Source organism: Nyctereutes procyonoides, unplaced genomic scaffold (assembly GCF_905146905.1).
Source record: "Nyctereutes procyonoides isolate TBG_1078 unplaced genomic scaffold, NYPRO_anot_genome, whole genome shotgun sequence".
NCBI classification, from domain to species: Eukaryota; Metazoa; Chordata; class Mammalia; order Carnivora; family Canidae; genus Nyctereutes; species Nyctereutes procyonoides.
This window is the reverse complement of record NW_026575026.1, coordinates 7,121,827-7,410,184: the sequence shown is the minus strand read 5'-3', so window position 1 is coordinate 7,410,184 and position 288,358 is coordinate 7,121,827. Positions and strand designations below refer to the sequence as shown.

The window sequence follows — 288,358 nt, the reverse complement described above, 5'->3', positions numbered from 1 at the left end:
AGAGAGAGAGAAAGGCAGAGACACAGGCAGAGGGAGAAGCAGGCCCCATGCAGGGAGCCTGATGTGGGACTTGATCCCGGGACTCCAGGATCACACCCTGGGCCAAAGGCAGGCGCCAAACCACTGAGCCACCCAGGGATCCCCATGCTTTAAATTTTTATTTTATTTGTTAGTTATAACAAATACATTTTGTAAATATATTAATAATTTTAAAAAGTTTCTTTTACTGGGAGCAATGAAATTATTGTTTTTATAGGCACTTAATACTATACAGAAATTCAAAATTTTTCTTGTGTTCAGTTTATTTTAAAAATAGGCTTTGAAAAAAAATTAAAAATAAAAATAGGTTTTGGGATGCCTGGGTGGCCCAGCAGTTGAGCATCTCCTTTGGCTCAGAGCATAATTCTGGTTCAGGGATTGAGTCCCGCATCAGGCTCCCTGCAGGGAGTCAGCTTCTCTCTGCATGTGTCTCCCTTGTCTATGTCTCTGCCTCTCATGAATAATTAAACAAAATCTTTAAAAATAAATAAATAAAAATAAAAATAGGCTTTGTAGGCAATCGTAGCTGCAAACATGACCTCACAAGTAAATGTAGATCCAAACAGAACATTTGGGCCATACTTATCAAATTATCATGCCCATCTTGGATTGGCTATAACTGTTGAATCATGACACCTGTTTTCCATTCAATTCACCAAGTCTTATAAGTGTTTCATTATATCTCTTTTCCTAATATCAATCAGTTTTTCTCATAAACTAATCAGATGGTCTTGTATTTTTAACCCACTGAAACTCTCCATTTGGAAGGTTTTCAAATAGTTTAGAGTATTATTTTCCAAGTTTTTTAAGCATGAGAGCTTAGTTAGGAGACACAAATAATTTTTGACAACAAAACTTATAGGGATATTTCTAAAACATATTTTACGGGACACATGGGTGGCTCAGTGGTTGAGCATCTGCCTTCAGCCCAGGTCGTGATCCCAGGGTCCTGGGACTGAGTCCTGCATCAGGTTCCCCACAGGGAGCCTACTTCTCCCTCTATTTCCTTTCTTTTCTCTTCTTTTCTCAACATATGTCTTCCCGCACATAATACCAAATTAAGCAAAATATTGTGACATGCGCCTTATTATACTAACTCAGTAGTCTACCAACAAAAAGCCAATGTTCCTCAGTAGAAACATGACATAAGAATGTTTGACATTTGAACCTAATTAATACCTGTATTAGATACCAGTAATGCTTATTTTAATTTTTAATTAAAGACAAAGTTCTAGAATTTTCTTTCCACATTTAATTGATCATCTTACACATATCGCCAGGTGGGCTCACTCCACCCTGGAGATTTTTGGGAGGTGCAGTTAGTGTCATGACTTCTCCGGGGTCCTTCTGCTTAATTTAAGAAACTTCTCTCTTCCCTGAGCACAGATGAATGAAACAAATAATGAAATATTGAACACAAGTATTAAAGCAACTTCCAACATGAAGGACAGTTTGGAGTAGTACAGAAAAGAAAAAGGAAATTCCAATACAAAGCTTATATTTAGCACAAAACCTGTAGTTTTGTTAACAGCCTTTCCAAGTTCAACAGTCATTTGACATAGCATTAGCATTAATCAATAATTAAGATGCTTATCTAAATAAGAAAAACTTAAAGTCCCAAATGAACACATAAAAGGAACTTAAAAATATACTAAAAGTTATACTTAGGAATCACACTTTTTTTAACTAGAAGAAATAACTTGTGGGAGTGCCTGGGTGGTTCAGTTGGTTAAGTGGCATCTTTGGCTTGGATCATGATCCCAGGGTCCTGGGTTGGAGCCCCACATCAGGCTCCCTGGTCAGTGGGAATCCTGCTTCTCCTTCTCCCTCTGCCCCTCTGCCATCCTCTGCCACCCCATAAGTGCTCTCTCTCTCTCTCAAATAAATAAATAAATAAAACCTTTTTTAAAAAAACAGAACAACTTGTATTAATGTAACATCTCTCTGAGTTAAACTCTCCCACATAACTGTCTCCACAAATTTGGTCATTTAATGTCATAATATTATAAACAATCCACCTATTTCATTCAGTTCATTTCACTTTAATTTTTCACAAGTATTGGGTGTTCAAACATTTGATTAAAGAGTGAAGACTCTGCATTACACTGCATCAGACATTATACTGTCCCTGGAATTTAGCATGGAGCGATGGTGGAAATCTGAGATGGGTAAGTAGTTCCTGTTTGTATTTACTATTCCTTTTAAGTTTGCTTACCTCGCTAATATTAAATATAAATGAACTCTAACCCCAGATGTCATTTCCAGAAAATAGACGATCTTAAATTCTCCAGATATTTTAGTTGCTCCAGAAAACATGGTGGAGACTATATAAAATATTTAAGGACAGCAAGGACGCTAAGTTTCCATCACCTACAGGTCCTCCCATAGACACACCCCAGGGAGTCAAGAGAGTTAAGAGACTTTTCAAAATGAACTCTGAATGTACAATCTGTTCACCGGAAGAATATGAATCTCTATTTGCCTAAGAAAAAAATACACGTCAAAGGATGCCTGCCAATATCTACTCACAACTACCCATTGTTTCAGAAAAGATCACCAGACTTGAAATAAGTTCATCAAAATTTTTTGTATCACCAAGAGAAATCCAGCAAAGGGATTGTGTATAATCACCCATATTTTCCTATAAATTCTCCTTCTTAATCTTTTCAATTTCTAGTTACCATCAAGAGGACGCTCATATACAGTAGCTGGTAAGAATCAACCTAACAAGAAGGAGCTCCTAACAGGGTAAGTATGTGGATATTTGGAAATATCCATTCTATTTGGAAGGTACCTAAAATTCCTCAGTTTATAATTGAATTCTTAATCAAGGATATATATAAGAAATGCCAGAAGATTGTAATTGCAAATGATCCAAAAACTGAAATGTGCCCTAAGAAAAAGAGGTGGTGGGACATTTTTTTTTTTAAGATTTAATGTTTTGGGGGCACCTGGCTAGCTCATGTGACTCTTGCTCTTAGGGTCATGAGTTGAAGCACCATGCTAGGTCTAGAGATTACTTAAATATATAAATATTTTTTTAATATATGTAAAATTTCAGCAACTGAATGTGGCTGAGAAAAGAGCTTTTGTTGTTTTGTCAAACAGTTCTTTTGGAACAACTCTTGAAACAAAGATGAAATGCAAATCCAAGACCTTACCGTGGTTCAATAAGTCCTGCATTATATCTCACTGCTGGCATTTCTCTAGCTTTATCTCAACCAGTCCTCCTATTGACCACTATCCTCCTGCCACACTGGACTTCTTGAAATTTAGCTGTCTGTCTGCTTCAAACCATCTTCCCATACTCATTATCTAGCTAACTTTACTCACGCTACAAATGTCTTCCCTTTGTATTCCTTACCCCCTTCAATTAGAATTGTCCCATTACATATCTTCTCATAGCACCTGTACTTATTCTTTACTGCACTTACCCAATTAGAAATGGTGATATTTATTTGTGTCTTTATTTAATTGCTGCTTGGCTCCCTAATTTGTTCTCTCAGATATATAAGAATTCTGCTTTGCTCACTATTGGATTCTTCATGCACCACATAATCCTGCCATGTAATAGACTTGCAGTAAATTTCCATCCAATTTTCCCTTAAATAAAATTTTCTTCCTAGAATAGCTTAATTTTCTGTAGTGCTCACTAGAACAGGTAATAGAAAGCAAACTAAGTTAGGTTTGTCAAAATAAATGTCATACTGAAAGACCTCCAATACATCCTGTGGCATTTTTTATCTCTGCCAAACATGAAGTGAATAGGAACAAAACACTTTCTTCCTTTAGATGTTTTTTTACTGTGATTTTTTTATTTCCATGATTTATTATCCCTACAAAATAAAAAATTAAATTATTTAACCAAACACTTGCAATAATTAAACATCTATGTAAATATAATCTTCACACAGCCATTATCTCTCAAAAAATAAATGTTATTTCAAGCTAACTAACTGAACTAATTGAAATATCTGAAGTTAGAAACTTATGTATAGGACCTCAGTCATTTCTGTGTGCAAAATCTTTAGGATTCAATTTTAAAAAAAAACTTCATTTTAAAAAACTCAGCTTTAAAATGAAATAATGACCATCTTACATTGTAAAAATAAAAACAAAAAAACTAAGGTTTAGTCTATAGTAGAACCTTATCTCAAAGAGTAGTACACATTACTCAAATTAAAAATATAAGAGCATTTAAAATATTTGCTTCCTAACCTACCAATCCTTCTCACTCTCAACCTATGCTCCACGGAGAGACATCTATTAGTGTGTGAGGTACTTTGCCAGGCACTAAAAATACAGAGATTTGGGGGTTTTAAGTTCCAATCTTAAGAAGAAACTTACAATCTGGATGTAGGTAGGGGTGGTGTAGGAAAAAGAGTAGATAATACAGTATAGTTTATAGGACTGTATTGAGCATAATGTGAGGGCATGGGAAGGCTTAGGGGCCCTGGCAAAGTTTTAAAAGATGAGTAGAAATTATCTACTCATGGGAGCAACAGGAGGCAGAGAAGCCATTGCAGGTTCCAGGTAAGAGCAACAAACACAGCAAGAGCGTGGTGTATTTAGAAAACTGCCAGTCCTTTATGCTGGCATAGCTGGCTTAAAAAAATACAGAAAGCAGAAAACCTTGCACACTTTAAGAGTTTGGATTTAGTCCTGAAGCTGTGGAAAATAAAGGATTTTAAGCAGAGGAGCAACATGAAGGCATTCATATTTTTGGAAGGACATTCTGGTTACAAAGGGAAAGGAGTTGAAGGAAGGATGGAAAGTAGAGTTGAGTTTCAGTTTGGAAAGTATTATATAATACATTTAGAAATGGTGAAAAACTGAACTACAGATGGGGACATAGAATAAGGCAAAAAGACAGGATCAGGAAACCTTAATGAACTGAATAGAAAAGATTTGGTCACTATTATGACTGGTGAATCCTGCTGAAATGTGTGAGGGGAATGTGAAATGAAGAGGAGTTTTGCTAAGTGAAGAGTCAAAAATGACTTTCATATTTTTCCTTTATATTAGTATGTGAATGGTAAAGTTATTCAGAAACGGCTATAGAAGGACATGAGGCGGGGTGAGAGAGACACGTTACTAGTTTAGTTTTGCAGATAGTCCCTGTTGGAAATGCAAAGGGAAAATCAAGAGGAAGTAGGACATACAGTTTTGGAGCTCAGAGAGAGATGTGTTGCATAGATAGAGATTTGGGAGGCAATGGCCTAGAGCTGCTGAAGCCCCCACTTGGATGAGATTGCTCAGAGAGACACATACAATAGGAACAAAGGACCCTCCTGAATGCACTGCTTTCTCTTTCAATTCTCTTTATTTTTTCCCCTTCCTCTGCTGCTGTGCTTTCTTTCCTTTTTTAAAAGATTTTATTTATTTATTTATTTATTTATTTATTTATTTATTTATTTATTTATTTATTTGACAGAGAGAGAGAGAGCACAAGCAGGGGGAGAGGCAGGCAGAGTGATAAGCACTAGCAGACTCCCCACTGAGCAGGCAGCCCAATGTGGGGCTGGATCCCAGGACCCTGGGATCATGACCTGAGCTGAAAACATGCTTAGGACAAATTAATTAAAGACAGGTCCTTAATTAATCTGCCTAATCTACTGAGCCACCCAGCTGCCCTGCTCTATTTTCCCCTACACTTCTCTATCCTCTTGTCACAGCTTCCCTCTCTCTGTACTTCTTACATAATATCCCATTATGAGGAACTTACTTTTGTTTTAATGATTTCTTAAATATATAAGAACCTTATGTGCCTTGTGTTTAAGTAGGTTCCGTGTCCAGCATGGAGTCCACCACAGGGCTTGAACTCATGACTGTGAGATCCAAACCTGAACTGAGATCAAAAATCCAACACTAAACTGAGCCATCCAGCCACCCTCATTTTGTTTAACTTTTAAAAAGGCGCAAGCAGGGACACCTGGCTGGCTCAGTCAAAAGAGCCTTGCAACTCTTGATCTCCAAGTTGTGAGTTTGAGACCCACATTGGGTTTAGCAATTATTTTAAATAAATAGATAAATAAATAAATAAATTTTAATAGTGAGTGAGCATTTCAATTTCTACTTTCTTCTATCTAAAGTTAGCTAGACTAAATTGTACATGATACATCTAAACTAATCTGGGAGAACATAGGAAGAATTGCATAAAATTCTTACTCCAGTATCAGTCTTTAGGTATGATTTTTCATTTTCAACCCAAATAGGAAAATTATGATGCATTTCCTTGTTTGTGTAATATATAGCTATGATCTGCCTGGAAATGTCAGGAATCTTCATAAGATAAAAGGAGTTTTAGTTTATAGACAAGCTTTAATTGCAGGAGGAGAAATGCTCTTTCCAAAAATATCAATGTTTGAATTATTTGAGGTCTTATTTCATGAGTCTTTAAAAAAGAAAATAAAAAGTTGATCTCTGCATTTATTATATTCTTCATCTTCATCATCAAAAGTTTCATTCCTATCATAAATATTGACTTTTCCAAGCTATGCCTGTTGAGCAAAAAAAATTTTGCTCCAATCTTGAATCAGTGTGCCTAACAGAATAATTATTTTGGCTTTTTCAGAGGATAGCAATTAAACATGAAAATCATATTCCAAATTCTATGGGTTCTGAGCATTTGCTTCTCGGTAAGTCCTGTTCATCACAATGATTCCTCAGCCTTATCCAACTGTAGTAGTGGACAATGACTTGCAATTATCTATTTAAAATTTTCACTATAGTTTGTCTTTGATTCTAAACACTGTGGTAAAGTGATGCATAATCAATATGTGATTAAAAATACTGATTTTTGCATGGGCTTAATTAATCAACTATGAAGGCAAATAGCAAAAAAAATGGGGGGGTTACAAAAATTACTTTGGAACAATAGCACTGTTGAAACAAGAATCTAAAGTATCAAGTGACTAAAGCAGAATTTCATTTAGATATATATACTCTAGTATAATTATTTAAGGAAAAAGCATCTAAGTGTTTTTCTTTTCTTTTTCCACTTGTCCTCATTTCATCACATTGACAGTAGTTCAGAATTCAGGAAGAAAGCTGCTGAGGGGGTTCAGGTTTGAAAGTCTGTATGTACCACATGGGCTAGAAATCATAGTAGAAGCTATGAATTTGATAGACCCTACATCCCAAATGTCTTCCCTAAATGTTCCCAATCCTTCTTCATGCTAACTGCAATCAGGCTCTTCCTTTAGAGCCTGGTTTCCCCTGCATCTTCCTCAAGTAGGGACTGCTTTCTTCCCTCTTCCTCACTTCACTAGACCTGTTGTGATGGCTGACCTCCTTGCCTTTCATCACTGCTTCCAGCCTGTTCTTCCCTCCCACATTCTTTTTCTTTGAAGATTTTATCCATTTATTCATGAGAGACACACAGAGAAGCAGAGACATAAGCAGAGGGAGAGGCAAGCTCCCTGCGGGATCCCGACTCAGGACCCATTCCCAAGGCCCCAGGATCATGACTGACCTGATCCAAAGACAGATGCTCAACCACTGAGCCACCCAGGTGTCTCTTCCCTCCCACATTCTTGAAAATTACTACCTTTGAATTTCCCATCACCTATTATAGGACCCATGAGCCTGTCCAGCCTTAGTCATCAATTGACCCAGGTTGCTGATCCTCATTCCTCAAGGGTTTTAGCACTTGGCTCATTATCATTCTCTGATGTTATTCCTGTCTCAATTATTGGTAATTTCAGTATCCCCATAGAAAATCCTTCCAAACATCTATCCTCCATTGCTGATCCTACAATCTAGAAAGATCTTATTATCCACCCAACCAACACTTCATTCTTTCCAGGCCTCTCCTGTTTTGTGCACTAAATCCTCTAAGCCTATTTTGTTGTCTAACTTTCCTTTTGTCCTCACTTTTCTCCATAGCCAAATTAGAGTTCATGATCTACCAGTATTAACCCCTCCTTGCTTTTTCTTCTATCCGTATACTTTTTCACTATTCTAGATAACTAGCACCTTTCCCTCTCCTCTACACTTCCAACACCTCTTCCTCCATCCTCTTTCTCAGCTGATGAGTTAATTCCTGTTTCACCAAGAAAATAAAAGCAATTAAAAATGAACCTTCACAAGTTCCTATCACCATTAGATATGTAGATATACCATATACTCTCAACCATACCTATATATTTTGAGCAGCCCAAACTCTTGCTAAGGCCAAACTTTCCCTTATGCACCAGATCTCATGCCTTTTTGTCTACTGAAGGGCATCACCCCTAAAACCCCCTTTCTCTCCTCCCTTTTCTCACTCTTAACTAGATTATTCTCAACAACATGAAAGTTTGTTCTACTTTAACAAAGAAAACAAAACAAAGAAAACTTCTACCAACTCCCCTCATGTCTCTCCCAGCTACTGTCCCACTTGAGAAAAATTGTCTGCACCCGGGTGTTCTTTCTCCTCCAACTTTCTCTTACCCTCATTCCAGCCAGTCTTTATCTCTACCACTCCAGCTGCTCCATTTGGAAAAGTTAATCACTTTCTCCTACTTGAATCCCTTTCTTCATTTCCACAAAACCAGTATCCATGTTTTACTCCTACTCATGGCCGCTCCTTCTCCTTTGCCTGTTCCTCCTTATCTGCCTGACCTTTAAATGTTGCAATGCCTTAAAGTTCAGTCCTTAGACCTCTCCTCTTTTCTATCTACATTATCCTCTAAGTGATTTGAATCCATTTTCATTGTCTTAAATAATATCTACATGCTGATAACACCAAAATTTAAATTCCCAGCCAGACCTCTTTCATGAATTTCAGAAGTTATATATTTAAACTCCTATTCAGCACCTATACTTGGATGTCCAGTAAGCTTCTTTAACTTGTATCCAAAACTGAGCTTCTCACTATTCCCCATTTTATCTAGACCCTCCTATAATCTTTCCTATGTTTATTTATGGCAACTACATCTTCCAGTTGCACAAGTCAAAATTTATGGAATTGGGATGCCTGGGTGGCTCAGTGGTTGAGCGTCTGCCTTTGGCTCAGGGAGTGATCCTGGAGTACTGGGATCGAGTCCCGCATCGGGCTTGGATCCTGCATGGATCCTGCTTCTTCTTCTGCCTATGTCTCTGCCTCTCTGTGTCTTAATTTTATTTATTTAAATAAATAAAATCTTTTAAAAAGAAAACAAAAATAATGGAATTATCTTTGATTCCCCTTTTTTTCCTTTGTGCCCTTCATCTTTTTCAGAAAATCTTGTGGGAGTTATCCAGAATCAACATCTCACCACCTCTACTACTCCACCCTGATCTGTACCACTATAAACTCACACCTGGCCTATTTCAGGCATTTTCTGACTGGTGTCCTTGCTTTCATCCTTGCTCCACAGTCTCTGATCAATATAGCCAAGTTACATTATGTCACTGGTCTGATCAAACTTCCCTACCACATTCTGAGAATAAACCAAGGTATTTACAGTGTCCTGCAAAGGTCTATATGATAGCTTCCCCATCTCCTATTACCTCTCTAACCTCATCTCTTACTTTTGCACTTGCTATTCCCTTTCCCTGGAATACTTTCTGCCAATAGTTTACATAGCTTGCTCTCTTGCCACCCTTAAGTCTTTGCTCAAAGGACTAATGATGTATCCTTTCCAACTACACAATTTTAGTTGGAAATTACCCCATCTCAGGACACCCTTACCATTTTTATTTTTCACCATGGCATTTATCATTTCTTAGAAATCATAATTATTATTATTATTTATATTGTACAAAAAATATATAATTATTTTATTTATCCTATTGTCTCTACCACTAAAATATAAATTCTAATAGGCCAGGAATTTATTTATTTTTGTTCATTAATAATACATCATTAGCACTAGCAAATATGTAATAGATATTTATTAAATATTTGACAAATGATTGATAAAGATCACTCAAAGAAAGCATGTAAAATGAGATTGCCTCACCCAAATTTCCTTTTCCTTCCTCCTTTCTCTTCATTTATCGTCCAAGTATATTTATTTCTTAATTACCCATGATAGGAATGAAAATTAAAATTTTACCTTAGTTTTTCTTAACTAATGAAAAATTTTAAAGATTTTAAAAATAGTCAAAGATGCTTATGACTTTCTTTTCTAAACTTAATTTAATTCTATTTGGCTTAGTGTCGCTCTGAGGTGATTTTTTTAATGAGTTTGCAAAGGAATATAAACACTAATCTTTAATTTAAAAATTTTCTATTCTTACTTTTCATCCTCAACCCAATATCCAAAGGGATGTAAACACTAATCCTTAATACAAAAATCTACTATTCTTGCTCTTCATCCTCAAATCAACCAAAAATTTTCTCATATTATATTTTATTTAACAAATGTGTTGGACTAAGATTGTATGAAATTTTTAAAAAGCTTTGTAATAGAGAATTGTGGATGACTATAATAATATATACGAGTTCGGTTTTCAAGGTCCAAATATATCAACCGCAACTTCTTTAACTGAAACATATAATAAATAAGAGTTTACTGAATATTGTACTGCTTTTAAGCAATATGATTAATTTATCCTAAATTAAACTTCTTTTTCAGTAAAGAAAGAATAGCTTATTCAAGACTAAGTTATTCAGAGTCTGATATGTATCAAAAATTGTAGACTTAAGATGACATGAGAAATAAAAAGATGATTATTTCTTCCGGGAAGTTTAAATTTATTGTAGATTCTTTAGAAGTTTATAATTTAGATAAATATTTAATTTTTTAACATGAGGTCCTGATTACTATTATAGAAACAGAAACCAAATTCTACAGAAGAGAGAGAAATTAATTCAAATTGAGGGAATCTTTTAAGATTGTCTGGAAAAACAACAGAGTACATAATGTGCATGAATGGCCAAAGGTTTCATCTTCATTTGTACCAGTAACAAGATCTTGTCTGTCTCACAAATAGATAAAAAAATAAAGGAGATTCTCACTTGTTTAAATGCATGCCTTGTCTTTTTATGAGCCAGAACCATAACTATTAGGAACAAATGTTATTAATTCTTTGAATTTAATATTTTGCAATAGAGATATTAAGTAGAATTGATTTTGCCTATGTCTTTCTTCAGGCCAGTCAGAGTCAAGAAAGGAATAATGGATTCAATCAAAGACGACAGTTGCATTCATCTGGTCGAGATCTAGCTCGATCACAATCTGCTAAAGCCAAGCCTCTTCCAAATTCAAATCCACCAAGATCCATCTTGCCTCAGTATCACCAAAACTTAGCTAGCCAGTCACTAAGCAGATCAACCAATTCAAAGTTACTTCCTCCTAAAAAGCAACTTCCTTTAAAGTCATCTATCCCAAAAAAACTAGCAAAACTACAAACTCATTCAAATAAAGCTAGCCAACCAAAACTAGGTCCAACTGAGAACAGCTCAAAAACTCAAAGTAGGTCTAGGCAGTCACAAGTTTACCAAAATAACTCTATTCAAAAAAGGCCTCATTTCAAGTCAACTATTCACAAAAGACCCCATTCATTACATCCTGGCCAATTACGGTACTCTAAAAAACAGCCTCAAAAATCCCAATCTCCTCCAAATCCATCTATTAAAAAAGTGATAAAGCCATTCAAATCTCTTTCAAATACAGCCCTTCAGCAAAAACCTCAACTAACGAAGCATAATCCTAATTCACACACTCTACAAAAAGCTGGCCTAAACAAGCCACATCCAAATGAATTTGTTAAAAGAAGAACCAGACAAAGGAAGCCTAATTCAAAAGCACTTGTCCAAAGTATACCAAGCCACACCAAAACTCATCTAGAAGCACCTGGTGGAAGAAAAAGTATACAGCCGCTCAATCCAAGAAAATGTCTACAACCATCTAGTCAAGGAAGACGTCCACAGTCATCTAATCGAAGACAACACCCACATCCACTTGGTCAAAAGATACCAAATCCACTAATTAAAGTACCCAGACAAATTAAGCCTTGTATTAGGCCACACATTCAAAACAAACCTGAATCACACCACTATCATCCACATGTACCTCTTTCTCCAGACAACCCATATCCATCTCCCTTCATTCCCAGCCTGAAACCTCAGGTGCAACCAACTAGCAAAGTGGTAAGCACCAGAACCCAAGTCTTAAACACAACTCCGTTTGCTGCCATTGCCACCACAATTCCCCACTACACTCTCAGCTCCAACACAATCTCAGCTACAACCACAAACAAAGTATCATCTGATCTCATCTTCAAAAGTACAACTCCTTCTGATATCACAGTTTCCAGTCCTAAAACCCAAGTTCCAGTCACCATTCCACTCACTGCTGCAACCACGTCTAATGCTCCAACTACCGAGATTTCACCTCCCCTTGTTACTGCCACTACTCTTCCTGCCACCATGCAAACAACTCCTTTTACCATACATACCATACTCAAGATGACCACTGAGTCAGGATATGAAACAACAGAACTTCCCTACAGCAGCACTAACCCTGATAATAACTACATATATGAAACTACAGAATCTTATTACTATGATGAATTTGATGTCTCTAATTCTGAAATTACAGCATCCACCTATACCACTCCAAAACCTGCCTCTACCACCAACTAAATTCCAGTTTTCTAAAGTATATTGCTGTTTAACTTCATGATTATGTCTTTTTCTTTAAAATAATTTTCCATAGTATTTAAAAAGACAATAAAAATGAAGCAAGTGAAATTATGAAGTATTTTGTGATTTCATTAGAAAAGAACACTCTAGTTAGTCATTCTAAAGTATTACCCTCCTTTTCCACCTCCGCCACTGAGTGCTCTGAGTCCACCAAGTGCTCAATGAGAGAATTAGATAATTTAAAGTACAAATAAAAACACTTCTAGAATCATCTTTAAGACTGAAAGCTTAGCATTGGGTTGGAGAGGGGGAAGAAATTAGACTTTCAGGGATTTCTTTGAAAATTGTAATTTAATTTGCTCTAGTAGAAAAGGATAAAGGAAATATTGTGAACTGCTTAAAGGTATAGTGGCAGTCAGATTAGTATTTAGTCTTATTCCTCTTCAAATTCTTCATCTATTAAAATGATAATGCCTTATCTTATAAAATAGTTGAGATATTCAAAAGAAATGATGAACCTGACATAGGTACCTGGCGCCACTTTAGAGTAACCACTAAATGGTTGTTATTGTCAGAAGATCATGTGAAGTTATTCTTAACACCTACACATGAATTGGAACTTTCTCTGCTTTTTTCATTGCACATTAGCTGAGCACTTGGCAGGCATTATTCCCGCAGTGGGACAGGTTGTTATTGATCTTGGCTTCTTTAGAACCCATTCATTCTGATCTGTCACACCTTGGAAAACCAGGCTACCTTGCTCCATACAAAAAGTCAGGTAGATAGGCTCTTCAGTCCTTATTAGCTCTTGATTTTTATCATTTTCTTTAGTGTGTCTTTCAGAGATTCAATGCAAAATTGGATATTAAAGCAAAATATCACTTAGAGAATTCAGATTATATGAATTTAAGCTTCACTTATGAGACTTATACTCTATCAAATTTGCCCTCTAGGTTGATTCTGCTTTTGAGGAAGGACAATAAAGTGAAATATTTTGGAAAAGATTTGTGTCATGTTATGTCACATGCTGTGTAAACTGGATGAAATACAGTACAGCAAAAGAAATTTTTCTAAATTTTTACTGAATTTATTTCTGAAAATAGGTGACTAAAATGTCAGTACATACATCAAAAGTACCACCAGGCACTGAAAAAAATCATTGTTGACATCTTTACCTGGTTTCTTCGAAAAATACATGTAAATTCTCCTCTAATTAGAGAGACATTTTTATTTCTGAAGACATGTCTCTCTCCTCTGGGTTATCTGTATTTAAAATGTTCTCTTCTTGGATAGTGCTCATTTAAAGTGGCAAATTATTTTGTTTCCCTTCTAGAGATTGAAGTATTTCTCTTCTTTATGTCAATCAATGAAAGATGTCTAGGACTCACAAATTATTGATCACCATCTGGGCTTTTATCCCCATATGGATCTATATATGACCTATTAAAACCAGATCTCTCACCCTCCTGTTGGCCTCTGCCTTTCCATTGTGCTCTCTAAACTCAAGTGAAAGTCAGTTGTGAGCACAATATCATGGGTTTTCAGTCTCTATTCAGAAAGTTCCTGTCATCCTATTTCCCTAACTGGGACTAGGTTCCTCAAAGTAGACTTCCCAGCCTTGACTACTTTTTTCTCATACCTCCATGAAGCACAGGACCTGGAGATAGGATATATGGGTACCTCATAGCCATTCCTAGATTATTTCCATTCTTTTTCCCTCAAAAACCCATAATTCCCTTAAAGTGTGTGTCATCAGAGTTTACAAATACTATTCTCCCTTTTTGTAGTTACCTGTTCTGCCTTCAATCACTCTTCCAGTCACTGAACATTTTACTTCCCAGATAACTAACTTTTTCCCCACCATTGCTTTTTCATGCTTGGTGACTCCAACGATCGCATAGGAGATTTGCTTAAAACCTGGCCTCACTTCTTTCACCTCACATCCAATGATCCTTTCCTCCACCCTTTCCCATGGTTAAACCCTGGGAATCAATTACTGGACCTCTGCCAAATTCCCAATTCCAAGCTTTCTATTCTGTAATCACCATCTTCTATCTTTCCAGCTCCAGTACTACCAATCTCAATTCTTTGGTATATCTGGCCTTTAATCAACTCACCTCCCCACCTGGGCCAAGGTCCATCACCTCCCTTCTGTCCCTTTTTCTCTTCTTACATAACTGTAGCCCATTAATATTATATTTTTATTTATACACGCTGAACACTTTCTTTTACGTATATGTATTTTTACATAAAACTCTCTGCACAAGCATAAGGTGAACTTCAACATCACTGCATATGCCCTTCTTTTCTAATTCACAAAATTCCAGGCATATATACATTATAACCAGAGTGTGATGAAACATTAGAATAAAGGACCTAAAAAAAATAAAATCTATCATGATATTCTCTTGTGTCTGTAACTTGAAACTGGTGGTTGTACCAGGCTTATTGCTTAATTTCACTGAAGGTAATATGTCCACAAATGTTGCTGACCCATGGATATCAGTCAAAAAACAAGTATAGTTTTAAACAGGAAAATAATGTGGAGAAAATAAGGCTTGGGGTTAATAATTCTACCACCTGAGTGCATTTTATAGCTATAGTATGGGAAGATAGTAAAAGTATTAACCAAACAAAATGAAAAGTAAAGCAAGATTAGAAGAGCGGAAAGAGCACCAAAACACAAAACAAAGTCTAGAACAAGGAAAATGTCAGAGGAAATTAGCAAGACTGAGGTCAAAGCTGAAGATGAAGAAAGAAGGACAAAAAAACAAACCCTACACCTTTCAGTAAACCCGACAAATGCGTGGTAGTTCCCTGATGGATACAAGTGCTCGCTTGTGGGAGAATTTACAAAATTATTTTTAGTATTGATGGTATATCCAAATGGAGATGTTCACGGGAAGCTAAAGAGCTGAGGTTGGAAAGAGAGATAAGGTTTTAGGAAAGAAAATGGAGATTCAATCTGTGTAAAGTACATAAAACCATGAGAACAGATTAGCTCCTTGAGCATTATTTGCAGAACAAAACAGGGATTGTTACTCTCATAGTAACTGTTATTTTCTCACTAGCACTTACCAGAATTATATATACTCTTAATATAATAAAAATATAGTTGTAGATTTTTTGGTATGTTTACTTGCTTTGTCTGTCTCCTTCACCTGTCTATAACCTCCACAAGGACAAAGAACATGTTGTTTTCTTCTCTACTACATCCCCAGTGGAGCAGAGCTGAATCTCAAGAAATTTTTGTGGTTAGATAGAATGTAGATAGATGGATCCATGAAGAAACAACATGAGCTTTGTGGGAAACCTCTCCAAAAATTACTTAAGGCGATGAAAAATCAGCTTTCAAATGAATACATACCTAACCTGATCATCCCTTCTTCTCAGTCTTCCTGGGATAGAATGGTACATAAACTCTCCAAGAGAAAATATTGAAACAACTAGGAAATTAGGAAAACAGGATGTGCACTGTTACTCCTTCTACACCCTCTGAATCACCATCTTCTTCATTACATTTTCCTGCCAGAAGCCAAGGCTGTCTCCTTCTCTCTATCTCAGTTCTCAATCAAGATACCCAGCACCTTCTGTGGTTTAGACCCAGGGCCAAAGGAACAGATCTACCTCAAATAAACAAGACAAAAAGCCAAAGCCTCATGTTAATGTTGGACTCCTTATGTGATACATACATTTCACAGAGAATCACAGAATTCCATGATGAAAGAACATTAAAATACATATTTAGGATTACTCAAATTTACTGTTGAATTTACTTGTTGGAAGAGGTTACCAAGGGGATATGACAACTCGTTGACCCACGAGATGGACGTGGGCCAATTAGAGACCCTTCACCCTCTCCCCTGTCCTTGAAATGTGTTTTCTGCTTGACTTTTCCACACTTGAAGCTGACTCAAGGACACAGCCTTGAGATAGTGATGGCTTGTTGCAAACACCTGGACAGTGTACATAGCTAAACCCAGTTAAGATCGATCTCTATAGAAGTTTTTAAGATCCAGGTTGGTTGTCATGGTGATATCCTTGTCTTTCAGCCACCCAACATAAGTCCCATATGTAAGTTCCTTATGAAAACTGCCACCAGCAGTCTGGAAGTGGCCTGCCTTTCTTTGGTTTTTCTTTGCCCTCCATGTATGGGGGCCAGTCTCAGATTTCACCCAGAAAGCTCCCAAGGATGAGAACCCACACTAGTTCAAGAGCACATGTCACACATGAGTGCACTTTGAAATTAAGTCACTGTTGTAAAAGCAAGAAGAAAATGGCACATTTAAAGATTTAAATCAAGAACACTTTGTCTTTGACCTTCACTGCCCTATCCCAAAGAAACTAAATGGGCAAATAAAACTCAGATCTCCTTCCTGACACAAAAACAGACTAATGTCAGTTGAAAGGTTAATAGACTGAAAAGACTGAAAATTCTAAATGAGCCATTTACTATAAAGCATGGGTGTTTATCTAACCTTTGTATTAACATACTCACTGAAGATAATTGAAATGCCAACATTCTTTATTGTCAGTCCTTTAGACCTGTTTTGTCAAAGATAAGGGTTGATCTTCCTTTATATGTTAAGGAAAATCAGTATTTGCGCACATCTTTTTAGTTTTCAATTTCCATTATAATTTGGGACACCTCTATCCCACAGTTAAGATACTCTAAGGAAAAAAAAATAAAAATAAAATCTAAAAAAAGATACTCTAAGGAGACAACAGATTACTGTGTTATCATATCAAATTAGTAACCATAAATCTTACCTACACAGGGATTACCAGCACATCATCTTGAACTTCTTAATTAAGCTATTCATAATATGTACTTAAATAGGAAATGTCTAAAATTGTTTTAAAAAGTTATTAAGTCAAGGATTTCTTATTTTTAGCAAGGAAAATTTTCTCTCAACCCCCAAAGTTTTAACTGGGTGAAAGAAGTATTAGTAATAAAAGCCATTAGCAATATGTGTAGTAGACCCCATCATCAACTGTGTTTTCCCCACTGAGAGTCTGGGCAAATCATGAGGAGAAACATATGGGATTTTGCAAAATGATAGCGTATCTAGCAAATAGAACTTTAAAAACTTTGAGTAGATCATGACCTACCATTTGAATTACCTATTTCAGCAAATTGTACTTAAAATAGTTATTTGTACTTTTGCATCGTTACTTTTTTCTAATAATATTTACCTTTACATTTAGCCAACCCGTTCAACCCACTTTGAAATATGAAGCAGAAAAATTAAAGTCTTTCTGGTCAAATAGGTTGGAATTACCCACTAGTTCTTTAATTACTTTGGACAAATTGATTCCTCTGATTCAGAAATCAGAAAAAGAGGATAATAGTACTTAAATATCCTAGAATATACTGACACACAGTAGGTGTTCATTTAATTTTAGATCCCTTCAGCTATATATAAGTAAAGTGTTAATGCTGTTATCTATAGACTTTAATATGAAATCAAGGCAAAACCATACATTTAAAATAATCTGAAAGAGGGATCCCTGGGTGGCGCAGCGGTTTGGCACCTGCCTTTGGCCCAGGGCGCGATCCTGGAGACCCGGGATCGAGTCCCACATTGGGCTCCCGGTGCATGGAGCCTGCTTCTCCCTCTGCCTGTGTCTCTGCCTCTCTCTCTCTCTCTCTCTCTCTGTGTGTGACTATCATAAATAAATAAAAATTAAAAAAAATAATAATAATAATCTGAAAGAAAGAGTCAGGCTTTAGCTATATCAAGTAAGTTTTCCAAGACATGGTAAAATTTAAAAAAGCAAGTTTAAAAATAATATGTGTACCATAATCTTATATTTTGTTAAAAGATCAATGTTAATACTGTCAAAGAATCGTAAAATATGTACAAATATATATCAAATTCTTAAAAAATATCCTGAGGCACCTGGGTGGCTCAGTCAGTTGTCTGACTCTTGATCTCAGCTCAGGTCTTGATTTCAGGGTTGTGAGTTCAAGCCCCACTCCGGGCTCCATGCTGGGCATAAAGCTTACTTAAAAAAACATATCCTGAGAAGTGGAGGTGTTTATGGAGGACTTCAACTTTCTACAACATTATATACTTCCCTAATGTCCAGATTGTTTTAAAAGTAGTTACTATGAGCATGCACTATTTTTGTGTTAGAGAAATTAATAATAAAAACAGATTTTAAAATAAAAGCATTTTAAAGAGATTCTTTTTTTGCTCATCCATCTATGACCAAAAGAAACTGTATGTAGATTCACAAAAACCAAGTCTCAAGTTAAGCTTCAATTTTTCCAGAAAATCTATTCAACCTTCTAGTTTTAATTTTATCCCTCCCAAGAAATTTCTGAAGCTATCATAAGTTCATAGTTAAAATTCAACAAACTGCATTTATCCTATCTTTGGAAAAGATCACTTCTTTAAAAGAAATTAAGAAATCACCTAGCTAAGCCATCCTCAGAGAAAAGGAAATATAGATAATTCTATGCTCAAACTACACCCTTAGAGGCTCTAGATTCTCCTACACTTTTTTTTTGTCTATCCTGTGCATGTCCTGAAGTTCTATGTACTATAAGTCAAAAAATATTTTGATGGTGATAAGGAAAATGATTATGATGATAATAATTATGATGACTAAAATATCAGAAAACCTGTAAATATTATTATCTTTACTATTTCATCTTTTGTTGGAGGAACCTATCCTCAGATGCTCAGTGAGTTTGTTATCTCCATGACTTCTGGGTACATCTGGAAAATTAACCCTTGTTTTAGTTCAATAGCAAGTACCTTTTAAATTGAACTTGGATGAGGCTGTGGTAGTCTGAGAAGGATGAGGTGGATGAATGAAAAGTTTACTTATTACTGAAGGTCTTTACATTATATTTTAGAGTGATATTGAGGAACATTTAATTTAGATGATGCTGATCCAGGTAAGGCAGTCTCCAACATTTATCCATGCTAACTATATAAAGGACTAATTCGACATTTTGTATCTGTGTATACATCTAGACCTAGAAAAATATGAACAAGTTCCCAGAAGGTGGATACAATTCCCACTCACCAGCATATTATCATCTGTACATTCTGCCCCTGCTGTGAAAGTCTGGGTGGTGATGAAGATGGCCTTAACATTCCACTCAGCTTGACTAGACTTTTGACAGATTTTTCTGTCTACAGGCCCTTGGCCTCCCTCTACCTGGAGCATTTACTCTACTACACTTAAAATTGCCAATTCTTTTCCTGCCACTTTGAAAACTAGACAAATTATCTCATGGTCTTTTGCCAGTTTTACAACCCAAGGAATGTCTTTCTCTAGGACCTAGGAAGCATCTCTTTGAAAGGTAATTATCCAGAATTAGAGTATCCTTATCTCCTAATTCTCTATGGGAAAGTAGGAGCCAACCTCCTAAGTACCTAACAAGTCTAACTACCTAATGCCAATGAACAAATACAGATGGTTAATCACATTGACCAATCCTCCCCTGCTTCAATGTCCTCCAATACTTTTCCACTGGCTCACCCCAGGGCTTAAAAACGCTCCCACTCATTGTCTCAGTGGAGTTGAGTTCAATCTGTCCTCCTCTTGCAATACTTTTGAATAAAATATTCCCTGCCTGTTTAACTCTTCCAGTGCAATCTTTCCTCAACAACCAAGTTTCTCTCTTAGAGAAAGCTGCTGCCCTCTCTGCTTACAATCCTGACTGTGCTGACTTCCTCCTATAAGAAACACTGCTTGAGGGATCCCTGGGTGGCACAGCGGTTTGGCGCCTGCCTTTGGCCCAGGGCGCGATCCTGGAGACCCGGGATCGAATCCCACATCGGGCTCCCGGTGCATGGAGCCTGCTTCTCCCTCTGCCTATGTCTCTGTGCCTCTCTCTCTCTCTCTCTCTGTGACTATCATAAATAAATAAAAAAATTTAAAAAAAAAGAAACACTGCTTGAACTACACGATGTGTCTGTTGGGTCCTTCTATTCATATCTCATGACATTTGTTGGTTTTATTTTCAGAAAACTGTAATGCAGGAAAAGTAACATTCAGGAAAAATCCAGTATGTTTAAATCAATCTATATATTTTATATAATACATACAAAAGAGCTATAATTTTGCTCACACTTAAAAATGTGATTTATTAAAAATGTGAAATTCATGTTTCAGTCATTTCTAAAACCTCCTAAAAAGCCAACATAGGACCACTGGGTGGCTCAGTGGTTGAACATCTGCCTTTGGCTCAGGTCATGATCCTGAGATCAAGTCCTGCATCAGGTTCCTTGCAGGGAGCCTGCTTCTCCCTCTGCCTATGTCTCTGCCTCTCTCTGTGTGTCTCTCATGAATAAATTTTAAAAATCTTTTTTAAAAAAGCAATATAAACTGATAAATTATTGAACACTACATTTGAAACTAATGTACTATATGCTGGCTTGAATTTAAAGAAAAATAAAATAAGATTCACATTTATCAAAAAAAAATTTTAAAGCCAATCTAAGCTAAAAATATATCATTCAGGCTTACAAAAAAAGTAAATTTCGAGTGATCATGTACTTTGTACTTCTCAAAAAGTACCCCATAGAAGACTGTCACATGAAAATAAATTTTCCAATCAGATAAATTTGAAGTATGTCAGAGGAGACATATTCATTTATTACAGGACTTCTGGGAGACTCGGACACACTCTGTAGTGCTGTGAACCTCCGGAAGCTTTGTAGTATGAAGCCACTCCTGAGCTTACCCTAACCCTTCTTTACCGAGCATCCTGTGGGAAGAGTATTGACTGAAAAATGAAAAATATTACAGTCCATTCATTGCACACTTCCCATGAGACTAGCATTGCAGTGGGCATGTAAAATTATGTGCTCTGCCCACAAGGAAATTTGCCTGCTTCGAGATACTAAAAAATAAATTTAAAGAGGCTGCTCTTGTGGCTTTTGAGCTTTAAAACCAAAGAGCAATTTGCAGTAGAAAGTCTCCGAACAAATTAATAATTCTAAAATATGTTTGAGTAGTCTATCCTTGATATTTTAGTAAATTATCTGGTTTGGGCTTTTAGAATCAAGTTTGTTAACTACTAAGATTTAAAAAATAGAAAGGGACACCTGGGTGGCTCAGTGGCTGAGCATCTGCCTTCAGCCCAGGGTGTGATCCTGGAGTCCCGGGATGGAGACCCACGTCCGGCTCCCTGTGTGGAGCCTGTTTCTCCCTCTGCCTATGTCTCTGCCTCTCTCTCTCTCTCTCTCTCTTTCTCTGCCTCTCATGAATAAATGGATAAAATTTAAAAAAAATAATAGATAGGTTAAAAATAATACAGTACATTTCTAATCAAGAAGTTCCAGAAAATCTGATTCGGGGTCAGAAACCATTACAGAATATTGGTAAAAAGATGACTACATTTTCCTTAAAAAGTTAACTCTTTTCAGCATCGTTTTTATTTACAAATAGGCTTATCACTATTCTTTTCATTTCACTTTTTGTAGAGAATTTTATTTCTGACCATTGACAAGAAGGGAACAGGAGGTATTCAGGGCTTGAGAAAAACAGCACACCAGCTTCTCACGAAGCAGAGCCTTGACAGAGGCATCCTCTGCTGGCAGGCTTCCTGAAGTGCAGATTCCGGTCTTGGGTGGGTGGTTTGCTTATTGGCTCATTTGCTTTTACTTTATTTGCTATTTTATTTGAGGAGTCGCTGTCTCTCTTTAAACTGTACAATCAAAACAAACAAACAAACAAACACTAGAAACCTGCAGTTTAGAAGTGATAGCAAACAGCATGCTGCATCATATTTTAAGTTCTTGTGACACAGGATGTATTTTCGTTTCATTCTTTAATTTGCTAATTGTATGACTAATGTACAGTTGCACCTACAAAGACATAGAAGCGTGTGGTTTTGAAAAAGAGTGTGGATATCATCAGCAGAGGCTTAAACAAAATAAAAAGACATTATCCGGACATGATTTCTGAAGATCAACTGTGTTAGGAGCAAGGTTCTCTTTTCCAGAGTGAAAGCAGAAGGTCACAGATAATCTTCCAAGACAAACAGATCAATTCTAGGAACTATCGGAGGGTAAATAGTCCTTTAGCTTTACCAAGGACAATAAGAAACATCCTGAACAAATGCCACAACTTTGTCAGATAGCTTTCAAACCAGTCCTAGAGAACACATGGATTTTTTACTGCTTTTCTTCTCGTTTTCTCCACTTCACGTTAGTGTTGGGCATGTATCAGGAACAGTACTCATTACCGATTGATAAATTTTATTTCTTCACTGAATTACAAATGTAGAAGGGGAAAGATATGCTACTTTCAACTGGCTACAGTGTGATCCTTAGAGGAAGTAACATTCCTTTTAGAGAAGGAACTGCTGCTTCTTTTAACACTCTTGATTTTGCAAAGATAGAATTGAGAGCTAATCTGTGTACTGGGATGTGAGCAAAGAGAGGGAAAAATTACATATTAATATATTAGAAACATCAAAATTTTCTGCTACTAGTCAGCAAGAGCACCTGGGAACCTGGAGAGGAGTTAGCTAAACTACTCCCAGTATCATCTAATTACCATCTAATCTGTGCGTGTTCTCTAGTGAGTTTTTGAGCCCCAGGCAATACAGGAGTCCCCAGTATAACTGACTGGTAATGCTGACAGTCTGTAACCCACACATGCTTAGAACACAGACATCTGCAAACAAAAATTGAAGAGGCAGCAGTGGTAGGGGATGGAGGGAGAGAGCTCTTCACTCTATGAAGAAGTGACCTATTATTGCTTAAAACCAGCAGCAAGAAAAAAAAAAAAGCAGCAAGGGGACCCAGTGAACATGTCCTTCCCACAGATGCCAATCCACTGTCTGCTTAGCCTTGGGTCTCAGACCCTAAACAGAAGATAAATACTAAGTATCTACTATGACCAAGAATAATGGTAAATGTTCAGAGCCATAAAAAATTTTCAATTCTATAAGGTGAAAACAAAAATGCTTGTTTTATAGAAAAAGTATTTAAAGATTAGCAATATTCCTTAATTTGCCTGAGGCAATCCAGCCAGCAAGTCCCAAAATCAGGATTTGAACACAAATGTCTCCAATCCTGATACCCTATTCTAGTCAGAAGAATATGCAAGTAAGTAGTAGGTCATTAATAAGTAGTACAAGGTCATTAGAAGTGGAGGTTAGTGCTGTGAAGGAAATAAGCAAAGTGGTGTGATGCAAGGTGATGGAAAGCGCTTCCTTAGGCATTAGTGTTCTAAAAAAGGCCTCTCTGAAAAAAAGAAATATAAGCCAAATGGTAAAGATTGAAAAGGAACCAGCCAAGAAAACATCTAGAGATTAAGGATTCAGGAAGATGGAAAAGCAAAGGCAAAAGTTCTGACATGTTTGTGGAAAACAAAAAGGAATTCAAAGTGGCAAGGACATAATGAACCATAAGAAGACTAGTACTAGATGAAATTAAATTATTTTAAGACTTCTTCTAATTTAAAAAATTTTAAACATTTAAAAAGATTTTATAGACCATAGTATCAAGTTTATACTTCACTCAAAATTCAATGAAAGTCTGCTAAGGATTTTAAGTAGGGCAAGACAATATCAACACGTTCTCTAGTAGCTGCATGTAGAAAGAACAGTAGGGGGATCAAAGTGGAAGCAGTGGTTAGTGAAAAAGCTATCGCAGCAGTCTATGCACAGATATTGATATCTGAGACCAGGAGGCAGAGGTAAGAACCAAGAAATTAGTTTGGAGGTTACCATATCAATTCAGGTTAAAGATAACGGTGTCTTAGAGTAAATCAGTTCTTAACTGGGTACAATAATGCCCCCATCAGGAGACACTTAGCAACATCTAGAGACATTTTTGTTTCACAACTGAGGGGATGCTACTGACATCTAGTGGGTAGAGGCCAAAGATGCTGCTGAACATCCTGCAATGCACAAGGTTGTGTCCCTTCAAAAAAGAATTATCTAATCCATGACGCCAATGGTGCCAAGGTTGTAAAACATAGAACTAGATGAGACTTGAGGGGGAAGAAGAGGACTACAGAAAAATCGAGAGATTTAGGATATATTTTTGAAATAGTACTGTTGGTACACAACAAAGTAGGTAAAATAAAGTACAAATCCTAGCTGTTTGACCTGGAAAACCGGGTAGGTAATAGTGGCATTTACCAAGATGGCAATGATCTGGAAAAAACAGTTCGGGAGGAAAACAGAGTGCAGTCAAGTAGTCAGTTTGAAACATTATGTTCAAGATAACTATAGATATCCAGATAAAGATCTTAACTAGACCATTAGGTATAAGGGTTTGTGCTCATAGGAAAACTCTAAGCAAAAATATATAATTGAGAGTTATCAGCATTTGAATTGTATTCAAAGAAATAGAATTGAGTGAGAATACAGGAGGAGGGAGGTGGGAAGAGATGAAAAGAGAAGTGAAGGGAAGACAGTGAAAGAGAAGGCAAGGGAAGAATGCTTAACACTAAGCCTTGAGGCACTCTAACTTTTCTAAAGACAACAAAGAAAATTACAAGGAACAATCAGGGAGACAGCAGAAAAACCAGAAGAATGGTATCATGAAAGCCAAGAGAGGAAAGGAAAGTATTTCAAGAAAGAGGCAATGGTTGATGATACAAATGCCACCAAAAGGCTGAATAAGATGAAGACCAAATACTGCCCCTTAGCACTAGAAGAATAAGGGTCACTGGGAAGAGAAAGAAGTTTCAGTGGAGTGTGGTAATGGAAGCCATTGTGAAATGAGTAAATGGAAAGTGAAGTAACAGAGACAATGCAAACAATTTCTGTGAGAAACAGTCAAGAAATAAGGCAGCAGCTGAATGGAGATGTAGAGTCAAAAGAATTGTGCTATTTCTTAATGTGGACCATGTTAGTATGCTGATAGAAATGATGCAAGAAAGAGAGATGGAGAGGTACCTGGAAAAGGAAAGTCCTTAAGAAAGTAAAAAAGTAAAAAAGTAAAAAAAAAAAAAAAACTAACAACAACAGCAACAAAATCAAAACAAAAGTAGAGGAGCTGTCCATTAGCTGGAGTATTGTAACAAGAATCAAATGAGTCCAGGTGCAGCTGTGTTAAGAAGATAAGAGAGTTCCCCTAAAAGGGCTTTTATTTTCTCCACGTTGTTTCAGTCCAGGAAGGTGAGGTTGTCAGCTGGAAGGAGTAGGGAAGAGGAAGAGATCAGAAGCAGGAGAATCCCAAGTGAGGATCCCAGCTAGACTCCCGCTCGCTGGCCCTAAAGCCGTGACTGCTCAGCAACAGGCCTGCGTCTGCAGTAATGCAAGCTCCCGGCCAGGCACCACCCTGTGAACCACACCACTGTAGCCAAGATGCTGGCGGGCACTGGAGATGGTCACACAGGAACGATGCCCCGGACCAGCAGTCTCTTGTCAGCATGCTCACTAACACTCCCAACGATTATGTTATGCACTCTCCAGCCTAAAATCTGTCTCTTTCCCTTCTCCCCCAACTCTTAGTAAATGACCTGGCCTACCATTTCACAGAGCAAAAAAGAACCCATCGAATTGATTCCCTCAGTGTACTGCCACCTTGTCTACAAACCCACCCATATCTGTTCCCATCTTCTCCTTTGTTTCTGGTCCGATGACCTAGTCAGAAACCAATTCCTCCAAGTGTGCTCTAAAGACAAAAATACCCTGCCTTCCAGAGCCTTTATTCCTCGTCCTTCACCAGTTGGCAGTGGAAGTTTTCAAAAGGCAGAGTTGTCTACAAACATCACACCACCCTGTGTCCTCCTCGTTATCTCCCACTCTCTTCTCAGCATACTCCAGCTCAGCTCTCACCCCATGATTCCAACTCCTCAGTTCACCATTGACCTACTTGTTGCTGACTTCAAAGGACATATTGCCGTCACTGCTGTACATGCCCTCTTAGCCGCTCCCCACACTTTGATCACTTTGTCACTTGCAAAACTCTCCTACTTTGCCTTGTATAAAACCATCCTCTCCAAGTTTTTCTCCTAAGAAGCTGCTCCCTCCCAATCTCTTGTACTCTACCTCTGTCCACACTTGATGCCTGGGGCACGACCGAATCTTTGGCCTCATCTGTCTCACTTTACATGACTGGTACCAAACTGACAATCTACCAGCTCAATCCTCACTGTCAGAAGGGGAGGCGGGCAGGGGGTCAGGGGGACGGGGTGACAGGCACTGAGAGGGCACGTGACAGGTGACAGGATGAGCACTGGCTGTTATGCTGCATGTTGGCAAATGGAACTCCAATAAAAAAATATACAAAAAAATCCTCACTGTCTAGCACAGTGTCTGAAAAAATAGGAAATACCTAATAGAGATTTTTAAATAATTAGTTATAAGACCGGAACATATTTGGGCTTAAGGTAAGGGGATAGGGACACACAGTGAAACTGTCACCAAAGCAAGCCCCATGGCCAGGGATTCCTCCCCATCCCGTATCGATAACCAATTAACATAAACCATCTAGGCTGAACAATTGATCAGGAAGTGAACAATTGACATTTCAGCACTTCCTCAACATGTGATGATTTTAAAAAAACAATTACAGTTATTTAGAGGGGGCACCTGGGTGGCTCAGTGGTTGAGCGTCTGCCTTCGATTCAGGTCGTGATCCCGGGGTCCTGGGATCGAGTCCCACATCGAGTCCCCACAGGGAGCCTGCTTCTCCCTCTGCCTGTGTCTCTGCCTCTCTCTGTGCCTCTCATGAATAAATAAATAAAATCTCTTTTAAAAAGTTATTTGGAGTTTTTAATCAAGAAAATCCTACCACTAAATTACATAGACAGATGAGAGCCAGCTTAGACCTCCCAGTAAAATGTGGGTCAAATAAAACACACTGCCATCAGTTTTTTACTTTTTTCTCCTCTAAGATTTAGTGACAGTTTTTTATGTTTACCCTTCTCTCCAATCAATCCTACGACAATCAGCAAAGGAAAGCTAGAACCAAACATAGAGCATAATCCAATTCACCTGCATTCAGTCCAAATTCATTTCAATGCAAGTCTGATCAAATTTCGGTGTTTTTTATTCCCCCAACCAACTGAGGAGAATAAAATAGCTCCATCCTAAACTCATTCGGAAATAATTGGTCAGCCAAGACTTAGCTCTATACAAACTTGTTCGAGGCCAGCTAATCATCAGAGGTCCACCCCATCCAAAAATTCATCCCCAAACAGTTTGCCATTCAAAATCTAGTTCTACACAAATTCATCTGAAATCAACTTGTCAGAAAAGAGTTTCCTGTCCAAAGCTCATCCAAAGGCAGCTGTTTAGACCTGGAACAACACAAATTTGTCTTAGACAAGCTGACCCGCAAAGGATTTTCTTGCCCAAAGTAGTGATTCAGCAAGGAGCTATCTCAAACCAACTCATCTGAAACAAGTTAATATACAAAGAGCTGTATCATTCAGAACTCGTCCAAAGAACAGCTGCCTCTCAAATTCATCTAAAACTAACTTATTAGAAAAATGTTACCTTGTCCGTAGCAGCTCCAAAAACAGCTGTTAAGACCTGGATTTACACAAAACTACAGAAGAAGAGCTAATAAGCAAAGAGCCAACCCATCTAAAATGCACCCAAAAGCAGTTGTTTCATCAGGTGCAGTCTTCCTTATTGTCATCCAAGAACATCTATTAAGCAGAGAATTGTCTTGTTCAAAGTTCTTCTTATACCAGCTATTTAGTTAGCCACTGTTCTACAAGCGCTCATATGAAACCCTGTAGTCAATCAAAATCTCATCTATCAAAATATTTTCTAAAATCTGTTATTCATTTAAAAACTCAAATAAATAAATAAATAAATAAATACTCATGAATCTCAATCTTTTCCAAAGCTACCTCAAAAAATATATATATCTGATTTCACCAAACTCCATCCAAATCTGCAAATCAACAGTGGCCTTGGACGAACTCAACCTTATCAAAATGAAATTTTCCCTCCTTGTGATTCTCTATTCAAGCCCACACCCAGATCTAATGTTTTCATTTTCAAGCTCTCACCCTCACTAAAACTTTCATTGCTCCTCCTACCACAACTTCTGAAGCAACTTCTCCCATCACCACCACATGTGCAATTGAGCTCCAACTATCATTCCCACACTAACATCTGTTATAACCATAAACCAAACCACTCCATCCTACAACAGCCCAGAAGCTGGCATCTATGACAATTACTTTGAAACAAAGCATCTCCCTGTGATTGCATCTAACTTTAAAACAGAATCTCCATGTGGCACCACAGAATCATATACTAATCTCCCATTTGACTTTGAAACTATGTATTTTCCTAATTATTTTGACAAAACTTAAAGCAACTACCCAGTTGGCAATATTGTATGGATTCTGAAACTACATAAATTCCCAACACCCTTCCAGAACCTTAACTAAATCATCACACCATCATCTGAACACAGAAACTATGAATTAATCCATGACATGGGTACTGCATCTCTTATCCCTCCCTTCAGCATCTTCATTTGTTGCCATTTGCAGGACATTCTTTTCCATTTCAGAAACTCATCTATAATCAAGCTTATTTTTTTAAATCCATAAGTATGTGCTCTTAATGTTGAGTTGAAATTTTTCTACATAAACAGAGTACAATGTTACCACAATCTATTGACCTCAACCTTATAGGATATAGAAATTTGATATAGGGGGATCCCTGGGTGGCGCAATGGTTTGGCGCCTGCCTTTGGCCCAGGGCGCGATCCTGGAGCCCCGGGATCAAATCCCACGTCGAGCTCCCAGTGCATGGAGCCTGCTTCTCCCTCTGCCTATGTCTCTGCCTCTCTCTCTCTCTCTCTCTCTGTGTGTGTGTGACTATCATAAATAAATAAAAATTAAAAAAAAAGAAATTTGATATAACATATTCAGCATTTCTAATGATATTACATACTGAACTTTATTACCTCTGAAAAGGGGAAATCCACTTTGTCAAAAAGTTTGGAAATATTTTTCTGATGCCTAATCTGAACAAAACTTTAAAAGATTAGTAAAAACATAGTTACATTCTATTTACTAGATTTTAGGTGTACTTAACTGAGCAGCTGTCCTTCTGACATTCACAAAAATACTCCATAAAAAAGTGGCTTTGCTGCATATTTCCAAGCACATGCCCTAATTTCCTCTGAAAGAGTATCAACTAGTCAACAATTATAAAGAATATTGTAAATTTAAAAGTCAAGCAAGTGTTGATTCAATTCAACTGAGATTAATTTTTCTACCACATGCAGGATCCTTTGCTGGGTGCTGCAATAAGCAAGACACAAAATCTTCTTTGAAATCTAATATCCCAGCATGAGCACAAATAGCAATAGCATCAGCCAAAGTAGAATAAAATAAATAAGAAAGTCACAAATTCCCAGAAGTTTTCAGAAAAGGTAAAGGCTGACCCCTAATTAGGGGAAGGTAGAAAGACTTAATGGAAATTGTAGCATATGGAAGGATCTTTAAGGCCGAAGAGAACATTGACAGCAGAGATCAAAAGTGAGACCCCAAGCAGAGGGAATAGCAGGAAGAAATGGAGAGAAACAAGATGAAAATACACTAGGGATGTCTTCTGACCCCTAGTGCATATTTCCATTTCACCTGCGCACTGAACAGTGATCAGACACTTGCTATTTTTGCCCACAAGAATTCAGGCAGGAATTCTGACTTACTCAGTCTTGTGCCCTAGCTCCTAGTACAATGCTTGGTCCAGCACAATTTAGGTTTGTGTTGAATAAGTATCATTGGAATGACCATGCATCAGGGAATGCTGACTGCAGTTTCCACTTATTCCACTTATCAAATAAATCAAATTTATTTGATTTATTCTGCCAAGCTCTGGATGCAGTTAATAGCCATCTTGAATCCTGTTAACACTGTGGTTGAATGATTGAGTGGAGGAAGGAGAAAGAGAAAGTTTCCGGTCTGCCTTACTCTTTCATTGTCAAACAGGGTCTTAGGCTGGGATTCACAGAGACAACCTTGGTTAAGGGTAATTCCAGATCTTCCCACAACCATTGGGTGTGATGGAGTTGGGAAGATAGTACATTACTTGTCTTGAGAAAGCCTAAAAAGCTCAAGGATGACAAATCACTAGACATTTCCACAAAGATTCCTCTAAACCAGAGATTTTTAGGGCACTTTGGTGGCTCAGTCAGTTAAGCATCTGACTCTTGATTTCAGCCCAGGTCATGATCTCAGGGTCGTGAGATCGAACGCTGTGTGGGGCTGGGCATGGAGCTTGCTTAAAATTTCCTCTCTCCCTCTCCCACTGCCCCTCCCATGCTGCCCATACTCTCTCTCTCTCTCTCTCTCTCAAAAATCATAACAATAAAATAAACCAAAGACTCTATCCTGACCTATCAGGAGACCCATGAAACCCCTAAAGTTTTCTGATACATGAGCATATGCACTTTTCTGAGAAGATGGTGATTCAATCAGATTCAATCAGATTCTCAAAGAAGTCCATAACCTAAAGAAATACAACTAAAACCAATTAGAAAGATCAAGAAATGTCTAGACCTATAGGTCTAAATGATGTCATCTGCAGTTCATAAAACACTTTCATGAATCCTGATATCTTTAGTCATTTTAGAAAAATAAATTACCTCACTGTTTTTGCTGATGTCTCTGTTTTATAATGATTTAGGAATTTTTTCCCTTTTGTACTACATATTTCTTGACACTCAACTCCATAATTATATTATTGTAAGTTATCTGATTCCAGACTTAAAATTCCTTGTCTAAAAAATTACTCAGCCTTCTGAATTTCCCTTGTTTATTTTGGTCAAGTCTCACAGCTCAGTTTTCGAGCTAGGGCGTGTCCCATTCTCACTTGGGGCTGGAGGCATGTCTGCAATAGGAGCTGTCAATTCCTTGAATCACCTGAAGCCCAGACAGTCACAGTGATTCAGTTCCAATGAGCTGTTCACTAGCACTGTACTTTAGGCTGGAGATAGAGCACAAGTCTCCTCACCTAAGTCCAGAAATAATAGTGCCATAAAAGTCAACTCTGCCTCCACTAAAGAGAAAAAAAAAAACTTCAGGAAGCCCCACTTTCCACACATTCATTGAGAATAGTGTCCAGGGAAAGTGGATTCCCTAGTGTCATGGGCTTCTTGAATATTTAATTTTTCCACACAGTGAGGCTACTTGAATATTTAATGTTTTACCACCACCACCAAAATGTAAGCTCATGAGGATATGGATTTTTACCCCTCCCATTCACTTTTATTTCCAGGGACTGAAACGTTGCTAGCAGAACATAGGCTGAATTTATGCTGAATTATGGGTTGGAAGAACAAGTTGATTGGATAAATGAATGAGTGAATGAATGAATGTATTGAAAGCCTCTGAGAACATAAAGTTGCTTCCCTTTCACATCCTTTAGCACTTATGCTCCACTGCTCCTCCCAATCTCATCCCCTTTCCAGGCTATTCTCTGTCTCATCAATTATATTTTTTCTTCAAATCCATTTAAAACCCCATCTCTTCTCTAAAGTTTTCTTTCACCTCAACCTTGCTCCAACTCCCTGTGGCATATACCTCTACCCTTTATTCATGAACATGTGGTGACCATCTGGTTCTTTGTAATGTTATTAACATAGAAGACACTAAATGAATATAAAACAAGGCACTAAGGACTCTCCATCCAATTCAAAAGAAACATACAGTCAGGAAATAATAAGGGAGTCTTATAAGATAATGTCTAATTAAGTGCCAAAATGAGTAATAAAACAAACTAAATGGTACAGAAAGTTAAAGAATTAGGTATCTCTCCAACCCCATCTTCCACTTCCACCTTCACTCCATTTTGTTCCAATGATTCGAAACAATAACATCATCCCTCCATACCTAGACCCTTGGATTGCCTAGATGCTCTGCTTGCCTTCTTAATGAATGTTTTTAATCCTTCAAAACTCCAGCTTAGGGTCACCTCCTTGTTAAGTTTTTTCTGCCTTTCTGCCTCCAACAAAATTAACCACGCTCTCCTTCATACCTGTGAATGATCCTATTACTTCACTTACCAAGTATATACTAGCTAACCTTTGTGTTTCCCCTCCTAGGCAGTATTCCCTTTCCTATCTGACAATAACAAAAATGAACTGAATAGTTACAGAAAAGCTTTCTGGAATGTCTCATTGTCTCAGACAATTTTCCACTGATAGTCTTTCTGGACCCCAAAACAAGCCAAACTTAAGATGGCCTTCCATGCAAAATCCTGGTATGACACAATACATCATTGACGTGTACTTAGAAGTTGTTGAAGAGACCCAACCAACCTCCATGGAAACATTATTAAAGAGGTGTCATATCTCAAAATCTCCCCATGCAGCCTGGGGCCCTGAAAACCTATGGTGAGCACTTAGTTGTTCTTTTTTTTTATGACACAAACCTCAGGAGGCATTTGTGTTTTGTTCAAGTTTCAGTATCTTTTTCCTTGTTGAAAATAAAGCATACCATTCAACATTTCTGGATGGCAATCAACCTTATCTATTGAAATTAAAAATATAAATATCCTTTAATTCAGCACTTCTAGGAATAAAATCTACAGAAATACTCGCACATCTGTGAGACAGGTTTTATAAGGATGTTCATTATTCCACCTTTATAATTATAAAATACAATGGAATGGATTAAATGTCCATCAAAAAGAAATGTTATGTGTCATAACATAACCATTAAATAAATGAAATAAATCTATATGTACTAACATATGAAGTTGTCCATTATTTGTCAAGTAAACAGAGTTGCAAAGCAATGCATAATAGGCCTAATTTTTAACTATGCACAAAGCTACACATCTTGATGTTTGATTTATGTGTTCATACAAACATGACAAAACAGGTACATCCGGGAAGTCATTTGGAAGGAGATGAACTGAAAGAGGATTGTAATTTTTTATTGTCTGCACTTTTTTTAATTGCACAAGGTATGTATTCTTGAAAAACCCTCTATTCAAATGGTAGACATTGGGTAATATGATGTCTGCAGCTAATAACTCACCTAATGAAGTGTTGGGAAATGAAAGAAACCAAATGATTTCACAGACAGCTAAGTCCTGATTGGCCTCTGAGTTGCCAGCCTCCTGGAATTGAGTTTAAATTCCTTCTACAAACTTACAACTCATCAAAGGGTAAAATTATTCACCAAGAAACTGGAGAAATCAACTGGACTTTGAATATCATTTCACCTGTACATTTTGCCAAGTGGAGAGAAAGGTAATGTTAACTGATCATATTTCAAATAGAACTTTTTAAAAAATGTCTCCTCTGAAAAGGGAAAAAATAGAGTGAAAGACTGATACTATTTTGTTACTGTAGGTAGCATTTTGAAACATGAAGACTATGATTCTACTACTTTATCTTCTAGGATCAACTCAGTCATTACCGGTAAGTGCAATCTGTCTATTTTATTATCAGTTGGCCTCAGCCGCATCCACTGCTTGTAGACCTATCTTTCTTCCTGCACTCCATCAACACTGCTCTGTCCTGTGACCCATTCCCTTAGTTTTCTGTTTTTGTTTTCCAAGGTGAAAATGATAAACTAATAAGGTGGCAGTGCATATTTCAACATACTTAGATTTTTTAAAAGCATCCACTCTAACTTGATAGAATTTCAATTATGTTGGCAGAACAGTGGGGTAGAAACTAGGGGGAGGGGGAAGGAATGCCTTAAATTATATCTACTCAAAGTGGCTAATTATTTTACTTTCCAAAAAGAATTTAAGACTTTCTTGGTAACCCATTATGTTCTCATAACTAAAGAGGTAAACTACATTTTTTGATTTTACTAATTGGAAGCATGAAACATATAGACTATATAAACTCTAAAAAGATTACCAAATTGTGTGACTATATAAACTCTGAAAAAGGGGATCAAAGTGCACAACACCAGGGGAATATTACAAAGTGGCCAACTTTTTTTACTTAGAACATTAAAAAATATATTCACATATAACAAGTGTTTAAAAGAAAGGAGAACTAGTGTCCAAATACATACTCCAATTGTCCTCCAATATTTTATAGACACAGATGTGGGTGGTTTGGATCTCTAAATGGACTTCCCTTTGACCATTTGAGATGCTTGAGTGTGGACATAGAGAAAAAATTAGATGCAATTTTCTATGAAATAGGAGAACACAAAGAGACCATTCTTAATTGAACTCTCTTGACATGTCCATAGTCATCCACACAATCAACAAATACTTTTTGAAATCTCTATGTACCAAATATTGCACTAGCTGCTGAAAATACAATGGTGAGGGGTAAAAAAAAAAAAAAAAAAAGACATGATCCTTCATCCCCTCATGGTGTTTGCAACAACTAATAAAGATTTTTTAAATAAATGTTGTTATAAATTATAACTATGACTAGTTCTATGAAGATGAATAGGGTATCTTATGCGGAGGGGATAGAACCAATCTCCTTTTATTTCACTCCAAATATACCAATGTCCTTCTTTAAAGAAGCTGTCCGCAAAAAATTATTTTTGAAACAAGCTAAATTAGCAATTCTTTTGTAAAATACGGATTTTTCACTTCAAACAAATTTACCAAAAAGTTCGTCGAAATAGGGTATCTTTAGTGTATTTAAATTACCATATAATTTGTGAAAACTCAAGATAAATAAAACTTCCCAGGCATACAGCCACTATCATTCAAGGTTGACTGAGGAGTTGTGTGAAGGTTAATGCAGATTGCTAATCACCAATGATATGACAGCAGCTGGCAAGTTAGTGGGGCAGGGGATGCAGGGTGTGATACTGACATGCCTTTAAGGTACAGCAGTGGTATTTATCAAATGAAAAATCAGGACACATGGACAAGACATTTTTTATTATTTGTAAATGAGTTTATTGAATTATCATAAAGGCCTTTGGCCCAGGGAGCGATCCTTTGGCCCAGGGCGCGATCCTGGAGACCCGGGATCGAATCCCACGTCAGGCTCCCGGTGCATGGAGCCTGCTTCTCCCTCTGCCTGTGTCTCTGCCTCTCTCTCTCTCTCTCTGTGACTATCATAAATAAAAAAAAAAAAGAATTATCATAAAGGTATAAAAAATGAACCAAATTTTAAATGTGGACACATAAAAGAGTCTAGTGATTATTTTTAGCAGATCCAAAGCTTGGAAATAGGGTACACATTGGTGATGGAGTAGAATGCATATTCAGGAGAGTGGCTGGGGTAAGTGACTTTGATCAATAAGAAAGTAAACTGAAGCAAAGACTTGAAGCAGGTGAGAGAGTGAGCCAATGTCTAGGGTAAGAATATTCCAGACAGAGGAAACAGACAGAGGTGAGGTTTTGAGGCAAGAGTGAGCCCATCTGCCCAGAGATAGCAAGTATCTTTGATGGCAGCAACAAAGTGAGCAAGAAGAAGTGGGATGGGATGGAAGGTCAGAGAGATAATAGAGGTCCAGGGCATGAGGACTGTGTAGGCCATCACAGAGTCTCTGTCTGTTACTCCAAGTGAAAATGGAAGTCAATGGAGGGGTTGAGCAGAGAAGCGAAAGTACCAGACTATTGTTTTCTTTCTTTTTTTTTTTTTTTTTTTTTTTTTTTTTTAGATTTTATCTATTTATTCGTGGGGGACACAGAGAGAGAGAGAGAGAGAGAGAGATTGAGGCAGAGACACAGGAAGAGGGAGAAACAGCCTCCACACAGGGAACCTGATGTGGGCCTCAGTCCCGGGACTCCAGGATCACACCCTGGGCTGAAGGCAGGCACTAAACCACTGAACCACCCAGGCTGCCCAAGACTATTGTTTTCAAAGGAGCACTCTGGTTGCCATGCTGACAATAGATTGTGGGGAATGAAAAGCATACATACATAATCTTAAACCTTAAAGGGACCGCTAAGGGTAGATAATACCAATCTTACCTCTTACAACAGAAGGGAAAAGTCCATAGTGAAACCAGTCAGTGGCAGCTTCAAGATACAGCCAAGTCACTCAAGGGCTGATATGGTGTTGGAGGGCCATACCACTCTGCCCTCTGGGATGCAAAGGCAAACTGGAGTTGACCAGGCCAGGAGGCTTCTACCTGAATGCAGAGAAGCTGATGAAAAAGGATTTATTTATTCGAGGACTAAGAAAACTTGCAGGGATTCTGGTACAGGCTCTGCTACTCGCCATATCACCTTGGGCAGGTCACTTTGCTTCTGTGAACCTCAGTTTCCTCATCTATAAAACAAAATGATACAACTAGATAATATGGATGTCAATGACATTTTCATACCTGCAATTAGGTTATTTTTAATACACTAGGAAAATACCCAGGCCAGGGACGAAATTGAATTTCCATTACAGGAAATGACTTGTCAGGCACAAGGCAGAAGCAGGAAGCTTCATGACAATGCAGTAGAAGTTATGGCAGTTTACCTTCAAGCATGGGGGAAAAGCAAATACTTACAGAGCTAATGTGCCGGCGATGTTTTTCATGTCCTGGAAAAGGAGAAAGGCAATTCCAGAAAAGAGAAGGAAGCCTAGGAATTACCACCATGTGCTCAACCCCACCTTAGATCCCTCCCCACCACACCCCTCTGCTGTGGCATTTTTCCACTCTACAATCCCGTCTCCTGTCATACATGAAACTTTCCAGGGAATTAAAACTACTCCAGAAACACACAAAGCCTAAAAGCAGACATTTCTGCACTTGTGACAACTTTTTACGTCCTGGAAATAAATGGATACAAAACCCCAGACCCATCCCTGCCTCATCTAATATTTGTTATCACAGGCACAGCTCAACCCTGCTTTGGGACTTCCTCCAACGAAACTGACTCCACACCAGGCAACACTGCTAAACCAGCAACAGCCAAATCAGGTAAGCGTCCACAGTGGAGAACATCTGCAGACCAACAAAGGGAGCATGTTAAGACTAGTAAATTTAAAATCAAGATATACACCAGGTCTTATGGCTGAACAAGAGAGGATGACATTCTCTTGGGAAGAAAAAAACGAATCAACATGCCTTTTGAAAATTTTGAGCAGGAAAAGCAAAACATCTTCATTCTTTTTCTTTCTGTCTCAGTAATAATTTGGTTTAGCAACCAACAGTAAACTCTGAAAAGCAATAGCTACACCTATAGACAAAGCTTGGTCATCAATGCTCTTGAAATACTGTGACATAATCATATGTGGTAGCTGCCAGAGCCAGCAGGGATTAAGATACTTCTACATAAATAACTGCAGATTTCCTTATAATCTTTTTAAGTTCTTTTGTTACTGATGAGCTGATGTTACCATAAAATCTGTTTCTTCAAAGCATATTGAAAGACTTTTGAAATCTACATTGTCTCTTGGCTACCCCCTTCTTCCCACTCCAACCCTTGTTCTGCTCTAAAGGATCCCTTCTTACCTACACCTAAACTTTGTGAAATAGTACAATAACACCAAAGTCTGAAGCCTTTTTTTTAAATTTATGGACATTAGAGAACACTCAAGACAGGACCGCATCTCACTCCTTAAGGAACCTGAAGCTTATACAATTTAGGGATCCTGTTTAAGAAAAAGAACACAAAATTAGATATGTAAAATTACATATGAAAGTGTATGAGATAAGAAATAAGAGCCAATTACACATTTTTAATCTCAACACACTGCTACGATGCCTCTGAGGGCCACGGAAAAGATCAACACTGATAAGAGGTCCCAAAGCTTAACCTCCATTCACCTTCATCCTAAATCCATCTGTGACAGGAGTATAGGTACTTGAGGATATCACCACTGGCAGCGCGCTGGAAACAGACAAGCTCTGTTCTTACCTCAATTTCAATGCCCTACAGGTCTTCCCCTCTTTAAGTCTAATACCACTGACACAGATGTTCACGCTGGCATCAGATCTGCAGCTGGTAAGTACCCTTAAATCATTTTAATATCCACTGTTAAATATAATACCTAATGTTGAGTATATCCACAAACACACACACACACAACACACATTCTTTGTGGGTAAGTTGAAAAAGTACACAGAAAAGTCAGAGCATGGGATGCTATTCAGTATAACATTAAAAATTCCTCCTAGTAAATGGGCTTTTAGGGGAATTAATCAAATTCTCACACCTTTACTGCTTTAGTTCTTCTTATGTCTTCTTCAAGGTCCTCTGCACATTCCCCTGACATATTTTCCTCACTGGCCTCACAATGTCCACACACCTACACAAACGCTATAACTACTATCATCATCCCAACAAGAGCAAACCAGAAGGGGTAGAAAGATCTTCATCCTTCTCAAGGACTATCTGTATAGTTGACTCTGTCTGGGAGAGGAAACATAATAAATTCCTCTCCTGATTAAGGTGGTCAAATTTAAATACAGTATTTAGGCCATATTCAGACTAGATATTTCATTGTGACCCTCACCATTTTTATGGGACTACCTATGAAGGAATTAATTTCTTTATAAGAAAGTTAGCAAAAAATCCCATGAACCATAGTTATTATAGTCAAAAGAGGAAAGTGAGGATAAAATCATCCAAGTAATCCTCGAGAAAACGCGTTCATATGGGAAACGTTAGTCCTGCACATTAGGGTTGTACCAGTAGACTAAGTAAGTCCCCGAAGTCTCTACATCTAATTCCTAATGCAATAGTATATCACATACTAGTTTTTATGTGTGAATAGTAAGTGTATACATGTGCCTTGCAAATCCTCCCTTCAAGCATATTTTGCATTTGGTAAATACATTTTAGTTTCTTGAATGTGCAACACATGACACACACAATGACAATCTTCTCCGTTGTCCTACAGCTAAATCCTGCTGCAGGGATGGCTTCTGGTACCCAGACACTCCCACTCAGCCTGGGGGTATTGAACACACAACAGCAGCTGCAACCCCAAGTAAGTTCAAGACAGGAGTTCAGTTCAACTTCAAGGAGTATATTCTATCTAGAAGCCTAAAGGGGAGGAAAGAATTTTTTAAGGTTCTTACAAGTTTTACCCAGAGGAGCACCTGGGTGGCTTGGTCAGTTAAGCATCAGACTCTTGGTGTCGGCTCAGGTCATGATCTCAGGGTCCTGGGGTGGAGCCACACAGCTGGTTTCATACTCAGCATGGGGTCTGCTTGGGATTCTCTCTTTCCCTCTCCTACCCCTGCCCTCTCGTGCGCTCCCTCTTTCTCTCCCTCTTTCTCTCTCTCTCTCTACCAAATAAATATTTTTTTATATATAAAGTTTTTATTTACTTATTCACAAGAGACACACACACACACACAGAGAGAGAGAGAGAGAGAGAGAGAGAGAGAGAGGCACAGACACAGGCAAAGGGAGAAGCAGGCTCCACGCAGGGAGCCCGATGTGGGACTCGATCCTGGGTTTCCAGGATCACACCCTGGGCTGAAGTCGGTGCTAAACTGCTGAGCCACCCAGACTGCCCAATAAATAATTCTTTTTTTTTTAATTTTATAAATTAATTTTTATTGGTGTTCAATTTACCAACATACAGAATAACACCCAGTGCTCATCCAGTCAAGTGTACCCCTCAGTGCCCGTCACCCATTCACCCCCACCCCCTGCCCTCCTCCCCCTCCACCACCCCTAGTTCATTTCCCAGAGTTAGAAGTCTTTATGTTCTTTCTCCCTTTCTGATATTTCTCACACATTTCTTCTCCCTTCCCTTATATTCCCTTTCACTATTATTCATATTCCCCAAATGAATGAGAACATACACTGTTTGTCCTTTTTGAACTTGGCCACAGTAACCGGAGAAGGACAAACCAATAAATAATTCTTTAAAAAAAAAGTTTACCCAGAAATTTACAGAGGGATGTTCAATTAAACATAGAACATTTTTGGCAATTTGCTCCTTGATGAAAACTCACCAAGAAAGCTGAGCACACCACCCTATAACCTCTCTAAAATACATTTGTAATGAGTAACAGGAAAATGCAAGGCACTGAGGAAAACTGAAAAGTAAACAAATATAAAGGAGGAAATCGAGAGATAGCAGGATTCTTTTCTAGCTTGCTCTTTTCTATAGAAGACTTTCTGGATGACCAGAATCATCCCAAAGAAAAAAATCAAGAGATGAATTTGCATCAAGTCTAATCTTTTTGTGTGCTTGTTCCATGCCCAAGTCCCCAGTGACTTTCTAGTTCCTTCTCCCCTCCCATCATTACTGGCTTTCAGGAAACCCTCCCCCCAAAAAACCCTCTGTCACTAAGATTTAAATGGCATACGTAGAGCATCACTCTTACCAGAGGTGTTGTGTTTTAACAAAAGACAAAGCCCAAGATTTACCTTCTTGAAACTTCTCTAAATACCTTAGTGACTGGAGAAATACATAATGATCTCTTTACAGCTAGACTAAATTGTTTAGAGGTAACTTATTCTCTGTAACAGATTAATCTGTCTTTCCCTGTCTTTCCCACATAATGATCTAATTTTTTGTAGAAGCGTCTTTATGTATTATATATATTGTTTGTTAATTATAGAGAATGGAGAAAATTTAGAAAACCAAAAAGAAAAATAACCCACCCATAATCCTACCAGCCAAAACTAAACACAGCCAGCATTCTAGGGTATGTCCTTCCAGTTGTTTTTCTACACATATAAGTACATTTTTTAAAGAAAATATATTCTTACTATGTCTAGTGTTCTATAATCTAATTTTTTCACTTAATGCATTTTGAATAGTTTTTGTATTTTGAAATATTCACTTACAAAATTGTTTTGATTGTTTAATGTTCTATCATACTGCAAAAAAAATTTTTAATCAAAATTTTTGCTTCTGTAAAGAGTATTACAGTGAAAACACTTTAACTAAGTCTTTAACCATATCAATGATTATTTCCTTAGAACCAGTTCTAAGGAATAGTATCTGTGGGTCTAAAGGTACACAAAAGTGCAAGACTTCTAGTACATGTTCCCAAATTATGAAACATACAGCAATGAGCCAATATATTCTAATCATCTTCCTACCTCTCTGGACACCTCCAGGTCATATTAAGAGCAAGCTTGTATTAATTAGTAAATGTAATCAAAGCTGGGTGTAATTGACAAAATAATTTGAAGTTGCTTAATTTAAATTCTATAGCATATGCAACTGATACTTTTCTCTGTATTTTCATTGTCCAAAATAACAGTACAAGAAACCCTATATTGCTTCATTTATTCCTCTTTGTGAAATTCTGTGACATAACTAATTTTTACATTTCTTTTTTAATATTGAGATGGATATAAATCAGCACTTACTTCTTACAGATATATTAGAGCCTTCACTCAAAGTATTTGCCGCTTATTTATATCTTAATAATAAAAGTGATCCTCTGAAAAAGACTAGAAACAAAAGCAAGTAAAATGAGACTCTCTTTAAACATGACCCTGATGTAATCCATATGCTAACTCTACAGCTTCAGTTTCAATTGTTGCCCAGCTCTAACCTTGAAGTCCAATTTGGCACATCTTCATATTCACCGAAGAATATCCACTGCAGTCAAAGGCTTTAGTAGGCACTGTAGATGACCCTGAAGGTTCAGCAGAGAGGGTGTGGCATTGCATGCTCCCCAATATGCAATAATATAAATCAATCACCATACTTAGTAGGGATTCTTCAATGTCTTCAGGATATGCCACCACCAAGTGTCCCCATATGTGACCTCCTGTGCAGCCCCAGCCCTTCCAATCCTGAGTCTCCGTATGCAGCGTGACCTACATCCTCTGCCAGAAACCTGGGCACCTGTCCACAGCTCTTATTTATCAACATGAGGCCAACATGATTAAGGATGAACTCTAAAACCACAAAACTCTGGCCAAATCCCAGCTCCCTAGTTATACGTGTGTGAGTTACTTCACTCTGCGGCTCATTTTCCTCATGATTTAAAACAGGGATTAAAGTAGAACCTATTTCGAGGGCTGTTAAAAGGATTACATAAACAAGTAAACATAAAGCACGTAGAATAGTACCTACCACACAGAAAACACTCAGTGTTAGCTATTTTATTTCAAACAATTCCTCCACCAAAAACTAATACAATTTTTTTCTCTTTACTGTTATATTGGTGAACAACTAAATTATCTTTTATGACACTTCATATTCACACATCTGTGGTTTCCTATTTGTATCTTTTTGTTCCTTCTAATTGGCTTTTAAAGAAGAAATCTCAATTATGCTTTTTTCCAAATCCTCAGTACCCCTTCCCTTCAACCCATTTTCCCATCGCCATTCTGAAGAATAGTTGGGCTTTTTTTTGTCAGTAGCCAAGGATCTGACTGACAGTAAGGCTTTTTCTTAAATGTATATCCTAAATGTGTGTGTGTACCTTTTGGCATTATGGGTATTACTGTACAAACTATCCTGAGAAATAACAAAGTTAAGAGTCTGCTTCATAAGACTTCCACATCTTTTGGGTTGGTTAGTGTCAAAATTCCATTTGGATAACTTTCATGACTCTATGTGAATTTCTGTAAAAATAAAAATAAATTTTAAAACCCTAGTTCTCTGTACAAATTCGAGATTAGTTCTTAGAGTATCAGAGCATGCCAACACCTCACCCCAATCTTTTCATCTAAAACTTCATAAAATGTATGTGGTTATCAGTGACCTGTGAAGTAGTTCTGACTTACTTCTAAGAACTCTGCCAGTATCTAGATGATAGAATGATATTAACTGTAATTTTCTACCAGTGCTTTATTTTAACAGCAAAATATCCATCCAGATTACCATTATGAGACTAAACACATATACTACATTAAATCTTTGTATTTTAAAAATCCGTTTTTAATGTGTCTTGTGAGATGTCATATAAAAGAAACATGCATTCTACTATTCTTATTGGTTGTACAGTTTGAAGATAGCTCGAGACCAAAATTATTCTTTGCCCATTCTATTCAGTAACTAAATGTGCTGCCTTGGACTGATTTCTAAATCTCTCTGGGTCTAATCTGCTTTTTTCAAATTGGTTGACTTCCAATTCCCAATTAACTCTATGAGTTTCTACCTATGACTGTAGCTGTAACAAATATTTATTCAATGAATATTGTATACTTTTAAGAAAATCTCAGTATTTATATCATCTGCTAGAACTTATCTTTGAATATAATTTTAATTGAATTTTTCACTCTTTTTCAGATGTTACCAGTTATTGTAGCACACCTTGGAGCCCATGTAAGATTATTCTATAATGCAATTTTTATTTTATATCATCTTAGTTTGACATATGTCATCCTGCCTCAATTCACCAGATAGTTGCCAGATTTCTTATTTACTTTGCACTGTATAAACACTGGTTATGATGAGCTAACCCTTATTGAGCATTTATTACACACAAGACACTGTTCTAGGTATTTTATTATTTGTTATATACTATCTCAGTATTCATACCAACCTTTGAAGATAATATTTTTATTTCTAATTTGAAGAACAAATGGAAATACAGTTCTTCAGTTACAATCACACAGTAAATGTCATGGATGAACTAGTCAGCCCTTTAAACCATACAGCTAAGAAAAAAATTAATGGGACTGATCTAATGATTAATGATTTGGGGGATTTCTTTTTCAATCTCAAATTTACTTATTAACTATGTATCTTCTCCCTAAAAATAATACAAACACCTTCCTTTCTCCCTATTTTCCTTTATGAAAGGTAATACTACTTGAGATCACTGATAAAATTACCAAGGGTCAAGATCATATAGGACCCACATCAGGTGGTAGCTTTAAATTCTGAAAGCAGAATCAGATAGAAAGTCTGTATCAATTTTTAATTCCACATCTGGGAACACAACCCAATGAAATAATCTGAAATATAGCAAAGGTCTATTTACAAATATATTAATCAAAATAATAATATATGTGATAGAGAAAAAAAATTGGGTGCAACTTAAATTTAAACAAAAGGAAAATGATTGAGTAGGTGGTGCAACGTAAAAGCAAATACTTTGTGACCATTCAAAAAGTACATTTATTTGGATCTGTCACTGGTAAGGTTAAATAATAGTTGGTGTATTATTAAAAGAAAAAATAAGACCCAAATTACATAAAGAGCTTATATAAATTATATAAATAACTTCTATTATATAAAAAAGAAATGTGTGAAAAACATGTAGAAGAAAATCCATCAGGCTCTTTATGACAGAATAATATTTTTTTTCTTTGTTGCTTTCTGCATTTTCCAAGTTTCCTCCAATGTACATATATTACTTAATAGTAGAAAAATATATGTTTTAAAATTCAGAAGACTTCACATCACTCAGATCTTAGGTATTAGCAGTCCAATATCATAAAGTGACTTGAATTATCTGAAACAAGTCATAAAGGCAATTAAAATACTGTTGAAAATTTTTAAATCTCTTTACAAATTTTAAAGTATTTTAAGTTTTTAAATTATATTATACATACCTTACCTCAAATATATTAAACTTTGTCTAACAACTTGTGTTATTATTTTCCTTTTAGGGAGCTATCCTGAGCTCAGAGGAATTGGTAAAAAAAAAAATTAAATTACTAGCATTTCAAATTCTTCTCATGCTATCACAATCCTGCTTTCTGTCACCACACAATCTCTTTTTACCACAACCCTTAAATCTGGTGTATATTATTGTAAAATGAACATTTTTTACAGATCCTTGCATTGAGATACCTTTGTCTAGCTGAGGATTTCACTATCCTTCTCCAACTACTTTTCCATTAATTTGACTTAGCTTTTGTTTTCCATATGTTGATATTAGATTCAATTCTATCCAGAAATTCAATGCATATTTTTAACTTTATATCATTAAAATCTAGGATTATCAATGATCAAAAAACATGCAATGTTGAATAATATACTTACTGGTATTTGTTGCAAGAAAAATTAATTTCTTGGCTTAAATTTTTAATATTTATGGGAAAAGTTCTAGCATTTTATCCTGATGGATGAACTCTTCCCTACACACATAAATAACTAGAAGGCTGAACCTAAATAATACTCATCTTACCATTATTAGATACTTCTGTATCTTTCCCCATAAGTCATTTTTAGAAAAAAAATGAATTAATGTGATATCTAAACATGACACTGAAGAGTTGAGGCATTATCTGGGAAGACAGGTTTTCTTTTAAGTCTTTCTATTATGAAAAAGGTAGAGATTTACTAGATTTTTCACAAATGAAATCAAATAATGGGGCTGTTTTTCAACAATGTTACATGAAAGCCCACATTTACCATTAATAAGCCAATTTTGTGTAAGAGACACCTTCTAGATCTTTTATATATATAGCCTTTAATCCTCACCAAATTACAAACCACAGATATTTTTTAAATAAACTTTATGCCCAGTGTGGGGCTTGATCTTGACCCCAAGATCAAGAGTTGCATGTTCTGCAAACTGAGTCACCCAGGCAGCCCACAAAGCACAGATTTTTTAACCCAGGTATATAGATAACAAAACTGAGGCTCAGAGAACTTAAGCTATGTTGGTCCCAAGGTCAAGAAGTAGTAGATTCAGATCAAAAGTCATTTTTCTATCTGCTATACCAGTGGTTTTCAAACTTTTTAAAGTAAAACTCATAGTAATAGCTGTATCTTTAATGCAGCTAACACACAAACACACACACATACACACTTCATGAAATAGTATTTACCCTTACTATATGGAATGCACTTGGTAACTTATAGTCTATTCTTTGTGTCTTATTTTTTAATGATAGGCCTTACCACCTTCTTTATTTCAAATCTATAGATGCCATGACCCCCAGCTTGAAAACACTGTGTTCCACTCCTGTCTCTTTTCTGGCATAAGTCTAATTCTGCCTTTAGTACCTGGTAAATCTAAGACAGTGTTTTCCAAACTTCAGTCTTGGATCACCAAATCAAGACAATTCAGGGTGCTGATAAAAATGCAGATTTCTGGATCCTGCCCTAGATCAGATCAATCAGAATGTCTCTAACAATGGAGCCTGGGAATTTAAACAAACTTCTCAGGAGGCTCTTACACAAACTAACAATTAGGAACTATGCCCAAAGAAACTGGCCTATATCTTAATTATGAGCCCTCAAGCCTTCCTATTCTATGTCAACATCACTGGAACTGAGGAGTTTCAGAGAACAAGTTCCTGCCTGAACTTTCTCCAAATCAAGTTCATACTAAATTATTTCTTTTTAGGAGGAACTTATTACAGTAATATTTTCCAGGAAAAATAAATAAATATAGGCAGCAACAATGTTTTTATCCAGTATGCAAATCACTGACAAACCTACACAGAAGAGTTCCTTTAAGTAACCTCAAGGAATACACAAGTTGCTGAACTGACAAGAGAAGTATTTCTGACTGAATATTCAATGCCCTCAAAAAAAACCAAAAGAAACTTGAAAAGATGCAAACCATGAGATGAGGATTGATTGACTAATTAATTTTTCCCATTAATTTTTTGTCTCCTAAATTCTTTAAAAACTTCTTGGCAAAAGAGAGACTATAATTTAGGTCAGTAGCAGGGATATAGCCCAGCATAGTTGTATGGATTTTCTACCTTAGTTCTACCTCCATGTAGACCTGAGATGAACAAATTATTCATTATTCCTTTTCCCATGATCCTTTCTGAGGAAAATAAAATACAGCATGGAATTAGTCATGAAACCAGCACCAGGCTTGATCAGGAGAGGGAAGCATTTCTTCTGAGAAATGCCTAATCTTTATTATTTTCTCTGACTCTACTACCCTTTCCATCTTGCATTCCTGCCCCAACTCACTGCCCTTGAAGGAGAAAAGGCTGGTTGACCAGCCTTAAAATGTGTCCTTTTGACTTTGTTTGCCTTTTCCTTTCCTCATTCCAGCCAGGGTCCCCACAAATCTTCACAGGCCTCATTTTTCAGCCACTGTTTCCTGGAGCCATCCTGCCTACCAGTCCAGCTAATCCAGATGCCCAGAATGGAATCCTTCCTGCAGGGCAAGCAGGAGGGAATCCTGCCATCCAGGGAACCCCGGAGAGCTTCTCCACAACTCCCAGCGACACAGATGATGACTTTGGAGTGACCGCCCCTGCAGGCATCCAAAGGGGCACACACACTACCCAGGAAACCACCAGTGGGCCACCAAATGGTAAATGTTCTGAGCCAGGAAAATGCTGCAGGAGTTCCTGCAGAGTGGGAACAGGGTTCTTTGTCTTGCCTTGACAAATACAGATCCTAATAAAATCAGGGCTCCCTTTTACCTCATACAAATGATTCCAGCAATGTGAGGGAATATTTTTACTGGGCCACCAATCCTATTGTATCAACCCAGAAAGGAGACATTTACTTGCTGGCGTTTAATAGAAAATATTTAATAGAAAATAACATATTTTCTATCTTAGGTTGGACCTGGAAGTCTTTGGAAAGAGACTGTGCTCTCCCTTTCTTATCTCTCTGTCTGACCCCCAAACACAGACAGGTCTACAACAGACACAGTTAATCAATCATTGTACTCTTGTCCACTCACTGATCATGGATGATACACAGAAACTTCTTAACATAGCATTACAAGCAGCCACTAGTAATAGTTGCAAAACTAAGCTCATTAAGCATCAATAAGCAGAGACAAACATTTAACATGTAGGGATGTCTAGAACCCAATGTCCTTGGAAATAACAGAAGAATGATTTGATATTGATACTCTTGCTCCTAGAAAAGAAATTTGATCTCAAGTAACAATGTTTAAATCTGATATGATATGCTTTTACCTACCTTTAAAAAGTGTTTTATTTTCTTCCAGGAACTCAGTAAGCTGTTTTGAATTTTTTCAACTAAGCTGCCTGAAATGTGGTGATACATGCAAATAGATGGAGACACACTAGAGACTGTCAGAAGAAACTCTTAGTTTACCTAACTTTCTTGAAATTTCAGAAAACATATTTCTCAGAATATGTTCAGAAGAGAATAATGACTTCTGGAAAAAAAAATTGAATGGATACATTTGCTATGCTACCTTGGACCTGGAAGATATACATATTAAACGTATTTTGAAACTGACCCTTTTTCTTCTTTGGGGATGGAAGGGTGGACCCTTTCAGAAATTACATTACCTCAGGACACTTAGATCTTGCTGCAGATGGAGGACTTTCTTCGGAGTAGGGATACTACAGTCATGGAGGGGATGGGATATTCAGCAATATAAGGATAAGTTCTGATTTCTTTTTTTTTTTTTTAGGAAGACCTTTTTTTTAAAGATTTTATTTATTTATTCATGAAAGACACAGAGAGAGAGGCAGAGACATAGGCAGGGGGAGAAGCAGGCTCCCCGCTGAGCAGGGAGGCTGACAGGGGCTTGATCCAGGACCCTGGGATCATGACCTGAGCTGAAGGCAGATGATTAACCACTGAGCCACCCAGATGCCCCTGGGAAATCTTTTTCTAGCACTTTTAATTAGTATCACATGACACTAATGGAAAAATAGTTTTGGAAAATTGAATCCCGATTCATTGTCCTTTGGCTGTGAAAATCAATTTCATAAATATTTACTATAGTTTTTTCTTTTTCAGTGGGAATTTATGAAATTGATTTTTTACATATGTACTGCAATAGCAAATATATTCTTGGCAGAAAAGATCTACCCTTTAAACAAGGCACCAATGAAAACTGAAATCTCCGCTTGCAAATTTACTCTCTGGTAGAATTTTCCACAGACCAGCTTCTGGCTTTAAACAGTATTAGAGCTTTTTCCTCTACCATTACCACATATTTCTGCTTCCAAGCACCACAAGACAAGTTCATATTTCAATACCAATTCTTGCCTTTCACTCTGGTGTCCCAACATTTGATGGGGTGAGTCACTGGGGCAGTAGGGTAGGAATATTCCCAAGAGCCATTCCTGAAATGAAACAACCAGAGCAACTTCATATTCACAAACCACATAAATATACCCCATTATACCCAAATTCAGTGTGTCTCCAAATCAACCTTTCTTAGGCAGATCCCAAAAATGCCTATGATCATTTCAATGCTATTTGACACAAGACGGAATAAGATGAAAGGAAAATCAAGGTGGAGAGAGTCAGATGTTTTCACTGGTTGTGGTTAAAATATCTTACTATTTCAAGAGCTGTAAAACATAAGACCCTGTGAGCAAATTACCGGCATCTTCTTAGGGCCTTGGAAGGGAACTATTCAAGTGAAGAGCTCTGGAGAGTAAATTTAAACTTCATTAGCTTCATCATAAATCCATCTCTGCCTTCCCACCTTTATCCAGATCTAAACATGCTCTCTGCCCTTCCTCCCCCGGTATTTTGTGAGATTTTTTTTTACATTAATCTTATTTATGTCCTTATATTAAAAGGGCAAAAATGTCATAATAATATCTATCTTGTTCTAGGTGACAAATTGTTCTTGGAGCACAAAGAAGGGGGAAATAATATATCCTGAAGGCATCTATGTGGAAAGCACAAAATATTTTTAGAAAATTGAATTCTAATTTACTCTTCACATGATAATGGGTACCAAAGTCTAAAGAAATACCATCTAGTAGAAATATATCATGAACCATATACGTAATTTAAAATGTTCTAGTAGCCACATGAAAGAGGCAAAAAGAAATTAATGAAATTAATTTTGACAATACATTTTATTTAACTCAATGTATATAAAATGTTATAATTTGACATGCATACGATATTTAAAAATTAATTATCTGTTTTAGATTCTTTTGGGAGGTTCTAACCCTTTATATTTTTTCACGCTTTAAAACTTTATTTGCGTATTTAAAAAATTGTGCATTCCAATAATCAAAATCATTCGGACAAAAAAATGGCACTCCGATTAAACTGCATTTTAACAGCCTGCGGGATGCGCTAGATCTCACCGTCCTCCCATCCCACCCAGCTTCTTCCTTCACCAACATGCAAGTCATTTTCCTTCCCTGCCAGCCAGACAGACAGGCAGATGGGAAAGGCAGGCGCCTTTGTCGTCAGTACTTCTCCATTCTTTGATGTGAAAAGGGGCCGCACAGTCATTTAAACTTGATCCAGGGGATCCCCGGGTGGCCCAGCGATTTAGCGCCTGCCTTTGGCCCAGGGCGCGATCCTGGAGACCCGGGATTGAATCCCACGTCGGGCTCCCGGTGCATGGAGCCTGCTTCTCCCTCTGCCTGTGTCTCTGCCTCTCTCTCTCTCTCTCTCTCTCTGTGTGACTATCATAAATAAGTAAAAAATTAAAAATAAATAAATAAACTTGACCCAACCGCTTTGCATCTTACAAAGGTAAACAGCTAAAAGAGGTAAAACAAGAAGGCATTGCGGTATGCACAGTGCAGTTGGCGCACGCCCCACTGCGGTTCGCCTGCTTGCTTCTCCGGTTCAATCGCTTCTTTCCAAGGCAGCGGATTTTTCTCTTGCGTTTCTGTCTTCTTCAATTTCGACTTCTCGAATTGCTCGATCTCAGCCATATCGGGTTTGTCTGACACGGTTGCAGAGGAAGCGGAGCGAGGCGCACGAGTGAGCTGGAGAGGGGAGAGGGATCCACTCTGTGCTGCGGTCACTGCCCAACCGGCTCTGAATCTTTAGAATCAGATGAGTATTTCTGTGTATATCTCAGTTTAAACCAGTTACACTTCAGGTGCTCAATAACACAGGTAGTGAGTCGCTACCATATTGAACAGTGCAAGTCTAGATTTAAGGAAAGAGCCACAAGTTTTAAAAGTAGAACTCCCGGGATCCCTGGGAACCTACAACTTCTTTAAAAAGGGTCTGTTAATTTTTTTAAGATACCCAAAAAAGCATTTGTTGGTGTTTTAAAATATTAGCCCACAGGGCTTATAAATTCATACTGTTCAAGCCAAGAGATAGCAAATACCCCCCCTAGTGGTCCTGAGGCGGAAAAACTAAAAGTGTATCAATCAAATAAAGGCAAGGAAAAAAGAATAGCCCTATTAGGAGAAGAAGGCACTTTTAGAAACAAATTTAGTCTCAAATCTGATAGATATCCATAAAATCCAAGTTAGAACTCACATAAGAAAAATGTTGAGGAAAGATCAACATCTAAGGAAAATCAGTAAGTGTATAAGCAAAGTAAGCGATTGATGCCTTATACCATAGGAGTGACCTGGAAAGGAGGAAACAAAATTCCATAACTCCTCCAACTTTCTAAGTTCTCCCTTGGGTAAAAAGACCCATACAGCCGGGAATGAAATCACACTAAAAGAGCCATAAAATGCAGCCTCATTCTCCCAATGAAATATTGGCAAACCTCACCAATCTGTAAACATTTAATCTAAGATGTTAGGAGCCACATTCAGGAAACTTAACAGAATTAAGCAAACATAAGTTGAACTTTTAATTATTAATATATCTAAAACTTTAAATTTGTAAAACTAAAACTATGTACCTAGCATGAAATGAAAGTGGTAGATTTTAAACCACACAGGACAAATAATTACAATTATTAATTTCAGAAAAAAAAATTAAGAAATTTCTTGCCAACCAAGAAACAGACCCTTAACTATAAGAGAACAAACTGATGGTTACCAGAGGGTCGGTGAGTGTGGGGATGGGTTACACAGGTGATGGGGATTAAGGAAAGCACTGTGATGAGCACCAGGTGATGTATGGAAGTAGCAAATCACTATTTTGTACACCTGAAACTAATATTATATATATGGTAACTAACTGGAATTTAAATAAAACTTTAAAAAATTTTTAAATTAAAAAAGAAAGACCAACTAGTTTGAATTAAACTTCCTTTAAATTTATAACCACAAGAAAACAACACATGTAAGAACATCTTATATTCCTTCTGGAATCTACTAAACATTTTTAGAACCTAAGAGCCTATAGCATTTTATTTTGGTGTCCCTGTGCATCTGAGAATAGGACAATTTGAGAAGTCATAGAAAACAATCCCGGAAGAAAGTTAGGACATATAAGATCACTTTCTGTGCAGATAATGCACTCCTTCCCACTACCGTTTCAGGTGGATAGCCGTCACTGGTTTGGGTGGACCTGTACATGTTGCCGATTGCATCCTCAGTATCCTGGGAGCAACTTCCTGAAAGGCAATATGTATTTCTTAAAACTTTTCATGTCACCCTAATTCTAAGCTTCTGACCTATGTTTTATTTATTAGGTCTTTTTTTCTTTTTCAGCTGTGTCTAATCTGCAGCTAAACCTGTCTATTGCTTTCTAATTTGGTTTACTGGCATTTTCAATTCTAGAATTTCCATTTGGCTCTTTTTGAAATCTGCTATAGTATATCTATAGTTTCTTGGTCCCTGACCAGTTTTTCAAGCTTTGCTTTTATCTCTTTGAATATAGTCTCAGGTTTTTCAAAGCAAAGTATAATCCTAGTTATCTTGATTCTAATTTGGTCTCTCCTATTTTGTTTTTCTTCTCTTTCTTACTCATGTGATCTTGCCTCCTATTGAATCAAGTTATCTTTGATAGCAGGTCAAATGTTGTTACTAAAAATCTTTGTAGAAACAAGGCCAGAGAATATTTTTGTTTGTTTCTGCTAGGAGCCCAGAGGAACATCAGTTTATATCATCTTCACTCAGTTTGAGAGTTTGAGATTTTTCTGGTCCACTCAGATAATAGAAAGCCTGGCTGCAATTGTTCCAGGACTTACTTCATTCTGGTGCACCCCTGACAACAGCAGACAGTAGCTCTCCAGGGCTCCCATCTTTGGTGGGTCCTAGATTTTGACTGCTGTCCCCCTAGCCTAGCCAATCTATTAAACATGTAGGTCAGCCACTTCCAAATTTGCCACCAGCCCCAGGGCAAAAATGGCTCTGAATGCTGGACTCCCCTCTTTAGATTTATTTTTTTTAAAGATATTATTTATTTATTCATGAGAGACACTGAGAGAGAGAGAGAGAGAGAGAGAGAGAGAGAGAGAGGCAGAGACCCAGGCAGAGGGAGAAGCAGGCTCTATGCAGGGAGCCTAATGCGAGATTCAATCCCAGGTCTCATGCCCTGAGCCAAAGGCAGGCGCTAAACTGCTGAGCCAACCAGGGATCCCCCCCCCCCTTTAGATTTCCATCCATCTCCTGGATCTTGGCCTACTAATTCCTTACTGTGTGATTAATTCTTGGATGGTTTAAATTTTTTTCAATATATCATTCATGGTTTTAGTTTTCTCAAGCAGAGAGAATCTGCCTAAATGACTTAATCTTCCATTACTGAAACAAGAAATCCATTTCTAATCTTTATTTCTAACCCATTCCACGGTATCTTCAGCAGAGGGCAGATCTACTAACAATCAAAAGGTGTATACTGCTTGTCTACACACTTAATGCAATCTCTATCAAAATATCACCAGCATTTTTCATAGAACTAGAACAAACAATCCTAAAATTTGTATGGAATCACAAATGACCCTGAATAGCCAAAGCAATGCTGAAATAGAAAAGCAAATCTAGAGGCATCATGATTCTGGATTTCAAGCTATATTATAAAGCTGTAGTCATCAAGACAGTATGGTACTGGCACAAAAGCAGACACACAGATCAATGGAACAAATAGAAAACCCAGAAGTGCACCCACAACTATATGGTTAACTAATCCTCAACAAAGCAGGAAAGAATATCCAATGGAGAAAAGACAGTCTCTTCAACAAACAGTAATGGGAGGGACATCTGGGTGGCTCAGAGGTTAAGCATCTGCCTTCAGCTCAGGTTGTGATCCCCGGGTCCCAGGATCAAGTCCCGCACCCAGCTCCCTGTGAGGAACCTACTTCTCCCTCTGCCTGTGTCTGCCTCTCTCTCTGTGTCTCTCATGAATAAATAAATAAATTTTAAAAAGAGCAAAAGTTAGTCACTTAAATTTTACCATTCATATAATAATACTCCCATTAACACTGATGAATATTTTTAGTTACTTTTTTCTGTGCATATTTTGTGTACTTTTTTTCACAAAGTTGAGTTTTCACCACAGTAGCATATAGTATTAATGCAACATGCTTTTTCCCCTTAATTATATATCATGAATATTTTCCCTTCACATTATTTTGCCCCCAAAACCCCATAGTTTTACTGTCTAAATTGTATTCCACCTTATTAGTGAACCATAATTCATACAATCAATCCCTTAACATTTTTTTTAAGATTTTATTTATTTCAGAGAGAGAGGGAGATAGTGAGAGAGAGCATGAGCAGGGAGGAGAGGGACAAGCAGGCTCCCCACTGAGCAGGGACCTCAACTCGGAGCTCGATCCCAAGACCCTGGGATCAGAAGGCTGAAGCTTAACCAACTGAGCCACCTAGGCACCTCCCATCCCTTAACATTCTTAAAGCGGTTTTGTACTTTAAGAAAATCTTTAAGTATCTCTATTATCCACATAAAAAGTGAAATCGGAATTCCCTATGACTCTGAGAACATTTTGCTCCTTTTCCCTACCTGACATTGGTTATCAGTAGGATGATATTTGGCATTTTTTCCTTTATCCTGCCCCCATGGCTGTGATATTATATATGTGAACAATAACAGAGAAGGGATTTGGTAAGAGAAGGGAGGAAATGAGGGAGAGAGTTTTAGAAATAATATCAACTGAAAGCTAAGATGTGGTTCTTTTGGCAGTGTGAAAGGTCTCACTAGCTCGTAACCTCCACCATGGTATGAGAACCCCCCCCCCCCGCCCACCCCCATAAGCCCTATCCAGTGAGGAATCAGATGGACTAACAAATGGCTCTGGAACCTTGGGACCAAAACAAAAAAAAAAAAAAAAAAAAAAGGTGGATCCCTAGATTAAAAGAATCTAGAGACCATAAAGAAAATTTAGGTCCAAATGGAAAGTTTGTTTTTTCTCCTACAAAGTATAAAGCAGTATGGAATCATAAACAGTTATTTCCATGAAAAATGGAGGGACTCTTGTCTGTGAGTAACAGATAGGGTTGACCGCACCCAGGGCCCTTCTGTAGGGGTGTGGGTTGTAAGACTTGACACTGACCTGAAGGATTGTCCCTTACATTCTGGTGGATACCGTGTATGTGCGTCCTCAGCTGACGTCAGATTACTCAGTAACATGCTGTCTCCCCCCACCACCTCCGGGGGATGTAGTTGTGGGGTTGCAGAGAAAAAACTCACAATGTATAATAACTATAGACACGTTTCTTTATCATTACTCAAATCAGACTTTGTGTCAGCAAGATTCTCCTAGTTAATTATCAATCATTTCCCCCTCCACGCCCCGTCTGCCCCACGCACTGTAATTGCAGTCTGATTTGCTTCTCAAAGGAATGTCTCACCAGACTAATTGAAGCCAGTTGCACCAGTGCAATCCTCAGAAACATGCTTAGGGAAGCTTTCAAACCCATGCCAGGCAAGTGGCTACTAGATGAGTCTGCTGGAAATTCTGAGCTTACACATAACTTATCTGATCAAATCTCTAAACTATTACAAAAGCAGGGACATTTAAGGTTGTTTTAATCATAACGAATTATTCTAAGTGCTTTAAAGAAGTCAAATAATGGGGACTCTGTAAAATTCAGAGTACATACATGACATACACGAAAAGGAAACCACCTTATTTCACATTCTTTCTTGAACCCTCTATTTTTGCTAACGGTACCACCATATTGCAGATCACCACAGCTTATAACCATTAAGACCTTTATGTTTCCATCTTCTCCTGCCAATCACATCCAATCAGATGCCAATGCTCTCCACATCTAAAACCTGCTTGTAAAATCATAAAGAAGATTAGATGAGATCACCTATTTAGAAAACACTCAGCAAACTCTCCGGCATATTGTAAGAATGCAACAAAGGTGGGGCGCTTGAATAGCTCAGTTGATTGAGCATCAGACAGACTCTTGATTTCTGTTCAGCTCATGATCCCAGGGTTGTGAGATCAAGAGCCCTGCATCGAGCTCTGCTCTCAGAGCTAGTCTGCTTGGGATTCTCTCTCTCCCTTTCCCTGTGCCACTTCCTCCACTCATGTTCTCTAAATAAATAAAGGAAGAAAATCTTTTTTTTAAAAAAGAATGCAAAAAAAGCCTGGATATTATCATCATATACTATTATTATTATTATTATTATTATTATTGCATAAGGATTACCCAGTTTTCTGACCTGTAACGGCAAAAGAATTTGACTTTCCATTTTCACTTTTGGAGAGTGTAGAAAAGCTTCACTTTCCCAGTTATTGGCTGAGTGGCAGCCAATAACTAACTGTGGCCTTGGAACTTAGTGAACATCCCAGAGCCTCTATCTGAAATTTATAAAACTGGGATGCTAATAATGATTACCTTACAGCTTGCAGCTTACAGTTGGTGAGTACAAAGTGAGATATAAATATAAAACTTTCTTCAAAATATAAGGAAATATATAAATATGTGCTTTTTTAAAAAAAATTAAAGATTTTATTTATTCATTCATGAGAGACACACAGAGAGAGAGAGAGAGAGAGGTAGAGACACAGGCAGAGGGAGAAGTAGGTTTCACACAGGGAGCCCAACGCAGGACTCGATCCAGGTCTCCAGGATCACGAACTGGGCCGAAGGCGGTGCTAAACTGCTGAGCCACCCAGGCTGCCCTAAACATGTGCTGTTATTTCCATCCACTTTTTTTAACTATAAAATGAAAATAAGCAGACTGGACTATGTGATATTCAAGATGTAACTCTATTGATTGTGAAGAGATGTTCCAGAAATGCCTATGCCAAGAGAGATTTAGTATATTAAGTAATTTTCATTCCCTAGGAACAGTGCTTTGCAGACCCGACCATGAAGGAGAGGCTATATACAGCCAAGGCCTCTGTGTTCTGTAATAGAAATGATCACTGGGCAGCCCCAGTGGCTCAGCTTCCCCTTACTAAATATTTGGGGAGATGACTTTAGTCTACCCAAATATCCTGTTTCTCCTTAAATTTTTAGCACTAATTGTCGCATCCATCGGTGGATCTTTCCAAAAGGCAAAGATTACTGTGCGATTCTAATGGTGAATTTCCTGTTCCCTCATTTCTTCTCCTTTTTTTTAATTGGAATTCTTACCTAAGGGAAAGTTGTCCCTTTCCTTTCCCAAATAAACTTTATTTGGTTTGTCACCAAGAGCAGTCATTCTTCCACTCTTCACATGGTTTACGATCCAAATATCCTGGCTACCTTACAGAATTATCATAAGAAATGAATATGATAGAACATGATAAGTACTCAATGGATGTGAGTTCCTTTCCTTCCACTACCCTTTGCTTAAAGAATGCCTAGATGGCCACAATGTCTGAGCCATGCAGTTAGCACTCAATCAGCCAGAATGAACTTTGTAGACATGTAACCAGATCAAATAGATTATAAGGCCCAAGATGAGCAGATTTCCTTATGGTCACATAGACTCATAGTCCTAGTAGAGTATACTATATAAAGATAATCCAAAAATGTATTAAATAAATGGATGATGGGTATTTGATGGCTGTTAAGAGGAGAGATATAAATACCCATGGGCCCTAAATAAGGATTAGTTTAAATATTCTTCCCTTATTCAGAACATTTTTTTCCTGTCTCTCTTTGGTGCAATTGCTTCTAGATAAATTTAAATTTCAATGCCAACCAATCTCTACCTAATAATTCATTCAGGTCCCTCATTAAGGTATCAGTTTTTTCATATATCCAAACATCTGAGAAAATAGCCTTAATTTTAAAACAGGCAAATGATGGAAACAGACAATTTATAAAGATGATCTAGAAGTGGACAATAAACATATGAAAGAACAAACCTCAAAAGTAGATCTTCTGCAGGTTCAAGTAAAAACAAGTTACTGTTTTTGCCTTATCAGATTTTGCCTTATCAGATTAAGAAAATATATTACATCAGTGCATCTCAATGGTAATGTGAGTTCAAATCACCAGAGGATTTTGTTAAAATTTAGATCCTGATTCACTGGGGCAGAGAAAGAGCCAGAGTCTGCATTTCTCATTACTTCCAAGTGATGCCAATGTTGCTGAACCTGGGGACCACACTTGGAACACTCAGCAATCTCCAACTATAATGATGAGGATTGGTGAAAATATCTGGTGCCATATGTAACTGATTCTGTTTTAGATCAGTACAACCTTTTGGAAAGTAGTTTGTTTGTGTAACTTACAGCAATGCTTCCCAGTCCTGGCTGTACATTCATTCCTGGCAAACTTTACAAACTATATATGCCCAGATCCCATTCCAGAATAATTAAATCAAAATCTCTGGGAGTGGGGCCTACTAATGAATATTTTCTTTTTAAAAAAGATTTGTTTGTTTGCTTGTTTGTTTATTTATTTGAGCAGGGAGGGCCAGAGAGAGAGAATCTTCAAGCAGACTCCCTGCTGAGCACTGAGCCCAACTCAGTATTTGATCCTATAACCCTGAGATCACAACCTGAGCCAAAATCAAGAGTTGGAAGCTTAACCAATTGAGCCATGCAGGTGCCCCAGTAGTGAGTATTTTCAGTCAAAAGATAATATTTTACTGAATGAATAAAATTGTGATTATATGGATAACTAATGGAATGTATGCGTTAAAAATATGATGTAGGAAAATGCTGACAATATAATATTGAATTTTTTTTCGTCTTTATGGAGGTGAATTAACCCATCGAACCGTAAGATATTTAAAGTGTACACTGCGGTGATTTAGTGGACATATACATTGTGAAAGAAGTCGCCCCACCTAGTTAATTAACACATCCATCACCTCACATATTTATCTTTCTCTTTCTCTTTCTCTTCTTTCTCTTCTTTCTTTCTTTCTTTCTTTTTTCTTTCTTTTTCTTTGTTGAGAATAGTTAGATTTTACTTTCTTAGCAAATTTCAACTATACAATACAGTGTTATTAACTATAATCACCATGTTTTACATTAGATCATCAGATCTTACCCATATTACAGCTGGAAATTTGAACCCTTTTACCAAGCTCTCCTATTTCCCCCTACCCCTACTGGCAACTACTTTTCTACTCTCTGTTTCTGTGAGTTTGACTTTTTTCTTTTTAAGACTCTACACGTAAGTGATACAGTGCAGTATTTGTCTTTCTCTGTCTGGCTTATTTCACTTAGCATAATGCCCTCCAGTTCATTCATGTTGTTGCAAAAAAGATTTCCTTATTTCTTATGGCTGAATAATATTCCATGTGTGTGTGTGTGTGTGTGTGTGTGTGTGCATCTCACATCTTCCTTATTCATCCATCCAATATAATACTAACTGAATTATAGTATAATTTTAATTATTGACATTAACTCAATAGTTTAATTATCTAATGCCTGTATGTGCCAGGCGGTATTCTAGTAGGTGCTTGGAATAGTTCAGTAAATAATACAAAAATCCCTTTCCTTAAGAAGCCTACATTCTATATATTATGTATACAAAGGTAAAAGTGGGGACAGCTAAATGTGAGTCAAAATTAGTTGTAAGCAATCTTTACTTTCTCCTTTAAACTTTCATGTTTCAAAATCAGAAAAGAATAGGTATTTTCCTCTAATATATTATCCACATGGTATCAAGATTATTTAGTACTCTAAGAGTGAAATGTCATTGAAAGACTTATCCCCCCTTGGGACGCCTGGATGGCTTAGTGGTTGAGCGTCTCCCTTCAGCTCAGGGTGTGATTCCAGGTCCGGGATTTGAGCCCCACATTAGGCTCCCTGCAAGGAGCCTGCTTCTCTCTCTGCCTGTGTCTCCCCCTCTCTCTCTCTGTGTCACTCATGAATAAATAAATAAATAAAATCTTTTAAAAAATTATCCCCCCTTGACAATTTCAAACTCATGTTTCCTTTTTTTGGCAATTGCTTTTCCATGGCCAGAAATGTCCCCCTTTCCACATTTTATTCTGATCCTGACATGGACCTTGGACTCCCTCTGCTGGCCGGATGGCATCAGAGACGAAGACTGAACTGAACAAACCTGGAAAAATCACATAGTACAGTAATCACCATATAGGATTCTCCCTCATTCACTCAATCCAAAGACACTGATTGAATGCCTATTAGGTACCAGCGAGGTGCCAGAAAAACAAAAGAAATAAGATACAACACCGGTCTCTGAAACTCTCCTATACTTTTCTCCAGAAAATTACCAATCCCAGGAGATTTCTTATGCATAGATTCAAGAAAAATCATCCACTCTCTGCCTAGAAAGGATAATCGGTATGTATTCATGCTGGGCTATGAAAACAACTTACATTTCTATGAAGATCATGGACATCCTTCCACAATATACTCTGGAATGCACTGAAATACCTAAGCTTCAATTTCCCTAAACCATAGCAGTCACCATAAAGAGACCTAGACACTAAAGGAAGTGATCCCAAACCATGGAAGTCTAGGGTAAAAATAGGGTCAGTTGTCCCAAGAAAAGTTGAGTATGTTTTTTCCTTGACTTAGACATAAAGATTTGCATCGTCGCAAAACTATAAAATCTCACAAAATGAAAATTCTAGCACTCCGTTCTTACCCTTTTCATTACATGACTAGTAGCTATCGATTTGATGTGGTGAGCAGACCACATCGGTCTGCTAGGATGACAGCAGACCATATCCTAGGAATGACATTCCCGAAAGGAATATTCCCTACAACTAATGTTATAGCCACAGATGCCCATGGCAAACAGTTGGGAGTTGAGCTCTCCTTAAACATCTATTAGTGAGTCAATACAACTTGCAAACTCACTGTTTTTTATCCAAGGAGTTTGATCCTTCTGAGCTGTGATAATATAATAATTACAAAGACTTGGAAAACTATGATAAATGATAAAGGCCTTAGAACATTCCAATAACTTCTCAAGACTTTTTGAATAAAATCTGTAGCCTGAATCTAAAAGTCTCTGCCAGTTGGCTCTACCCAACAGAAGGCCTTCTTCTTCTCCTTCAAATCCACTCTACTACATTAGTTTTAAGTATAACTTAATTCAGTCTAAGCCTTTTTCATTCTTGTATAGTAACAGAATCTTGTAACGGAGGTGGGAAAGCCCTGTGGGTGTATTTTGGCAGTTTTTTTCAGGCATTTTTAACTGCCATCCAATAGAAACTGCTGCTGATGTGTAGTGTCCAGGGGCAGCTCTGCTAAATGTTCTGCAGTATACAAGGATGTGCCAAACAAGGAAGATTTGGTTCATATACTACAGGACTTTCAAACGCCCCACCAGATTTCCATGGAAGTAAATAAAACAGTTTGTATATATGAGCTTAGGAGTCAACTCTTTGATATATAACACAATGGATTTTTTTGTACAATATTAACATACACAGAGTATGTTAGGCCAGCACCTTCCTTTTAATCATAAAAATAGTATACTTTGTTTTTGTATAAATTTTTCCCGGGGATCCCTGGGTGGCTCAGCGGTTTGGTGCCTGCCTTTGGCCCAGGGCGCGATCCTGGAGTCCCGGGATCGAGTCCCGAGTCGGGCTCCCGGCATGGAGCCTGCTTCTCCCTCCTCCTGTGTCTCTGCTTCTCTGTGTGTGTGTGTGTGTCTATCATAAATAAATAAATAAATAAATAAATAAATAAATAAATAAATAAATAAATAAATAAATCTTTAAAAAAAAATTTTTCCCAAAGTTGCTGACCATTATGGAAAATCCTGTCTCCAAATGCAAGCACCACTCATGGCATTGAACCCACACTTGTACCATCTGCATTTGTAGCTTGTGCTTGCAAATATTTTTTAGTGAAGATGTGAGATAAGTATTAACATTAATTGAAATACATGAAATGTACATTTTATTAATAGTTCTGTTACTTTAATTTTGTGGCATAATGGTTTCTTGTTACATATGTTATGAAAATTACAACTTGAAATTTTTTGAAATGCTTGCTATTCTTCAATCTCACTTTCTTTTTTCAACCTCACAACACATCTGTATTGTCCCTTAAATTGCTATTTCTTTGTTCAGTAGATCTCTAGTTTTCTGTTGACTATCAAAGCATATGGTCTCTTTGGTCCCTTTGGATATTCAAGACAGAATGTACACCTCAATGTGTCGTTTCATGATAGAATTGATTTACTGCAATATTCCGTCTTGCCTCCATCCCATGGAACACAGGGAATTATTTTGACACACATTTATAAATAAGGTCCAGCTCATTTACAAGAATACCATACTTCCTCATTTTCTCACATCAACAATCTGTAATTTGTCTTGACATGTTATCCCTGCTGCAATTAAGGTCATATCTCTCTTTTTCTTACCACATATAGACAGGTCTAGTCTGTCATTACCTACCCTCGCACTAGTTTTTATTCTATGTCTACTGTACCTCTGCTCTTTCATTTTCCTCTACCTCTTGTTCAGCATCGCTTCTAATTTTACTTCTTCTAACTTCTACCTTAGTCATTACAAGTGGTTACCAACAGTGCTCGCTTCAGCAGCACATATACAAGTGGTTACAAACATCTGACTACTTCATTTTGGCTGCTTGTGTAGTTGTGCTTAAGGACTGTATACTGAAATGCACACTACTTATACTTTTCTTTCTCTTTTAAAATAAGAACATTATATTTATATTTAATATAATTTCATTTTTTAATTGTGTGGGCATGTAGGCTATGGAATGAATTTAATTTCAGAAAGCAAATATTTATTAGAAGGTCTGAAGAGAACAACAGGGTATGCTATTTGCCACCCCTGACCCTTAGATACCTTATCCCTCCTCTCCGTCCTGTGGTCCTATCTGTTCTTCAGGGCTCATTTAACTAGACTGGTAGCTTCTAGAAGGCAAAATTATTTGCCTTTCTCTACCCCTCCAGCACATATTTTGCACCGTAGCTCTTGGCACATCCTTCTACTATAATACCTACCAGACCAGGGTAACCCGGGTGGCTCAGTGGTTTGGCGCCTGCCTTCAGCCCAGGGCCTGATCCTGGAGACCCAGGATTGAGTCCCATGTCGGGCTCCCTGTATGAGGCCTGCTTCTCCCTCGGCCTGTGTCTCTGCCTCTCTCTTTCTCTCCCTCTCTCTCTCTCTCTCTCATGAATAAATAAATAAAATCTTAAAAAAAAGAGACACTTACCAGACCAAATCCATTCTTTATGTTTGACTCTCACAAACTGTTAGCTCCTTGAGGAAAGGGACCGTGATTAGTCACTTTTGTCATTTCAGCATCAGAATACACTGACTAGTTCATAGAAATCATCCAGTGAATGTTTGCGAATGACCAAACAAATACATTAATTAAATCCATGAAACAGAGCCAATGTAACTGAAGGTTATGTAGAAACAACTGGATGGAATGAATGCGGTTGAGGTCACTGCCGCAGAGGAAATCCCAGAATGGAGTTCCCGGAATTTTACTTTCAGATTCAGTATCATTTTGTCATGATATCATGCCTAATTTTCAATCCTTTGTAGAAATTTCCTCTACAAGGGAATTCTTTGAAAGAAATCTGAAAGAAAATAGAGGTAAAAAAAAAAAAAAGATAAATCCTATGCCAGGGTTAGAAAGCTTTCATCCAACCGAGACACCTGCACCCCAATGTTTATAGCAGCAATGTCCACAATAGCCAAACTGTGGAAGGAGCCCCGGTGTCCATGGAAAGATGATGGATAAAGAAGATGTGGTCTATGTACACAATGGAATATTACTCAGCCATTAGAAATGACAAATACCCACCATTTGCTTCCACATGGATGGAACTGGCGGGTATTATGCTGAGTGAAGTTAAATCGATCGGAGAAGGACAAACATTATATGGTCTCATTCATTTGGGAAATATAAAAAGTAATGCAAGGGATTAAAGGGGAAAGGAGAGAAAATGAGTGGGAAATATCAGTGAGGGAGACAGAACATGAGAGACTCCTAACTCTGGGAAACAAACAAGGAGTGGTGGAAGGGGAGGTGGGCAGGGGATGGGGTGACTGGGTGATGGGCACTGAGGGGGGCACTTGACAGGATGAGCACTGGGTGTTATGCTATAAGTTGGTGAATCAAACTCCAATAAAAAATATGCAAAAAAGAAAGAAAGAAAGAAAGCTTTCATCTTCATTTGAATATGAGAAATATGTATTTAACAGAGTTTTTAAGTCTAAATCTTGTAGTGTTAAAAATAATCCTAAGGGGCACTGGGGGGCTCAGTCCACTAAGCATCCAACTCTTGGTTTCAGCTCAGGCCATGATCTCAGGGTCCTGGGATGGAGCCCCACATGTGGCTCCATGCTCAACAGAGAGTCTGCTTGAGATTCTCTCCCTCTGCTCTTCCCTCTGCTCTTTCTCTCTCTCATAAATAAATAAATAAATAAATAAATAAATAAATAAATAAATCTTTTAAAATAATAATAATCCTAAATGTCTGAACAAGTTTATTCTGAAAGTCATAACCACTTCTGGAAGCTTCAGAATGTCTGCCAGGCCTACATCCCCTTCTAAAAGTTTCCTTAATTCTGCTTCACATCTTTCACCCTGCATTCCTGGACACCACTCATGGGACTAGGGATGGGTACTTTTTCTGTCCAGCAGTCTATGGAGGTGACCAGAGTCAAAAGCTCTGCCCAGGGCAGATCTCCTACGTGGACAGATGACTAATTGAATCAGGTCCTGTCAGGAAATCTAAACTGGAGATTTCGGAAGAGGCAGTGAGTAGCAGCTGGATCATTCAGAGCACCACAGACAATAGCTCCACATGGGTGACTGCCACTAGAAGAGAAAGCCAGGGTGGGGTGCCCGCAAAGTCTTGAAGCTGCCAGGATATGCCAGAGTAATTACAGGGTATAGGAGGACATCCCATCTCCGTGATCCCTGAAAATGCATCTGTTCCTACTTTGCTTTCGTTAATTAAGAAGCATATTTCATCCTTACAGTTTATAATAGTATAGGCCACATTACACTGTAAACTCTGTGAGAGAGTAGAAAGACAATTTAGCTACAGCTCTCCTGCATGCTGCAGTGAAAAGCTCTTAAGATTGAGAGCAGACATTGAAAACCACGACGCCTTCCTAAGCAAGGCCGGTAGCATACATGAGTGAAGCCAGCCCGGTGTAAGACAAAGCAGGAGGATGCCTGCTTGCCCTCTTGCACCCCAGCTTTGGTCATAGTTATCATTCAGAAGGATAGACACTGTTTGCTGGAACTTCCAACAACACACATCCACCCAGTACATTGCAAGAGCTTATTAATATTCATTATTGTTGTTTTATATCATTTATGATATAAATGATAAGTGTTAGCAGCAGCCACACTTCTATAGGAATCATCTGGAGAAATGAAACTACTTAGCAAATTTACATTTTCTAATTCCTAAATATATATTTATCTCACAAATGTTTTTAGGTCATGCTTTTTGAAAAATGCTGCTCCAGTTTTTTCACTGGTCTCTTAATTGAATCACAAGAACCCTAAAATTTAAGGTATGCTGACTCTACTGGTTTACTCTGTTAATGATAATTTCTTTGGTTTTTTGGGGAAAGATAGTCTACCCATTTCTTGGGTTTTTCTAGCCTATATTTTCCCTGGGTAATTACCCCCAGAGACATCTTCAGACATTGCCTATCAGACAGAAATGTGGATTGAATATAATGTGATCTTCTCCAAGATGGTTCAGGCCTTTAATCAGACACTGCCAGTTCTAACCAGTTCTTCCAAAACAAATCAGTAAGTTCTCTTGCCTTTGAAGGACTGGTACAAATGATGAAGTTTAGGTAAGAAATAAGCAAGGCGACTGTACCTTAAAAAGCAGTATGGCAACACAACATACAATGCAGAACACTTAGACCGGAACTTGCAACTCCACACTTCAGTGTGGTAGCAACTGTCTCTTTTTTCCCAAAGATTGTATTTATCTGAGAGAGAGCACATGCACACATGAGCAGGGGGAGAGGTGCAGGGCGAGGGAGAAGCAGACTTCCTGCTGCGCAGGGAGCCCTACATGGGGCTCAATCCCAGGACTCCGGGATCATGACCTGAGCTGAGCTGAAGGCAGACGCTTAACCAACTGAGCCACTCAGGCGCCCCAGAAACTGTCTTGTTTTGTTTTGTTTCCTTTAAAAAAAAATTTAGAGGACCTCAATACCAAAATGGAAGTAATTCAATCAAGAGTGTAGGCTTCCTTCTGTTTCAACAACAATGAATTAATATTGTGAATTAACATTATGAATTAATATACAACATATTCAGAGTACATTATGGTCTCAAAGTAAATAATGCTCCATTAATCTAACCTGCTGAGATCCAGTTCCTTATGGAGCAACAGCATGGTGTAGGAACAAGGAGATAATACCATATACAAGTTTGGAAGGGAGACTGAGCTGGACACAAATTCTGACATGCTTATCAGATATATATCTTTGGAAATCGCCTTAACCTCTCAGAGCCTGTGATCTCATCTCTAAGGGTGGGGATAGTAAGGCTTACTTTATGAAGTTGATATGAGAATTACATGAATAACCTAGGAAAGAACCTGTCCACTATCTATTATTGAGCAGACATTTAATAAATGGCATTTTTTCTTGTTTCTATCCCATCTTCCCCCAGAGCAATGCAAGGGCCAACCCAGTTGCACACAGATAGAAGAAGACAGAAGGAGAAGTGACTTGAACGTCCTTAGACACGATACTGAGGATGAAGGGTCTTTGCCCTTATGCCTTGCTGCCCCTTCATCTGAGGCAGATCTGTCTGCAGTCACCAGAGTGGCCAGATACTGGTTTATTTATTCACCAAGTCACTTATTTAACAACTACCAAGCCCTATTAAGTCAGGCTACATGTTTACGGTGGGAAAGCGGTGGGCTTTGGACTCGGACTAAATTAGAAATTTGGTTCTACAATTTACCTGCATAGCCTTGAGCTCCTTGATGCTTATTTCTATACCTAAACAAGGATCATAACAGTACCTGTCTTCTCAAGTTGTCACAAAGAACAAATATAATAATATAGGGAAAGTATGAGGCACAGAGTGAAAGTACAATTTAACAGGTAGTCTTCCCCTGCCCCCCTCATTCGATGCTAGATTTTATTACATCCTGGAAAACACAGCGCAACCAGTCAGGGATAAATATCTCCTGCTGGTTTAAAGAGCAAATACATGTGATTCATCATGTGTACTTTCTCTATATTATTTTTTGCTTGTTTTGGATCTCTCTGCACTTCTGTGTTTCAACCAGAAATGCTGAGACAACAGAAGGAAAGCAACAGGATCTTTGTCTTGTCTGAATACGAAAATCCTGGCTGCTTTCTGGCAAAAGTCAGTCTTATACTTGCGGGTCAACTGGTTTCAAGTCCTGTGTTTTTACGAATATCAAACATTACCTTGCTATATCTAAAATTCAATAAAATCCTCCAAACTCTTCATCCTGGGACTCTTAGAGTCAGGGAACTTTTTTAAAAAATTTCAATGACGTTTAACCCAACATTTCACACATGCTGTGAAATACAGTGTCTCAAGGTCAGAATAAGATTCCTGAATCACTGGGACACCTGGGTGGCTCAGTAGTTGAGCATCCATCTTTGGTTCAGGTCATGATCCCGGGGACCTGGGATCAAGTCCCACATGGGGTTCCCCCTCATGGAGCCTGCTTCTCCCTCTGCCTATGTCTCTGCCTCTCTCTGTCTCTCATGAATAAAAAAAGTAAAATCTTAAAAAGAAAAGATTTCTGAATCACTACTCTAATCCATGTGTGTCTAGAAATAATTGAAGTCGCTTTTCAGAAATTTACTTCTCCTTGGGGTAACTGGGTGACAGGCACTGAGGAGAGCACTTGCTGGGATGAGCACTGGGTGTTACACTATATGTTGGCAAATCAAACTTCAATAAAATAAAATAAATAAATAGATTTTAAAAAGAATTTTACTTCTCTTTAACTTAAAATTAAATCTACATAAGTAATTATGTGAAACACAAGTTTTCGTATATATTATATAACCAGTAATGCTCCGTTCCTTGGGCTTATCAGGGAATGAGCTATCTCATATAAGTGAATTTTCAAATAAACAAAATTTACAGTGGACTCACTTCCTGCTCCACTTCACCTCAACTTATTTAGAAAGGAATTCTGGAAAACAGAGAAGAAAATGGAGTAATGGGGGAGGAGGGGCAAAGTTCTGCATTTCAGATTCAAGGCAGTGTTAGAGAGGCTGAAATTAGAGGTGTTTTCAGCTGGAAATTTTTGTGGCCTTTATTCTATAGTTATTTACTTAAAACTGAAAGATTTTTAAGAATTTGGTCTTAGGTGTCTCTGGGGCAAGTATAGGCCTTTAGCATTTGTCAATAAAGGGACTCAAAACAAAGAAAACAGGGAATTCACTGATACACTTGCTCTAGGTTCTAATTTTAAAGGAAGGGGCTATAGGGACACCTGGGTGGCTCAGTGGTTGAGTGTATGCCTTTGGCTCAGGTCATGATCTGGGGTCCTGGGCTCAAATTCTGCATTGGGCTCCCTCGAGAAAACCTGCTTCTCCCTCTGCCTATGTCTCTGCCTCTGTGTGTGTGTGTGTGTGTGTGTGTGTCTTGAATAAATATAATCTTTTAAAAAAAGAAAAAAGAAAAAAAGAAAGGGGGATCCCTGGGTGGCGCAGCGGTTTGGCGCCTGCCTTTGGCCCAGGGCGCGATCCTGGAGACCCGGGATCGAATCCCACATCGGGCTCCCGGTGCATGGAGCCTGCTTCTCTCTCTGCCTATGTCTCTGCCTCTCTCTCTTTCTCTCTCTGTGACTATCATAAATAAATTTAAAAAATTTAAAAAAAAAAAAGAAAGGGAGGGGGAATAAGAAGAGTCTCATCATTTTCTTCTGGTTTGTTAAGCCAGCCAGGGAAGGAAAAGAGATAACTCAGGGCCAGAGCTCTTGTTATCTACCAAAACATTGCTTGTGCTCACCTTCAAAATTGATAAAGATAAAGAACTCCAATACATTCCATTATTTTAGAGACCAAACATCTATAATTCTACCTCTCTGCTTCCTAGATTATAAGATTAAAAACACCATCTAACCTAATTGTGACAGCAAGTGACTTACATATCTGTTTTAACAGGGGCTTCTCGGACATTAACAAACAGTAGATTCAGGCTGTGTTTTTTATGTATCGTTTTGTTTTTTATCTTCATTCTTGTTCTCAACTATTATTTCTGGTCACTATAAGTGTTTCTAAAACTAGAACTTTCTCTGTCCTTTTCAAATGATATGAATGTGTTAAAATGATGACATTTATTTGAACTATAACTCAAATTAGGATAAAGAGGAGGTAACAAAATTTCTTGTTAAGTATATGAACTTTAGCACTAGGTGCTCTCTATTTTTGGTGGCTTTGAATAATTTTTTGCTTATTTCTGAGTTCTTGAATATGTTATAGATAGCTGCAAAGATAAATGACACTTGAATTAGTGAGGCATAAATCCCCTGGATAAATATTATGCTCCCCTTTGCTTGATTCCTTTCATTCTCTCACACCTTACAAATACTCAGTAAACTCTGTAAGGTTTACCTTGAAAAATATCCAGAGTCTAACCATGTTTCACTACTTCTACAGCTACTGTTATGACCCAAGCCGCTACCATCTCTGGCCTGGATTATTAGTATCTCTCCTACCCTGTCTTTGTGCCTCCACCTTTGGCCCCTTCAGTGTATTGAACCTGGCCAGAATAGTCCCATTATGATGTCAGATAATAATAGGCCCCTCCTCTGCTCAAATGAGTCCTACATGATTTTCCCTCTTATAACTCTTTCTCATTCATCCTTTTCAACCAACATTGACCTCTGTCACCAGTCTTTAAACACAGCCAGAACAATTGCTCTGTGCACAGGCTGTTCCTCTGCCTACAATGGACTTCTACCTCATTTCTTTCTCAGATGGCCTCTTCACACTGAGACCTTCCATGGCCACCCTACCTAAAATTTCAACACACTACCAACAATTCCTGTGCTCCTTTCCTGCTTAATCCTTTCTCCTTGGAACTTATCAGATTATATTTTTACATATTCATCTTGTTTATTGGCTATTTCGCCCACTAGCAGATGAGCTCCATGAGGGGTTTGTGTTGGATTTTGTACCTTAGTACCTAGAACAGTGCCTGTTACACATTAGATTTGAATGTGTAAGTGAGCAATTTCAACTTCTCATTTGGAATTCAAATATCCAATTAATAATTCTTTTTATATATTCAGCTCTTTATCACTGAGAAATTTTAAATGTTTTGGTGCGATTTGGCTCCAGCATCAAACAGATTTGGATTGAACCCAAACTGCCACTTACTAGCTGTGTGACTTTAGGCAAATTACTTAATCTTGCTCAACTCAGTTTTTTCATCTACAAAATGTTGACAGTAATAGCACCTGCCTTGTGGAGTTATTATAAGTACAAATGAAATAAATGTCCAGGACCTTGAACATAGAAAAGACTTAATAAATATAATCTATTATTTTCATTACATTAATTTTTAATGTATGTATCCAAATATCAGATTTTTACTCTGTAAGAATGTTTCTATAGTTTAGTCACTCCCATTCTAATAACCTCCTTATATGACATCCCTTTAATATTTATATCAGGAATAATTTGCATTAATTGCATGCTTACGATGTACCAGACACAGTTCATTTACTCCTATGTAGACTCCTTTACTGACAGTCTTTTACAGAGGAGGAAACTGGGGTACCAAATGCGGAAGTAACTTATCTAAAACATACAGCTAAAGAATCATGAGGCTCTACCCCAGCCTGACCACCCCAGCCCCCCAAGTACACATTCAAAGGAATTCAGCACTTCGCAACTCATCTTCTCTTACATGATAATACTTTTCATAAGGCTCATGCTAATTCATTTATCAATGTCAAGTATGGTTTCTCTAACTATACTGTAGAATTTTGAGGAACAGGAGCTTTATTGTCATTAAATTTAATATGACAGTCTGTTCATAGCCTTTAATATGCTCTTTAACAAACTCAGCAACTAAAAGACTAACACAGAATATGTTTCCTGACTTGCTTTCCAATGATCTATATCAGAGTAAAAAAAAAAAAAAATATTCGGACAGGGTAAAAAAATTCTTCAGGCAGGATAGAAAAAAAAAATTCCATTTCTGCTGTAAAATTGACTCTGATGTCATCATACAGGTCAAGTTTTGAAGACCTGAAGTCATTCTATATTGGCTTGTGGTCAACACTCTCATTCATCCAAAAGTCCTTCTGAAGTGCTTTTATAATGGCTGTCAACTGCCAGATAATAATCCAAAAGAGAAATAAATGAGTCATCATTTTAACATACAAAGCAAGCAGGTGTGTTACTTGGCAAGGTGCCAAGGACTACTGTATCATTACACATATTTCTTCTTTATTAAATTCCTTTGTTTGTAAAGGGCCAATGCCAAATTTATTCCCTGTCAGAGTTTCCAGGTATGTGACTTTGGAATCCACCATGCAAAGGAAAAGAAATGGAAAATGAGCTTGACTTAACTTTAATAAATATATATGAAGTAAACTAGTTACTGTGAAATATAAAGCCTTTATAGGGAACCATTTTAACATATACTTTTAAATGTCTATCAAAAAATTTATATCAAACATGGTAAGAGATTAATTTGTATTTGTTATATAAGGTGTTTTATAATAAATGCTCAATGATACATAGAAACACATATAAGTTGATAAGAATATTAATTTCCCTCTGGCTAATAAGCAAAAACGTGAACAATACAAAAGTGGAAATAAAGTAGTAAATAAATAGGTGAGGAAAATATTTAAACTTGGTAGTGATCAAATAAATATAAATTAAAACACCAAGTCATGGGCAGCATGGGTGGCTCAGCGGTTTAGCGCCACCTTCAGCCCATAGCATGAGCCTGGAGACCCGGGATGGAGTCCCACGTAGGACTCCCTACATGGAGCCTGCTTCTCTCTCTGCCTGTGTCTCTGCCTCTCTCTTGCGCGCGCAAATAAATAAAATCTTTAAAAATAAATAAATAAATAAATAAATAAATAAATAAATAAATAAATAAAACAAAACATCAAGTCATGATCACAAGAAAAAATTTTGTAAATATGGTGATAGATGTCAACTAAACTTATCGTGGTTATCACTTGCAAAGTCAAATCATTACATATTATACCTTAAAATAATATAATGTCCCTTGTCAATTATACCTCAATCAACAACAACACAAAGAGCAAAAAAGAGAAAAACACACACAAAAAAAAACCTACAAAACACTGTACTATTAAATTATGGGAAAAATTAATCAGTTGAACAAATTCTGACAAGTAAACTGCTATACATAAATTGTTGGTAATATATCAACATGGATAATTCAGCAATAGTTACCAAGAGTCATACAAATATGCAAGCTTTTAACAAGGAATCATATTCATGGCAAGTTATGTTAAATTAATTCAAAATATATTTTTTAAAATATCAACTAATTAAAATATTTATGGTGAAAATTAGAAACAATCAAAGATCAAAAATAGGAGTTTTGAGCATCAGTTTGAAGAGCTATTTCTCAGGCAATTTAAGATATAAGATTATCCCCATAGCTAATTAGTATTTATAGAGCATAAAGCCTAACATAAAACTATACTTACATGATAATCATAATGATGCTAAATATGAATCCAACATGGCACAAAAACAGACACATAGATCAATGGAACATAATAGAGAACCCAGAAATGGGCCCTCAACTCTACGGTCAACTAATATTCGACAAAGCAGGAAAGACTGTCCACTGGAAAAAAGGACAGTCTCTTCAATACATGGTGCTGGGAAAATTGGACATCCACATGCAGAAGAATGAAACTGGACCATTCTCTTGCACCATACACAAAGATAAACTCAAAATGGATGAAAGATCTCAATGTGAGACAAGAATCCATCAAAATCCTAGAGGAGAACACAGGCAACAACCTTTTGAACTTGGCCACAGCAACTTCTTGCAAGATACATCTATAAAGGCAAGGGAAACAAAAGCAAAAATGAGTTATTGGGACTTAAGATAAAAAGCCTCCACACAGCAAAAGAAACAGGCCAACAAAACTAAAAGACAACCTAGAGAATGGGAGAAGATATTTGCAAATGACGTATCAGATAAAGGGCTAGTATCCAAGATCGATAAAGAACTTATTAAACTCAACAGCAAAGAAACAATCCAATCATGAAATGGCCAGAAGACATGAACAGAAATTTCACAGAGAAAGACATAGACATGGCCAACAAGCACATGAGAAAATGCTCTGCATCACTTGCCATCAGGGAACTACAAATCAAAACCACAATGAGATCCCACCTCACACCAGTGAGAATGGTGAAAATTAACAAGACAGGAAACAACAAATGTTGGAGAGGATGCGGAGAAAGGGGAACCCTCCTGCACTGTTGGTGGGAATGTGAACTGGTGCAGCCACTCTGGAAAACTGGGTAGATGTTCCTCAAAGAGTTAAAAATAGAGCTACCCTATGACCCAGCAATTGCACTGCTGGGGATTTACCACAAAGATACAGACGCAGTGAAATGCCAGGACACCTGCACCCCAATGTTTATAGCAGCAATTTCCACAATAGCCAAACTGTGGAAGGAGCCTCGGTGTCCTTCAACAGATGAATGGATAAAGAAGATGTGGTCTGTATATGCAATGGAATACTAGCCATCAGAAAGGACGAATACCTACCAGTTACATGGACGTGGATGGAACTGGAGGGTATCATGCTGAGTGAAGTAAGTCAATTGGAGAAGGACAATCATCATATGGTTTCACTCATTGTGGAATATAAGAAATAGTGAAAGGGATTATAGGGGAAAGGAGGGAAAATGAGTGGGAAAAATGAGAGAGGGTGACAAAAACATGAGACTACTAACTCTGGGAAACGAACATGGGGTAATGGAAGGGGAGGTGGACAGAGGGATGGGGTGACTGGGTGACGGTCCCTGAGGAGCACACTTGAAGGGATGAGCACCGGATGTCATACTATATGTTGGCAAATCAAACTTCAATAAAAAAAATTAAAAAAAATATATGAATCCAACATGTGTAAGTACTGTCAGGAAAAAAATGAAATCAGTTGGTGAGGTAGTAAAATCCTATCTAATATGTCTTTCTTTTATATTTATATAATTTTTACCATCATCATGTTATTTTTCTGGTTATTATTCTTGATTATGAAATAGAGGCCACTAAAAATATGAATTTCAAAGATTGCAGCTTTCAAAATAACTTTGACTATATTATTAGCTGGCAAAAACAATTCAAATTTTATTCCTATGCTGTAAGACTATATGGTAACAAAGTATCAATAGATTTCACAAAAATTTGTTATCCGTATTTTGTGAGATTAAAAAGCAGATATAAACTTTAGCCCAAACCAACATGATAATGGGCTCTACAAAACGCTAAGTAATAACACTCAGGAGCATGGTCTCTGGAGATGGACTGCCAGCTATGCTACTAACTCTGAAGAACATAGTACCTTCCTAAATCCCAGTTTGCAGAGTGTTTATCTCATGAGGTGGCTCATGAAGATGAACTAACATAAAGTATATAAAGCATAGTATGTACCACATGGTAAGTGGTCAAGGAAATAAGCTATTAATATTATATATAGTAGATTTAGCATAAGATCCATGAAACCTTTATTATTCCTTATGTTATTTTAATATACAAAAATCATCATTAAAAATTGGCCTTCCCTGACCTGACCATACTCTTTGACCTTGTTCCTTTCCAGTAAAGCTTAATGAATGACACTCCATCAGATTCTTTCCCTAGAAAACTTAATACTTATCAATTCACTCAGTCATCAGCTACTGATTGAGCATTTGGACAAATATCCTTCCTTCAAGGCTCAGCATGAACCTATGCCCATCATGCCTGACCCCAAAACCCCAAAGAATTTCTCCAACCTCAAAAATATTATAGCATTATTTTATAGCAGAGTTTCCCAACCTCACCACTACTGACACTTCAAACTGGATAACTGTCTTTGTGAGGAGTATCCTGTACATTATAGGATGTTTAGCAGCATGTCTGGTCTCTACTTACTAGATGCCAAAAGCAAACCACCTCCTCCCCTGCCAGCTAACTGTAACAACCAGAAATATCCCTTTATCCCCCAGACATTTTTAATTGTTCCTGTTAGGGCAAAATCATCTGTGTTTGAGAATCATTGTTCTGTAGCATTCTTATTTTAGCAGTTAATCCATGTAGGAATATACTTTTTGATATTATATATGCTTTTAAATTAAATTATTGCTGGTTTGCTGTATTTTAATTAATTATTTTTTACGTATCTCTCTTCTTTGAGTAAATAACTGATAGTCATACTGTACTGTTCTTCTTTGTGTTTTCCGATGATTGATTGGTCAGTAACATATGCTATTGGATGACTGATTCATTTTGGCATGGTGCGTAAGAGTGAAATGCCTGTGTCTAAATTCTGGCCCCACCACTCACTGACTGTCGCCTTGGGCAGCTTAGCTCAAATCTCTAGAGATCAGTTTTATCATGTATAAAAAAGAGAGAATACTATCTTCTTCATAAATTCATTGTGAGAATTAAATAAATTAATATACATAAAACACTAAAATAATGTCTGCCCACAGTAAATATGATTCAAATATTACCTATTATAATGTGCATATGACATCAAAGGATGCAACGTAGTGGAATGAGTGATTTTTGTTCCCACAGGAATGTTTTATATGGTTAAAAAAAATTGGAGAATCTATCCAAAAAAATTAAAGGATCACATGCAAAGTAAAGTGTTAGGACCTATAACAAGCAATTTGTCACAACGTAGTGTATGAATGATTGCCAAATGACTGACAAAATACTTGGAATCAGAGAAAATCAAAGTGGAGTGGAATGGAGGGGGAGGAATCACAAAACAGGAAAATTTGACTGGAACTTTGAAAAACAAGCTGTGAAGAGATAAGAAGAGAGTTCAGGAGAGAGAAAGATTCAATCAAAATCTCAAGAGGAGAAAAACCTTGGCATATTCTGGATGGAGTGAGTCTGGCTGGACTTGTGAGTCTGGCTGGAGCAGAATGTTGAAAAGGACCATATGTTGAAAAAATGCTCAACATCACTTAGCATCAGGGAAATGCAAATCAAAACCACAATGAGATACCACCTCACACCTGTCAAAATGGCTAAAATTAACAAGCCAGGAAATGACAGATGTTGGTGAGGATGTGGAGAAAGGGGAACCCTCTTACACTGTGGATAGGAATACAAGTTGGTGCAGCCACTCTAGAAAAAAGTATGGAGGTTCCTCAAAAAGTTGAAAATAGAGATACCCTGCAACTCAGCAATTACACGAGGTATTTACCCCAAAGATACGAATGTAGTGATCCAAAGGGGCACCTGCACCTCAAAGTTTATAGCAGCCATGTCCACAATAGCCAAACTATGGAAAGTGCCCAGATGTCCATGGACAGATGAATTTATAAAGAAGATGTGGTGTAGATATACACTAGAATACTACTTAACCATCAAAAAAAATGAAATCTTGCTCTTTGCAATGACATGGAAGGAACTAGAGGGTATTGTGCCAAGCAAAATAAGTCAGTCAGAGAAAAACAATTACATAATCTCACTCATGTGTGGAATTTAAGAAACAAAACAAAGGATCATATGAGATTGGGGTGGGGGATAAAATACGACAAAATCAGAGAGGGAGACAAACCACAAGAGACTCTTAACCATAGGAAACAAAGTTAGGGTTGCTGGAGGGGAGGCTGGTGGGGGGATGGAGTAACTGGGTGAGGGACATTAAGAAGGACATGTGATGTAACGAGCACTGGGTGTTATATAAGATTGATGAATCACTGAACTCTACTTCTGAAACTAATAATATATGTTAATTAATTGAATTTAAATAATTTAAAAAAGAAAATGACCATGTGTGAGAACAAAGCAAAATTCAAAGTCCATGTTTTGTCTTATGCAATTGACATGCTCATTAGCAATCAAAATCATTCTTAAAATAGTCACAGCCAAGGCCCACAATCCAACATGAAACAGATTTGCAGCATATGTTTCTTTTTCAACAAGAACAAATAATAATTCATGATTGTTGAATATTTTCTGCATACCAGATAGTGTGCTGAGCACCTTACATTCCTTAGTATGCTTGTCTTAAATAAAGTTAATGCCATCCTATGGTAGACCACATTTCACAGATTAAATAATTACTTGAGAATACTATATATATTCAAGTAGAGTATCTCTCCCAATGTCACATGATCAATGTCACAGAAGAGTTTAAAAGCTGTGCTGCAGCTACTGTCTGACATTTTCCATAGGATCTTCTTTCTCTGGCTTTCTCTTTGTAACTTTTTCTGTAGTACATGTCCCTTTATATATCTCAGATCTTGTCATTCTGAGCTTTCTTGTTTTTGCTCTACACTGGACATAGCATTTTTTTAATTGATGCTCTCATTTTTCTTTATAAACGTCTGGTATTGATCAGTATAACATAGCTTCCATCAGCTGCAGCACTTCCTTAATGTCTATAATCACTGCCACTCATTCATATGTTAATTCTAATTTCCAAATTTCTTTGTACTTAAAATATTTTTCATAGAATGTATTAGGATTATATTTTATATTTGTCAACTTTCTGAATAACATAAATCAAAAATAAAAAACTATTTGCTAGCTGCAAAATGAACTGGTTACAACAGTCATGATTACTATACCAATGTACAGTCTCATGTAAAATGGGAAATAAGATTGGAAATGTGAATTGAAATGTTAATTTGACTGTCTAGTTATAGAGGGTGAACTTTACAGCTTTATGGATCTTTAGAAAGTTTTTGAGTGGAGCTGGGAAATGCTAAAATCAATATTTTAGGAAGCTAAATTGGATATACAGGAAATTGGAGGAGAAAAAACTAGCAGGTAAACATCTGGAAGACAATAATCCAGGACTAACTGTAAAGGTCATTTTTAAAAGGTAAAAGTAACTTCATTTGTAGTATATTAGATACTTGGCTTAAGGGAAAGCAGACTATAAGAATTCTACCAAAACATTATTATTAGCACTTTATGGTCATGCTCATAAACTATAGAAGACATACACACACATATTCCATTTCCCTAGTTAACCGAAAACTAGGAAGCTTAATCCCATGGATTCAGCATCAACCTCTACACAGAGGAAATGCCTTCCATCAGGTCCCTTCTCTACTCTCCTTGGAGCTCATAGACCTCTAACTGCCTTTGCTTCTCCTCCTTTAACACACACTCACACACACACACACACACACACACACACTGTCTTTGTGGTGCCATGTTTCATGTAGCTTCTCTCATACTAAGGACAATCACCTATTTATTGAGCACCCACTGCATGGCACCTGCTGTGTCTTTATCATCTCACCAAATCTTCAAAACAAACCTATAGTAGTAAACAATCATCCTTATATGAAGAAGGAAGGAAGGAAGAGATGAGGGCTCAGAGAGATTAAAGGACTTGATGAAGCACCAGAACTGGAATTAAGAGAAATGGGGAAGGTGAAGTCAAAAATAATACTTTTATTTCAGTAACATTTTGCTATTTACAAAACATATTCATATTCCTTATTTCTTTGCATCCTAAAAATAATTCTGTTACCAACAGGAAATGGAGCTTTCAGGGACAATTTCTTAGATAACATTATTTGAAGATGTCAGGCCTACACTTAGGTATGAAGACATCTTTCTCCCAAAATACCAGCTTCCTTGGTGTTCCCTGTAATTGGCAACACCCCTACTTCCCTAAAGAGTATACTGACTCATCCCTTCTTAAGAAACTAATCTTAAATTCTTATCCTCACCACATCTGAAATCACATCTTTGGAAAGATAAGGAGGGACAGAGAAATAACAAAAGCAGTTAAAATTCAATCCATATCCGAGACATTCTTATCCGTTCATGGAGAGAAAACTCATCCATGTTGATGTTAGCCTTTTAAGTAACACAAATATGACTAACCTGGCTTGGTCCTAAATGTGTAAAAGTGGGTCTATCTAAGGAGTGAGATGAGGCCCGTTGACTTGTTTGATTCATGGAGAATGTTTTTATTTATATCCCTCTCCCCACAGAGAACATGCACTAAAGATTTATCTGAAGTGGTCCTCTCAGAGGGTCCAATTTAAAATCCCTTACAAAAGCTTGGCTAAACACCAGTCTATTATCTTCAGATGTAAAACTATCTAGGAAATTCTGAAGAAAAAATTATAACATATTCTTTATCCATCTAATATTTTCAGCTCAGAATATTATTTTTTGTTTCTTTCTGGACTATGTGTATTTAGGGTAAGGGAGGGGAGATACTTTTACTGCAACAAATATGAGGGTGAACGTTTTGAGAATATCAGCACTGGGCTAGCTTTATCTGCAGATAAAAACCTGCACAAAACAGATCATGGTTAATTTTACACCTATTTTACATATATTTCCTTCAGCTCACCAAAATGATTGTCTTCAGAACTTATGTCCATTATTCCTTTACTGTCTTCCCTGAAATTGAGTTCTCTGAATAAATACAAGGGTTGGTTTACAATTAAAAATAATGAGACTCCACAGGGCCAACGTCCTTGCATGCAATAAAAGGGTGTGGGCTAATTATAGGAGCAGAGTTTATTTTTTTTCCCCGTTTTGCTTCACTTTGATTGGTGGATTGGCACTTTAAATAAAGGTTTCTGGTCTTCTCTGAATGAGAAATACAGAGCAAGTCCTAGGCATAGTCCAGAAAAAAATTTAATCTTCTTTTCTTAGAACTGTCTTGATTGGCATCACCAGGCCCTGAGAACACAGTGCATGTCAGCATTGAAGGTAAAATGTGATTTTATGATTTCCATGTGATTCCTATACGTTCTTTTTTTCTATCTCCAGGCATCTTCTTCTATAAAGAGGATTTTTATTTGTCACCAGAAGCTGAATAATACTTTATTGTAAACCATTAGCATGTTCCAGAGAAGACATGCCTAATACCCTACCAGCTAAAGAAAAGAAGACTAATCTGTGGACTTTTTTATTATTATTTGTGATTATTAGTAACAGTACCTAATTTAGAAAGGTATTAAAAGACGAGCAAATCTCTTGACTAGTCAGATTTCTGTTCATGTAAGAGTAAAGAGGCTTTTCAAGTTATGGAATAAACTTAAAGAGATAATTCATTTTAGAAAGAGGAACACTTGGGGCACCTGAGTGGCTCGGTCGGTTCAGCATCTGCCTTAGGCTCAGGTCATGATCTTGGGTTCTGGGATCAAGCCCTGCATCAAGCTGTCTGCTCAGCCACGAGCCTGCCTCTTCCTTTCCCTCTGTCTCTCCCCTTCTTGTTCTCTCTCTCTCTCTCTCAAGTACATAAAATCTTTTTTTAAAAAATTTAAAAATTTAAAATACAAAGACAGAAGAAAACTCAGTTTTGAGACATATTTCCCACTAATACTAAAGACAATTAAAATATTCAGTTCATTCTTATTTTTAAAAATGTAGTCATTTGAGCATGTTTATCTGGGTAACTGAAACCTAGAATCATATACTCCAATATACCTGCAAATAAAGGTTTGCTATAAAATAATTGTTGGTTGTATTATATTTCAAAATTTACTCTGAGAGAAAGTAATGTGAATGATATTTAATAGACCAAACTTTTACATATTGGAAAGGATTTTCAAATTCATAGTTCATTTACAAAACGTAATACAACATTTAAAGACCACAGCACAGAAGCTGTTCCTACATGTTCATTTAGGTTGTGGCTCCATTGGAAAAAAAAAAGTACTTAGATGTTTTTTAATTGTCAATTCATTCCAAAAACTAGTAAATACAAATAAGTTGTTTTGAAACATTTAGTTGTGTTTTGTTTTTGCTCTTTGAAACTGATCGTTTGCAAGAACAGAGATGTGGCTCATTTGAAATATTGTCTTTTAGCTGTTCTGAAATAAAAATTGATCTTATTTAATTCTCCAACCTAATTCTGTTTCAGATCCCACTTTTCAAGATGAAGGACCTAGTACTGATCTTATGTCTCCTGAAAATGAGTTCTGCAGTGCCGGTAAGTCAGAGTTTTGTAGATTGTACCCTAAAAGAGACATTGTTTGATACTGAACAATACTGAAGGATATAGGCTGAAGTCCATGCATGGACTCATTTTGAATTGATCCAGCGGTAGACTTCCTACTGAGTCAAAGGTAATAGTCACCTAGAAATCAGTCTTACTATCCAAAAGCAACAAGTCAAATATATAACTTTTCTATTCAAAAAGATATTAAAGTATTCCAAAGGCAATTTTGCAGCCTTATTCCATCATTCAAGGATAAAGGACTTATGTGGCCTCCACAACATCATGACACAATTTTATTATCAACTACTTGTGACCTTTATGTAATTGAAATGGAGAAGTTTCTCCACAAAGGTTAAGTACATTTTCTTCATTTTAAGAAGAATATTTAGCCAAGTTATGATGATTATAAAACAGAGCTAAGTAATTCCATTTGAAGACAGTAACTAACCAACAGATTTGCCTGATCAGAAGAGATTATGTGGCTGAGAGCTGAAGTTTCTTAAATCAAAACATGCCATGGCAATGGGGCTAATTCTATGTTATAGGCCTACACGGTTCACTCCATCACATATTGACATGATCTCATATGAATACAATCCTCAAAATACTGTACTCCAGCCAATAAGCTATGTTTCTCTTTCCATGAAGATTTTATTCAGCTGCTATGTGCATTTGGCAAATATGCCTTAGCACCTGCCACGTATCCAGCGATGTGCTGGGCATTGGGGACATGAAGGTAAATATGACATGGTCTCTTGTCTAGAGGAACTCATAGTTTAGACCCAAACAAACTTTAAAATACTTCCCTGAGAAAAAAAGTTTAGCTTACTTGGGTTTTTTAAAGTTAAATGTTTCGGAGGAGGGGAGGAAACTGATTACAAGGATAAAAATCTCAATTCTACAAATAAGAAGAGTTCTATTCCATTACTCAACATGAACTTCAAGTGAAAGAGAAACTGAAGTGGCCACCCTCGCTTACCTTTGTATGATACTGACATTGGGGTCAGCCTCAGCCATCCACTATCTAATACTTTGACACTCTTGGAACCTATGCTAGTCCACGCCTGTGTCAGTCAGGTCCACCCTGAGGAATACAATTGCTTAGGATTGCCACCTGACTGCTTGTCAAATTAAATGTTCTTCTCCTTTTACTTCTTTGTTGGAAATGTATCCTCTGTCCATTTACATTCATGTAAATATTGTTTATTTTTTTATAAATTTATTATTGGTGTTCAATTTGCCAACATACAGAATAACACCCAGTGCTCATCCCGTCAAGTGCCCCCCTCAGTGCCCGTCACCCATTCACCCCCACCCCCCGCCCTCCCCCCCCCACCACCCCTAGTTCGTTTCCCAGAGTTAGGAGTCTTTATGTTCTGTCTCCCTTTCTGATATTTCCCACACATTTCTTCTCCCTTCCCTTCTATTCCCTTTCACTATTATTCATATTCCCCAAATGAATGAGAACATATAATGTTTGTCCTTCTCTGATTGACTCACTTCACTCAGCATAATACCCTCCAGTTCCATCCACGTCGAAGCAAATGGTGGGTATTTGTCATTTCTAATGGCTGAGGAATATTCCATTGTGTACATAGACCACATCTTCTTTATCCATTCATCCAAGATATATATATTTAAAAATATAAAAAACATTCTAGCATCAAGTATTCCTATACTTGATATATATATATATATATATATATCTTGGGGCAGCCCTGGTGGCTCAGCGGTTTAGCGCCGCCTGCAGCCCCGGGCGTTATCCTGGAGACCCTGGATCGAGTCCCACATCAGGCTCCCTGCATGGAACCTGCTTCTCCCTCTGCCTGTGTCTCTGCCTCATTCTCTCTCAGTGTCTCTATGAATAAATAAATAAAATCTTTTGGATACGATCCAAAAAATATAAACATAGAGCAATAAGCTTATACATAAAATAATCTTTCACAAAAGATGACAGAGCCCCCTGACTAGATGGCAAGTTAAGGTTTTGGATTTGGTTTTGCTGAATGCCATGATCCCATGCCACATTCCATTAATTAGAAGCATGTAGATTTGCCAAAAGCACAAGAAAATTGAGGTTAAGTTTGTCCCTTTTGCTTCTCCATGGGATAATTTTTAGGATACAAAGTACTCTTGGTTTTCTATTTTGTAGCTTGATTTTACTTCTTGTTTTTGATGTAACCTCCAACAAAATCAAATTTCTCTGCATTAAGATACAACAGGTAGATGGTTCATGTGGAAGCAAAATTATTAAATATGATGTTAATTCCCCAATTAATTAAATTCTTCTTTCTTCTGCTTAAAAGCTCAAGTCAAAAGCCTTCAGCTGGTCTTTATGCCCTGGGTTAGCTTTTTATTTCCAGTGTACGTTTAAGGAAGTTCTACCAGAGATCTCAGAATTATTCTTATTTCCTTCTAGGTGTTTCCTCAGCAACCTGGGACACCAGGCATGGCTAGTTTAAGCCTGGAGGTAGGTACTGTCAAAGTATTTACATATAATTTTTACATTTATATGGACCTAGTGAGAGAGAAATACCAGGGGCTGGTTCTGTTTTCCCAGCCAGAAGTCAGGGGCAATCTAGAGAAGCACCAGAGAAGTGTTATGACATTTATTAGAGCCTCATCTTTCATTTTACTGCAATTTTAAACTCTCAGATATTTTAGGCTTTAGAATGTCATCTGTGTGTGAATCAGATCAATACTTATATTTAATACCTAATATAAATTATATTTACATAATATAATTACTACATTAATTAAAACATATTGTTCTGAAGCCACAAATGGTTTATATCTAATTCTATCACCTTATAGTATCTTATATGACAATGTTCCCATAAAGAAAATTTACCTTACAAAATGTAGTTGTTTATAAGAACTACTGTAAATAACATTAGCTTTGGTCTGTGGTACCTGTTTCATACCTTGTGTCTATCTTCCTGCAGTTCTCATAACTAATAACACTGTTTAGAAAATCTCAGCACAATAGAAATATTCGACCAGGTGAATAGAAAATATTGAGTTATGAGTAGAAAAATATTCATGAGATTATAAATTTTTCATAAGACCTTGCAAAGTGTTGTTTATATGATGACAATGTAGGGGAATCAATACTTACATAGGCTAGAAGCTGATTTCAAATGGAAGCTAATTTCACTGAGTTATTTTTTCTCACTTTCTAGATTAAAATCAACTCAAAGCACTCTAAACCTCTTCCCATAAAATTGAAATTGACTTTTTGTTGAATTGGCAGCATTCTTGACCATTTATGCAGATTCCATCATTTTCCCCAATGTTTTTTATATTCATTATTTTGAGGCCTTTTTTATTTGGAAAGGAGGTAAGGTTTATACTGTCTTGTCTTGTCTTGTTTTGTTTCCCTGTTTGGCTGCTAGATTTATAAAAGGCAAAGTAAGTTAAGTTAGGGTGGAGGGAGAGTCAATGAAATAATATTCTCACAATCAAATTTCAGTTTCCATTGCGTGAGCTATTTTCCAATGTTTCAATGTGACCTCCTAATTTGATTAATGATTAATAAATCAAGTTCACTAACTTAGTAGCAATAACAACAATGGCACAACCACATTTAACATTTCCACTTTTCAGTAATGATTTGTGCTTATTTTTATTCAAACTGACACACCACAAACTTTGTGCTAATAATACCACATGTTGAGATAACAGTTGTATCATACAGAAAAGGAATATTTGTGGCAAACATTAACACACTTTTTTTCTTTTAACAGACAATGAGACAGTTGGGAAGTTTGCAGGGATTAAACATGCTTTCTCAGGTAACCATAGTTTCAAATATTTCTTATTGCAAGAATTAATGGTGGTGATGGTAGTGATATTAATAGCAACATAAAAATTCATAACATACGTTAGTGAATAGACATTATCCCAAATATTGGAAGAAAAAATGAATAATTGAAATAACCTAAAACAAAATAAGATCCTGGGATGGGATGGTAGGTAAAGCAATATTGAATTTTCTTGAGTAAAAAAAAAAAATCCTATTTTGTACCATCAATTTTATTAAACAGCCCAAATATGAGAGCTTATAAAGCTAAATCTCAAGTAGGTTTATGGGAATATTCCAGTTGACTCAGAATGGAAAGTAAGTGTTGGAAGAAAGTATTTACCCATCCATATTAAATTCACCAATGTCACACTTACTTTTGCTATCTCTACACTTTCTATGGATATTTAGAAGATGAAAACTAAGCCAATCCTGAAATATAAGCATGCTTTTTTTCCCCTGCATGTCTTTAGTATTCAAGATTTGGTTTTGGAAAATCATTTAATTCTTTGTGGATGCATGGTCTCCTCCCACCGCATTCTTCTTTCCCATGGATGAGACCAAGGGAACATGAAACTCAACAGGTAAGTTAATTGTATCAATGTGCTTGAAACTCCAAGCTTAAAACTATTCCCCTATTTGCCTTCTCTAAATTGTCATAAACTAGCTACAGACCAATAATAATAATGAACAAAAAATTATCCAAATATTAACCAATCAAAACTTATCATTGTTTTTAGTACTTAGGAAAATTTAAAATAAAGTAGTCCAAACTTTTGACCTATTTATATATTCATTTCACATAGGAAGATATGGTCTCCAAAAATGAGACTTATGTTAATGACACGAGCAACAGCAATAGGTAAAGTACCTTCAAGATGGAAACAGACTATGCCCTGAACAATCCTCATTTTGGTCAGGATTCCCAAAATAATTTTTCAAAGGCATGTTTAAAATGATGCCAAAGCCCTGGCCAAAATATCTTGAACCCTACAACAATCAACAAATACATCAATCAGTTAACCATTATTTATTAGTTGTCTAATAAATGCATAAGCCAATTGGTAGGTTGGGAGTGAAAGTGAAAACATTCAATTATTCAATAACGGTTCCAAGGTTCTGATTGGGAGATATGATAAGACAACATATTACAAGGTACTACATTGTGAGGTATAGAAAATAAAAGCCACAGGAGTTTAGAGATGCACAGTAGTTGAAGAGGCAAAGCAGAGCCAGATTATTGTGAGACTTCCATACCACGTTGAGGAGCTTGAAAATGACTTAAAAATAACAGGGAGCCATTTACCACACTTAATTTCAAAAAGGAGCAAATAAACATGGTTGTTTTAACAGGAATCTTTGATTCCAGGTGGCCTTCCACGACAAGTAGCATTACTCACCAAGCCACATTTAGTGGAACAATAAAGTATGTAAAAAGTGACTGTTTCTCCACTTGATTGTTTCCAAAATGGACTCCACAATGCAGGAATTTGATTAGTATTTTACTTAATGATCCTTCCCCTTTCATTAACTCAAAAAAATATATTATTTATCATGTGCCAGGCACTTGTTAGGAACCATGTTAAGTCCTAGGGCTATAAAGACAAATAAGACATTTGTCAGTGGACTGGGGGCAAAGATATATAACAAAGTATTGTAATCCAATGAGAGTGGTAGAATAGACATATCCAAGGAAACTCAGGGGAGGAAATGACCATTCTATCAAGAAGTCCAATAGCTTTCCATATTCTGGAGCACAGATAGTCCCAAAGGAAGTAAGGGAGACACACCAGACTGCCCCAAATAACACTGACTGTTATTGGTGTAATAAATTGCATAAATTGGTGCTTCCTACAACTTCAAGACAATTCCCTCAGACTCTCTTGAGAGTAGAAAGTTCCTCAAGTCCTTTTGCTCTAGAAATTCTAGAGACCATAGTTCAGTGAGCTATCGCTTCCTGACAGTCCTTTCAAATTTCTCTGCAGTATGAATATTCTTTGCCTGTGCATCCCCCACCTCTCCCATCGCAGCCATCCCTGCAGCCCCAACAGCCAGGACAGAAGCCCTTCCTCCAGTCTGCTATTGTAACTGACATCCAGGACACCGCCCAGAAGGGGGGACCTCAGCCTCCAGTTTACCAAGGACAACCGCCCTTGCAGCAAACAGAGGGGCCAATGCTTGAACAGCAGGTGGCACCATCAGATAAGCCACCAAAGGCGGAGGTAATTCTCTGAAGTCAAATTGGTATTACCCACTAACTCAATGAAGGAAAACTGATTTGCAGAGCACATTTAAATAATCAGAACTCTCAGGCTAATATATGACAATACAAATATGTTTTCGGAGTTGACATGTCTGGGAGTAGAATATAAATATCCATTCCTGTCCTTTGCCATCAGAGCTAAGGCATGGATTCTAAAAATCCTGTGCCTGTAAAATTTAGTTTCTTAGTTGCAAAAAGATGCAAGCTTTCAGAGGAAATAGGACAGTCCAGAGAAGTCCATGGCTTCCTATCAAGATCTTTTTCAGTGCTGGAAGGATTGAGAAGAGCGATTGAGCCCACAGCACTGCATGTAGTATTTTGGATTATTATTTCTCTGTCTGATAGAGAGAAGACAATCATGTAATAATGTAAAGAAAAGAGCAGTGGAAGAAAAGGAAGGTACCATTTAACCAATATGTTACAGGCATTTAACATTACACCATATCATCCTGATTACATTCCTATAAAGACAGATATCATCATCCTTTTTAAAAAGAAGACAAGTTATAAAGACTTCGACAGGTTATAAATTTTGCTGGTATTAAGAAAAAGTAAAGTGATAGAGTCAGGACTCAAAACCTGGCATGCTCTGATTCCAAAACTAATTACTTCCTACTCTGCGAAACCAAGCAAGTTCGGGGTAAACATGCCTCATCTCCCTGCCCGTGCATTTGAGACAAGCCAGTGAAAGGCAATTGTTATCTCTTGGGTGTATTGCTCAAGACTAAATGAAAGTGAAAATCAGGAAACTCATTTTAAATTGTTTTATCATAGTCATAAATAAGGTAGGAGTGTGCCCAGTTCTATTTTTATGGTTTAGTAATTTTAATGTTTATCTGTAATGCAGCTACCAGGAATGGATTTTGCTGAACCACAAGGTCCATCAGTAAGTATAGATTTCAGTGAGATACTTTCTTGGGAGAAATATCTATACTTCAAGAAAAAAGAGTGAAAAACTTTCATTGCCCCATTTATCCATGAATAATGAAATATAATGGTTTCTTTTGTTTTCTTAAATATCAAATACTTATTTGTTATTCTAATCCACCTGAAAAGGCATTTCCTATAACTCTTAGAAATGGCTGTTATGGGAGGTTTGCCTATGTCATTGCAAAAATGAATTACTAATTCTATTTTCAACCACTTCCAGGTGTTCCAAATAGCTCGTTTGATATCTCGGGGACCAATGCCACAAAATAAACCATCTCCGGTAAGTTTTTAAAAATATGTTTCTACCTACAATTTACTTAAAAATTTTTTTTAAATAATGATTGTCATATTTATATTTAGCTTTATCCAGGAATATTTTACATGTCCTATGGAGCAAATCAATTGGTAAGTCTGTATCCTACAGAAAGTATCATTTTAAATTAAATGTTATCTTAAGAGCTAAAGTTATAAAATCTAGGCCTCACACAAAAGAGTTCATATTCTCTGAATGCCGAAGTTGGTGACTGAAATAGCAAGGAAGCACACTTTCTATTTGAATAACTCTGGCCAGACGCACACACACACACACACACACACACAACGACATTTTTTTAAAAGGTACATTTTCTTTCTGGATTATCCAAATTGGCTACATTTACTCAATAATGACTCATCTCTCTACTTTATTCTGATTCTGGGCACAGCATTAATATTAAGGCTTTAGGAAAAACTAAGTGACTTTTAGCATTGTCTTGAGTAGCTAATAGGATGATAGGAATCTTCTGTAATAAGATGCACTGTTCCTTTTTGAACAGAACGCTCCTGGCAGACTTGGCATCATGAGCTCAGAAGAAATGGCTGTGAGTAATGTCTTCCAACTTTTCCTAAAATAGTGGTCCTGGGAGAACAGTCACAGATGACTTGCTGCAAGAAGCATTGGCCATGAAAGTCATTGAATACATTGCGCAGAACTCAGATTATTCTATTGCAAAACCAAAAACTTCATTCTTCCACAAAGTGCAAAGACTTCCCCATGTTTCCCATAGTCATTTCTGAGAGTGACCATTCTAGAACATAGGATTTTGTTCCATTTCTTGAATATGAGCAGAAGAGAAACCTCTCTTGAAAAGCCATTATCATTTGAATAGCAAATGCTTCAAACCAAAAAAGATACATGTGATTAGTACAGAGTTCCCACTTCTTCTAGAGCAATTAACCCCTCAAAACAACAAATTCAACAGTGTTGCAAATAATTTTGACCTCAAAATTGAGATATCAAAAAGAAAAAGAGCAAGTTTATATATTATGTCGTGCTTACCACAAGTGTAACCACCATCTGTCACCATACAACACTATTGCAATATTGTATGCATCAAACCAGTGTGACATTACGTATCACTGAAAGAAAACTCGCATCCCAACATTCTTGAGTGCCTTCTGTGAACTAGATGCATAGAAAGACACTACAGAGGCAAGATAAATTAGACAAGATTTCCGTTTTCCAGGAGTTTACTGTCTTATCAATGGAAAAGATAGATACAAAGGCAGATAGTGTTAAAATTATATGATAATGAGCAACAGAGCTATGAGAGAGGAAAAGGGGAGAGGCAGTTAGCTCAGCCCAGGGGTTCATAGTTCATCCCTTGAGGAGATGATGCGAGGAGGGGAGATTGAGAGAGTAGAGCTAAGGAAAGGTAGGAGAAAAGAATATTGTATCCACGTACCACCAACACAACTGGCTGAAAATTCAAGAAAGTGTTAATTATCATCTTAACATTTTAATGAATATATTTATACTCTGCCTCTTGCTCAAAAGATTTTGCTTATGAAAAACTCACAATAAAAGTAACCAAAAAATTGAAGATATAATTTAAAATGAGTTAAAAGTGTAAAAGATTCATTAATTAAATGAAATTACAAATATGCAAGTTACAAAACTGCACAATCTCTGTAAATAGCCCAAGATATTGGGTTGGACATTTTTAACAGCAAAGGCAGGAAAAGGAAACATGAACAATTCTACAATTCTGTCTACAGGAAGAAAATATTTCCATTCTTCCAGAGAAATCAAGCTTCTTTTTCTTACACATGTTCCGAAAGAAAGAAAGAAAGAAAGAAAGAAAGAAAGAAAGAAAGAAAGAAAGAGGAAGTGTTATGTGAGGCTTCATTCATTTGAGAAATGATGTTGATATAATTCTCTAAAAATAACCCTCAACAAACTCAGCCATGGGATCTGTTTTTGTTTGTTTTTTTTAGGATGGTATTGCCTATTTTGGCTGCTTATTGTTTTCTTAAATATAATTCAAACGACCTTTGCCCATAGCCTTTGTTCTGCCCTGTGTCCCCACTTCTGACATTCCTACGTTGTCAGCCAGACACGGCAAAGGGTCTCCATCTGTCTTTCACAGAAGTGAGCATCCAGAGAAGTCAGCATCCCCTCCTTTATGTCAAAGCCAGTTTAGTAAGAAACGTGCTTACACAAAGCTATCGGCCAACAAATTGTTCCCTATCAGTTTTTTATGATTTCTTGGTGAATCTGACCAATTATGATTGCATGGTATACTTAATAATGTGTGATAACCCTATCTTTGGTCAATGGTTTTTTTCCAGGGAGGCAGAGGAAGCCCCATGGCCTATGGAGCCATGTTCCCAGGATTTGGAGGCATGAGGCCTAACCTTGGAGGGATGCCCCACAATCCAGGCATGGGCAGGGACTTTACTCTGGAATTTGACTCCCCAGTCGCGGGAACCAAAGGCCCTGAGAAGGGAGAAGGAGGGGCACAAGGCTCCCCCATGCCCGATGTCAACCCAGCCAATCCAGAAAACCCGGCTCTCCTTACCGAGGTAGCACCTGGTGCCCTAGGAGGGCTTCTTGCTCATCCAAAGGACAATGATCCCAGCCTGGCAAGAGGCCCTGCAGGGCAGAGCGGAGGACCCCCCAGGGTCACCCCGGCAGACGCTGACCCACTGATGACCCCTGAATTAGCTGATATTTATGAGACCTACGGTGCTGATGTGACTACACCCCTGGAAGAAACGCCCACGGATACCACAGTGATCCCAGACACTCAGCAAACATTGATGCCAGAAAACAAGGCCCAGCAGCCCCAGATTATGCATGACGGGTGGCATTTCCAAGAGCCCTGAGAACCTTAAGATTATCAGCTACCTTCTGTATGCACAGGCTCCCCAGCTTTGTCCCCATAGTATATCTTTTTGTTAACACACTTCCTATCCTTCTGCACCAAAGGCATTAAAAATGCTAAGCATATATTAATAAATACAAGTGGCTAGAAATAGTGTAGGTCCCCTTCTTGCTTTCATTCTCTTTTTGAAATAAAATGTGTCGACCGTCTCTGTGATTTAGAAATACTATTAATAACATCAGAGCAAGTCTAAGGGCCTCTGCATTGGAAAATCACTGTCTCTCAGCTATCCTAGGCCTTACGGAATTTCTCTAACTAGCATGATACTGTTATATCCAAGAAATGTGACATTGCTTTGGAAATGTTTCCCTAAGCAGAGGCACATATTCTAAGAATGATGAGATAATATCATTCAAACATTATGAAACAGGGATTGATGAGCAACCCCTGACTGGTATTACTGAGTTTGGTATATTGGATTTAAAATTCTCATTTGTAGAATATTTTATTTAATCTACTAAAAACACTTAGCCTATTTTAAATAAAGAATTTTTCTCATTGAAAATATCAGGAATTATATGTTTATTATTTACATATGTTCAAATAGTTAAGAAAGGCATACTCATTCCCTACCCTTCCTACTCTTTAGCCCATTTTATTTAATTTGTTCATTCTTTCATGGAAAGTTTATGGAGTCTCTACCAATGTCCTTGGCACTGGCCAGGCAACAGGGACACAGTCCCTTCCCTCAGAGCTTACAATGGGGACTTTTGATAAGTAGACAGCCAGCCACGATTTGTTTTATAAAAACAGCCACTTTGGGCCAACTCAAATACTTTACATATATTATCTCACAACAGCACTGCAAAATAGATACTCCCAAACCCACAGTACATGTGAAAAGTGCTATGAAAATGCCAAGCCTAGAGTGCCCCTGAGGCCACAGAAGAGTCACTTCACCCAGCCTAAGAGGCACCGGAGGGCCTGGGAGCAATCAGATGAGTTTTCTCAGAACAGTATTGAAAGCATTTGCAGAGCAAGGCCTCCAAGAGTAAGAAACCCAAGAAGAGTCAAGTGGGTGCCACATGAGAATTAGCTCATTCCTGTGAACTACACTGTGGCAAAAAAAAAGGAACCAGAAAGTGGTTGTTATTTGTCACCAAAGCTAGGTATGTGTCAGTCAGAATTATTCACCTATATTAAGAGGTTCTGAGACCAGGTCTGGTCATCTGTGGAAAATAGCCTTCTGCCCCATTCTGTCCACCTCCTTCCCAGTTGCCTAACCAGGTCTTAGACTCAATGGAACTCAGACTCCCCTCCATCCCCCGTGGAGATTCTGCGGATGCAGCCCAGGAAAGGAGCTCTGATGCCTCCAGACCTTGGGTACTTCAGGAGTCTTAGCAGGAACATACAGCTACTCCCTATTGTCTGCCTCTTTTCAGGCAGAGCTCTGCTCACCTCCACTCTGAGGCTAGAGCCAAAGGAGACCTGTAGGAGATTGAAATTCAGTGTATGTCCTGTAGCAGCTCTGACAGAAGTGCAAGGGTAGGAAAATGAGTTCCACAGTAGCCAGCAGATGCCCATTGAGACCCACCTTAGCAAGCCAGTCTCCTACTATGCGGTATGGTAAATGACAGATCTAGGTCCAGCCTTGATCTGTGAGCCTTTGGAAGTGAGACTTAATCTCTCTGATCCTGTTTTTCATTTCTATAGTAGAGCTACAACCCAACCCACCTCCCAAGGTTGTTGTGGAAACTTTATGATGTAAAGTCCTCAGAGAAAATCACTGAGTCCCAGCAGTTTTTTCCTTTTCCTACTGATCCTTTTTATAAAGAGAATCCAGCAAAACAGCGGCAATGGGAAGAGAATGGAATTGTTCCCATTACCTGGTGAATTGGGCTCTCCCATTTACCCTCCACACACTGCCTTTTGGCTTCTTCTTTACAGTTCAAAGCATGCGTTTGTGAGATCACATATGCTGGCTTCCCTGGTGAGTGTTGTCCTAGCAAGGGCTCAGAGGTGGCTCCCCTACTGGCAGACTAGGAGTGTTAATGAACGGTGTTAACTGGTAGATCAACTTTGACAAGGGGGGTTACTGTGCTGTTGGGCCCTTGAATAACCTCTCTCCTTGTCACCATGACCACCTCAAATACTGGTCCAGTGAGCGAACACCAAGGTGGCCAGGGAAAGAGGCAAATGTCACCCACAGGAAGAGCCATCTTAATTATTTAGAATTCCTTCACCATGGTTTCCCTCTATCGGGCATTCACATGAGAAAAAAATACCTTCATAGTGTGTCCTATGCAGACAGGCTCCGTTCTAGACCTTCTTATTACAGATTTTCCAATTTTATCCTTTTTAAGCCCCAAACCAGCTGACCAATCTGGTACTGACACTGAGTCAGTATAAATCTGTATCTCAGGCCATCTCTCCTTCCAAACAAAATAGACAACCAGACATACCTTTTTCAATGTCCTGCCCACTGAGCTGGGTCGTGGTGCCCTGGCTGTGCACTTCCAGCTGATGCTAGAATCCCATACAGAAATCCAACCCAGGGTCACATTCTTTCCTCTCTATTAACTGATCATTGATGGGGCAGCCATCAAACTAATTTCCAAACTGGGACACTTTTGACAATGAAAAGTGTTATCATAAATGATAAATGAATATTGATAGCGGGTATAAACCACCTAGGGCAAATCAGGACATCTGTTTTATGGTCTTTATTTTATTTTTGGTTTTAGTGTTATATGGAACTCCCCGTGAAGCTAAAGGTGTGCACTGAGGGAAAGGCATCAAAGTTATAAAGAGGAAGTGCATGGAAGTCTGAACCACTTGCTTGTGCAATTCACTTGAGCCCTCCAGGTCTACTGAAACCCAGTGTCATATATATCATCTCCATTCACAGTGGAATGCTGCTCTTTATATTCAGTTTTACGGTTTCAAAGGATCATACATCACCGAGTTCAAGATAGGCAACTCAGCATAATTACTTGGCACCATATAATCAGGCACATCCTCTCAGGGTCCAGTAGCAAGGCAAGAACTTCTTTTCACAAAAAAAAATCTCTAAAGTTCTGTGCTATTATTCTTCCATCAGGGCTTGCCAGAGGTTCCCTACACTCACTGATACTTCCTATACTTTAGGTCCCTGAGCCATAATGCCCAAGTGACAGGGAAGTTTATGCTACAGCATGGACCCCTTTCTTGCCCTAAATTCTACTCAAAACTGGCAGCCTTTCAAGTTACGCAGCGATATGTGTTATCTTCAAAAGACAAAGAAGTCCACCAAGCACTGTGCTTCTCTTTTCTTGTAGGGCGGTGGAAGCTGCCACAGCTTGCCGTTCACTTTAGCTATCCTGACGTGCCCCCGGCCACCAGACCTCTAGAAATGTCAGCATCCCCGTGAAGTGGTGCAGTCTGTATCTTCCACCTGCGGGCTTGCTATTTATGCTCCCCGAAGCCTATGCACTGTGCCTTCAATGCACTAGACTGGTGTGGTTTCTGATGGGATATGAAGCTGCTCTAGCGCCCTTAGGATTGTATCATGATACAGTGTAGGAAAGCTGACATTGTCCCGGGGCGAGACCGTAAAAGTCTATATTGTCTCTGCTTTTTTTTTCTTTTGCTTTGTAAGTGTATACATTTCTTTTTTAGTGTAAATTCAATTAAATGAAAAAAGAAATGGGGCAGCCGGGGTGGCTCAGCGGTTTAGCGCCGCCTTCAGCCCAGGGCCTGATCCTGGAGACCCGGGATCGAGTCCCACATCAGGCTCCCTGCAGGAAGCCTGCTTCTCCCAATGCCTGTGTCTCTGCCTCTCTCTGTCTTTCTGTGTCTCTCATGAATAAATAAAATCCTTAAAATAAATAAATAAATTCAATTAATTAATGTATTAATTGATTTCAGAGGTATTATTAATTTTAGAGTAGTGTTCAGTGATTCATCAGTCTTGTGTAATACCAAGCGCTCATTACATCAGGTGCCTTCCTTAATACGCACCACTCAGTTACCCCATCCCCTCACCCCTCTCCTCTCCAGCAACCCTCAGCTTGTTTCCTATGATTGAGTTTGTCTCCCTCTCTGATTTTGTTTTGCCTTATTCTTCCCTCCTTTCCCCCATGATCCTCTGTTTTATCTCTTAAATTCCACACATGAGTGAGACCATATCATGATTGTCTTTCTCGAATTTACTTATTTTGCTTAGCATAATACCCTCTACTTCCATCCACATCATTGCAAATAGCAAGATTTCAGGATGCCTGGGTGGCTCAGTGGTTGAGCCCCTGCCTTCAGGTCAGGGCATGATCCGGGAGTTCTGGGATTGAGTCCCACATCAGGCTTCCCACAGGGAGCTTACTTCTCCCTCTGCCTATGTCTCTGCCGCTCTCTCTGTGTCTTTCATGAATAAATAAATAAAAATCTAAAAAAAAAAAGGGCAAGATTTCACTTTTTGATGGCTGAGTAGCATCCCATTATGTGTGTGTGATATACCACATCTTCTTTATCCATTCATCTGTCCATGGACATCTGAGCTCTTTCCATAGTTTGGCTATTGTGGACATTGCTACTATAAACATTGGGGTGCAGGTGCCCCTTCAGATCACTACATTTGTATCTTTGGGGTAAATGCCAAGTAGTGCAATTGCTGGGTCATAGGGTAGCTCTATTTTCAACTTTTTGAGGAAATTCCATTGTTTTCCAGAGTGGCTGCACCAGCTTGCATTCTCACCCACAGTGTAAGAGAATTCCCCTCTCTCTTGTTGGCATCCTTACCAACATCTGTCATTTCCTGATTTGTTAATTTTAGCCATTCTGACAGGTGTGAAGTGGTATTTCATTGTGGCTTTGATTTTTATTTCCCTAAGGCCAAGTGTTGTTGAGCATTTTTTCATATGTCTGTTGGCCATTTGTAGGTTTTCTTTGGAGAGATGTCTGTTCATGACTTCTGCCCATTTCTTGATTGGATTATTTGTTCTTTGGGTGTTGAGTTTCATAATTTCTTTATAGATTTTGGCTACCAGCCCTTTATCTGATAAGACATTTGCAAATATCTTCTCCCATTCTGTCAGTTGTCTTTTGGTTTTGTTGATTATTTCCTTTGCTGAGTAAAACATTTTTATCGTGATGAAGTCCCAATAGTTCATTTTTGTCTTTCTTCCCCTTGCCTTTGGAGATGTGACTAGCAAGAAATTGCTGCAGCCGAGGTGACAGAGATTGCTGCCTGTGTTCTCCTCTACGATTTTCATGGATTACTGTCTCACATTTGGGTCCTTCATCCATTTTGAATCTATTTTTGCATATGGTGTGAGGAAATGGTCCAGTTTCATTCTTCAGCATGTGGCTGTCCAATTTTCCCAATACTGTTTTGGAGAGACCGTCTTTTTTTCCATTGGATGTTCTTTCCAGTTTTGTGGAAGACTATTTGACTATAGAGTTGAGAGTCCATTTCTGGGTTCTCTATTCTGTTCCATTGATCAATGTGTCTGTTTTTGTGCCAGTACCACAATGTCTTGATGCTTTGAAATATAGTTTGAAATATAGCTTGAAGCCCAGAATTGTGATGCCACTGGCTTTGGTTTTCTTTTTCAACATTCCTTTGGCTATTCAGGACTTTTTTGATTCCATAAAAATTTTAGGCTTATTGGTTCCAGCTCTGTGAAAAAAGTTGGTGGTATTTTGATAGGAATTGCACTGAATGTATAGGTAGCTCTAGGTAGCATTGACATTTTAACAGTATTTGTTCTTCCAGTCCATGAGCTTGGAAGTTTTTCCATCTCTTTGTGTCTTCCTCAATTTTTTTTCAGAAGTGTTCTGTAGTTTTTAGAGTACAGATCCTTTGCCTCTTTGGTTAAGTTTATTCCTAGGTATCATATGGGCTTTGGTGCAATTGTAAATGGGATTGATTCCTTAATTTCTCTTTTTTCAGTCTCATTGTTAGTGTATAAAAATGCAACTGATTTCTGTGCATTGATTTTATATCTTGCTACTTTACTGAATTCCTATACGAGTTCTAGCAATTTTGGGGTGGAGTCTTTTGGATTTTCCTCATAGAGTATCATGTCATCTGTGAAGAGTGAGAGTTTGACTTCTTTGCCTATTCAGATGCCTTTATTTCTTTTTGTTGTCTCATTACTGAGGCTAGGACTTCTAGTACTATGTTGAACAATGACGTTGAGAGTGGACATCTCTATCTTGTTCCTGACCTTAGAGGAAAGGCTCTCAGTTTTTCCCCATCAATAATGATAATCGTTGGGATGCCTGGGTGGCTCAGCAGCTGGGCATCTGCCTTCGGCCCAGGGCGTGATCCTGGAGTCCTGGGATCGAGTCCCACATCAGGCTCCCCGTGAGGAGCCTGCTTCTCCCTCTGCCTGTGTCTCTGCTTCTCTCTCTCTCTCTCTCTCTCTCTCTCTCTCTCTGTCTCTCATGAATAAATAAATACAATTTTAATAAAAATCTCTGTGTGTGTCTCTCATGAATAGATAAATAAAATCTTCTTTTAAAAAAAGAATGATATTAGCTGTGGACTTTTCATATAAGGCCTTTATGATATTGTCCCCACCTTATAAAATCATCCATATTTAATAACAAACATTAAAACCTGATTTTTTTAATTCAAATACAATTTACTACGTTCTATAGAAGGACACAAATTAAAGACCAAATGTGGACACATATCAGAGACTTGACTTGAAAGACCAAAGATGGCTCTACATGCATTAGTGAGGGTAAACAACACTCAGCAGTGATTGACAAGAAAAATAGGAAATAAAGAACAAAGATGTTTCAAGACAGTCTTCAAAGACACCCCCAAAGACATCAGGGGAACTTTGCTAGAATGATGTAGAAGCCCACTTAGATTCTGCAGTCTTCTACTGGTGAAGGAAGAGGGGCCAGGGGTTCTGTAGGGCTGGCCACACTAGAAGGGACTGCTTCTTATTTTTCTTACTGATTGGAATAGAAAGAAAGCATCTCCTGGATCAATAACTAGGTGCCATAGGTTATGCTGATTTGCTCCAATAAAGGTTCCATATCTACAGCCAGCTACAGCTGTCATCACCTGACCCAGTTTGCAATAATCCACCATGGTTTCCCATGACCCATCTACCTTTTGCAACAGCCAAACAAGGGAGTTAAAGAGCATGTGGAAAGATACCTTCCCTGTACCCGGCAAGTCTTCAGTGATGACACTAATCTCTGCTGCCCCCTATAGGACTTGCCATCTTGTTGGGGGCATTGCAAGAGAGGGTACAGTTCCAGGAGCTTCCTTCCTCTCATCTCATTTTCATTCCACTAATGTAGGAGCCTACATGGGATTCTGTTGGTTCCTAGATACGTCTATTCTCCTATACATCCTGGGACTGGAAAATAAGTATAAGATCGATCCCCTGGATCCGGACTAAGACTCCATCTCTCAGCTGATTTTTATAAGCCTGAACTGGTAAACTATGAGGGCTTTGCAGGTTCAGAATCACCCTCTAATAACCTGCTGGCAGTCTAGGGATTTTTCCCTTCCTCTACTCCATCCCACACACCCTAGGAAACTGCTTCAGGTTCTTCTGGAGAAGATTTAGAGAAAATTCCATGACATATACATTTATTCTTTTCTCACAGAGACCTGATGTTCCCTCAGTTGTAGGGCTGTCGGTCTAGAAACTAGATAAGACACTATGAATCCCACTAGGTGACTAGAGTTAGGCTCAGGGAGTACAATCCTTTTGTCTTTTCATGTCAAGAAGCATCTTAACAAAATGTCCATCTATTTTTATCCAGAAACCCATGATCTGCTAGTCATCATCACAGATCCCTGTTGGTCAAAGCTCCCTGATTACCATTGCATCCTGTGCCCTATCGTAATAATCACATACTCCTTGTCTGAAGGATAAACACCATCACATAATTTTTATGTAGTACATGGAATGACTTTATTGTTACTTATATCAAGGGATGCTGGTTTCCCATTTAGAGTTTCAAAAATGAGATTCCTTTTAAAATAAAATTTTTGATGCTTAAAAAATATTAAGTAAATAGTACAGGTTATAATAAGATATAATAATCACAAAGGCAGTACATAAATGGCTATGTACATGAATAATGTTTGGGAAAACACTAATGTAATTCAATTTTCTCATTTATGGCTGAGGATACTCAGTGCCCAGAAGAGTAATGTTTTCTTTTTCAAGTTCTAGTGGCTGTTAGAGGCTGAAAATTCCAGGCCCTCAGATGCCCCATTCAGTGCTCTCCCACATAGACCCCTCATAGCAGTTGAGCATTCATTTGAGAATCTAACAAAAACTATACATCACATTTCCTCTAAAAAAATGGAGAGAATGCATAAAATTCTGCCCCCAAAATTTCAGTGATTACACAGATGACCTAAAGTGTAATCATTCAAATACCTAGCATAGTGCATGAGCTTAAACACATATTCACACTGACTCAGACTCAAAATCTGAATGTCATTAGAATTTGAATATATTTCTCTTCGGGAAAATAAGTCTCAAATACATAAAAGCTTTGAGTCCCTAAGCATATTCCACTTCCATCCGAAACTGCTCAGTACTGAAGGGTTGACTTGTACAGACAACAATGTGGTCAAGAGCCAAATGACATCCACACACACAGGCTGTGCTGCATTTGACAAAGCAGAAGACCAAACCAGGAGTTTAGACAATTCCTTTCTTCCATAAGCATTAGAGACTGGAGAGAAAGCAGAAGTCCTGGCAGCATCACTGCCCAGAAGCCAGACATTAGAAACACAATCGCCAGCGTCGAGAAGTGGATATTATGAGGCCACTGGTCATAACACCTTTGCTGATGCATTCAACTCTGCCCTGGGCTTTCATCTTTCCCCAGGCTTCAGCAGCTTTCCACCCAGAGACCCACCTAACAACCAGGTTGATAATGACTTAAAGATTAGCTGCTGGGAGTGCAGGGAAGGAAATGACTGTGGGTTTTCCAGAGTGGATAAGAATTTACATTCTAATTTATTCACAAACTAGAAATGTGCAGGTAATATTTAAAGATGTTTTTGGAAAAACTGACATAAAAAAAAAGGTCAACCCTAGAGTTAAGTGTCTAGCACACTTTGAACTGATGTTCATTTCAATATAATTGTCTAGGACTACGTGGTCTCTGTGCAGGGAGGAGGAGCCAATCCAAGAGAACAGAAGCCATAGCAGCTCTACCAGCAACAAACCTGGCAAAAATGGAAGATAGATAGGAAAGAAAGGAGGATTTCTGATGGAGATTGTCTCTCTGTCTTGGATTTCTAAGGCTTTCTTTCATATTCAACCAGTGCCCAAATATGCCTAGTGAGCTACTTTCAAGCCAAACTTATGAGATGTAGTTTTCTCTTTAACAGTATATTCTTAAAAATATAGTATTTCTCTCTCTCTCTCCAAATCTTTATCTCTCTCTCTTTCTCTCTCTCTCTTTTCAGTTTTAGAAACATTAGTACAGAGCATACATTTTTGTGGAGGGTACCATGCGGGGTCTGAGGACTGTTACCTACCCCAGTAACCTGGAAAATACATTTGGTGACCAAAGATTCAAGTGAACACCATGCATTAAGCACTGTTCTAGGCATTAGGAAAACAGTAATGGACAGAATGTCAAATCTGTGGTAATAATGTGGTCAAATAATAATAGCTCCATGAGGAACACCAAAGCAGGGTGAGGGGAGAAAGAGGAAGAAGGGATGACAGTGTGGTCAGGGAATGCTCCCTGAGGAGGTAACATTTGAATGCAATGATTTCAAAACTAAAAGGTCCTTAGAGGAAAACTAGTCATATACACACTTTTAAAAATAGAACACTGAATGCTAAATAAGTTGCTCAAAGTGACACAGAGAAGAATAGGGGACCCACAACTGAAAGCGAGCCTGAATGAAGCATTTCTACTCTGGTGTTCTCTGCTACCTTCTACCACAGTCTGAGGTACCTTCTCAGCTTTGGAGTTACACAGATAAAATAAAACACATGAATCAACCCTAACTCTATGCCCAGATTCAATTAGAACTTGAAAACATTATTTCCTACACAAATACTGTACAACAATATAACATAGTACTTTGATTCCCAATTCTGTCCTTCCTGGCTGTGACCCAATTACTTAACCTCTCTGTGCCACAGTTTCCTTATCTGAAAACAAAATAAAACACTCAAGGTTAAAAGAGGTAATGACTTGCACATTAAGTACTCAATAAATACTGGGTATTGCTGTGCTTTTTAGAGCTGCTGCTGTATATAATATCATCTATCACGACTACTAGAGCAATTAATAAGGTGCTTTGTATTTAAGATCTGCCTCGCCTGCTAGCTAGCTCTCTACTAGATAAGCTGTCTGATGGCAAGGCTATTTATCTTGTTTACCCCAGTGTTCCCAGACCCGAGAACAGTATCGGACTCAGAACGAGTGCTCAGTAAGTATATACTAAATAAATTCATGAATTTAAAATTCATAATTACCATAGTCATTGGGAAGGAAGTAAAGCTGATGAGACTTTTGCCAGGACAAACTGCCAATGCCCACTTTGACTCAATGAGGCTTCACTAGAATTTGCTATTTGTTGCCAGAAGAGAGGGCTTTAAGTAAGCCATAGGGTGGCTTTGCATCATATAAGCAGCTTCATCTACGTGGCCCCTCCTGCATACTCCCCATAACCACTTATCATAAGAAGCAACCTTAGTGAAGCTCTTTGTCTCTCCCATTACTGTTATTTGATGTATTGAACATCAAACATGGAATATAGTATCAGTTGCTAAAAATTGCTCAAAATAAAATGTGTGCTGAAATGGACACTAAATTGAAAGTCAATGCATCCAAACACTGAGCCCAATCAGCAATGAAAGCCTGGAAAAATCACCTAATCTTAGTTCCCTCCTCTACCCAATAAAGAAGTTGAATTACTAGGTTTTATTTCATTCCAGTATTTACCCAGTGCCTACTATATTCTAGGTGTTAGGGATTTAGTAATAGAAAAACAGGCAAAAGTCCCTGCCTTTATTGCAAATGAAAGACAGACAACAAAATGTAAGTTAAGAAAATATGTGCGAATTGATAAGTGCAATAGAAAAAAAATAGAAATAAAATAGAAATAAATAGAAATAGAAATAAATAAATAAATAAATAGAAATAAAATAAAAATAGAAAAAAAATAGAGCAGAAAGAGAATTAAGGAAGATGACGGGGTGACAATCTTCATTAGGCTAAGCATCACTGAGAAAGTAGCATTTGAGTGAAGGCCTAAAGGTGAGCCATGTCAGCTCTGGGAAGAAGCATCCAACCAAAGGGCATTGCCAGCACCAAGGTCCTGAGGCAGAAGCACATTTGATATCATGATAAAGTAACAAGACCAGTGTGGCTGGAGCAGAGGAGAAGGATAGAAGACTGGAGGAGACAGATATCAGGTGAGATCAGATCACATAAGGCTTTGTTGCCATGTAAGGACTGTCTTTAATGCAGGCTGGGATGAGGAGAGCCATGATCTGACTTATACATGTAAATCACTCTGGCTGTTGATTTGAGAATAAAGTGAAGAGGAGCAAGAACCAGAGCAACTACTAAGAGAGTAAGAATGGATCACAGTGGATGGAGATGGTACAAAATGTCTGATTCTGGATCTATTTTGAAGGTATGGTTGACAGGATTTGCCCAGGAATCAGAGAAGGGTTTTAGATCTATGAAACTAGGAAGACATAGACAACATCCCTTCAGGTGATTCTAAATTATCTTCTGACTCTGAAACTCTAGGATTTGGAGAATCTTCTTCTCTTTTTCCTGTCGTGGAAACTTCCACTCAATTAGAAACTAGTTCTTAAAAAATTAAAAATATGTGATATCTCTTTTAAACTATTTTCTCTCTTCAGAAGGCTTTACAACAACAAAAAAAAGATCTGTGACAAAAACTTTTCATTAAAAAAAAAAACTTTTCATTAAAAACAATGAAAGAAAAATGCTAATTGTTTAAAACCCCAAACTGTTCCAGTTACTTATCTTTGAACACTAAATTATGCTAGGTCCCTACACTTCTTGTGGATAAGGCAAGTATTGAATTGCTGCTGGGCCCAGAATGATCTCATTGTCAAAGGAAAGTAAAAGAACCAAGACTGGCCTTAGGCCAGACACAGGGAAAATTGGCTGTAGGTGACACTCTGACTTACTAACTCTGGTGGTCTCATCAAGGGGTGCCCCTTGTGTCATTGTGTGTCCAGCCCTGTGACGATGATATTGTGGAAACAGAAAATAAAGGCACACAGACCTCTGTGCAAACCCACCCTCTGTCTGTGGAGCCTCAGTCCAGATTTGTCTCTTAGTCGCCCTGAGCCTCCATCCCCACAATCATTAAATATCTACCTTTCAGAGTTTGAGCAGAAAACAATACATCTGAAGTACGTAACTTTATCCCTAAGTCATATGCTAAACAAATGAGTGGCAGCTCCTTGGAATCCAAAGAGTTGACCTAACATCCTGAGGGTGGGCTTCTGGGATTCATTTGCTATGAATAGATGGGTGACTGTGGGTGGGGATGGGTAGGAAAGGGAACCCACGCCATACAAAAGCCATAAGCAGAGGGCTGCACCCCATACATATGGGCCTGTTTAGGGAGAAGAGTTTGAAATCTGTATACTGTCTCAATGTGGTTGTGTCAGTGTAGATGCTAGCATTTTCTGGAAAAAGTGATTAGATGATGTCTGGTAAGAAATGATGTGATAGACTCAACAAGCTTCAACTCACTCAATTATCTAGTCTGCTCTAACTGTTCATTTAAAAGCTGAATCACCTTCCCTCATGTACTACCCTCCCAATACCAAGGGGCAGCCTTTTGCTTTCAAGAGAAGGAAGATTTTTTTTTTTTACTTGCCATGCAATTGAACTTTAAAAAGCCATAATTTGTGTTAGTGTTTGGAATTGAAACTTCACAAACCATTTCATTTAAGTTCATATCCCACTTCATTTTTGCCGACAAGTCCTTTACAAAATCTTGGTCCTGGTATCTTGACACCACTAGTGAAAACATGCATACTGTGTAAGTCTATCCTATTTAGAGTGACATGGTTAGCCACAGGCAGACCTGGGTTCAAATCCCCATTCTGCCACTTAGTCTTGGGCAAGTTATTTAATTTCATTAAGATTTCATTTTTTCAATGGTAAGATATTGGTGGAAGGATCATAATACCTATCTCATAGTGTTTTGTGAATATTAGATAAGAAAAATCCTCTAGGGGCTCCTTGGTGATTCAATTGGTTAAGCAGCTGCCTTTGGCTCATGTCATGATCTCAGGGTCCTGGTTTGGAGCCCCACATCAGGTTTCCTGCTTCGAGGGGAGTCTGCTTCTCCCTCTCTTTCTGCCTTTCCTCCTTGCTTGTACTCTCTCTCAAATAAATAAATAAAATTTTAAAAAAGAGAAAAATCTTCTAAAGCATTTAGTACAGTGCCCAGCACATAGTAAGTGAGGTTATTACTATTATACATATTTCAAGGTTCTATTACTATAAAAGAATGGTAATTAGGCAGGGTTTGTGGTTATTATTTTATTTCATTAATTAAATTTTTATAGCTATCTCTTCCAAAAGGTACTTTAGACAACAGCAAGAAATAGTAGTAAGGCTAGTAAAATTAGAAGGTAGGCATAAGCAGAAAAGCAGAAATAAGCTCAAATGGGGTCAGAGGTGGATTGACCGTTATATTTACCAAGCACAGGGCCCTTAGAGGGGTTGTGTTCACATAACCATGAGTTTTTATGAAATTTGCTCACAATTAGCTACAACTACTCTTTCTTTTGACTCCTGTGGTACCTCAATTACAATTCTCCTAAATTCAAATGGCATTGGAATAGCCGTGGACATTTGGGGGAAGTTGTGTTGGGGAGACATTTTATTTGAACTTCATACAGTGTAGATAGGTGATCCTCAGTCAACTCTGGTATATAGCTAAAATATTGCTAGCCACCTCCATATACAAATGGCTTCTAGAAATGTTCCTATTTCCCATGCTTCTCATGCCCACTCATTCTGCCTATGACCCAAACATGCAAGACCAGAGAGCATATTGTGATAGGAATATGTCCCTGGCAGCTGACACTAGAAATATGTATGTAGAGAAGGAGAAACAGGTCTTGAAACATACAGATGCTATGATAGAGGTCAGGCAATTAGTAAAAATATTGTTTTTTCCAGGTTTTGTGATGTTTGCACTATCTGTAACTGTTTTAAAATCTGAAATTTGGGGAATCACCTGGTGGCTCAACAGTTTAGCCCCTGCCTTCAGCCCAGGGCATGATCCTGGAGTCCTGGGACTGAGTCCCACGTCGGGCTCCCTGCATGGAGCCTGCTTCTCCCTCTGCCTGGGTCTCTGCCTCTCTCTCTCTCTCTCTCTCTCTCTCTGTCTCTCTCTGTCTTTCATGAATAAATAAATTAAATATTTTTTAAAAATCTGAAATTTGTTGCAATTTCTTTTCTTAGCTAAACAAATATTTACTTTCTTACCTAAATTTTGTGGGCTTTTTCCTCAAAGAAAGCCTCCAAAATTGTACTCTCTTAGGTCTCGTATAATATGGGTTCACCGTTAAGCATCAAATTCAGCTGTGAGTTTCCTAGTAACCAGAATATTACATACTTATAATTATAGCAAGAGAGGAAATAAATCATCACAAAAGTTATAAGAAAAGAGATCAATATTTCTCAAAGGGAAAAAAAAAGCTATGGAATGGAAGGCCACTGATCTGGATTCTCCCAGTAGCAATGTGACTTCAGAAAAATAATATATATCAAGGACAGCAAGGCTTTTCATGAAATAAAATTCTAGAAGAAATCTCCTCTGTAGACACTTCTGTATAATGCATAATAAGTAATACAGTGCAGCTTTCAACATTATCTTAGGGAAAAGTCCTTTGCTAGGCTTAAGATCGGTTTGATTAGCCCTGCTAACCTCTTCCAGACTTGCCTCTCAGCGCTCTCAGCCCTGGGGTTCTTTTCCAGACATTCTAGATATCTCTAAGTTGCTGAGATTCAGCTTTCTCATTCTTCCTCCAGACTTTACCAGTGCTGTTCTTTGCATACTTTTCTATGCTCTTCTGGCTATCTTCAGCTCAGATATTCAATTACAGCTTATATCTCACTTCTTCTGAGATACTTTCCATAGAATCGCTCTCATGTGCTCTGAACATCACCAGTTTTATTCCTTACTACACGGTGTTACACCTGATATTGCAAAGTCTAGATCCACCATTGAATAAATAGCCTCTTAAAGGCACAGACAATGGTGTTCACCATTCTAACGCCACTCACTTGCACTGTGCCCAACACATACTGGAACTTAATAAAGGTAGATTTCCTGTGTCTATCTCCCATTTGTGAGCTTTAGTAAGTGTAACATAATGAAGGTGATTTTCTAAGGGAGCTAAGCTAATCCAAAAGTGTGGGCTACCAACTGACCCAGGGACAGACCTCGGGGTTCCCAATAGAGTGGCTCGATAGCTCTTTTTCCAAAACTATGTTCCTCGATTAGGCATTTCATCAGAACTGAACGGCAAATATTTTAGGATTCTCTTAGACTGAAAGTCCAGCCCACTGATACACTCCTCTACTGAGGAAGCACAATGTCATATGCTTGGGAATAAGACAGGTTTTTGTTCAAGAAACTGAAACACTATGAAGTCTAATGACATCCCCAAAGTCCCAGGATTGGTGAGTGATCAGTCAAGAACTAGAAACTAGCTAGTCTGACTTCCTGTGATTTTTCTCCACAGTTAACTCTTGAGACACCTAAATAGAACAATGGCAACCATTGTTACGAATGGAAAAGCTAGAAAAGTTCTGTCTTCACGTTATTGCTTCAATTCAGGCCAAGGCAGCAAGGAGTGGAAGATAGAACAGGGGCTCTGGAGCCACACTGTCTAGTTTTAGCCACCTACTGGTTGTGGAACTATGAATAATTTAATTCTTCTCTATGTTTCCTCATAGTAAAATATGTGTAATAATAGAAGCTGTCTCATAGGGCTGTAGCGAGGAATAAATGAGTTAGTCCACAAAAGGTGCTTAAAACAGTTCTCAATACACAAAGCAAATGGTCAACAAATATATTATTTCTACAATGGGATGAAATCACAATCAGCTTATATGAAGTATCCAAAGTGGCAAAATATCTAACGCATATGAAGGACTCAGTAGGAGTCAGGTTCTGTTCGAAAGCACAGTGTACACATTACTCAATATTTTGAACTGCAAGGCCTGTGTTCTTAGCCTCTGGGTTACATTTCCTTCTCAGGGTGAAGAAGGAAGATGAAGAACAAGACAGTCTCCTTTAGACTCTAAATCATTTCAACACTGATCTTGAGTACATACAAGAGAGTCATTACTCAGAGCTCCAAGAAGTAAACACTACCTCTGAGGGTGGTCCGAATAAATAACCACCCACCAGCAGTAACTCACTGACATCACAAAATAACTTTTGCATTTGAAGAGCAAAAGCTGGACTTAAACTGGATAAATCTAATCAACTTTATGATCCCGTTCCTTTTTTTCTATTTTCTATTTACATATGTTTGATTGCTCTGGGGGTGTGGGGGTGGGCCTTTGGCTCAGGTTGTGGTCCTAGGGTTCTGGGGTCAAGTCCCACATCAGGCTTCCCACAAGGAGCCTACTTCTCCTTCTGCCTATGTCTCTGCCTTTCTCTGTGTGTCTCTCACGAATAAATAAATGAATCTTCTTTTTAAAAAAAGTCTTCGGGAAATATATCAGTGGTCAGTATTAAAACAGCTATTAAGCAAGCTCTAACCATAACCATGGGTAACATTTATATACCTATTTGCTTATAAGATTTATTTGAGCTTTGTGCTATGAACTTTAAATGAATTACCCCATTAAATTCTTAGCAAACCAATGAAGGAAATACTATTATTATCCTCCACTTTATAAATGAAGAAACTGAGGCTTTAAAAGATTAATTGGGGTGCCTGGGTGGCTCAGTTGGTTATATATCTGCCTTAGGCTCAAATCATGATCCCATGGTCCTGGGATTGAGCCCCTGCTCAGAGTCCTGGCTCACTGGGGAGACTGTTATCACCCCCCCACCGCCCCTCTGCCCACTCGTGCTCTCTCTCTCCCTCTCAAATAAATAAAATCTTTTTTAAAAGGATTAATTCACTTGACCAAGATTTTATTTTTTTTTTGACTGTCCTAAATTGTTTATTAGGTAAGAATTTTACAAACATTACTTATATTAGCGGTAACGGTGGAGCTGGAGAGTATTGCGTCTTCTCCATGCTGCACGGCGAGAACCACCAATAGTGTGGTGGAACTTGTGACCCTTCCCAAGGCCACGACTCTTGCGGCCTGCAGAGGTCAGCCCTCGCATCTCCCTGTGTTTGTGGACTGGTTTGGTGATCCACTGGGTGTCAGGATTTCTTCTGATAGCTTTATGGAATGGATCAATGAGGATAACCTCAAAGAATTTGTATGTGGAATCTTCGCCAACCCAGTAAGAATTCAAGACTCTCAGAGCTCCACAGTGGCGTCCAGCTCGCTCCTCTGCAACAGACTGAAGGCTTCGGGCAAACTTTAGCTGGTTAACACCATGATGGACAGGCTTGCCATAGGTAGCACCCTTAGGAACTGGGCGTTTGCGGCCACCACGACGCACACGAATCCGATATATGACATAACCTTGCTTGGCCTTGTAGCCCAGTCTGCGCGCTTTATCGGGCCGGGTTGGGGGGGGCCCTGTGGAGCGCAGAGAGCTGGCGGTACTGCCAGCAGCGCACCCTGAGGAGAAAGCGCATGACATCGGACTGCTTCTTCCTCCATAGCTCCTGGATGTACTTGTACGCACCCATCTCGGCCTACCCTGATGGCTGCCGCCAGACGGAAAGGACTTGACCAAGATTTTAAAACAAATCATGGAAGTTGGAGTTCCAACCCGATGCTGAGTTCTGACTCAGAAAACTTCCGTCCTCGTACCTTGTGAAGGATGAGTGGGCACCAAAGCTGGGGCTTCACATGAAGAGGCCACTCAGGAAATGTTTGTAGAATAAAACACTATCAACCATTTAATCTGCGAGAGTTCAACAACACCTCCTCTTCTCCTACGACAGAAGAGTGTCTCACATTTAGAGCTTAGGCATATGCTATTCAAATGGTTCCAGAGAAGGATGCCTGGGTGGCTCAGTGGTTTAGTGTCTGCCTTGGGCTCAGGGAGTGGTCCTGGGGTCCTGGGATGGAGTCCCACATCGGGATCCTTGTGTGGAGCCTGCTTCTCCCTCCGGCTGTGTCTCTCCCTCTCTCTCTGTCTCTCATGAATAAATAAATAAAATCCTTTTTTAAAAATAGGTGGTAAGACACTTTTAAAAAAATGATCCCAGAGAGAAGTCAAGGTCATGGGTACTTAGAAGCTATGTGGCCACCAGTAACGATTTCCTAAGACACTACTCATCTCAAGTGTTTCATTCACTAGTCCCGCAGTGTTAAAGAGTGTTCTACTAATAACAGTCCATAGGACTTAGCGCCACAGATGTGCTTAGAGGAGGATCTATTTGCTCTGAAAACTGCCTTTATTCCTCTGAAGTCCTTAGTAAATCATAACAAGGTATAATGTAAAGATAGTAGAATTAAAGTAAGATAAATAAATCATTATAAAGTGTAATGTGGAACGAGAGTACCTTCATGTACTGACCAGTCACTGATCATCACTCAGTACCTAATCGATGCCAGGCACTTTGCATACATTATTTCATCTACTTCTTAGAAGAAACTTAGTACCCTTATTTTACTAAACAGGAAAGCAAACAGCTGGATATTTGTGAGAGGTTTAAACTCATGCCTGCTAACTCCAAAGCCTGCCCTCTTTCCATTATAGTAAGAAACCAAAAGACTTTTCTGTTCCTACTAGTTTCAAATCTAGGACAATGAGAGAATTTTAATAAATGGAGGCAAAAAAAAAAAAAAAAAAAAAAAACATTGGGGAGGTCAGAGACCTTTGGATGATATGGGCTTTCCTTCAGGTAAAAAAAAAAATGCACTTACCCCCAAATACACAAATTCTTATATACAGTTTCTTACATTTACAAATCCCAGTTAGGAGGTTAAGAAGACTTGCTTTATAGACAAGAAGGGAAACACAGATTAAAATTAAAGGAGACACACTTAAAATTTTTTAAAGGCCAAATCATTAACATGATCACTAGTAGCTGTAATTGTTAAATTGTTAGGACAGAAAAAGAATTTATAAAATCAACAGAGATGATTGGAGTAAAGGGAAAAAGTCACAAAAGACTGATTTAGAAATATTTTATCAAGTTAAGCACTTCTTCAGTGTTTTGGAAGAAAAAAGAGACTTGATTGTTTCTTCTATCCTACCCACCACTACTAAGAATTCACCCATTCAGTAGCTCAGCTGGATATTTAAAATATTAATTATTTCATGGCCATTAACCAGCCTTGTGGCAGAGGGAACAAGGGTAAATAAAGAAAGCAATCAAAAGTAGGGGCACCTGCCTGGCTCAGTTGGTGGAGCATGTGACTCCTGATTTCAGGGTCATGGGTTCAAGCCCCACGTTGGACCTAGAGCTTACTTTAAAAATAAAAGTGAAGTTTAGTGACCACTCGAAATAACCTAAATGGCTAAGGCCAATAGAAAAACTCCAGTCTCTCTGTGAAGGGGACAGCAGAGGCCAGTGTCACCCAGCATCATGATTCCCATTTGACCAACATGATGAATACACTGTCCCCTAGGTGTCCTACCACTTGCAAATTTCATCTCAACATCCACAGAGTACAAATAGCAATATAGCTGCTACTCAGTTCCTAAAAAATCCAAGACAGACAGGCATTTGCAGCAGGTAGACCTTTGTATATCTTGAATACAGACAGACTTAAAAGGTATCTAGAACCTAATTTAAAATCAAACCCCCTGGTGCAATTATATTCATTGTGGTACTAGATTCAGGGAAATGGTGGGAGGTGGATGGGAGTGCTAAGAAATGCAGGATTATTTGGCCCAAGAGGAAGGATAAAGCACCCCTGGCACCTTAGAGGAAGAGCAGCCCCCTGTGAAAGCACTGGATGAACTGATTTGCACAATCATACTGAGTAGGAACCAGTTGTTGGCATCAAATTCGAATATTCTTAATTTTTAAATGCTAACATGAAAATAAGCAAAGATCACCACTACACATTTTTTCTCTTGTGGAGCTATAAGAGAACAGGGGAATCCAAGTACAATAAAGAGAGCAAATTTGCTCTTATTAACGAAAAGTAAAAATTTCCCATTCTTTAGAAGTGAAAGCTTTACTATAAAAAGTCAGATTTCAAAAAACATCCATAACCTCTTCAGTAAATTTCTTGACTCATATTTTCCTGAGGTTGTATCATCATGAATAGCTGAAAGTTCATTTATCATTTTGCCTATCTGATCCAAAACTCTGAAGCCCAAGTGACTCAACTATATTTGACTTCAAAAAGAACACTATGTCCTGGTAGCCTTATGTAATACAAACCAAATGAAGTCACTGAGTAGTCCATGTATACAACATTATGGCTAATTTTAATTATGTATTAAATAAATGTTAATTGAATATATGACATTACAGTATGTGTATATGTTGGTCTGATTTCAATGATAGTCAATGATTTATCACAACAGGATATAGTTAATATTCACTCTTGTTCCCTAAATATCTTTGTATAAACAAAGTTTCTATACTTTAAAAACCCCAAATTCATCAAGGAAAGCATCTTCTAAATCTTACAGCTGTAAGCTCATTTTCCTGGACTGTTATTATACATAATAAGAGACTTGATTTGACAGCTCCTATAATAACACATTATAAATTTACATTGGATGTGTTTTTTTACCTTAAACTCTTGTGATGGCAAAACCATCTTGCTCAAAGCTGATTGGCTATACAGGTCTACAACAGAGCTTAAATGTGACCTTGCTATCCCAAGCTTTCCTACAGGAGGAATTTTTTTTTTTTATTTTAAGCCTTTTTGTTACACAACATGACATCTTTATGAAGCATTTTTGTTTTGTTATTAAGAAATAAATGTATCTTGCTCCTTGAGATCTCCTTGGCTTCAGCAACTTGTATTTATACCATAGACCAGTAAGAATATATTTCAAAGACAGGCTAACAAAGTTCAAGTAAAAGTTATTCGTTATATATTGGAGCTACTAACTGGCATCAGGTGAGTATTAGAGATTATCAGCATAAATAACAGAGTGTCAAAAATGAACTGAATTCATAGATATTGATTGACTTCCTTATTGCATTCTTTGATGTTGGTTATATAGTCATTGTTTGCATACTGATCTTCTGATAAAACTTTAAACTACGTTTATTTGCTCAATTGTTTTTCTTCTAACTCTTCTTCCAACCTATTTAGATCTCATTTAATATTATGCTTTTGTACATCTCCCTGTAGAGCAGTCAAGTTTTGTCAACATTGCATTAGAAGTATCTTAAAATGCCGTTCCTGGGCCATTTTCTCTCTGATTTAGCTTTTACCCTTCTCTTAAAGCAACAAAGACTTGGCTTGATTTTTAAGCCCCTCTATTAAGGTGATAGTTGGAGAAAATAATTAACATGACATGCGCTGCCTTAGAGCTGAAGTTTTGTTATTCATTTCACTTATTTGTCTCATTTCTGTGTTTGAGTTTCTTCTCATGCCAAATCTGTATTTTTCAAAACTTTGGTGAAAAAATGTTGCTGTTTCAGTACAGGCATGGAGCCTCTCTTCCTAAGCTAGATAACTTGGTGAGTATTTTCATTCATTTTTTATAATATATACAGGTACATATTAACTAAATATTAAATATTGTAAGAAGTACACTTGAGAGGGTAAAACACTATTAAATATGCCAGGAGAAACAAAGATGGGATGAAAACTTAAGAACTTACATAGTCTTTGTACTCCATAGCAACCATTATGCATATTATTTTCTGTTAAAAAAAAAAAAGCTAATCAGAGACTTTCATCCAATCATGAATTTTTAGAGATGGAAGGAAACTATCAGTCGTCCAGTATAATATATTAACTTTACAAAAGAGAAAATAAGTGGCACTTTGTACTGGCAAAATAAAAAATTACATCTTCTTATTCAAGTGTGTAACACTATCAAAAATCTCAGCAACAGCTACTACAGAGATTAAATGGATGATTAGGTAAGAGAGAAATTAAACGAACAAAAGTTACCCAAAATCTGGGCCATAATCTTAGAAAGTAGATTTAGAAAAGAACACATTTCCCAATATTCTCTTTATCAGTTTCCTTGTGTTCTTGTGAGCCTATACTGGAAACACTAGCTTTAGTTGTTATTTTTAATTTTCTACAATGTCGTTATTCTAAAAATCTTAATTAACAGGAAAGGCATTTACATATTACTGCTTCCTCTGTTTAATTAAACTCTCCTGATTCTTCTGATATATAAAAGGTAATTGATTACACGTATAATTTAGGAAAATGCTGAAGTGTCCTTTAATTATATTGCTCCTATGGGAAGCAAACAGAAGGATGGCATTGGCTCAAAATACTTCTAGATGCATTTCATGCCCAGAAAAAGGAAGGAAGAACAAAAAAGACTGAGCAACTACTGGTGTCTATATGCTAGGAATTGTGTTGTATCTGATGTACCACGAAAATAAATCATTCTGATTAAAACTTTCATTCTCCTCTATTGCATATGCAAATAGAACAGTTTTCTTAAGGAGTTACACAAGTAAATACTTCAGAAAAAAACCTTGTTCAAAGATGTAACTACAAGTCTTAATTAGACAAGGCTTGCATAAATAACTAGAGGGCGATAAATGAAATCCATGAAAACATTCTCAAACTTCACATGTAAGTTCACATTCTCAAACTTCACTTCTACTGTCTTCAATCTTTTCCTCCATATATTTAATCAAAGTATCTAGCAGAGTGATAAATATACCTTTGCCTATATTTTCCTATTTCTCTGACCAGCCCTTGAATGGAAATGATTTTTTAAATGAAATAATAATAAAAGCAATAATAAAAACAATAAAGGAAAGAATAAAAGGATAGGATTCTGGAATATTCCAGCTTATTTAATTAGTCTCTATATAATGGAATGTTGTCTATGGCATCTTAGAAAGTAGCTCAAAGTACTGATTTTGGATTGCACCCTTACTGAAACTGAGATCATCCTGAATGGTGATCATACTCGGACATTACTATGCTGTTCTAAACCAGCCTAGCAACTAGCACTTCAAAGTCACCAATATTCATATTGTTCAGGTAAACTCCTAGTTTCTAAAGTCCATATTCCTGTGCTGTAAACCATCTCCCATCTTCTCAAGTATCAATCTTCTTTCTCTCTCTCCGTTTTATCTTTCCTTTTTAACCTGACCCTTTTCATAGTTTAGAACAGTACCAGGTAATAACTAGTAGTTTCTTATAAAGCAAAAATGGCAGCGGAGGCCCCCACCATGGTCTATTTCTGTGTTCTCCGTGACAGACAGACAGCTGGGCAGAGTGCCAGCAGTGGAATCATTTCACAGTCCAAAAATAAAATCCAGTTTTGTATTCCAGGTACCAAGTGGAAAAATGAAGATTCTCCTGGTCTTTCTAGGTCTGCTTGGTAATTCTTTTGCTATGCCAGTGAGTATCAAAATTTTTTTAGGACTTTTCTTTGAATTCTACTGTTGCATAGCTTGGAGATAATTATTGGGTTTATTTCAACTGGTGTTCTGAATTTGTCACCAATATTCTCTCACTACCAGATGCAAATGCCTCGAATGCCTGGATTTAGCAGTAAAAGTGAGGAGGTATGTATATTAATTAAGTCTCTGGGGAGAAGTTTTCCTAAGCCCTGTCCTGAGAGTCCATTAAAAAAAGGAGAACTTTCTGTTATATAAAATTTCTTATGAAAGAGACAGAAAGAGGGAAATTTGAAAGACTTAAACTCCCAAGTCAAGGCAAAGTAGTAATTTCCCCAGCAGCATACACACTTACATACTTCAATATTCCTTTCCAAGGTTAGTGTAAATATGGGTTCAAGTATAATTAATGTTCGTTTCTTTGCTAAGTTTTCAAGCCAGCAAAGATAGACATTTGTACCAAATGTTTTCAGAAGGTAGACACATAAGCATATAGTATCTTCTACATGACTCATGGCCAACGTCATTAGCCAAATTCAATGTACATCCGAAAGGAGAATCATCTTTTCATAGAATTATCACATTCTCAAATCAAGAACTTCAAAAGTTGAGTAGAACATTCAAAAATTTCAAAGTTGGGATCCCTGGGTGGCTCAGTGGTTTAGCGCCTGCCATTGGCCTAGGGCGCGATCCTTGGAGTCCCAGGATCGAGTCCCACGTCCGGCTCCCTGCATGGAGCCTGCTTCTCCCTCCTCCTGTGTCTCTGCCTCTCTCTCTCTCTCTCTATGTCTATCATAAATAAATAAATAAATCTTAAAAAAAAACTTCAAAGTTGACAAGATTTTTATTTTCTGTATTTTATTTTGATTCTTTTCAAAATAAAATTCCAACTAAAAAAATTAAAGTGACATAAGGTTTTAATCGCATACTTAATTTAAATTCATGCATAGCTAGTAAAAGACATTATGACTGCTATATGTTAAAATCAGAAATTCAACTTCTTTCTGGTGATCTGTGGATTGATTAGATAAAAAGTTTTCACTTTGTATTTTTGGATTCTTTTGGTTACAGATGATGCGATATGGTCAATTCAACTTTATGAACTCCCCACATGTAAGTTCTGCTTTGTATTCTGACAATTTCTTATTTATACACAGATAATTACATTATAAAGTTTGTTATAGCTAATAAAGATACCAATCCAGTGTTTTAATTACAGTGTAATCATTATAAGACTTTTAAGGGAGAAAAGTCTCACCTGTCTCCTTACCCCAAATTTTCTTCTTATTCATTACTGTTGTTCTCTTATGTAAATAAAAATCAGTTATTAATTGCCAACATTCTTTATATTCAAGAGAAATGGGTGCTGGGAAAAGATCACACAACTTACATTCACAAATAATAAGGACAAAAAATAGCATAGTAAATACTCCAGTTGTATGTGTGTGGGGGATAAATTTCATATGGATTATCTTGAAAGATAACACTAAAATTATGTAGCAATGATTTTTTTAAATAAATTTGGGTTAACCATTAGTGCTAATTCTTAGAACCAACTAATAATGAATCATGTATCAGTTGGATCTTTTGGCATAATTTTTCTGAAAAAATTACATGACAGTATAGCAATATTATATGTCACTCTGGACGTTTGTGGTGATCGTAAGAACCACTGGGGGGAAAGATCAAGGACTCCATCAATTTCCTCTTATTCTGTTATTCAAGCCATTCTCTTTGAAACCTTCTCACCTACCATCGTCGTCATCCTTGTCAATTTTCTCTTCAAGTATTGATTGACCTCACTCTTTCAAACTCTCATTCTCGGTTCTAGTGACTTTGCCCATGATTTGAAATTTTCATCAAGTTAATTGGCATGAAATTCTGCATCATAATGCAAGATTCACAATTTCCCCTTCCATTATTCCACATGGCGTTTACGATGTATTTGTGTTATCACCCAACAGACAGCAAGATACTGATTAGTGGAGACTGGGAATAGAGACTGGTGTTCAACTAGAGTAGGAATGTTTGAATGGGAACTGACATTATAGGAGGTCAATTCATAAATTAGCTTCTTCAGATTATAACTACTTTTGCTTCCCTGCCAGCCTCAAAGTTGTGGAGATTCTGATAATGAAGAAGGAATTAATGAAAATTCACCAATAACCAAAAACCATAGGCACCATATAAAGATGTTCATACAAAGAATTTGTATTCTCTCTCTCTTCATTATTTTTTTTCTGTTTGTCACTCCCACTTCCTTTATCTTCTTTCTGCTTTTTCTCCTTTTCTAGTTTATAACAAGTAACAGGAGTGTTGAGTTTGATGTCAACTCCTCTGTAACCTGACTTGTACACTTCTTACGTGAGTCAGTGCTTCAGAGTTAGAAAATTATCAGCCAAATTCTTAAAATGAAATTTCTCACCTAATTCTGTCTTTTGCTTTGTTTGTTTGGTTGGTTTTCTAAAAAAAAAAAAAAAAAAAAAAAACTGAAATTATTTCCATAAGACAACATTTAAAGAAATGCTAAAGATCTGAAGGCTTCCATTGTTAAGTTTCATAGAATTTTTAAGAAGTTTGGCTGAGTTTTAGAGACTAACATTAGTGGATGAATAAAGGTGGAATCTCAGCCCTTCCACAATTTGACTGTTATTTGCTATCTTTGCAGATGGCACAGCTGGGCCCCTTATATGGGAATAGTATGCCTCAGCTCTTCCCACAGTACCAGATGCCCATGTGGCCTCAACCACCACCCAACACGGGGCACCCACAGAAATCTCCTTCAGCACTCAAACGTCAAAAGAGCAAGACTGATCAAGCCCCAGAGACTCAGAAACCCAACCAGCCTCAACCAAAAAAACCACCACCAAAGCGACCTTTAAAGCAGCCACCACCTACCCCAGCACAGCCAGAAGAGGAAGGCCAGCCACCGCAGGTGAGGCTTGCCCTGCAAAATTCCAAACCAGAGTCAATAAGTGGCCTCAGAGGGATTTGGAGAGCTATACCATAGCCACATACACAATTTATCCAATGTTCCTTAACACAGGTACTGCTATGTATGAAATCGAATCTTTAGCTTTTACACTCTTCTAAGGTGATGCTGCACCACCTACTGAAAATCGCCTGGTAGGTTCAGCCTGCCAGCCTTTGTTTGATTAAAAGTTACCAAAATAGGGGCAGCTCAGTCAGTAGAGCATGCAACTCTTGATCCATAGTCACAAGTTTGAGCCCTGCGTTAGGTGTACAAATTACTTTAAAAAAATTTTTTTTCATTAAAAAAAAAAATTACCAGGGACCTGGGTGGCTCAGTTGGTTAAGCATCTACTTTAAGCTCAGATCATGATCCAGGGTTTTGGGGTAGCCCTGCCTCAGGCTCCCCACTTGGCAGGGAGCCTGCTTCTCTCTCTCCCTCTGCCCCCATTCATGCTTTCTCTCTCTCTCTCAAATAAATATAAAAAATCTTTTCTTAAAAAAATCACCAAAATACTATAACCTTAAAGAGGCTATTTTTAAAATGCAGAGACAGCATGGTATTGTAACATGAAGAGTAAGGGAAAAGAGATTCAAGTTCTATCCCCAGCCCTTATTAGTTGAATGATCTTGAGCAGTCATCTTACCCTTCTGGACTCCAGGTTCCCTATGAGTAAAGAAATAATCTCTAAATTCCTTCCAGATCTATGCTTTGATGATCCCAAATACCTGAAAGGTTAACACTGCTTCCAGTACTTCTGTGTGGCATAAGTAGTCCTGACAGAAAGCAAGAAGATGTGCAAATCGTTTCTCAAGATACTATCCAGTGTGAAACTTCTAAAATGCTGTCTCTTCATCAATTAACAGATACTATTTATTTATTATCAGACACTATTATAGATGTAGAGAATATAAAACTGAATGAAAAGACACTCCTGGATCATTTACCAACTAAGAGATTATAGGCAAATGACTCAACTTCTCTGAACCTCAGAATCTTTAGTGGAAAGGAAATGTCTTTGTCTTTGTCACACGTCTTCTGTGTTTAAATGAAGATTTAATTGGTTTACCTCTATAAAATGCTCAGCACAGTACCTAGAACATAAGTGTTTAATGATAATACTAACTGTTGTTGTTGTTGTTGTTATTTTTATCAACTCAGGCCTAAAAAAAGGAAATTACAGTTTAATGCAAAGGGAGATGCAGACTCCCAAGTATTGAACAATTGTATTTAATAGGTTTGTTTTGTTTTCCATTTATTCTTCTCACTTCTGCATCACTGTGATTCCTGCTTTCTCTTTAGGCATTCCCACCATTTGGCAATGGGCTATTTCTCTATCAACAGCCACCATGGCAAGTTCCACACGTGAGTTTTTTTTCTTTATACTAGAAGTGAAAACTAATGCTAACATGTTATATCTCATACTGGTATGAGTTCATACTCTCTAAATGGAATACCATATGCCAATCACGTGGCATATGGCATATGGAGAGTATGAAAAAAAATCATATCTGTAATCATGTAGGAAAAAAATGGTTTAATGAATTTTTTACTCAGATTGGTGACATGAACAGTTGAAATCACCAAACAACTACTAATAACTTAATGAATTGATTTTAAAGGATTGTGTTACTTCAGTACTATTCCCCCACTTCCCTAAGAGAATAGAAAATACAAATATTGTCTTTATTTAATGTAATGGGAAAATTGATACAAAATAGAGTTTGAAAATCATAAGATAAGCCATGATTAGATTAAGAGCTTGCTATGATATCTTATTACTTCTAGCCACAGATATTTCATTATAAAGAATCTTACAAGATTAATATTTACAAGAATCCTTTAAAGTTTAAAAGTATTAAAATAGGGATGCCTGGGTGGCTCAGCGGTTGAGTGTCTATCTTTGGCTCAGGGCGTGATCCTGGGGTCCTGGGATCAAGTCCCACATCGGGCTCCCTCCAAGGAGCCTGCTTTTCCCTCTGCCTGTGTCTCTGCCTCTGTCTCTCTCTGTGTGTGTCTCATGAATAAATAAATAAAATCTTAAAAATAAAATAGAACATAATATTAAAATTGCATCACAGGCATTAAAAATCTAAATCACAAAATAAACTATTTGAAGTAAAGAAAAGTTTAAAGGACAATTGTTGTTTAACTAACAGAAACAGCAAATATTTGATGATTTTTTATTTGCTTATGGCATTGGTTTTTCTTGCCTATAACTCTATAACCAAGAAGACTCTTTATCAATAAGGAACGATTCACTCAATGAGTAAGAGTTCCTTACTTTTTTTTCTTTAAAAGAGTGACTTTTTTTTCATTGGCCATACTGAACTAAGTATTTATTTATTTATTTATTTATTTATTTATTTATTTATTTATTCCCAGTACCCTTGAACTATTGGAGTAGTTTTCTTACTGGTTACTCTGGGTATAATTTTATATAAGTATAAAGTATTTACTAACTAAGGCAGTACCAGGTAAAGATTCAAAAAGCAGATAAACATGATTCTCATGCTCAACTATGATCCCATCCACATAGAACTTCCTGAAGGTCTGTGGGAGTTGGAATAATTTTCTAAACCTTCCCCTGAGCAAACACTCAGCCTCCAAGTTTGATTAGGAAAATAAACCTTAAAAAAAAAAAAAAAAAAAAAAAAAGGAAAATAAACCTTGCTCAAAAAAAAAAAAAAAACAAAAACCTTATAGTAATAATCCAGGAGAAATTGTCAGTTTGTCATCCTAAATGTGACACAGACTCTCTAAAAATAGCATCATTATTTAATCTCCATTGTTATATGTTCTAATATGGATGTTTAGATCCTAATAGCACTCAAATCTCTCCCCCCCCAATGCCGTGTGTGTGTTTTTTTTTTTGTGTGTGTGTGTGTCTGTGTGTCTGTGTGTCTCTGTGTTTGTGTCTGTGTCTGTCTGTCCATCTGTCTGTGTGTTGGGGGTGATGGGATGGGGTGACTGCTAGGAGATGCAGCCATACATGGTATTTTGAGTAGGATAATCTAGAATCCAGCTGAAGCCTTTGTATTTGCCAGTGTTCACTGATGGATTATAATTATAATAATTAGAATTAATAGATAGATTGTGAGAGCTAATGACTCAAAAGCTGAAAACTAACAATGCTAACACCCAATCACTGAGTTGAACTATTTTTAGATACCATGAGTTGTACAAGCAAATGGCAGTATAGAATGTGGTTTTCTCTTGCATTCATTATGTTTTGCACATTTCAGAGGGTACCACCAGGTTATGGACGTCCGCCAGTCAGCAATGAAGAAGGCGGGGTGAGTATAAGTAGAGCTACATTCCCCATTAGGAATTACAATCCATTAGCCTGTGCTTTTTAATTCCTATTTTTAAAATTCAACACATGAATTTGTAGTTCAAGTGCCTGTGATATAAGAAAAAAGCCAGTAACAAAAATGAATACATCATTTCTCCTCTACATGTACTGAACTCTCTCCCTCTCTCTCTCCCTTTCTCCCCCACTCCCTCCCTCTCCTTATCCCCCTTCTTTTCTCTCTCCCTCTCTTTTTCTCTCCTTTATTCTCTGTCACTCTCTAAGAAGGATAACCTAATAACCTTTGTTCCAGAGTCTTTGGACTCTGGACAGTGATGGAGCAACTAAAAAGCACAGAAGGAAGGAAACACATCCTAGAAAGTTACCCCCAGAAGGGAATTAAGTAATCATCTAACTCCTTCCTTGAACAAATAAACTGAAGCCCCAAAAAGGTAAATTACTATTCAACTACTATCCACTGAGTTAGTGGATAAATTGAACTTAGAGCTCTTTTGACACCCCATCCAATGGCTTCTCTACCCACCACACTAGAAGAGCCAAATGCATGTCACAGAGTGATACATTGTTAAAATATTCTAGCCCCCGTGTCATCAAAAAAAGTCATTAAAGTGATTGTGGCATGGAAATCCACCCCTAGAGCTTATTTCCCTTTTTTCTCCCTAAAAAATATGATATGTCCTCAGTGAAATGACTCTGGAGGATGAAGGGTTGGGAAAGGGAGCTAAAATGTTAAATGTTAAAATGTTAAAATAATGTTAAATGTTAAAATAATGACATTGGAAGTAATGCCATGAGGTGCTTTTAAAAAGGTGTGCCTGGCTGGCCCAGTTAGAAGAGCAAGCAACTCTCCTTCTGGAGGGCCTGAGTTTGAGTCCCACGTTGAATATGGAGATTGCTTAAATAAACAAACACACTTTAAATTTTTTTTAATTAAAAAACTTTTAAAAATAAAATAAAAATATCCTTTTGAAATTAGAATTGCCAGATAAAAATGATTCAGATAATTGCCTGCAACCCAGAAACTGGCACTTCAAATTTTCAAAACAATAACGTGAGAAAATAAAAGCATAAGGGCCCAGGCAGTCGGCATAGGCATGAAAAAGTCTGTTTTCCTCCTCCTGTCATGTCACTTAGCATAATGTCCTCAAGGTTCATCCATGTTGTCATCTATTGAAGTTTCCTTCTTTCTTAAGGCTTAGTAGTAGTCCATGGTATATCTTGACCACATTTGCCTTTTCCATTCACCTGTTGATAAACATTTAGGTTCTATTGTGAATAGTGCTGCAGGTAGTAGTTGTGGTTTACAACTGCATAAAGTACAAGGGGAAGAAAATGAGGCCAGATGTAAGAGTTATGGGCCAGATGATCATAAAAAATTATTAGTGGTGGCAGCAGCAGTGTTATATAACATATAACACTTACTAGGTATTTACTAAGTACCAGGCACAGAGCTTTGCATATGTTATCTCTTTTGACCCTCATGACAACCTATGAGATAGATATCCTTTTATTATCCTGAGTTTACAAATAATAAATATATATAAACTGACGTTAGCCCCGAGTCATACTATTAATACTGGAGGAACAGGGATTTGAACCCATATCTGTCTAGAGCTCCACTCTTTAGACCATGCCATGCTGCTTTTTATGTTATGATATGGGGTTTAGAGTTTATCTTGTAAGGTAAGGGCAACTTTAAATAATATTTAAAGGGGAAAGTGACAGAAGTTCCACCACCCCCCACCCCCAGCCTCTACTGTTCTGACGGCAGTGGAGAGACAAGATTAGACGGAAGTAAAATTATACCCGGAGTAACCAATAAGAAAACTACTCCAATAGTTCAAGGGTACTGGGAATAAAGGAAGAGGGACAGGATGGAAGTTTAGATTTTATATAACTTGGTTATTAATTGTCTGGGGGAAATAGAGAAAAGGAGAAACCTGGAAAACTGGGTAGATAGTGGCAAATGTTGCTTAGATATAGAATATGGGAGAAGGAAGTTTGGGGGGGCGGTGCATAGTCCATTGCAGGTACCCATGAGATCTTCAGTGATGCAGTATTGCTGCTTCAGCCTCAGGAGGGAGTGTCATGGGCCAGACTTACGGCATTGGGGGTCACTGATATGTATCTGTATTGAAAAACTTGGCCTGCAATAGATTGTTTGAGGCAGGTGTGCAAAATGAGAAAAGAAGAATGAGAAGGATAGAAAATGGAATCCTTTTCTAAAAAGACAAAAACCTCTCAGATTTAGGATCCAGGCCTAGGAAAAGAAAACTGAGAACTAACAGTCTGAAAGAGTACTCAAAGAGAGAACCAGAAGGGAACAGAAAGAATTAACTTTGAAGAAAAAAAGTATAGCTATTGGTTTTAAAAGAAGCATGTGGCTAATTTCTCTATTACAGTAAAAAAAATTCCACCCCACAGCATGGTGGGAAACAAAGAGTAATTACCAATTTCCACCTTCTTCCCTACAGAATCCTTACTTTGGATATTTTGGATATCAGGGATTTGGGGGTCGTCCTCCTTATTATTCAGAAGAGATGTTTGAACAAGATTTTGAAAAACCCAAAGAAAAAGATCCTCCTAAAGCAGAGAGTCCGGCCGCTGAGCCCTCGGGTAATTCAACAGGTCCCGAGACTAATTCTACTCAACCAAATCCTGGAGGGAGTCAGGGTGGAAATGACACCAGCCCAACAGGAAACAGTGGCCCTGGCCCAAACACTGTGAGTAATCCTACGGCTCAAAACGGGGTTATCTCACCGGCTACAGTTAATATTTCAGGCCAGGGAGTACCAAGAACTCAAATCTCATGGGGACCAAATCAGCCAAATATTCATGAAAATTATCCAAATCCTAACATCCGAAATTTTCCTGCAGGGAGACAGTGGCGTCCCACTGGTACTTTCATGGGGCACAGACAGAATGGGCCTTTTTACCGAAATCAACAGGTACAAAGGGGTCCTCGGTGGAACTCCTTTGCTTTGGAACGCAAACAAGCAATGCGTCCAGGAAATCCAATCTATCGTAAGGCTTATGCTTCTACTGCAAGAGGGAATTCTCCTAATCATGCAGGAAATCTGGGGAATGTCAGAAGAAAGCCTCAGGGACCAAATAAACACCCTATGGGAACCAATGTTGCTCCTCTGGGTCCCAAACATGGTACTGTTGTCCACAATGAAAAAATCCAAAATCCAGGAGAGAAACCAGTGGGCCCAAAAGAAAGAATAGTCATTCCTACAAGGGATCCATCTGGCCCCTGGAGAAACTCTCAAGATTATGGAGTTAACAAATCAAACTATAAACTGTCTCCCCCTGAGAGTAACGTGCTAGTCCCAAATTTTAATTCTGTTGATCAACATGAAAACTCTTATTACTCAAGAGGAGATTCCAGAAGAGCCCCAAATTCTGATGGACAAACCCAAAGCCAGAATTTGCCCAAAGGGATTATTTTAGAGCCAAGAAGAAACCCATATGAATCAGAAACTAATCGGCCAGAATTAAAGCACAGTACATATCAACCTGTATTCCCTGAGGAAATTCCTTCCCCTGCAAGAGAACATTTTCCTGCTGGAAGAAATACTTGGCATCACCAAGAAATCTCTCCATCTTTTAAGGAAGATCCTGGGAGGCAGGAGGAACTCTTACCTCCTCCTTCCCAGGGCTCTAGGGGAGGTGTTTACTACCCTGACTATAACTCTTATGATCCCAGGGAAAATTCACCATACCTTAGAAGCAATAGATGGGATGAGAGAGATGATTCTCCCAACACAATAGGGCAACCCAAAAATTCGCTGTATCCCATAAATACTCCAGAGCTGAAAGAAACAGTCCCTTACAATGAAGAGGACCCAACTGATCCAACTGGAGATGAAACTTTCCCAGGACAAAGTAGATGGGGTATGGAAGAGCCAAGCTTTAAAGAAGATCCAATAGTTAGGCACTATGAAGGCGAGCAATATAGCGTAAATCAACCAAAGGAATACCTTCCCTATTCCTTAGATAATCCATCAAAAACCAGGGAGGATTTCCCTTATGGTGAGTTTTACCCCTGGAACCCAGATGAGAATTTTCCATCATATAACACAGCTCCCACTGTACCACCACCTGTGGAGAGCAGGGGCTATTATGCTAATAATGCTGTCAGACAAGAAGAAAGCCCTCTGTTTCCTTCTTGGAACTCCTGGGACCACAGGGTTCAAGCCCAAAGACAGAAAGAAAGGCAGCCATATTTTAACAGAAATTACTGGGATCAGCCAACAACTTTACACAAAGCGCCCCCTAGTCCACCACACCAGAAAGAGAACCAGCCCTATCCTAGTAATTCCCCAGCTGGGCTTCAGAAAAATCCAACATGGCGTGAAGGTGAGAATTTGAATTACGGCATGCAGATTACTAGGTTAAATTCACCAGAGGGAGAACATTTGGCTTTCCCAGATTTAATTCCTCCAAGTTACCCAGCAGGTCAAAAAGAAGCACATGTATTTCACCTAAGCCAGAGAGGCCCTTGCTGCGCTGGTGGCTCCCCAGGACACAAGGACAATCCACTTGCTCTACAGGACTACACTCCACCCTTTGATCTTGCACCAGGGGAGAATGAAGACACCAGTCCTCTGTACACAGAAGATAGTCATGCTAACCATGCAAGAGATACCATCTCTCCTACCAGCGACCTACCTGGCCAAAGAAACAGCTCAGAGAAAAGAATGCCTGGAGAAAGTCAAAACCTAAGTCCTTTTAGAGATGATGTGTCCACTCTGAGGAGGAACACACCATGCTCTATGAAGAATCAACTGAGCCAAAGGGGAATTATGCCGTTTCCTGAAGCCGGTTCCCTTCAATCAAAGAATACACCTTGTCTCACAAGTGATCTTGGAGGAGATGGCAACAATGTTTTGGAAGAGATATTTGAAGACAACCAGCTCAGTGAAAGAACCGTTGACCTTACTCCTGAACAACTTGTTATTGGTACACCTGATGAAGGCCCTGAGCCAGAAGGACTCCAAAGTGAAGTGCAAGGAAATGAGGGTGACAGGCAGCAACAAAGACCATCAAGCATCATACAGTTACCATGCTTTGGCTCCAAAATAACAAAGTATCACTCCTCCAGCACAGGAACTCCATCTAGCATTGGAAGGCAAGGCCCATTTGGTGAAGAGCCGATTATGCCTACCGAAAATCCTAACTCGTTGTCTAGGTTAGCTACTGAGGCACAGTTTCCAAGTATAAATGTAGACCCACTTAGTGCTGATGAACACACTCCATTTGATTCTCTTCAATTAGGGACCAATCCACAGGACCATGTACAAGACTGCTTGCTGCTTCAGGCCTAGGGATTATTGCAACAAAACACTCTTTGGGGAAAGAAAATATGTGATATTCTACAGTGGTTCCCCAACATTCCCCGCTCCCAGACTCAATTAATTATCTGACCCTCTTGGTGATCTTTAAGTTATCCCCATTCCAGCAATAGGCATAGTGGCCCAGGTGATGCTGATGAGGTTGGGCCTCCAGGGGTTGCTAGATTCCATACTGCCACTAGTTAACACAGACCTTAAAAAGAAGCAGAAGGGCTATGACCTCCATCACCTTGAAACTTGGAAGCCACTTGTCTGGGTTGGTTTCCCTTTGTTTGTCGATTCTTCCATTTTCTTTCAAAGTTCCATACTTGCAAAGTTCTCTGGTTTTGCAAGACAGAAAGGCAGATGAACTTTCCATTTTATGTATGGATATCTACATATCAGTATAATCCAAGTGATTGTACAGTTTTTTCTTATGTTGGTCTCTGTCAAGCTTTTTCCTAGCTAATATTCTTCTGACATCTTTAATCTCCCACACTTCCCTCTTTATCATTTCCTTTCTCCCTTCTGTGTTTTCTTTCTGTCAAAATAGCTCCCTATCTTTCTTTCCCCATATTTCCCACCTTCTGTCACTTTTTACATACTACGCTATCATCAACCATCACTAGTCTTTACCTCGACCTGCTTCATTATGCTTTCCCCTCTTCCCATCTTTCTGTTCTGTCTCCCAATGGATCACTTGTCAATCAATCCTTTTCTTCTCTGACCTTCTCCCCTTCAATTTATCTTTTTTCCTGCTACACCATTTTCATATCTTAAGACAATGTATCTCTCTTGCTTTTTGTGTCCACTTTCCAAATTCTATGCTAGTTTTTTGATCCAGTCTAATTATCATTGTAGAACATATTTCAGAAAGAGTAAACACTGGTACCTCCTTTTGTTTTTAACTTTCTTATGGCCTTTACCAGATAGATACAGCTTAGCCAGAGGAACACATTCAAGAAGTATGGGAGAAGACAGGCTAGTGACCTAGAACTAGCAGCCTGGAGACAAGGCTTAAGAATGTGGGGAGGGAAACACTGCCACTCTGGGACTGAGCATCCAGATAAAAAGGGTGGGACTTGTGACACCCCATCACCAATTCATATTCTGCAGGATCTAGAGAATACATTTTGGGAAACACTATCCTAATCAAAGAAGAGAAACACTCAATGGTCAATTTTCCTTAATAGTTTAAGTGACTGTACTGGCATATGCTACTACCAACATAAAGTCTTATTTTTCGTGTCCTGGTAGAATTATCTGCAGTTTCATCATATCCTGATTAAATAGTGTAAATTATTTTGTAAAGTAGAGATTTCTGTATTGCTTGCTAGAATACATCCAGGGGTTTTGTTTTGTTTTTTAATAATGGCATTTTGGCCTACTATCAGCATATTCCTTCCTAGAGGGGAAGAATGCTCAGAATTATCTAGAAAGTTACTTCTAACTCTAAGGAGTTTCTTAGGAGAAAATTTCCTATAAGAAGATCTGAGATACTTTAGAATATACAATATTGAAAACATCAAGAGGAAAGGAATCCTGTCCTTTGAGTCTACGGAAGGTCTTGGCACAGTGTCTTGCACATAGTAGATACCAATAAATATTGATTTACCAATTTTAAAATGGCTTTCAAAACTCCCATGAAAATCCTGTGGTGTGCTTTCCCTGTGGGTAAACCATATGAGATACTGAATTAGCCATGTCATATTCTGTAGATTTATATACTCAGCAACATTTGCAGAACATAGAATCTCAGGGTAAGAAGGGATCTTAGAGGTAGATTATTTAGGTAGATCTTAGAGGTATTATTATTTAGTCACTAAAATCCCCCCACTCACACTTTTATATTTTAATCACACACTGAAAAATCATTAACTTTTTCTATATAATACTGTCTCTAAAGAATTATCCTCATCAAAATAAAAGTACATTTTTGTTTCATTTTCTTTCTAAATGATCTTTAATCTAGATATGAATACTTTCATTGTAAAATCCGCATTCACTTCAATATTTCATAAAATATATGAATCATATATTTGTTTTGGCAGATGTATTGACACATCTTCACCTATGAGGCACCATGGCTTAAATTATCATCTAGGACCTCCATAATGTAAAATGTAAAAGCACAATGGGACAGAAATATCTATAGATATTGAATTTGAGGATACAGAGTGAAAAATAAGGGGAGAGGGAAATGCTTCTGTAGAAAATCACTCTCTCTCATCAGCTCAGGTATCCTTGTACAAAACTGGACACCAGGCCTGAGTGACCTACAATAAAGTGATTAGTCTGTGTGTCGTTGGTAAGTTATCAATAAACCCTAAGGTTAAGGTGCCTACAGTGAAGACAGAAGGCTCTGCGAGTAATCCCCTTTTTTTCTACCACCCACACCTCACTGCCACACCCCCACCTCTATGGCAAGTTCCTATGTCTATAGGCTGTCACCTGCTGGTTCTAAAATGACTGGCTATATCCTGCTGGTGTCTTTAGTCAATAAGTAAATAGAAAATAAGAAAATGATGCCTGAGGATAACAAACATGGAAGATAATCCAAAATGAACACACACCTGTTTTACAAGCTTTTCTGTCTCATAGCCTACAATAGATTTCTCTAGAAGGTATCGGCCATAGATCCAGTTGGCTGGGGAAATCTTACACTTTTTCACTTTAAGTAGGAAGCAAAGTAGAATGATGAAATGTGGGGACAGCTACCTCTAAAAACTTGGCCTAGTCGCCATGGTCATGGAGGTTCTTTCTCTGGTTCTCAGATCCCCTGAACATGTTTTATTTTAGTTACTCATATCAGAGTCTCAACTTTATATAATTTCAAGGAAAATTCACAAGGCATGACCTTTCAGCTATTTCTCTCACTTGCTTGGCACGTCTCTGCCTTTGCTTCCCACCTGTCTCCTTCAGTCATGACACTAAAGACCCTTAAGAAGATTCGTCTTGCCCTCAGGAAACCAAACTTTGTTTCTAAAAACCAAAAGGGGAACTAGAAATGTTGGACTTGAAATCAACAACTTTGTCCCTCCTTCACAAAACCTCAAGGATTTCATTGTGACTCAGGCCAACTTCCCAATGAAAACTCAGAAGAAAACAACACTTGATGGAAAATAGGTCGTCACCATTTCACAACGGAATATAGCTTTTGGTTTTGGCCACCTGTTTTTCCTTGCCTCTGCACGTCACCCCCCCATCCAATAATATCAGCCACTGGACCCTTCCTCTCATTTTAAATTCATAGCCAATAACATTTAGAAACAAGATTCAGCTGGTAACAAAATTTCATACTGGCAGAGGAAAATGCTTCAAATAGAGAAGGAGGCAACCAAACTATAATTTGACACAGACAAAATTGTGAAATGGATGCAGCTGCCCTCAGTGCTCCGTCACCTGCTCGGGCAAGGTCCTCTGCTCTCATAGCGCTCCAGCTCATCTGCCTGAGGACCCAGCACCCTGCCTTTCTGTGCTTCTTCAGAACTTGGACAGTAATTTCCTCTGAGTTTATCCAAATAACCATGCACAAAGCAGGTATTGGCCGTGATTAACTTGGCAAAAAAATCCCTTCCCAAATGTTGGCTAATATGCACACCCTTAAAGAGTGAAGCTAATCATTTCATATTTACAGAAGAACAATAGGATAATGGCAGGAAATTTTATTTGGATGGGACCTTGTCAGTCCCTGAGCTATAAAATCTCGCTGGCAGCTGTATCTCCAACAGAGGACTCAGGTTCTTTCTGACAGCGTCCCATGCTACACGAGCATTACGCAAGCTTTACTGTGCACATGACTCCTGTTAAGATGTAGATTTTTATTCCCTCATCTAGAATGGGGACCTTTGATTCTGTATTATGAACACTATGAATATCACCAGGTGATGATGAATTAGCTACTTGGTAGACCAAAGTTGGAGTGGCAAAATGATTGGCTATTTCCTATAAATAAGGAACAACTGCACACTCACCAGGTGAGGGACAGAAAGGTCTTGACCACTGAAGAAACTGAATATTACCAACTTGAAGGGACATGCATAAATGAAGCATGTAAGCGGAATAGGGAACACAAAGAGAAAGAGAAGCAGGCCAGTCCTACGTTCACATTATGCTTCTTCCTGTCTCTCTGCATGACTCCTGTTATTTCCAGCAAGTTCTACTCCCATTCTATTTCATTAATAAATCCTTTAACACTACCCCAGCCCCAATATCCTCAGCTTCCCTGAGGGCTCACAGCACATCATCTTTTGTATTTAATCACACATTGTCTTTTATCACTATTGCTTTTCTCTTGTGTTAGTTCTGCCTATAGAAGGAGAAAGAAAATTCCTAAAAAGTGAGGCCCACTTCTCATCCTCCTTGCATATCCCTCATAACATCTGGCACTGTGCTGAGCACAGAATGGATGCTAAATAAACATCACTTTTTCTTTAAATACATTTTATAAATGAATAGAAATTCAGAATTTCCCGAAATTTAATAATTAATTAAAAATAAAAATTAATAAGTATTAATATTTTATAACAAAATACACACTTTTGAATATTTGGCAACTAATGAAAAGTAAAAGGAAATAAATATTTCCTTTTAAAAAGCAAATAAAAGTAACACATAATCCTACCATCTAATGTTAGTATTTTGTCCTATTTTCTCTCATATGTGTGTATGGGGAACAGGGGCCTTAAAGTAACTCCTTTATGAAATATGCTACATTTCCCTCTTCACATTATATAAGCAATTTCCATACAATCAAAAATACTGAAAGCTTCGTTTTCATTGTCTGCGAAATGTTCAGAAATATTACTATCATTCCTTTTAATGCTAGATGCAAAGTTTATTGTAAATTTTCATTATCATAAATAATGTTGTGATAAATATCTTTATGCCTCTTTGTCTATTTTTTATTATTTCCTCAGAAGTGGGATTACTGAGAGAAATAGTCTGAAAATGTGTTTTAGACAGGATAACACAGTGAGAGCAATGGCTTTGGAGTCTGAGACTCTTGGGTCCAATTATAGGTTTTCCATATACTATATTCAAAATCTTAAGAAGATTATTTCATCTCTTTATATCTCAGGCAGTTTCGAGCATTAAACGAAAGGTGTATTAAATGCACATGCAAAAAAAAAAAAAAAATGCACATGCAGGGGATCCCTGGGTGGCTCAGCGTTTTAGCGCCTACGTTTGGCCCAGGGCGCGATCCTGGAGACCCGGGATGGAGTCCCACGTCGGGCTCCCGGCATGGAGCCTGCTTCTCCCTCCTCCTGTTCCCTGCCTCTCTCTCTGTGTGTGTGTGTGTCTATCATAAATAAGTAAAAAATCTTAAAATAAAATAAAAAAATCTTAAAAAAAAAAAAATGCACATGCGTTGTGTTTCACAAATTAACCACTAGGGGACAACAGAGGTTTCGGACGTTACCGCTGTGGTTCCCGAAAGGCAGCCGCACCCGGGAACCTGGAGACCCGCTGTTTCTCCCGATGCATCCCAGAACTACTTAATCAGAATCTCTTGGGGTGGGGTCCAGCAACCTGTTACAATGAGTCCTCCGGGCAAGTCTCGTGCGTTCTAAAGTTTGAGAATCACTGATCTAATACATGTTTACATTAGTCCCTGATTTGTTGCCTGGGCAGAAGGAAGAGCCGAAGAACAATTCATACACGAAAGCAATTGTAATTTACAGGTTAGTAACTGCTACAACAGCTACAACAGCTGAACTGACGTACATAATGTATATTGAGTCTTTTGTAGAAAAAAAAAAAACGTAAGATTGGGGGCACCTGGGTGGCTCAGTAATTGTCTGCCTTTGGCTCAGGGTGTGACCCCCGGGGGCCTGGGATCCAGTCCTGCATCCTGCTCTCTGCACGGAGCCTGCTTCTCCCTCTACCGGTGTCTCTGCTTCTCTCTGTGTGTCTCTCATGAATAAATACATAAAATCTTAAAAAAAAAAAAAAAAACCTGTAAGATAGTTATTTTTATTCCTATTTTTCAATGAACTTGCCATTAATGACCTGCCATTTAGTCACCAAGTATAGTCTGTATTGGCCAGGGATTTACCCACATACTACACTGCTACCAGAAGCCAAGACCTGGAAAATATATCAAAGGTTAATTTTCCTATCCCACTGCTTCTAGGTTAGGGAGTCCATGCATATCTGATTATGAATGTGTGTACATTGGTATATTTGTGATTGCAGAACTGTAATTATTATTCCTTTTTAATATCGAGTTATATAAAACAATTAGAAATGACAATAGTCTTAAAGTGAAAACTAACCACTTGGCTTGGGTCTACTGGCTTCTAAGGCCTTGGTGCCAAGAAACATTATTCCTAATGTCAATGTAATTTTTCTCTACTGGTTCACTTAAATGGCTAACTTGTCAAAAACTATGCAGAAGGAAAACATTCTCACCAATAATATTCACTTATGCCTATCTTTTAAAAATATCCATTTAATTCAAATTAAAAAGAAAGAACAGAAAGTACAAAAAATAGTTGACTTTTGAGAGGTCAATGCATTGGTCACATTAACCTCAAAATGCTGCATGAGTTGTTAAGAAAATATTATAGTGGGAATAAAGGACTGCCAAAGAGCCTCTATCAATATTTGTTAAAACCATAGCAGTAATTCAGTTTTCATCACCACTTACTAAACAAGTGAACCAGTCAAAATCGTTTCCTTTGGTTAAGAGTCTCCTATGGCAGCAATGTCCACAGTAGCCAAAAATGTTTTCTATTGAGTGTGCAGAAAAATTAAAACAAGGATGGGGGAAGAGCTGAGGAGCCTCTTCAAAAAGAGCCTTCCCCTAAAAGCTCTCACAGAGAGAAAAAATATTTTTGTAACTGTAAGAGGTGACGGATGTTACCCAAACCTATCGTGGTAATCATTTCACAATAATCATTATGCTGTACATTTTAATTTACACAGTGTTATATGTCAGTAAAATCTCAATAAAACTGGGGGTAGGGGAGGGCAGAAATGTAGGTTCACAAGCCTCCCCGGAACTTTTCTGGTATAATCTGAAAGCAGCCCCTTGACATAGAGATCAGAGAGACTCAAGAAAGAAGCAGGCCATTCCATGTTGGTTGGTGGCAATTTTAATAATAGCAAAGGGAATTCACATACAAGACTTGCCTTGTGCAGCAGCAAGAAAACAAATCCCCAAAACCATCCATCGAATCTTAAAAGCTTATAAAGAGGTCTTAACTGGGCTTATTCCCCTATACCATCCAGGTGTAGGTGTTTTCAACACCACATCACTATCTCAAGGCGATGTCCTGGGGGCAGACTCCCCAAGAAGCAAGAAAGCCTAGGGGAACTCTCATTCCAAAGACAGTTGAAAGGGGGAAATGACTCTAAGTGCCTACATCTAGCTCACAGGTCTATCAGTGATCAATCTGTTTTCAGTCACATTCCCCAACAGGAAGTCACCCATAAATTCTCATAACCTCTTGAACGCTGTTTGCCTTTATGAGATTCTGGCAAATGACTGTCGTTATTTATGCATATGTCTTGTCTTCTCAAGTAAGCTGTATTCGTGTTCATTCATTTGACAAATATGTATTGAGCATCTCAGTACACCAGACAGTGTGCTGGGTGCTGGGGACACTTCACTGGGCAAAATAAAAATGTCCACCCTTATGGACCTTATACCCTAGTGGACGAGAGAGGCCGTAAAATGATAAATAAGTAAATTATAGAGTCCACTAGTACATGGGGAGAAATAAACCAGGATAAAGAAATGAGGTTTGCAGTTTTTAAAAACAGGGTGAGCTTCATGAGAAGATTACAACTGAGCAGATGTCTGGAGAGTGAGTGGTGTTGACTGTTTTGAGGGCACTTATCACAGCTTAATCACCAAAAAATGTAGTACAGTTCCTTACATGTGATAAATATTAAATCAATGTTTACCGATTAAATAAAATTCAAAAATGTGGCTAAAACCACACACTAGATTAGTCAAGAATGGTGTGTCTTTAGTACATCAAAACTATGATTCCTACTGATACTAGAGTGTCCCAGCTTTATCCCTAAGACAAAATAAAACAAAAACCTAACACTGAATAATCAGTATGAATGCAGTGAAGTTATGTAAATTTACTGTTACCATTAAAAAAAGAGAGAAAACAGAACAATGCCTCTTCAGGAAACTGACTTTTACTAATCAGCCTCCTATTATTTTAAATCCAGAGTAAGCATTTACATTCCACAGAACCCTTGGGTATATACATCAATTGGTCTTGGCTTTCTGCCCTAAGAACTCTTATGTGCCATGATCAACACTATGTTTGTCAAGAGGGACCTTGCCTTTTAAAGTTTAAATTACAAAGCTATTTCAAATATGTATGTGTATGAATTCAGTGATTAATGCGTAATTATTTCATACTTACAAACTGTTCATCAGTAGTAATTTATATTTTAACTTATATACAACAAAGTTAATACGAGTAAGCTTTTCAATAAATTATTTCACACAGGTATATGCTTATGAATCTATTTAATTAAGCTGTGTTAGAGAATACATATTTTTATACATATTTCATTAGATTCAGTTACAACATAGATTATTTCCAATGGGTATTTCTTATACTACCTTGATTATCAAAAACAGTTTGTATCATCTGCCACCAAACCTGTGCTATGTCAAAAGATATTTTTCTATTATCTATTTAATTACGTCACTTTCAGCTCATCAGTTTCTTAAATGGACATCCTATTTTAAATTATTTGCGAATTCCCAAAATATGTTTTCCAATTATTATTTCTCTAATGAAGATATGTAACTGACCTATATTTACATATGTTTTCTCTACACAGTGATACATTTTAGAAAGAGAATAGTGTGGAAGGTGCAAAAGCTCTGGCTCTCCAAGGCAAGGCCAAAAAAAAAAAAAAGTGATATTTAGTTATATCTTCTGATCTTTACTCTTTAAGTATGAGAGATTTCAATATTAGAGTGAGAACATACAGTTGAGATGTAATTTCGATAAAAATAATAATGTTACTATTCTACTGGGGGTAGTTTTATAGTATCAAAAAAACACCACGGTTTCAAATTCATTGGTAGTAAACATATTAGCTTTCTGGGCCAAAATGAAGAGCCTTTTAAGAAAAGGAGCCGTGCAGTTAGCAATGACGTAAATTAATCAGGGTAGCAGGAATCCGGAGTCAAGGCTGTTTCCACCATCTTGGTCTGACCGCCATACATAATTGGGACCCGATTTGTATAGCATTTGTTTCTGTCATAAGTGTAGCAGGTCTCAGTGTCTTCATCACAGAAATTGCTCTGCGAGGCAATAACTACTTGATTATCCAGCTCCACTTCTACAGGATCACATTTTTTACAGCTGAAAAATAAATACATTCCTTAGACAATCCCCATCAAATGTTGCCTCAGAATCTGAGTGACTGTTCATTCCTATCCAAAATCAGCTAGATCTGACAACGGACAAAACATAACTTCTTCCAGACCTCAGCTACTCTCCAATACAGAATAGTTTATAGGATTTTTCAATCTTTAAAATATAAAAGTTAGTTGAAAGTAAACAATGTAATTAATGCTATGATTGTTTTGTCTACACCATACAGCAACTCCTATTCTGTTAGGTTTGTTTCCACCTGTATACTGGGATTAAACAAATTCTCTATGGTGACAAGGAAAGCAGAATATCTTTAGGAAAAAGAAATTGCTGTTGGATTCCATAGCTTCTAAAGAAAATCTGCATGTTAATATGTCTGAAATCCAATTATTTTACTATTAAGACAAACTGGCCCTTCCTGTACTAATGGCAATAATGTCTTATTTAGAATGAATTTATAGCTAATTTTTATGTGATAAAGTCATAAATTTATGATATCTAATAATTAACATAGAAATTAATGCATTCAGGGATCCCTGGGTGGCGCAGCGGTTTGGCGCCTGCCTTTGGCCCAGGGCACGATCCTGGAGACCCAGGATCGAATCCCATATCGGGCTCCCGGTGCATGGAGCCTGCTTCTCACTCTGCCTGTGTCTGCTTCTCTCTCTCTCTGTGACTATCATAAAATAAAAATAAAATTTAAAAAAAATAAAAAAAAATAAAAAAAAAAAAGAAATTAATGCATTCAAAATCTCAAATTGTATTGGTAAATGTTTGTACCCCATATTTTCAGAAACATTCCTAATAACAAATTTAAAGTTATTAACTTCTATATCTATATTAGCATGAAGGAAAATCTCTTACAGGTCAGACAAATGGTACACAAATTTCGTTCTCACTGGTGAGGTGGGATCGGAGATATTCTCCCTATTGTTCAGAGGAACACTAAAAAAAAAGAAAAAAGAAATCAAAATAATGAAACAAACAGATATTGCTATTTTTGGTGACAGGTATATTGCTGAGACAGTACCTACTATTTCATCGGGAATTTAGTACATTTAGCACTCTAAACACTCTAAAAGCACTCCACAGTAATACTACTGCTCAGATTTCACAGTAATTTGCCATATTTGAAACATTTCTCATTCAAAATAAACCTCACAGAAACTCCTCTGTCAATGATCATTGCTCTCCTGGCAAATCCCTACTTTTCCTTCAAAAACCAGCTCAAGATTTACCCTCTATATAATGATCCATTCTCACTCCTGAACAAACTCCTTCCTCTTCTGTTTCACTGAAGTTCACATATCTTTATTATAACAAATGCCATATCATAGTTGCTTGTCTACAGAGAAGTTGCTTCCCCAGACTACATAAATTCTTTGAGGCAAAACCACTTATGTGTTTTCAGTGCCTTTCTAGATGTGTGGTGTGTAGAATATGTTCAATATTTCTGGAATAAATGGACAGATATTATTATCCGTATTTTTGGAATGCAGAAATTATAAGCCAGAGATCTCAATGACCTACCCAAGTTCACACAACTAAATAGTAAAGCTGTAACTGGACTCGAGACCTCTTGATTTGGTGATGTTCCATGAAAAAAAAAAGTGACATTTATCAACTAGTTGAGGTGATTTAATTTTTACATTTTTTTCATACATGTCATCATTCCTCCACACATGCACCCCTCCCTACCAAATGGCACAAAGGAAAACGTGAAGAGGGATTTAGCAGTACTATCTACATAGATATCAAGCCAAAACCTTAGATACCACCCTGAGTTCCCCCCACCCCGTGATGATCTGTATCTAATCCATCTCACAATTCAACTGATCCGGATTCTTGTTAATCTGTGCACTTGGTTCAAGACACCGCCATTTCTCTCCTAGATTGTAGTCTTGACCCCTCCAACGTATTAGTCACATTATTGCCAAAATGGCCTCTAAACTACAAGCCTGGTATTCTCGGCTTAACAGTGTTTCCACAAAGAAAACAGAATAGCCCTTTGATGGCATAGAAGGCACTTCAGGATATGCCTCCACCTCTCCAGCCCCATCTCTCCCCATACCATCCTCTTTACATGTCAGCTATAAACAACCACTTGCAATTCCACAAATTTACCATGCTTTTCCCATCTCGAAGTCTTAACAATAACAAAAACGTTAAGAGTTCTAACATTAACTAAGTACTTACAGTGTGCCTGGAACTAGGGAAAGCATGTTATGTGATGATCTCATAAAACCCGCACAGCAACCATTTCCTTTTCCTGGAATGATCTGCCTCAACTAGCAACCCTGTCATTCCACACACACATTTACCCGGTTAACTCCCACTCAACCAGCTAAAAGCGTCTTCCACTACTTATTCCAAACACCCCTGCCTGACTCCCACTGCCACTCTCCCTTCACCCTCCAGGATTGGACCAGGTGCCCCTCTTTAGTCTCCTATAACATCGTGTGCTTATTCCTGCCATAGCATTTACAATACTGTATTGTAATTGCCTTTTAAATCATTTAAAGTTCCCTATTAAAAAAAAATAAAGTTCCCTATTAGACTGTAAATTATTTCATGGCATGGACTGTGTTTTATATAAATTGTTGTATCAGCTCCAAACCTCAGTGGAATTCAGTAGAACTCAATAAATGTTTGCCAAATGAATGAATGAGTGAATGGATTTATTCTTCATTAGATTGTAAAGGCTCTAGTAATATCAGAAAAGGCTTTAAATAATGAGAAAGATGATAAACACATATGAGTGTCTACCATGGGTTTTCAAACACTGTCCTAGATGCTTTTGTCTATTAGCATATTTAATTTTGTCCATTTAGCATATTTAATTCTTGCATATTTGGCAGCGTGGGTGGCTCAGTGGTTTAGTGCTGCCTTCAGCCCAGGGCGTGATCCTGGAGACCTGGGATACAGTCCCACTTCGGGTTCCCTGCATGGAGTCTGCTTCTCCCTCTGCCTGTGCCTCTGCCTCTCTCTCTCTCTCTCTCATGAATAAATAAATAAAATCTTTAAAAAAAATTCTCACATAAAGTCTATGTGTACATATAAATACATAGATAATTATCTAACAGGTTCATGTAAGTGCTACATATCAAAAAGAGGAGTAGAGGGGCACCTGGGCGGCTCAGTTGGTTAAGTGGCTCACTCTTGATTTCGGCTCAGGTTATGATCTCAGGGCTGTGAGATAGAGCTCCCCAAAGAGCACCAGGCTGGGCATGGAGCCTGCTTAAGAGTCTCTCTTCCCTCTGCCCCTCTCCCCACCCCACTCTCTCACATGTGTGTTCTCTAAAGAAAGAAAAGGAAAGGAGTAGAGACATAGGTATTACATTCAAACAATGGCTAATATCAGAAAGTATCTCTGCTTACAACATGAAGAAAAAAGAAATTTAAAGTGCCACGTACATAATTCTGATGTTTCTCTCCACAATGTCTTCATTAGGATCATCGGGAGAAGGGATGATCCTGGAAGTAATCCGGGCACACTTACATTTGTTGTCAACAAGAACAGTCCTTTCTTCTTCATCTTGGGCTAAAAAGACAAAACGTATTAAGAAGAAAGGGGAGAAAGGCCTATTCGTATAGTTTTATTGAGTTAATTTATCTTTTTTCAGTAGAAAAATCAATTCTTATGATCAGTTTCAGCTTTCTCCCCCCCCCCTTTTTTTTTAAGATTTTATTTATTTATTCATGAGAAACAGAGAGACAAAGACATAGGCAGAGGGAGAAGCAGGCTCCATGCAAGGAGCCCGATGTGAGACAACCCCAGGACCCTGGGATCACACTCTGAGCTGATGGCAAAAGCTCAACTGCTGAGCCATCCAGGAGTCCCCAGCTTTCTCCATTTTTGTTCCCTTTCCTAATCTAAAATGCTAAGTGGAATCTCACAGCATCATGAAGGAAATCCAAATGCCCTCCAAACAAATTGTTTTCTTTTTCCCTTACACCAGTCTGTGGGAACCTGGGCTAGTTTTCACCTAATGCTTTTAACAGAGGCACAGCGTTCTGAATAATGTAGCCTTGTAAAAATCAGTGCCAAATGACAAAATAATAGACTAGATTTCTCTCAGGCCAAAGTAATTATTAAAAAATGAACAAAAAATAACATCAGACTTTTAAGTCCTAGTTTGAAGTGTAACATCCTTCTTGAACTCCCACTTACACACTTTTTTTTCTCCTTAGATTGAATAAGAGTTAGGAACAGGAGAAAAAAAGGGGGGTGGGCAGCCCGGGTGGCTCAGCAGTTTAGTGCTGCCTTCAGCCTGGGGTGTGATCCTGGAGACCTGGGGTCAAGTCCAACATCGGGCTCCCTGCATCGAGCCTGCTTCTCCCTCTGCCTGTGTCGCTGCCTCTCTCTGTGTGTGTGTATGTGTCTCATGAATAAATAAATAAAATCTTTAAAAAAAAAAAAAGTTAAGAACAGGCTCATTTGGGGGCACCTGGGTGGCTCAATGTTTGAGCATCTACCTTTGGCTCAGGTCATGATCCTGAGGTCCTGGGATCGAGTCCTGCATCAGCCCCCCGCAAGGATCCTGCTTCTCCCTCTGCCTCTCTCTGTCTCTCTCATTCTGTGTCTCTCATGTATTAAAAAAAAAGACAAAAAAAAATAAAACAGGTACCATCTTCCCCAATATAAGCCTACTTTGTGAGACCTTTAAATATTCTACACTATAATTTTCCCAAACTTGATTATATTCTTCTTTTTCATAATAACAATCAGGTTATTATTGCATAAGGATTCAAATAAAATAATAAGTGCTATATTTACGAATATTTCTTATAAGAATTATTTTTAAAGATATGGCATAGATAGATGTAAAGTGCTATAAATTTGCAAAAACAATTAAACAATAATAATGATGTTTGATACATTTTTGTTCTATTTTGTTTTTAAATTAAACTTTTTATTTTTAGATCACTGTAAATTCATATGCAGTCATAATAAATACTAGAGAGAGAACCCACGTACATTTTACCCAGTTTTTCCCAGTGGTAACATCCTGTAAAACTATAGTACAATTTCCCAACTAGAATACTGAATTTGATAGAATTTACTAATATGAGCTTTTACTCAATGTAGGGTACTTAAACAAAAAAACTTTTAACACAATACCATAAAATTAACCCATTAAATATGTTTTTTTATTTCTATAATTTTAACTAAATGACCTTTAAAATTTCCTCCCATCAAGCCTCAACTTAAAAAAAATATTTAGCACATTAATCCAAGTTATAAAGGTTAAATGATCGGGATATATATAATTGTAACAGGAAGTCTAATTATTTCAGAGGTGTCCCAGAGCAGAAAGGACCTAATTCCAGTATTTCAGTCCCGATGATAGCAGTCATTACAAAAACACTTTAGACCATTGTTTTGTACTTCTAATTGTTGGAAGTACTTTACAAGCATTATTATGGCATTATTCATAACTTTTTAATACATCTTCTGATAAAAGTGTATAGTATTGGAAAAGAAACATCAGGAATTCAATCCAAGATAATAATATAACTCTTCTTAACATTTTGAAAAGAATGAGATGACTTATTTTGTATTCTCTTTGCTACTCCTATATTCCTAAATGTTTTTTCTTTTTTAGTTTAAATTCAATTAATTAGCATATAGTGTTTTATTAGTTTCAAAGATAGAGTTTAGTGATTCATCGGTTGCACATAATACTCAGTGTTCATTTTTTCAAGTGCCCTCCTTAATGCCCATCACCCAGTTACCCCATCCCCCACCCACCTCCCCTCTAGCAACCTTCAGTTTGTTTCCTATAGTTAAGAGTCTCTCATGGTTTGTCTCCCTCTCCAACTTCATCTTATTCTGTTAAATGTTTTTCTCAATAAAACGCAAACGAATGTGTAATGCCTGACCAAAAATACAGACTGAGTATGAGACTTGACTATTAAGTCTTAAATAGAAAATTTCTGTATTTTACTTATAGCATATAACTTATTTTCTTACCAGAAACCTAGGAAATAGCTATCACTTTTTATTACTATTTACTGTTATTACATAAAAATATTAGGCAGCCTAACATATCTACCAGAAAATGTACAAATACAGTTAATTCACCAGGACTTATAAAATTCTAACGTTCTCACTGACAGGCAATATTTTTCCAAATAAATCTGTTGTTATAGATTGTGCCTTGCTTTATCCAAGAGTACCTGAGACATATACCAGGTGCTCAGTAAATATTATTAAATTTAATTTAGTTCAAACAAATAAGAAAATATACTTAACAACACATACTTGATATGAACATAATGAGTTTACTAAAAGGTGATTCTTCAATACAGGCAAAATAGGACAGAAGTTAGGAGTGTGGGCTATAGGGTCCAATACCCTGGGTTCTACCTACCACATGTTTACTGTGTGACTGTAGGTAAGTTATTTCATCTTTTTAAATCACAGTGGACTCAACTATATGTTAGAAATATTAATAGTACCTATCCTCAAATGGTTATTGTGAGAATTAAATGGTATAGTACATGTAAAGCAGTAAGCATAATGCCTGGAAAATAGTATGTACTCAATAAATGATAGATCTTTTATATATATTTTAGGTATATAAACATGTTCATAAACATGCACTTATGATGTATAATTATAAATACTGTACATGTTTTAATACTATCATTGTGTTTAAATATTATTAGAAATTTATTATTTCTAATGCTAAATTAGTTAAAAATAAATGTAAAATGACTATTCTTAATTACATCATACCCTGTTCTGAAATAAGAATAGTAAGCTCAGTAAGTGTTAGAAACAATCAGGCCAAATTATATCACTTCTAACTCATTACCCTTCTCGGTGAAAATTACTACATATTCAGAGTGTATTCCATTTTCTGCATTAGTTTGAAAGGTTAACAAACAAAATACCCAAAGTTATGCCATCAAGTCATAGGCAACCTGTGTAACATTAAACATTGTTAAAGTTTACATAATAAATCTGTAGGCTCAGATCCAGGAAAGTTGTTAGAACTAATATCAGACTCTGGGGAAGTAAAATCCCAATGCATTCCATATTGTGGTTATAGTAATTATTACTTCATTTCTCCAAAATATTTATTTAAGATACTCAAGGAGATGATTACTTATTTTCAAGATTCAATATGAATATTTATATAAGTATAGCTATCAATACTTATCCAGAAATACATATTTTCTAAGTTATAGTAGGCAAATGAATAAGAGAAAAAAAAGAATATAAAAAGAATTACAATGAATCTTCTCTACAAAAGATCACTGCCCATATAAAGATTAAGGCATGTTAGAAAAAGCAGCCAGCTAGCTAGCTAACCAAAGCACAAACACAAATTTTTAAATCTGAAGAGCAGATCTGTGTTATATTTTTCCTTTTATGTGGGTTAATTTTCAAAATACCACATACCTGTCACAAGAACAGCCTTAACAAAAATGGCTAGGACTCCCCAGAAAAGCAAATAGTTCTTCATCATGACTTCACTTCTTTTTGAGAAACTGAAGCTAAAAAGTCAGGGTTAAGGTGTGTGATCTATAAGGAATGTGCAAATGATGGCGCTTCTGCTTTCTTAAAATAACACTCGAGGTAGCTAACAAACTAAAAACAATCACAACTGCGGTTGGAGTCTGAAATTCAAATGCTGCACTAGACAGATTACCCTATTTTCTTCTAAAGTATCGCCCCAAAAGCCATGATTGATGCAATTATTCTTTATTTTACATTTACTGTATAATATTAAACCAAGAAGATTAATGATAATTTCAAGTAGGAGTACATTACGAATGTTTAAATAGGCGTTCTCAACTTTATTTCCTAGATAATAAAGTTTTCAAATCAAATATGTGACATTTGTTGTGCCCAGAACAGAAACTGAAGAGAAGAAATTCATTTAAAGCCTTTGAAGGAAAAAATAAATAAATAAATAAATAAATAAATAAATAAATAAATAAATAAAATTAAAAAAAAATAAAGCCTTTGAAGGTCCCAACTGTATCTTACGTCAACTTTTTCTCCAGGTCCTTAATTAACCAAGCTACCATATTTAAATATACATATTATATATGATATACCTAATATATACATATTCTGATTGCTTTCAGTTATTATATAAACTCAAACATGAAATTGGAATTTGAAACAGATGGGTACTAGATGTATCAGTTGCCATGGTTTAATTTGATAGCATTAAGGCAGACCTTGTGTTTGATCATCTAGTAACAGCTTTCAGAATTATAAACCCATGAAATGATCTTCATTTGAGATGCCTCAATAGAAAACTGAATCACTACAGGATATTTTGTAAGTTTTTGTCATTAATGAGTGTCAAAAAGCAAACAAACTAACAAACAAACAAATAAACAAAACTCTGAGCTTTTGGACAGGACTGCCTCAATATGTTAAGAATTTCCTGTCTCTTAGGCAAGGCTGGTTCCAAGAACATGTTGGTTATATATATATATATGCAACATCAAATCTATGTTACTTTTGGTTCTCAGTTCTCTAATTTTTTTAAGGGTCTCCTAGAATTTTGAGAGGCACTAAAGAAATATTTCAGGATCATAAGTAGGCAAGCAGATTTCATAGCTAACGGCAGAAGACAGCAGAATAAAAACTAATCATTAAAGGCTGGCACATAATTGCACTCTTTCAATCATGTACTGAATGTCTAACATGAACAAAGTGCCAGACACTAGAACATACAATGCTACTATACTGTCAAACTGTACTTTCATTTTAATTTCTACTACCATAGAACTTAGAAACTATTTGGGGTTAAGGAAAACATACTGGATCCACATGAACAATCGTATCTATAGAGAAAAAAATAAATCTGGAAGCACATTATTTTAGTGTATGGTCAGGATGTCAAAACAACTATCAACACTAACTCTAACTGTAGTTTCTAAATGACTGATTTATTTATTCACTCTAAAACAGAGTAATTAGAAGTTAGCTGGATACTATTTTTTTTTAAGTCATTATTTCCTTGAAAATAAACTCAAGGCTAGATTTCCTCACCAAAGCAAATTGAGTAAATCTCTGGGGACAAAATTTTCCCCTAAAACTTGTTTTGTTTTTAATAAAGCAAATATTATTTAATCCATAGTTACTAAGCTAAAGAAAAGTTCCATAGTTACTAAGCTAAAGAAAAGTTCTATATTTGATGTTTCTATTCTTTCAATTTTACAATTTTATATTTCTATTATGGAAACTATGCATCTAAAGGAAAAAAAATAAAAGAGATTTACCCAATAAAAATAAGGTGTGGAAACAAAGTGGCACTTTTGCCACCAAAAAGGAATTACCCATACCTGCAATATAGGATCAGGACCAGAGTATTGCCAAGCATGGTCCAAGGATTATTTTCTCTAGAACCATGTGGAGTACTAGACAAAATATGGATTTCCTGGCTACATCCAATCAGAATTTCTGGAGATATGACTTGTAATGTGTATTTTTAAAAGCCTTCCAGTTGATACTTATGTAAAGTTTGAAAATTTGTAGACTAGAAGCATGAGAGGGAGGGTGATAGCTAGCAGTGTCATCTATTTATAGAAGACCAAGGGGTCATTAAAGGTGATTTTAAAAAAATAAATAGGCTTACATTGAAAATAATTCTGTTATATAGGCAAATTAGTTCATAATTTTTAGCACTAACCAATTATATATAAATAACAGGTCCTGGTTTAATTTTTAAACCATTTCATCTCCAGTTGTAGTTATTTTCTTCACACCAAAATATGTGAATAGTAGAACACTTTCCATGCAAGTGAGCTAAGTTACTGGGAGCTCAGCCACATGTTCTAAATTCTTCACCAAAAACGGTTTATTTTTCTACATTCATATATAAGATTCTTCTAATAAGAGGTTCAGGGATGGATGAAAGAGATCCTAACGTAATCTAGTCTTATCTTCTTTACTCCCACTCCGGTTTTATTTCAATTTCCTATACAGCAGACAGTCTGAGTTCAGCATTTGTTTAAAAACCATCTGAAATAGGTTGATGCATCACTTCCTCACAGCTTATTATATATTTGAGATATTCAAGTCATGAAAAAGACTATTCTCTTGGGACACAGAGAAGACACTCTCCTTGTTTTGCTCCTATCTCATAAGTTACTCTTTCTCTGTCTCTTGCTGAATTTTCCAATGAATACTGAAGTTTGATCCTCAGCCTATTCTTTTCTCTCATCCTCTCCTTAATTAACTTTATCTGATCCCATGGCTTTGACTACAGGACATGTTGTGACTTTCAAGTGCATAATTCTGGGGTAGCCCAGGTGGCTTGGCAGTTTGGCGCTGCCTTCAGCCCAGGGTGTGATCCTGGAGACCCGGGATCGAGTCCCACCTCGGGCTCCCTGCATGGAGCCTGCTCCTCCCTCTGCCTGTGTTTCTCTCTTTGTGTCTCTCATGAATAAATAAAATCCTAAAAAAAAAAAAGATTCAAGTGCATAATTCTAGACTTTGCCTTGCCCATTGAGCTCTAAACTCCTACATCCAACTTTCCATTTGATATTTCCACTTGTCTGCCTAACAAGTATCCAAAATTTAACCAGGCAAAACAATACTCTTGATAATCAAGCCACCCACACACCTCCAATCCAATATTTTACTGTCTCTAGTCTTACTTATCTCAGTAAATCCACCTGTTTTTTTTTCTTTTTCTTAATATTTTATTTATTTATTCACAAGAGACACAGAGAGAGAGAGGCAGAGACACATGCAGAGGGAGAAGCAGGCTCCATGCAGGGAGCCCGACGTGGGACTCGATCCCAGTCTCCAGGATCAGGCCCTGGGCTGAAAGCGGCGCTAAACTGCCGAGCCCCCCCGGCTGCCCTCCACCTGGTTTTTTAAGCCAAAATCCTTTTTTTTGATTCCCTTGTTTTCTTCTTCCCCATATTTAGTTTACCACCATATCCTGTTGGTTTTATTTGGAGAATATATCTCAAATTTATCTGATTCTCTCCATTTTCACTGCCACTCTGGTCCAAGTCTCTATCCTCCATCCTGGACGATTACAATAGCCTCAATCATGAAGTTATTCTTCCTTTGCCCTAGCAATGGCTACTATGGCTCACAGCTAACAAGAATAGCTAAGTATCCTAAATTCTAAAGAGAGTCAGACACTTCCTCCAAGCCTTACCAGGAGGCAAAAGAACTCAATTTATGACCATCAACCACCAACCCCAATCCTGAGCTCTCTCCTCTAGTCTTTAGAGGACATTGGAGGGAAAAGGGAAATGATATCATTGGAGTTGTTGGCTTTGTGGAAATACTAGTGTTTGTGGTAAGACACTTTCCCCCTTTACTCTTGGGAGAGGGAAATACAGGGGCCTTTTTCCTCCCCAAGGTCAAGTGAGGGAAAGATTCAAGAAAATAATTCAAAGAAATCAGGGACTCTGCAAAAAGGGAAAACTGAAAAGCAATAGAGCATAATAGCTAAGAGAAAGGATTTTGAGTCTGACTGCATGAGTTTTTTCCCAATTCATCATTTACTAGCTCTGTGAAGTTGGTAAACTGAGCACTCATTTGACTTCTATCTGTAAAATGAGGATAATAACAATATATATTTCATAGGGTTATTGTGGAGCTTAACATGTATTATAACATATAAAGCAGTTAGAAAAGATCTTGGCATATGGTAAGCACTCCATAAGTAGTAGTGATTATCATCAGAACCATCATCATTATGTCGGTCACTCCCTGTTGAGTTGCAGAAAATGCAAACCCAGCTTAGAGCTGTCTACTGCAGTGAAGTTTGAAGAAAGCATTCATGGGAGAACTGGACACTTCCCCTTGGGTTGTGGGCATGTAGGAACATAGAAACTGAGATGTGCTCGTGCTATATGACCATTATAAGGTATAAATGAAAGTATCTTTAAAAGGCTATAATAACCAAAACAATATGTTACTGACATAAAAAACAGACACATATAAAATAAAAAACAAACAAAAACAAATACACAGAGCAATGGAACAGAATCTAGAGCTCAGAAATAAATTCACACAGATAGGGTTTACTATTATTTGACAAGGGAGATGAGAATATTCAATGGCAAAAGGAAAGTCTTTTCAATAAATGGTCTTGGGAAAATTGGATATTCATATGCAAAAGAGTGAAACTGGATCCCTATCTTCCACCATTCACAAAAATTAACTTGAAATGGATTAAGGACAAAAACGCAAGACCTAAAACCATAAAACTCCTAGACAAAAACAGTAAAAAAGTTCCTTGACATTGGCCTTGGCAATGAGTTTTTGGATATGCCACCAAAAGCATAAATAACAAAAGCAAAAATCAACAACTGGAACTGCATCAAACTAAAATCTTTTGCAGAGCAAAAGAAATAATCAACAAAATTAAAATGCAATTTACAGAATGGGAGAAAATATTTGCAAACCATATATCTGATAAGAAATTAACATACAGAAGATACAAGGAACCAATACAACTCCATAGCAAAAAACCCAAACAATCTGATTTAAAAATGGATACAGGACTTGAACAGACATTTCTCCAAAAAAGACATTCAAATGACTAACATGTACATGAAAGGTGCTCAACATCACCAAACATCAGGGAAATGCAAATCAAAACCACAATAAAGATATTACCTCACACCTATTAGACTGGCTATTATCACAAAGAGAAGAGATAAACGCTGGTGAGGATATGGAGTAAAGGGAGCCCTTGCACACTGTGAGTGGGAATGAATGTTCATTGGTACAGTGACTATGGAAAACAGTATGAATGTTTTTCAAAAAATCAAAAACAGAACTACCATATGATCCAGCAATCCCACTTCTGGGTAATATCCAAAAGAAAACTGAAGGAAATTAAGCCACTGTCTCAAAAAGATATCTGCACACCTATGTTCACTGTATTATTATTCACAATAATTGATTCACAATAGCCAGGACATGGAAACAACCCAAGTGTCCACAAACACACAAATGAATAAAGAAAATGTGATATATATGATGGAATATTTTTCAGCCATAAAAAAAGAAGGAATTCCTGCCATTTATAACAATACAGATGGACCTTAAGGGCATTGTGCTAAGTGAAATAAGTCAGACAGACAAAAACAAATACTTATTGATCTCACTTATATGTGGAATTTAAAAACATTGAACTCATAGAAATAGTAGAATTAGTGGTTGCCAGGGACTGAGGGGTGGAAGAAATGGGAAGATGTTGGCCAAAAGGTACAAACTTCGTTATAAGATGAATAAACTCTGGGATGTAAGGGATAGGATGGTGACTATAGTTAATAATACTGTATTGTATACTTAAAAGTTGCTATTAGAGAAGTTTAATGTTCTCACCATAACAACAACAATAACTATGTGAGGTGTAGGATATGTTAACTAATCTTCCTGTGGTAACCATTTCACAATATGTGTCAAATCATCATATTATACACCTTAATCAGTTACATGCCAATTACTCCTCAATAAAGCTGGAAAAGAAACAGAATACATCCAGAGTTTTTCTAACCTGGGGAAGGAAGACAACACTTGGAAGAAGTGTTAGCTTTATTTGTAATAGCCTAAAACTGGAGCAGCCTAAATATCCATATATAAATTGAATGAACAAATTGTAGTATGTTATTCAGCAATAAAAGTGAATAAACTGGGGATCCCTGGGTGGCTCAGCGGTTTGGCGCCTGCCTTTGGACCAGGGTACGATCCCGGAGTCCCCAGATCGAGTCCCGCATCGGGCTTCCTGCATGGAGCCTGCTTCTCCCTCTGCCTGTGTCTCTGGCCCCCCCCCCATCATAAATAAATAAATAAATCTTAAAAAAAAAAGCGAATAAACTATTCATACACACAACACGAATGAAAAAAAGTAATTATTAAAAGTGAAAGAGCCAGACAAAATATTTGAAAAAGAGTATATACTGTATGATTAAATGTGTGTGTATAGATACACAAAATATAGAATTTGAATATAGAGACTTCATCAAGACAAAAAATTTCTACACAGCAAAGGAAACAACAAAACTAAAAGGCAGCCAGGACATCTGGGTCACTCAGTTGTTTGGGCATCTGACTTCTTGTTTCTGCTCCAGTCTTGATGTCGGGTTGTGGGATCGAACCACCTGTCAGGCTCCACACCCAGCATGGAGCCAGCTTGTCCCCCTCCCTGCTAAGTGAAATAAGTCAGTCAGAGAAAGACAAATACCACCATATGATTTCACTCATATGTGGAATTTAATAAATAAACCAGATGAACATAGGGGAAGGGAAAGAAAGGAAAAATAAAATAAGATAAAAACAGAGAGGGAGGCAAATCATTAAGAGACTCTTAACTATAGGGAACAATCTGAGGGTTGCTAGAGGGGAAGGTGGGGGGGGGATTTGGTAAGTTGGTGATGGGCACTAAGAAAGGCACTGGTAGTAAGCAGTGGATGTTATATGCAAGTGATGAATCACTAAATCCTACCCCTGAAACAAATACTACACTATATGTTAATTAAATTGAATTGAAATAAAACCTTGAAAGAAAAAAATTTGAACATATATTATAAAAATAGTTGTACAGGGATCCCTGGGTGGCGCAGCGGTTTAGTGCCTGCCTTTGGCCCGGGGCACGATCCTGGAGACCCGGGATCGAATCCCACGTCTGGCTCCCTGCATGGAGCCTGCTTCTCCCTCTGCCTGTGTCTCTGCCTCTCTCTCTCTCTCTGTGACTATCATGAATAAATAAATAAAATCTTTAAAATAAATAATAAAAAAAATAGTTGTACATTTTAAATAGTACTTTAAAAGTTTATTTTAATATATTTATATTAAATTTGGTGTTATATTAAATAATAAAGTAATTTAAATAATTATAATAAAATTATAATTTAATAAAATTTTATTTTTGTATTTTATTTTATTTTTAATACAAATAATCCTAGAAAATGTAAACAAACCTACAGAGAACAGTCATTGCCTGGGAAGGGAGGGACCAGGAGAGAAGAAGAGAAGGAACACAAGGGTGCCTAAGGAAACTTTTGGGGATAGATATGCTCATTGTCTTGATAGTGGTTACAAATTCCTGACTGTACATACATGTCAAAATTTATTGTACAGTTTAAATGTGTGCATTTCATTGTGTATCTATTACATCTCAATAAAGCTATTAAACAATTCACATCTTCAGAATTCATGTGGATTCATGTTAGGTTTTACTTGAATGTTCTTTATCAAGCTGAGGAAGTTCTGTCCTATTCCTGGTTTGCTGAGATTTTTTATTTTTTTCAGAAATGGATATCTCACTTTTTCAAATGGCTTTTCTCTAATTATTGAGATGACCACACAATTTTTGCTTTTTTGTTAATACAGTGAATTATAATGATTTTAAATGTTAAACTAATTTGGCATTCCTGGCATAAGTTTCACTTATTCATGATGTAATACCCTTTTTATAAATTGATGGATTTAATTTACTAAAATTTTGCTTTGAATTTCTGCAATTATGTTCATAAAAGATACTGGTCTGAAACGGTTTCTTTTCTTCCAATATCTTTGCCTGATTTTGTTATCAGGATAATCCTAACCCAATAGAATAAGTTTAGAAGTATCTTTCCTCTCCAATTTGCTGGAAGAGTTTGTGTAGAATTAGTATTATTTTTCTCTTTAAATGTCTGGCAAATTTCACCAGTGAAGCCAGGACCTGGAAACTCTCTCAAGGCAAGAAGCTGGGGCAATTGCAGATGTCTTCACATTCGTTTCTGGTCTCTCAGAAATCATTGCCCTTTGTCCAATTTCTTAAAAATTATTGTTTCATATGTTTTTCAGGTTCTTTTTGTTGTTTCTGGTGGGAGGGTAAATCTGGTCTCTGCTACTTGTTCAAATTATACTGGAGATTTGAAGTTAAAAGTGAGTTTGGGATATAAGTTTTCACACTGAAATAGACTTTTTTTTTTAATTGACTACTCTTTTTTTTTTTTTTAAGATTTTATTTATTTATTTATGAGAGACAGGCAGAGACACAGGCAGAGAGGGAGAAGCAGACTCCATTCAGGGAGCCTGATGTGGGATTTGATCCCGGAACTCAAGGATCATGCCCTGGGCCAAAGGCAGGTGCCAAACCACTGAGCCACCCAGGTATCCCTAAATTGACTATTCTTTAAGCCTGTTTTAGGTTCAGAAAAATTAAATTAGACATTAAATTAGACATTTAATGATAGGAAATTTCCAAAATTATTGAATCTCCTTAAATCACTATCAAGGGAAGGCAAAGAAAAATTTAATCATGGTATTTTGGAAGCAATAATATGGAGGGGAAAAAATGGTTTCATGTTTACAATTCACTATTCACTGCTCCAAATTCTTCTCTATACCCAGTCTTATCCATTACTCATTGTCTACCCAGCAGACAGTGATCTTTTCAAAAGGTAAATTAGATCATATCTGACTCAAAACCCTCTACTGGCTTCTCATTATACTTAGAATAAATTCAAACTCATTATCTTGCCTGATTTCCCATAATTCTCTTATCACTCTCCAGCTACTTACACTCAGGGCCTTTGGACTTTTTAGTCCCTCTACATGAAAAACTTTTCATATCTTTGCATGGCTGGCCCCTCATCATCATTCAAGTCTCCAGTCAAGGGTCATTGCCTCAGAGAGAATTTCCCTGGTTGTTAATCATCCTAACCAATCACTAGTCACTGTCATATTACCCTATTTTACTTTCTTTATGGTATTCATCATAGTTTGAATTTCCTATTTAGTTTATTTAGTATCTATCTCCTACTCATTAGAATAAAAGCTCCTTAATCATGGCCTTGTCTTGTTGCTCACTTGTTTCCAAGATCAAAGCACAATAATATCTAAAATCTATTGATTAAATAAAGGATGAATGGAGAACATTTTTACAAGGAGTTGAAAACTGTCTGTAATTTTAACTGTTTCTAGCAATATTCGTCTCTTTTTTTTAACAGACTTTATAGTGTCAATGTTGCTTTTTTAAGTGTAGTTTCCAGCTATGCATACAGTAGTCCAATTGTTATTTGACAAGTATAAAACAGCAGAAGAGTAATATTTTTCAAAAAATGCCACTTAGGATAACATTATCTCTCTTTTGGCAGCTATTAATTACACTACTGGCTTCTAACAACTCTATAGTCTACTAAAATCCCCTTTAAAAAAAATGCTCCTATATAGTAATAACTTCCCCATGTTTAATACTAAACAGTTGGAATTTGGGTATGAGATTTAGCATTTATCCTTAAGTTTCATCTTACTAGGGATCCCTGGGTGGCGCAGTGGTTTGGCGCCTGCCTTTGGCCCAGGGCGCGATCCTGGAGACCCGGGATCGAATCCCACGTCAGGCTCCCGGTGCATGGAGCCTGCTTCTCCCTCTGCCTGTGTCTCTGCCTGCCTCTCTCTCTCTCTCTCTCTCTCTCTCTCTCTCTCTGTGACTATCATAAATAAATAAAAAAAATTTTTTTTTAAAAAAGTTTCATCTTACTAAACTCAGACCAACACTACAATTTATTATTTTTAAGTCCAGATTCTGAAACCTAGCACATTAGTTATTTCTCTCAGCTTCAGAGCATCTACAACCTCAATACGCATGCCATTAGGATCCTTATTTGTTTAGAAAAATGTTCAATGGGCTAGTGCTGAAGACAGATTTCTTTGGCATACATCTAAAGTCTCACCTCCAAGCTACCACCAATCTGTTAATAATCACATTTTGGGTACAGCACTTCAAGATAATTCATATAATTTCATACTATCACACAGACTGTAATTCTCCACATCATCCATAAGGATAGTATGAATACTTACCTTAAATAATCTTTCCTTAGCCCCTATTTTTAATATCATATGATTTCTCCCCTTGAAAGTCTTTCATAATATAAAAAGATCCTTGATATCCTTGGCATCTTGCCACTTACATACTTAAAGGGATGATGATATTTTTTAATAGCCTTCTTGGCTTTAAATCCAAGATGTAGCTGAATTCTATTTTCCCTTTAATGGATTAAATTCTGCATTCAGCATAACAAATTATTGTTCCCATTTGTCCTTGAACTTTATATGGAAAACAAGTTTTGGTAATGAATAGTATTGTCCAAATCTGCTACAAAAACACAGCATCTCAAATACATCACAGGATGATCAAGAACACGGCCTCTATACCTACATCTACCATATCTCTACTTTCTATACCTCTGAAATGCTAGTCAATATAAAAGTAACTTTTGAATCAACCCAGAAAAATAAACTGAGAGAAGATCCTATTAGCACCCGAGGAAGGATCTTCAGCCAAGACAAACTAACAAAAAATAATCTCCAAGATTAGTGAACGAAGATAAAGCATTCAAAAGTGGGAAATTCTTTATGTGTGTGTGTATATATACACAATATAAGGAACATATAATTGCAACCAGTTTAATTTCAAACATCCTGAAAGTCCCAAAACATCCTGTAGTCACTCAGAGTTCCACAAATCTGTTGTAGATAAAATTATTCACAAAGATTAAAAAGGAAGTTTTCTAAAATGAGCTAAAGCCTTTTATCTGACTGGCAATCTACTCTTGCCCGTAAGATCATCCTGACTGGGTTGCTCTGGACTTCCCAAAACTCCTGTAAGGTACTCTCTTCTCAATTCCACCAAGAGCAGATGTAACTTATCAAGAATCATTATCAGCTCTTTTTCAGGGTGCCTTGGAGGCAGTGAGCTACTTTAGGATGAACACCTCTTTCTCAGCTACTGGCTGCCAGAAACTCACTCATTGAAGTGGATGATGAACGCAAACTTTGTACCCTTTATGAGGAGCATATCACCACAGAAGTTGCTGCTAACACTCTTGGTGCAGCATGCAAGGGTTACAAGGTCTGAATCGGTGGTGGTAATGACAAACAAGGCTTCCCCAGAGTGTCCTGACTCATGGCTATATCTACTTGAAGCTGAATAAAGAGCATTCTTGCTATAAACCAAGGAGGACTAGAGAAATAAAGGGCAAATCTGTTTGGGGTTGCATTGTGGATCCCAATCTCAGTGCTCTCCAGGATATTTCTGGACTCACTGATATGATTATGCCTCATTGCTTGGAGCCCAAAATAGCTAGCAGAACCCACAAATTTTTCAATCTCTCTAAAAAAGATGATATCTGTCTGTATGTTGTGATATAGCCCCTAAACAAAAATGAGAAACCTAGAACCAAAGTGTCCGAGATTCAACGTGTTATTACTCCACGTGTCTTCTAACACAAACACCAGCATATTGCTCTGAAGAAACAGCATACTAAAAAAAAAGTAAGAAAGAGGCTGCAGAATATGCTAAACTTTTGGCCCAGAAAATGACAGAGTCCAGAGAAAAACACCAGGAACAGACTGCCAAGAGACAGAGCCTCGCTCTTATCTCGAGGTTCTGACGAAGAATATACTTCTAAACTCATTCTGGGTTTTGGCAATATTCAGTACTTAAGCGTCAGGGGTGACATCCCCATTTCCTTGCCTACTGTCAGGGGGAGGTTGTTCTCAGCTTCTAGATGATGACAGTATCCCTGGCTAGTGGCCTCCTTAATCTTTAAAGGTAGTAATAATGGGTCAAGTCCTGCTCTGATCTCTGCTTTTGCTTCATCTCCCTTGTTTCCAGCCAGGGAAGGTCTCTGCTTTTAGGATGTCATGTGATTACATTGGGCCCATCCAGATAATTGAGGATAAACTCCCCATTTTAAAGCCCACTCCCTTAGCCACATCTGTAAATCTCCTTTGCTATGTAACAGTTAACATATTCACAGGTTCTAGGGATTATATGCACTTGGGGTGGGGGTGGGGGTAGGGGTTGCAGGGGACATTATTTTGCCTGCCACAGAATCAAACACTGTTCCAAAAAGAAAGGAAATATCAAGTAAAAGGCTCAAGATGGGTAAGAGATTGGTTAGGTCAAGTATCAGGGAAGATTGACCCTAGAACTGTAGCAGAACTACAGTAAATGATACCATTCACTTCTTTATAGGAGTAACCTTTTTTCCCATTTGTATTGTCTAAGTTTAGGATCTATTTTGAATTTTAGAATTAAGTCATTCTAAAGCTAAAAGTGGAGCATAGGTCTCCTAACTGCCAGTCCAATTTATCTGCCACAAAACTAAGTCATTATTTTTTCATATCTATGAGGAAAAATTTCTTCTAATTGAAATTTTTTAATCCTAAACATTTTTTGCTGATTGCACACAGAATTTCTTATTATTTATCTGTACCTAATCACAGCATATGTAAAACTTATATTTAGACATCAGGAGGCAAAAACTAAGTTTTAAAAGAACACAAATTATGAGGAAGAAACTTTTCCCAAGTTCTTTTTAAAACTTAAAAAATTAAGACAAAAACCTGACCTCTCTTTTTTCCAACGGCTTTCCACAGAGACTTTTAGGGTAATCTTTTGTGGTTAAATGTTTATGAGGAGAATTGCACCTGTGTTGTGGTCTGTTTTTAAATAAACTTGCACCTGCAGTGGCTTTTCATAGAACTGCTATTTGGGATGTTACATGTCAGTCGTCTGACTATAATGCAGAGCTCTTTCCTCTTACCACACTACCTTCTGGGCAGGTCCTGGTTTATAAACAGCCTATTTCTAAAAATCCATTTAAAAAGTCCAACAGTGTAGATTTCACAATAATTTCTTTAGAGATACAATGATTAACAAGATTTCCCGGAAACCCCTCAAACAACAATATTCTCCTTTCAGTTCATGAATTCCAGTGGTCTGGTCCCTTGCTGCTTTAAGGAAACTGTAATCTATTTTTGGAGAAGGCCTCTGCTCTATTCAAATATGTCTGCTTTCCTTTTCCTATACATGATTTGCTAATTCCTGTTTCAGAATCTTTTTTACTCTGTCATTCTCCACCATAAATTTCTTCTTCCTTTCTGTCAGTTCTTGTCAAAAATCCTAAAATCTTTAAAATTAATTCTCCTAAGTCTTCCCCACATAATGTCATTCCATTCTGTTCACTCCACTATTCTCTGTACTCATTGCTCATCTTATATCAGTCATTTTACATGAATTAGCATATTATTTTACATTTTTATCACTTTTCTTCATGTGTGTTTAATTTATCCCTTGTACTAAATTAATGTTTTCTAAATGCAGAGAGAGGTTCATAAAGAATGGTAGCAATTGGCACCAAAGAACAGGATATGAGGAAACACCAAAGAAGAATTATAAAGAATCAGTTAGAAAAATGGATGAGAAAATAAAATTTTTCTTGCTCTAACTCTTCTATTCAGAGTTTTTATGTCATATATAAGTGCCATACTAAATCTTTTTTCTCTGATAAGAAAGCATAGATTCATGCTGGAGAATATTGAGTTAATTATTTTTAAAATACCTAATGCATTCTTGTAAGACAATCATAGTAATTCTTTTGTATCTCCCTCAGAGTTTCAAATAAGCTGCTTTGGCCCAAAAGATATGCAATAATTGATTAATTCCCAACCAATTTTGCAACATTATACTCATAAATTTATCTTAATTTTAATAATTTATATAATACCTAGAACATAATAATTTACACTGTAGAGATATGTTTCAAGAGACACACTGCTCTATCTACCATCTTCCTACTGAACAAAGCAAAGGCTCTGAAGTCAGATTGCCTGGGTTCAAATGGGGCTTTGGTAAGTTATTTAAACTCCTTTTAACTCAATTTCATCTGTAAAATGAGCATAACCATGGTCCATACTTCATGGGATTGATGAGAATTAACAGTCGTAAAGCACCTAGGACATGCCTGCAACATATATAAAAACTCATTTATTTTAACAACTATTATTATTATTTTATGTTGAGAAAAGATAGCATCTTCTTTCAGAATTACATAAATACCAAGGTATAATGGTTGGCAGAACAGTGGCCCATCTAAGATATGTCCATGTCCTAATTCTCAGAACCTATGAATATGATATTACATGACAAGAAGGAATATAGGTTGCGGGTGGAATTTTGGTTGCTAATCAGCTAATCTACAGATGGGTACATTATCCTAGATTATCCAGGTGGGTCCAATATAATCACAAGGATCCTTATAAGGGAAAGATGGAGGCGCGGCATCAAAGACTGAAGGAGAGGTTTGAAGATCCTGCACTGCTGGCTTTGAAGTTAAAGGAAAAAGCCATTAGCCAGGGCATGTAGGTAGCATCTAGAAGCTGGAAAAGGCAAGGAAACAGATTCTCCCTTAGAACCTCCAGAAGGAACACAGCCCTGCTGACACCTTGATTTTAGCCCAATCAGACCATGTCGGACTTCTAACCTACAGAACTGTAAGGATAATAAATGTGTATTGTCATAAGCCACTAAGTTTGTGGTAATATATTATAGCACCAATCAGAAATTAATTAGGTATCATTCTAGCTCATACTATCCTAGTATAAATGGGGCAACCATGTATTTTTATTTTAAAAAAAGTTTCTCTTTACGGGCACCTTGCTGGCTCCATCAGGAGAACATGCAACTCTTGATCTAGAGGTTTTGAGTTTGAGCCCCATGCTGGGTGGAGAGATTACTTAAAAATAAAAATCTTTTTAGGGGCACCTGGGTGGGTGGCTCAGTGGTTGAGCATCTGCCTTTGGCTCAGGTCATGATCCCAGGATCCTGGGATCAAGTCCCACATTGGGCTCTCCTCATGAAGCCTGCTTCTCCCTCTGCCTATGTTTCTGCCTCTCTCTCTGTGTCTTTATTTATGAATAAATAAAATCTTTAAAAATCTTTTTTAAAAATTTCTCTTTAAGTCACTGAAATAAATTTGCCATTATAGTAAATATTTATGAGGTGGTCTATAAGGCCAATACTTCTTACCTACCCCTTATTTCAAATGTTCATTCATTCATTTATTTTTTTCTTTCAACAAATATCTATTGACATCTACTCTACATGGCAGGGATACGAGTGAACAAGAAAAGTTTGACCTTTAATCAGAGGGTTTACAGTTTATTGGGTAATAATAACATATATTTACATAATGACAAAGTACAATGTGCCATAGGAGCACAGATGTTCAGGGGAGAGGGTAGGCAGTGTCAAGAAAAGCTTCCAAGAGGAAGGAATATCTACAGTGAGATTGAAAGATGAGTAGAAGTCAGGCAAAAAAGGGATGAATATGGTTTAGGATAAAATATAACACTGACAATTTGGAGTTGAGAGAAAACACAGCTATTCAAGGAAATGAATGTTCAATATGGGCAACAGAAATTCAGAAACTGTGTATTTTATGTTTCAACATATCCTCCCTTAAGTATCTAGTGCAATTTTGTATGCTGTGCAAAATAAAAATATTTTACATGGATGTAAATTTAGCATTATTGTATGAATTGGTTGTAGTGATTTTGTATAGATAATTATATTATACTTGACTATTAAATATCTTTAGTTCAGTTCCTTAGCAACATAAAATAAGTTTTTTTTTAAAGATTTCATTTATTTATTTGAGAGAGAATGAGAAAGAGAGAACACAAGCAGGCAGAGCGGCAGGCAGAGGAAGAAGAAGCAGGCTCTCTGCGGAGCAGAGAGCCTGATGTGGGGCTTGATCCCAGGACCCTGGGATCATAACCAGACCCAAAGTCAGACACTTAACAAATGAGTCACCCAGGCACCCATAAAACAAGTTTTCAAATATAAACAGAATATTTTCAGTTATTTACATTTATACAAAAGGAAATACTTATGTAAACACTAATGTGTTCACTATTACTTTAAATATTGTATAGCAGAACATTAATTATAGTGGCTCATAATCACAGTGTGAAGTAATGCTCCAATATGGCAATCAGTGTAGACAGAAAGAAGTTGAAGGAAAATAATTTACAACAAATAAACAATTTTACCAAAATCACAGAAGAAAAACAGAATAAATCTGCCCAAAATTAATCAATGTGGAAACAGCAGAACAGTCTCTGAATGTTAACCTCTAACTATGCCTTATGTTTATTTGCCTATATTCTGAACACATCTACTACATCCATGCCAAAACAGGAGAGATGAAATATGGCTGATTGCTCTTCTCTTGTTTTTCTGCCATTTTGTTGGTTGAATTTCATATCATATCTATGAGCAATCTGAGTTTATAAATAAATCTGAGGGTCCAAGTTTTTCAGCACATATTGAAAAAGAAATGCGTAGGTTTTGGGGCTCTAAAGTTTTTCATTAGTGATAAAATATGTTAGGAAAAAGTAGAATAAAATGATTTTAAAAACCAACCTCAGTGTGAGACAGACTTGAGTTTAACTACCAGTTATATAACCTTGGGTAAATTACTTTACATTTCTGAGCCTCATCTGAGGAAAGAGAATAATAATAGCACCCTTCTCATTGACACAGTGTAGTAAGATAATGTACTTAAAATACCTAACACAGGGTAGCCCGGGTGGCTCAGCGGCTTAGCGCCGCCTTCAGCCCAGAGCCTGATCCTGGAGACCCGGCATCAACTCCCACATCAGGCTCCCTGCATGGAACCTGCTTTTCCCTCTGCCTGTGTCTCTGCCCCCCCCCCCCCGCCGCCCCCTCTGTCTCATGAATAAATAAATACAATCTTTTAAAAAATAATAATAAAATAAAATACCTAACCCAGTGCCAGATACACAATCAGTATCTCCCAAAATATTCAATGTTAAAAATGGATAATAGCTAGTGGAGAAAGCCCAGACAGGTATTAAAACCTGGACATGATAAAAATGCAAGTTGAGCACACATGGAGGCTTTATTCAGATGTATTTTGTTGTTGTTTTTGGTGGTATGTTTCACAGGGTACATGTCTTAAACTAGATGTCTTAAACTTTAATAGGTTTACATTATATATTTAACTGCATTAGAACTTATTTATGAACCTGAACCTTTTAAGTTTGATACTTAATGATAGACGCTCTTGTAACTGTAGTGGCAAACAGGTAGTATATTTCTTCTAGTTCATGTGTGCTAGCTACTTAAGTAAAGACAATCAAAAGTTGTTTTGTCTGTTTTCAATTAAATATCATATAGTCCCATGTTCCATCTGAATGTTAAGACTCCCAAATGTCTTTTCTAGTTTAAATATTTTTCCTAAGCTTCAGACTCATATATTCTACTGTCAATAAACATTAGACACTTGAACCTCTTCACAGACACCTCAAATGCAGCATGTCTAAAACTTATTGTCTCATTTCCTGCATCCTGCTAACCTCTTTCCTCCTGAGTTTTCTATCCTAGTGGGGGGGGGGGGTAGTTTACTATCATCTTACTCATTTGTCCAAGAAAACCTGGGAGTCACTGTAATTCTTTGTCCCTCATACTTAATCAGACACTAAATCTTATAATACCATCTCCCAAATAGTTCCTAATCTGTCCACTGTTTATATCCTTGTTCACAGGGCCCTAGACACTAAATCATCACCTAAATGCTGTAACAAACTCAATACAAACATCCTACCTATAATCTTACCTCTTCCCTTTACTCCAATGGTTTTCCTTTGCTCTTAGCATAGAGTTTAACTTATCTCTTAATATCAAAAATAGGTATAGACCAATGTCCCATTTGCAGAAGCTTATTAAATTCTTAGGTTGCTTTTAATAACTTCTAATACCTTACTGAAATTTAACAGAGCTCAATTTAACTCTCATTATTTGATTAGCTATTTATCAGTACTTACTATGTATAGTGACTGAGTAATTGTATTAGATATCGTAATGGTTGGAGATGAACAGTGATATATCTTGGAGGAAAGATGAGACAAGTGTATAAATATTCTTAACTCAATGACACAATGAAGACAATGTTTTAAAATCCCAACATAGGAGGAGTTAAAGGGCTGTCAGATGCTAATGGAAGGAAGATCAGAGAATGCAACCTGGAGAAGATGAGATTTTAGGTGGGCCTTGGAGGCCATCTAAGAATTGAGCTGTAGGGTAGCATAAGCAAAGGCCAAGAGAAAGAAATCTCAAAAAGAAAAAATAACAATGAGTATTTTAGTTTGGCTGGATGGTAGAATTCCTCGCGGAAAATAGTAGGAAAGTAGCTGGAAAAATAAGTTGGGGCCAGATAAAGGAAAACCCTGAATATTAGGCTAAGTCCTTTTTTCTATAGAGAATGAGAAATGGCTTAAAGAAAAATATTTTATCTGAACCATGTTTCAAAAGACCTTCCCCATCAAAGCTATAATTTTCATTGAATCAATGGCTACTATATAAATAATGATATCTACAAGGTTCCTTATGATAAAGAAAAACAAAAAGGATTAAAATCATGTTTGGGAAACAATTACACAGTATTTAGTTAGAGTTTGGAAGGGGAAGTGTGTGTTACAATCTCATTAAATTCTTCATTTTTTAATTAAGGCCACCAAACCCAAGTCATCTTCAGTTTAAAGCTTAGAAGAGTTCATATGTTTATCCCATATTTTAGTACAAGTTCTATATTTTACTTCCAGATCACTTTTAGGACTTTTTGTGTCTTTAAATAGATACAGTGCTTAGTTGCAAAAAGAATCTAACCTACTGGTTTCAGGGTAAGTGGTTTTTGAGAGAAAAGAAAGCAGATGGCAACTATATTTCATCTCTTCCATTTTCTTTTTTACAGTTAAAAATAATCCTTCTTTCTTTTCTGCACCCAAAAATAGCTCAAGGAGTTTCTGTGATTATGTCGAACTATCTAAAGAATTTGGTAGCATTAACATCAAGGATGCATTTTCCCATTATTACTACATATAAAATTATTTTCACCTTTACTATTTCTCTGAGCATTAAAAAAGAAAACAAAAAACAAGCTACTTTGGACAACTTCAGTCATCACAACCTACTCTGTGATACCGGCATTAAAAGTAAAAATGCATTTAACTATGAGCCAAAGTACACAAAGCCATATAATAAATATTTCATGTTTCAAATGTTACTTTTAAATTAAAAAAAAAAAACTGCTGATGACTGGAGAGGCAACAAAGACACTGTGTAATTCATTGTTTTAAAGGCTGCCGATCTGATATGCTGAGACTGAGTGTAGAAACATATTTACTCAAGTACTGACCTGGATTCTGGGGATTCAAAAATGACTACATGGATCTAGACTTAATGGGGCTCATAGACTTAGGGGAGGGAAGTAGAGTACTAGAGCATGTAAATTAGAGGGAAAGGTTGAGGAGTAATCAAAGGTATGGCTGGAAAGGTTACTTTTTGGTAAAATTGAGGGAGGGTCACATATGCTGTGAACTTTATCTTGATAGTAACTGACAGTCATTGCAAGTCTTAAAACAAGGATGTGGGATGATAGAGATGATATTCTAGGAAGGTATATATGGCGATCCTGAATCAAATGTACAGCAGAGACTGGAAATGAGAGTCATAAAGTGAACATCTGAAAGCCAGTAATAGCCAAGTAGTTAGCTACAGTACAGTGTGGATTTGAAGCCAGACTATCTGGGTTCAAATCTACTTCTACCACGTACTAGCCTTAGGACCTCCTCCAGATTCTATGTGTCTCAGTTTCTTCAGTTGGAGATTATTATAGTACCTTTCTCATACAGCTGAATGCCAAGAGCTTGTCACACTCTTGGCACATAATAACTGCTCTCAGTGCTAGCTATTGTTGCTGTTGTTGCTATTATTATTGCTATTGCTGCACAGTCACAGGGATATCGATTCCAGCACGTCTGGTGGTAGAATACCTTCAACACCCAAGACTCATGCCTTGAATAAAGAAACCATCCTCATATCACCCAGCCTGCCATTCACCAATCCCTATCTTCCACAGTAAGCAAATTTCCCAAAGGTCCTAGAATAAGGCAAAAGGGTATTCTGAGAAAACAAACAAAAACCTGTTGGCCCTCATTAAGTGTAGTTTGCTAACTCCTAAGCCAGGCATCACAATAATGTAATAAATATTAAGGTTGATGATGAATTATAGTTGCCACAAATATAATGGTTAAATGTCAAATATTATTCAATATTTGTTCATTTCCTCTGGGGATCAGGTGTTTTTCACTTTATTTTTTTAAGACTTTATTTATTTTAGAGAAAGAGACAGACCAAGAGCAAAGGCAAGAGCAGAAGGAGGGACAAGCAAACTCCACACTGAGCTCAAGCCTCATGGGAGGCTCAGTCTCATGACCCTGAGATCACGACCTGAGCCGAAACCAAGAGTCAAGGATGCTTAACTGACTGAGCTACCCAAGCATCTTGTTTTTCACTTTGGTTGGCATAGGCTCATAACAAAACTATTAACCTGTCTTTTCAGAAATACAAATTTTTGAGGGGGAAAAAAAAAATCTCCTCACCTAAATGGTAAATTAAAAAACTTCTAAGATTAAGCCATGGAAGGCCAGGCTAGAGGAGCTGTTGGAATTGAAAAACTGGCTTCTGAACGGTTCTTTATCAAAAAAGTCTCAGAACGTTGGACTACAGCTCTCTCTCAACACACATTGGATATTGCAACTCTTTTCTGGTCAGGGAATGTAATCTTTAGTAGAAATAATATTAGAGCAATTTGATATTCCCATCAAAAATATTTTTCTAACTTTTCTATAAAAATATATGCATTCTGGTCCTGAAGAATGGCCATAAATTTCAAATAAGTTGCAATAAAATTAAGCAGAAAAATTGGGATTTGTGGGCCTCAGTGAAACTTAATTTTTTATGTATAATGAAAAACTAATACATTTAAAGCAGGATATAATTACAGTCCCATTTAGATGCAACATTCTTTAAGCAGTATTTCAGAATAACAGTCCAGAGCAATCTCTCACCCCTCCTCCAACCTCTCACAGCACTAAGTTTATATCACACATTGCTTTGTATTTTAGTAATTTGTATGTATGTCTTCTTTTATACCTGATTATAAACTCTTTGAGGGGGCAGCCCGGTGGCTCAGCGGCTTAATGCCGCCTTTGGCCCAGGGAGTGATCCTGGAGACCCAGGGTCGAGTCCCAGGTCAGGCTCCCTGCGTGGAGCCTGCTTCTCCCTCTGCCTGTGTCTCTACCTGTCTCTCTCTCTCTTGTAAATAAATTAGAAAATAAAAATAAATAAACTCTTTGAGGGAAGAGACTCTGGCTAATTCACCTTAGGATCTACATGTAGCATACTACATGCTGCTACAGTTACTAAGCAGTTAATATTTGCTTAATAATAAAATCTATTAAAATTTACATTCAAAAGTGAATTCTGGGGCAGCCCGGGTGGCTCAGAGGTTTAGCACTGCCTTCAGCCCAGGGCCTGATCCTGGAGACCCGGGGTCGAGTCGGCATCGGGTTCCCTGCATGGAGCCTGCTTCTCCCTCTCCCTCTGCCTGTGTCTCTGCCTCTCTCCCCTCTCTGTGTATTCTCATGAATAAATAAATAAAATCTTAAAAAAAAAATAAAGCAGTATCCATGTGCAAAGTCCCTCTCTTTTTTTTTTTTTACGTCCCTCTCTTTAAAAAAAAAAAAGTGAATTCTGTGCTTACCATCAGAACATAGGGCTTTCATCCACACCTTTTAATTTCATTAACATTGCATTTTTCCAAAATCTTATAAAGGCTTTGAAGTGCTTAAGATAACTTTTGGCATCTTAAAAATATTTAATCCGAAACATTACTTTTCTAAAAACGTGTATGATTTTTCCAGATGACACTATCTTGTTCTTCAAAGGAATTGTACGTCGCTCTTAAATTTAGGATCTTACTGAGAGTTCAGATTCTAACTCCCCTAGGGACCCCTGGGTGGCGCAGCGGTTTGGCGCCTGCCTGCGGCCCAGGGCGCGATCCTGGAGACCCGGGATCGAATTCCACGTCGGGCTCCCGGTGCAGGGAGCCTGCTTGTGTCTCTGCCTCTCTCTGTGTGTGTGACTATCATAAGAAAAAAAAAATTTTTTTAGATTCCAACTCCCTACATCTGAAGGTGTCACTAATACTACGTAAACTCGATCTATTATATGTAGTGTCTGAAAACTTAAACCTTGAATCATTGTAAGATTATAGGACAGTCCTCTCATACTTGTAGCCCTAATAATACTCCTAAAGACAAGTCGGATGAAGTCTTCTCTATTATTTAAAAAAAAAAAAAAATCATGCTCTCAATTTCTGTCATCCACCGAGCAAAACCTGCCCTCTGGAAACGGTCCGAAACCAACGGACTCCGAGGAGTCAAAGGGCTGTTAACAGGCTGTGTGGGAGCCTGGTGTGGGAGCCCGGGCCCTGGTTTCTGCGACAGGTGTGCTCGCGTGAAGTCCCCCAGTCTCCGTTTCCACGTGTATAAACGGAACGACCGTAGTTAGAATCAAGGGCTCCTGAAGTCCCTTCCAGCCCGGTTATCGCCTGAGGGACGCCTGCGCCCTTCCGCATCGCTTCGTTCAGTTTCACGGGCCGCCTGAGACGGACACGCAACCAGTATTCGGTTCTCGTAGCTCCAGTACTTACTCGTGAAACAGACACTGACTGAACGCTCAGTCTGCGCCAGGCGCACTGTGCTGGGGACCCCCTCAGGGCCCTGAGGGCCGACACCGGCGGCGCCGCACGGGCCTCAGGCTACGGCGCCCGAGAAATGCAGTATTTGCGTGTTGCGGAGAGAACAGGAAGAGGAGCGGAGCTGCCACGGCGGCGGCAGCCCGCGACTTCCTAGCGACCTACGCGCGGCTCCCGGCCCGACGCCCCCGCACGCGCGCCGCCCCCAGGCGTAGACACAGAGCCCCCTCTACCGGCCCCGCTTCCCTCGCGCTCCCGCCGACCAGTCTCGCCCAGACTCGCGAGAGTCAAGAACGGGCCCCCGGAACGGAACTTCCTGTGTCTGTCGTTCCTACACGGAAGGGTTTCAATTCACCGGAATCGATTGGCGTTAAAGGGCAAAAGCGGAGGGAGGGCGGTGCTCTTGACGCGACGGAGCGGAAGTCGTGGTCCGCGCGCCGCGGGGAGAGCATCCTGGGGGCCGGAAGGACGTGGGGACTCCCGCGGCCGAGCGGCCCGCCGGCGAGCTCCCCGGGGAGGAGAGCGCGTGGCTGTGTAAGGAAGCGTGGTGCCCGAGCGCGTGGCTGGTTCGCGGAGGTCGCCGGTGGCCGAAAGCCCGACTTCGGCGTAGGACTTGAGACCGTGAGTTATGGTGGGGAGATCCCGGCGGCGCGCAACGGCCAAGTGGGCCGCGGTGCGGGGCAAGGCCGGTCCCGGCCCAGCAGACGAAAATGAAGACGATTTAGAATTGCCACCGTCGCCGGGGGACTCCAGCTACTACCAAGATAAGGTAGATGATTTCCATGAGGCCCGATCTCGGGCCGCCTTGGCTAAAGGCTGGAGCGAAGTGGAGAGTGCGGGGGAGGATGGCGAGGAGGAGGAGGAGGAGGAGGAGGTCCTAGCCCTAGATGTTGCTGATGAGGACGATGAAGACGGAGACAGTGCGGGGGATGAAGAGGATGACGATGGTGATGGTGGGAGCTCCGTGCAGAGTGAGGCCGAGGCATCTGTGGATCCCAGTTTGTCTTGGGGTCAGAGGAAAAAACTCTACTATGACACAGACTATGGTTCCAAGTCCCGAAGCCGGCAAAGTCAACAGCAAGTAGAGGAGGAGGAAAGGGAGGAGGAAGAGGAAGCCCAGCTCATTCAGCGGCGCCTGGCCCAGGCCCTGCAGGAGGAGGATTTTGGGGTGACCTGGGTCGAGGCCTTCGCAAAACCAGTGTCTCAGGTAGATGAGGCCGAGACCCGGGTGGTGAAGGATCTGGCGAAGGTTTCAGTGAAAGAGAAGCTGAAGATGCTGCGGAAAGAGTCACCAGAACTCTTGGAACTGATAGAAGACCTGAAACTTAAGTTGACTGAAGTGAAGGATGAGCTGGAGCCATTGCTACGGTTGGTGGAGCAAGGGATCATCCCCCCCGGAAAAGGAAGCCAATACCTGAGGACCAAGTACAACCTCTATTTGAACTATTGCGCCAACATCAGCTTTTATTTGATCCTGAAAGCCAGGAGAGTCCCTGCACATGGACATCCTGTCATAGAAAGGCTCGTCACCTACCGAAATTTGATCAACGAGCTGTCAGTTGTGGATCAGAAGCTGGCTTCTGAAATTCGTCATCTCCTCACACTTAAAGGTGATGCTGGAGACAAGGAACTGATTTCAAAAGCAAGATTCACCAAGGCCAAGCCAAAATCTGTTTCAGAGACTCCTGCTGCTGTCTCTGCTGTTACAGATGAATCTGATGATTCTGATTTTGATGAAGAAGCCGCACGGAAATACTATAAAGAAGTAGAAGACAAGCAAAAGTTGAAGAGAAAGAAAGAAGAAAATAGTATTGAAGAACAGGCTCTTGAAGATCAAAATGCGAAGAGAGCCATTACCTATCAGATTGCTAAAAATAGGGGACTTACACCCAGAAGAAAGAAGATTGATCGCAATCCTAGAGTGAAACACCGGGAGAAGTTCAGAAGAGCCAAAATCCGCAGGAGAGGCCAAGTTCGTGAAGTTCGTAGAGAAGAGCAGCGTTACAGTGGTGAACTCTCTGGCATCCGTGCAGGAGTTAAAAAGAGCATTAAGCTTAAATAAAGTTTTCACTTAGCTTAATGTTTTTGGCAATAATTTTAAGATCAATAAATTTTTATTTTTATCTAGTGAAGTGATTGTATTGATACATATATAACACTAACCTTAAACTTAAAAAAAATTGTCAACAGGGAAATTTGGATTACTGTTCAATATTTTTTGTTCTTTGTATTATTAAAGTCATATAAGAATTTGGGAGCAACACAGGAGTTCTTGGTAAGAAATGGTGTTGAAAAGAGTTGTCCAATATTGTCAAATAGTATCCTAGGAAAATTTCACAGCTGGTTGGGGAGCAACAGTCAAATTTAGAACGCTTTTATAATTTTCCTTGGGAAGAGAATGCACCTTTGGAATCCTCTTATTTGTAAGATAGTCTGTAAAATAGTTCTGACAGATTTCATTTACTTAAGTGTCATTCTTGAGCAGGATACTTGTAATTAATAGGTTTAATTAAAGATTTTGTACATTGTGGTAAACGCTTAGGAATGAAGAGGAACTTTGGTTAAAAGCAGAAGAAGATATGCCTTAATTACATTAATTGTGAACGTTTTCTAATAGTCCTTAATGTGGTAAATAAGGTTACAATTCCATTTTCAATATTGTACTGGTGACTTGCAGCTGTTGCTGTTTGTACACCACATTTGCCAAAAATTTGGTAGGATTACTACAAGGTAAGAGACAAGTTCAAGTGGTAAAAAACGTTATATTTTTCTTTAGTTATTCTGACCTTTTATAGTAGGATAGAGATGCAGAACTTGAAACTATTTGGGATGATGCCAGGGAAGAAAATGACAAGACTAGTGAAGGAAAGCACAAAAGATAAGTTTTAACTATATCGTTGTTCATTAGCTATTCATTAAATATCTCTAGCTGCTAAAGACGCAGAGATGATCAGTGGTTAATACTTATTAAACACTTGGCATGTGCCGGTTGTGCATTACCTCATTTAATTTGTACAATAACTTCGTGAAGTGTGGTACTGTTCTCTGTAGCACTTACGAGGATGCTGAAATTCCTGGAGGTTAACTTTACAAAGGACATAGGCTTGGAATTTGGAACCAAACCAGCTTAATTTGAGCCTTATCTTAACCTCTGGTTTACAGCTGCCATATCAAAATTATTTTATCTTTTGTTTTCTTGTAGAGAGGTAGATTGGAAATAAAATTAATAATAAGTGCTAAGAGACTTTTGTAAGCACTTTGATTTGTATTTAACTTTCTTACAACTTTTGTGCAGTAAATTCTATTAGCCGTATTTTAAAGAGGAAACTGACCAAAAATAACTTTCAAGGTCACATAGCTATTTAGTAGAGTTAGGATTTCAATCCAGCCTTTGAGGCTTCAGAGCCCTGCCCTACAGTTCTTTTTCTGATATAGTGGGGGAAAGTACAGGTTAGGGTGCTTTTGAGTTTCTTACTTGATCTCCAACTCATTTCTTTCATCTATATGGTACAATGCTACCTACTTTGGAGAGTTGATGTAACAATGGTGAGAGTTGTGAAATCATAGAAAATACGTGTTTTGGCTCTGTGCCTGGTTCTTGGCACAGAACTCCTAAACCCTTGTTATTTCCTAAGTGATAGGAGTATGAGGAGCATTTTTTGTTCTAATTAGGTGACTGTGTGGGCTCCTGCTTGGCTCCAGGATGGGGGCTGCTCCCCAGAAAGACCATGTCATAATTAGAAGCTTGGCATTATCAGTCCCACTCCCCAGTCAACAGACAGGGGAGAGAGGCTGGAAATGGAATTAGTGATTTGTTGTGCTTATGGGAGAAAGCCTTCATAAAATCTCAATAGTATGAGGTTCAGAGAGCTTCAGATTGGTGAGCACATCCACACCCACAGGGTGATGCACTCCCAACTCCACAGGGACAGTAGCTTCTGTGCTTGGCACCCTCCCATACCTCACCATATGCATCTCCATCTGACTGTTCGCCTGTATACTTTGTCATACCCTTTTATAAGCTGGTAAACATAAAGTTTTGCAAATTTTTCTGTGAGCCACTCTAGCAAATTAATTGGACCCAGGGAGGGGATAATGAGAACTTCAGATTTATAGCTGATCAGTCAGAAGCACAGGTAATAACTTGAACCATCCAGTAGAGTGTCAGAATTTAGTTAAATTGTACAATACCCAACCAGTGTCACAGAATTGCTTAATAAAGGGAAAGCTCACATCTGGTGTTAGAAGTATTACGGGTGTAGTAGTAGTGTAAAGGAGAGAGGTGTAAAACAGTTTTCCCAATTCTAGGGCAGACTAGACCACCCAGGTTCCTAACCCATTTCCGACACTTAGCCTATGACTTCGGGTAAGCTACTTCATCTCTCCTCCTCAGTTTTTTCATCTAAACTGGGAGTATTGGTAGTAGTACCTACTTCATAGAGTTTTTATGAGGATTAGTAGAATTATTAATTAAAGCGGTTAGAACGACTCATGTTATACAGTAATCACCTAGTGTTGGCTCTTGCTACAGTGTTACGACAACACATCTCACAGGTGCCCAATGAGTTGTAGCTAGGGAACATAGAGAATAAAGTACAGTCCTATGTAAAAATGGTTGAGAAATTAATACTCTAAGTTTGAAAGAAGAGGGTGAGTACATGACTAGAGAAAACCTGGCACAAGACAAAAAGCAAGGAAATAAAGGTTAAAAAATATTTGATGTTCTATGTCAAATCCCTGCCAGATGTATAAAGTTGTGGTGAGGGAAAAATGTTTTAAAGGAAGAAAAGCCTTCCATTTAGGAAAGTGAAATAAGTTATGCCTGTTAAATATTTCTCCAAGTATTCCTTCGGAGACCTCACAACACATTGTAAACCTTAATTCATCTGGAATAGCTAGGACATAGGTGGTGCTATCCTAATTACAAATGTAAAAAATGACCTTGCCTGATGTGAACTGATAGCTTTGTAACAAAGAAATTGCTGGATATAATATTTACGTCATCCAAATTTTGTCCTTACTCAAACATTTAAAGGGCACTGAGATGCTGGGTACCATCCTAAAATGGGAATAATTAACTACTCAGTGTGATCACTTTACCATAGTGACTCACTTTGTGAACTCAGGAGTGTCATGGGTAACAGTTCTAATAAAAAATCAATACAAAGCAACACCCTGTTAGTTTTATGTCAGCATGTTAAGTTATGGGTAACTTGAAAATAAAAATATTAACAAAGTAGAAAATACCAAATTATGGATTTACTCTACCACTAACCAGCTGACTAGCTTTGAGTAGTAGTTTCTCTAAGCCACAGTTTCTTACCTATATTTTTATGAAGGAATTAAATAAATGTATCTCTTTAATTTTTGTGTAGAAATAAATGTATTTCCTTATCAGACCTCTAAAGCTACCTTAATGGTCAAAGCTTTTGGCTGGGAAATTCCTTTTTGTGGTCTTAAAGATTAAAAAAATAGCTTAGATAACTTGAATAATTCACATCTGACACAAAAGAGGTATCTGAGGAACCACTAGAATTGCTTATTTCTTGCTTGTCTGAAGTAAAAGAATTTTAAGTTAATATGTTACAGTAATATAAGTTAACATTACCAGAACAATTTAAGAAAAGTGAAGGTCAGTATAATTTACATCCCAAGAGATCACAATGAGGAACATGTACCACTGCCTGAATAGTAAATGATCTCAAAATAATCATGTTCAACTAGAGTTCCAGATCTTTCAAACAATAATTGCTTCAGGTAATTAGAATTTAAAAATTCTTTTAGTTAGTAATTTTTTCAACACATTTGCATTTTGCCTTAGTTTAGGCACAGAAACAATTAAAAATTTAACAGCACCGAAATCAAGAAATGTTAACATGTATGTTTTAAATTTACTTAAAGTATATTTCTCAATATCAGTATTTTTAATTTAATGTAGTTACTTTAGCTATGCATTCCAGATGTCTTCTGGATTCCTTCAGCTATACACTTTTGAAGAAAAATTGATTTTTTTTTACATTTGCTTCAAAGTGAAGCTTTAAATGATAGTATTAAAAATCCACATTTTTTAAACTATAAACAAAACAAAAGCCCTGGAGGAAGTGAATAAAATGGTGGGCCTTAAGAGAAACAATGTAAAAAAGTAAACAATGTAGGGTAGCAATTAAGGGTTTGACCTCTGGAGCCAGACTGAGTTTAAATCCCAGTGTAACCACTTACAATGTGTCTTTGATCTACCAGACTTCAGTCCCAATTTCCTCATGTTGAATAATGTATGACGTTAATAGCCATTTAAATAGTTAAACCAGAGAGGAACACCTGGGTGGCTCAGCGGTTGAGCATCTACTTTTGGCTCAGGGCGTGATCCTGGGGTCCCAGGATCGAGTCCCACACCGGGTTCCCACGGGGAACCCTGCTTCTCCCTCTGCCTGTGTCTGCTTCTCTTTCTCTGTATCTCATGAATAAATAAAATCTTTTAAATAAATAAATAGTTAAACCATATAGTAAGCATTTAGAACAGCAGCTGGCAGGTAAAGTGCTTAGTGTTAGTTAATATTTTTTTTTTACTATTAATCATTTTAAAAAATAATTTACTGCACCTGAGTTAATTTTTTCCTTGGTTCTCTCATAGTTGCTTTACAAACCAGAATGCCTAAGGATGAGGTGGTAAGTTTTAAAAAAGATTTCTGTGCCCTACCATTACAAATTCTGATTTAGATGGCCTGGTGTTAATTCAGGGACCAGTATTTTTAACAGACAAAACAGATGATGCTGATTCAGATAGTCAATAGAATACACTTTGGGAAACATTGCACCGGGCACACTAGTTTTAGGTTTCTCTTAGCCAATAACAGAGACATAGATGAAATTAATAACAAGAATGAAATATGATATATTAACATGATGTATAGAACCTAACTGGTAGTTCCATGGACCTTACCCCCCCAGAACTATACCTTAGGCTTAATCACATATAACATACCACAAGTAGGTTCCTGGACTCTGAAACCAGGAGTTGTTGGGACTCAGGAAACCCTACACTAGAGAACTATTGGCTTGTATTCACCCTTAAGCATTGCTTTAAGTGGCCTATGCTAATATATATCCCAGGAGATCATCTTACAATAAGTAGGAAAAGGGATAATTCAAAATAAGTAGATGACTAAACAGAACTTTATTAGCAGCAATAATTCTTTTATACTTATTAAATGAGCTCTTTCAGACATACAGTTGACACTTGAACAGTATGGGGATTAAGGATGCCAACAATCCCTCACCCCATGCAGGTGAAAATCCACTTATCATTTTGACTCCCCCCCAAATTTAACAGCCTACTCTTGACCAGAAGCTTTACTGATAATATAAACAGTCGATTAACATGTACTTTTTATGTTATATGCATTGTATACTGTATTCTTTTTTTTTCTTTTTAAGATTTTACCTATTTATTCATGGGAGACACAGAGAGAGAGAGAGGCAGAGACACAGGCAGAGGAAGAAGCAGGCTCCATGCATGAAGCCTGACGTGGGACTCAATCATGGGTCTCCAGGATCACAACCCAGGCTGAAGGTGGCACTAAACCGCTGGGCCACCAGGGCTGCCCTGTATACTGTATTCTTAAAGTAAGCTAGAGCAAGGAAAATATTAAAATCATACGATAGAGAAAATACATTTACCAAAATGTACGGTATTGAAAAAAATCCACATAGAAGAGTACCTGCTTGGTTCAAAATCACATTGTCAAGAGTCAACTGTACTTAACATTTCTAATTGCAACACGTTCAAACATACATGTAAAGGGAAATTAAGGCCAAATAATTAAGTTTATTCTTTAAATTTTATTTCAGTCCAACTTTTCTTGATCGCTTCTATTTAGGGTGCCAATGGCACAGAATTTTGATAAGATTTTAGAGGAAAGAGATTTCTGCGAACCACTAGAGGAGTAAATCTGTAGTGTATTGTAAAAAGGAGAAATTCAAAGATGTCAACTTTGGGAGTAGACACACCGGTAGAAGAGATAGGTCTGTTGCAGTTGGAGCAATTAACTCCTTAGTTAGGATACTATGGGACCTTAAAAGAGGCATGTACCTCTTACATAAGGAAGGCAGAGAAGTTCTATTTGAGTAGAATCTTGGAGGAAGAGTGAGTATGGCAATATGGGGAATGCCAAACATTTTAAAGTTTATCCAAAAGCAACAAGGGCGAAACAAGTTTGGAAGATAATATTGGGAAGGTGGAGAGGGGTTAGATCATGGAAGACTTTAGATTGTATCCAGATATGGAGATGACAAGCAAGGTTCTTAAGAATCTATGCAGCATAATTAGATCAGCCTTCAGATAAGTAAATTACTCATTCTAACTGCTGTTGAGCAATGGAATTGGAATAGATTAAAAATAGAGGCAGGAAAACCAGCTAGGAGTCATTTGCAATGATACAGGCAAGAAAAGAAGATTTCAATTAAAGCAAAGTCAATTAAGCAAAAGATTTGACATAAATTTATTTTTAAGATTTTATTTATTCATGAGACACAGGCAGAGGGAGAAGAATGCTCCTGGGGAGCATTGGGGAGCCTGATGCCGGACTCTGTCCCAGGACCCCAGGATCATGACCTGGGCCAAAGGCAGACGCTCAACCACTGAGCCACCCAGGCATCCCTGACACAAATTTAAAAGAGAACTTGATGAATGTGTAAGAAGAGGAACAAACGGTGAATAAAAAAATAGAAGGTCAGAAAGCCGAACAACCAAATAATTTCACAACACTACTGAGGTATTAAAATTCCAAGCTGATACAAAATATTTATAAGCTTCTCTAGCATAAGGTTGTTGAACTCTACTTCTCCACAGTAAACACAGGGATCACCACTTTGCTCTTTACTGTTAGAACTTCATAAAAAAGATATAATCATCAAACTACTAATCAAAATCATCCCTCAACTATAGACTACTTGCAAATACAGGAAAATAGAAAAATGGAAAAATACATCCATATATTTCTTCCACCCAAAGAAAACTGCCACTATTTGACCAAGGTTAAATATATTGCTGAAAGGAAATATATTTCTTAAGAGTCCATTGTAATCTCATTAAGAATATTGCATTAAGAGTAGTGCTTATAGGGGAGCCTGGGTGCCTCAGTCAGTTAAGTGCCCAGCTCTTGATTTTGGCTCAGGTCATGGTCTTGGGGTCCTGTGATTGAGACCTGTATTGGGCTCTGCTCTCAGCGGAAAGTCTGCCTCAGGATTCTTTCTTTCCTCCTTCCTCTGCCCCTGCCTGCTGCTTACTTTCACTCTCTCTGGGATAAATCAATCAATCTTAAAAAAAAAAAAAAAAAAAGTAGTGCTTATGTTTCTAAGAGTATATGAATAAAATAAACATGGAGAGGACACATATATTGACTAAGTATTTTTGTAATTAATGTTTTGCAAAAATAAGTAACAGTCATCACAACCTTGTGATTCAAAAATAAAGAACAGTGGACTCTACAGAGAACTTTCACACTGAGGCTTTATATAAATAAATTTCTGTATTTTTAAAATCAGAAGTTAAATATGAAGTCTTAAATTGAGTGTATAGTTTTCAAATAAGTCTTTTCCCAAGTACGACACAACGAAAAGCAAACAGCTCAAGTTAACCATTATTTTCTTAAGTTTTATTTAAGTAATCTCTGCATTCAACATGGGGCTTGAACTCATGACCCTGAGATCATGAATCGCTTGCTTTTCTGACTGAGCCAGCTAGGGGCCGGGAAAACCATTATTTTAGAATCATAAGAAGCCTATACACTATACTGAAAAAGAAAAAAAAAAAAACCCAACCATTCCAACTGTTCCCAAGTAGTGTTTTTTTTTTCCTTTCACTACAGCTCTAAAAAGCTTATGCTAAAAATGCATGCATGACATTGATCTCTAAAAAGCTTTGTCATATATATAAGGGTCCATCCTTAAGATCACCAAAGGATTTCAAAAACTTACGATGGATAACTAAAAATAAAATGCAGTTAAGTTGAAACACATCTCTTTTGCTTATTCCACAAGAAAACTAATAAAGCTTAATTCTTAAAGTGGCTTGGATTTTCTCACTTTAAACAGTGACAAAAGCAACATGTTTAGGCTTGTTTTTATAATCTCAGCTTACTTAAATGTGTATAGCTGCTGAATCAACCCTTACTGTGCTGAAGCTTATGCACAGTTGTGATCATATTATTGATCCAAAAGCTAAAAGCATAAGCAACTAGGAACTTGGAATACCATCCACCTTTAACAAAAAGGCTCATAAACAGTCTTACCTGTAAATTTTATTTTTTAAATTTTTTTTACCTGTAAATTTTAAAGAACTCCTATTTCAGCTGGTTTTCTATATTCATTACACAGCCACTTAATTAATGACATAAAACATAAACAGAACTGCTTTTTAAAATGCAGAGAGACACATACAAAAAACAATTATACTGCAAGATTGATTCCACAGCAAGTCAGTGTTTCTAATACCTAGAGGGATCTTGGCTAACTAGAAAGGAGAATGCTGGCAATTTAGACTAGTTAACATTTTGTACTTTAATTCGGTGACTTTCTTGGCTGATTGTGATTTGTGAGGACTCTGCTCCTCTTCCTTCCATGGAGTCAGTATGTATTCTTGTCAAATTCCTTACTGAAACGGTGCAAAACATCCCAGCTAAGGAAATATGATACTTAAAATTTTCTGCATGCAAAAACAAGTTAAAAGATCCAGTTAAGGATGGACATTAGAACCATTTACTACATATGGGATCTTTTTCTTTTAAAAGAGATTATTTATTTGACAGAGAGAGAGCACACATGCACGGGGAGCGGGAGAGGGAGAAGCAGGCTCCTCGCTGAGCAGTGAGCAGGACCAGGACTCCATCCCAGGACCCTGGGAGCCTGACCTGAGCAGAAGGAAGACACTTAACCAAACTGAGCCACCCAGGTACTCCATACATCTGGAATCTTTTAGTTTTTCTAAGGTATTTTACAGTTTGTAATTCCTAAAAGGCAAACATGTTTTTTAAATCAAGACCCTCACCAAGACTGAAATGAAAAGGCCCAACAACCTCCCAAAATGTTAAAGACACAATGAAAAAGGGTTTTTTTTTTTTTTTTACCTTAGTTGAGTTTGTCACTGTAGGTTATATGCGGTTTTGCCATAGTGATAAAATATAGCTAATAATACTTTACCCTGTGCCAGCTCTTGTTTTAAAGGCTTCACGTGTATTTCTCATTTAATCCGCACAACACCTCTAAAAGTAATACAACGATTTTTACAAAAGAGGAATCCTGGCTCAGATGAGAATAAGTTAACTCAAGTGGGCAGCCGCGCTGGGATCAACAGGTCAGGGACATGCCAGAGACCTAAAAGCCACTAAGAAATCGTCAGACTCCTTGAAGTTAGCTTCTTGCAAACATTTTTTCAAAATACTTTTTGTCTAAAAGATTTGGTTAAATGTAGTAATGTAAGTTTCATGTTAAGTCTTTGAGATTCCAGGAGTGATTTTTTTCAGAGAATAATAACAATAAAAAGGCCTCTTTTCCCGGAGAAGCAGAACTTCCTCTATGGAGGGAAAGAAAGAGCAAAGAGAGAGAGAGAGAGAGAGAGAAGCAGGTAGGCACAATGTCACACGGCAGTGATCTTTAATCCTGAGTCAGCCTGGATTCCACGCCAGCATCTTGCACCCTGAGCACAGAGCTGGTGTCTAGGAAATACGGGGGCGCGTTCACAGAGTCCAGCGTGAGAAATAACGACGATAACTGGAAATTGTATTAGAGACAAACGTGTACTTCTGGGAATTGCTGGATCAGTAATCGTTGGTTCAAACGTCCAAGACAAAGCAGCAGCGGCCCATTAGTAGCGAGACATCAGCGCAATGAGAGTGAGAGCCGTCGGCTGCGGCAGACGCGGGCCCTAGGGATTCGGCTTGGCTTAAGGCGCACCACGCGCCCCGGGGCGCCGGGACCCGGACCGGGACCGGGGGGGGGGGGGGGGGCGAGGCCCGAGCAGCCCGAGGGCTCCGCACCGCGCACGGGCGGGGAACAAAGGAGGGGCTCGAAGGGAGACACCCACCTCCCGCGTCTCGCATAAAGAGCTCAGGAACCAAAACCGTGAATCAACGGTTCTAGTGTGTGAAACGCAAATGGTACAGTTTGGTACCTGGGGTGGGGGCGGGGGGGAGGCTCCTTTTGAAAATTAGCTTCCGCCTCTTCTCCCACCCAGATCTCGGGGCCCCGGCGCCTCCGGGCCGCGGCCCACGTTAGGCGACTCGCGGGCCTCCCGCCTCCCGGGCCCCGGGCGGGGCGCACGCACCTGGGGCGCCGAGGGCCGCCCGGGCCGGGTAAGGACGCGGCCCCGGGCGCCGCCCCCGCCCCCCGCCGGCTCGGGAGGGAGGCGGAAGGTGGGGCGCCGGGGAGGAGCGCGCCGCCCGCGGGGGCCGGGCGGGCGGGAGGGGCCGGCGAGACCGCGCCGTCGGGCGGGGCGGCGGCTCCCGCTGGCTCGGGCCCCGGCGGGGCGGGCTGCGGACGGCGCGGCGGCGCCCAGACGCCCGCCCGCGGCCACGGGGAGAGGCGGCCCCTCGCCGCCGCGACCCTCTGCTCCCCCGCCCAGGCCCGGGGGCCAGTGGAAGGCGGCGGCGGCGGCGGCGGCCACGCCAAGAGCGAGCATGGCTGAGACCTCGCCGCCGCCCGCCGCCGGCGCGGAAAGTTGCGGCGAGGAGCCGGCCGGGGGCGCGCGGCAGCCGCGGGGGGAGCCGCGCGGCGCTGCAGCCGGGGCCGCGGGCCCAGAGGGCGAGGCGGGGCCGCCGCTCGCCTCCCCGGCCGGGCGGTCGGAGCCCGGCTCGCCCGCGGCCGCCCCGTTCTTCCTGCTCTACCCGGGCGATGGAGGCGCCGGCTTCGCAGCCCGCCCGCCGCCGCAGCGCGCCTGGAGGACCCCGCCGTCGCCGGGCTCCCCGCTGCCCTTCCTGCTGCTGAGCTACCGGGCGGCGGCGGCGGCGGCGGCGGCGGCGGCAAGCACCGTGAGTGGCGGCGGGACCGGGACCGGGCCTCGGCCGGGGGGGGGGGGGGCGGGGGGCGGCGCCGCGGACCCGGCGCGGGACTGTTCACCTCGGCGTCTGCCCAGGCCGCGGGCTCCGCCGGCCTCCCCTCGGCTCCGGGGTCGGGCGCGCGTCCCCGCCGGCCTCCCCTCCCTCCCACGTGCTCGCCGGCCCCGGGCCCCAGGCCGGGAGCCCTCCCCGAGGCGCCGCGGCCGGGCCGCCGAGCAGGTGTGGCCGCCGCGGGTACGCCCCCCCCGGCTGCGCGGCGGAGTCGGGGACGGGCGCGAGGCGCGCGGCGCGCGGCGGGGGAAGGGCCGGTCCCGGACGCCCGCGGGGACGCCGGCCCGAGGCGGCCTCCACCTGGCGGTGCGGCCGCGGCGGCGCCTCGGGAGGCCGCGGACGGTCGCTGGCGCCTGCGTGAGGCGGCCCCGGGGCGGGCGGGGCGGGGGCTCGGGGCGTGAACGCGGCCTCAGCAGGACGCGCGCGGCCTGGAGGTGGACGCGTGGACGCGACCCGAGGCGCCAGCTCTGCTGTAGGTGCCCGCCGCGCTGCCGCCGAGGCCCCGAAGGGGACGGAAGTTGCGTCGGCGACGAGGGCGTCCCTCCTTCCCGGGGACGGGGCTGTAGGGGTTTCTCTCCTCACGGACCAGACCTTTGGGCCGCCTGCCCCGCACGGCCCAGACCGCGGCCCCGCCTTTCCCGCCCGCTCCCGCCCGTCCCCGGCGAGAAGGGCGACTCCAGGGGGGTATTGGGGTATCCCCCGTGCGCCTGTGCGGCGGTCAGCAGGCCCGATCCTCGCCTCCCGGGGGCACAGGTGTGATGCCACGTTTGCAGGTAAAGCGAAGGGATCAGCGTCATGAGCGATGAGCCCCAAGGACCAGCCTTCGAGAAGGACGTTGACCCACCCAGACTCCGCTCCCCGTGCAAGCGCCCGACTCCAGACCCCGCAAGCTGCTCGCGTCCTTTTCCTTGCTTGGGGGCCCCTGGGTTCGGCCGGAGGCACTAGCCCAGGGTCACCTTGCCCTGTTACCTAGAAAGAGGCCCCCACCCTGACCACCAACAGCCTTGGCCGAGACCACAGTTTCCGAGTTGGTCAAGGTAGAAATCAGTCCTTTAACTAGAGGAGTCGGACATAAGAATGTTCACGTCACTGGTCAGTTTTCTAAGGAAACTGCTTTCTAGTTTGTTCTTTAAGCACAGCCTCATTTTTTTTCTCCTTGAAATTGTATTTCTGTGCAATCCGCCTATTAGCCACATCACTATGGAGTGAAGACGCTCCTCTCTGTTTTTTTTTTTTTTTTTTTTTTTTTTTTATGACCCTAACAGTTGTGGTACAAAATTTGACAGAAGAAATGTTCCACGGTTGGCTGGCGTCACTTGTTGGGATTGCCTGAATTTAGTTCATTTGACTCTTCCCCCCTAGTAAGAGGTTGGCTGCTTTTTCTTTTTTTTTTTTTTTCTTTTTTTTTTTTAAGTATTGTTGGAAAATTAGGGCCTAAGCATGTTCAAGATCAGGAATGGAAAACTTAAAGCTAAAGTTTCATAGTACCTGTGATCTCTTTTTAGTCTGTACCTTACGGTAGTAGTGGATGATGAAAGTAGTTCTTGTTTTGAGTTTTTATTTTTACCTTGTTATATGTACTTTAGAACATACACATGCTTGGAAAAAAGGGGTGCTTGTATATTCATTACAACATTCCTTTGTGGCTGCCCTGCAGAGTCAATGCAATATTACTTCCTATGTTGTACTTGGATGTCAGAACTCTGAGTCTTCTGGCTGTTAAGTCAACAGCCTTAGACGAAACCGTTTTTACGAAATTTCTCATTTCAGTTACCAGGACAGTACTTGGATTCAACGTCGACACCCAGTGAATATTTGCCTCCTCAACACCCGACTTTTAACTCTTCCTAATGTATTTGCCAAAAGTGCATAATGTATGATAATTTTGAGGTATTGTATATTAAGGCATATTTTTTTAAAAAATTTTTATTTATTTATGATAGTCACACACACAGAGAGAGAGAGAGAGAGAGACAGAGACACAGGCAGAGGGAGAAGCAGGCTCCATGCACCGGGAGCCTGACGTGGGATTCAATCCCAGGTCTCCAGGATCGCGCCCTGGGCCAAAGGCAGGCGCTAAACCGCTGTGCCACCCAGGGATCCCTAAGGCATCTTTTTATTCCAGAAATCTTGACTGTATTCAGGGATCTTAAAAATTAACATTTACCTTTGAGTTCAGAAGCTTTGTTCTGAATGACACTGATAAAGAATAGCAAAAATGTGTGCAGGGGATGTAGCCTAGACTTTTCAGGGTCCATGACGTGTACTGTTTCAGTGCAAAACCTTGCTAGATCTAATGCCCTTAAATTACTCCGCATGGGCAAAGCAGTATGAAGGAAGGCTTCTGTTGTGCTTTGTTGGATCGTGTCCCTTTCTGAGTTTTCATTCGAGTGCTAATCTGCTAAATTTTTATGCTTCCGGCTTTTAAACATCCATGCCTTTTCAAAAATATTTGATTTATAAAAATAACAAGTAACACATGAATCTTCTCACTGTTTAAATGTTTATGATACAAGTACACTGAGTACAAAGTGAACTTTCCTCTTAGGGGGACACTCCCTCCCTCATTTCTTTTCAGAGGTTACCACTTTTGAGTTTGGTGAGTTTTCTTCCAGAACTTCTGCATGTATTCACAGACATGCATATATTCATATTTCTTGAGGCCTTTTCCCCCATGGTGTATGACATTCCATACCAACTTCTCACAAACTGTATATGAAGGAGCTACTTTGATGCCATGGTGCAATGCTTTTAATGCTTTTCTTTTCCATCCTAACAGTAAGTAAAAGTCTTCTCGTGGATGGATAAGATGAATAAGAGATGGCTTCTTGGTGTTGGAGGGAAGAGGCACTCCTGCTATGTGCATAGTTATCAACTTCAATTGACAATTGCTCATTTCTTCTTCCAACTCTCAGAGCTAGAGCAAACCTTGATGTTTAAGGCAATGACATGCAAGTAACCCACATGTCTGCCCTTGTCTTTTCTCTTCAAATTACAGCAGTATACGGAAAAAAAAAAAAAAGTCCCACTCAACAAAGAAGCAGCTTTCTGTATTTGTATGTGCTGTTTTTTAGATGGTGGGGAGCGGGGAGGCTAGGAGAATAGAAGAGAAAAGTGGAAAGAACTGACAGCATTAACTATGACCACCTACTTGAAGTTGAGTATACCTAACAGTGAATACTTTGGTTGAGCCATGGAAAATGCAGAGAGAATGAGGCTTCTGGAGACATTTACATACGCACTTTCTCACAGATGCACTTTAAGAGTCCCTTATTTGGGACGCGATCTTTCTCATTTATGTATAAACGCAAGAGTAAGGGAAGAAAAATAGGTTTATGTCTAGTTTATACACATACACACAATATAAAAAATATGTAGATGTACATGTGCATGTGTATATATTTTGTGTGTATATATTCATTGATCATAATTTCTCTTCCACAGACATTTCTGGTTTTGTCTTTCTTCTCTTTTCATCATTTACTAGTATTCCAGAAAACATTATACCGGGTTGAATGCACATTAAGAAAACACAAAAATACTTTATTTTCTAAATATAGACACATCTGCTCAAAACTAAGAGGTACCGAGGATAGGATTGAACTATCAGAACCCCAATATTTTGACCATTCATCTTTATACTAGTAGATTTTAGAATAGCAGGCTGGGGTTGTGACTTTTTTAAAGACAGCTTTTTGGTATAATTGATGTAGAGCACTGTCTCAATTTACAATGCTGTGATTCACAAGCCTTCAGCTCTTTTCTAACTGTGTTAAGGATGCTTTAACTGAAAGAAAGAAAAAAAACTATTAAGAATCACTATCTGATCCATTAAATGCTATTTTGTCAAACAGCAGGTATAAACACCCATAAAAAAAGAAAAAAAGCCTTCAGGAATATCACATTTTCAGATAGTGTTTAATTGTAAGTTAGTGCCTACCAGAGAACTAGAGAGAACTGGAGTTTAGAACTCAAGAATGAGTACGCAGGTGGTTCCCTTCCACATACCGCTGCAGGTGTGGGGACCTGAGCTGGGACGTGGGGAGCTGGGTCACACCCCTATTTCCTGTGTACCGCTGCTTCCCCTTCCCCAGCTGGCTTCTGTCACCACTGCTGCCTCAACTATCAGAGCTCATCTTCCCAGTCAACATCCCCCCTTCTCTTCTGCCTCCTCTTTTGCTTTACTTGCTCTTCTGGCCTGGCATTATCAAAAAGTCAGAGCATGCGCTGATTGACAAAGCAATGATTTCAGAATATCAGATGTAATCTTCGAGACTTTGTTTTCACGGCTCCCCTCTTGATGATCATAGATTGATTCTTTTTTTTTTTTTTTTTTTTTAGATTGATTATACAGTTTTCTTTCTTCTTATTTCTGATCTTCGCTTCATTCTGGATACTAGAGGGTCCAAAAGGCTCTCCATTAGATGGAAGAAGTTTTATTACAGTTCTGTAACCCAAACAATTCTAAATAAAGAATGTGAATAGTAAGATAATAGTGGTACTTAGTGGCTGCCATTTATAGAATATTTTTTATGTGCCATGCAGAGAGCTAAAAAGTTCACCCATATCGATACTTACCGATTTTTTATTTCTTAAAATTTCCAGTAGGTAGAAGTGCCAATACATAAAAATATTCTAACAATGGAAACTAAAAAGAAAAAAATGGGAAAGAAAAGTAGTCCATATAGAGTTCATATAAGTAGAGGGATACAACATGTTTTTCATCAGATTACTTGATTCAGTATCTCTAAGTAATTTATCTAAATTATTATAAAATACAAAAATTCTGATAGGGTAACCTTGGATTTAGACGTTTACATTCTGGAGTCAGATTCTGTGGTTTTAGGTTAGTTCTTATCTCAAATTTTGGCACATATCAGAATCACCTGGACGTCGTACTAGCACAGATTTCTGGCCTCGTCTCCAGAGGTGTTTTGTTTATTTTTTGTGAAGTATAATTGGCATACAATATTGTATTAGTTTTGTGTGTCAACCACATAATGATTCAATATTCATATATAATGCAATTTTAAAAATGAAGGTCAGAGAATGAATTCATATTCCTGCATTGTGTGATACCATAGTTCATGTTCTTAAGCACCGTATGCTCCCTCACCAAGGCCTTGAGTAGATTTGGAAGGCAGTAAAATTCGTTGAGAGAGAACAGAGGAAAGGGGTCAAAGAAAGCAACTTTTTGGGCTAAAAGACTAGTATTAGCTTCAAAACATATCCACGTGACTTAGTCTATCTTGTGTATTTTTCCTCTTTTGACTTTTAACAGAAATCTGTGTTCAAAAGGTAGAATCTTACAAAGAAATTAAAAGAACATATTTTTGTAGGTTATAGATAGTAAAAAGTCTGGGAGGAGGAGGATGGAGTGTAACAATTAACTGGATGAAATAATGGTATTTCCTTGTTGTCTAGTTTTTTTGAAAATTCCTTAAATATTTAAAAAGAGTTGCCTAAAAGACATGCTGCCTCTTTATGATAGTACAGAGGTAATGTGTAACCATCATTAGTAAAAGAATCCCCCCTTTTTTTAAGTAAGCCCTACACCCATCATGGGGCTTGAACTCAAAACTCTGAGATAGAGAATCACATGTTCTACCGGCTGAGCCAGCCAGGCACCCTAAAGAATCCCATTTTAATGAATTTTGCAGGCAATCACAACTATTATATTTCCACCTAAACCTTATTAGCATGGAAACTTCTTCCTATTGTTGTAAAGTGGCTCAACTATGAGCTATAACATTCATTTTGGGAAGTCAGGAACATCTTATAAGCATGGTTTGAAAGGAAATGCTTTCAGGGTTTTAAAAGCAGTAGTAGTTGAGAAAGTATCAGTGTGCTTCTCACTCTCCTCTAGCTGCATCTGAATAATTGTGAAAGATTCAGTCTTTCTAGAACATCAGTTGCGGGGCGCTGGCCAGAGTGGTATCATCTCTGTTGGCAGGGCCCTTCTTAGTTACTGACTGGTTCTCTAGTTGCTCCAGGCCAGGTAGACTTGACAAGCAGCAAGTGTCAAAGGGAGTGGCATGGGGGTGGGAGACAGAGGTAGGAAAGTTTGCAACCCTATGAAACATAGAAGAGAGACTGTCAGATTGACAGCAAGAGGCGTGTAGAAAGCAGAAGTTGTTGGAGCATGTTGCCTTTTAGAATATTATTCTTCTAACTTTATTATGATTCTTCTAACTAAATCGGTTTAGGGACTCTCCAGTGACATATACATCTGTTTCCTCTGCCTTTTTTATGAACTTAAGAAATCTGGTTGCCTGATACGAATGCTTGGTAAAATTCTGACCCATCTCTTCTTCCTTCCTGAAGGCCTGAGAGATACCCCAGCATGCCCTTTGGTCACGTTTCCTTTTTCCTTTCCTTTACCCTAGTCTGGTGAGCTTTCATCCTTCAAGTGGTGATAGTATGGTGGTTCCCCCCCACACACACACACACAAAATTGTCAATGTGGCTATGGTAATGGCTAGTATTTACTGACTGCTTACTTTGTACAAAGTGCTGTACTGAGCATTTTATTTAGATTACTTCCTTTAACTCTGAAGAAGTTAATACTATATCCCCATTCATCATTGAAGAAACAGGCACAGAAACAAGTAATTTGCCAAGGTTACTCAGCTTCTAGGTGGTGGATCTGGGATTCACTGTGGGTATTCTGACCCTGAGAGTCCACATGCTCTCAGCCTCCTCCATCATCTCCCATTACTGGAATCCCATCCTAAATTGAAGGCTCCTTTTCAGACAGCAGCAACCCTCCAGTTCCTCATTCTACTCCGCAAAGCCCTATTGCAAAATGAATAAATGAATGTGAAATTCATAAGTCACCAATTTGATAGAGAAAATAGTTACATATGTAAACAACACTGAATAGCCATCTGTGTGACAGGTCTTAGGAATTTCTTAAACACCTATAATTGCCTGTTTGTCTGTTACCTTGTTCTTCATGTCTCGAGTGACTAACACATAGTAGGTGCCTTGTGCATCTTAAATGAATGAATTTGTTTTGTACAAACGAATAAAGCCTGTGTTAGAATGACTTGTTTGTTAGGGCATAAATACAGCTTGATTTGGTAAAAGTTGGGGGGTTTTCATGGTTAAGGTAAAACAGGAAGGTGGAAAATACACCATTGCAAGAATGTAGAGTGCTTTGGAGTCACATATCTATACCAAGTATCTATTGAGACTCTGATATTTGGTAGGTACTATTATAAGCAGATGTGTAAAAGTGTGCAAAGCAGGCAAATTCTCAAGGAGCCCATGATCTTTGTGAGGCCAGTTATTTAGTTTTATTTTATAACTGAGTAAATTAGGACAGGAGCCCGATAAATTTCCCAAGATCATCTATTAAGTTGCTGGCAGCTTTACATCTGTAAATCATTGCCTACCGCCACTTAGCCTTGAAATCAGGTTTTGTCATTAAGGTAGGAGTTAGCTCTAGTCTTATGTAGATTAATTTTAACAAGTGAAAAGATTATGCATTATAATACTTCTGGTGTTGTTTCTAACAAAATAATGATAACTTCTCAGGTATAATTTTATAGTACTTTCTACAAAGTTAATGCTGTAGATACTATGTAGATACTATTAATATCTACAAACTAATACTGAGTCAAATGGAAGCCTAAAATTGTAGAAATCTCGGCATCAGTGGTGGACATAATAGATTTTTGTCTGAGAGAGGGAAGGAAGTGAGACGGAGGGTAGTGGGAAGAACTGGAGCATGTGAAAAAATCATGATCATTCAACTGAATAATCTTATATTTTAGGGGCCCTTGTGTGGCTCAGTTGGTTAAGCCTCAGACTCTTGATTTCATTTCAAGCCATGATCTCAGGGTCATGAGATGGAGTCCTGTGTTGTCAAGCTCCCCCTGGGCATAGAGCCTAATTAAGACACTCTTTCTCTCTCTCAATCTCTCTCAGAAAAAAAAATCCTATAATTTAGCAGAAACATCTGGACCTTCCACCAATGTCATCATGATGGTGATTTATCAAAGAAACCATTCTATGCTAATTGCAACTAGTAAAATGAGGGGGGTGTGGGGGTGAGATTTTTCTTAGTAATTGTAGAACTGTGATCAGGAATCCTTGGGAAGTAGAACTTGTGAGCTTTACAAACTGATCTTGTTGCACAAATTGATAAATTTTAAAAAGCACCATTATGTGCAGAATAGAAACTAGATAATAGGACTAGACAACTGCCTATAAAAGAAGTAAGTGAAATGGTTTCTTACCTTCAGACCTGTTAAGAAATGGCATACCTAGGGTCTCTGGATGGCTCAGTTAAGTGTCTGCCTTTGGCTCGGGTAATGATCTCAAGGGTCCTGGGATCCAGTCCTTTGTCTGACTTCCTGCTCAGTGAGAAGTCTGCTTCTCCCTCTCCCTCTCCCTTTGCCCCTCCCCTCGCTTGTGCTCTGTCTCAGATAAACAAATAAAATCTTAAAAAAAACAGAAGTGGCATATCTAAGAGAAATCTATTTCTGAAAAGTATCTAAATAACATCATTGGAAACAAAAAAAAATAGAAATAACCCATATATGCTCACCAGCATGAAAATGGATCAGAAAATTGTTTATATATACAATAAAATATTAACACATAATATAGCAGCCAAAAGGATAAACTATAGCTGCACACTACAATGTGGATGAATCTTTAAAAATGTAATGTTGAGTGAAAGGCTTTCATAAAGCATAAAACCCTTTCTGTAAAGTTGAAAGAAGATGAAGCTAAATACATTAAGTATCCATATATTCATAATATTTTTAAAGCAAAGTAATGATTTACACAAAATTCAAAAGTAATTGACTCATTACGGGAGGCAGGAATTCATAAGGAAAACAAAATTTAAGTTGTTCATCAGTTGGGCAGTGGTTTCATGGTTGTTGGTTATATTTTTTTAAGAATAAAAATTAAACATTGAAGTTAACTGAGCTATTTGAAGAAGTTCTGGAATAAGCCATTTTAGAAAATAATTCCCCCCTTCATTTATTTTTTCTGAACGTATCAAGTATTCTTAATATGCCCAACTAAGTTAGTGGATGAGGAGGGAACTTGGTAGGATGGTTATTTCCAGCTCTTTCCTGAGTGGAGGTATAGTAAATAGTATATCCTTCAGGAAAAATTTGGTTTCAGCACACAGCAGGAAAGATCTATGCTAGGTTCTCAGTTTCTCAGAAAATGACCTTTATAAATCTGACCTGTATGTAGAAGAGTAAGTGGAATATATGGCTTGTAGAGTGTGAAAGCTAATAAAGATGTCCTCTTCCCCAAATCTTAGATTTGTTGAAATTTTTATTTGGGAATTTTAGGGGGATGTTGCCTGTATTATTTTGTTTTTGCTTTTTGTTTTGTTTTTACTTTCCCTAAGTAAAATTTAATCCTTGGGTTGGAATGCTGACATTTCAACGTATGAAGGAAAACATGGACTTTGGTTTGGGGGCATTAAGACAGATCTTGGGGGTGCCTGGATGGCTCAGTCAGTTAAGCATCCAACCCTCGATTTCAGCTCAGGTCATAATCTTAGGGTTGTGAGATCAAGCCCTGTGTCGGGCTCAGTGCTGAGCATGCAGCCTGCTTGATTTCTCTTTCCCCTATCTCTGCCCCTCCCCCTCCAAAAGGCAAATCTTGGAATCCTAGATATGCTGCTTGCTACTCATGTGATCTTGGGTCAGTTACTTGGCCCAACTTTGGTTTCTTGATATATAAAGAGGAGATACAATATCTGCAAACAGGATTCTCGTGAGGATACGATACAGTATTTATAAAGCACCAAAAGGAAAATAGAGACTCAAAAAATGATAACTACCTTAATTATTTTTCCATATTGTATAACAGGGACATTGAGCATGACAAATCAGTCTTTGTCTTATAATAGTAGCTGAGTAAATATTCTTTAAAAAGAATGTGACTTCTGACTTCGACATGTGAATCTCATTTGCTTTGAATCAATTACAATGTGGAAAATTTGAGCTGTGTAAGCAGCTAGAACATAGTATTATTCAGATCATCACCTTGGATTTGAATTTCACTTAAGCCTGTTAGCTCTGTTTTAGGGCCACAGACTATACACCTCAGTCCTCCTCACAACTACCTTACAAATAGGTGCCTTTGTGCGCAGGTAAGATCAAATAAGAAAAGTTTGTCTCACTGATGTCTTAATGTTACCTTTACATTCTAAGCTAATATGTTTGCCTAGTTAAGACCCAAATGTAAAAGCAGCACTAAACAATGTTTAGAATTATTTTTATTAGTCTACAAATAATGTCTGTTTTCATATAAATTCATTGCTTGTGAACAATGAGTAACTGTTCATGCTGAAGACTCAAGGGTGTTTACCTGCAAGAAAGTATGCCGTAAAGAGTGGAAATACAGGTTTTCCTGCTCTCCCACAGTTCTTATTTCTGAAATGACTGCTAATACCTCCTCAAACTGATAGATAAGGGAAACTAAAGGATAGCTAATGCAGAAAGGTTTTTTCTCTGGCTTTGGGCTTCTTTCCTGGTGTCTTTTCCCTGGAGAGAAGGACCTTTGCAAGGAATGTTAACCAAGTTTCTTCATTTATTGACCTAGATGTTCTCGTTAGGCCAGTGTGTGGTAATCAGTCCATATCTGTTCAGGGTTAGTAAATGCTTCTTGGTTTGTTGGTAAAAAGATTGTCATGGTTTGTGACAGGCTCCATTCAGGTATTGATGGACCTAGGGAATCCCAAAGCATTCACATGTCTTTTTGTTTTCACCATTGTATATTTTAAGAATATCTTGGTGTCATATGGACAGATCCGCAGGGCTCTTTGGCATTGTGATTCTAGGAACTATTCAGTAAGTTTAATTTAAAGGTTTTAATGACTGCTTACTAGGTTTTGAAGTATTGCATAGCTTAAAGTGAAGCTATGAACTGTTCCCTTTAAATTTTAACGTGTAAGACAGAAATGTGTATGGCTAGAAAGGAATCAACCTGTAATTAAATGTGAATGTGTTAAGTGAAATTTTGTGTTCAGTATCTGGATACATAAGCACTACTTCGTTTGAGAAGGTGATCTTTTCTTACTGCTACCTGCCCAGTGCCTGCATTGCTACCTGGCATGTAGAATAATACTCTTAGTGAATATTTACTGAATGAGTAAATGAATAAATGAGTAACTCTGGGTCCAGATGTAGGATAATGGTGACAGAGACTTAAATAGAAATGAATAAACCTGGGATATTTTGTTTTCCTTAGTAACTTGCTGATTTTCTTCCTAATTGTAAATAATCATATACATATATGCATTTTGACATTGTGCCAGTTTGCTTTCCCTCTAACAGTATGAGAAATGCCTGCTTACCTACAGAGTCTGGTTCTTAGCCTTTTTTCTGTGAGCTCAATCTCAAATTAGGACAAAGCATTTATGAAATTTTAATATTATATTTAAATATATTATAGGTAAAATGCAATTATAATATTCAAGGAGAATTTTCTTCTCTTAGTTCTCAGAAATCAAGGTATCCTTCTGATAAGAAACCCTTCGAATATAATAAATCATCTTGATATATTTCTTGAAGCTATAGGTTTCTCCTTAAAACCAGATCCTTAAATAGAACAAACACTTGTTTTTAACTGTCAAAAACATTTTCGAAGAATATTTTTATCATGCCTTATCTCCTTGTTGTGGCTCAGAAAGCAAACACCTAACTTTTTGCTACCAAGGTATTAATGTCTCATTGGATAATATAGATATGTATATGGGTGGGTGAATAGGTTGGTCGGTTTAAGAGAATATGATAATATGCCCTTATAATAGTCTAAGATGAGAGACTTTTAAAAATATAACAATTTTATCTTCTGATTAGAAACATAATACATACTTTATGCAGAAACTTAGTATATATAGCAACATCAAAAGAGGGGAGATTACCGTTGATTGGAAGAGATTTTGCTTTTTTAACATCAGGTTTTTTTCTTACACTTCTGTCCAATCTAGAAAGTCAGATTTTTGTATCTTGGAGAAGGAAATTTTAAATGCCTGAAAGTATGATATTTAACTTGAAAATCTGCCTTAGCTTTTTCAAATTATGTCCTTGTTAAATTAATCTGCCTCTTTTATCATCTTTGCTGTGGAGTATTGCCCAGTGTTAATTGTCCTCCTATTATCCATCCCTTTTATCCCAAAGGGAGGGAATTGATGAGGATATGTGCATTGTGTTATGTCTGATCACAGTTTGACTAGCACAGTCTGGAAGTGGGTTGTACAGGATGAGAGCAGCAGCCTAATTGCTCTCCCTGCATCAGCAGCATCTATAAAGCATCCTGGGAATTGCTCGCCCTACGTTCGGAGCAGCTGGTCACATGAGCCCGGATTTTCAGTTCAGTTCATTAGTCAGCCATTTTGGTCAACACCCTGCTTACTGCGCACAACCAATCCTATTAGAACTCAGCATCCAGCTCATCTGAGCAGATCCTGGAAGTGATTTCTGCAGTTCAGGATTTTTTTAAGCTAAATTGAAAATATTGGTTTATTTTTGGGTTTTTTTTTTTTTTGTATTTTTTTTGTATTTTTTCCTGCACAAAGGAGGATTTTTCACTTATTCATGCAGAGGCCAGTTTTTTAAAGCCAGCGAAGGTGGCATCGGCTGTGCAGGATTTAAAGCCTACAGCTCAGCTGAAAAAGGAGGGGGTAGGGAAGGGAAGATCAAAGGAGAGAAGCTAGGAGAAAACCAGGAATCCTCTTATTTTGCTATGTGGTAGGAACTGTCTATGAGACAAGATAGTGTAGAATTTTTTATCTTGAGCCGTTGGTTCTTAAACCGTAAGGTATTTTTCCTCGTGTTTTGTTTTAATCTCCCCCACCCCTTTCCTTGAGAGCTTTGTTCCAGAGCTTTGGATTTGGGGTTTTTTGGGCAGGAGGTTTTATTTATTTTTGTTGGGGTAAGTGTGTGTGCGTGTGTGTGTGTGTGTGTGTGTGCGCGCGCGTGTGTGTGTGTTGTGTGTTGTGTGTTGTGGACCCAGCTGAGTCATCATGTCTGCTCTGACGCCTCCAACCGATATGCCAACCCCCACTACTGACAAGATCACACAGGCTGCCATGGAGACCATCTACCTTTGCAAATTCCGAGTGTCTATGGACGGAGAATGGCTCTGCCTGCGAGAGCTGGATGACATCTCACTTACACCTGACCCAGAGCCTACCCATGAAGGTATGGTCAGACCCTGTCCACTAGTATCTCACCAGCATCCTCATTGTTACAGTAGGCTGGGAGGGTCAGGGAGAGGCAGGAAGAACTCATACCGTAACCTGTTAGCAACCATGAAAACCTTTCATCCTTACCTACCACCCAATTCCCCTTCTCTACTTCACGGAGGGAAAAAAATATTTTTTTCCCCTGCCCCCTGAGGTATCCTTTCAAAAGATGCTGGTGCCTGTTTAGAGCTCTTTGTCTTTAAGCCTCTAAGGAGAATATTTGAGGTCACTTACCACATTTGGCCCTAATTGATCATGAAGAAGCTATTAATATTGATTATATACTAAAATATTATAGAAAATGCAGTAATCCTTAATAGAGCAGATCAAGACAGCATGACTGTAAGATTGTACATGACATAGTTGTAACACTCAATGTTTTACCAAAGGGCATCAGAGTATAATGTTAAACATGCTAGATATCTAGAAAATATTTGGACAAATACTATCTTTTTCTAATAATTTGGACTATAGATGAGAAAGCAGTATTATTTTCAGTGACTATGAATTAATATGGACACTTAAAAAAGGATAATGCTTTGAAAAGGCTAAACATGATTAATAAGGTAACCCCAACCCATGGAATCTATTGGCCATTGCTCTTTATAAGTTATTTGTGGTAACAGTGATGACCCATTTGAAATTTCCACTGTCAGTACTTTTGAGACCATGGTGGTCGCTTAACTTGTGACTTTCTCCCAGAACCTTTTCTAAATTATCAGGGGTTTTCAGCTTGTACCCCGTAATTCTCTTAACTCAATGCCATAAGGGAGAGAATAGAGAATTTGCATAGATGCAGATATTTTTGTTTTTTATGTAGTAGCCTCTTGGCTGGTATTTATTCTCTTGCTTTAAAGTAATGAAGACAAATGCTCACAAATGAGAAATTCTTCATAAACATCTGCCTGGTATTTAGGCATATCTGCAGAATAGAGGGCATAAGGTAAATTCCACATAGCAGATTGGGTTAGGGAGAAGTGATTCCTTGCCCTTGACCTTGTATTGCAATCTTACCATGACTCAGATCTTACCCTTTATTCTGAAAAGGATTTTATTTTCCCAGTTGGGGTTGGCCTTGAGAAAGTTTTAGAGAGGATTAGTATCACAGAACACAAAGTAGTCATTACGGGTGTATCTTTAAGGGTAATATTTAAGTAGTTTTTAAGACTCTTTGCATCTTTTAACAATTGGTTTGTCAGTTGGACAGCTTCCTTTGGCTCTGAGTCTCAGAAGAGTCTCAGAATAAGAATGTGCACAAGGGTGGAAGACATCAGCTGGAATTCCATAGAATGCCAGTACTGTTTAAAACAGCCTCCGAAGGTTTGAGAAGCTCTAGGGAAGAAAAATACATTTTGAAAAGGCTACCAAGAAGTCTTTTAGTGAACGTCTCATTTGCATATTTTGTTTTCAAAAATATTCTCATCCATATTGAAACTAACACAGTACTCCCTTAATTATAAAATCCAGTGTATCAATGTCTCAAAAATAATTTTTAATAATTTTAGTACTTTGAATATGTATTTGTTTCTTAAGATTCCAAGGAGTGAGCAAAAGTGAGCTGTTTGGTTAATGTAAGCATTTGTAGTGGTGCTGTACGAATCCTTCATGGGACAATCTATGATGGAAAATGTACAGGGGCTACAACCTAGACTCTTAAGTGGCACGTCCTTTGATTAAGGAAAGTAGACAAATAGGAAGTTCCCAACACCTTAGAATCAATTGTAAAAGGATGTAGAGGAAAATAGAAAAATGCTGTCACTGAATTTTGGAATTTTGCCTTAAATCAGCCAAGAGAAATGATAATTTCAAATGATTAGAAATGGAAATAATAAAAGTCCAGGCCCAGGAAGCCATCTGTAGATTTAGCAATCTAGGAAACAAGGCAGTACTTTTATAGGGCTTTTATTCCCTTGCTCCGCTGGCTGAATCAAGATGTCTGAACAGTCATTTGGACTCAGGAAGTGTCTGCTTTAATATTAATACCAGTGATAATTGTTAGGTGTAATTTAGCTCTCAGCCTTTAAGTAGTGATCACCAGGTCAGTGATAATACGAATCTCACCGTGTTGAGCCCCCGGTTTCTGGGCACATAGGAGCGTTCATACTATACTTTACGGCTGATTCATAGAGGGAAAGACCTCTGACCACACAAATCCTGTAATGAGGCATCCTGACTCCCACAAGAGAAAATGGGCAAAAAGCATCATATGCCGTCGTAAGACAATAAGGTAGATTTTGTGTGTCCTTAGCAATAGAAGCTTTACAGTTTCCAACTTTTGTTTTCTGAAAATAGACCTCCTGCCTCTCACTGTGCAGCCCATGGTGTAGACCTGGACCCAGAGTTTCTGACTACCTTTACCCTTAAACAGATGGGAATAGGAGCATTTGTTTCATGTTTCAGTGCTTATTGGTAGTGAAGGAGGTGATCTCTTTCTCAGTATACTTTTTTTAAAACCAGGAGGAAATCTACAAATCTATGATTGTAAGTAGATTTCCCCTAAAGACAGAAGCCTAGGATTGATTCCATGTGAGAGGAGACGGTTCAGGAAAGGCTTTGTTCAATGAGTGAAACTGGGCTGGACACTGTACCATAACTAAGCGATCATCAGGCAGACGTGGGGTGAAAGGGGGACGTTACCAGCTGGCTGAGCTGGAGGATAGCAGGTAGTTAGGAGTGGTAACTATCTTACTATAGGTTAGAAAGATTAAGTGAGATAATTGATGTAAAGCACCCTGGAGACGTTAGTTGTGTGTATAATAGTTATTCACGGAGCTGCACCATATTCTTAAATACATTACCAATTTAATGTATATTTTTGGTTTTATAGCTAACTTTTTGGAGCAGTCTAAACTAGTTGTTTATCAGACAGACTATAGTAGAACATTATTAGCCTAAATTCATGTTTTAGCATTGTCCTTCCTTGGACCACCATAAGTAAGAAAATAATTGGCTAAAAATATTGCTCAGTTATCGAGCAATACTTGTTTTCCTATTAACCTTTTAAAGAATGGGAATCCAATATCAAGAGACAGTGCATTCAGATGAGTAATTTAACACAATAAAATATATGATCTTGTTATGAACACAGCTGTAAGCTTTGAAATTACTTTTTTGACTTTGGAAACTTCCTTTTCAAATACAGATAATAAGAGACAGACTATGGAAGAAGTAATATATTGGACAGACACCCTGATTTTTGGGTGACTGTAGAGAACTGTATGTGATGGTGGACTTCATACGTGCTGCTATTGCATAACTCTGCAGTGTCCCTGGTACTTAATGTTTTGCTTTACTGTTCATTAAAATAGCTGGCATTTTACTGTAATGCATAAATAAATAGCTTATATGAAACATCTGCAAGTGTAATAATGATACTGCTGTATATGTAAGCATGTGTTTTGGTCTGTCTATTGATCAGAAACATTTATTGGACATCCCTTGATGCAAAGTCCAGTTTTAGAGACTAAGAAATTGATAGTCCTTCACATTTCTCAGAGGACAATCTGGGTGCAGATTATGGGTGCAGATTTGTGATCAGGTTTTTCCATTCAATAGGAAATTCTTTACTGCCAAGATATAATAGGGAATACTCTACTAATAAGATAAGTAGAGAAAAATCCCCTAAAGATGTAATGGAAAGTGTTTGTTATTCAGTGACTGGGAAGTATCTGGTGCTGAGATAACCCCATTGAAATTTACTAATGTACTTTTACTTATTAATATCACTGCACCCTAGTATAACCCCATTCTGCTTGGAGAACTGCATATGTTTTCATGTAAAAAGTGCATGTCCCATGGGGATCCCTGGGTGGCTCAGCAGTTTGGCGCCTGCCTCCGGCCCAGGGCGTGATCCTGGAGTCCGGGGATCAAGTCCCATGTCAGGCTCCCTGCATGGAGCCTGCTTCTCCCTCTGCCTGTGTCTCTGCCTCTCTCTCTCTTTGTGTATCTCATGAATAAATAAATAAAATCTTAAAAAATAAAAAGAAGCCCATCTTTAAAAAAAAAAAAGTGCACGTCCCCAAAGGGCATTTTGGCAGAGAAGCCAAATGGCTATTTACCAAGAAACTTCATGGCATGAGTTCACTATAGTCTAGTGCAGGGCTTCTAAACCTGGGTCCTTGATCCTAAAAATCATACAAAATTTTTTATCTGTGTATTTTTTTTTCTGGGAGAAAAGTCCTTAATGTCCGTTAGAACCCCCAAAGAAAACAAGTAATACTTTAAAAACTCAAGTTTTTATCATACAGACCCTTGGTCCTTCATTCAACATACATTTAAGTATCCTACTTGTAATTTATGCCCTATACTGTAATAGGTCCTAAAGTATAGCACAGTGAGCAATCCAGTCTTCTTTATTTTCTGGACTTATTGACAAGTGGAGGGTGCAGGGTGGGCTATTTCAAGCAAGTGAAATGACAGTCGTTGCAGTACAATGGTACAGAGTCAGAAATCTTATTCCAGGGAAGATTTCCAATTTAAGTAATGTTAGCTAAGACCAAAAATATGTACAAGAGTTATCTGGGCAAAAAGTGGAGGCTTTGGGTATTAGGGGGTAGAAGTGGTGAGGAGACAGTACTTTCAAAGACCCAAATGCCAGAACTGAAAGATTGCCGGTATGTGTTTTCAGCCCCTTTCCAAATTTCCTTTCAAGTAAATTTTCACCTTTTTAATCAGAAATGTTAATAAAGCCACATACTCTACTGAGAACAAAATGTTAGAGGTAGTGATGAGATAGCACATCTTTTTTTCTCTTCTGATTGTGCACAATGTTAATTTTTTAACCATAAAATCTTAAGTGTTTTAAAAGTGAATACGTTTATTATGTATATGCATTTACTCCTATACTATACTTTAATAAAATGAGCATATATTATACAATATGTGAATTTTAAAAGCCCTCCTAAATAAGACTTAGTAATAATAGTCATTTCTCTGAATTAATAGAAAAATCAAATACTACTTTTATTTTATAAAAAAGTATCAAATTTATTTTGTAGCTAGTTTCATTTTTAAATAAGAGCTGTTGGGAACTTTTGTAACAAAATTCTTTATCAGAAGAAGGGAAACAGTGAAAAGTTATTAAATCCTAACAGTGAACAAAATTGTGGGATCATCCATTTATAAAAGCCATGCTTAATGGCAAAAAGTTTAAAACAACTATTACTCTTAATATTGAAACCCAGTAGCATGCTGATCTGTGATCAGACTTCCTATTTTCACTTATTTATATGTGATCATTCCCTTATCTTTTTGATGATGAGCATGTATTTGCTGAGAAAATTATAAGCATGCAATGCCCAATTCTTATGTGAAACTAACTGAATCTGATGAAAAGTCAAGGCTATAATTAGTTTCATAAGTGAACATGTTAATTGTATGATGAGTGAATGATATAAATGATCTTTTTCTGCTTTTAACACAGTACCTGTATACACACAAGGCATCTGGCTATTCTAGTTTTCTGTTATGATTAAATAAGCAAACAGTATTATACATGTTAGGGCGTAAAAGAGGGATATATGTGCTATGTTCCACAACAAAGTCTTAATTTTGTCTTTCATTTTCATTTCTACAACTACCAGGAGCTCATTATGTCACATCCAGATTCCTACACCTACTTGCAGCTTTTCCCCAAACCCATTATTCTCCCTGTACTAATTCATTCTTTATAAAATTGCTGAAGAAATCTTTATGAAAGCAAACTTCGTCCTTGTACAGAGCCCTGTTTCAGGCAGTCTTGTCTATTATGTCTAGAGTACTCCTGAAAAAAGGGGTGATGGGGTTGTCATGAGAGTTGTTATCATTTATCAAGCCGTGATTTTGTGCCAAGAACTGTTCCCTCTAAGTAATATGTATATAGTATCCCATTTAATCATTACAGTAACCGTTTGGGCCTAATAAGTACAATTTTCACCCCCCTTTTACTAATTGACACTTGGGAGGGCGGTAAGTGGTAGAGCCAGGATCCAAACTCAGGCAGCCACCGTTCAACCTGCTTGGGGGCACTCCTATACCAAAACTAAGTGAATGTAAGTTCAATGATAGATCTGCATGTAACAAAGGGCATCTTCTCTGGTGACCTATTTCTAGCGGTTTTGTGCACAGTTGATCACGGCATTGGCCAGCCTAAGTCTGGTGAACATCAAAATGAGGCCAAAGCACATTATTTAGGGCATGCTCAGTGATTGCCATCAATTAAATCGGAGATCTTAGCTTTTATCCACTTGTTTTCATTTTCTTCTTTCCACTCATTTTTTGAAGTATATGAAAATATTACATAATTGCACAGATACTACCCAATAGCAGAAATGGCACATTGCTGAAACTGACCTGGCTGGCAGGCAGCGAGCACCTTTATGTACTAAATTTAAAATGTTTCTCAAATATTGAACCTTAGTCTTTAAAGGCCAAGTATTTTCATGCCCTTCTTTGGGTAATTTTACTTATCTAATGTTTTTTTCAAACTCCTATTCAGTCCTTCCCTATTTCAGCCAAGCTGGCTGATTCTCGCTTCACCAGGATCCTGATTATTCTTGCTGTTACACTGTTCCTCTTGAGATTCTGCATGCTGGCATCAGATCCGGAAATGGAAGGCCCCTTGACTTCCTTCATCCACAAGACCTCCTCTAGCATGTGCAACACTCTTCATTTCCTCAATTTTGGGGTACTTTCTGTGCCACTTGGTTGAATGCATTTGGAGTCATTCTCCAATGATTGATTTTAATTCATATGATTCCTCATTTATGAAATTATGTAGAAAGTTCTTTAGAGCAAAACTTTTGCATCCTTCAGAAGGCCTTATAGTACTGTGTACTGTTTATAGTAGCTATCCAGCACATTTTGGGTGAATTTAGTAATACCTCATAATCCCAGAAAGTAGTCAGTGGTGAAAGAAAAGTAACCTTTTCTTGGAAAATCTTCCCTCCAAAATACACAATTTATGTTTTTTGAGTTTTTTTAATTTAATTTTTTTTTACTCATTTATCACCTATTCCACACTCACTGTATCTTACTTAGGAAATTGAAGTTTGGCGTAACATAGTGATTGGTTATTATTGTTTTCTAACATATCCATGAATAATATTCAGTGGTGATGAAAGTACAAGAAGACTTGGGCGAGGGCTCTGCTGGTAAGCATATACATTGGTACAGCTTTGTAGGAAATCATGTTATCACTAAGAATCAAGAGCCTCAAGAAATTAAGTTGCAGTGATTATACCAGATAGCCATCTTCAGGAAATAATCAGAGATAAAGGCAAGGCACAGTCTTATGATTTATAGTAGCAAAAACCTTAAAAAGCAGCTTCAGTAACCGAACAGGAAAATGGTTCAATAAATTCTAGAACATCTATACAAAAGACACTAAAAATGATGTTGTGGGAGAATATTTAATGGCATAAGGTATTGTTTAGAATGTAATTTTTAAAAGCTGTCTCCCGAACTGCATACACTGTGGTCACAATTTGTGTTAAAGTTAGGGGTACACATTCACCACAAGTAAAACAAAATGTACCAAAAATATAAAAAGTGACTCCCTCTGGATAGTGGAATGACAGGTGGTTATTATGATATCCTTAATGCTTCTTTTCTTCCACATCTTCTACAAAAGGATATATTACCATAATCAGGAAAAGTTGCTATTTTTTAAAGCAGAATGCTTTGTGAAGACTATAGGTGTGCAGTCATCCGACTCATATTAAGTACTTTCCATAACAGTTTCACATATCCATGAACAGGAACAGTTGCCTAAAAGCAGAGCTGCTGCTTTGAATTTAGCTGTCAGTATCATTTTTTTATACATCTAGTAGACGTTTTGAGTTTCCCATGTCATAGGCCTGCATTTCTTTACTGGCACACTTGGTTTTCAGAGCTGTCTTGAAAGCTGGATGCAGTGCACAAGGGTGGCCACAGGGTCTGACTGGAGGTATTCCGTAGGGCATTTGATTTATTCCTTTCAGAAGTGTTCAGAAAAGAAAACCTGCATTGTTTGGATTCTGGTTTTCCCAGAATTCTGTCACTGTTCTCTGCTTTCAATATGGCACCCCTCCTTTTGTCATCTGCCCATGGTGAGATTATGGGAACATTTGCTACCTACCACCAGCCAGGATAGCCTCAGAGGTACATTGTCGGGTTCCCCAAGTCGTGATTACGTGTGCACAAGGCAGTCTTTGTGGACTTCTCGAAGTGTGGAGGTGGTAGCTTCCACCACCACCTCAGCAGCCTGCTGGGCAAAGTGCCCTGGACAAAGTTCATCCCTTCTTGTTGCTCTGCTGTGGAAGAGCCTGGCTAGTCACCCTTTTGAGGTAAGTTTTGCCCAAGGTTTATAAAGTCCTGTCTGGGAGAGAAATACAGTCGGAGCCACATGAGGCCTCGCAGCTGCCTGTAACGCGCGCTCCATAAAGTCGGCTTTCTCCTCCTCGTTCCACTTCCTTCCCAACCCCCTGGTGTTCTTAATCACAGAGATTTACCGTCTTTCCTCCCTCCTGGTGAACCTTTCTGGACCTTTCTTAGAACAGAGCTTTTCCTTAACCTTTCATTTGTGCCTTTCTTTTTTCTTTTTTTCTTTTTTTTTAAGATTTTATTTATTTATTCATTAGAGACACAAAGAGAGGGGCAGAGACATGGACAGAGGGAGAAGCAGGCTCCATGCGGGGAGCCTGATGCAGGACCTGATCCTGGGATCCTGGGATCATGACCTCGACCGCTCAACGGCTGAGCGACCCAGGTGCCGCTCGTTTGTGCTTTTCTTAACGGAGTTTACAGTGACTTTTTTGGGTTATCAGCTTTCAGTGCCAGAAGGTCATTTCTCCTAACCTTTTCTACTTACATAAATGGTATATTCACATTGTAAGAGTACAGACGATGGAAGAATATCAAACACAAAATAGTAGAACTCACCTAAAGTTCAAGCACCTATTGATAACCACAGATAACATTTAGGAACCAGATTCTCTTTTTAAATAACTATAGGTAGAGTTTCACTCACAGTTTTTTTACATGTAAAAACCATACCATTCTGTGGTGTGTGACCCGCCTTTTTTCCTCTGCAGTATCCTTCCACATCAGTAAATAGAAACCGGTATCACCTTTTTTGGATATGCCATAATTTCTTTGACTTCCTTGTTACAGACTTTTAGGTTGTTTCTAAGTCTGGCCACCACTGACAATTATAAACATCGTTAGGTTTATAATTTGAACACTTTATCAATTTTCTTTTTTAGACGTGGAGTTTCTGGGTCAAATAGTAAAATATTTTAGTTTTTTAGATACATTTCCAAGCTGCCATAAGCATTAAAAAAATTTTTTTAACAGTATGGCATGTCATGAACTTTCATATTGGCTGCTACTTTGCAATTTAGTTTTGTCTTCCGCTACTGCAGTTGGTTGTGGTTTCTCGCAGTACTAAAATCTGGACTTTCCAAAGGAAACAGTTGTGTGTGTGTGTTTTTTTTTTTTTAAGACAATTGAGATATTTTTTTAAGACAGTTGATTTAGAGCGCATGATTGTATTTTACCTGGTGTATTTCCTTTAAGCTAATGACAATATCCTAAGTAGGAGAGAATGCGTTTTACTGTTAAATGTGCAATGAGAAATTTCATGGTTTTCTGTGGTTACTGGAGTTTGTTTTCTGGGATGAAAAGGCTGCTGAGATTTCTCTTTTCTGTCTCCTACAGCTGTAAAATGCAGAATGTGGACTAGATTTCATTTGAGAATTCTATAGTGTCTAGTCCTGTGGGCAGCAAGCTTCCCAGTTGAAGGTATCAGAAACCTCATGATTGGGCAGCCCTTGCGGCTCAGCGGTTTAGCGCCGCCTACAGTCCGGGGCCTGATCCTGCAGACCCGGGATCGAGTCCCACATCAGGCTTCTTGCATGGAGCCTGCTTCTCCCTCTGCCCGTGTCTCTGCCTCTCTCTCTCTCTCTTTCTCTCTCATGAATAAACAAATAAAATCTTTAAAATAAAAAAAAAAAGAAACCTCATGATTATTTCTGCCCAGGCAAGGTGGCAGAGGGTCTACTGATGTGGGGAGGCCCCCTTTCTTCATCCCCTCAGTCCCTATCAGCCTGTGGCCTCCCTAGCCTTCCAGTGTCCCATAGCTGCTCACCTGACTTAGGAATCTATTTCATCTTCTCTTATCTCTCTAATACCAATTCCTTTTTACCTTGTGCCACAGTTACCTAGTTCTCAAGGACAGTGTCTGGATGTTTCCTTTTTGTGACTTCTGTATAAACAAGACTTACTGCCTTAGTAAAATCCTTTGCTTAGTATACATACTAAATATTCAATGGCTTGGATGTTAATAACTGTATTAGGAAAGCCTGTATTTCTCTTGTATCTTTCTCCTTTCACACAGAACATTTTACTTCTGACACTTCTGGTCACCAAGTGGGTGTGTGGGGGGGCGGGGGGGGAGTTGAACACCAAGCAGTTTTGTGACACCAGCTACGTATCCTACGGTTTCTCAGTTCTGACTCTATCCACCTGGAGATAGTGTCACCCAAAGTTAAAGCCTCAGCCCCATAAAAGTGCCTCTCCTCCAAATACTAATTACAAGTAGTAGATCCCCAGGTTACCCACAATTTTTATCCAACTTGGCTACAAATCAGAGGTTCCCATGAGCTCTTTCCCCTTAGATTCAGTTATTTGCTAGAATAATTTACAGAACTTAAGGAAAAATGTAAGTTTGCCAGTTTATTAAAGGAATAACCCAGATGAAGAGATACATAGGATGAGGTCTGGGAGGGTTCCAAATGCAGGAGCTTCTTCCTGGTAGATTTGGGGTATGTCATCCTCCTGGTAGGTAGATGTGTTCATCAGCTGGAAAGCTTTACACTCCATACTATTGGAATTTTATGAGGCTTCCTCACATAAGCATGATCAACAAACTCCATTTCTAGCCCTTCTCCCGTCTCTAAAGAAGTGGGAAGTGGGGCTGAAAATTCCAAGCTTATAATCATGGCTTGATCTTTCTGGGGACCAGCCCCCATCCAGGAGCCCACCAAGAGTCACCTCATTAGAACAGGAAATGCCCCTAGTGCTCTTATCACTTAGGAATTTACAAGGGTTCTAGGAGCCCTGTGCCAGGCACTTGGGAGGAAGACCAAATATTTATTATAAAGCACAGGATCACAGTCACTTAATGTTACTTTTTTCAGGATCATTTGTGTTTCTTTCCTGATATTTTTGTTATTATTGTGGGGAAAAGAGATCTTGACCTCAATTACTGGTTTATTAGAACAGAACCTCTTAGCGTTTTTTTTAAAATCAGTTTGATAATTCCTTCACTAATTTTTGTATTACTAAGCAAATGTATTATTAGTTATTTTAACAACACCTTGGCTGTTAAACTTATCATTTGGTCTGCTTATGTTGACTTGTTTTCTCCCCCATGTTTATTATTTAGTTTAGTTGGGGTTTATTTTGTTTTTTACATTACAGTCTATTTTCTTTTTTAATTATGGCAGATATACTTAGAAGAATACAGCTTGTAACCAAATGAAAATATAGGGCACGTGTTGGTTTCTTGTAAAGGTAAAGTTGACATTGAATACCTGAGGTGTGCTAAGTGCTTTAAATTAATTAGCTTTTATTTTCACAGCAGTCCTTTAAAGGGCTATTTATGATCAGTAGTTGGGGTTTCGGAAGGCTTTTCCCCAAGTAACTGTAATACACTTTTTAAATCAGAGCCACCTAGCTTCAAGGAGACAGTGTAACTTGGTTACATTTATCTCTAAACTTGACTCTAACTTGGTTGTCTATAGTAAGGACACTCCCAGAAAAAAAAGAATCTATCAAGAAGAGAGATCTCACAGCCTGGATACATAAACAATGGAGAGGCACTTTGAGTTCATTCAGGCATTTCTTAATGAGAAGGAGCTTCAGCTAATACCCTCATCCAAAGGAAAAATAGGGTACTACGCTGGGCCCAGGCCCCACCCTAAATCTGTATCAATGTCAAAGCCAAGGCCCCTTCTGTCAGATCACACTGCCATTGCCACTGACCAAATATTTTACAGTACTACCTGGTCTACTGACTTACTCATTCTTAGACCCCAAACAGAATGATAGCCGAGAAGATAGTTCATTGAACCTCCAATAAGCTATGCTTCCTAATTTGGGGACTTTGTACAGTTCCAGCCTTGTCTCTTATCCCTTTACTTAAAAAATGTCTTTGTTCATGTGCATCTCCTGAGGCTGTCAGGTGCAGCATTTCTAACCATTTAGTCCAAGTGTTCAGAGTGGAGTGACGGTCCTAATGTTTCATCACCAGACTCAGGGCACCACACACAATGGCAGGCCGATTTGGCATTTCCAAGCTATGCAACTTCTTACCTTGTCAATCAGTGTTCTGGGTGGGAACTGAGGCTGTCTGTTTAGCTGGAGTAACTTTGGAAGCTCTCTTTATTTTTTAATGTTTGCAGTGCACATTTGACATAGTTCTGATTGGTACAGGTCTGAATTATGCATTATCTGTAGGAAAATTTTAATGCAGGCCTATCTTCTCTATCAGCAAACCTTTAGATCACTGCTCTCTGAAATTTATGAATATGTATTATATGATACAAATTAAAGTTAATATAGATTTTTAGATCGGGCAAAACATACTCAAAAGCAGCAAAATATTACCCCTAGGGACGCCTGGGTGGCTCAGTGGTTGAGCATCTGCCTTTGGGTCGGGGCATGATCCCAGAGTTCTGGGATCGAGTCCCGCATCGGGCTCCCTGCAGGGAGCCTGCTTCTCCCTCTGCCTCTGTCTCTGCCTCTCTGTGTCTCATGAATAAATAAATTAAAAATCTTTAAAAACAAAAACACTATCTTAGTGCTTTATGCATACATATTCACAACTGCAGAATCCAAAAAGCTCTGAAAACCGCATGTATCATAAATTAGCCTAAACGCATTTGCTGCTAAAACATGAATTTATTTGAGGCTATTTATAGTCTTTATCATATTTAATTTGAATATTCATTTATTTCCTGCAGGAATATTAATGTGCTTGATTGTAAAGTACTGCCCTAGGTCCTGTCTGATGTTTTTTTGGCCTCAGTATTTACCATTTTACCTTTATAAAAATTAAAAGAATAATCTGAATTTCAAAATATATTTGGTTAGAAAATAATAATATGAAGGATTTGGGCCTGTGCTTACTCTTTTTTCCTCATAACAGTGCTATAGGATAGGTACTGTTCTTTTCCCTGTTTTGTAGAATGAAAAAACTGAGGAAAAAGATGAAGTAGGGGACAAGGTCACATGGCCATTAGGGGAAGAGCTGGGACATCAGCCCTAGGGATTCGGCTCCTGAGTCTGTTCTCTGAACCCCGTGATGTGTCACAAGTTAGGGATTTAATCCTTGATTTCTGTGTACTACTCCTATGCTTGGTTTTCTAATTATTAATTTCTAGGCTTTTGAATTGGGAGACAATAAAAGTGCCAAAGGTTATCGATACGTTCATTCTTCTTATATTATCTGTCCCCATGTCTGGCCTAACCAACAGTCTATATATAGCTTTCCCAAAAAGTGCTGCTTTAATCACATATCACATTATTAGATCCTCATCTGCTTCCCTGTTTTCTGAATCTAAATTTTATTGTATTTGTATCATTTTTACACATTTTTATAACTATATATTTATTTAACACTAGAATGTACTCTTAAAAAATCACCAAACTACATCAGAACTAAAAATTAACCAATTAAATTACAGTGATAATTTAACATACTAGTGAGAAAGCAGGACAAATGATAAATTCTTTTCCTAGGTGATAATTCCGAGTTACTGCTTCAGACCCTTTGCTGGTGGTCTGTGATAAATTTTTCAAGAAGGAAGGCTTGCTGTGGACAGAGTATTGTTTGCCCATTTTCTCATTTTTGTTATGCTTCTTCCTCTGATAATTTATTTTTATTTGCTGCATGTTACACATAATGAAACTCACATGATTTTGTGAGTTTGCATATGAATCTTGCAGTTGTATACAGTATAATAGCTTCAGAATTCCTGAAGGATGAAGCTAGTGTACTTTTAAAAAAATTTCTGTAGGTTCTCAAAATTTACTTCCAAATAGTCATCTTACAGCTTTAAGACACAGAAATGTCTATTTGTAATCTTCCATGTTCTTTCCTGTCCTTTTTTGCCTCACATGGAATATTCTGTGTACAAGAACATTGAATTTATAGTAAAAGGAGAGAGTACTGTACTTTTAAACTGAATAGACATCTTTATTGAATTATAAGTGACTTATTTTGTCTGTCTTCAAAGCAGCATCTTCTTTATTTTTGGTTTGGGGAAGAACTATGGGAGTGGGAAGGCTTTGGTTGTTTTAAGAAAAGTCACTAGTTTGTATCATGATACTTGCTTTGAATCTTAAAAAGCATTCCACATATTTTTCAGCACTGAAGTGGTCAAAATAAATGTTGAATGAAGTCAATGTTGTATACACTTAAAGATACAAACAGTCTAGTCTTGATTTTCAATGGAAAAAAAATCTTACTTTTTTATGGGATATGTTTGCTTTTTTTTAGAAAAAAATCTTTGTTTCCTTTCATTAGAAACTCTGAAATTGTTTTAGCTTTGGAACAGATTTAATAGTCTTAGTTGATATCTCTGCTTAGTGACATATTATTCTTCCTTGAGTATGTTCCCAGCCCTTTTCACTGTTAATCTCTAGGTTAAGCTGAAAGCATTCTAGGAAATCTCCCTTTCAGTTATCCCTTTTGAAACCTTGTTTTTAATAGCACTTTTCTTTCTTGGCTTGCATGACATTTTATCTTTCTTTTCCTTTCTTTTTGCCGTTTGCAAAGACTCTTGGGAGGATTTGACAGATTTGGTGGAGCAAATGCGCGATGATACAGAAGGTGCGTGCCACACCAACATCTTTCAGCTTTTTTTTCCTATCTTTTTCTTTCTTTCTTTCTTTTTTTTTTTTTTTTTTTTAATTTCTAACCACCTTTTGATCGTTTTCCATAAGCCAGATTGTCAGCTTTGGTTTTATTTCCCATGGCAATAACTGGAGTAATAAAAATATTTGCCAGATTTACCATACAGGTACTTCATTTGTACAGGATTAGGCTTTTCAGAATCTTGCATTTAAAAATCTTTCTCCTGTGGTTCCAAGTAAAGTGTCATAAATATATGTTTATGCTGTTCCTTTAGGATATTTGTTAAACATGTATAAGGGGACTTTATATCAAAATATATCAGTTTTTTTGGCTGTTTTTTCATTTATTTGTTGGGAAGATGTAAATCTTTTTATCATTCGTGAAAATGTATATTCCTGTTAATTCCACAGTAGTCAAAAACAAACAGATCCCAGGAATCTGAAGTATCCAGTCTGGAATGCTGTTCAGATTTGTAGATTTCCATAACATTAAGCACTTGGAGCTTGGTCCTGTCATAGCATTACTTCCTGGTGGAATTACTTTCAAAAGTAGCACATGTGTTCCAAAATAGAAAGTCCCCCTAATAAGAATTGTTTCTTCTGTAAGGGGCACCTAACTTTAGGGAGCCCAAGGTAATTCACACATTTTATAATAAAAATAGAAAAATTGAAGTTAGGCTTCACTGTATCTCCCACTTTGCCTGAGTACTAAAGTGTGTCGTGTTTGTGTGCCTACCCCACCGACACCCCCACCCGGCTTGAGCACATACACATCCCCTGCCCTGCGTGCACACTGACCTTTTCATTGCCTGTGCATAGTGCATCAGCCTCCTCCTGCCTGGTCCCTGCAGCCTTACCCCTGGAAGTGTACTACCCTCCTCTCCCCACCACCAAGTTCCCCCCACCTCAGTCCAGATGGGAGCTCTGCTAAGGAACTGCTCCTTGACAGCCATGGCCCACATTCAGGTCTCCATTCACTCACGTCCTGCGTTGGAGCTTAAGGCTCTTTACTTGTCCTCTACTTCTGGTGTGTTTATCGTCCTACTCAAGTGTAAAATCCTTACAGGTCTTAAACTTCTCAGTATCTGTGTGAGACCTGGGGTGGTACTGTGCTCAGTCTGTTTGGTCATACCAGGCAAGACTACTGATGCCCAGTAGTTTCTGTCGCCACTGATGCCCATTAGTTTCTTCTTCAGCACTTAACTTTGAATGAGTAAATTATTCCGAGTTTCATGTGTTTTCTATAGTCAAGCTGTCCTTATTCCATCTCTGATTCTGCTTGTATTGTAACTAGTTACTTATAATTCAATGAAAAAAAATCAGTATTACATAGGTGATTGACAGTTCATAGAGAAAGAAAAACGAAGAGGAGGGTGTGGATTCATTCAGTGAGTAGCATTTACTATTATGTTAGCTGTTGTTATTTACCTTGTACAACACAAGTGTAAGGTTTTGATTCCTTTAATAGACTAGGTACTAAAGAAAAATGCTGCATAAAAGCCAACAAATCTATGCCTTTCTTGAAACTTCTTCCCTAGGACTCACCCTGGTAAAATTCCATTTCTTTAATACAAAGTACTACTTGAAGAATCAAGCCTTGTGTGATAGTAAGCTGCCTCTTTTCATTTTGTTTTTGTGGGAATTTTTGTGAATGATTATCATAGATGAAATCAGAAAGGGAAATAAGATGAGTTATAACATAATAGCACATTAAAAACCCAGAAGATGTGAACTGTCTCAATATTTTGATGATCTTAGTAGATTAGCAGTCACATGGTGTATGGTAATATTTCAAGAATGTATTTACAGACAAGTCTTTCTGGAATGTAGTTTTTAAAGAAATCAGAATGAGGAAGGGAAATAGCTTTACTCATTAACTTTTTTTGAGTCATTTCATCCCTTTTTTATTATTATTTTCTGTTTCTCTTGCCTTATTTCCGTTACATGAAATGTTAGAGTTTTACTGTACTATTATATAACTTAAGAATTTTTATAAAAATGAGTACTTGTAACAAAAATAAACATGAGTTAAGGAGTGTTGCCCACATATAACACACTTAGCAGCTTAGGGACTGGGGTGAATCTCAGTTTCAGACCCTGAGAAAGCTGACGATGTTTGTAGGCTCAGATCTTTTCAGAAAACTTTCACTGCTGAGCTATTTCAATTCTGTTTCTCGTCTGTTATTATGAATGTGTCATAACAGTTGGTTTTTTAGTAAAGGAAGTGTTAACATTGGTTTCCAGCCTCCTGAAAATTTGCTCTTTAAAATAACAGACCCTAGGAAGTTGCAGATTTGAACTGTTAGCTTTGGGGTTTTGTTTTGTTCTAAATTTTGCAAGATTGAAGTTTTTTCTGGTGATCCGATTTCTTAAAGTGATGGTTGGTTTTACAGTCAATGTGTCTGTAACTCCTGTCTAATAGAATATGAAGTGCCTTCTTTTTTTTTTTTTTTATTTATTTATGATAGTCACACACAGAGAGAGAGAGAGGCAGAGACATAGGCAGAGGGAGAAGCAGGCTCCACGCACCGGGAGCCCGATGTGGGATTCGATCCCAGGTCTCCAGGATCGCGCCCTGGGCCAAAGGCAGGCGCCAAACCGCTGCGCCACCCAGGGATCCCATGAAGTGCCTTCTTAAAGTAGAAAGTATCCTGCTTTCAACACTGATCAATTATCTGGCATCCCATCTCATTGTATACTATTAATTTGTGCCTAAAAGATTGGAAACTCACTAGAAAATTCTGAAGATTAAATGAAGTAATAAAAACACACAGTTTGCTATCTTTAGTTTCTCAATAAATATTAAATTCCTTCTGTACTTATTACTAATTAGCCTCTGAAACAGACTGAAATTGCAATTACCCAGATTAAGCATTTCTAAATACTTAACATGCAGATATTTGTTTAGTCTTCAAAACTCTATTATCATTTCACAGATGAGGGAAGTGAGGCCTGCAGAATTCAGAAAGGTTCTGAGTGGAATACTGCTCAGCAATAAAAAGGAACAAACTATTGATACCCCCAACAACCTGGATGAATCTCTAAGGAACTATTGCTGAGTGGAGGGAAAGAAGCCAATTTAAAAATGTACATACTATGTGATTGCATTTATATAATATTATTGAAGTGACAAAACTATAAAAATGGAAAATAATAGTTGCCAAGGGTTAGGAGAGGGTAACGGCTGGAGGGAAGGCTAGGTTGTCACCCCTGCTTCTGACCAAGCACATAGAAATCAGAGGTTCTTATTTAAGGGAGACAAGGCTAAACATAAAGTTCGGTAGGTTAGGTGTATTAAAATGCATTGGTTAACTTATATTTTCAACTTACAGTGGGTTTATTGGGATGTAACCCCATCATATCTTGAAGATGTGTTATTTTATTTTATTATTTTTTTATTTATTCATGAGAGAGAGAGAGAGAGGCAGAGACACAGGAGGAAGGAGAAGCAGGCTCCATGCCGGGAGCCTGACTCGGGACTCGATCCCGGGACTCCAGGATTGCACCCTGGGCCAAAGGCAGGTGCTAAACTGCTGAGCCACCCAAGGATCCCCGAAGATGTGTTATTTTAAAGGAAACTCCAAACACTATGCCTCTCCATTCCCAGATACTTCAGTATGACACCTAACAAGATTAACAATAATTTCTTAATAGTACCTAATATTTATTCAGCACATTTTCAAAGGCTGCTTGTCTCAAATATGTCTCTTTTCAGTTAGTTTGTTTGAATCAGGATCCACACAAGACTCTAAGTCTCTGGGGTTTCTTTTACTTTTTTAAATTACTTTTTATACTTTTATTGTCCTCATTTTATTTCCAGCTTTTTATTTAAATTCCAGTTGGTTAATATAGAGTGTAATATTAGTTTCAGGTGAAGAATTTAGGGACTCATCACTTAGATCAACATCCAGTGCTCATTACAAGTACCCTCCTTAATACCTATCATTTACTTAACCCATCCCCCTGCCCACCTCCCCTCCTGTAAGTCTCTAATTGTGTTGAAGAACAGCTTTATTGAGAGAGAATTCACATACTGTAAGAGTCACCACTTTAAACTATACAGTTCAGTGGTTGTTAGTATGTTTACAGAGTTGGGCATCCATCACCACTACCCAATCCCGGAATATTTTCAACACTCTATAAGAAACCCTGTACCCATTAACATTGACTTCTGTTCTCTCTTCTCCCCAGATCCTGGCAACTACTAATCTATTTTCTGTTTTTATAGTTTTGCCTGTTCTGGACATTTCATATAAACAAAGTCATTAAATATGAGGCCTTTTGTGCCTGGCTTCCAGCGTAATGTTTTCAAGGTTCAGGCATAATAGGACATTTATCAATAGTTCATCCTTTTTATTTCTTTTTTTTTTAAATTTATTTATTTATGATAGTCACAGAGAGAGAGAGAGAGGCGCAGAGACAGAGGCAGAGGGAGAAGCAGGCTCCATGCACCAGGAGCCCGATGTGGGATTCGATCCCGGATCTCCAGGATCGCGCCCTGGGCCAAAGGCAGGCGCCAAACCGCTGCGCCACCCAGGGATCCCAATCCTTTTTATTTCTGAATAATATCTCATCATACATACTATATTTTATTCATTCATCGATAGATGGACATTTGGGCCACTTCCACATTTAGGTTATTATGAGTACAGTTGTTATGAACATCCACTTAGGAATTTTATATGGACATACGTTTTCACTTCTTTTGGGTATATACCTAAGAGTGGAATTGCTAGGTCATATTGGTGACTACGGTTTAACCTTTTGAAAAATGAACTGCCAGACTGTTTTCCAAAGCTGTTGTACCATTTTAGATTCTTGTCAACAATTGTTATTTTTCTCTTAAAATCTTCAAAAAAATTATATCCATCTTAGTGAACGTGGACTGGTATCTCATTTGCATTTCCCTAATGGCATTTTTTTCATGTACTTATTAGCCATTTGCATATCCTCTCCAAGGAAATGCCTATTCAAATCCTTTGCCCATTCCTTTTTACTGGGTTATTTATCTTTTGTTGAATTGTAAGTTCTTTGTATATTGGAGATACTGGATATAATATGTAGATATCCACCCACCCACCCCCCATTTCATGGGTTGCCTTTCATTTTCTTAATGATATCCTTTGAAGCACAGATGTTTTTAATTTGGACAAAATCCAGTTTAAATTTTTTTTATTATTCTTTTTAATCCAGTTAATTTTTTTCTGTTGCTTGTGTTTTTGGTGTCATCTAAAAAACCATTTGGTTCTGTTGTATAATCCTTTTTATATGTTGCTAGATTTGGTTTGCAAGTACTTTATTGAGGGTTTTGCATCTATATTCATATGAGGTTCAATTTCAAATTCAGTATCTTGTTATAGATTTTCTGTTTCTCAAGTTAGTTTTGGCAGTTTGTATTTTTCTTAGAAATTGTTCATTTTATCTAGGTTGTCTAATATTTGGGCATACAATTGCCAATTAAATAGTATTCCCTTATAATCCTTTTTGTTTTTATAGGGTCAACATGCCTCCTCTTCCTTCCTGATTTTGGAAATTTGAATCTTCTGTCTTTCTGTTGGTCACTCAAGCTAGATGTTTGTCGGTGTTGTTGGTCTTTTCAAAGAATCAACTTTGGGTTTTATTGATTTTTCTCAGTGCTTTAATGTGCTGCTTATTTCTGTTCTAATCTTTATTATAGCTTCCTCCTGGGGCTTTCCACTGATGTCTGTATTTATTGGTTGCCCTGGAGGAAGCAGTCTCTGAAATCATGGAATTATGATAATGCTGGAGCTGAAGAGTCATCTAGGTCAGTGTTTCCCAAAGTTTAATGCACATGCAGATGACCCTGGGGTCTGGTTAAAGTGCAGAACCTGATTCAGTGGTACATTGGAGCCTAAGGTTTCCCATTTCTAAAAGCTTCCAGGTGATGCCAGTGTTGATGCCAGGGCCGTATGTTCAATGGGGAGGATCTAGTTCATTTGGTATCAGAGTCGTTGGTGGGGTTTTGTAAGCCATGTTGTTTCTCTCCATTCCAGGGATACTCGCACCCCCCCACACACCCCCACCCCCGCCTTGAGAATTGGTGCTGCAGTGAGTCATTGTGACTGATACGGGTGTGTATTGTTTCAGTAAGATGAAAGAATTATTGAACAAGCTTAACCTTCTCATTTGACATATGAGGAAATTGAGGCCCCAAAGAAGTAAGACTCCTTGTTTGGTATCATATAGGTAATTGTTGCAAATAGGTGATTAAGATTAATAGGTGGCTATAATCTTTCTGCTGATAAAGCTTGATTTTAACAAAGTACATTAAGTGAATTTCCTCTTTAAGTTTATATAATATTTGGAATGGCATTAAGGAGACTAAGTAGATATGGACATAGATATATAGGTAATCTAAGGGTCCAAAGACTCTTCTGATTATTTTTAATTTTTTTGAAATATCCCGAAAATACTTTATTAGACCCGAAAGAGTTGCCAGAGAAAAACGTACCATTTGAATTTCCGAATGCGGGAGTACACAGGTTCCTTCATCACCTAAAAGCTGGGAATTATAGTTGGGAAATTGCAATGGCTTCTCAGCTGGATTGAAGTTTCTTTGCCTAATGCTCTATTTTTATTATTTTTTTAAGATTTTGTTTTTAAGTAATCTCACATCCAACATGGGGCTCGAACTTAAAACCCTGAGATCAAGAGTCATACGATCTACCAACTGAGCAAGCCAGGGTCTCCTATTGATTATTTTTAAATGAGGATCGAGTAAAAAGTTCCTGATTCTCTTGTACAAATACGTGTCATCAGACTAGTTAAATGGTGTTTTATTACAGGATCTTTTTAGTGCTTTCATCAATTTCTTTCACTCTCAAGGACACCTCATTTTGCACCAGTTTTATACTCCAAGAAATATTACCAAAATAGTTCAAAATAGATTTATTTAGGAATTATTGGTCTTCAGACATTCTGAACACAGAGTAAGCTTTCCTTTCTGTATCTTTCCGTTAGTATGTCATTTTTAATCTCATATTAATGTTCTTAGGTATCTTTGGAAAAACTCCATATGACAATATTTGTTTCTCATATGGGATAAATTTTTGACCTGTCAGATAACCAGGAAGTTCTAAAGAGTAACTGCTTGTACATATGAATAATTCCCACCTTAACAAAAATTGGGTACAATATAACATGCTTAATTTTGACTTATGTTAAGTATAACTGAACTTTTCGTCAATTATTCATAAAACATTTCAAGATTTCTCTCTATGAACATTAGTCATTGCACTAAAGAGTTAAATAGGGTCTTGGTCAGATGATGGGTATGCAGAGCAGTGTGACTCGGTGTCACTCTTAGCTACATGACTTTGGGTTCACTTTTGTCATCACTGTTAACAAAGTGAGCCTCATTACTCTGTAAAGTTCATTAAAATTTTCCTCATATGGAAATTAACAGTCTTGAAGAGCTATAATGAAGATCTACATGTTCTTGAAAGAACTTTGGTTTGGAAATCAATTGATAGAGTTTATTATTGTAACTGGAGTTACTTTTGTACAGTTTGTTTAGTCCACTGCTCCTGCTCTGTTCCCTACCAAGGTGCTTTGTGCCAGCATCTATCTGCTCACCAAAACATAGGACTTACTCTCCGTACTTCCCTCCTTCTCTCACATCCAAGTGGTCATCAAGTCCTGAAATCCTGCCATTCTACCCCTGGAATGTCCCCCAAAGCTATTTCCCCCTTCCACACAGCACCAACTGCTCTAGTTCCACCCCCTGCCATTTCTCTCTCCAATTATTGCATTAGACCCTTACTTGCTCTGCAGCTTTGAGTTCTTGCACCCTTCCAATCCATCTTCCACACAGCTATGAGAATGGCTCCTCTAAAATTCAAATCTGTGACATAACACCTCTCATTAAAATCTTTGACTTTAAGGTAAAATTCATACTCCTTAATAAAGATCCTGAGCAGTCTCTCCTTTACCTGTTTTCCCTCATCTCTTCTCACAGCATTCACTTATATGCACCATACATTTCTGACACGTTTTCCTGTTGTACCAAGTTCTCTCATACCTGAGCACCTTTGCCCGACCTTTCATCCTGCTCCCTTCCCAGCTCTACACTTACCCCCTCATCTGACTAACTGTCTTTTGGTCCTTTAAGATTGAATTCAGGAGTACCTGGGAGGCTGTCAGTTAAGCATCCACCTTCAGCTCAGGTCATGATCCCAAAGTCCTGGAATTGAGCCCACATTAGGCTCCCTGCTCAGCGGAGAGCTCGCTTCTCCCTTTCCCGTTCCTCCTGCTTGTGTTCTCTCTCTCTCTCTGTCAAATAAATAAATACAATTAAAAAACAAAAAAGACTGAATTCAAAAGTCTTATTCTCTGGTACTGAAATATATGGCACATAATGATGACTTTTTTTTTTAAGATTTATTTATTTTAGAGAGAATGCACGTGAGCAGGGGATGGAGCAAAGGGAGAGGATCCTTAAGCTGATTCCTCCCTGAGCACAGAGCCCCAAGGTTGGGCTCAATCCTGAGATCATGACTAGAGCCAAAATCAAGAGTTGGCCACTTAACCGACTGAGCTACCCAGACATCCCTCCTGATGATTTCTGTATATTAATTTTGAACTCTGCTACCTCTGTGAATTTGTATATTTTTGTACAGATTTTGTTTGATTTTCTGGATATAAAATCAGATCATGTGAGAGCAGTAATATTTGACCTACTCTTTCACAGGTTATATGTTTGTAATTTCTTTATCTTCTTTAATTGCATTCCTCTACCACCCTCAGGACAATGTCAAGTAATAGCCATGTTAATGGATATTTCTTAATTTCCTCAAAATGCTACAGATTGAATAAACATCTCTTATAAGCCTTAAAAAAATTAAAAAAAAAAAAGCCTTCTCCTCTGAGAACTTATGTCTACATTACCTGCCCTTTATGCATGAAAGGAAAAGGGGACCAGGTGAGGTACCTTTCTTCTGTGCATATTCCTGTAATATTTTGTGTATACTTTTGTTAGTGTTCTTATTGTAGTACATTTGCACTGCTTCTCAAACCTTTCCAGATCCAGTGGAATAGGAAATTGTATTGGACTTACATATAGCCTCCTGAAATTTTATATTAATATCACATCTAGTATCTTAGCCTTCAAAAATTATATAAAATGTACATTTGATTCCATAGAAAGGCTATAGTTGACCTAATATAAAAATATTTTAGTTTTATTTGTCCTGGAATAAAATTTTTTTTTGTCCTGGAATAAAATTGATCTTTGTCAAAGATGATAATGTTTATTGTGAAATTTCAGGTTTTCTCTGTAAGCTCCCCAGTTTTGTTCTCCAGACATCTGCCTAACCCAAGTTTGATAAATAGTAAGCACTTTGATGTCAGGAACTAGGTCTTCTATCTCTGGAATCCCAGCATTAAATATAGTATCTAATACACAGTAGATGTTCAGTATTTATTGAAAATAAATAATGAATGAACAAAAGTTCAGTTTTGGAATAATAGTGTTAAGTGTTAGCATCGTTAAACATTTTAATTTTGGATATTTTTCTCATAAAAAATATGACTAATGACACTGGGAAAGTCATGCATTTTAAAAATAGTTTTCTGGCCTATACAATTTATCAAAACCTTAAAAAGAAACCTTTTATAGTTAAAATATACGGAAAGATCACATTGTAAATATTCAGCTATTCAGCGCAATGAATTTTCACACAATCAGCAATTTCACATAATACACACATATCAAAAACCAGAACAAGAACCTGCCCCTCAGGACTTCCATGCTCTCATTGTGTCACTACAGCCCTTTTTAACAGCATATGTTCGTTCTGCAAAATCATTTTATATTTGAGTACAATTTAAAACAAGTAAACTGATTGAATATTTTTTATTCCTATGACAAGTTAATGATTTAGTGATCATTACTAGTAGCCAACATTACAAAATGGAAAAAAATAATTTTAAGTAATAGTAATAAAAACTATTTTCATTAGTTTGCATTAGCATTAACCAGAAAATGTAATCAAAATTATTTGCAGTGCCCATACTCTTGTCTACTCTTCAACACAAAAATGATGTTAATAATAAACATTAAATAATAATTTTAGTTTTTGCATTAAATAATAATGAGCAGTAAATTCTTTTAAACTTTTATGCCTAATTGTCAAATTGCCCTGATTTTTGTCTTTTATTTGTTTAGAGAAGTAGTTCTCAATGGAGGGGGAGCCCAATTTTGTCTCCCAAGGGACAGGCACCTGGCACGATCTAGGGCCATTTTTGCTGGTCAGAACTAGAGGGTGCTACTACTGACACCTAGTGGGTAAAAGCCTGGGTTGCTGCTAAACTTAATACACAGAGCAGCCCCCACAAAAAATAATTATCTGGCCCAAAATGTCAGTAGTACCAAAGTTGAGAGCAATATTTTCTAAAGAATGAGTGGGTTGTGTTTGGTGTAGATTCATTCCAACGGGGTATAGCAGCATACTAATAAAGTACAAGGTATTAAGACTTTAGTTTCCCTTGGTATTAGCTCATATCTGTTTATTTTATTCACCTCAGACCCAGACCCCAAACAGATGTCTTGAACATTTTGTTAATGATTATAAGAAGAATGAGATGACGTAGTGTAGAAGGATAAATCCATCACCACTTTTGGCAAAAGTCTCAAATCCAGCTCTCTTACAAAATTTTCTTGCCGTCTGTTGGAGGTGTTAAATAGACAATCTAGTAGCTCTTCACAGACATTCATGTATACCCACACAGCTGTACCCCGTTCCTTTCTTCCAGTGATTATGGAAGGTTAGAACCACTGGAGTGCAGGGCGCCTAGGTACTCAGTCCATTAAGCGGCTTACTCTTGAGTTTGGCTCAGGTCGTGAGATCAAGTCCCCCTCAAGGTCTGCACTCAGAGTGGAGTCTGCTTAAGATTCTCTCTCTCCCTCCCCCCTCCCTCTGCTCGCTCATTCTCTCTCTCTCTCTCTCTCTCTCTCTCTCTCTCTCTCTCTAAAATAAACAAGTCTTAGAAACACTGGAGTGCACATAAATGCCAGTAACAAAGTTTGAGACTAATGTCTAATTAGGTTGTTTCTCATGGTGGTTTTTTAGGGGGTAGTTCTGTGTGTATTTCAGTGTCCCCTTGTGAGCTTATTCTGATCTTGACAAGTTGATCTCTCCTGAGCAAAGAGTCACTTGAGGATGGTCTTAAAACAGATGTTGTGCAAGAAAGAATTAATGACAATATATACCAGTTCTGACTTTATAATAAAATATTTCTCTTAAAGTATTACCTCAGAGAACAAACCCAGATTTATAAGTTGGAATTATAAATCTACAAGTCCTTAAATTTAATGAAGAAGATTAGCTTAGAATTTGGCATTTGATTGCCCTTATTTAATTGTGAAAGCAGATACAAATGAAAACAATTGTATGAAGAAAATTAGGGACATTTTGAATAAGATAATCTGTTTTTTATGTTGTAGCTTTTTTGTTTTGTGGAGCATGGGTTCTTTAGTATTTTTTGTCAACCTAAGAAGAGGTAAAATAGTTCATAGATCTCTAGGCCTTTTCCAGTTTTTAAAGAATATAATATATTTGATGTTTGGGAGGATGCATTAGCTCTCGGGTCAGGTCTAGGTGTAATTCTGCCAGTTATGAACTGGTTGGCCTTGGGCTGTAAACTCTTATGGGCTTCCTTTACCACCCTAAAAGAAGGGACAATACTTAATGATAGAGTCACAAGAATTAAATAAGATAGTCATGTAAAAGAACGACCAACAAGGGGATCCCTGGGTGGCTCAGCGGTTTAGCGCCTGCCTTTGGCTAAGGATGTGATCCTGGAGACCCGGGATCGAGTCCCTCATCGGGCTCCCTGCATGGAGCCTGCTTCTCCTTCTGCCTGTGTCTCTGCCTCTCTCTCTCTGTGTATGTGTGTGTGTCTCTCATAAATAAATAAATAAATAAATAAATAAATAAATAAATAAATAAATAAATAAATAAATAAAAAAAATCTTAAAAAAAAGCGACCAACAAGAGGGAAGGATAAATATTCACTGGAGTTATAGGTTCATTTGCAAGTGGATTATAGTGGTCAAGAGCATGGGTTTTGGAGTCAGAGAGCCAGGGTTTAGACTCTAGCTTTGTTGTCTCTTACTGGCTGTGCCCAGGGGACCAGCTTTACACTCTTAAGCTGCATTCGTAAGTTGGCACTATCACTAACTGTCTCGCCACCTGCTGTAAGGAGGGATTGAAACCGTACCTGTCAGAAGCAGCCCACAGTACCTGGCACAGGCTAGGCACCAATAAGTGAAGGTAGTGAGAGCCTGGGTTGTTCTGTGTTCTGTGTGGTACTTAGTCCCTCTTCTCAAATAATTTGTCACACTGTACGCTGAGTCTTAAAAATTTGGAAGCTAATGCTAATTATTTTTAGTTTATTTAATGCTTAGTTTAAATAGTGTAATTAACATAAATAGTAATGCTAATAATGTAAATAGTATATTTGGAACAAAGTTTAAGTACTTTTTTTTTTTTCTACCCTGGCTTTAATTTTTAGAGCCCTTCACACCCTGTAGAGAATGAGTGTCAGGGCCAGGGTGGAATTTCAGAGACTAGTGTGAAGGTTGGACGATAATGAGCTTATGATGGACACTCAAGTTAAGGTGGTAGCAGAGGTGGTGGTGAGAATATTAAGACTGTACTCAAGGCTTGAAATTTGATAAAAATAAGTAATCTCACTTGCATCAAAAATATTCCTAAGGGAAAGTGGCATCTTTTTTTTTTTTTTTAACAACGAGTACCTGGCAGAGAATATAAAACCTAAGAGTATACTTTGGCACCACCGTCTTCATTGCTGCCAAGAGACCAACAGTCCCACACAGCATTGCTTTTGTGCTTTTGATGCTAATATCAACACAGTGACATGCTGAATTTTTAAATGTGCTGTTTCCAGTAACCATGGTCCATCCTCTCCCTCTTTGGCTATAGATCCTAATTATCTCATGGCTAACGAACGCATGAACCTAATGAATATGGCCAAGCTGAGTATCAAGGGCTTGATCGAATCTGCTCTAAACCTGGGGAGAACTCTGGACTCAGACTACGCACCTCTCCAGCAGTTCTTCGTGGTGATGGAGCACTGCCTGAAACACGGCTTGAAGGGTGAGCCAGGGCCCCAGATGCAAATGTGCACACAGCTGTATTCTGGCAATACATGCTCAAAAAAAAAAAAAAAAAAAAAAAAGTTCTTTATGGCGCCCAAGAATAAGAGATTTGAATTAATAATACTAACCTATTGGAATGCATCCTATATGGGGACAGGGGTATGGTTGAATTAAAGGACATTCAGGGCTTACAAAACACAGATCACTAAATGCTAGAGCTGGAACAGACGTCACTAGTCCAATATGGCCTTTCTGTTTGGCAGGTGGAAACAGGTGTGGAATGGGAGGTAACTTGTCCAAGGTCACACAGTGAATGGGTAGAACAAGTGCTAGAACTCAGATTCCCTGATTCTTGCTTTTGTGTTCTTCCATTTAACCGTAAGCTTTTCAGGGCCAGACCTGGTCTTACTGCTTCCTTCCCTTCTCCCTCCTCAGTATATATGAGCCTGCTTCTGGACTACATATTCTGTTCCATTGGACCATTTTCTTCACTAATGCCACGTAGCTTTAAGTACTATATTCTTAGGATGTTTTATTATATCATAGGGCTAGTTATAAATTCTTCCTGAAAGAGGAAGAACAGTCTTGGGAAGTGGGAGATTTTTTGATTGTCACAAAGTATTGTGTGTTCTGAATGCATGAATAGTTTTAGAGCTTCTGATAACCCAGGACTAGTTCCCTGAAAAAAAGGACTGAACATCTGAGAGAGAAGTGTATGTATGTGTTGGTGTGTTGAGGGAATGTTTATGCTGTAAAGAATATTAAAACACTATTCTGTTTTTATCACCTTAGCTAAGAAAACTTTTCTTGGACAAAATAAATCCTTCTGGGGGCCTCTAGAATTGGTAGAAAAGCTCGTTCCAGAAGCTGCCGAGATAACAGCAAGTGTTAAAGATCTTCCAGGACTTAAGTAAGTTTAGGGTTGAATTCTCTTAGGGAAATATTATTAATATTAACTATCTCCTTGAAGACAAAAGATAACAATGACCATAATAATTTATTTCCTAACAATCCAAAAAGCATACTCTTATTTATGAACAGGCGCTGTTGCCAGAGAACTGCTTATATAAAATATTAAGAGAATTATGCCTGTGAGAGATAATTATTATGAATTTAAAAGAGGTTCATATTCATGTTAAGAGACGAAACATTGTCTTATTTTTTTCACTTGTGGGATCAGAATGTCAAGAAATTCGATCTAAGGAGAGAGAATGCTAGACATGACTAAGAAAAAGAATGTGTTCAATGCTGTTTGAGAGTCCAGATTAAAACAGTTGTCAAGTGAACCTCAGGATCTGACGCGGGGACTCAGAACTCAAAAAAGAGTAGTAACCCTCTTCCCAAAGTAGACTGCTCTAACTTTGATCAGATGGAGCCCTCAATGGCCTGTGTCCACATTACTAGTATTTGGGTGCTTACATGATCCACCCTAAGTTTATAGGATTAACCAGTGTTCATGTGCCAGGACATTTCAGTTGGGTGTCCCAGAGGTTTTGCCTTCAAACTGCAGTCTCAGTCAATAATTAATTCTTCAGAAGGCGAATTGCTAACACACCACCAGTCCCACTAGCGCCCTCATCCCAGCCAACCCCCAGAGTTCCTCGCATGGGAATGTCATGAAGGAGGTTGTAAGGAGCACCTCCCTGTGCATGTTATACTGGGCACTATGAGCAAGAGAAAGTGAGTCTGTCCCACGATGGCCCCTATCTCTGCTACTTTTAGTTCTTTGGTTCCTGTGTTTCTGTAGGACACCAGTAGGCAGAGGAAGAGCCTGGCTTCGTTTGGCATTGATGCAAAAGAAACTCTCAGAATATATGAAAGCTTTGATCAATAAGAAGGAACTTCTCAGGTATGAACATCTTGTTAAACTTTGTTCTTTTCTTGCTATGTTCCTATCGTATAAGGTTGAATCGTATATAAATTTGAAATTGCTACAGATCAGCGTGGCAGGATACAAAATCAATGCCCAGAAATCAATGGCATTCCTATACACTAACAATGAGACTGAAGAAAGAGAAATTAAGGAGTCAATCCCATTTACAATTGCACCCAAAAGCATAAGATACCTAGGAATAAACCTAACCAAAGAGGTAAAGGATCTATACCCTAAAAACTATAGAACACTTCTGAAAGAAATTGAGGAAGACACAAAGAGATGGAAAAATATTCCATGCTCATGGATTGGCAGAATTAATATTGTGAAAATGTCAATGCTACCCAGGGCAATTTACACGTTCAATGCAATCCCTATCAAAATACCATGGACTTTTTTCAGAGACTTAGAACAAATTATTTTAAGATTTGTGTGGAATCAGAAAAGACCCCGAATAGCCAGGGGAATTTTAAAAAAGAAAACCATAGCTGGGGGCATCACAATGCCAGATTTCAGGTTGTACTACAAAGCTGTGGTCATCAAGACAGTGTGGTACTGGCACAAAAACAGACACATAGACCAATGGAACAGAATAGAGAATCCAGAAATGGACCCTGAACTTTATGGTCAACTAATATTCGACAAAGGAGGAAAGATGATCCACTGGAAGAAAGACAGTCTCTTCAATAAATGGTGCTGGGAAAATTGGACATCCACATGCAGAAGAATGAAACTAGACCACTCTCTTGCACCATACACAAAGATAAACTCAAAATGGATGAAAGATTTAAATGTGAGACAAGACTCCATCAAAATCCTAGAGGAGAACACAGGCAACACCCTTTTTGAACTTGGCCACAGTAACTTCTTGCAAGATACAGCCACGAAAACAAAAGAAACAAAAGCAAAAATGAACTATTGGGACTTCATCAAGATAAGAAGCTTTTGCACAGCAAAGGATACAGTCAACAAAACTCAAAGACAACCTACAGAATGGGAGAAGATATTTGCAAATAACATATCAGATAAAGGGCTAGTTTCCAAAATCTATAAAGAACTTATTAAACTCAACACCAAAGAAACAAACAATCCAATCATGAAATGGGCAAAAGACATGAAGAGAAATCTCACAGAGGAAGACATAGACATGGCCAACATGCACATGAGAAAATGCTCTGCATCACTTGCCATCAGGGAAATACAAATCAAAACCACAATGAGATACCACCTCACACCAGTGAGAATGGGGAAAATTAATAAGGCAGGAAACAACAAATGTTGGAGAGGATGTGGAGAAAAGGGAACCCTCTTACACTGTTGGTGGGAATGTGACTGGTGCAGCCACTCTGGAAAACTGTGTGGAGGTTCCTCAAAGAATTAAAAATAGACCTGCCCTACGACCCAGCAATTGCACTGTTAGGGATTTACCCCGAAGATTCAGATGCAATGAAACGCCGGGGCACCTGCACCCCGATGTTTCTAGCAGCCATGTCCACAATAGCCAAACTGTGGAAGGAGCCTCGGTGCCCATTGAAAGATGAATGGATAAAGAAGATGTGGTTTATGTACACAATGGAATATTACTCAGCCATTAGAAACGACAAATACCCACCATTTGCTTCAACGTGGATGGAACTGGAGGGTATTATGCTGAGTGAAGTAAGTCAATCGGAGAAGGACAAACAGTGTATGTTCTCACTCATTTGGGGAATATGAATAATAGTGAAGGGGAATATAAGAGAACGGAGAAGAAATGTGTGGGAGATATCAGAAAGGGACATAGAACATAAAGACTTCTAACTCTGGGAAATGAACTAGGGGTGGTGGAAGGGGAGGAGGGTTGGGGTGGGGGTGAATGGGTGACGGGCACGGAGGGGGACACTTGACGGGATGAGCACTGGGTGTTATTCTGTATGTTGGTAAATTGAACACCAATAAAAATTAATTTATAAAAAAAAAAAAAAAAAGAAATTGCTACAGATCAAAAACAGTTGGTTCATGGCAATTTCATGTAGTTCAACTAATATCTTCTCCCACACCTCATCAAGAATAGATGTTTGTTACATATGTTCAGTCTGTCACTGTGGCATATATACAGGACAGGCCAAAATGTTATCCCCCCCAAAAAACAAGAAAGGCTTTTGACACCTTAGCATGTACCCACATTCAGTAAGACAGGAAGTTGACATATAACATTAAATTTTAAAATAGCATACACAAATTTCCAGATGGATTATAGATACAAATGGGAAAAAGAAAACAGTAAAACTTTTAGAAGAAAATATAAGGTAGACAAAAATTTCTTGAACAAGACATAAAAAGTTCTACCTTTAAAGTAAAAAAAATGGATACATTGGTCTACATTAAAATGAAGAACTTGGGATCCCTCCGTGGCGCAGCAGTTTAGCGCCTGCCTTTGGCCCAGGGCGCGATCCTGGAGACCCGGGATCGAATCCCACTTCGGGCTCCCGGTGCATGGAGCCTGCTTCTCCCTCTGCCTGTGTCTCTGCCTCTCTCTCTCTCTCTCTCTGTGATGACTATCATAAATAAATAAATAAATTAAATAATAAATAAATAAATAAATAAATAAATAATAAATAAATAACTTCATTCATCAAAAGACACAAGATTAAAAGGCAACCCATGGAGTGAAAGGAGATATTTGTAATATTCAACAAATTCATATTCAGGGTATGTGAAGAACTTCTTCAGGCCAGTAAGAAAAAGACAGATGAGTAAATGTAAGAGTAGATAAAAGATTTGAACAGGCATTTCACAAGAGAAAATCAAAATGGCTAGTAAACATAAAAAGGAGGGTAGCTGGCTGGTTCAGTCAGCAGAGCATGCAACTCTTGATCTCCCAGTCATGAGTTCAGCCCCACATTAGGTGTTTTACTTTAAAAATTGATAAGAGGAGCGCCTGGGTGGCTCAGTTGATTAAGTGTCAGACTGTTGGTTTCAGCTCAGGTGGTGGTCTCAGGGTCAGGGGATGAAGCCCTGCCTCAGGTTCCGTGCTCAGCAGGGAGTCTGCTTGAGGATTTCTCTCCCTTTCCCTCTGCCTCTCTCTCCACCTGCATGCACACACCCTGTCTCTCTCAAATAAATAAATAAGTCTTTTATATGTAAAGATACACACAAGTTCACTAGCTATCATGTAATTGCAAATTAAAATAACTGTGGTATCAGGACACACCTACCTATAAATAAAGCAGATCTCTGAGGCAAATTCTGAAAAACAAAATAATTTTTTAAAGACCCATTAAAGATCGAAAAATTATGCCTTGCATCTTAAATACAAATATATGGGGAAAGCATCGGTAATCATTTCAGTGAAAATCTCATTCTGATCACTTTTCTTTCAGCTGGAAAGCTAGAGTCTAGTCATGTACCTGTTATCTAAAACAAACTATCCAAGCCCATACTTTTTTTTTTTTTTAACTTTTTTACTGTTATCATAGTATCCATATTTAACTATGAGGCCAGAATTTTCTGCTTGTCTCAAGATTACATCATTGGATTCTTGAGGTTTTATTATTGGTATTCCATGGATTTCTCTTACAGTGAATTCTATGAACCCAATGCCCTCATGATGGAAGAAGAAGGAGCCATAATTGCTGGTCTCTTGGTGGGTCTGAATGTCATTGATGCCAATTTTTGTATGAAAGGAGAAGACTTGGACTCTCAGGTATGCAAAAGATGCTCAGTTACCAAGTGTGTAACTCTGAGTTCTGCTATCTCAGAATTTGGATTGATCAGATTATACCAACCAAATTAAGGGAAATTCTGTGAGTCACTAGTAGGATTTTTAAAACTTTTGATGTAAATGTAAACAACTGGTTTTTCCTTCGAAGTTGACTCACTTATGTATTATGAAAGTTTTACAGAATTATTGTCTTGACGTGGTCCCTGTTTAAAATATTTTGTACAGACTAAAATACCTTCCCCCTGACCCCCCGCCCACACACACACAAGCTAAAATATATATACAAGCATGGTAGTTACAAATACAGACTGAAGGGACGCCTGGGAGGCTCAGTGGTTGAGTGTCTCTGCCTTTGGCTCAGGGCGTGATCCCAGGGTCCTGAGATCAAGTCCCTGCATCAGGCTCCTTGCGGGGAGCCTGGTTCTCCCTCTGCCTGTGTCTCTGCCTCTCTCTGTGTGTCTCTCATGAATAAATAAAATCTTAAAAAAAAAAATAAAGACTGAAGCCACTCTTTAGGTTCAGATTCTCCTTCTTTATTTTCTTGCTGAATTAATTTTGTCATTAGTTTTTTGATGCTTCACACTTCTTAGCTATAATACAGGGACAAAAAAAAAAGGAGTATCTCTATTTCATAGAATTATGGTGTGGAATATAAAAAGTACATGTGATGTACCTGGTACAGAGCCTGGCACATATTAATTGCTCAATAGGTAAAGTCATTTTCACTCTCTTTCTCACCCCTTCTCTATGAAATACTACAGCAAATTTCTGTTACTTTTTCTCTGAGAAAATGGAAAAGGAAGTATATTTTAACCTGGATTTTAAAAAAGAAATAAGTTGAATGATAATACAACAGTCCTGAAAAATTTAGATACAGTACCTCAGTGAAAATTTGGAAGAATAATTACAAAATGTTACAGTGGTCCTGTCTGAGTGTTGGGACAATGGGTGTTTTGTATTACTTCCTTTTACTTACCTGTATTTTCTGAAACTTCTTCAAGGAGATGTGCTTTCTTTCTGTATTTAGAATTTTTAAAATATTATTCCTAAAAGTGAATAGGGGTTCAGTAGAAGAATGCTTGAGAAAAACAAAAGAGAAAGAAACTTTAAGCCTTAAATTTATAATAAGCATTCTGTGGACTTTCTTGGAGTCTTGTGTTGACTTTCATGACCTGGTCTTCGGGTCCTATTGCCTTAATCTCGATTCATTACTTACTTTCACCCCTTTTCAAGTTCTTGATTATAAGAAAATAAAACATTAAATTTTCATCAAAAATTTCAAATAATTGTGATTCCTGGGCTCAGTAGTTGAATATCTGCCTTTGGCTCGGGGCCTGATTCTGGAGTTCTGGATTGAGTCCTGCATCAGGCTCCCAGTGGGGAGCCTGCTTCTCCCTATGCCTCTGTCTCTGCCTCTCTGTGTCTCTCATGAGTAAATAAATAAAATCTTTTTTTTTAATTAAAAATAATAAAAATAGGGGGATCCCTGGGTGGCTCAGCGGTTTAGCGCCTGCCTTTGGCCCAGGGCGCAATCCTGGAGTCCCAGGATCGAGTCCCACATTGGGCTCCCAGCATGGAGCCTGCTTCTCCCTCCTCCGGTGTCTCTGCCTCTCTCTCTCTCTCTATGTCTATCATAAATAAATAAATAAATCTTAAAAATAAATAAATAAATAAATAAATAAATAAATAAATAAATAAATAAATAAATAAATAAAAATAAATTTCAGATAACTGCCATGACTTTATTACTGTTTTGAGTGCCCAGAAAGAGACATTGTATTATGCCTTGGAAAAAGTATCTGATTTTATATTAAATTCTGAAAATTCTCTCTGTAGGTTGGAGTTATAGATTTTTCAATGTATCTCAAGGATGGGAACAGCAGTAAAGGTAGTGAAGGGTATGTATGGGAAAATTAAGTTTCTTTTTTCTTTAATTTTCTTTGATAGCATTTAAAGTTTATAACAGTAGTGCTTTAACAGAATTGCTGAAAGAATTTATGATAATGTAGTTTTAATAGTCTTGCCAAAAAGATCTGGCAGTTGTGCCTGTTAAGCCCTAAAAGAGGTTTTATAGTTAAGTGATTTTCGTACTGTGAGGTTTAAGGGCTTACAAAATGAAAGGGTTTATAAAGGAATTCGGTGTTCCATCTTTTGAAGTAGTGTTTGAAAACATGGTCCTTTTAATCCAGGAGGATTGCATTTTCAGTTTTCTTATAATTTAAAATATTAAACATGTACTGTGGACTTATGTAAAATGTTGACATTAAGGGTAATGGAGTGAAGAGTCTCTGGGAGCTCTGTACTAGTGTTTCAACTCTTGTAAATCTAAAGTTATTTCAAAAAAGTTGTTAAAATGTCCATACAGTCCTTAGAAATTAGACATCAGAATGTACCTGATACTCTTTGTAAATTTAGCAGTTCAGAGCACAATTAATCTGAAGTTCTTTACTTTGGACATTGAGCCAATACTATGTCATTTGTTCTTTAACTGTAGCAGTAGAGGTGTGTGGCCTTGATCTTACTTTATTTGAAAAGTCTGGTTCTTTAACTTGCCTGTTATAAATTAGTTGGTTCCAGAAGTGAACCTCCTGTTTCCACTCTATTTTCTCATGTAATAATAAACACTTGATCTTTATAAAAGTTTTTTATACCATTCACTTTGAAATAAAATTAGCATGGAAATAAAATTAGCAAATAAATAACATCTGGGAACAAATGTTATTATACCAAAATCAGTTTAATTCAATTCCTATGATAAATGGAAAATTGTTGTTATAAGTAGTAATGGCAAAACTAAAAAGTGTCTCATTTGTGACAAGAAAATTTTTATTTTTTAAATGCCTCTGATAGATTATAATGTTACACCCTTAACCTAAGTTATTAAGGTATGTAAGCTATAACAAATGCTTTATTAATATGGGGAATTTTTTGTTTCATTTTTTAAATGTGTCTTTCTTATTGGGGGCATTATATATCAGGTCTGTCTTCTGGTTCAGTGTATGTGTGGCACAATTTTCCTTTATTATATAAAAAGGTTGAGGAAGGGGAGCTCTTGGGACTTCTAATCTTATTATTTTATTTCTATTTTAACCCCCCAACTCTGCCTTCCACCCCAGAGATGGCCAGATTACTGCAATTCTGGATCAGAAGAACTATGTAGAAGAACTCAACAGACATCTAAAGTAAAGAATAAATACTTTTTACTTTACTGGGGATTTTGTTGTGAAGGAAAGGAAGAATAAACTCATGAGCCATGAGGATTAAATTCAGGCAGTCGATACTCAACAAAAATACATAGAATTCCTGCCTGCCAGGCACTGAGCTAGGCACTAAATAAATGTCATTTAACAATTTGGGCACTTTTAGTGAAAGGCAGTATAAGATTAGTATGTAATTAATAACTAGTGATTAAATAAGTATATTCAGTTAAGAATTCTTAAACATGTGACATACACAGTTGAAAGTGGCAGCCCTCTTGGTTCATATTTTAAGACTGATCTTGGGCAAACCACTCATTGCCTTAGTACCTTTAGATGAATTGTATCATGTTGGTCCCTTGCATTTTTCATTTATACATTGAATTGATAATATTAACTTACCCTTTCTTCACCATCACTACCATTAATTTACCAAATACTAAGTATTTTTCAGAACTGTCCAGAACATGAAATAGTCTATCGGTATTCTCAAGTACATTGATGTTCTTGTTATGCTAAAGACTGTTGAATAATTCAGAAAAATGTATATATCCAGTAACTCTTATTTTGTTTATAATTCTCTTATAAAGATAATTTAAGTAAGAACTATAATATGAGTATACTGGTAGCAGTATAGATTTTGAGTAGTCTTGGTTTCAGCTAGAAAATCCAAGAATAATTTAAGTATATTTTCTTTGGAGACAAAGAACTAATAATGACTACAGTGAATTATGGAGATGTTAGTCAAGTAAAAGTACACTTACATTGTTACTATTTTCATGTCTTAGTTTCTTTATCTGTATTTGGGGATACATAACACATAGGGTTGTTGAAAAGAATAAATGAAATAATGCAAATAAAATAATTTAGAAAAGTTTTTAGTGTATGGCAAGCACTTATTCAGATAGCTTATTATTAAATAAGTAGTCTTTAAAGTTGTGCAGTGCATCAGCTCTTTTATTTTATCCAACAAGTGCTTATTAAATATAGACTTTAGTACCAAGAGTAAAATAGGTAGGATCCGCAGCTACTGTGAACTGTCTCAGAGCCTGCAAGTCCATCATGAATTGTGGACATTTGATGATGGATAATACCTGTCATGGATGTTTACCTGGGAAGTACAGGATGTTCTGTTTTTTCAAGAGAAATCATCGTGTTTTTTCTTCTCTTGATAGTGCTACGGTAAACAATCTTCAGGCAAAAGTGGATGCATTAGAAAAATCCAACACTAAACTGACAGAGGAGGTAAGTGTTTTGGAAATTCTTTGACATACAACTTAATAATGTGCATTAGTGGAAGCATATCTCTTGATACTCATCATTTGTTCATTCAGTAAACATTTGAGTACTGCTTTTGTCCCAGAACTAGACAAAGATTTATGTGTGCATTGACTTATGTGTGCCAGATAAGCAAGCTCCCACACTCATGGGCCTTATTTTCTCCTTGACCCCAAGGAGATAGTGTAGATAACTTAGTACTGGTCAGGAGGCCGGCAGTCCCTGCTTGCCTGTCATGCTGCTTACAAGTCATGTGCTTCTGAGCACATAACTCACTTGACCTCCCAAGAGGCCCAGTTCCCCTCCTGGCAGATGAGGATGTTTATACTTCTCCTTTCAGCCTCATAGTTACTCTGAAGATCACAGAAGAATATATATGTGAAAACCCTTAGAAAATCCCCCAAAGTAAGAATAAAAATTAACCTCATGTTTTGCTTCTGATTAATAAGGAAATATTTTAACTCGTCAGTGGCAAAACTACAAATTTTTTTCTTCAATAGCATTAGAGGTTTCTATGAAAAATCTTAAATTTTCCAGGTGGCAAAGACTTTATCTTAACTATATCTTACCTATCTTACTGATTTCTTATTATAGGAAATATCAGTATATCCTCTTATATACCATGGCATAAAGTTGGTTTATATAAAACCAAATTCAAGCAGCAGTCAGGAGGATGCTGTTTAAAGAGTTTTCTTCAGAACATTTCCATTGTTACAACTTTAAAACACCTTCCTTATTACTCAGCTCTGTGGACCTCACTTTTCAATATAAATTCTTAAATTATATTAAAACTTAATGGAAATGATCCTTAGAATTTCACCCTACAAAGCTTTTGAAATAATCTGATTAGACATTTCATACTGTGATTCTGCTGTTAGTTACTCTATTGAGGCAATATGGCCCAGCAGTGAAGCATGGTCTCTAGAGCGAGGCTCCTTGGGTTCATGTCCCACCCAGCTCTGGCACTTGCTAACTTTCTAATCCTGGCCAATAACTTAAGCCTCTATTTCTTGGTCTTCTCTGTAAAATGGGAATGATAAAATAATAGTAACATTTTGTGTGAATTAAATGATAATACATAAAGACTCAGGCCAGTGCTTGATATACCATAAGCAGCCAGTAAATATAGTCATTAATTTTATTCCCTCAGTCACAAGACTTTTCCTCCTGACCTAGACTTATTTTATTAGCAATATTAATTTATTCATTCATGTACTTATTTTGCCAGTAACATTTATTTCCTTTAAACTTTGAATTTTTAGAGACAGGTAAGCCCTGTGCATAGGCTTTATAAAGAACAGATAAGGCAGATCAGATCTATCTTTTCCCATTTCCATCCATTTTGGATTTAAGAGGGCCAGTAAAAAACAAAAACCCTCCTTTCCTCTCCTGAGTTCTGAACTGGTGTGATAAAATGAGTAGAATTAAATAGATGAAGATAGATAAATATCCACTTTATTATTGGTAAAGCTGAATTAGAAGCCCCACTTGGATGTACAGCCATAATTTCCTAATACTCTCTCTGATGTTAAGGTCTTGGGAGAACCTCTTTGAAGATACCTCTGGATCTAGGAAGCAGGCCCACTTGTCCAGAGTTAACTTTTTTTTATGTCTTGTTAGGCCCATGGAGCAGAGAGGTAGATATGGGCTTCCAGACCTGCCTCTGGGAAGCATGCATGAGCCCTGGCTCCTCTGCACTTACGCACTTAGAACAGGAACCAAAGAGAACCTGTGCCCACTGCTAGTGAGGAGATCATGTAAAGGGACACTAGCCTGGCCAAGAGGAGCCTACTGAGTGCCTTTCCTGTGCTCACTCAGGCTCTTCCATCTTCTCTGTGGGGAATCAAGTTCAGCAGGTGCGGAAGAGGAACAAATGTTTCCATTTTACTTTTCCATCCTGTGGAACGCAGATATAAATGTTTCCCCTGAGCAGTGTACTGTTAATAATACTGTTAATAACATTAACTTGCCTTTCTAGGTGCTGAAATGACTTTGTTCAATTTCAGGACTTAATGGCATCTTTTAGAGTGAGAACTTTGGAGTTCCATTTTTTCACTTTTAAAAATCATCTACGAAAAATCTTACGTAGGGTTTGTAAGATGAGTTTCAAGGCCTGAGGTGACCCCTTTATTAAACATTTTAGAAATAGGTATTGTAACTAAATAGAAGTTACCCATGAGAACACTTTTGAGGTAAACAATCTTTAAGTTAACATTTTGGTGCTGAAAAGAGTTTACACAAAAAGCAGCAATAGGAGATATTTTTTATTTTTATATACCTAGTTTAAAAATACATTTCCTGATATATTTTTATGTGGTTGGTTAAAGATAACCTTCTCTCCTTCTAAGAATATTCAAGCCTGAAAATCATGTCCTACCAGCGGATCATGAATTATCTTACCCTATGTTTAAAAAGAAAGATAAAAGATTATTTTTTAAATTTGTTTTTCAACAGCTTGCAGTTGCAAACAACCGGATTATTACCTTACAAGAAGAAATGGAACGAGTTAAAGAGGAAAGTTCCTACATATTGGAATCCAATCGGAAGGTTAACCTTACTGGTTTTATAAGATATTCCCAGAGAGTGTGTTAATGTGTGAGCAGGGGGAGGGGAGCCTCTACTCTAGAGGACTGTTTGAAAGCAGCAAGCACTTGCACACATCAAGCGCACTGTTTTTACTGAGACTCCGTGCAGAATCGGGTAATGATGGAGGTTATGCAGGCATGAGGCCGCCTGCAGATGCGCTTTGGCTTCACCACCACCTCTATCTATTGAGAGATTTCAAGAACTGGTCTCACTCAATTTCTTACTGTTATATACTAATGATTTGTACTATATTTAAGTGTTAAATTTATTATATTAAATATACCACTGTTTTCAGACCATGTTACTGCTTTGTAAGAAGTGTTTATCTGGTACCAGTGGAAGTTACCACGTAAATGAGTTTTCTAGATGACTTAATCTCTTAAAGTATCAAACTTGTTGTATATGTCTACACAGATTTTTTGCAAACCTTTTATGTACTACACAGTCTTAGGCAGCCTTAGGTAGAGTATATAATTCAACACATCATTAGCCCATTATGATGACTGAAGATCCTAATTATCAATATCGACAATTCTATACTAACTTATGACGCTGCTGGAATTGATAGAGCTTCTAGCACCTATACTTAAATGTTTCCAGATTGCTCTGGGTGCTTTATCTCTGCTTTAATGATCTCACTGGCATCTCTTGTTTCTCACTGCTATTTGTATTGGGGTCTCCCCACTCCTTTTTATCTGCATGCTTCTAACCTTCTGTGACCTAGGAATCCAAATTTATCCATAGTTATTAAAGTTGTTCCTAAAGAGTAAGCAGCAAGGGCAGCCCCGGTGGCGCAGCGGTTTAGCGCCACCTGCAGCCTGGGGTGTGATCCTGGAGACCCGGGATCAAGTCCCGTGTCAGGCTCCCTGCATGGAGCCTGCTTCTCCCTCTGCCTGTGTCTCCGCCTCTCTCTCTCTCTCTCTGATGAATGAATGAATGAATGAATGAATGAATAAAGAGTAAGCAGTGAGGCTCTGAGTGGGGACTAAGCGAGGCTCTGAGTGGGGACTAAAGTAGTTTTCTATGAGTAATGTGTTTAATGTGTGGACTCTGTGAAAACTACTGTGACTGCTCAGAAGAATTTTCTGGTGACCTACTTATTTCAAGCAGTGATCTCTCTGGGTGGCTGAAGACTCCAAATGTGAGATCTATGGAGAAGGAATAGACTACTGTTTGAACCTTTGGCCTAATTCTATTTTACAGTGAATGCTACTTTGTTTTTAGAAGATGACTTTTAAGACTTCTTCCACTTGATTTGGTAACCTGTCTTAGGCCTTTAAACAAAATGGCAAGAAACCCAATTCTGCTGAGAATTTTTTATTTACTAAGCTGCTTCAGTTTCTTTGTTGTCTTTATTCATTGTTATACCTGTTTAATTAAATATAATCATTTTCCCTTACTAAACAGCAGTGCTATGTATAGATTTTTTTTTTAAAGCCTTAAATATATGTACTATTTTATTTTTCTTTTTAAGGGTCCTAAGCAGGACAGAACTTCAGAAGGGCAAGCACTGAGTGAAGCCAGAAAGCATTTAAAGGAGGAGACACAATTGCGACTGGTAACTTCACTTATGTTCTGTAGTTCAGGAACCCATTAAACATAAAGGCCCACTTAGAGGTTTGATCTTACAGACCAGGCTCAGGAAAATTAGTAGTGGTTCAGCAGATTTTTTTTTAGATCTAAGAAACTGTTTCTCACTCTTCCTTTTTTAAATTTTGAGTATATTTATTATGAATATAATTAGCCATAAAGACAAACTTTCATATGGTTGATTTTTACCTTCACTGGACATTACTTGCATAAAACATCCTTAATCAAGGACCTTCCTCCATAGGAAAGGCTAGCAGCTTATTGATTAATACAGTGGATTTTGCATATTGGAAAACTGTAGAAAGTTTTTAATTATGTGATTCAACTAAAATGGGATCTAGGAAGCCCTCTTAGCTAAGTCTTATTAGCGTGGATTTTTTTCCATATCATAATATTTGCTAAAGAGATTGTTGTGCATACAGAGGCCTTCTGTAACTCTTACAATGATAACTTTAGTTGCTTCTAAGACTTCTTCTTTTTTCTTTTTTTAGTTAATTTTCTTTATTTGAGTATTGTTCAGACACAGTGTTACATTAGTTTTAGGTGTATGTTTCTCACTCCTTTTAACCCATATCCCCTAAAATGCTTTCCCAGTCCATTTTCTGAGTATTCTCAATAGCCAACAGGATTTTGCTAATTTTTTTTTTCTTTTATAGTTTGTGTTACAAGAACATTAGGTGTATGGAACCTACTCTTTTAAACTTTATGATCCTCACTCCTACTCCAGTCCTTACTCTGCAAAGATTGTGATGTGTCTCTTTGGAGGGGGGTGTGTGTGTGTAAATGTATAATAATAATATTCCTGTGATAGATTTTATCCAAGTTTTCGTATTCCGATACATCCCTGGTGTTTGGTAAATTAACTCCTCCTGCAATTTTGATGGTATGACAAACAAAAGAATCTCCCACAACCAATAGTGTCTCTGAAAACAGGGAGAAGCCTGAATATAAAGGTGATTTAGTTAATACTAAAAATGATCACCAAGTAAGTCTCCAGAATAGAATTTCAGATGTTCTGAGAAAGCGGCAATATAATTTTAACGTCCTTGAAATAATTATCATTTTTCTCCTATGTGTTTATGGATTAGATCTCAAAATACTTTCTATAAGATCCTAGAAATAATACATGTCTGCATTTTAAGAAGCAGTATCATTAAATCATGCTACCTGTACACAGAGGAATACCTCAATTAAGTGACACATGGGACTTAAAAATCTTACACAAAATTTTCCACAGCCTTTTGTCACAATAAGGTACATGGTTGTTCAGAAGGGAAGGAAGCCAAGCAAGTAGGTCCTAGATAAGCCCTAGACGTAGCATGGATACAGAAGAACCTCAGATCTTTGTATCTTTGATCATCCAAATAATGTTGCATTAATAATAGTTGAACCAAAAAGTGGTTTCATGTTAAGTTAATATAAAAATTCAGTTAGCCATATCGATCATTCCCACTTACTGAGCTGTTTACACTGGGGACCCAGAGTATCTTTTGGGTTCCTTGGGCTCTTGAATATGTCAACAACATCCAAATTGAAGAGACTTGCAAGTGCTTCATTTTATGCTGGCTACTGTAGTACTTTATATACATTCTATAATAAGACATGACACCAGTTGTCTTACTATAATGAAGTGCCTCAAATGTGTGTGTATTTTAGACATATTAAACAGGACTGTCTCTGGCCTACTAAGTTTTTCAGGTTTGTAAATTATTGAGTAAATATTTTTATATTTTTATAATTATCCTAATTACTATTCTTGTTTATATCCTTGCATTGAATGATAGCTTGTACCTATTTTGCCAAAATATTCAGTCCTGAGAGTTTGGAATTTACACCTTTTCCCTTGGAATTTCATAGTTTGTACTTAGTTGAGGAAAGAGAATAAGCAATTTATTTACTTTTGGGGGCAGGATGTTGAAAAAGAACTGGAGATCCAGATCAGCATGAGACAGGAGATGGAATTGGCTATGAAGATGCTGGAGAAGGATGTCTGTGAGAAGCAGGACGCCCTGGTGTCTCTGCGACAGCAGCTGGATGATCTCAGGGCTCTCAAGCATGAACTTGCCTTTAAACTGCAGGTAGGGGCAATAAGGAATAGGCTCACTAGCTCTAAACTCCCAGGGTTCCCTCTGCCCCTCTTGTTCTCTAGAATCACACTTTACATACTAGAGGGAAAAGTCACATCTCATTTTGAGGCGAGCTGCCTACAAACCACTTTAGAAGTCAGACCATCATAGGATTCTGTGTTGCTGTTCTGGAAAGCTATGGCTACTTTTCAAATTTTAGTGGGAAAAGAGGTCTTTCTTATCCTATAAGATCATTTCTATACTTTAGCCTAATCTGCCAACTGAGTTATATATTCCATTAGCTTTTTTTTCATTCTTTATTTAAATTCAGTTTTTAACACCTACTGTATTATTAGTTTCAGGGGTAGACTTTGGTGATTTATCACTTGTATATAACACCCAGTGCTCGTTCCATCAGGTGCCCTCTTGAAAGCCCATCACCCAGTTATCTGATCCCCCATTCACCTCCCCTCCAGCAACCCTGAGCTTGTTTCCTAGAGTCTACCATCTCTTAATGGTTGCTTCCATTTTCCTCTTATTTTATTTCTCCTTCCCTTCTCCAATGTTCATCTGTTTTGTTTCTTAAATTCCACATAAGTGAAATCATATGGTATGTGTCTTTCTCTGACTGACTTGTTTTGCTGAGCAATATTCCATTAGTTCTTATACTGAAATATAAATTGATGAGCCTTCTGATGTTCAGTTTTGTGACAAAGCTGCATATAGCAATACTAGTTTTGAAGGTTGCTTTTTATTTTTTCTCCATTTGGGAATTAACTGATACACAAATATGTGAGCATTTCTATTTCTCAATTTCCCACTTACCATTAGGTTCAACAGGCATGTGTGATTTATTTCAGGATTTTATGTTCTGTGTACATCACTCATACTTCTTTCCCATAACAGAGTTCAGACTTAGGAGTAAAACAGAAAAGTGAATTAAACAGTCGTTTGGAAGAGAAGACTAATCAGATGGCTGCTACCATCAAACAACTCGAACAAAGGTAAAAGTGCTATTTCTTTAGTGAAACATTTTGGGCTTTCACTACACGGTAGGAGGGAAGAGAATGTGTTTATGCATTTGGCAAACAAAGTGTATTAAATTCTCCCAACTTAACACCAGACATGCTGGTAGAGAGCCAGTTAAATTTTGTGTTTCTCTAAGATGTCACTGAAAACATAATTTTAAGAAACATCAGCCTCTTGAGAGGCTGTTATCAACAGCAGAACAAGAACACTCTGACATAATCCCATTTCAGTATCATGTTGAGGGAGGGATATAGATACAAGGATGAAAGCACTTTTAAATATGTTTGCAGTTTTTTTATTCTTCATCACTAAAGTCTTGGAATGCACTCATGCTCATGATGCCAGGATCCTGAAGGCCCTTCTCATACTTTAACTCTTTTCTCTCCTCCTTCCCGTCTCCCTTGTCTCTCTTCTTTCTCCTGAGCACTTCTGTCGTGTCCACTGTCACCCCAGCCCACCATCTTAGATCTGTCTCCAGCTCTGTCCCTCTCTGGAAACCAGTCTTGAGTTTTCATCAGCTTTGACCAGCTTTTCCCGATGGGTACCTACAATTCAGTCTGCCTGAAACACATTCCTTCTCTGTGCTGCTTTTGTTTCTCTATATGACTGAAACCACCATTTTCTTCCTGGTGACTCAGCTGCCAGGAGAAATGGCTGAGATTTCAAGATTGAAGGAGCCCCGGCACCTACGGTCATTCTGTGTTAACAGTCTGCGTTGTGACCTTTAACACCCACTGATGACCCTTCTTTTGTTTGAGCCAAACTACCCGTGCTTGCACTTTCCCCTTCCATTGCCGGCCCTGATATTTCCACCAGTTAGAAAGGCCCTTGCTCTTCCCACTTCTTCATTCTTTAGATCCATTTTTGACACTCAGGCTCAAATGCCACCACCTCTCCAAAGCTTCCTCTGTGGCTGCTGCTCAGCTAACAATCATATACCCATTTGTCCTGGTTGGAATTCCTGCAGCCATCTGTACCTGTTCATATGCTTTCTCGTCACTTTCTGCCTCATGTTATAGCCCTTTACATATGTATCTTCTGATGCGAGTGTGAGTTCCTCAAGTCAGTTAATGAGTTTTTAAGTTCCCTTGTTGGATCCTAATGCCATGAACATACAGGGCGTTCACTTAGCAGATGCATGAATGAACAGATGAATGGATGTCTTTTATTCAGATAAGTCTTGACCAGGGAGGGTCCTGAATGACACTGCACATTAATGGTGACTCACAAGTTAATTCCAAATAAGTAAATACGTTTGAAACTTCTGGTTTGGCCAACTTTACGTAAAAAGGAATCAGTCTATCTAGAAAGCTCTCTAAGTGCTTGCTCATAAGCAGTTGTATGTTTATGATTTTAACAAATTAATTTTGGTGTTCATAAATTGTGTTTCTGAAATGTGTAGAATCATTTTTCAGTGGTTTTTTTGACTTGGCATTTGAAGTAGACAGAACTAAAATAATGACTGACTTCAAATTTTAAGCTGACTTAATCTCTTGCTATTTTTGTCTTTCCCGTTTATTCATTTTTCTCATTCCCCTTTCACTCCATTTTATTTTTATTTTACTAATTTAGTGAAAAGGATTTGGTGAAACAGGCAAAGACCTTAAATAGTGCAGCAAATAAACTGATCCCAAAACATCATTAGGCATTTTGCAGTTGGTCACCTCTCAAGTCTGAAGTACAACTTAATTGTAAAGAAAGAAATCTGAAAGTTATTACATTTAAGTTCTGATTCTATATAAAATGTCACCAAAAATTGACTCTGAATTTGTTGGTTTTAAAAAAAAAAATTTGATATATAGGCCGTGGGTTTTTTTCTTCTTTATTTTCTCCTCAGAGTTAGAACATTTAGTATAGGTTCTTAATTAATTGCCAAATAAACTTTGAGAAATTACATCTGAGTTGACCAATAAATAAACACACCATTAAAAAAAAAAAAAAACACCTAGGGATTGGACCCTGTGTGCATATATTATTGATGCCTTTACAACTCAGCCCCAGACAATATCAGATTCTAGGTGCGCTGTCTGTACCAGTGAGCCTGCTGTGCCACTGCGATGTGGTGAACTGGAGGTGACAGCCGTATGGGCTTGAACTCTTCTAAAGTAGCTCTGTCTCCTAGGCCATGGCCCCTTCCCACTTTCCTTGTGTAGGTTTACCCCCCAAGCCACGGATAAGTACTTAGTATTTCACTACAGTTCTGTTCTCAGTAACTAAGATTGCTTGCAACTTTTTTGCCTTAGTGACTTTTGGGGGGAAAACCCGCATCCTTACATTTCTTTAAAGTACATAGAGATAAAGTTAGTGATTTAGGTAACTTATGATAACATAATAATGTGGAAGCTTGGAAAACCCTCCTAATATTTGTCATCTTCTACCTCTGCCATTTTCCTGCAATTCCACTTCCTATTTAGGTAGCTCAGAGAAAATAATTTTAATGAAAAAAACTCATCTCCTATAAAAAAACAAACAAACCGCACAACACTACACAATTTTCAAATCTATCCTGCTTTTCCTTTTGGAGTAAAGACAACAAGGTATAGACATGGGTGATGGTTTTCCACCGTCATTTCTTGCTAGAAACATTTCCTCCAGACTTTCTATTACTCTCTGTTCCGAAGGGAGATTTGCTAACATCTCCGGGAAACTAACAATCTAATTATTAGAGAACCATTTCAGCGTAGGAAATACATGATAAACTCTTTATTATTATTTAGTCTAAAAATAAAAATTCCCAGTAGATATCCATACACAGTAATTAGCAGGGCTTCTTTTTCTAAGTGACCACAGATCTACCCCTTTCTAGGCTTTACATTGTAAATAATCCTATAAATACTTGGATTTTTTTTAATGACTTTTGATTTGGGGGAACAAGCTTTACATAAGCCTTCATTCCTTCAAAAAGTTTTGACAAAAATTTTCTCACTTTGATATGATTTGCAGCATTTCAGCTGCTTAGGTGGGAACAAAGATAACCCCCCTTTGCTTCTAGCTTTTGAAACTCTTTACCTTCTTGGAAAAAAACAGAATTAAGAGAGTAAGACAGATTTCATGTGTGCTTCTGTAGATCCTTACAGACTTGAACCAAAGTCAAGTCAAAGAGCATATGACCAACCTCATGGAATAACCTGTGCTCTTGAACTTATTTTAGTTGTTATAATTTTGCACCTGTTCGTACTTCATCAACCTTTTGTGGTGATGAATTGCCTTTTCTATGAGCATTTGGGAAGAGTGCTCAAACACTAAAGCATTTCAAAGACTGCAGATAGCATGCTTTCCAATTCTATTCTATAGAGCCCCAGATGTTTCACCTTTTAGAACATGCTTCTTTAGAGGTGCAAAGTTATGGGATATATAGAAGAAAATATTCATTAGAATTTTCCAGAGAATATGATCAGGACTCTTATATAGACCCGGTGCGAAGTTGTTTGTCCACTTAGTCACACACCACCTGGTAGGAATGGAAAAGGAAAGAGATGGCCAAACTCTGACAGAGGCTTTTCCTTTTAGAAGAACTCAAAGCCTAGGTAAGGGTTAATGTATAATGTCAGTGATTTAATATAATTGTGATATAGGGAAGGGACCAGGAAAATGTTCTAATTTCACATATAAGAAGGTAGTTGCCCGTTTGCAAGTTCCAGTTGTGTGTGTAAAGCAGAAATATAAGGTACCAAACCTATTAGGAAATAAACACAAAAAAAGTGGATTTGACTTTAATTACTGTGTACTTGAGGTTGGTTTTGGATATGGATTTTCTAAAAAGTGATGTTTTATTGTTTATCATCTAATGGCTGTAAACTGTAGTACTAGAATAAAAAAAAAATGGAAAATCAACTTTTCCTCTGCCTGGTTCACCTTCATCTTGCTTTTCTTTTAGAATTTTTTTCTCCATCTCCCCACCCCACCCCACCCCACCCCACTCCTGTATAATTTCTTCCCCTGTGTCCTACAAAGCTTTTTTCCCCTCTGTCTCTCCATGCCCTCTTCCTTGGGTTGCTTTATTTTGTGTTGTAAACTTGGTCTTCCTCCCCACCATGGCTTTTGTTTTTTATCACGAGTTCATATGGCTCACATCCAGATTGCGCCAGGCTGAGCGGGGCCGCCAGTCTGCCGAGTTGGACAACCGGCTCTTCAAGCAGGACTTTGGAGACAAGATAAACAGTCTGCAGCTGGAAGTGGAGGAGCTCACAAGGCAGCGGTGAAGAGAGGGCGGCAGGACCTGCAAGGGTGGTCGTGGGTAATGCTAAGGCTAGCAGTGAGAGAAGGGGGGTCCCATGATCCAGCCCTCTCCGTTCTGTCTCTGCGATGTCCTTTCTCTGGAATTAGCATCCAGGAAGCTTCACATATATCAGCATTCCCAAATCATGTCAACATGCTTTGCGATCAAAGAATTAGGAAGGTAGAACCTCAAGTCCCAGACAAATAGAAAGGGATAAGAGAATTAGTAGCCAACCTAACACTAATAACAGTATTCCCTACATTTTTACTGTGTGCCAGAAACCTTACAAATTACTACGTAGGCATTTTGTCCTAATACTTCCCATCAATCCTGTTAGTAGGTCACCGTATTACCCATTTTCAGATGAAATTAAAGCTTATATGGGTTCATTTGTCCAGATCGACACAGTTCAGCTAGTAAGTGGCAGCACTTTAAAAGTCTTTCTCTGATTCCCAAGTCCTTAGCCACTCTTCCATATATTGTCTGTCAAATGAGACTCAATTCTTTGCCAAAGCCACTGACTTCAAATAAAGAAAAATTTGTTGTTCCATATAAAAGCACGTGGCTAGTAAGGACACTGGTGGCTAACAGTATAACTGGGCATTGAGGGATCCCTGGGTGGCTCAGCAGTTTGGCGCCTGCCTTTGGCCCAGGGTGCGATCCTGGAGTCCTGGGATCGAGTCCCGCGTCGGGCTCCCGGCATGAAGCCTGCTTCTCTTTCTGCTTGTGTCTCTGCCTCTCTCTCTCTCTCTCTCTCTCTCTCTCTCTCTCTCTCTCATGAATAAATGAATAAACCTTTAAAAAAAATAACTGGGCATTGAACATTAAAGAGAGACCAGCTAATTAAGATGAAATGGGACTACAGTGTTGGTGCTTTCATACTGTTTTCTAGTTGACATTTTGTAAATACTGTCTTGTAATTATAGTAAATCCTACTAAATGTCATTCAGTTGACTACAACTCTTTATTAAGAGTTAATATTAAATACTGATATTCAGAGTGGTGACCCATAGGCACTGGGAGATCTTAAAGCACATTCTTTTTTTTTCTTTTTTTTTTTAACATTTTATTTATTTATTGAGAGAGTGAGCACAAGCAAGAGGAGTGGCAGGCAGAGGGAGAGGGAGCAGACTCCCCGCTAAGCCCCAACCTGGGGCTGGATCCCATGACTCTGAATTCGTGACCTGAGCCAAAGGCAGACACTTAACCAACTGAGCCACCCCTCAAAGTACATTCTTTTTTTTTTTTTTTTTTTTTTTTTTTTTTTTTTATGATAGTCACAGAGAGAGAGAAAAGCAGAGACACAGGCAGAGGGAGAAGCAGGCTCCATGCACCGGGAGCCCGATGTGGGATTCGATCCCAGGTCTCCAGGATCGCGCCCTGGGCCAAAGGCAGGCGCCAAACCGCTGCACCACCCAGGGATCCCTCAAAGTACATTCTTAATTATCCAAGAAAAATCAAACATATTGTCTATATTTTAGTGTTAGTGGTTTTATTGTAGTGTGTTTTAGCACCTTAAAACTTGATTGTTCATATATATCTGGTAACTTTTTATTAATCAAGTATTAAAATTGAATTGCTGAGCTCTAAGAAAGGGGTTTGGCATTCTTTAGAGAATGTATGTGCAGAAATCCAAATTTTGATCCTTTTCCTTTCCTGCCCATCCCAGGCACCAGCTTGAGTTAGAACTAAAACAGGAAAGAGAAAGAAGGTTACAAAACAACAGGAGCATCCCAGGAAAGGGTTCTCAGAGGCCAGAACCCAAAACGGTAATATTTGTTATTACCTTGTTCATTTATTTTTAGAAGCTACCGTGACGAGCCAGACAGTATGCAGATGGCAGACAAAACCCAGAGTGAACACAAGGCCTTGATTCTCATGCTACCTCTAGATACTCTCTTTAACTTGATTTCACTTGGAAAAGATGATTCATAAACATGATTTTCAGTGACCCTCTTAGCCCTTTCACTTTAGGTTATTTTTGGTATCTTAATAGAAACTTGTGTTCCTTGGACTTCTGTAATATCTTTAATAATATGTTATAGTAATCCTTCCCAACCCTGATTTCCATTTAACAGAATTGTCTTAAATGTTGATTTGCTTCCATATGCCTTTTTCAGAATCATGAGGATTTCAGTTTTGGTAATACTCAAGGTACTTCTCTTGGGAAAACTAGAAGTAGAGTTGCTTGGGAAAAAGAAAGTAATACAGACCCCTTAAAGTGCAACAGTAGAAGTTTATACAGAACAGTCTTAAGAGAGAAACCCCCAGCTTATGCTGAGGAAGCGAAAATTGAGTGAGACCATCTCTGGGACCCAGGAAACAGGAGCCAGCCTCTTCAAATAATAAAATGAAAAAAGTATGGAATACCTTTTCTGTCAAAGACAAACAAACCCAGAGGAAAAAGTAGCTTCTTTGTTTATATTATATATAGCAAAGCAGGACAAATTTATAAGCAAGAAATTAAAATATCTAGAGAAAGAGATGCTAATTTGCTGGAGAATAGCAAATAGTCAACAGAAATTTATTATATAGTAGTCATTATTTATTATATAGTAGTCATTATTACTAATCTGAAGTGTGCAAATACTACTCTTTTTGTAGCATGGCACCTTTATTAGTTTAGTTTAGCAAACAAAATCTAATTAGATTTACTTAAATTCTTGGCCTGTCTTACCGTGCTTTTTCCAGTGAGGCCTTAAATTTCTCAATCTTGAATTGCTCTGCAGTAGGGGTTCCAGGAGTGTAAATGTTGACTTCACCTCCTTTCCTTGATACTTGAGTGGTCTGAGAACATGCATTCTATTTTCGGAGGCTGATAGATAGCAGCTCAAGGCAGACAGCAGTGTGTGTGTGCCACAGAAAGAATTTGTCACTAAAGTTGCCCAGGCAGGGTTTACAAGCATTGGTAAAAAAGCAGTTTAGAACTTTACATTGGTCCTTCAGAATAGAAAACTCCTCAAGCTGTGTAAGTTGTCACGGCATCATGGCAGTGGCTTGACTGAGTGTCCAGAGGATTGCAGTCGGCTAGTGCTTGGTTTTACCAGTTTTCTAGAGCTCAGCTGGGAGTGGGGGGGTGGAGACAAATACAGATATATAGAAGTAACTAAGATACCCTAAGAAGTAACTGGTACCTTGAGCTCACTTTGTAAATAATTAAGATATATTCTGAATTTTATTTAAAATATATTCTGAATTTTATTTGAATTACAAGAGTTAAGGAAAATACCTACTCTGAAAATCATTAGTTGTAAACTCAATCAGAATAATTAGTAAAGAAACGACTTACAGCAAAGAAAGAGGAAAAATATCTTGAAAGTTTAATTCCTTCCCTAAGAAAAAAGCTGCTTAGTTTTATACCTAGGCTAAAACAGTACAGGAAAAATAAATCTGCATCATCGTTTAGCATTCTGAATAATTAATAAATTGGGCTGTTTTCTTTTGGCAGGATGGGAAGCACAAAACTCAAGAGGAAAATGTTAAACTAAAAAAGCCCCTGGACGAAAGCCACAGGTGTTTGTTAATAAAGTACTAAGATAGAACATTATTTTGGGATGGCGGGAAAGAGGGGGCTTTTGATATATATTGGCAATGGCACAGAACAGACACTGACCTGTAATATCAACACTCCAGAAAGACCTTTTGACAGGGGAGTGAATAAATCAACCGGAGAACACACATGAAACCAACCCATTTAGTACATTTCAGAAGAAGCATAGGATCCCTTCAAGGAAGTTGACTTTTAACAAAGCAAAATATTACATAGTACCACTGCATTAAAAAATGAAGGAGGTCCAACTGTATAACATTCTGGAAGAGCCAAAATTACGGAGGCAGTGGTCGCCAGGGGTATGTGTGGATGAGCACAGAGGATTTTTTTGACAGTGAAAATACTGATACGGTACTATTATAATGATAGGTAAATGGTCTACATTTGTCCAAACCCCTAGAATGTACAATACCAAGAGTGAACCCTAATGCAAACTGCAGACTTGAGAAGTTAATGATGTGTTAATGTGGGTTCATCGATGATTATAACACCAGAGTTTACCCCTTTGCTGTGGAATGTTGATATTGGGGGGAGGGCAGGCAAAGTATATGGGGAATGTCAGGACCTACTTTCTGTTCAGTTTTGCGGTGAACCTAAAACTGCTCCAAAAATCAGTCTATCCTAGCAACAGCAGCAACAGCAAAGGACTCATGATACAGGTACTTGGCCTCCAAAGCCAGAATGATTCCAAAGCCTTGACATTTACTCCCTAAGAGAGCACGGCCTTATCCAGGACTAACCTTAAACTACCCTACAGGTCAGGGGGTGCATAAAAAGGAGCCAGAAAGGCTGTAAAATTAATGAGGGCTTAATAGAGCTTGGAGAACCGGCCCCATTCCAGACTGAAGCCTGGTCACTTACCAACAACGAGGAGTACTTTGGGTGCCAGCCTCTGATTTAGGCCCGGGGAAGGCGAGACCACACACTACCTATGTCTCGTTGTGCGGCTAAGAAGTGTGTTTCGCATTCATGATCTTAAAAGTGTCATTCTCCTTGGAAAAATTGAATCATCTATTTCTCCCTTAGAGATGAGAAAACTGAGGAGCACAGAGAGGCGAGGTGGCACACCTAAGTGGTCCCTGCTTCTCAGGTCTTCTTTGTTGACATCCTTGGTCTCTGTTCTCCATGTTCTCCAGAATAGCTGCTTCTGGAGCCTGTCTTGGCCGGAACAGCAATCCTTAACCATACCCATGGGATTATGGCCCAGGGAACAGCTTGAAAACCTAGTCACTCCAGTGGTCACGCTGCCACTCAGTGAAAGAGAATCTGAGCCCCTGTTGATCTGTGGTATATTATCCCCAGGACTGCGTCTCTTCCTCAATGCTGTTCCAAATTGGGAAAATCAGGTTTAGCCCAGCCAGGTCTCAGGAAGAAATAGTTCAGCCTCAATGGGTACACCTGTGGCAATCTCATTTGTTCCCCTTACACTGACTAATTTGCCAAAGTTTACATTTTAAGAACATTTGGAAGAAGGGACTAATACACGACCTATGACGCGTAGATTTCTATAATAGCATTACAAAACTATTAAAATGTATTGCATCGACCACTGGAGTTTTACAGGCTGGGGTACAAATGCTCAACTACTTTCTTTGAAAAAAGGAACATACTATAACTCCCAAGTCCATTTTTAAGCAGGAACCATAACGTGGGTCAAGCATCAGATTGTAATAGATTTAACAACCAAAGTTTCCTCTCGTTGGAGACCAAGACTAACAATTTGGTCACTCCCAACAACATAAAAGAACCATGGTATTGCTTTTTTCTGTGCTTTTGGGATGTCTATATTTAGAAATATAATAAATTGCTGTTTGTTACTGTTTTTAATCTTCATTGTAGGCTGCCGTCTCACCCCGTGGATGGACAGGTAATGGACTCCTGTTCACACATAGCTTGTATAAATGATGTGATTGGCTCTGCCGTCCCTAGCGGTACGCAGGCAGCATGGAAAGTCGGTGAATGCACACAGGCCCCTGTGGCCCCTCCTTTTAACAGTATCCTTAACAAACAGGCACTTGCCTGGAACTGTCCTCAGAAGTAGCTCAGCTCTGAGCAGCACGTCTTACTTCTTGCTTGAAATCCTCTTCGTGAGGCCTAAGAGGGCTCACTGTACCTCTTTTTCCCTTTGTTTCCCCTTCCATAAAACAGAAAAAAAAAATACTTCTTGATCACTTGGAAATAAATATAAATGGTTGCAAGATAATTTGCAAGTGTAATAGGATATGACAACTGCATGAGAAAGATGATAAATGTGGCCATGACTGAGCCATTCCGTTATTTATCCAATAGGTTATAAGAAAAAAAAGCCTAAGCCTACTCCTTTCCATTCTCGATGATACAGGAGGACAGGAGGAATGGAGCTTTCTTAAACTTTGTACTTCACACTCATATCCTTGAATTTTCTTTTTATAAATAAAATCACATTATTATAAAAACAAAAATAACTTCAAAGATAGTGACAGGATTACCAGAGTTGTATTAAAGTGTTAGGACCATATGTAATTTGTTTCTTTAGTTTCCAGATAGTCTATACTGTGTATTAATTTTGTGACTAAAAAAATGAATATTCTGAAAGTTTTGGTTTTTAATATTTCTGGGGCTAAGAGAAACTAACTGGCTCAATATGTGGTTTAGGATCAGCCACTGCTCTCTGAAAAGCCACAGATATGTCAGCTGTGCCAGGAAGATGGCAGCCTAACAAAGGTAACAGTGGTGAGAACCCAAAAGCCCTTCATGGGGATTTCCCTTTAACATAGGGATCTCGCTGTGTAGACTGCAGAGTGGGGAGAAAGGCAAAGGAGCAAGCATTTATAAAATAGGGATTTTTTTTCTGTCAGTCAGTAAATTCCCTTTAAAATAAATATAAATAATTTAAAGCATAAATTTGTAACTAAATGTTTTATTGAGTGCCTACTGTGTGCAATGTGCTATTTAACATGAAGAAAGTAATAAAGTGTAGGCCAAGTCCCTGTCTTATCTCCTTTGTGCCATCAGTTTATAGAAAAACCGCTTTAGGCTCAGATATTTTAAGTACATTTACATTTCTCAAAGTTACTCAAGTTGTAAGTCACAGAGCCCAGCTGCAACCTGACTTTGACCCCCAAATCAATACTCTTCTAATGCTTCATCCTGCTTAGAACAAATCAGTATTTTTTTTTGGCGGGGGTGGGGGAGGAGATCAACCTCTGTAAAAGAAATGAGCTGTCTACACCAAAACCACTTGTTTTCCCCATGGATCCTCAAGGGTCTCTGCCAGAGGACTTCCCCAGTCTTAGAGTGGGCAGCGTGGGGACGTTCAGGTACAGTAGGTGTTCTGATGGCCAGATCTTTGACCCGCTCACAACATATCCCCCAGCATGTAATATGGTGCCCATTTCATAGTAGACGCCCAAGAAATGGGCAAATCACTGTAAGAAACAAGTGCTTCAAGGAGATAAGGAAATGGGCCCAAATTCTGGATTCCAATCTGCATGCCACTATTTGTAATCATGCTGAATTTTAACAAGCAAAATTATAATATGACCTAGTCTTAAATTAGCAGAATCAGATAAAGATGAACTGCCTTTATAGAACTGAAATTATATAAATACGTCCCCAAATAAACAGCTAGTCTAATTCTGGCTTTTCTGAGGCCACGCAGAGTAACTGCAGTAGGTTAGAGGAAAATTCTTCCCAGGCTTTCAATAACAGTGACCCCTGCCTCTCCTGCACCCTCAGGAAGGTGACTTGTTTGGGAGAAAGTGGCATTATTAACAGGGGAAATTACCCTTCACGGCCTTCACAGCACAGGTCATTCTTCACCAGAGTGACCCACGTGCTGCCCCATGGCATGGCCACTAAAGATTTGAAGTGCTTAGTAAAGAGACTAACTTCCCTACAAAGCTGTGCTCCTGCTACACTGATCTCCCAAAGGATGTGCGTATAAAGCATTATAGGAAAACAGTAAGCACAGCACATCAGTGTTAGGAATCCTGCTCAGCAGCATTAACCCAGGCTACCCAGTTCTTTGCTAGGTCACTCGCCCTGCCTTCTATGGAGTATGCTTAGGTACTTACAAACTGGTAGCCCACCCAAAGGCGAATACAATGAATGAAACTATTCTAAAGATAAGTTGTGTGTTTTTATCTACTCTTTGGAATTCTGTTTCACTGCTTCCCTTCATTTAGATCTGAGAACTAGACAGCAAGCTCCTTTGTAGACAGAGATGGTGTGTCGTCAGGTACTATCTGCACATAGCACTCATTCAGCCAACACTTGATTAGGCATTTAGGCATTGGCCATTTACTGTTATTTGGCCTTTTACGTTCCATGCATCCGTTCACTCTGCTCTTCTGTTCCCCACCTAACCTCCTCTTCTCCTTGTAGAACGTGTGTAAGAACTGCAGAGGAACCTTCTGTAATGCCTGCTCAACAAATGAACTGCCTCTTCCTTCAAGTATCAAGCCTGAGCGAGTTTGCAATCTCTGCCACGAGCATCTGATGAAACAATATTCTTCCAGCCCATCGTAAGACTGGAAGCCAAGACCTGGACAAGTGTCTCTACCTGTGTTAGATGTCAGGATCTCCTAGAGCCCAGAACTCAAGAATCCACTCCAGCGTTGATAGGAGTGATTTAAATCAACCAGGTCCAGGGAGAAAAGGCAGTAGTTGGGGGTGCTGGAAATTTTGCTCTTTTTCCCTAATGACTGAATAAAAGTTACTCAGTTGAGCCTCCCTCTTCTAAACAACCCACACTGAAGGCTTTATTTTATGACGTCTTTGGAGGGGCTATTCATATTTATGCTAATAGGGATAAAGCTGCGATGGATGATAATGAGAGAGAAGGTTCATACAGATAAGAGAAAAAGGAAAATGATCATCTCTATTACATTTGCAGATTCAAGGGGAAAAGGATGTTAACTGAGATCAAAATGATGTTCTCTATTTTTCCCAGGTGCTGCTAGACAAACCTTGTTTCTTCTTCACCCCCACTGACTACCTCTTTAAAGTACCTACCAAACTGTGAACCCAGACTCAGGGAGAAGAAATTAAAGAGTAATATAAATTTTGAATGTACTTAAAACAATATAATTTATTATAGCTTCAGGACCAAAAAAAGGTCCTGGCCTACAAGTGTTTTAAATATCAGAATAAGAGGAACATTTGCCATTTCTTCACTTAATGACTCCAAAAGTAAACATCTGCCCTTTTCAGAATGTCCTACTGCAAAATAAAAGCCAACTCCCTTCCTAGTCCTTCTCTGCTCTCCCAAGTTATAAAATTGTGTTTTGGAGATAGGGTTTGACTCTGGCAACTAGGAGGTATTGAAAACAAAGCTTAGGTGTAAAGTAAAACAAAAATTTGTACATGGCCGAGAGCAATTAGCTCAGAATATTTATTAAATTTTCTTGAATAAGAGAACCTTATGCTGAGCCAAGAATTAGAACTGGTAGACCAGTTTCTTGGAAAGTGTGATACTCAAATATCTCTGTAGCAAACGCTTTGGGGTAAAAGCGGGAAGTGCATTCCACAAGAAAAAAAGTGGAATGTGCTATTTTGATTATGTTACATGTGTCTAGATTGTTTGATTCCAATTAAGACCTATGATTCTGTAACTGATTTAGAATTCTGGGGTGGAAACATCCTAGAACCATGGTACTTGATAAATTCTCCTGAAAAACGTTATAGCCCGGGAAAGAGTTGTTATTCCAGAAGTCTGGCCTGTTACATGGTGAAACTGAGCTTTAAGAGTACTAGGGAAAAATAAAATCTAATAATTCTAGCCTAGATTGTTGACTGTTTTTTTCCCCCTTTAAATAAAATTTTGTGTGTGATTCTTCACTCTTATTTTGGGCTATCTACATGTTTTCAGCACTGTTCTAGGTGCTATAGGTAATATGGGGAATTATCCTAAATTAGCAAAAGCTATTTTGTAATTAGTTTTGAATGAAACTAAAAAGTGGCAGCCCTGGACATGGAATGTAAGGAAGAAAAAGTAATTAGCCACTTGAGATTTTATTGTGACTTACACATAAGCTATTTAGCCCCCCCCTGCCCTTTTTTTTAAACAAAACTCCAAAAATCTCTTAGTGCAGCTGTCCACAGAACCAAGGGAACCAAGTCATGAACACCTTGACTTAACATTAGTTGCATGTTCCTTAAAAGCTGTTTTCCACTATTCACGGTACCATCAATAAGAACACTATTCCGAGGAATAAACAACCAAAGAAGCAAAAAGACTTGTACACTACACACTATAAAACACTGCCTAAAAAAATTAAAGATACCAACAAAAGGAAGGACACCCCATGTTTATGAATTGAAGACGATATTGTTAAGATGTCTATACTACCCAAAACCATCTGCAGATTCCATGTAATCCTACCACTTCCAGTATTTTTTGCAAAAATAGAAACATCCATCCTAAATTCACAAAGAATCTCAGAGGACATCCAAACAGGCAAAACAATCTTGAAAAAACAGTTGGAGATCTCATTTCTGATGGCAAAACTTGGTACAAAGCTATAGTGATCAAAACAGTTGGTAAAGAAACAAACTGTGGTACTGGCATAAAGACCTATACACCAATGGAAAAGAAGAGAACTTAGAAATAAACCTTCACATATATGGTCTAATGATTTTTGAGAGGAGTGCCAAGACCAGAGGGACTTAAAGGACAGTTTTTTTCAACAAATGTGTTGAGAAAATCAGATGTCCACATGAAAGGGGGGGTGGGGTGGGACCTCTACTATAACATCTACAAATATTAATGCAAAATTATTCAAAGGTCTAAACAAACGAGCTAGAACTCCTAGGGGAAAAAAAAGATTTGTGACATTAGATTTGGCAATAATTTATTGGATAAGGCACCAAAGGCATAGGCAACAACATGGTTGGACTTCAAAATTAACTTGTTGGAGAAATTGGAACTCCTGTGCATTGTTGGTAGCCATGAAGCCACTGCAGAACAGTAGGATAGTTCCAAAAGAAACAAAACTACCATGTAATATAGCAATTCCCCTTCTGGGTATCTACTATACTCAAAAGTGAAAGCAGGGACTCAAAGATACTTTATACACTTCTGTTCATAGCAGCATTTACAATAGCCAAAAGGTGAAGCGACCCAAGCATCCACTGACCATTTAAAGAATAAAATATGATAGGGCAGCCTGGAGGGTTCAGCAGTTTAGCGCCACCTTTAGCTCAGGGCGTGATGCTGGGGACCCAGGACTGAGTCTCACATAGGGCTCCCTGCATGGAGTCTTCTCCTTCTGCCTGTGTCTCTGTCTCTCATGAGTAAATAAATAAAATCCTTAAAAAATATATGGTAGATACACACACACACACACACAATGGAATATTATTCAGCCTTGGAAAAATTCTGATACATTCTACTACACAGATGAACCCTGAAGATACCATGAAACAAGCCAGTCATAGGACAGCTAGGACTCCACGTCTATGAGGTCCTGAGGGCAATCAAATTCAGGCACGGTAGAATGGTCGTTGCCAGAAGCAGGGGGAATGAGGCGGTGAAGAGAATTTTGGTTGACACACAGCTCTGCTAGAGGGTCTAGAAGCCAACACAGTAGCAGTGGGCACAATCCCATATCCAATCTTTCATTAGAAACTAAAGCTTGTGGGCAGCCCGGGTGGCTCAGCGGTTTAGCGCTGCCTTTGGCCCAGGGTGTGATCCTGGAGACCCGGGATCGAGTCCCACATCGGGCTCCCTGCATGGAGCCTGCTTCTCCCTCTGCCTGTGTCTCTGCCTCTCTCTCTCATGAATAAATAAATAAAATCTTAAAAAAAAAAAAAGAAACTAAAGTTTGGTTTCTAGCACCATTCTCCACTAAAAGGAACCAGGGTTCTTTGGAGAAATGGCTGGTGCTACTAGGTTTGGGACATCTTGTAATACCACAAAGTAAGGAAGTGACATAAAAACCAAGGGATGGGGGACATTGAAGGGATATAGAAGCCAACAGAAGAGCTCCCCGTGGCCAAAGCCAAAACCATGTGAGCAAGATGATGTCTATAGGATTTTATAGGTTTTTTTAATTTTTATTTATTTATGATAGCCACAGAGAGGGGGGGGGGCAGAGACACAGGCAGAGGGAGAAGCAGGCTCCATGCAGGGAGCCCGACGTGGGATTCGATCCCGGGTCTCCAGGATCGCGCCCCGGGCCAAAGGCAGGCGCCAAACCGCTGCGCCACCCAGGGATCCCCTCTATAGGATTTTAAAGCCGAAGTACAAAATACCTGAGTCCATACCAATATAAAAGATAAGTGACGGAGAAGCAGCACATCTGCACAGGAAAACTCCAAATGATGTATGTAGCTCCTATTCTTTCAAGGAGAGGAAGCTTAACTCCCACCTCCTGAATGTGGGCTGCACTTATTAGTAATTTGCATAATATAGAAAATGCAATTTTTAAAAGTACGATATAGAAAGAAAAAAAAATTTATAGTCCCCAGCAAACACCATCTCGGCCAGGTGATCAAAATTAACGTCAGTGATGAGTCACACGGATAACATGAATCTTTGGTAAGATGTACTGAAAACAGCACCCTTGTGTTCTCTGCCCAGGTCCTATAACCCCAATCTAACCATGAGAAACACCTCAAAATTCCAACTGAGGGACCTTTTACGAAACACCTGACAAGTACAGTGCTCCTTAAAATTGTCAAGGTCAGGGATCCCTGGGTGGCTCAGTGGTTGAGCACCTGCCTTTGGCCCAGGGTGTGATCCTGGAGTCCCGGGATTGAATCCCACGTCAGCCTCCCCGCATGGAGCCCGCTTCTCCCTCTGCCTGTGTCTGTGCCTCTCTCTCTCTCTTTCATGAATAAATAAAATTTTTAAAAGAAAAATAAATAGATTTCAGAAGTCACCATGTTTTTATTTATAGTAAAAATCTTTCAAGTAACTTCACCTAATATTTCCTCCTACAGGTCCCTCAAGTCAAATCTTAAGGACTCTTACACATTTGTTGGCTTGGGGATTTGTAAATTATTGAGATCTTTTATTCTCAACATTCCTGACAAGTAATTTTGTTCACACATTAATCACTTCTGTAGAAGAAAATTTTCTAAGCATGTCAGTCTACCAAATAAGAAATCAAGTATCTGACATGCAGAATTTCTACACCTAGAATAAAAGGCAAATTTTATTCAAAGACAGCGTATTATCTTGAAATGTAAAATTAGCTAAAAATAGAGCCGGTGACTAGTTGTAAGCATTGCTGAGGATGTCAGACTCCTAAAAATCAATAATTAAGTTTGGTAAAGAGAGCACTCAGGCCTCCAATAGGTAGAGTAGAAAAACTATACAAGTCCGCAAGCAGCGACGATGCCTTACCATTTGAGGGTGCTGCTTCTGACACAACAGCCTCACTCATATTCAATTATAAAGTATATCAAAAATAATTTTTTTCTAAGTTAAAGCAGGCTAAAAATTAGTCCAATATTATAACTTATATTCCCTCAGTTGCATTCTTGAGACCAAGAAATGGGCGATATTACAGCCAGCCTATCAGAAATTGTGAATAACTCAATTTCTTTTCAACTCTTGGTTCCCAAATGTCATTGTCAAGTGACAGAAAAAAAGGTTGAGAGCCTCTTTAGTTCAGTTAGAACCAGGTATGTTTTGGGATCACAGGTCTTTGAATATACTTGTGAAATCTCACCTATGCACTTCAGTCTATCACTTGAAAGCACCTTGGTGATCCTTGTTTCACTGAGTCCATCAATATTCTTGTCACACCTTTTCACCAGGTACTTTAAAAATCATTTCATTAGGATGACCTAATTCTGACACAAAACCTAGCAGCCATAAAAGGGGAGATTTAAGAATTGCACCACATAGGGGTACCTGGATGGCTCAGTTGGTTGAGTGTCTGACTCTTGATTTTTGGCTCAGATTATGACTTCAAGGTCATGAGATCAAGACTCACATCATGCTCCACAGTCAGCATGGAGTCGGCTTGGGATTCTCTCTCTCTCCCTCTACTCCTCCTGCTCACGCATTCTCTCTCTAAAAATAATAAAAAGAATTGCACCACATAAAAAGAATTTCTGTAATGATAAGTAAACAAAATGAGAAAGTGCTGGGGGGGGTATTTAGTTAACTCATTATAAGAATATAGGGCCCCTGTTAAGAAAAAAACCCAAACACAATAAAAAAGTGGTCAATAAACATCACAGAAAGGCAATCAGCAAAATTCAGTTTGTGGAAACCTCTACAGGTTAATCTTATTTCTTCAAATAAGGGCAAAAGAAATGGAACAGGGAACATAATAGACTAAAAGAACAGGCACTTCATCTTCATTAATGATATTTGTATGACCAATAAGCTTATATGAAAAAATGTTCAACATTATCAATTGTCATGAACAGTAAATTAAAACCACAAACAGTGAATTATTACGTATGACACACAGAATGGCTAAAATTACAAGCTGGCAGCAAACGGTGAAGATGTGGACCTACTAGAACTCCTAGTGTTGTTTTTTATAAAATAGGAGGACCACTTTAGAAAAATGAATGTCATTTTCTAGTAGAATTAAAAATATAGCAATCTTACAACTCAGGATATTCTACTAAGTACCCAAAAGAAATTAAAACATAGATCCACAAAAAGGCTTGCACAACAATGTTCATAGCAACTTTATTCGTAAGAACCCAAAACTAGAAAAAGCCCAATGTCCATCAGTTGTTCACCTAAGTGAAAGGTTAAATAAACTGTGGCATTTACCCACAATGGAATACTATTCAGCAACAAAAAAGGAGGAGCTGAAACATACAGATGAATCTCAAAACATGCTGAGTGAAAATTTACACAAGAATAGATACTGTATGATTCCATTTAGATGAAGTTTTAGAATAGGTCAAACCAATCCATGGTAAAAACAAAATTCTAAAAGGAGGAAGGGATAGAAGTGCAGAACTTGACTGGGTAAAGAAATTTTCTGATGTGATGGAAATGTTCCATAGCTTGCTAGAGGTTATGTTACACAGTTGTACATTAAAATTCATCTTGCAGTAGGTACACTTAACATTTGTTCACTTCACTGTAAATTTTACCTCAAGAAAAAAAACTCTAGTTAACAATTATGTATTCCAAAAAGCTTAAGAGTCAAGTAGGTCTACAACCTTGATATCCATAAAGAAAAAGACAGATTGATGGATGCACAGATATAATGTGAAGAAAATATGATAAAATAGGGGTGCCTGGGGGGCTCAGTCGGTTAAGTATCTGCCTTCGGCTAAGGTCATTGTCCCAGGGTCCTGGGATCCAGCCCCAATGTCAGGCTCCCTGCTCAGTGGGGAGCCTGCTTCTCCCTGCCTCTGCCTGCCACTCCCCCTGCTTGCTGTCAAATAACTAAATAAAATCTTAAAAAATATATGATAAAATATTACTTGTATAATCTATGTGCATGTCTAGGCATGTTTACAATTCAACTGTTCTGTATGCTTGAAATTTATTTAAAAATGTTGCAGGGAGGATCCGTGGGTGGTAGCTCAGTGGTTTAGCGCCTGCCTTCAGCCCAAGGCATGATCCTGGGGTCCCAGGATCAAGTCCCACATCGGGCTCCCTGCATGGAGCCTGCTTCTCCCTCTGCCTGTCTCTGCCTGTCTCTCATGAATAAATAAATTTAAAAATCTTTAAAAAAAAATGTTGCAGGGGAATCAGAATAACCAATTACAATGTGTGGATTGTTGTTTAAATCCAGATTCAAATAAAAATTTTTAAAAATTACCTTTCAGGGATCCCTGGGTGGCGCAGCGGTTTGGCGCCTGCCTTTGGCCCAGGGCGTGATCCTGGAGATCCGGGATCGAATCCCACGTCAGGCTCCCGGTGCATGGAGCCTGCCTCTCTCTCTCTCTGTGTGACTATCATAAATAATAATAATAAAAAATTTAAAAAAAAATTACCTTTCAGATAGATATTTGTGATAAGAGATTAGTATTTTTAGGAATGGCGGTATTGGGATCCCTGGGTGGCCCAGCGGTTTGGCGCCTGCCTTTGGGCCAGGGCGCAATCCTGGAGACCCGGGATCGAATCCCACGTCGGGCTCCCTGCATGGAGCCTGCTTCTCCCTCTGCCTGTGTCTCTACCTCTCTCTCTGTGTGTGACTATCATAAATAAAAAAAATAATAAAAAAAGGAATGGCGGTATTTTTTAAAAGTCCTTTTTTACAAAAGACATCATGTATACTGAAATAGATAAAATGATGCTATGTCTTGGATTTGCTTTAAGATTAATAAAAGGAGAATGGGTAGATGGGGATAATAAAAGGGGGGGAAAACAGGTACAGGATATAAAGATAATTCACAGAAAATGAAATCCCAGAAGTCTTAAACATGAAATGCTACCTCCTAAGAGAATACCATCGTGGATGTTTTTAAACCTGGCATATGGGCAGACTGCTAATATGCTGTGTTTGTGAGGCTAAGGGAAAATGGGCACTTGCGTTGCTGGTACAAACTAAGAAAAAACAAATTATAGATAGGAGTTTAATTTTAGATATAAATTACAAGTGCACATACTCTGATCATTTATCCTAGAGAAATTTATGTATGTACAAAAGGACATAAATTTATACAAGGTAATTCATTCCAGCATTACAATAGCAAAAGATTGGAAACAATTTACCTGTTCATCACTAAGGGATATGTTAAATTACTTACATCCATGATTTTTTTTAAATGAGAAGATTTTATATACGGATATAAAATGATCTTTGGAATGTATTAAATGGGGAAAAATGGCACAAGAGCATGTATAGTATGCTACAATTTATATTTTTTTAAAAAATGAAGATGTCTATTAGGTATTGGTTTATCTATACAGTAAGTATCACTGGATGTTTACATTGGAAACTGATGACAGTTTACTTCCATTGCCCAAGTAGAGAAACTAAGTAGCTAAAGTATAGGATGGGAGGGAGACTTTACTGTAAACCCTTTCATAGCTCTTGAATTTTATTTCGTTCAAAAAATAAAATATAAAATTACCCCATCATTTATTTTCATATCATCAAGGTGTAAGAACCAAACTAAACCTTCCTATATCCCTGTCCTAAAATTCAGTAAGAAAGCCACCCAACTAAAAAACTGAGCAAGAGATCTAAACAGACATCTTACCAAAGACAATATGCAGATGCAAATCAATATATATAAAAGATGCTCGCCATGTTAGGCCATTACAGAATTGCAAATTAAAACAAGATAACCAGTGAACACCTATTACAATACCTCAAATTCAAAACACTGACAAGAATCAACTGCTGCTGCAGGAACTCTCATTCATTGCTAGTGGGAATGCAAAATGGCATAGCTACCTTGGAAAGAGTTTGGCAGTTTCTTACAAAACTAAACATAGTCTTACCATATGATCCAGCAATCGTACTCCTTGGTATTTACCCAAATGAGCTGAAATCTTATGTACACACAGAAACCTACACATGAATGTTTATAGCAGCTTTATTCCTTCTACAAACTTCAGAATTCTAATCTGCTGAACCGAGGGAAAATGTATTCCTACATGACAGCATGTTTTTAAAGCCTCTGGAACTGCCTCTACTTTACTGCTGAGTTACACCACTCTATAATACAGGTCCTGCCATTGAATGTGAACCCTTGTACGTAATTTAGGGGAAACTCTTAAAACACTGCTTTTTTAGTTATAAAGAGAAAAAGATATAACCCAGAGAAAAAAGCCCCATTGATAATCTGCTAGGGGGACTGTTTATGGCAGAGGATGCCAATAAGGCATGTTCACCATTAAGAAGCAGGGCCATCGCCTCAAAACGGCATGCAGCTCTAAGTAGCCTTCTCCTACTTCCTCCTCCCCACACCGGCAGAGGACACTGAGAAGAATGTAGATCCTTCCACTCCACAGTGGACTCGGTCTCCCTCTCCACCTAGCAGAAGCCTTATTCTTCCAGGCAGAGGGACACTCTGGTTCTGCTTCATTCATTCTCTGCTATCAGTGAGCACATCCATCAGATCACAATCTTCAGCAATCTTCTCCTCGGTATCTGCATGCAACCTATCAGAGTTCCTCCTTGCAATTCAAGTAGCCAGCCACAGCAAGAGGAGTAACCTGTCCGTATCTAAACCTGCTATTTTTTATAGATTTACCACCAGACATTATAAAGACACAAAGGACCCAAATGCAAGAGCTAAATTCACTGTCACTACTTCTTTCAATTATCATTAGCAGGTAATGAGATAATACACAACTCAAGTTTTGTCAAATTTTAGTAAAGAGAAATATGTCTTTTGACTGGATGAAAATAAAAAATTACTTTTAATCTATTATGTGCTTTTCTTCTCCTTCTAGTAGCTACATTTCCCTTCTCAGCATTTACTGGCCTAAATTATGAGCTCAAACGTACTGAAGGAGTAAAGTGTATGAATTCATAAGATGACTTCCCAAGAATGGCCACCTTTTGTACTAAGCACTCACTCACTAGTGTGGCAAGATACACCCTCTTCATGCTTACCTACCACATAACATTTGCATGCTTTTGCTCTCATTCTTTTCTTAGAGATGTACAAATGAAATTTATTAGCTTTAAAAGAAAGTAATTGCAAATGAATTAATTTCTCACCAATCCTATCCCAACAGTCCCTATAGAATTTTTTCCACAGCAAATTAGATACCTACTGCTATACAGAGAAAAGATCATATTCTAATAGATCACACAGCTACAGACACCAGTTCTGATAGCTTGGTACACTCAATCATATATGAAAACACTTTTCTATTTAAGTAGTAATGCTAAATATGTTAGGATGGATAATTAAGTCATGTTCATATAGGATGATAAATATACAAATAAAAATTACAATTTCCTCTTCTTCTACTATACCAGGACGTGATGTAACAAAAATATATTTGGTTGATACACACACTCCAAAATAAATACTCTTAGGTAATCTGCAGCCTGAAACAAGCCTTCATTTATTGACTACTTACAGTACAGTGATTTCATATCTTAGCTGGTAATCAAAGATGGTTCTGTATTAAGTGAGAGAACACATCATCTCTCTTCCAGATATCACCTCTCAGAAATCTGGGCTAATTCAATTTTAAGAACTAGAATTGTATCTCCTGGTAACTATGTGGCAGTCGTCACCCTGAGAACAGGAACAAGGCAAAGAAAGTATACAGGACTTTGATTCTCCTACATAGGTGCACATAAGGTTAGTTTATTAAGGACTACATTTTGAAGCCAGCCATTTTGATCCAGTATTTAAATAACAAGCTGTTTAATATTAAAGCAGAAGATACTGTCACAATGTGACAGAAGTACAGCTTTATCCATAAACCCTTCACACAATTATACATTAAATGCTATTTTTATTTAAGCAAGGCACCCCTACTTGTTCTAAAATATGGGATGTGCTATCCCACTGAGAAAGCAAATGAGGAGACAGATTTTTTTTTTTTTCCTCTCAGGAGCTGGTTTAAATTCAAGTGAAGCCATTAATGTTCTTACCAGTCAGGACTGTTTTGACATGTCACTTCACAATTTTGAGACTAACAAACACCCTTAAGGTTTACCCAAAATCAAAAAGGGGGGTAAATGTTCAGAGAACTTTCAAGTTGAGACTAGAATTCTCTCCTTAAGGATACAGGCACCAAAGTCAAATGCCTTTCCACAAAGCTTAGAAAGGCAAGATGTTTCTAAAGACATAAAACTGCCAAATCGTTGTCACTTACACTCACTAATCTGCGGTACTTACTTTTTGTTTTGATTCTTTAAATTTCTACCCCTACCTAAGTAATCTAATACATCTAAAATTAAAACTACTCTGCCAAACCTTAATGGTTCAAAGGTCTGAAACCTTTCCTTGCTTTGGTGAGTATTTGGTTAAAATAAATCAGTATTTCATTCCAGAAAAGTTTTACATCAAAGCCTTAATTCATAGGCAAAAAGACAAAACTTCAGAGTATCTGTAAAATGGGAGAAAGATTTTCAAGCACAGTGCTGAATAAAAATATGTAGTCTTTACATTGGGTAACACATCTCCTATGAAAACAAACTTTTATCATATAAAATAAAAACCGGATTTTTAAATCAGATCCTGAACAGAATAAACAAAAATTTAAATTTGTGTTTATTTTGTAATTCCAAACTGAATCTTTCCTTTTCCTTTCTAAACAGTCCACTATGTTATTTGTCTTATAAGCAATTAACCCAAAATCCCCAAATCCATTCTCTAGCAGTTGCTGCTACAAAACTGGAACTTTATATTCCACGTCCAAAAGAGATGTGCAAATGAAATGCTTCTTGCTTCATCCTGAAAATAAAATGAAAAATGTTGCACATTTACTCAAAATGAAGAAGTGGTGCAAAATAAAGAAAAGAAAAAGTGTTACCATATCATACCCTTTCCCAGACCATTTAGAATTACAAATTTAGTAACTTCTTTTTTTAACATAGGCTCCCTACCCAGCATGGAGCCCAACACAGGGCTTAAGCTCTCACCACCGTGAGACTGAGACCTAAACTGAGATCAAGAGCTGGACGTTTACCTGCCTAAGCCACCAATCGCCCCAATACTTTTTTTTCTGACTCAGTGCAAATCCATTTAGTGACAAATCCATTAAGTTAACATAAAGAAAACTAGTTAGGCATTAGTGTTTATAGCCTGGAATGAAACAGCAGGTTTTCAGAGTTGAGCACAAAATATATTTTACACAATAGATTTTAGCTAATATTTAACATGGCAAGATTGTGGGACTTTGTATCAAAAATAGCCTGTGATTGGGGGGTCCCTGGGTGGCTCAGTGGTTTAGCGCCTGCCTTTAGCCCAGGGCGCGATCCTGGAGTCCCGGGATTGAGTCCCGCATCAGGCTCCCTGCATGGAGCCTGCTTCTCCCTCTGCCTGTGTCTCTGCCTCTCTCTCTCTATGTCTATCGTGAATAAATAAATAAAATCTTAAAAAAAAAAAAAACAGCCTGTGATAACTACAGTAAAGAAATGCCTCATGTATTTCCAAGAAATAATTACAGTTAATTATCTCAAATGCACCACTACATATAGAAAAATGATTATAATACATTAATGTGGGGAAATAAAAGATACCACAAAACATCTAGTCAAGGGAAACGACATCAAGACATTTAGTAGATTTGTCACACATTAACACAACACTATGAAATCATGTACTTCCTAGGACAGACTATTTTCATAACACTTTTTAGGAAGAGACAGTGTAGAGAATTTCAAATGTATCATTTTAAACATTTTAAGATCTTACAATTGACAACATGTGTTTAAATTTTGTAAGGAAAAAAGCCAGTAAAAGCACCTTTTCAGATATTAAAGGTAAAAATAATTTTTAGGCACATAGCATGATCAACATTGGGAATGATGCCGAAAGATTCTATACAGGAAAAATACCCAAATACAATCATAATGAATACTATTTCCTAAGAGAGTTTCATTCCTTATTTTGATACTTCAATTACCTTGATTAATTTGATCATTATTAAGGGGTGCCTAGGTAGTTCAGTCAGCTGAGCATCCAACTCTTGATCTGGGCTTAGGTCATATCTCAGGGTCGTGGGATCGAGCTCCACAACAGGCCCTGCACAGCACAGAGTCTGCTTGTCCCTTTCCCTCTGTGTCTCACCCTGCATGTACACGCATGAGTACATGCTCTCTCAAATAAATAAATAAAATCTTAAAAAAAGAATGGCTTCCACCATATTACAAATTTAGTGAGTTAATGCTTAATTTATCAAAATAATTCTCACAATTGTACCTCTTAAATTTACCTTATTATCTGGAGTCCCTGGAAGTCTTATTTTCCCTTTGGACATGAATTCAGGAACAATTCAATATATCTATGGTCTAAGAATGACAAAAGAGGATTTATTTTAAGAAACTGAAAAGGGAGAAATAATACTACAGTCATTTTCTCATAGTTCAAACAGCAACTCAAAACCCTTTGTCCATTACATTTCCTAACTAAAAACAAAAACAAAATTAAAAAGCAAAAAAAAAAAAAAAAAAATCCTACCTCTGTACAGAAATATGCAGGACAATTAGCAAATGCTTTTCATTACAATATAGTATCTTGCCCTTTTTACAGTTAATTTTAGTATTATTAACAGAGCACTTTTCCCAAGGAAAAAGTCGAGGCAAACTCCAAAACAGAAAAAGCCATTTGTAAGCAAAAACAGAAGTAAGAAAATGACCATAAAAACCATGGGCAGCACTTACGAACATGGGACCGATCCTTGAGCATAGCTGCAACAGCATCCTCATGGGTATCGAAGTGCACATCAGCTTCTCCAGTGGCCTTCCCGTTAGAACTGTATTCCATGGTGATTCTAACAGGCTTCAGTGGAGCAAAGAACTAAATAATAAACAAAAGCAACAGAATGTTAAGAGGCCCAATTTCTAGCAGTCTAAGGCTCCGCATTTTTCTTCCAGAATTTGATTCATAGACTCAAGAAATTTGTTTTTAGAAAATCTCTTTAAGGGATCCCTGGGTGGCACAGCGGTTTGGCGCCTGCCTTTGGCCCAGGGCGCGATCCTGGAGACCTGGGATCGAATCCCACGTCAGGCTCCTGGTGCATGGAGGCTGCTTCTCCCTCTGCCTGTGTCTCTGCCTCTCTCTCTCTCTCTCTCTCTGTATGACTATCGTAAATAAATTAAAAAAAAAAAAATCTCTTTAAGTAACACAGTAGTTACATTACATATCTACCATCTCTTCCGGCCTTTCTGATCCTCTTAGAACTCAAGGTTACATTTCAAATATCTGTCCACAGAAAACTTAAATATAAGTACAATAACACAAGAATTCTCAAACTTTCTTATGCCAATAAGGATTGCTTTTATCACTCCTCCCAAACACATCCTCTCCTTGTATCTAAAGAGTGCTCATCAAATAAACTACATGTCTTTTTTTTTTTTAAGATTTTATTTATTTATTAATGACAGACACAGAGAGAGTGGCAGAGACACAGGCAGAGGGAGAAGCAGGCTCCATGCACGGAGCCTGATGTGGGACTCGATCCCAGGATTGGTCTCCAGGATCACGCCCTGGGCCGAAGGCAGGCGCCAAACTGCTGAGCCACCCAGGGATCCCCAAACTACATGTCTTAATAAGTCACTTTTACCATTTTTTAAATCAGGTATGTACCTACTACCCAGTTTTTTACCAGTTCTAAATAAAGAGAGCTACCACACCAAGTGGTTATCATTTCAAACCAAAGCAACAGAATGTAATGCTTTAATGAGACTTTTTGACCTTTGTCTGGTTCAAGATATGATTCCTATCAGGCTTTTTGAAGCAATGAAGACAACTTTGAGGCCCCACTACTAACTGAAGACTCTAGGTTTGGATCTACATTAAGTATATGTACTCAAATTCATGAAGTCAACATGGCTACTGTTGTTTTCCTTTCTTTTCATTTATAGTGGGTCATAAAATAAAAATATTTTTAAAATTCCTTTTCTCAAATATAAGGGAATCCTGGTGAAGAAGTCTACATGCATCTAAGCATTTAGGAGCACTGGGATTCTTATTTAGTGTATAACTCCTCTGTGACAAATTCCCTGAGTCTGTTTCCTAAACTCAAAAATAAGTAAGTTGAAACAGTTTAGAGAAAGACCAAACTTTTCTACTTTGAATACTAAAGCTACACCATATTATTCTGTATTTACAAAATCCTCTATCATTATACATTTGACCTTTAAATGTAATAAAATCCACACTTTCTCAGCTGAAGAAAATAAAACAAGCTTCCATAACCAAGGAGATGGCACCTTACTGTCCAAGGAGAGTTCAGAAATAGGGTATTTTCTTCTGTATCTTTCCCAAATTAATGTAAGTTCAATCTTAAAATTTTTGTTCAAACCTATTGAGATTGGATATCTTACTGCCACACACATTTATAATGTCTTGGGCATTAGCTTGGAAAGGCAATCCTCTCATGTGGACAAAATGTAGTGAAGATGTAGCTCCAAAATCAACAGCCTCTGGAAGCTTTTCTGACATCTCCTTAGGCAATTCTGAGAAGTGGAACAAAAAGCACTGTCAGAAACACAAAAGCTTCAGAGTTATTAACAGCTTATAATTAGGTATGACCTTTATGTCAAAATCCTCAATTCTTCTTGAACCAGTAAGGAAGAAGGGCTTTAACTTTTTTTTTAGAGATTTTTTAATTTTTATTTATTTATGATAGTCACACAGAGAGAGAGAGGCAGAGACACAGGCAGAGGGAGAAGCAGGCTCCATGCACCGGGAGCCCGATGTGGGATTCGATCCCGGGTCTCCAGGATCGTGCCCTGGGCCAAAGGCAGGCGCTAAACCGCTGCGCCACCCAGGGATCCCGAAGGGCTTTAATTTTAAAAGCAAAAATGGTCTGAAATTTCTGCCACCTAACAGGTATCACCTGAACACCCATTAGGATTTAGTGCGAAGATTTAGTGCATCAAACCATTACCAGATTCCAAAAAAAAAAACAAACATATCTTTCTATAAGAACAGAGAGAAGGAAAAATGATTATCAATGGAAAAAAAAAAAAGGCAGAAGAAACTTTCTGGGTGCCTATAGGCACTTAAAAAAAAAAGAAGAAATATGATAATGGGAGTTTAAAGATTCATTTATTGAGAGACAGAGAGTGTGCACGTACACAACAGCAGGGGGAGGGGCAGAGGGAAAGAGAATCCTGAAGTAGACTCCCTGCTGAGCTCAGAGCCCAACTCAGGGCTCAGTCCAGGACCCCCAGGTCACGACTCAAGCAGAAATCAAGTGTCTGTCACTCAACCAGCTGAGTCATCTAGGCTCCCCACCATGGCATGGGTTTAAAAAGGTTTTATAAAACTTCAAAAATTCTACATGTTACTTTGGGCTTAGGAATCAGAGGAATTATTAAATAGATCTTTTTTTTTTTTTTACCTTAGTTTAAAGGCTGACTTTTTAAATCCTTTTATTATATTTGTGCCACCCAGCTTTTTATATGAAGTCCAACAAAAATGATTATATAAAACAAACTTTATGAAATAACTAAGGCCTCCTCCTTATATTCAAAGTACTTAACTACACTCAAAGACAGAGAAATCTTCCAACTCAATAACCTGGTCCTATAATCTAATAATTTCAACAACATGGTCATAAAAAATATTTTAAATATCAAAACATACAAGAGAGACCCAGTAAGTCTCAACAATGCAGGTCCTTACCTATTTCCTTCTCACTTTCAAAAGCTGTCATGGGTCGAATATCCTCATTTACTTCATGTTCTTCAAAGGCCATTTCTGGCTCAGTTATATACTTAGCAGTAGGAGAAGATGCCATTTTCTTTCCCTTATGAGAACCAACATGTGTTCGAACTTCATTCCTTCTGCTTGGAAATATCTCTATATACCTATGTCAAAGCAAAAGTGAACAGGCACAAACAATGCAAAGTAACTTTACACTGAACTCATTTAAAATAAAACATGCATACAGAATATTCCCAATAGCTTATGAAACACAAGTGTCCAAAGATAACAAATGATGGAAGAAGTAAAACTAGATATACATACATATTAGGCCATGAAAAGTACTCTTTTTTTTTTATTTTTTTTTTAAATTTATTTATGATAGTCACATAGAATGAGAGAGAGAGAGGCAGAGACACAGGCAGAGGGAGAAGCAGGCTCCATGCACCGGGAGCCCGATGTGGGATTCGATCCCGGGTCTCCAGGATCGCGCCCTGGGCCAAAGGCAGGCGCTAAACCGCTGCGCCACCCAGGGATCCCAATGAAAAGTACTCTTAAGAGAACATGTCATCAATGTAATCTTCCGCACATCCCCACTCAAGATAACAGCTTTCTTCATATATAATTTAAAAGTATTTTCTATTGTTTTGCTTCATGAGAACAGCTATGCAAAGATTGTGTATATCAAAATAATCTGGTAGAAGGGTTTTGTTTTTTACAGTTGGTTAACAATCTTTTGAAGCCTTACAAGTCAATTCTGTAAAAATTAGTGTCTGTATAAGATATTAAAAGTCATAGTATATGAGGAGCTAATACCCTCCAGAACTTCAATAGGATGCCAACGAGAATGCATGAACTTAATGTCAGTTCTGACTTGCTATCTGCTTGGCAGAAGGATTATCTATTAAATCCAAGCTTCTGAAACCAATTTTTTTTCTCAATACTGCTTTTCCAAATTAGGTTAAGCTTGAGTTGCAAAAATCACTTGTATTTATAGATATATAAAGATTAGATAAGCACCACTTCTTAATGTATTGAAGAGATTTATACACTGCCATAATGTTCCCACATAAAAACATAACAGTGATGTATTTGTTCTAAGACGTATTAAAGAAAATATGAAGAGTACTGAAAGAAAATGGGAGTAGAGGGTGGTTTGCATACACATTTTATTTTAAAAAATTACTAAAGACCTCTGAATCAATTCTATACATAGATCTTGAAAGACATGGCTTTAAAATGGCTTTTTAATTTTTAAAACTTCAATGAAGCCAAGTAAAACAGCCAGAAAGCAGCAAAATAGCAATCTGAAATTTGACACTTTTGAGTACTCTTCCAAATTTGACACAAATGAACCCATCCATCACTACATGCATCCTAATGTGATGTGATATGTAGTATACAGCAATATCTATAATGTATCCATACCAAAATGTTAACCTGAATCAATTCAAGACTAGCTTTAACTTCCAGTTTTCAGGGACATCTGGGTGGCTCAGCAGTTGAGCATCTACCTTTGGCTCAGGGCTTGATTCCAGACTTCCAGGATAGAGTCCCACATCAGGTTCCCTGCATGGAGCCTGCTTCTCCCTCTGCCTATGTCTCTGCCTCTCTCTCTGTGTGTCTCTCATGAATAAATAAATAAAATCTTTAAAAAAAAAAATTCCAGTTTTCAGGAAATAATTGAAGATACAAAGGAACAAAGTGACACTAGGAAGAAGCATAAGCTCAATATAAAACATGAGACAGGGGATGCCTGGGTGGCTCAGTCTGCCTTCATGCCACAGGTCATGATCCCAGGGTCCTGGGATTAAGCCCTGTATCAGGCTCCTTGGCAAGGAATCTGCTTCTCTCTCCAACCTTCACCTTGTTCATGCTCTTTTGCTCACTTTCTCACTTTCTCTCAAATAAATAAAAATGTTAAAAAAAAGAGAGAGAGAGAAAAAGAGATTGTACAGGATGATTGACTCAGTATCTCCAAAAGTTAATTATATGTAAAAAGGGGAAGGGAGGGGCACCTGGGAGGCTCAGTCAAACGGCTATCTTTGGCTCAGGTCATGATCCCAGGGCCCTGAAATCAAGCCCCATATCAGGCTCCCTGCTCAGTGAGAGCCTGCTTCTCCCTCTCCTGCCCTCCTTGCTTGTGCTGTCAGATAAATAAAAATCCTCAAAAACTAATTAATTAATTAATTAAAATAAATTACAGGGGAAAGGGAATAAAAATATGAAGGAGAAGGGGACTTGCTCTAGTTTAAGAGAACTGCAGACATAACAATCAAAGGCAATGTGTGGACCATATCCAGATTCTGGTAACTAAAAGAAAAAAAAAACCAACTCTGAAAAGACATTTTTGGTTTAAATGGGAAAATGTGGTAATAAATAGATATATTTATTATGATAATAAATTCCTGCTAATTTTGTTAGTCGTGACAATATTAGGATCGCATGACAAAATGTTTTTAAAAGATGCATACTGAAAAAAAAACAGATGCAGCAAATATAACAAATGTTAATAATTTGTTAATCCTAAGTGATGGGCATTTAGCAGATCATACTATTCTACTTTTCTGTGTTTAGATAATTTTACAGTTATATTACAGTGCATTCATCAAAATGACCCAGTGTAGGATACTTCACATTATTAGAATCTGCTTCACTCACCTGTTACCAATTTCTTCCCTATGTTTCAATAGGGCTTGGTTAGCCATTTCTGGTTCTTCAAACTGCACATAGGCTTCTCCTGTTTTTCTTCTCCCTCTGTAATCCATGACAAAAGTGATGTCTACTATATTCAGTCCTAGGACACCAAAAAAATTATTATGAATTAGTGCTAAGAGGAGCCTTTCTTATCCTTAGGAATAATACATTCATTCACATAGTAGTAATTTTTAAAATCTTCTTAATAAAATTTTATGTCTGTTTGCTAGTCGGATACATGCCTAATGGGAAGAAAATGGTTATGTGGCAAAGCCAGTAACACCTACACATTTGTATTTCCAGAGTATTTAGGATCCATGCAATCCATCTAAAACACACCAATCGGGGATTCCTGGGTGGCTCAGCGGTTTAGTGCCTGCCTTTGGCCCGGGGTGTGATCCTGGGGTTCCAGGATCAAGTCCCATGTTGGGCTCCTTGCGTGGACCCTGCCTTTCCCTCTGCCTGTGTCTCTGCCTCTCTCTGTGTGTCTCTCATGAATAAATAAATAAAATCTTAAAAAAAAAAAAAGATGATAATGCTTTTAAACCATAGAAATTGTTATTGTTTTGGACAAATACAGCCATGCTTATGAGGTTATATTCCTCAACAGTAAAAAAAACCTGCATGAAATAATTTTGAAATGTGACATTCTCCTAAGATCAGAATAGGTCAAAACACTTATATAAACACCGAATACCCAAGTAAAAAGTCCTCCCCTAAAGAACCTAATATAACTTCATGCAGTTACCTAGAAAAAAGGTTCATCTAAGATATAAAATGAAACAAAAAGGAAAAGAAAAATGAGGCCCCAAACAGGATATAACTGAAAAAGTACCTGCAAAGAAGTCTACAATGTCTTTCTCATTGCAGCTATAAGGAAGTCCTCTCAAACGAACCACACCATCATTTACCACAGGTGTAGATTTGACCTGCAGGCTCTTCATTAAGGCATCCACATCTTCATTGTTTATCTCATACACTACAAAGAAAAACACACAAAAATTACAGAAATTTACAAAGCAAAGGAAGACACTAAAAAAAAAAAAAATCACACTTGGTGAGTTATCTTAGAATGTAAAAACTAGTATTTTTAATCTTTGTGTACTTCTCTGGAGAAAATAACAAATGACATTTACTGAATATGAATATTTACTGTGTGTCAGCTGTGACTTAAACATCCCAACTTGTGAGGTCAACTTGGTCAACATCCTCATTTTTATAGATAAGAAACTGAGATTACCTCGGTGTTTTATTTTCATACCGTATAAAAGGGTGTATTCATAATATCTACTTCATTATTGCTAAGGATCAAACGAAACTGCCTTAGAAAGTACAGGCTAAAGTACTGATCACAAAAAGCCAGAATATGACTTCACATACCTTCCACATATCGTTGTCCCATGTACATACGATGCTTTTCTAAGGCTTTTTGCACATCCTGCTCTGACTCCATTTCAATTAAGGCATCACCTCTTCGTTTCCCATCTCTATTTAAAAGGAAGTGTATTCCATTCTCACCATTGCGGATTCTGCAGTCTAAAAATACGTGAGTAAAATCAAAACCAGAAACCAGACTTTTTTAATTTTTTTTTTAAATTTTTATTTATTTATGATAGTCACACAGTGAGAGAGAGAGAGAGGCAGAGACACAGGCAGAGGGAGAAGCAGGCTCCATGCACTGGGAGCCTGACGTGGGATTCGATCCCGGGTCTCCAGGATCGCGCCCTGGGCCAAAGGCAAGCGCCAAACCGCTGCGCCACCCAGGGATCCCCGAAACCAGACTTTTAACTCAATTATACAAGTCGCTAGAATGGAATCTTCCAATTCCAACAACAAAGCAGGAACCAAAATGTCTCATATTCCTTATAGAAACCCCCATTACTGAAGACATCCAAATACTAATGAGGCAATAGTCTATAAAATTTTACTTGAAAAAGATAAGCAGACCTGAGCACATAAGTTTATGACCTCCTGATCATTAAAATAGCAAACAGGCTCAACACAGAATATATTATGTCCTTCTCAATGCTTCTACAATCAGTTTCAAATCACATAAAGAATTAAGATATGGTTAAGTTTACACATGTTTTCTTCTGTTATAATCATAAGAACTTCAAAATAAATCCTGTAATAATAATTTTGTTACCATAATTGAACTTTGCCCCTTTTTCATTACCAAAGAAAGATCCTCACACTGCATACTGCTAATGGCAGCAAATTGAAGATGTAAAGAGCCTCATAAAATACTTGACCCACACAATGCTATGCACATTAAGGTACTCTATATTATTACATCATTTTACAATATTTAAGGTGGCATCTTTTAAAAGCCTTTTTTCGAGGGGGCACCTAGGTGGCTTAGTCAGTTAGGCATCTGATTTCAGCTCAAGTCATGATCTCAGGGTCCTGGGATTGAGCCCCAAGCTGGGTTCTGGGCTGAGTAGGGAGTCTGCTTATCCCTCCATGTCTTGCTCTCTCTCAAATAAAATATCAATAAATAAATAAATAAATAAATAAATAAATAAATAAATAGATAGATAGATAGATAGATAGATAGATAGATAGATAAAGCCCTTAAAATTTTTTTATTTTGTTTGAGGGCGAGAAAGCACAAGCTAGGAGAAGCAGAGGAAGGGAATCCTCAGGCCAACTCTCCACTGAGCACCAAGCCAGTCAGTCGCAGGGCTCAATCCCAGGATTCTAAGATCATGACCTGAGCTGAAATTGAGAGTCAGACACTTAACAGACTGAGTCACTCAGATGCCGCTTTCTAAAACCCTTTTAAAAGGAAAGTTAAAAATCATAGTCAGGTACAGAACTTAGAAACCAGTCACAGATATGTAAACATTCCAAAAATGTTACTAAGGAAATTATGCCACTTGACACTAAGTGATCTTGTATTCTAAATGCATGTATTACATAAAGAGCTACACTTAACTGGTTTTGCTTCTTGATAGGTAAATACTAAAACTTCAGAGGAAAAAAAAAACAAAACTGGTTTCTACCACGCAGTTTTAACATTACACTTTTGTATTGCATTTAAAATCTTTACACCTGGTATATGCCACAAATGGTACACATGATGTCAGTTGGTATGCACATACAACCAGTCAGGACTTGACAACTTGCCCACCACCAAATAAGATGTCTACAGTATAGTTTAACCCGGTTTCTATGAGGCTACTTTTTACTCAGACAAAATTATATATTTCAAACATACATAAAAGGTACCTGAGAAAAAGTTAACCACATCTTCTATAGTGCACGACCACGGTAATCCTTGAGCTCGAATGAGATAAACATCATCTACTTCTTCTCCTAACTTGGAGGAAGCCAATTCATACTCAGGTAGAGGTGGAAGGTCTTCCAGGTAGGTAGTTTTGGACTCCTTCCAAGAGAAATAAAGAAATGTAAAAATGCTTCTCTGACCATCTCACTTAGAAAATGTTTATTTCTGCAAACCAATGCTCTGGATGTTATTCTTAGGAGACAGTTACTATTTCAGAGGCGAGAAGTAAACTTCACAAGTTTAACTCATACTTTTTTGGCATAAATTGTACATTCTAAAGCAACAAGCAGGTATATCCCAATGATTTGGCAGGACATAAATTTTATCCAGGGCTTCTTTTTAAATCCATCAGTTCCAAATTACACCTAATAATAGTGTTTAAGTTAAGGCAGAACAAGAAGGGTCTCTTCAATTTGACAAATATGAGTGCCTCCTATATGCCATATTAGGCCCTCATCTCAAAGAGCTTACAAGCTAGACTAAGACAAGCGTTACAAGACAGGATGCTTTAAGTACTACAGTCAAGATACAGATTATTATAGGGATTCAAAACAGAACACTAACAGAAGAATCAAGTCATAATAAAAGATGGGCCTCAAAGAAAGGACAGAATTTTGACAGCAATATATAAATGACAGGGCACTCCAGTTTTGAGAGGTGAGAGGAAGAGGCAGTATGAACAAAAGCCCATTTGCAAAACAGCAATAATCCCATTTGGCTAAACTTCAGGGTATAATTAGGAGCCAAAGAAGATGAGCTGGCAAAAGGAACTTGGTATCATACAACAGAGAGACTTGAGTGTGAAGCTCAATGTGTCCCCTCAACCTGGCAAAATAGAGTTAATAAAAGGCATTTACCAGTAGGTAAAACTACAAGAGAGCAGGATGCATGGACAGACTAATCTGTCAACTGGTAAGTCAGACCAACTAAATAAGGGAAAGATCATAAGAGGTGACAGCAGTAGTGTTAAGGTAACAGGCGCCTGAGACATGCCTAAAGAACTCTATTTTACAAGACTAAGAAAAAACTGGAATTTAATAAGATTTCAATAAGCACTACAAAAAAACCAGGACTGACAATGAAGAAGTTTTAAAACTTGCACTCTCCTGGGCTAACAAGAGAGATGTTCCTTTGTGCCATTCCATGATTTACCTTGAGGCTTAAGCCTACCTGCGAGGAGTCAACGATAAATGTAAAACCTCTAGCAGATGTCTTTTTACATATTTAATAAAAATGCAACAGACACAATTATTAATGTGGAAAGACAACTCAACTTTAAATCAGGTGGCCTGCAATCTACCGCTCTAAAAAGATACTTCACTCCTTTGTATGTTCCCATCATTTTCATGAAGACTTACATATAATTTTAATACTTTTTTAAAATTTTTATTTATTTTATGATAGTCACAAAGAGAGAGAGAGAGAGAGAGAGAGAGAGGCAGAGACACAGGCAGAAGGGGAAGCAGGCTCCATGCACCGGGAGCCCGACGTGGGATTTGATCCCAGGACTCCAGGATCGCGCCCTGGGCCAAAGGCGGGCCCGAAACTGCTGCGCCACCCAGGGATCCCCTATAATTTTAAAAATCAAGGATAAATGTGAGCAGTGTGTTAACACCAGTAGAGAGATTCAATAGATATCATTAGAGCCAATTTCATAGAAAATAACGGAGAGTAGCTAGTTCACAAAAGCTTATTAGAGATGGGGGGGGGAGTGTTTTGTTTTTGTTTGTTTTCAATAAAGGCAATATTCCCCATTTTCCCAGAATTCCGCAAGCCTCACAAGCTTTTACCGAAAAGGGCAGCACAAAGTATTGGGTCACAATTCAAATCAACTGGCTCCGCCACTGGCGGACAGAAGCCAAGCTGATTCGCCTCCCGGTTCCCCTAAGTTCAAGGAGAAGCACAAATTGAATCAAAGATAAGTAAGATCCAAGATATCAAGAGCTTGCTAGTCAAAACGTGAGCTGCGATTTCCCGGATAGCACGAAACAAGCAGAACAGAAAGCTTCCTCCGGTGCACAAAATATCTGCAATCAGAGTTCCTAAAGGACACACTGACTTTGTTTTTTTTTTAATTTTTATTTATTTATGATAATGACACTCAGAGAGAGAGAGAGAGAGAGGCAGAGACACAGGCAGAGGGAGAAGCAGGCTCCATGCACCGGGAGCCCGACGCGGGACTCGATCCCGCGTCCCCAGGATCGCGCCCCGGGCCGACGGCAGGCGCCAGACCGCTGCGCCCCCCACCGGGGGTCCCGCACACTGACTGTCGAGAAGGAAACCCTGCGGGCTCAGCCCCGGGTCCCCAGTCGCGGCGTCCTCCCGGCGTCCCCTCCGCCAGCATCGCAGGCTCCTCAGCGTCCTCCCGTCGGCGGCGACCCAGGGCCCTGAAGGACCTTCCGCCGGGGGAGGTGGGAGCGCAGCGGTGACCTTCAGTGAGCGGGGGCGGCCCAGCCCGCCTCCCCCCGGGGCCCGGGCGCGGCGAGCGCCGGCGACGAGCCTCCTCCCCGCGAGCCGAGCGCCGGGGCCCTGCGGGAGCTCCCGGGCCTAGCGCTCCCGCGGCGCGGCTACTCGCAGCCTCGGGCGCCGCAGCCTCGCAACCGCCCACCACGGGCCGCGGGAGACAAGGCCCCGACCTCTGCCCGGCCGACCGCAGCCTCGAGGCCGCAACGAGGAGCAACCCGGGGCCGGGAGAGCGTCCGTCGTTCCGCGGCCCAATGGGAGGCCCCGGCGGGCGGCGGGCGGCGGGCGGGCGGGGCGGGGCGGGCGGGGAGCGCGAGGCGCACGCGGCGAGGCGGGAGCGCGCGCGGCCGGGGCAGGGTCCCGCGCGGCCCCCGGGCGCCCACGTACCTGAGCGTAGGTCCGCGCCGGGCCCGCGGCCGCCGCCAGCGACTGCGGCAGCAGCGGGGCTCGCAGCGCCGGGTAAGAGGCCGCGGCGGCGGCGGCGGCGGAGGCGGCCGCGGGGGGAGGCCCCGCCAGTCTCCCGGCGGGCGCAGGCCCGGTGTGGAGGCCCCGCGCGTGAGAGGCGGCGGCCGCGGCGGCCCCGAGCAGCAGCAGCAGGCGGCGCCGGCCCGAGACGCCCGCGGGGAAGGAGCCGGCGGCCGAGTAGAAGGGCAGGCAGGCGGCGCCGGTGCGCCGGCAGCTGCTGCAGTTGCAGCCGCAGCCCCGGAGCAGCGCCCCGAGCACCCAGCGCGTCCCGGCCATGGACTCCGGAGGCGGCGCGGGGCCTGGAGGCGGCTGCGGCTGCGGCGCAAGCGGAGGGGGAGTGGAATCCAGGGCCGGGGAGGGGGCGCCTGCACATGCGCCGTGGCGCCCGGGGCAGCGGCGAGCCGGGAGGAGGCGGAGGGCAGGCGCGGCTCCGCCCGGTCTCCGCCCTCGGGGCGGGGCTGCCCCGCGCGTCTTCCCGGCGTAGGAAACTGAGGCCCTGAGGGGCCCGGCGCGGGGCCCGCCTGCGGCGGCGAGGGCGAGGGCGAGGGTGAGGCGGGGCGGGGCGGGGCGCGCCTGGGGCAGCGACGCGGGCGCCGCGTCGTGAGGGGCGGAAGGGCGGTCTCTGGAGGCAGCGCGGTCCCGTCGCCCTCAGGAGGCCGGGGGGGGGGGGGGGGGGGGGGGGGAGGGGCGAGGGGAGCGGAGCGTCCGGACCCTCCTCCCCGAGACCGAGGCCCGTGTGCAAGGTCCCTCTCTTTGTTTTAAGATGAAATACACACTTCTGTGCTGGTACTGCGCGCAGCAAGACCTAAAGCCTCCTCCGGTAAGTGAGTGTGTTCGCGACTTTTGTCAGAAGGCCGCTTGTGCAGTTTTCTTCTTTCTGAGATCAGGATCCGTCTCAGATGAATAAGCAAAAACGGAGGCCGAGAGGGAAAAGATCGAACAATCTGAAAATTCTAAGACTTTTTATTCATGAAAATTTCGAAGTGCAATGAACTCCTAGAGTCTCACAAATCATCGACATTTTTCGATCTCGTGTCTGTCACCACCATCACCACCCCGCAAACACTCTTCTCTTTGCTGCAGTATTTTAAAGCAAATCCCAAATATCACGTCAGTCATCCTTTCAGTGTCATCTTAAACTGATCAGGACTTAAAAAACAACACGATGATTCTTGGATTAACTGTTCTGAAGTATTCAAGAAGATTGTTTGAAATTTGAGTTGTTTTCTCTGGCCTACTTTTATTAAAAGGAAAGCTCAGTATTTCCCAGAAAACCCTTTCCCCACCAAAAAAGAAAACAACAGGGGGAAAAAAAGAAAAAAAAAAAAAGACCTGATTAACTTGGCTCTGTGGATTTGGAGTATCCAAGAAAGGACTTCCTCATCTGCAAGATTTAGGAATCCTAGAGATTTTTTTTTCTTAACTCTCCGTTTCAAGCAGGAAAATGGGTTAGCCGGTCATGACGGATTATCACTATAAATCATAATCTGTGAATGTGCTAGAGATTCTGCCCATATGTACTCTTGCCTTCATTTTCGTAATAGCTGAAGCCATCATCCGTAATATGCAAATCTGAATGGATTAGCAACCTAAATACATAGAATGAAATCTTGCAGATTATAATCAGGAGTCTACACCAAAGTATTAAAATAGGAAGCTTCGATTTTTTACCTAGAGGAAGTTGGGAGAATATAAAGGGAGAAAAGAAACTAATTTTGAACAATTACTCATTTACCTAAAACATTTATTCAGTGCTCTTTGTGTTCCAGGCATGATGCTATGCCCTGTCCAGTCAAGTATAATAATAGGCTTACGGACCAAATATCAAAGTGATGTTTAGATTTACATATGTCTAGATTGTAGAAAGAGAATAACTAGTTTTGTAAATTGAAACTAATAACTTATGAAAAGGTTTTAAAAGTTGTATTAAATATTATTTTAACCCAAACAAGTACAGCTCTGTTTACTAGGGCTAGTTAAACTTTTATTATGGAAACAAAAAGATTCTTGGACAAAAAAATTTGAAGAGACTGGGGTGGTGACAATGGAGATGAAGAGGGAAGATTGAGATTTTAGGAAGTGAAATCAATAGGATTTGAGGCCAGATTAGAGAGGTAGTGTTTTCTGTAATTGTGTTATTTGGAGTTGGGAGAGCTGGATGGGGATGACTTTTCATCCCCGGGAAAGTTTAGAGATTAGTGTAGAAATATTGGAAGCAAACGAACCCCATTTTCTGTTAAGCCAGAGAAGACTGTCCTGGAAATATTTGCTTGCGAGTTGTCAGTATAACTGAAGCTGCTGGTTTGGATGAGATTGCTAGGACCAGGGTTAGAGTGAAAAGGCCTAGCAACAAGTGAGGTGCTACAACAACGAATGCTCTGTAGAGGAAAATGAACTTGCAAGAAGAGCGAGAAGGATCAGTAAGAGAACTAAGAGCAAATTAATGAAAGCCAACAACAGTGTTTCTCCGGAAGGAGGTAGGGAGTATCTACCAGTGTCAAGTCCTTACTAAGATCATTACTTACTTGTCAAGTGAGAGGAGAATAGGAGAAAGCGTCTTGGATTTAGTGACATGGGAAGTCTTCAGTAATCTTGTCTACAGTTGTCTGGGGTAGTGATAGCAGAGGCCACAATAAAGCAGGGGTGAGGAAATGGAGATAGAAGTGCAAAATAAGTTTGATTTTGTAAGTGAGAAAGGAATAAGGTGGTAAGTATATGTCAAAAGTGGATTTTGTTTTGCTTTGGATTAAATTAGGGTAGATTAGAGCATATTGAGATGATGTTGGGAGAGGATTCAATTACTAAGGATTTAATTGAGTAATCAAGAGAAAATAGACACAATTGATATCTGGGTTGCTAGAAGGGTGAAAGAGGATAGGTATCAAAGCTCAGGTGCAGACATGAGCTCTGTATAGGAGAGAGCTCCGCGGTTTCTCTAAGTAACCATAAAGCATATTGCTCTTGTGGTACTTACTACAGTACTGTACAGAGTAGTACTGACAGTGTTAACCTTCTTCTCTGACAAGAATTTATGAGGTAGAGCTAGTCTTAATCGGCAGAAGGAAACACTGGAGATTTGGGAGAAAGTAAGGAGAGGGACTGAGAAAAACCATTCCCATTGCTAGGAAAGAATTTTCAAAACAAGTCCTCTTAGCTCTAAATAGCACATTATTGTGAGCTGGGGGAGGACCTGTAAGGATCTGAGTGTTCTGATTACTAAGAAAAAAGTGAAGGAACACATTTTATTGTCAGTGCCCCTCAATTCTTGGAGATGAACATACTTTTCTTCTGATATGCAATGAAGTTGAGTTAATCCTAAAGGTCTCACCCCACAGCCTCCTTTGCATTTGAAAGGAACAAAAAAATCATGAACCATGGATGTCAGTAAACCTAGGGTGGCAAAAGGAAAAGGAATGGAAGTGAAGTACCCTAAAGAAATGGTGCCCATTTGTGTAACCTGTGATTAAGGTGCTATTCATCATCCAAGATTAAAGGAAGAAATTTATTGCATTGAGTAGATGCAAGAGAACTTCAAGAAAGTTACTTCCAAGGAAAGACAAAGAGGTGCTTTTTATCACCACTATCACTGCTTCATTCTTTTATCTGACAAGGAAAATTGATCCACTGTTTTTTGCTGCAGTGATGGGTTTCTTAGGTTAGCTTTGTCAACTGACTTATATTCACTACTAACAAGTCCATACTAACCAATTTTTATTTCTTTCCCATAATTGCATCTGGAAAATCATTCTGCGAAGGAATATAATGTACCTGTTTATGATCAACACATGACAGACTAATGAACTTCTATATACTGAAGCTTCTTCACTTGTTAAAGTTAGCTTGTTGAACTTTAGGTAGGTCTCTAGGAAAGAGAGTAGCTGATTTGTTATTTATTTTTTTATTTTTATTTTTTAAAGATTTTATTTATTTATTCATGAGAATACACAGAGAGGAGAGAGAGAGAGGCAGAGACACAGGCAGAGGGAGAAGCAGGCTCCACACAGGGAGCCCGACGTGGGGCTCAATCCAGGGTCTCCAGGATCAGGCCCTGGACTGAAGGCGGTGCTAAACTGCTGAGCCACCCGGGCTGCCCCATGATTTGTTATTTAAATGAAATGTACTATCAAGACATAGTAATATAAATAAAAATAAAAGTATGATTTATATTAATAATAGCACATTTTGCCTGTGACAAATATGAACAAGACTGGAAAATATGAACTCTATTCCTGAGGGAATTCTCAGAATTCATTATCAAACATAGTTATTACCAGGAACCAATTTATCCAGATAGATGAGGGGGTCACCAAACTAAATTCTTTGTGAATGCTGAGATGGTAGTACTGTGTAAAGCTCACATTGAGGATATTTAGAAAGTGGAATGATGGGCTAGAGCATCCTCTGGCCATATTTACAAAGATAAGGTGGTAATGCTTTTTACTAGTCAGCTAATTAAAAAGTAGTCACTTCAATTAACTTTTCCTTGGAGGGCAGAAGCTAGGGTGCAACCAGAGCCCGAGTCTCTGAACATCAACACAAGATGCAAAATAACCAAGTAGCCTTTGTGAATAGGCATTATTCCAAATAATCGTCTCTTTAAAATAGGTAGTACATGGGGGCGCTTGGGTGGCTAAGTCAGTTGAGTATCAGACTCTTGGTTTTGGCTCAGGTCATGATCCTGCGGTCCTGAGATTTAGCCCCACGCTGGGCTCCCAGGCAGTGTGGAGTCAGCTTCAGATGCTTTCTCCCTCTCCCTCCCCTCTACTCCTTCCCACTCACTTATTTTTCTCTCTCTCTCTCTCTCTCAAATAAATAAATAAAATCCTTAAAAACAAATTTAAATAGGTAATATATGAACATAGTGTCAAAAAAGTCAAGCCATGCAAGATTTTCCATACACACATGGACACACGAACACAGAGTAAGGTTTGCCTCTTCGCACTGTCCTCCAGTCATTCAGTTCTCAAATATATGGTTCTTGTGTTTCCCTTCAGAGATGGTCGGTGCAGTTTCCTCACTTCTAAATTTGGTAATTCCGCTGTACTTGGGATTTTGACAAGTTTTCCACCTGCTAAGAAAGGGTGTTCTGAAGCCAGTGTATTCCTAAATCGAGAACTAAAGGAAAAGGAAATGCAAGAGACAAATGAGATCCTTGTCACAAGAAACAAAGGACACGGAAAAAAGGCATGCAAGGAAAAGGTAAATCAGCTACAATGTTTGGAAGAATAATGTTTCTCTCTTTGACAACATTGCTTAATTAGGAAAAACATAAGACTTCAGAGTCATATTCTCAAAAAATTCTAGCTAGGTCACTGTCAAGCTGTGTAATTTGGTCATTACTCAATCTTTGACCTTTTGCTTTCCTAAATTATAAAAATAAAGGTAATATTAACTACCACATTAACTACCACCATGAGGTATCTGGCGCTTAGGAAGAACCTGATAAGTGATGTATTTTCATTTTCTTAGGTACTGTTAAAGGAAATGGTTATTGTATTTTGTTTCTTCCCTCTAGTTCTACATCGGCATTTGTTTTTAATTGAAATGTAATTGACATAAAATCACTTCAATATTTACTTGTGAGTAATGTATCTAAGGATCTAAATTTGTTTTTTAAATTCCAGAATAAGGGATCCCTGGGTGGCGCAGAGGTTTGGCGCTTGCCTTTGGCCCAGGGCGCGATCCTGGAGACCCGGGATCGAATCCCACGTTGGGCTCCCGGTGCGTGGAACCTGCTTCTCCCTCTGCCTGTGTCTCTGCCTCTCTCTCTCTCTCTCTCTGTGTGTGACTATCATAAATAAATAAAAATTAAAAAAAAATTTTAAATTCCAGAATAACTAATGTACAGTGTTATACTAGTTGCAGGTATACGATATAGTGATTCAACAATTCTATGCGTTACTTAGCACTAATCACAGTAAGTGTACTCTTAATCCCCTGCACCTATTTCACCCACCCCCCTGACCCACCTCCTCTCTAGTAACCAGCAGTCTGTTTCTATAATTAAGAGTCTGGTTTTTTGTTTGCCTTTTTTAGTCAGTTCATTTGTTTTGTTTCTTAAATTCCACATGTGAGTGAAACCATCTTTCTGACTGACTTATTTCACTTAGCATAATACCCTTTAGATCCATCCACATTGCTACAGATAGCAAGATCTCATTCTTTTTTATGGCTGAGTAATATTCCATCGTATATAGTCACCACATCTATCTGTTCATCTGTTGATGGGTACTTGAGCTGCTTCCATCTCTCAGCTCTTATATATAATGCTGCAATAAACATAGGGATGCATGGTTCATATATCTTTTCAAATCAATGTATTCATTTTCTTTGGGTAAATACCTAGTAGTGGAATTACTGGATCACATGATATTGTATTTTTAATTTTTTGAGGAACCTCCATACTGTTTTGCACAGTGGCTGCACCAGTTGTATCTAAGGGTTTAAGGCAGCTTCCTCCCTGGAAAAATAGATTTCCCTGGAACAAACTCTATGGAGTTAGAAAACACAGAGCTAAAGGTTAAACTCTAAGAGGGCCATCCAAGTATATCTTAGGGTCTAGGAAGATGTATACCCACTGTTCTGAAGGACATCATGGAAATGAGAATCATCACTGTAAAAAGATCTTAGAAGTATATACTATATTTAGTCTATTTTCCCCATTACAGTTTTTAAAGATTTTATTTATTTATTCATGAGAGATACAGAGAGAAGCAGAGACACAGGCAGAGGGAGAGGCAGGCTCCATGTAGGAAGCGCAATGTGGGACTTCATCCAGGGACTCTGGGATCATGCCCTGAGCCTAAGGCAGATGCTTAACCACTGAGCAACCCAGGCATCCCTTCCCCATTACATTTAAAACAAAGCTCTTTAGCATACTAAAATCTTTATATCTATCTACGTATCTATATGATATATGTATATATGTGTGTGTGTGTAAAACACATATAGGTGAATAGCCTACCTACACAGTTTTTGGCTCATAATCAGTATCCAATAAGTATATATTGAATTAAAATCAGTAGACTAGTTTTATTTATATCCACATATATATGTATATACATATGTTAATGGATTAAAGAATATAGTGCTGGTTTTATAAATGACACTTCTATTTGGCCAAAAAAGTGACAAAAATTTTTTAAAAAGCCAATAGTAAATTGGACATTGGCTAGGACATTTTTCCATTAAATATAGGAACTTGTGTTTTGGGACGCCTGGGTGGCTCAGTGGTTGAGCATCTACCTTTGGCTCAGGGCGTGATCCTGGAGTCCCAGGATTGAGTCCCCTATCCGGGTCCCTGCATGGAGCCTGCTTCTCCCTCTGCATGTGTCTCTGCCTCTCTCTCTTGTGTGTCTCTCATGAATAAATAAATAAATATATCTTTAAAAAAAAGAACCTATGTTTTCTATTAATATTCATATGTGTTTTTGTTTTTAGACTTGATTTACTACAAACATTTACCAGAGGCTACTAGAAGTATACATATGGTGCCTAATCCATGTTGAGGTTACTTTTTTAAAAAATATTTTATTTATTTATTCATGAGAGACAAAGAGAGAGGCAGAGACACAGGCAGAAGGAGCAGCAGGCTTCCCTCAAGGAGCCGGATGTGGGACTCGATCCCGGATCCTGGGATCATGCCCTGAGCCAAAGGCAGACGCCCAATTGCTGAGCTACCCAGGCATCCCTGAGGTTACTTAAATGAATATAATACCATTATTATATCTGTAGGATGGCATAGGAAATGATTCACCTAGTTTATAATTCCCTTCTGATTACTTGTTAAACCGCATTTATACGGTTTAATTATAAAAATTATTTCACCTATTACTGTAACCACAAATTAGTCCTAAAGATTTCAAGAGAAAAAAGGGTTAACTGCAATCTATGGGGCCTGCTTTCTAGATTTTTTTCCTTCAGATAAGAACATGGCATTGTAGGGAGTCTAAGTCTGAGCTATCCCTAGAAAAACTCACAAAATTGCATTTTCACAACCCTCTCCCTGGCCCCCAACTCCACTCCTATTCTGCTCACATCTCTGTGAGCTTCTAAGACTCCTCTCCATTCAGAATGTGTATGATGGACTGTGTTTCAATATGTCCCCTCCCCCAATATGGTCTGGCCCTTTGAGATAATTACCCTACAGTTTTTGGTTGTAGTTTTTTTTTCCCCCACTCATAACAATTTCTATTGTTATCAGTTATCTTGAATGTTGACCATGAATCTGACCTTATGCTTTGGTAAGATCATGAAATTAGGAGCCTCCTATCCTGAGAGCCATTATTTTTGGAAATATTTTCTAATGCATTCTTTGTACTAGACACTGAGAAATATATAATGAAAATAATCCCTACTTTCAAGGTTCTTACATTTTAGTAAGGAATATGGATAAGAAAATCAATAGCAGGCAGCCGGGTGGCTCAGTGGTTTAGCACCGCCTTCGGCCCAGGGCATGATACTGGAGACCTGGATTGAGTCTCACGTAGGGCTCCCTGCGTGGAGCCTGCTTCTCCCTCTGCCTGTGTCTCTTCTTCTCTCTCTCTCTGTGTCTCTCATGAATAAATAAATAAAATATTTAAAAAAGAAAAAAGAAAATCAATAGCAATTGCAATTAACACATTGCAATTACTACTATAATGAGGTATATCTGGATACTACTGGACTTCAAAAGAGGGACCTCTCACAGTCTTTTTGAATCAAAGACTATTTGAAGTGGGTTGACACCAAAGTTGGGTCTTGAAGAACACAATAAAGATTAGCAAAATGAAGAAGGGAATGCTGTCCTAGGCAGAAGAACAGTTTTTATACAACCTCAGAGGCATAAAAGGACTTAGAGAATTCAAGGAATTGCAAATGGTTTGTGGTAGCAATACTAATATAATGGGAATTTTGAAAAGACTAATAGAAATCAGATCATTAAAAAGCCTGATATACACATTATAAGGAACTTGAATTTTATATGGAAGATAATGGGGTACCCACTGAAGTAGGAAAATGGTATAAACATATTTGCATTTAGAAATTGGATTCTGAATACTATATGTTGGCAAATTGAATTTAAATAAAATTTTTTAAAAATAAAATTGAGGGGGGATCCCTGGGTGGCGCAGCGGTTTGGCGCCTGCCTTGGCCCAGGGCGCGATCCTGGAGACCCAGGATCGAATCCCACATAGGGCTCCCGGTGCATGGAGCCTGCTTCTCCCTCTGCCTATGTCTCTGCGCCTCTCTCTCTCTCTCTCTCTGTGACTATCATAAATAAATAAATAAATAAAATTAAAAAATAAAATAAAATTGAGGGGATCCCTGGGTGGCGCAGCGGTTTGGCGCCTGCCTTTGGCCCAGGGCGCGATCCTGGAGACCCAGGATCGAGTCCCACATCGGGCTCCCGGTGCATGGAGCCTGCTTCTCCCTCTGCCTGTGTCTCTGCGCCTCTCTCTCTCTCTGTGTGACTATCATAAATAAATAAAAATTAAAAAAAAATTTAAAAAAAATAAAAAAAAATAAAATTGAGGGCAGCCCACGTGGCTCAGTGGTTTAGCGCTGCCTTCAGCCCAGGGTGTGATCCTGGAGACCCAAGTTCCGCGTCGGGCTCCCTGCATGGAGTCTGCTTCTTCCTCTGCCTGTGTCTCTGCCTCTCTCTGTGTGTGTGTGTCTCTCGTGAATAAATAAATAAAATCTTTTTTAAAAAATAAAAAAATAAAAATTTAAAATGAAATTGAAATAAAAAAAGAAAAAAGAAATTGGACTTTGACCATAGGTTGGAGGAGAACAAGAGATGAGAGGTAGTTGTGGAACTAATGCAATAGTTCACAGGATTAAAAAGGAGTGTCTAGACTATAAGAACAATTTCAAGAGCTATTTGGACTAATGATGGAAATCCTACTTTCCTGAAAGTGTCCTCTGTAAGCCTTATGGAAGCTCTGGACATGGGCTGCTAGGTAAAGGTCAAACTAAAAGAGCTGACACGTATCAAAAGTAAAGGCTTTGGGCAGCCCGGGTGGCCGCCTAGGCCCAGGGCCTGATACTGGAGACCTGGGATCAAGTCCCACGTCGGGCTCCCTGCATGGAGCCTGCTTCTCACTCTGCCTATGTCTCTGCCTCTCTCTCTGTGTCTCTCATGAATAAATAAATAAAATCTTAAAAAAAAAAAAAAAGCAAAGGCTTTAATCCTACTTGTTACAAACTGGGGAAACATCAAACCAAAAAAAATAATTTTTGCTATATCAGAGAACATAAAATATTTGAGATAGAAAAAAATGCTAAGGTTATTGAGAGATGCTGATTCATGTTTGAGCCCCCTTCACAGCATCTCTGCCAAGTGAAGATCCGTCTCATGTAAAATAATTTAGGTGAGAACAATCCACAATTTCCTAAGAAAGGCCACAAACTTTTGCTCTAATTTAAAAAAAAGAAAAACAGAAAACAGCAAGCTTTGTAGGGCCCTGCGAGTCAGAATTCCAGGTGCTATTCAGATTTTCTATTGACTTCATTTTCACTCACTCTCTTCCTAAAATTTACTCCTGTGTAGTGATTTATATGTAGGATTGACTTTATGGGAGGGCTGGGTTTTTTGTTTGTTTGGTTTTTTGGTTTTTTTTGACGGGAAGATTGACTTTAAAGGAGGCTATTCCCTAAGTAATGTCATTTTGGGGGCCAGGAAGCAAAGCTTCTCCACCCTTAACCACCCCTGCCCCAAGCTATCATAGAGTCTCAAATCACACTATTAGCATTTCTGAAGAAATGGCACATTAAACTAAGCCACACTAGGGTGTTAATGACATATCAAATGGATTTTATCCCAACATTGGGGACCCTGGAAAGTAAAGAACCACTAGCAAAGGAAAGAGCACTAAAAGTGGAGAAGAGAAAAGCAACACTGAGGCAAGATAAGTCAGTTTGCCAGTGGTCCACAGAGATGCTTAGTGGATTGCATACGAAGGACCTGGAATTTGTTCAAACTACTGTTTCTAGGGCTCCTCATATTATTTTGTCTCAATAGAACTGGGGTGAATTCTTGAGCAATTCTGGTATGCAGCTAAATGTAGAAATTGCTAGCTGAGAAGCCACATTAAAAAAAAAAAAAACACGACCCCCACCTCACATAAACACACAAAGTCATTGTCCCTATTTGCCTAGGGCCATCTTGGTTTGTTTATACAAGGCTCTTTAAAGTCTCTAAGGTAGAGGTTATGGGGAGAGTCAATGGCACATTAGGTATCTCATGAAATGTGCTATTGACTTTTTAAAAGTTTCTAAGTTTACTTAAACAACAGTGGGTTTTCAACAAGCAGAGTATGTTGATGAGTGCAAAATGATACATAGCACTTTGCTTTTAAAACTTTTGGCAGTTGCAGTATATATCTCTAAGGATGAGTTTTATGAATTTGTAAAACACTAAATCATTGGGCCTCATGATAGCTTTGTGAATCCAGTGGCAAGTTTCAGCTCTGATTTTTCTTTAGGAAATGGACAATGAGATAAAAAGCATTGTTATGGGGGACCCCTGGGTGGCTCAGCGGTTTGGCACGCCTTTGACCCAGGGTGCGATCCTGGAATCCCGGGATGGAGTCCCACATTGGGCTCCCGGTATGGAGCCTGCTTCTCCCTCCTCCTGTGTCTCTGCCTCTCTCTCTTTCTATGTCTATCATAAATAAATAAATAAATAAATAAATAAATAAATAAATAAATAAATAAATAAATAAATAAAATATTTTTTAAAAAAAAGCATTGTTATGATAGTGCAATGACAGAAAAATGTTCTCACGATTATGGTTAAAGAACTCAGGTCAAAGATACAAAGCAATAATTAGCATTTGTTCAGCACTTTATAGTCTATAAAACTTATTTGCGTGTTTGATTCTTCTGATAATTCTGTGATATTGTTAGGATAGGTGTTGAGATACCAAGTTTATACGTGAAAATTTCTCAAAACCCCAAGTGTGAGGGAATTTCCCAGAGTTAATAAGAGTATTCAAAGTTTCTAAAACAGGGCAGCCCGGGTGGCTCAGCAGTTTGGTGCCTGCCTTCGGCCCAGGGTGTGATCCTGGAGACCCAGGATCGAGTCCCACATCGGGCTCCCTGCGTGGAGCCTGCTTCTCCCTCTGCCTATGTCTCTGTCTCTCTCTCTCTCTCTGTGTCTCTCTCATGAATAAATAAAGAAAATCTTTAAGAAAAAAAAAACGAAGTTTCTAAAACAATTCCAGCTATGAGGCAGAATGTTATAAACTGGCTTTTGTTTTCTAAGTAATTCTAGTAAGCTCAAAATACTAATTCAGAAATGTTAGTAGATTATACAAAGAGTTGTTTAATT

At 38.3% G+C, this 288,358-nt stretch overlaps 8 protein-coding genes across 16 annotated transcripts; 5 read left to right on the top strand and 3 right to left on the bottom strand.

Annotated features, from left to right (window-relative positions):
* The first annotated feature begins 33,688 nt into the window (after positions 1-33,688).
* AMTN (amelotin) lies at positions 33,689-48,441 on the top strand. Of its 2 annotated transcripts, none has more exons than XM_055315295.1 (9): positions 33,689-33,762; positions 33,865-33,933; positions 37,277-37,363; positions 38,325-38,390; positions 39,289-39,378; positions 43,606-43,641; positions 44,934-44,960; positions 47,329-47,554; positions 48,206-48,441. In XM_055315295.1, the coding sequence occupies exons 2-9, from the start codon at positions 33,880-33,882 to the stop codon at positions 48,214-48,216; spliced, it is 597 nt and encodes a 198-aa protein (XP_055171270.1). In that variant the 5' UTR covers positions 33,689-33,762; positions 33,865-33,879; the 3' UTR covers positions 48,217-48,441. The 2 variants fall into 2 exon arrangements, with proteins under 2 accessions (XP_055171270.1, XP_055171269.1); XM_055315294.1 differs by having other exon boundaries at positions 47,290-47,554.
* Positions 48,442-80,089: 31,648 nt separating this feature from the next.
* AMBN (ameloblastin) lies at positions 80,090-91,480 on the top strand. Its single transcript, XM_055315250.1, has 11 exons — positions 80,090-80,104; positions 81,261-81,329; positions 83,758-83,808; positions 85,085-85,132; positions 85,614-85,724; positions 87,126-87,362; positions 88,251-88,289; positions 88,554-88,613; positions 88,694-88,738; positions 89,149-89,193; positions 90,944-91,480. Exons 1-11 carry the CDS (start codon positions 80,090-80,092, stop codon positions 91,478-91,480), a joined length of 1,257 nt encoding a protein of 418 aa, XP_055171225.1.
* Positions 91,481-108,653: 17,173 nt separating this feature from the next.
* On the bottom strand, positions 108,654-109,345 carry LOC129503312 (60S ribosomal protein L15-like). The gene is given in 2 exon segments (XM_055315283.1): positions 108,654-109,193; positions 109,195-109,345. Coding segments are annotated over 2 exon segments (612 nt in total). The 5' UTR covers positions 109,314-109,345; the 3' UTR covers positions 108,654-108,700.
* Positions 109,346-113,177: 3,832 nt separating this feature from the next.
* Positions 113,178-126,708, top strand: ENAM (enamelin). Its single transcript, XM_055315311.1, has 8 exons — positions 113,178-113,231; positions 115,027-115,095; positions 115,218-115,262; positions 116,166-116,207; positions 117,763-118,029; positions 119,368-119,430; positions 121,311-121,361; positions 123,853-126,708. The coding sequence occupies exons 1-8, from the start codon at positions 113,178-113,180 to the stop codon at positions 126,706-126,708; spliced, it is 3,447 nt and encodes a 1,148-aa protein (XP_055171286.1).
* An 8,489-nt stretch (positions 126,709-135,197) lies between these two features.
* On the bottom strand, positions 135,198-143,645 carry JCHAIN (joining chain of multimeric IgA and IgM). Its single transcript, XM_055315241.1, has 4 exons — positions 143,488-143,645; positions 139,491-139,617; positions 136,941-137,021; positions 135,198-136,064 (listed from the first exon to the last, which is right to left on the bottom strand). The coding sequence occupies exons 1-4, from the start codon at positions 143,552-143,554 to the stop codon at positions 135,860-135,862; spliced, it is 480 nt and encodes a 159-aa protein (XP_055171216.1). The 5' UTR covers positions 143,555-143,645; the 3' UTR covers positions 135,198-135,859.
* Positions 143,646-166,888: 23,243 nt separating this feature from the next.
* On the top strand, positions 166,889-168,607 carry UTP3 (UTP3 small subunit processome component). Its single transcript, XM_055315312.1, has one exon. The coding sequence runs from the start codon at positions 167,113-167,115 to the stop codon at positions 168,544-168,546; it is 1,434 nt and encodes a 477-aa protein (XP_055171287.1). The 5' UTR covers positions 166,889-167,112; the 3' UTR covers positions 168,547-168,607.
* A 10,766-nt stretch (positions 168,608-179,373) lies between these two features.
* Positions 179,374-251,682, top strand: RUFY3 (RUN and FYVE domain containing 3). 8 transcript variants are annotated; one of them, XM_055315300.1, is made up of 19 exons: positions 183,949-192,768; positions 207,613-207,666; positions 220,655-220,828; positions 221,623-221,740; positions 222,578-222,679; positions 226,265-226,388; positions 228,243-228,304; positions 229,523-229,588; positions 230,779-230,848; positions 233,336-233,428; positions 234,942-235,025; positions 236,968-237,135; positions 238,030-238,127; positions 242,231-242,350; positions 244,041-244,140; positions 245,820-245,899; positions 247,761-247,788; positions 248,556-248,624; positions 250,287-251,682. In XM_055315300.1, the coding sequence occupies exons 1-19, from the start codon at positions 192,591-192,593 to the stop codon at positions 250,428-250,430; spliced, it is 1,932 nt and encodes a 643-aa protein (XP_055171275.1). In that variant the 5' UTR covers positions 183,949-192,590; the 3' UTR covers positions 250,431-251,682. The 8 variants fall into 8 exon arrangements, with proteins under 8 accessions (XP_055171280.1, XP_055171281.1, XP_055171275.1 ...); XM_055315301.1 differs by having other exon boundaries at positions 183,950-192,768; positions 245,820-245,884; XM_055315305.1 differs by lacking the exons at positions 183,949-192,768; positions 207,613-207,666 and adding an exon at positions 179,374-179,506.
* Positions 251,683-260,837: 9,155 nt separating this feature from the next.
* On the bottom strand, positions 260,838-276,419 carry GRSF1 (G-rich RNA sequence binding factor 1). The gene is made up of 10 exons (XM_055315247.1): positions 275,968-276,419; positions 273,060-273,216; positions 271,209-271,364; positions 270,664-270,807; positions 269,793-269,928; positions 267,111-267,295; positions 265,815-265,936; positions 264,140-264,275; positions 263,692-263,767; positions 260,838-262,208 (listed from the first exon to the last, which is right to left on the bottom strand). The coding sequence occupies exons 1-9, from the start codon at positions 276,319-276,321 to the stop codon at positions 263,718-263,720; spliced, it is 1,440 nt and encodes a 479-aa protein (XP_055171222.1). The 5' UTR covers positions 276,322-276,419; the 3' UTR covers positions 260,838-262,208; positions 263,692-263,717.
* Between the last annotated feature and the right edge of the window lie 11,939 nt (positions 276,420-288,358).

What these genes read in the sequence shown, in the direction of transcription:
- AMTN (XM_055315294.1), top strand. Translation starts at nt 33,880, where the DNA reads ATGAAGACTATGATTCTACTACTTTATCTTCTAGGATCAACTCAGTCA. An exon ending in GATCAACTCAGTCATTACCG is followed by an intron (nt 33,934 to 37,276) that starts GTAAGTGCAATC and finishes TTGTTATCACAG; the next exon opens with GCACAGCTCAACCCTGCTTT. An exon ending in AACAGCAGCTGCAACCCCAA is followed by an intron (nt 39,379 to 43,605) that starts GTAAGTTCAAGA and finishes ACTCTTTTTCAG; the next exon opens with ATGTTACCAGTTATTGTAGC.
- AMBN (XM_055315250.1), top strand. An exon ending in CACAAAATAAACCATCTCCG is followed by an intron (nt 88,614 to 88,693) that starts GTAAGTTTTTAA and finishes ATTTATATTTAG; the next exon opens with CTTTATCCAGGAATATTTTA. An exon ending in TGAGCTCAGAAGAAATGGCT is followed by an intron (nt 89,194 to 90,943) that starts GTGAGTAATGTC and finishes GTTTTTTTCCAG; the next exon opens with GGAGGCAGAGGAAGCCCCAT.
- ENAM (XM_055315311.1), top strand. Translation starts at nt 113,178, where the DNA reads ATGTTGCTGTTTCAGTACAGGCATGGAGCCTCTCTTCCTAAGCTAGAT. An exon ending in ACTTTATGAACTCCCCACAT is followed by an intron (nt 116,208 to 117,762) that starts GTAAGTTCTGCT and finishes CTATCTTTGCAG; the next exon opens with ATGGCACAGCTGGGCCCCTT. An exon ending in TCAGCAATGAAGAAGGCGGG is followed by an intron (nt 121,362 to 123,852) that starts GTGAGTATAAGT and finishes TCTTCCCTACAG; the next exon opens with AATCCTTACTTTGGATATTT.
- JCHAIN (XM_055315241.1), bottom strand. Translation starts at nt 143,554, where the DNA reads ATGATGAAGAACTATTTGCTTTTCTGGGGAGTCCTAGCCATTTTTGTT. An exon ending in TAAGGCTGTTCTTGTGACAG is followed by an intron (nt 139,618 to 143,487) that starts GTATGTGGTATT and finishes TTGTCTTTTTAG; the next exon opens with CCCAAGATGAAGAAGAAAGG. An exon ending in GTGTACCATTTGTCTGACCT is followed by an intron (nt 136,065 to 136,940) that starts GTAAGAGATTTT and finishes TTTATTTTTCAG; the next exon opens with CTGTAAAAAATGTGATCCTG.
- UTP3 (XM_055315312.1), top strand. Translation starts at nt 167,113, where the DNA reads ATGGTGGGGAGATCCCGGCGGCGCGCAACGGCCAAGTGGGCCGCGGTG.
- RUFY3 (XM_055315300.1), top strand. Translation starts at nt 192,591, where the DNA reads ATGTCTGCTCTGACGCCTCCAACCGATATGCCAACCCCCACTACTGAC. An exon ending in AATAAGAAGGAACTTCTCAG is followed by an intron (nt 222,680 to 226,264) that starts GTATGAACATCT and finishes TTTCTCTTACAG; the next exon opens with TGAATTCTATGAACCCAATG. An exon ending in AGGAGACACAATTGCGACTG is followed by an intron (nt 235,026 to 236,967) that starts GTAACTTCACTT and finishes TTTTGGGGGCAG; the next exon opens with GATGTTGAAAAAGAACTGGA.
- GRSF1 (XM_055315247.1), bottom strand. Translation starts at nt 276,321, where the DNA reads ATGGCCGGGACGCGCTGGGTGCTCGGGGCGCTGCTCCGGGGCTGCGGC. An exon ending in CGGCGCGGACCTACGCTCAG is followed by an intron (nt 273,217 to 275,967) that starts GTACGTGGGCGC and finishes TTCTCTTGGAAG; the next exon opens with GAGTCCAAAACTACCTACCT. An exon ending in AGGGAAGAAATTGGTAACAG is followed by an intron (nt 267,296 to 269,792) that starts GTGAGTGAAGCA and finishes GCTTTGACATAG; the next exon opens with GTATATAGAGATATTTCCAA.